This window comes from Sminthopsis crassicaudata, chromosome 1 (genome assembly GCF_048593235.1).
Source record: "Sminthopsis crassicaudata isolate SCR6 chromosome 1, ASM4859323v1, whole genome shotgun sequence".
Lineage (NCBI taxonomy): Eukaryota > Metazoa > Chordata > Mammalia > Dasyuromorphia > Dasyuridae > Sminthopsis > Sminthopsis crassicaudata.
The window spans coordinates 364,168,853-364,457,210 of record NC_133617.1 but is presented as its reverse complement, the minus strand read 5'-3'; the positions used below and the strand labels follow the sequence as shown (position 1 = coordinate 364,457,210).

The 288,358-nt window shown below is 33.4% G+C and overlaps 2 long non-coding RNA genes and 1 pseudogene across 2 annotated transcripts; 1 reads left to right on the top strand and 2 right to left on the bottom strand.

Annotated features, from left to right (window-relative positions):
- The first annotated feature begins 53,566 nt into the window (after nt 1–53,566).
- On the top strand, nt 53,567–58,016 carry LOC141549606 (uncharacterized). The gene is made up of 3 exons (XR_012484396.1): nt 53,567–53,632; nt 54,331–54,490; nt 57,881–58,016. It is a non-coding gene; the product is annotated as an uncharacterized LOC141549606 (long non-coding RNA).
- Nucleotides 56,079–57,822, bottom strand: LOC141549604 (NEDD8-activating enzyme E1 regulatory subunit pseudogene; annotated as a pseudogene).
- Nucleotides 58,017–125,865: 67,849 nt separating the features above from the next.
- Nucleotides 125,866–243,544, bottom strand: LOC141554317 (uncharacterized). Its single transcript, XR_012485835.1, has 3 exons — nt 243,390–243,544; nt 243,166–243,257; nt 125,866–126,405 (listed from the first exon to the last, which is right to left on the bottom strand). It is a non-coding gene; the product is annotated as an uncharacterized LOC141554317 (long non-coding RNA).
- Between the last annotated feature and the right edge of the window lie 44,814 nt (nt 243,545–288,358).

Here is a 288,358-nt window from a genome sequence, read left to right as displayed (position 1 = left end):
ACACAAGGATATGTTGTGGTTGAATGTTTAATCTGAGGTTTTCTTCTTTACTTTTGAATCTTTTTTAAAGTGAAGATTAAATTGCAGAAAAATAGATCAATAATATTTTAAACACTTTAAAAAGAACTTCAAGATCTTTTAGTATTTCTTGATATATTTTTTTCCTTAAATCCTTTGACAATTTGTTAAGACCTGTGGCTCTCTTCTTGAAATAATGTTTTAAAAGGAAGAACATATAAAACAATTATAAAAGAAGCCAACTTACACTAAGATAAAAAGTTATTTTTTGAAAAAAATATTCAGTCTAGTCCAAGATGAAATATAATGAATTTATGATATTCTTGTAAAGTTCTGTACAGTCAGGTTTAGAATGTTTTTCTTCAAATTTACAGTGATGTGTTTTTAAATTCCAGAACACTATTTTCCTGACAATTCTTTTTTTTTTTTTTTTAAATTAAAGCTTTTTATTTTCAAAATAAATACATGGATAATTTTCAACATTCACCCCTACATAACTTTGTGTTTTAATTTTTTCCCCTTTTTCCTCCCCACCTCAAGTAATTCAATATGACCAAAACATATGCAATTCTTCTATGCATATTTCCACAAACATGTAACACAAGAAAAATCAGATTTAAAAGGGAAAAAAAAATTATAATTCAAGCAAACAACAAAAAGACTGAAAATACTATGTTCTCATCCACACTCATTTCCCCACAGTTCTCTCTCTGGGTTCAGATGGCTCTCTTCATCACAAGACCACGGGAACTGGCCTGAAATATCTTATTGTTGAATAGAGCCATCGCAATTATCACATTATCTAGTTGTGGTGTTGTATAATGTTGTCTTGGATCTACTCAGTTTACTTAGCATCATTTCATGTAAGTCTCTCCAGGCTGTTCTGAAACCATTCTGCTGATCATTTCTTTTCTTTTTTTTTTTTTATTTAGAATTTTTTTTCACAGTATATATGCATGAGTAATTTTTTTATAATATTATCCCTTGTATTCATTTTTCCAAATTATCCCCCCTCCCTTTACTCCCTCCCCCCAATGACAGGCAATTCCATACATTTTACATGTGTTACAATATAACCCAGATACAATATATGTGTGTAAATACCATTTTCTTGTTGCACATTAAGTATTAGATTCCGAAGGTATAAGTAACCTGGGTAGATAGAGAGTAGTGCTAACAATTTACATTCACTTCCCAGTGTTCCTTCTCTGGGTGTAGTTATTTCTGTCCATCATTGATCAACTGGAAGTGAGTTGGATCTTCTTTATGTTGAAGATATCCACTTCCATCAGAATATATCTTCATACAGCATTGAAGTGTACAGCGATCTTCTGGTTCTATTCATTTCACTCAGCATCAAAAGTGATTTAGAACATCTTTTTATATGACTACAATTAATTTTAATTTCTTCAATTGAAAATTGTCTGTTCAAGACAATTCTCAGATGATGAAATTGAAACTATTTCCACTCATATGAAAGAGTGTTCCAAATCACTATTGATCAGAGAAATGCAAATTAAGACAACTCTGAGATACCACTACACACCTGTCAGATTGGCTAAGATGACAGGAACAAATAATGATGAATGTTGGAGGGGATGTGGGAAAACTGGGACACTGATACATTGTTGGTGGAGTTGTGAAAGAATCCAGCCATTCTGGAGAGCAATTTGGAACTATGCCCAAAAAGTTATCAAACTGTGCATACCCTTTGACCCAGCATTACTGGGTTTAGGATTATATCCCAAAGAAATACTAAAGAGCGGAAAGCTACCTCTATGTGCTAAAATGTTTGTGGTAGCTCTTTTTGTTGTAGCTAGAAACTGGAAGTTGAATGGATGTCCATCAATTGGAGAATGGTTGAGTAAATTATGGTATATGAATGTTATGGAATATTATTGCTCTGTAAGAAATGACCAGCAGGAGGAATACAGAGAGGCTTGGAGAGACTTACATCAACTGATGCTGAGTGAAACGAGCAGAACTAGGGGATCATTATACACTTCAACAACAATACTGTATGAGGATGTATTCTGATGGAAGTGGAAATCTTCAACATAAAGAAGATCCAACTCACTTCCAGTTGATCAATGATGGACAGAAATAACTACACCCAGAGAAGGAACACTGGGAAGTGAATGTAAATTGTTAGCACTACTGTCTATCTACCCAGGTTACTTATACCTTCGGAAGCTAATAATTAATGTGCAACAAGAAAATGGTATTTACACACATATATTGTATCTAGGTTATATTGTAACACATGTAAAATGTATGGGATTACCTGTCATCGGGGGGAGGGAGTGGAGGGAAGGAGGGGATAATTTGGAAAAATGAATAAAAAAGAAAAGAAAAGAAAAGAAAAGAAAATTGTTCATATGCTTTGACCATTGACGATTGGAGAATGTCTTGAATTCTTATAAATTTGAATTAATTATTTATATATTATAGAAATGAGGCCTTTATCAGAACCATGAATATAAAAAAATTTCCAGTTTTTCCCTCTTTATTGCTTCTCTTCTAATCTTATCTGTATTGGTTTTATTTGTAATTTTTAAAATTTAATATAATCAAAGTTAGCCATTTTGTATAAGATAATGTACTTTAGTTTTTCTTTGGTCACAAATTCCTTCCTTCTTCACAGATCTGAGAAACTATCCTTTGTTTTTCTAATTTGCTTATAATAGTACTCTTTATGTCTAAATCATAACCCATTTTGACCTTAATTGGATTATGGTGTTAGGCACCAGTCACTTCTTTGTTTCTGTCATTCTAATTTTCATTTTTCTCAGGAGTTTTTGTCAAATGGTGAGTTCTTATTCCAAAAGCTGGAGTGTTTGTTGTTGTACACTAGATTACTATAGTCCTTGACTACTTTGTCCTGTGAACCTAACCTATTCCACTGATTGACTACTCTATTTCTTAGCCAGTATCAAATAGTTGTGATGATTGCTTCTTTAAAATATAGTTTTAGGTCTGGTACAGCTAAGCCACATTCATTCATATATTTTATTAATTCCCTTGAAATTCTTGAATTTTTGGTTTTCAGATGAACTTTGTTAATATTTTTCTAGCTAAATTTCTCAGTAATTGGCTGAGTAATTTCTCAGAAGTGTAATTGTTATTGCACTGAATAATAACCCCTCAATGCTGAATACATCTATTTATTATTAAAACTAAATTAGCTGCCACTTTGAAAATGTGGATAAATGTTCACAGTATATAATCTCATCAAACTGATTGAGGTATTTATCCAATTGATCAATATTCCAATTGATTAGTTTTTCCCATTAATATGCCCTCAAAATAAATTTTGTGACAATATCACATCAAAACAAACCCTGCCCCACACTTTTTACTCTCATTCTATATCAATCTATTTTTTGAGTGAGTATGATAAATGACTATAATTTAATGGAATATCTCTGTTTACTCTTAGATTATGTAATATAAAAGCTGGAAAAAAGAAATGTAAGTAAGAGAATATTAGAACTGGAAGGAGACAGACTTTTTCTAGTCTAGATCCTTCATTTCACAGATGTGAAAGCTGAGACCATAGAATTCAGAGAAATTTCTCAAGGTCACAGAGCATCAGTGCTAAATCTGGGAATAATGTTTTTCCCACTACGTGAGGAAGCCATTATCTTGCCTTTTTATAATTCTGTGATGTGGTAGTGATGTCTTTACCCTGTTTAATGTGGCAATATGATCACTTTTTAAATGCTGATAATCCAGACCCATTTGCCTAGATGAATAATTGTGATCACATCTCTTCTTTTATTCATCAAAATACCAAAGAAAGTACATACTGAAATATTACATATCCTAAAATGTTATTGCTCACATTTATGTTCTCTTGTTCAAGAGAGGGGGAAAAAACACCATTAAATTATAACAAATCTGTTTGTAATGCATTTTTCAGTTTTATGATGTACTGAAACTTTTGTGTGGTGATAGTCATTTCCAAGTATACTAGGCATTATTTCTTTCCCCTCCCCATATTTTGACACTTAGCCAATGATTTTCCACATCCATAAATAAAATGTGGTAAAAGTTATAATGCAAAATTTCTATCAATTCAGCTTAAAGGCACCAACCAATCTTTTTATACTAAAACAAAAGATGTGAAAGGGCTTTCCAGAAAATAAATACATTAAAAGCTTTAGGCAATCTGGTTACTAGAACCATACTTGTATATATGTTTATATATTGCTATGCTTGTATATTCATGTATACACATACATATATATATGTATACATATATCAAGACATAAATATATATGTATATATATATATGTGTATATATATATGTATATATATATATATAATATGTATATATACTATCATACTATCATTACATATGCTATCATATAGTTTGTTATTACCATGGCCATTGAAAACATTTGAGTAGATTGTGTGCATTATTGTGTATAATAGTATTTTGTACAATAGTACATATCTCACATTCTTTCCTTTTAATCACACTATTTTAAAATGCTTATCTCCATATACTGATATTCTATTCTTATTTATAACACTTGTGAAATAAACATTTGGTAAGATGATCCACTTTTTTTTTCTTTTTTGCTGGGGCAATTGGGATAAGACACTTTTTAAAGCAAATGCACTATGGGGTCCTTATTCTCCATTATCCTTTCCTACTACAAAGGAAAGTCAGCCTAATGTGTGAAATTTAGAGTCAATGTCTCCTTTCATATTCTAAGAAATTAGCTTTTATTCTCTCAAACTAGAACAGAATCATAGTTTCAGAGCCAGAAGAAATAAAGTCACTTAATCTAATGTCTAATTTCTAATTTTATATGGGAAGAAACTGAGAACCAGAAAAATCAATAGAACCTCACACAGAAAGTAATTTTCAGATATAGAATCTGAAGCTAGTGTTATGATATGGGTACGAGAGGTAGATTTAGCGTCAAAAGATCTGGATTCAAATTCTGGTTCCATAATTTTTTTTTTTAAATCAAAGAATTTTCATTCCAAGCCTATAGAGGACTGCAGATATTGTGAAACCTTGAGAAAAGTATACTTGAAGCAAATATACTTACAGCAAAATGTTTACTCAGTATGATTGATGAGATAATGTTCTCTAGTTCACATGTATTTAGTATAATGATATAATCGTTCCATAGTTGGCATATGCTCAGTGTGCTGTAGTGATGTAATTGTAGTAAGGTATTTAAGGGGTCAGAGGACTTGAAATAAGCAGACTCGAGTGTGTATGCTTGAACTTGAGCTCAAACTCCAGACTTTGTCCCTGACCATCCTTGTGTTGACTTTCCTGCTAAGAACAAGGCCCAAAGTGGGGTGCCAAAGGGTAATGTCTGGACTCGCTCTCTGGAGGACCTCGGGATCAGCCTGAGTCCTTGGTCTTGGTGGAGGAATGAAGGAGGCAGGACACTCATGACAATGGATAGTCAGAGATGAAATCCGGAGTCTTTTTTGTGTCTATGTCTGTGGCTGAGAGAGTTCTCTGTGTCTGTGGCTGAGAGAGTCTTCTGTGTTTGAGACTCCCTTAAATATCTCAGTATGATTACATCACTACAGCACAGTGAGCATGTGCAACAATTACAAACTCCAAATCACATTAAGTATATGTTTAGAGAACCATTATCTCACACTGAGTATGTGCTTAACTATAAGCACCCTGTGGTCCTTGATTCAAGTATACTGTTTCAGAGTTCCATCCATCTACACTTAACATTATTCCAAGTTGGCAGATTAAGAGAATGCAACTCACTCAAACTATCCCAAAATTCCCCTACAAATAGTGCTAAAATAATGCTTCAAGTTCTGGAGTGGTGGAGTCAAAAAAAGTTCAGGATTATATATATATATATATATATATATATATTTTTTTTTTCTTTTTACCATAAGACAACTTAAGAGATCAGCAGGAGAGGTCTGTGACACTGAGTGAGAGCCAGAGTCCATGTGGCACAGTACCCAAAAATGGGCCTGAACAACAGCCACAATAGCAGCAACAATAGCAACTTCAGGAGCTCAGTACAATGATGATAAAGAGATCAAAAAGCTAGTTGGAAAAAGATTATGGAGACCATTTGTTGGCACAGAATATAACTGGTATTGATTGGCAACTTTATTGTCCTTTAACAGTTTTTTGTTGCAGTTCCAGGGTAGAGAGCTCTTCTCATTGGTAAGAAGAAAGAAGGAGCTCTCGTACAGTTCGGGTTATACTTTTTCCCATCTCACTCACTACTCCCACACTAGAGAGGACTACCATTAGACACAAAGAGGTATATTCTTTCTCTGGATACAGATAGAATATTTTATGTCTTTTATATTTAATAGGGGTATTTATAATAATCAAAGTAATTTATTCATTCAATCATTCTAAATATAAGATTGTTGTTACTTATGGAATGTTCTTGTGGTTCTCATTTCATTCAATTTCCCCATCTTTTTCTAAAACCATTGAATTCATTATTTTTTCTAGCACATTAGTATTTTATCACAAGCCCAATGCCATCACTATTCAGCCATTCTATAATTTATGTACATCCCTGCAATTTCCTACAGCATTTGTTGTTGGAATATAAGGGAGAACTGCTGGAATACATGGGAGCCACCTGATAGTGGCTGCTGAAGATCCAACCCAGAATGGATCTGCTCTTTTGAGAGGATGCTACAAAGAGTCTGAGAGGCAATTGCTGTTCTCTGACCTCTCTGACTGAGAGGCCTTGTGTTGTCTGACCTCTCTCCTCTTCCTTCTGCCTCCAATTTATCTCATTCCTAGTCAGCAACACTTGTGTCAGCAAAGGCTGCCTTGCAGATCCTTCTAATGGTATGATCCACAGCTGCAGAGGCTTTCGGGGAATTGACCTGTCCCTTAACAATTTGTCACTTTATCCTTCTATCATTTTTGTCAATTTTGTAAGTGTAAAATTGCATTGTATGTTTGTTTTAATTTGTATTTCTCTAATCAATAATGATTTAGAGCATTTTTTCATATGACTGTAAATTGTTTCATTTTCCTTATTGAACAACTATCTGTTCATATTCTTTGATCATTTACCAAATGGGGAATGTATTCTTCTAGATTTGATGAAGTTATTTATATATTTTAAGCAGGAGACTTTTATCTTAAAAACTATAAAAACCCCTTCACCAATTTTCTGCTTTTTTTCTGAACTTGGTTATATTTACTTTATTTGTACAAAACCTTTAAAATTTTATGTTAATTGAAATCATTCATTTTGCATCTTTGTTCTCTGTCTCTTGCTTATTCATAAATTGTCCACCTACCCATAATTCTGATAAGCAATTTGTTTCATGTTTTATACCTAAGTCACATTCTTTTGATCTCATCTTGATAAGTGATGTAAAACATTGCTCTATCTCCAATTTCCATTCCACCACACTGCTTTCCCATTTTTTTTTTACCAAATAATGAGTCTTTATCCCCAAAATTCTGTCTTTACATTCATCAAAGGTTATTATATTTATTTGCTAATGCAAATTATATGCCTACTCTATTTTATGTCTTTGTGACTCATGTGGATCTCTTGTTCACAATACAGTGGTATATTATGGTTTCTAATCCATTTCACTATCCAATTCCATTTTATGAATTCACTTTTCCTATTCCTATTAATAGTTATAATTACTGTGTATTTTACTCTATCCTATTTTCTTCTTTTTATCCTTCTCTCTATTTTATCCTGTCTTTTACTAAAAAAAATTTCATTTATCCATTGCATCCCTTAATCTGCCAACCCTTTTATCATACTATACCAAACATATTTTACCTTCTTTTAATGGATTCTCTAAATTTTAATTTTACTTCCTGGATCTAAAATATCAGGATAGTTCTCTTTTTTTATTTCTTGAAACATGCTATCTAAGGTCTTTTCTTCATTATGACTTTCAATTGTTCTAATAATTATTAAATCATTTTTCTTGATCTTTTCAATTGATGTAATTCTTATGTCATTCAGAACAGAATACAGGTCAGGAGAGCAGCACTCACATCTCTTCCTAGATCCCATTACCTTTGAAAAATTGAAAACTTGCATACTCTGAATACTCACTCTGAAAACAGCAGCACAAAAAAGCCTGAAGTTTGAAATAATGCTTCCCCTCTCTAGGTTGAGCTGACCCAAATTTAAAATAAAGTTTGAAATAAAAAAAAATAGGCAGGGAAAATAAGCAGGCAATAATAAAAATAGAACTTTACCATTTAAAGCTACCATAGTGGCAGAGAACAAGACAGAAATTCAGAATAAAATAATAGTGTGAAAATAGCTACAACTAAAGTTTTAAAGAAAAATGCTATCTTGACACAAAACTAAGAAGCATCTCTCAAATTAAAGATGGAAGAAAATGAAGAAGAAAAATTGAGGAAAGAAAAAAAAGCAACACAAGAAATTATATGAAAAGATTATCAGCTTACTGAAAGAGACACAATTAATTGCTTAAGAAAAATAAAACCTTAAAAAACAGAATTGATCCAATTGGGATGGAGTTCAAAGCTTCACTAAATACTTATTTTTTTTTTAAAATATCAAAAATTTGAATTGCTTAAATGGAAGCTAATGCCTCCATAAGACATCAAGAAGCAAACAAACAAAAACAAAGGACAAAAAAACAGGCAAAGATGGTGAAGGGAAACCAGGAAGCTGTTTGAGCTCTCCTAGTGTCTCTTGAAAAGCACATGAAATCAAGCCTCTGGAGAGAGTCTAATCGAAATAAAGCATTCTCCAGCTCAAGATAGATTGGAAAGACTTCAAGAAAGGTTAGTCTCATTGGGGTGAAAGGAGTTTTTAGCCCAGCTCAGAAAATACCTAAGAAAACCAAGTGAGGTCCTCATCACAGCAGATTAGTAACTGAAATCCTCAATCCCATCTCAGGAGTGGAGTAGACCAGTGAGGGAGTCTCCAGTCCCAGCAAAGAAGGCAAATTGTCAGAGGGGAAACAAAACTAATTACTGAAGAGAGCAGCTAGAGCTACCCCTTGCTTTGAGCAAATCACCAAACAAAATTACTAGAGAGTGAAGGTAAGTTATGGTATATGAAAGTAATGGAAAATTATTATTCTATAAAAATCATGAACAAACTGGTTTTAGAAATGCTGAGTATATCAAGTAGAACCAGTAATATAGTGTACACAAAACCAAAAAAGATTGTATGATGATCAGCTATGAAAGACTTGATTCTTTTCAGTAGTTTCAATGATCCAAGGCAATTCCAATAAACTTTGGATAGAAAATGCCATCTTCCTTCAGAGAAAGATCTATGGAGAATGAATGTAAAGCAAGACATGCTTTGTTTACTTTTTTCCCCTTTTCCTTCCTTTTTTTCCCTCTCACTGTTTTTCCCTTTTGTTCTGATTTTTTTTCTTTCAACATGATTCATAATTTTAAAATTATTTAAAATTTAATTTTAAAATATATGTACATACATAGACAAAAAAGAAAACAATGTTTAAAGTTTAATAAAAAGAAATAATAAAAGAAAATCAAGATTATGAAAAAAATAGAAGAAAACTTTGTAATATCTCAATGGAAAAAACAGCTGACCTGGAAATTAGATTGAAGAGGGAAAGAGGGGAAGATGAGGAGAAAAGAGGAGAGGAGAGGAGAGGAGAGGAAAGGAGAGGAGAGGAGAGGAGAGAAGTGGAGAGCAGAGGAGAGAAGTGGAGAACAGAGGAAAGGAGAGGACAGAAAAGAGGAGAGGAAAGGAGAGAAAAGAAGAGAAATGAGAAGGAGGGGGGAGAGGGAAAAGGGAAAGAGTTAAGATACCAGAATTTTTAAAATTCTTTTCAATAATAATAATGAATATTAATAATAATAATAATAATAACTTCCCTGTTATCTTAGATCCATAAATGAATAGAATTAGACATTTAAATGCAAGAGTCAAGGAAAAGTATAAAAGGTAAACGTGACAGAGAAGTGTAAGAGTTTCAATAAAGATAATCTTTCAATGTGGAAAAAAAAATTCACATGTTACTCCTTAGAACTTTATTAGAAGATCTAAGAGGATGCTATTGGGAAAAAAGGGAAGGATCTATTTTATCCAAAAGGGTCATAAGAAGAAAAGAGAATAAGAAACATAAGAAGAGAGAAATAAAAGGAAATACAGATTAAAGGAGATGATGCTAAGAATCAAACTAATCTTCTAGGAGGGATAGGATAAAAACAGAGAGAAACATAAACAGAAGAAAATAGTACAGAAGGAAATAAATGAGTAGATATCCTTGCAGATATGAATGGAAGGAGATCATCCATAAAACAGAACGTGATAGTGGCATGGATTAGAAAGTATTCTCCAGCAAAATGCTGTTTACAAAACATATACTTGAAAGAAAAACACACAGAGGGTTGAAGCAGAATGTATTGTGTTTTCTCTGATGTATAACATAATCATGATCACAGATAATGCAAAAGAGAAAAATAATCATGGAAATTATGTTTTCCTAAAAAGTATCACAGATAATGATACAATATATATGTGCATGTGTGCATGTATATATATATATATATATATATGAAAATATATATATATATATATATGTGTGTGTGTGTGTGTGTGTGTGTATGTGTGTGTGTATGTATATGTATGCATGTATGTATATAAATTTTGCAGCAAGTTTCTATGATAAAGGTTATATTACTCAAGTATATAGACAACTGAGTGAAATTTAGAAAATGATAACCATTCCGTAATTGAAAAACAGTCAAAGGATAAAAACAGGAATATTTCAAAAGGATAAATAAACGGCATCTATATTCATATGGAAAAAAAGATTGCTCTAAATCACTACTTAGAGTGATTAGAGAAATGCAAATTAAAACAACTCTAAGGTACCATCTCACATTTATTAAAAGTGACAAACTCTGGAAGGGATTAAGGGAAAATAAGTATACTTATAACTGGTTAGTGGTGTTGTGAAATGGCCCAAATATTCTGGAGAACAATTTGGAACCTTACTTATAGGACTATAAACCTAAGGATTCCCTTTGATCTAGTAATAAAGCTAATAGATTTGTACCACAAAGAAATTAAAGAAAAAAGGAAAAGGAATTCCATGTTCAAAAATATTAATAGGTTATTGTTAGTTGTAATCTTAGCTCATTTATCTTCTGGAATATCATATTCCAAGACCTCTGTTCCTTTAGTGTGAAAACTGCTAAATATCATGTTGTCCTAAATCTGACGTGCTGATATCTGAATTGTTGTTTTATTTGGGGTTTGTTTTTCTTGTTCTGTTTTGATTTTATTTTGAGATTTGGGATATTTTTTGTTGTTTTGTTGTTTTTTGCTGCTTGCAATATTTTCTTTTTGATCTGGTAGCTTTGGAATTTTACTAAAATATTACTGGGAGTTTTCGTTTTTGGAGATCCTTTAAAAAGGATGGGGTCTTTCTATTTCAGTTTTATCCCCTGAGTATAAGATATTTAGAAAGTTTTCTTTTATAATTTCTTGAAATAATGATATCTAATTTTTCAAAAGTATTTTATCATGAGTTTTAAATAGTTCAATAATTCTTAAATACTCTCCTCAGTCTATTTTCCAGGTCACTTGTTTTATTGAGGAGACATTTTATAATTTGATCTTTTTTTCATTATTTTGTTGTTACTTCAGATACATAACTAGATTATTAGACAGAGACATATACATATATATATATATATATATATAAGTTTATGAGTATATATATGTACATTTATGGGTATATGTGTATATTTAATGATATGTCTCATTAAGGATAGAATGTTTTACTATGTGCTATCTATCTAGGTCCTTTAGTATCAGATTATTCTTGCATTGATCAAAATTCTTAAATCTTTCAAAATGGATTGTTTTTATTATGTTCTATTTTATAGTTTTAAAGTTTATTTTTATATGTTTCATATTGTAGAAACTGTTATAATCCTATTGATTTCATTTTGCATCAATTTTCTAGTTTTAAAATTATTTCTAGCACTCATGTTATAACAGACTTTTGTGTTTTAATTTTGGTAGTTTACACTAAGCTCCCACAGTCATCTCTTTGTGTGCACATGTCTCTCTTTATCCCTGAACCAATGAAATTGATTTGAATCAACTCATTGTTGAAGAGAGGTTCTTCCATCAGAACTGGTCATCATATAGTCTTGTTGAAGTGTATAATGATCTCCTGGTTCTGCTCATTTCACTTAGCATCAGTTCATGCAAGTCTCTCCAAACTTCTCTGAAAATCATCCTGATGGTTATTTCTTATAGATTAATAATATTCCATGATATTCAAACACCATAATTTATTCAGACATTTGCCAGTTGATGGACATCAATTCAGTTTCCAGTTTCATGCCACTACAAATAGGCCTGCCACAAACAGTTTTTGCACATGTGCATACATTTCCCTTCTTTATGATATAAGCCCAGTAGAAACACTGCTGGGTCAAAGTTAATGAGAGATATTTTAAAGAATCATTGGAATATATGAAAGCCATACTTCTTTTGAATCTATATGATTTATTCTGAAATTATAAGGAAATGAGGGATTATCCATAAATCTTAGGAGTGAAAAAAGTAGAAATTAAAAACAAAACAAAACAAAACAAAACAAAAACACTAGTCATCTCTTGGAAGAAATAACAAAATTCAAATTCCCAGCAGTAATTCTCTCTAAACCCTTAGTTCTCAAAAAAAATGAGGAAAACAGTCAAGTAAAATTAAAATACCAAAAAGTCACAATTAGCTATCATTTAAAATAAAAAGAGAAGTAAGAACATTGTGTTTTGGAAAAGAAAGTAGGAAAACAACCAAAAATGATTTATCTAGCAAAAGTGACCATTATGAAGTGTAGAATAGCTCTCTGAAGGACCAAAGGATCAGCCCTAGACTTTGGTCTTATGGAGGAGTGAAGGAGGCAGGAGAGCTGCCACATGGTTGGTCAAAGATGGAGTCTGGAATCAGGTGTCTTTTCTTGTGTTTGGCTTAGAGTTGTAGCTGAGAGTGTTCCCAATTGTCCCAGATCTTAAATACTTTAGTGAAATTACATCACTGCAGCACACTGAGCCTGCACAATTATTATATCACCATACTAAGTATATACTTAACTATAAGTTCCTTGTTGAACTAGATTTAAGTATATCTTTTCAGAATTCCCACCTTATACAGAGCATAATCCAAGAGGAGGACAAATAGACTCTTAATGAAAATAGGATTTTCAATAATTCCTAATGAAAGACTAGATTAGATCAGAAAATTTGACTTATAAACCCTTGACTAACAGTAAATCTATAAAGGTAATAATGGGCAAGACATTATATGATGATAAAATAATTAAATTATAGGTGAAATATATGTGAGTCTACTATATTGGTATGACATCAAAAGAAGAATGGAAGGATGAGAAAATTGAATACAATGAAAAAGAGGAAGGGAGATGAAGATGGGGGGGGATTCTCACATAATTGAGGTATAAAAGGAAAAAAAAATATAAACAATGTAAGGGAGAATGAAGGTGAACAAGAAACTCTGAACCTCACTCCCATTTGAACTGTTCAAAGAGGGAAAAGTATACATATAAAAATTTGGTTATGAGAATTCATCTAACCCAACAAAGAAATAAGAGCTAAAGCAACAAAAGAAAAACAGGGGTGAAAAAAGCTACAGGGAAAATTAAGAAAGAACATGGTTATAGACAAAACAGATTCTTGAATACATGACATAGTTAAAAAAAAAAGAAAAGAAAAAAAAAACATTGTATAAGAAAGGGCAGCTTTATCTTGTAGAAGATTGATTACCAAATAAGGAATCAATACCACTATACACCTGCCAGATTGGCTAGAATGACAGGGAAAGATAATGTGGAATGTTAGAGGGGGTGTGAGAAAACTGGGACACTGATACTTTGCTGGTGGAATTGTGAATACTATGCTCAAAATGTTATCAAACTCTACATACCCTTTGATCCAGCAGTATTACTATTGAGCTTATATTCCAAAGAGATCTTAAAGAAGGGAAAGGGACCTGTATGTGCAAGAATGTTTGTGGCAGCCCTCTTTGTAGTGGCCAGATACTGGAAACTGAGTGGATGCCCATCAATTGGAGAATGGCTGAATAAATTGTTGTATATGAAAACTTATTTTTCTGTAAGAAATGACCAGCAGGATGATTTCAGAAAGGCCTGGAGGGACTTAAATGAACTGATGCTGAGTGAAATGAGCAGAATCAGGAGATCATTATATACTTCAACAACAACACTATATGATGATCAATTCTGAAGGACATGGCCCTCTTCAACAATGAAATGAACCAAATCAGTTCCAATACAAAAGTAATGAATTGAACCAGCTACATCCACTGAAAGAACTCTGGGAAATGAGTATGAGCCACTACATAGAATTCCCAATCTCTCTATTTTTGTCTGCCTGCATTTTTGATTTCCTTCACAGGTTAATTGTACACTATTTCAAAGTCTGATTCTTTTTGCAGATCAAAATAACTGTATGGACATGTGTACATATATTATATTTAACATATTCTTTAATATATATAACATGTATTGAACAACCTGCCATCTGGGGGAGAGGGTGGGGAGAAGAAGGGGAACAATTGTAACAAACAGTTTTGTAATTGTCAATGCTGAAAAATTACTCATGCATATATCTTGTAAATAAAAAGCTATAAAAAGAAAGTAATGGAGAAAGTTAATAATGAAAATTAAATTAAAATAAAAGAACACCTGAGTTCAAAACAACCTATTTTACTAGCTATGAAACCCTCAGTGAGTGACTTAATCCATCTATAAAAATAAAGTTGATTTTTTAGAAACTGAAATCATTCCAGTACCTTTGCCAAAAATCCCCAAAATCTGGTCATGAAGAGTCAGACATGATTGAAATCACTGAACAGAACACATTTTTGAGAATAGGATGAAGCAAAATACAAAGGTATAAATATAACATGAACCTGAATAAGACTATCCTTTGTTTTGTAGTTTCTTTTAGTATCACTTTTTTATGTCTAAATCATAAACCCATTCTGACCTTATCTTGCTATAGGATTTTAGGTGCTGGTCAAAGCCCAATTTCTGTCATACTATTTTTCAATTTTCTCAGAAATTTTTGTCAAATGTAAGTGCTTATCCCAGAAGCATGGCTCTCTGGGTTTATCAAACACTAGATTACTATAATCAGTGACTATGATGTTTTGTAAACCTAACCTATTCCATTGATCAACAATTCTATTTCTCAGCCAGTTACTAATGGTTTTGATGCCTACCACTTTTATAGTTTTAATTCTAATATAGCTAGGCTACCTCCGTTTTTTTTTTTTTTTTATTAATAATCTTGAAAATTTTGATCTTTTGCTCTTCCAAATTAACTTTGTTATTTTTTTTTATCTCTGTAAAGAAATTTCTTAGTTTGACTGCATGGCACTGATTAAGGAGATTAATTCAGGTAGAATTGTCATTTAAAAAAAAATATTACCTTGGCCTATCCATGAACACTTGATATTCTCCCACTTCATTGAATCTGACATTATTTGTTTAGAAAATTTTTTGTAATTTTGTTCAAATAGTTTCTAACTTTGTCATGGCAGGTAGACTCCTAAATATTTTATATTATCTATACTTATTTTAAATGGAATTTTTGTTTGTATATCTTGCTGTTGAACTTTCTTGGCAGCATATTGGAATATTAATGATTTATGTGAGTTTATTTTATATCCTGAAACTCTGCTACACTTCTATACTTTTATCTTCTCTTCTTCCCTTTCCCTCCTTATTAGCGTTTTGCTTCTGACTACCATCTCCTTTAATCTGCCCTACCCACTTATAGGCCCTCCCCAGTTTCTTATCCCTTTCTCTTTCTTATGTTCTTATGTTTCTGCCTTTCATTATTTCCATCTTTCCTTTCCTCATTCTCCTATTTCCCTATAGGATGAGACAAGTTACTATATCAAACTAAATATGTTTCATGTTCTCTCTTTGAACCAAGTGTGATAAGATTAGGTTTCATACAATGCTCACCCCCTAATTTCTTTGCCTTAATTGTCTTTTTGCCTCTCCATGAGATATAATTTGCCCCGTTTTTGCCTCTCCATGTAATATAATTTACCCCTTTTTACCTTACATTTCTTTTCCTTTTCTTCCAGTAGAGTCCCTTTTCTACTCCTAGTTTCTTTTTTATATCTTCATAGTAAAGTCAAATTATAACCACACCCTCTAAGTATACCCCTAACAAAGATATAGTTCTCAAGAGTTAAACGTATCATCTTCCCATATAAGATTGGAAACATTTTAACAAAACATAGTTTTTTTCTTTCCCTTTTTACCTTTTTATGCTTCCCTTGAGTTTTGTATTCTAGTTCAGCTATGGACTTTTCAGCAAAAATAAGTGAATATTACTATCTCACGTAATGTCCATTTTTTCTACTAAAGATAATGCTTAATTTTGCTGGATAGTTGATTCTTTCTTGCAGTCCAAGTTCCTTTGTCCTTGGAAATATGATATTCTAGGTCCTTCTATCCATTAGAGTGGAAGCTGCTAGGTCCTGAGTAATGCTGATTATTGCTCCTTGAAATATAAATTGTTTCTTTCTGCATGCTTGCAGTATTTTCTTCGTGATCTGATAATTATGTAATTTAATTATATAACCCTTAGAGTTTTCATTTTGGGATCTCTTTCAAGATGTGGCTATCTTAACCTCTGGTTGTAGGACATCAAGACAGTTTTCCTTGATTCTAAGCTCTTTTTTGCATCAAAATATTCAAGTAGTTCAATAATTCTTAGATTGTCTCTCCAAGCCAGTTTTTTCAATGAGTTATTCTACATTTTTTCTATATTTTTTAAATATTGGGAGGATTTTGTTTGATTAATTCTTAATTTCTCATTGAGTCATTCCACTCTTTATGTTCAGTTCCAATAATGATTGAGTTATTTTCTTCCATTAGCTTTTTATATTCCTTTTGTATTTGGCCAATTGAACTTTTAAATGAGCTGATTTATTCATTTCATTTTTTTTTTCATTTCAAAAATTCCATTTTTCAAGGAATTGTTTTCTTTTCCCATTTCACCAAAACTATTTTTAAAAGGAGTGATTGTCTTCAATTTCTATTTTTCCATTTTGAGAGTCTCATTTTCTTATCCCAATTTTTTCTATTTTTAAAATCCTTTTTGCATTCTTCCAAAAGAGACTTTTGAGTTGTTCTACAACTCACATTACCCTTTGAGGTTTCATCTGAAGATAATTTACCTTCAGTGTCCTCAGGATTTGAGATCTGTTCTTTCCTGTCTGTATAAAGTTATTTATAGTCAGATCTCTTTTTGCTTTTTTGCTCAGTTGCAGTCTGCTCTTAGGGCAAAGGGGAGATTGTCCCAGGCTTCCTCTATAGGCAACAGTGGATTAATTCTTCCTGAGGCCAATGCTGCTGGCTTTTTTCTCGTGTTGGGTGGGTGTGGCCAAGTCCCGCTTGCTAAGCTAGGGTTCAGGGGCTCACTATAAGCCTTCTATAGTTATGTTGAAGTTCTCACAGCAAGTCTGCTGAGCCACTGACTTCCAGGACAGAGTAGCAAATGTTGGTACATTTTGGCTACAACACTCCCACTAGAGTCACCCTGCACAGAAAGGCCTTTATGCCTTGGATTTCCTTGCTGTGCATCTATGATGAGTTGTACAATGTTGGAGGGGATGTGGGAAAACAGGGACACTGATACATTGTTGGTGGAGTTGTGAAAGAATCCAGCCATTCTGGAGAGCAATTTGGAACTATGCCCAAAAAGTTATCAAACTGTGCATACCCTTTGGCCCAGCATTGCTGTTATTGGGCTTATATCCCAAAGAAATACTAAAGAGCAGAAAAGGGACCTGTATGTGCCAAAATGTTTGTGGCAGCTCTTTTTGAAGTAGCTAGAAACTGGAAGATGAATGGATGTCCATCAATTGGAGAATGGTTGGGTAAATTATGGTATATGAATGTTATGGAATATTTTTTGCTCTGTAAGAAATGACCAGCAGGAGGAATACAGAGAGGCTTGGAGAGACTTTTATCAATTGATGCTGAGTGAAATGAAGAGAACCAGAAGATCTCTGTACACTTCAATGTTGTATGAAGATGTATTCTTATGGAAGTGGATATCTTCAACATAAAGAAGATCCAACTCACTTCCAGTTGATCAATGATGGACAGAAATAACTACACCCAGAGAGGGAACACTGGGAATTGAATGTAAACTGTTAGCACTACTGTCTATCTACCCAGGTTACTTATACCTTCGGAATCTAATAATTAATGTGCAACAAGAAAATGGTATTTACACACATATATTGTATCTGGGTTATATTGTAACATATGTAAAATGTATGGGATTGCCTGTCATAGGGGGGATAATTTGGAAAAATGAATACAAGGGATAATATTATAAAAAAATACTCATGCATATGTACTGTGGAAAAAATGCAAAATAAAATTTAAAAAAAGAAAGAAAAAAAGATTTTAGTATCAATATTCATTAAGGAGATTGGTCTATAGTTTTCTTTCTCAGTTTTCAACCTACCTGGTTTAGGTATCAGTAGATGTTTCATAAAAGGAGTTTGGTAGGACTCCTTCATCCCCTATTTTTTCAAATAGTTTATATAACATTAGGGCTAATTGTTCTTTAAATGTTTGGTAGAATTAATATTTAAATCCATCTGATCCTGGGAATTTTTTCCTGGGGAGTTAATTAATAGCTTGTTCTATTTCTTTCTCTGAAATGGGACTATTTAAGCAGTTTACCTGCTCCTCTGTTAATTTAGGAAGGCTATATTTTAGGAGATAGTCATCCATTTCACTTAAGTTATTAAATGTATTGGCATAAAGTTGGGAAAAGTAACTCTCTATTATTTCTCTAATTTCCTCTTCATTGGTGGAAAGATCCCCCTTTTCATTTTTAAGACTAATAATTTGATTTTCCTCTTTCCTTTTTCTGATCAGATTTACCAAAGGTTTATCTACTTTATTGGCTTTTTTGTAAAACCAACTCTTAATTTTATTTATTAATTCAATAGTTTTTTTTTTTTTACTTTCAATATGATTTCTCCTTTTAATTTTAGCATTTCGAGTTTAGTTTTTGGTTGAGGGTTTTTAATTTTGTCTTATTCTAGCTTTTAAGTTGCAGGCCCAATTAATTGATCTTCTCTTTCTCTATTTTGTTCAAATAAGCCTCTAAAGATATAAAATTTCCCCTTATTACCACTTTAACTGCATCCCACAAAATTTGGTATGATGTCTCATCGTTGTCATTATCTTGGGTGAAATTATTGTTTCTATAATTTGCTGTTTCACCCAGTCATTCTTTAAGATGAGATTATTTAGTTTCCAATTACTTTTTGGTCTATTTACCCCTAACTTCTTGTTGAATGTAATTTTTATTGCATTGTGATCTGAGAAGAAGGCATTTGCTATTTCTTCTTTCCTCCATTTAATTTTGAGAACTTTATGTCCTAATATATAGTCAATTTTTATATAAGTTCCATGAACTGCTGAGAAGAAAGTATACTCCTTTCTGTCACCATTCAGTTTTCTCTAAAGATCTATCATACCTAATTTCGTAATATTCTGTTCCTCTTTGATTTCTTTCTTATTTGTTTTGTGGTTTGATTTATCTAATTCTGAGAGTGCAAGGTTAATATCTCCCACTATTATAGTTTTGCTGTCTATTTATTCTTGCAGGTCTCTCAACTTCTCCTTCAGGAAGTTAGATGCTATACCACTTGGTGCATATACATTTAATATTGAAATTGCTTCATTGTCTATGCTACCCTTTAGCAAGATATAGTTTCCTTCCTTATCTATTTTTATTAGATCAATTTTTGCTTTTTCCTTGATCTGAGATAAGGATGGCTACCCCTCCTTTTTTTACTTCACTTGAATCATAATAGCTTCTGCTGCAGCCTTTTACCTTTACTCTGTAAGTATCTCCCTGCTTTAAATGTGTTTCCTGTAAATAACATATTGTAGGTTTCTGACTTTTGATCCAGTCTGCTATCTGCTTCCGCTTAATGGAAGAGTTCATCCCATTCACATTTACAGTTAAAATTACTAATTCTGTATTTCCTGCCATCATATTATCCCCTGATTATGTTTTTTTTTTCCCCTGTCCCACCTGAACCCCTTCCCCAGTATCAAATTTATGAAAACCACTTGTTTCATGCAATCCTTCCTTTTTAGTATCCTTTCCCCCTCCTTTTAAGTCCCTTCCCCTTTCTTGTACTCTTCCCTTATTCCTCTTTTCCTTTTCCCTTTTCCTCTCCCCCTTTTTAATGAGGTGAGAGAGAATTCTCTAAAAAACAAATATGTCAATTATTTACTCTTTGAGCCTACTCTGATGACAGTAAGATTCACACAATGTACCTCTCCCTCTTTAAATTCTCTCAGATGTGGTAAATTTTCTTTGCCTCTTCTTGGGATGTAGTTTCCCTCTTTTTATTGTTTCTTTACCTTTTTCTGATACTTTCCCCTATTCCTTACTACTTCCCTTTTTTATGTTATATGAGTAAAATGAAATAATCCATGTGGACTTTCTGTATACTCACAACAGAGATACAGTTCTCAAGAGTTCTTTTTATGTTTTTCTGCTTCTCTTGATTCTTGTGGATGTAGATAAAATTTTTTTGTTTAAGTCAAGTTTTTTTCTTAGAAACAAATGGAATTCCTCTGTTTCATTAAATGTCCATCTTCTGCCATGAAAGAAAATGCTAAACTTAGCTGGGTAGTTTATTCTTGGTTGCAGTCCTAGTTCTTTTGCCTTTCAGAATATCAGCTTCCAGGCCCTTCAGTCCTTTAATGTGGAGGCAGCCAAATCTTGACTGACCCTTATAGTGGCCTCTTGATATTTGAATTGTTTTTTTCCTAGCTGCTTGCAATGTTTTTTCCTTAGTTTGGTATTTCTGTAGCTTAGCCACAATGTTCTGTGGAGTTCTTTTTTTAGGGTCTTTTTCAGAAGGTGTGCATGAATTCTTCCAATGCTTACTTTCCCTTCTATTTCTATTATCTCTGGACAGTTCTCTATGATGATTTCCTGTAAAATAGAATCTAGGTTTTTTTTTTTAATCATGATTTTTGGGAAGTCCAATGATACTCAGATTATCTGTCCTAGATCTATTTTCCAGGTCTATAGATTTCCCCAGTAAATATTTGATGTTATTCTCCAGCTTCTCATTTTTTGTTTTGTTTTGTTTGACTGATTCTTGGTTTCTCAATGAATCATTTATTTATATTTGTTAAGTCCTGATTTTTTTACATTTGGTGTAGAAATACATTATATTTTTAAATTAATTTTATAATTATAACTTTTTTTTGGACAGTACATATGCATAGGTAATTTTTTACAACATAATCCATTGTACTCCCTTCTGTTCCAAAATTTTCCCCTCCTTCCCTCCACCCTCTCCCCTAGATCCAGGCATTTCCATACATATTAAATATCTCATAGTATATTCTAGGTACAATATATATGTGCAGGAGGGAATTTTGTTGTTGTTGTTGCAAAGGAAGAATTGGTAAAAATAATCTAGAGAGAAAAACAAAAAAATGCTAACAGTTTACACTCAAGTGTTCTTTTTCTGGGTGTAGCTGATTCTATCCATCACTGATCAATTGGAATTGGATTAGCTCTTCCCTATGTTGAAGATATCCACTTCTATCAGAATACATCCTCATACAATATCATTGTTGAAGTGTATAATGATCTCCAAGTTCTGCTCATTTCACTCATCATCAGTGTATGTAATTCTCTACAAGATTATCTGTATTCATCCTATTGGTCATTTCTTGCAGAACAATAATATTCCACAATATTCATATGCCATAATTTACCCAACCATTCTCCAATTGATGGGCATCCGTTCATTTTCCACTGTCTAACCACCACAAAAAGGGCTACCATAAACATTTTGCCATATACAGGTCCCTTTCCCTTCTTTAGTATCTCCTTGGGATATAAGCCCAGTAGTACCACTGCTGGATGAAAGAGTATACACAGTTTGGTAACATTTTGGGCATAATTCCAGATTGCTGTCCAGAATGCTTGGATTCTTTCACAACTCCACCAACAATGCATCAGTGTCCCACTTTTTCCACATCCCCTCCAACATTCATCGTTATCTGTTCCTGTCATCTTAGCCAATTAGACAGATGTGTAGTGTTATCTCAGATTTGTCTTAATTTGCATTTCTCTGATCAATAGTGATTTGGAACACTCTTTCATATGAGTGGAAATAGTTTCAATTTCATCCTCTGAAAATTGTCTGTTCATGTCCTTTGACCATTTATCAGTTGGAAAATGGCTTGATTTCTTATAAATTAGAGTCAATTCTCTGTATATTTTGGAGATGAGGTCTTTATCAGAACCTTTAACTATAAAAATATTTTCCAAATTTCTTACTTCCCTTCTAATCTTGTTTGCATTATTTTTGTTTGTACAAAAGCTTTTTTTAATTTGATATAATCAAAATTTTTTATTTTGTGATCAGTAATGATCTCTACTTCTCCTTTGGTCACAAATTCCTTCCTCCTCCACAAGTCTAAGAAGTAAACTATCCTAGATTCCTCTAATTTATTTATGATCTTGTTCTTTATGCCTAAATCATGGACCCATTTTGATTTTATCTTAATATGTATGTGGTGTTAAATTTGAGTCCATGCCTAGTTTCTGCCATACTAATTTCCAGTTTTCCCAGCATTTTTTGTCAAATAATGAATTCTTATGTCAAAAGTTGGGATCTTTGAGTTTGTCAAACACTAGATTGCTATTTTTATTCACTATCTTGCCCTATGAACCTAACCTATTCCACTGATTAACTAGCCTATTTCTTAGTCAATACCAAATGGTTTTGGTGACAGTTGCTTTAGAATATAGTTCTAGATCAGGTACAGCTAGACCACCTTCATTTAATTTTTTTTTCATTAATTCCCTTGAAAATCTTGACCTTTTGTTCTTCCATATGAATTTTGTTGTTATTTTTTCTAGGTCATTAAAATAGTTTCTTGGGAGTCTGATTGGTATAGCACGAAATAAATAGATTAGTTTAGGGAGTATTGTCATCTTTATTATATTCGCTCCGCCTATCCAAGAGCACTTAATATCTTTACAATTATTTAAATCTGACTTTATTTTTGTGGCAAGTGTTTTGTAATTTTGCTCATATAATTCCTAACTTTCCTTTGGTAGATACATTCCCAAATATTTGATACTATCGACTGTTATTTTGAATGGAAATTCTCTTTGTATCTCTTGCTGTTGGATTGTGTTGGTAATGTATAAAAATGCTGAAGATTCAAGTGGATTTATTTTGTATCCTGCAACTTTGCTAAAGTTTTGAATTATTTTTAATAGCTTTTTAGCACAGTCTTTGGGGTTCTCTAAGTATACCTTCATGTCATCTATAAAGAGTAATAGTTTTATTTCCTCATTACTTACTCTAATTCCTTGAATCTCTTTCTCGGCTCTTATTGTCAAGGCTAGCATATCTAATACAATATTGAATAGTAATGTTTATAGTGGGCATCCTTGTTTCACTGCTGATCTTACTGGGAAAGGTTCCAGTTTATTGCCATTACATACTATGTTTACTGATGGTTTAAAATATATGCTCATTATTTTAAGGAATAGTCCATTTATTACTATAATCTCAAGTGTTTTAAATAGAAATGGATTTTGTATTTTATCAAATGCTTTTTCTGCATCTATTGAAATGATCATATGGTTTTTGTTAATTTGGTTATTGATATAGTCGATTATGCTAATAGTTTTACTAATATTGAATCAGCCCTGCATTCCTGGCATAAATCCCACTTGGTCATATTGTATTATCCTGGGAATGATTTTATGTAGTCTTTTTGCTAATATTTTATTTAAGATTTTAGCATCAGTGTTCATTAGTGTGATTCTTTCTCTGTTTTCAGCCTACCTGGTTTAGGTATCAGTACCATGTCTATGTCATAAAGGTAATTTGAAAGGACTCCTTCAGTCCCTATTTTTTCAAACAATTTATATAGCATTGGAGTTAGTTGTTCTTTAAATGTTTGGTAGAATTCACATGTAAATCCATCTGATCCTGGGGATTTTTTCTTAGGGAGTTGGTTAATAACTTGTTCTATTTCTTTTTCTGAAATGGGACTATTTAAACTATTTACTTCTTCCTATGTTAATCTGGGCAAGCTATATTTTTGAAGGTATTCTTCCATTTCATTTAAGTTATCAAATTTATTGGCATAAAGTTGAGCAAAGTAGCTCCTAACCATTGTTGTAATTTCCTCTTCATTAGTGTTGAGTTCTCCCTTTTCATTTTTAAGACTAACAAATTACTTTTCCTCTTTCCTTTTTTTAAATCAGGTTTACTAAGGGTTTGTCTATTTTATTGGTTTTTAATAGAACAAACTGTTATTTTTATTAATTCAATAGTTTTTTTTTTTTTTACTTCCAATTTTATTAATCTCACCTTCTATTTTTAGAATTTCAAGTTTTGTGTTTGTCTGGGGGTTTTTTAATTTGTTCCTTTTCTAGCATTTTTAGTTTTAAGCCCAATTCTTGAACTTCTCTTTCTCTATTTTATGAAAGTAGGCTCTAGAGATATAAAACTCCCCCATATTGCTGCTTTGTCTGTATCCCACACATTTTGGTATGATGTCTCATTATTGTCATTTTCTTGGATGAAGTTATTAATTATGTCTATGATTTGCTGTTTTACCCAATCATTCTTTAGTATAAGATTATTTAGTTTCCAATTATTTTTTGGTCTATTTTCCCCTGGCTTTTTATTAAATGTAATTTTAATTGCATTGTGGTCTGAAAAGGAGGCATTTACTATTTCTGCCTTACTACATTTGATTTTGAGGGTTTTATGCCCTAGTATATGATCAGTTTTTGTATAGGTTCCATGAATTGCTGAGAAGAAAGTATATTCCTTTCTGTCTCCATTTAGCTTTCGCCAAAGATCTATCATATCAAACTTTTCTAGTATTCTATTTACCTCTTTGACTTCTTTCTTATTTATTTTCTGGTTTGATTTATCTAATTCTGAGAGTGTGAGGTTGAGATCTCCCACTATTATAGTTTTGCTGTCTATTTCTTCTTGCAGCTCTCTTAATTTCTCTTTTAAGAATTTAGATGCTACACCACTTGGTGCATATATGTTTAATATTGATACTGCTTCATTATTGATGCTACCCTTTAGTAGGATATAATGTCCTTCCTTTTCTCTTTTAATTAGATCAATTTTTGTTTTTGCTTGATCTGAGATGAGGATAGCTACCCCTGCTTTTTTGGTTTTGCTTGAAGCATAGTAGATTCTGCTCCACCGTTTTACTTTTAGTTTGAATTCTTATGATGCTTATGCTTTTCTTCTTTCCTTCCCTCTTAACCCCTACCCAGTATTAAACTTGGGAACACCACTTACTTTTCACACCCCTCCCTTTTTAGTATTCCTCCCCTACCTTAAAGTTCCTCTTTCTATTTTACCCCCTTTTCTCACAATTTCTGTATTCCCTTCCCCGTAGCTCACTCCTTCCCTCTCACTTTTCAATGAAGTGGAAGAAGTTTCACCATAAATCGAATATGTCTATTGATACACACTATGTTCTTCCCTCTCCTTTCTTTCTCTCAGATATAATAGGTTACCTTTGCCTCTTCATCAGCTGTAGTACCACCACTTTACACTTTTTTATGATATAATTTCCTTTCTATCTCTAGTTTCTAGGACAAATTATACATGTATTCTTTACATATCTTTGTGGCAGAAATATAGTTCTCAAGATTTATTTTTACCTTTTTAGAAATCTCTTGAGTTCTGTATTTGAAGATCAAACATTTTGTGTAGATCTGGTTTTTTCATCAAGAATAGATGGAATTCATTTATTTCGTTAAATTTCCATATTCTTCCCTGGAAAACGATGCTCATTTTTGCTGGGTAAGTTATTCGTGGCTGCATACCAAGTTCCTTAGCCTTATGGAATATCATATTCCAGGCTCTTCGTTCTTTTAATGTGGATCCTGCTAGATCCTGGATTATCCTTAATGTGGCTCCTCCATATCTGAATTGCTTTTTTCTAGCAGCTTACAATATTTTTTCCTTTGTCTGATAGTTCTTGAACTTGGCCACTATATTTCTTGGTGTTTTGATTTTAGGGTCCTTTTCATTAGGTGATCGATGAATTTTTTCAATGTCTATTTTACCCTTTGTTTTGCAAATGTCTGGGCAGTTCTCTTTGATAATTTCCTGGAAAATAGTGTCCAGGCTGTTTTTTTCCTCACATTTTTCAGGGAGTCCAATTATTCTCAAATTGTCTCTCCTGGATCTGTTTTCCAGGTCTGTTGTCTTTCTAATAAGGTACTTGACATTCTTTTCAATTGTTTCTTTTCTTTTTTTTTTTTTTTTTTTTTTTTTTGGTTTTGCTTGACTACTTCTTGGTTTCTCCTTGAATCATTCATTTCTACTTGTTTGAGTCTAATTTTCAATGATATATTTTCTTCACTCAATTTTTAAATATCTTTTTGCAGTTGTCCTATGGAGTTTTTATCTTCTATCAATTTTTTTTTCCATTTCATCAATTTTATTTTTTAGAGAGCTATTTTCTTTTTCCAACTCACTAATTTTATTTCTCAATGATTTGATTTCTTTTTCCACTCTGTCTTTACATGCGTGGGACGACTTCTCCAGACTCTCTTGCCAAGTTTCCCTTTTCTTTTCCCATTTCTCTTCTAGCTCTCTTGTGAGAGCCTTTTTGATTTCCTCTATGAGTGTCTTATGTATTGAGGAGCAGATCATATTCCCCTTAGGGAATTCCACTGTAGACAATCTGCTTTTAGTCTCCTCAGTGCTTGAAGTCTGCTCTCTCTCCATATAGAAGCCTTCAATGGTTAGAGCTCTTTTAAATTTTTTGTTGATTTTGTCAGAGCAGGAATTGAAGAAAACAAATTGACAAGATAAACAATTGGTCTGTTTTTTTTTTTTTGTTTTTGTTTTTTTTTTGGGGGGGGGAGGCTGCATGGTGTTACCGAGCTTCTTCTATAGACTGAGGGTGACAGCAGCAAGGCACTAACTGGACAGTGATGTCTGTGCTGCATCTGCACTCTGAGGCTCTAAAAATGCATTGACTCACTCTGAGTGGGGGGTGGGGTGGCCAGGTCTTGAGAGATGCTAGCTTTCTGGGGGTTTTATTCTTCATCTCTGGTGTTTACACCCTCTCCACTGCTCCTGGCTTGCTGCCAAGATGGAACATCCACACTGGGGTAAAAGTCTTTTTCGCAGAAATGGAAGAGATCGCACCCCTTCCCCTTCCAATCTAAGCTGTCTGAGCTGCCTGCCATACTCTTACTGCCTGCCCTCAGTCTGCACCCATTTTGTTCATCCCCTCCCCCGAGCAAACACAGACCTTCTCTGGTGAATTTCAAGGATGTCTTCTGTTGGTGATTATTTATGTGTTTCTTTTCTGGTCAAGCATTAATTCCGAGGCTTGTCATGAAGTAAGTCCTGAGAGAAAACACGGAGCTCAAGCAGCTGTCTGTCTCCATATTGCCATCTTGGCCAGAAGTTCAGTCCTGATTTTTAATGAGTTATTTTCTTCATTCACATTTTTTAGTTCTTTTTATATATGTCCAATTGAGATTTTGACCAATTGGAACTGAATTAGATCTTCTGTTTGTGAAAGATATCCACTTCCATCAGAATACATCCTCATGCAGTATCGTTGCTGAAGTGTATAATGATCTCCTGGTCCTGCTCATTTCACTTAGCATCAGTTCATGTAAGTCTTTCCAAGCCTCTCTGTATTTATCCTGCTGGTCATTTCTTACAGAACAATAATATTCTATAACATTCATATACCACAATTTACCCAACCATTCTCCAATTGATGGACATTGATTCATTTTCCAGTTTCTAGCCACTACAAAAAGGGCCGACACAAACATTTTGGCACATACAGGTCCCTTTCCCTTCTTTAGTATTTCTTTGGGATATAAGACCAGTAGTAGCACTGCTGGTTGAAAGGAATTTTGAATACATATGTTTTTAAATTAAACATCTTTAATTAAAAAAAAAACACAAAGTACCTCTGTTGCCTCCAATATCTAATCTTTATTCTTTATTTTAGACTTGCTACTTTATTATGACTTTTAATCTTTAATCTATTCATTTCCCACACAGATATTTTTCATAATCTTTCAAATTCACATTTTCTCTTACATTTTGCCTGTCTAAATCTCACTGTTCTTTCAGAAATACCCCCAACCCCAAAAACCCCTCCAACATACATTTTCCTCTGATATTAATGCATTTTTATTTTTATCATATTCAAATTAATCTTTACTTTCTACCTTAAATATTACATTTGTCATTTTTTATGACAATGTGAATGATGCTGATCCATAGCAGTCATGTAGTACTTAAAATTTACCAAGTATTCTAAAAACTATTCTTTGAGTTACAAAATAGGTACCTACAAAATAGATATCTTAAAAGTTTCCATGAAGGACACTATCAAGAAAAAACATCATACATATATAAGGGACGTGTGTGTGTGTGTGTCTATGTGTGTGTGTGTGTGAGATGAATCAAAGACTAAAATTCTAACATTATAGGAATAGAAGAAATGATGATGAAAATGAAATATTTTTTAAGAAATAGATATAAAACAGATTAAAAAATAATCCTCAAGGAAAAGAAAAAAAGTGGATTATTTGATACTTAGATGAGAAAAAAATTTAATAGTAGATAAAAGTAACAAATGAAAAGGATACTTATAAAGTTAAAGAAAATTGTAAAACTAGTTTCAAAAGTTAAAAAAAAATGAGAGTGTGGGTTGAGAGATTCAGGGTTGACTGAAGAAAAGAGAACTAATGGGCTGATTTAAAATACACCATGATAACATATCAGGGAAAAGGTCATACTGAATAGACGCTCTGATACCAATTTATGACCATGGACTAATAACTTTTTACATTTGTGTTTCTGATTTCTAATCATAAAATGGAGATTAAAATAGTTAAATGGGCTAACACCAGAGTAAGGAAAATACTTTTAAATTTTGAAGTTCAAGAGTAATGTGAGACACAAGTACTATGGTGTCTCTAATTTGCCATTATACCCCTTTCTCCTAGAATAGAATGAAAACTTCTTTATGACAAGGACCTATGGTTTATAATTCATACTATCTCCTCAATTAAATTGAGAACATTTGTGAGAGCACATAATAGATGTTCAACTAATTAATAAATTGTGTTGGTAACAATAGATATATGTAATTACTGGCACTGATAAAAACCCTTTCTGATGTAAAAATGTTACTGTGTTTTAACAAGTAAGATATCATGTGCTGTGTTGTAACTATTTATACAGCCTAAACTTAGGCTGGAACCAGTAAACTCTACCATAGTTCACTGAGGCAATAAAATACATTTATGGAGAAATTCATTGGGACAATAAAGATTTATAGAGAAAATAATACCATCAATTTGAACTAGTTTCCTGAAACATCAACTCTGATTCTTATTAATACTCAAAAATGTACAGAAAAGAACCCTACGTTGTGAGTGAATAATTCTAGTTTCTATCCCAAGTACCTAGCCTTGAGATATTAATCAAAGTCACACATCCCATTTTAATTTCCTCATCTATAGTATTCAAGTATTATGTTAGATAATTTCTAAGATCCTTTCACACTTTAACATTTGGTATCTCTGTGGTTCTAAAAACAAGCTCTCTCCATGTAATTTGCCACAAGTATTAACTGAATTTTAAGAAGAAGGAATCTTTAAAGATCCATGGTGAATATCTCATTCAGTAAGAGAATAATGGCAGTGAATAAATCACTTGGTGACTTTAGAGACATGGTGTTACAGAGGGGAAAGAGTGCTGGTCCAAAATAAGATGTGTGTGCAAATTCCAAATTGGCTACCAACCTACTGTGGCACTATGGACACATCACTCCAAACCTCTGACCATAAATTTTCTCTTCTACATAATAGTGTTATAGCTAGTGTTGAAAGAAATCGCAGATTTAATTTGGACTATTTATCTATATATACACATACATACATAACTATGTACATTATATATGCACATATATATAAAGAGTATATAATGTATAAATACACATAGATATATAATGCATTTACATATGTAGATATGAAATCTCAAAAAACTAAGGTCAAAGAAGGTTAAAGGACTTGTCCAAGCTTACACAAGTAATGCTAATTAAAGACAGGATTTAAATTCAGATCTTGTTTTTAGAATTCTGTCCCCAGTACCATACTGCACTGTCTACAGCACAATATGTATTTTATAAATATCAAACCAGTTTATATGGGTTATCCACAGTAGTAATAAACACAAAATTCTGACCAATTTTGACCAAATGTGTAGCTAGAAGACAGATAACGCAGAAGCAGAGAAACCTTTGGAATCATGCATACTTTCCTGCTGAAACTCTCCATTAATGCTGAACTTGCCTTTGTTCCCAGCATAGTGGTAGCCCTATGTAGATTATATTCTGTTATTTTGCACCCCTGAGTGTTATGTTAGATCCTATTTTCCTCTTTTCTCTCTTCCCCATTGTTCAATAAAATATTGCATCAAACTGATTTCCACAGTCTTATATGTGATTCTTAGCACCTGAACCCATTAGGGATTTTTCCACCAACTTTCTCAATGACATTTAGGACCTTTCCTTATACATAAACAGAGTTCCCAGACAATTGTTTAGCCTCGTGATAGTCACATCTATACTAAGGTAATATAGCTTTGTGAGTTTAGTTAAGGAAAGCAAGGGTCAATATGGGAATTCCATATCTTCCCAGAAGAATTCCCTTTTTCTAGAAAAATGTCACAAAACATGTCACTGTTCTGAAAGCAAAGTCACAAATCCTGCTTTTTAAGAGACTTGAATATTTGTTTTCATTTGCACGCCTTACATGGAAACATACTATTTTTTTGCTTATGAAGAAACAAACTAACAAAAAAAAAAAAAAAAAAAAAAAAAGATTTAACTATTTTTTTTTCACTCAAAAAGATGAATGAACTAGGTGATTGTTTTTGCTTTGTAGGTCATTTACCAGTCCAGAAATGATTTTTAATCAGATCTCTCAAGCAAGAAAAGACATTTTCTTGGGAAGGGCATTTCCACTACAAAAAGCACATACAATGGGCTAGTTAATTGTTTTCTGAGATAACATAGAAATTATTAAAAAAAAAAAAGTCTCTTCATGATTTGTGTGCTTTGATGACTTCTGCTCTATTGAAACTGCAAGAATTTACTCTGACAAGAGGAGAAAAATTTCCAGAGCAGTAAAACATGAGGATTTGGAGTAATTAAACAAAATACAATTCTTTGGTAACTGGTGAGGTTGAGATCCCTGAAAACATTTGTCAGCTCTTAACTGGTTCCTGTGTGTTAATAAATGTTGTTTCAAAAGAAAAAGAAAAATCAGATGCTAAGAATAATTCTTATTTAATGCAAATGAAATGTGGGTTAGGAAACCAGAACATCATTGCTAATTATTTCCCTTTGCATTATAATAAATTGGTGATTTTTTAAAATGTCATACAAAACCCAGAAAATGTTATTTTTGTACAAAGTGAAACAGATATGCATTAGTACTTTTTTTTTTATTCTAACCATATGAAGAAATGTAAGAAGAACAACAATTCTAGGACAAACAGTGACTTGGAAGTAACTTTACCATTAGTGAGATTGTCATAGGGCCAGCTTAGCAAAACTCTAAAACTGAATGGAGACCTTCAATTTTCACCTTTCACTTTAGTGATTGCTAAAACATCTCCAATGCTATTACATATCTGATTTTAGGCAGTTGATTTAACTTTCAAGAGCCTTAGTTACTTAATCTGTAAAATAAGGAAGTCAAGACAGCCCCCAACAGAATCAATTTTGTTTATATTTATTAATATTTCATTTTATTTGAAGGAATACTAGAATCATGAAATTTTAGAGCTCTCAGGAACTTTAAAGATCATCATGTGAGATAATTGATGATAAGTAGAAGTGATGGGGAAATTTTAATATAATATTTCACATCCTATCATCATCATTATTGTCATTATTTTTGTTAATGTTAATTTAACAAATTTAGAACCTGGATTTTTAAGATTTGTTCATTAACTTGTTAAGTTTAGGAGAACTGAGATGATTAATTTATGAAGCAGAAATGACACTTCAGCCTAGGCAAAGAATAGCAATGATAGTTGAGATGTGATGCTTTATGGAGAAAACTGTCTTGGTACAAGTTTTATAGGAAGACGAAAAGTTACTATTAGCTTGAAACAAAACTATGAAATCAGCAGGCTTTTTTTCAGTGTTATTTTCTCATCTGACAGTGTTTATCCTCTTTTACTTTCCTGGTGGCCTTTCTTTTCACAATTCAATACCCTTGTGCTATCATTGTTGTTTTAGAATTTTCCCATGGTGGTACCATCAAAGGTCTTGCCCTCCTCAGAAACACTTGCATATTTTGTACTCCACCCTTGATATGCATTTCAAAAAAATAAATAAATAAGTAAGTAAAACATAAATGCTACCGAATAACAGAAAACTAGATCTATTTCATTGTAAAATCCTATTGTTACATGATTTTTAGTTAAAACATTTATATAAATATTTAAGTTTTCAAAATCTTGTATAGATATTATTTTATTTAATGATCTAGTTACGAACTTTAACAAAAAATAAAAACATTGAGATTCAGAGATGAAATGACATTCTACTTTATGCTAACAAGTTCCTTTCAGATTCTGGTCTGGAATGAAGACTTTTCTGATGCATTTGGTATATTGTGGAATCCTAGATTTAGAGATTTAGAGGTCACCTAGTCCAACACTGTTATCTCACAGATGAGGAATCAATATTTACATTACCAAAAAGAAAATAGGAACAGTGACTTCAGGGTCATAGGAACAACAAGATAATAAATGAATTGTACTTCTCATACCTCATAACTTATTCCCATTAACTTAAAAACAAAAAGCAAACAAAGCTCTCAAATACTTTGGATGTATAACACTTATGGTTGTGGACTCTGGGGCAAGAGGGAGAGAGGTAAGAGTAACATTGTTTTCATCTTTTTAATTTTTAAAATTAATTAATGTATCTTCAATACACATTGCTTTATGAATAATGTTAGGAGAGAAAAATTAGAAAACAAAAGGGAAAAATCATGGGAAAGAGAAACAAAAGAAATAAGAAATGAACACACAATGAATTAATTTACATTCAATGTTTATAGTTCTTTTTGTGGATGCAGATGACATTTTCTGCCCAAAGTCTATTGGGATTGCTTTAGATACACTGAAGCACTGAGAAGAACTAAGTCTTTCATAGTTGTTCATTACACATTCTTGATGTTATTGTGTACAATGTATTCATGGTTCTGTTTGTTTTTCTCATCTTTCCAAGAGTTTTTAAAAGCAGTTTGTTCATAATTTTTATAGAACAGTAATAATATTCCATTATCATCATATACCACAACTTGTTCAGCCATTTCTTACTTGATGGGTATCTACTCATTTTCCAATTCTTTGCTACCAAACAAAAGATTTGCTACAAACATTTTTTCACACGTGTATCATTTTCCCTTCTTTTGATTTCCTTGGGTACAGACCTAGGGGTGTCATTGATAGATCAAAAGACATGCCCTTTGGACATAGTTCAAAATTAATCTCTAGAATGTTAGATCATATCACAACTCTACTAACCATTCATTAGTGTCTCAGTTTTCCCATATCCTTTCCAACATTATCATTGTCTTTTCCTGCAATTTTAGACAATCTGAGAAGTGTGAAGTGGTACCTCAGACTTGTTTTAATTTACATTTCTCTAATCAATAGTGAGTTAGATAATTTGTTCATATGACTATAGATGACTTTAATTTTGTCATCTAAAAATTGTCTCTTTATATCCTTTAACCATTTATTGATTGAATAATGACTTATATTCTTATAAACTTGACACTTGAAACTAACTTTACCATTAGTGAGATTGTCATAGGGCCAGCTTAGCAAAACTCTAAAACTGAATAGAGACCTTCATTTCTCACATTTCACTGAAGTGATTGCTGAATGTATTTTTCCAAATAATTTATATAGTATTGGAATTAATTTTTCTTTAAATGCTTTGTAGAATTCACTTGTAAATTCATCTAGACCAGGAGACTTTTTCTTAAGTAATTAATTAATAATTTGTTCATTTTTTTAAAGGGGGCAATTTAAGTATTTTATTTCCTCTTCTTTTAACCTGAGTGATTTGTATTTTTGTAAATATTCATCCATTTCACTTAGATTTTTCAGACTTGCTACCATATAATTGGGCAAAATAGGTCCTAATTGTTATTTTAATTTCTTTGTCATAAGTGTTAAGTTTACCCTTTCACTTTTTTGATGCTGGTGATTTTTTTTTCCTTTCCTTTTTCTGATCAAATTAACCAAAGGCTCACCTGTTTCGTTGTGGTTTTATGCATTAAAAAAAAATTGTTGCATTGTCCCAAGTTTCTGTATAGTTCTGAGCTTTGGCTTTGAGCACAAGGGCCTCTGGTGTTTGTTGGTGGTAGCTTTGCCTGCTCAAGATTTCCTAGAGTTTGCCATCTGAGCAAGGATTGTTATCTATCCCCATGATTTGCTCCTCTAGTAAGCCAGGGCTGAGGGTCCTAGTTGCTGATTTGCCATGAATTTAGACTCTCTCACCAGCTTTCCCACAATCTATCTGAACTGACCTGAATACCCTTTACTTCCCAGTAAGACTGACCTTTCTTGAAGTTTTTTCAATCTTGAACTGGAGAATGATTTCATTCCATCAGACACTGTTCAGAGGCTTGCTTTCATGTGGTTTTCAAGGGAAACTTGGGGAATTTGACCAGCTTCCTGACTTTACCATTTGGGCTCCACCCACAGACATCTTCTGCTTGTTTCTTTGTTGCATTTTATTTTGACACCAGTCTGTTTGTGTTGTTCAGTTTTCCTTCGACTACTGCAAATAAAAGGAAAGCTTATTTGATGTCTTCTTTGTCCATGACCTTCATGTACTTATGGATGCAGATATATATGCATACACACACACACACACACACATATATATCTAGATATGTATATATATTTATATATACACACATACATATGTATGTATGCACACACAAATACAGTACAACTATAAAAAATAACAAATAGAATCCTTATCTGTTTCTTTTGACTACATTCCTTCTTTGACCTTTCTTTTCTTGTCTTTTCTTTAAAAGTTTGTAGCAGAATTAATATGCTCCTAGATAATCTATTTTTATTGCTTAAACCTCTCAACAAACTTTGAAGTCTTCAAGATACAGAAAGGATGCTCACTTTTCTTTTTTCTCTACTAGAATTTATGTACTTGATCATGATATATATATATATATATATATATATATATATATATATATCTTTTCAATTGTTCAAATATGATTATTTCTCTAGGTTCTTTGGGAACATGTTCACATTTCAAAATCTACATGTTGTTTTGATCTTTTGAAGTGAAGTTCTTGAACATTTTCTATGTCATTAAAGATTCATTTCCTACAAACCCTATTTAGGATTATACTCAATTTTACATGGTAAATTATTCTTGATTTTAAATCTATATTCCAACTGTGTAGGATGGCAACCCCTAACTCAAAATGACTATTCAGAGATTTCTCAAAGTGAAGAACAGAAGCTTTATTAGAATCTTGTGAAAAGTGGGCAATCTGCTCACTGGAGTCTCAGAGAGGGGAGAGGAGATTCTACAAAGATAAGAGATGATTAAAATAGTCAAAAACCACAGGAACCTGTACCTCCCTTCCCTGATCTGGTTAATTTTCACTGCCTTCTTAGATGGAAGTAGCAAAGGTTTGCTAAAATCTAGTCAAGTCAGTATAGTTATCTTATTACAAGTGTGTTTCCTAAGTTTATGGTGGTCAGTTTGCTATGTTTGCAAAAGCTTTCAGATGTGTTTGAACTGGCATGAGCACTATCTTGTAAGGTTTTTTCAAAGAATTTCATTTTTCCCAAACCATCATATCTTCATAAACTAAAATTTAGATTATAGGTTCAATCTATCTTAGTTAATGATTTTATGAGAAACCACATAATCCCTCACATTAAAGAGATTTATTTAGAGGTAAGTAATCAATTAAACCTGAAGGGTTAAAAGGTTTCTAGAATAACCAGGTAGACTTAGTTTACCTCAGGCTTCCTCAATCAACAAATAGAGATAGCTAGTTTGGACACTTTCTTGAATATCTCCAGGCCATTAAATAATTAGGTTCTTCTCTAAGTAAAGGTCAAGAGGGTTATCTCAAGAATTTCAGTTAGAAGAACAAGTATTTGCTCTTCTTCCTAGAAACTTAATGATTAACAGACCCTTGGTGCTGAGTCTTGAATTTCCCAATTATTATTCTGAGAAGTCCTCAGTTTCCTGTTTTGCTCACTACCCACCTCCTTTTTTTTTTTTTAATATGATATTCCAAGATTGGTGTTGTTTTTAATGGAAATTGACAAAATATTGTATTATCCAGATTACACTTCATTTATATTTCTATTCCTTTGCATATGCTTACAGAAATTTTTCTTTGATACAGGAGTTCCAAGTTTTGATAATGGCATTACAGGGAATTTTTCTTGTGGAATTCGTGTCAGAAGATGATCTGATTCTTTGGGTTTTTATTTTGCTCTTTGGTTTTCATAGATCAGAATAATTCTTATGAAATATGTTATCTAGTCATTCTTTTTTAAAAAATCATTATTTTCAATTTTGATTCTTAAATTATCTCCCTTTGACCTGTAAAGTGGGTCTTTTTTTTTCTTTTTTTTTTTTTAATTCCATCTTACTTTTTCTTCTAATTTTCCAGTCTTTTGAATTTCTTCTAATGTTTCTTAATATATCATGGAGTCATTGACTTCTATTCATTCTTTTTTGGGTTTCATAGTTTCTATTTGGTGGGTATCTTAAAATTTTCTCTTCTAATCTACTTATATTTCCTATTTCTTTCATGCAGAACTTTTATTTGATTGTTTACATATTTCATCATTTTTTTCCTCTGAGTATCCATGTAGTCCTTGTGAAAATTTGATGTTTTCCTTCATATCTGTGATTGAAATTGTTACAGAATTAGCTTTCTACTATTTAATACATATATATATATATATATATATATGTATATATATATATATATATATACATAATGTGTATATATATATATGTATATATATATATATATATATATATATATATATATATATATATATATATATATATATATATACATGATTTTTTTAAATGACTAATCTCTTCAGCTTTACTTTTTAGAATTGGGGTTTTGTGTTAGGGTCAAATTCCATGCCCTTTGATGCTATTTTGATGGTAGTTAACACTTCTTGGTCTCTATTTGGGTTTCTTGGGTTTCTATGCTTATAACTACCTTCATAGATCAGTCTTGTTATCCCAATCTTTGAGATTCAAAGCACCCTTTTTGATAACTCATGACATACATTTGGCCATCACAGTTTCTTAGTATAGGCTGTTTGCTATTGTTCTTTGGACTTTCTAAGTTCTCTCTCCTGGAGTTTTCTAAGGGAAGCTTTCAGCTCCTAATGCCTCTACATACAAAATCCTTTGTGCTATAAGATTATTTGAGGTGATGTGAACTTCATGAATTGGCTAAAATAAAAATTTGATTCTGCACAGTCTGCCTGCTATTTAAGTAGCTATTTGTATTATAAATACAACAGAGATGTTTTAGGTTTCAAAGGCACTTTCCATCAACTTAATTCTGAGTCAAAGTACATAAGTAATGATATAGAGGCCTAAAGAAATTAAACAATTGATAATAGTTATATAGCTAGCAAGTATTATATATAAGGTGGAAACTTAGATCTCTTTACTCTAAATCCCATATTTTCATTTTCATACTACTGCTTAGTCTAATTTTTTTCTTTATATTTTGAATTGTCTCTTTTCTCAAATCACAGTAAAAGAAAATTATTTAATACTATGAAGCAGCCTGTTATTTTGTAGCTACTTATTAGTAGAGCCTCAGTGAGTCATTTTCAGAACTTGAGGCAGCATTTGAATAAAGAATATTGGATTAGAATCAAATGATTAGGTTTCAAATCTTACAATTTTAAAAGTAACTTGTGAAAACTTGGTGCATATAACTCAGCTTATTATTTCTCTCACTATTAAGTGAAAGAATACAATAAGATGCACTTTATTCCCTGAATTAGAATCAATTAACAAAATATAGAAGTAAATTAAGCCCTTTCTTTATAAATTACATATGCACTTAAGTGTGATGGTACATAACTATAATTCCTGCAACTGGAGAGCTGTTTGGGAAATGACTTGAGTTTGGAAGTTCTGAGCAGCAGAAGGTCTAAATCTGATTATGTGTTTATACTATCTGGCTTGGACATTTGGAATGTGGTAGTGAGAAAACAAAGAATGCCAATCTCACTAAAAATAGCAAAATTTCCTATATGCATTTCCTTTTTGTGTGTTTTTTGCTTCTTTTCCAAATCCTTTTTCTCTGTCTCTCTCTGTCTCTCTCTCTCTCTCTGTCTCTGTCTCTGTCTCTGTCTCTCTCTGTTTCTTTTTCTCTGTCTCTCTCTATCTGTCTCTTTCTCTGTCTCTCTGCCTCTTTCTGTCTCTCTGTCTCTCGGTTTCTTTGTCTCTGTCTCTCTCACTTTATCTCTTTGTGCCTCTTTTCTGTCTCTGTCTCCATCTCTCTGTCTCTTTCTGTCTCTGTCTCTGTCTCTTTATCTCTCTGTGCCTCTTTTCTGTCTCTCTGTCTGTCTCTATCTCTCTATTTCTCTGTGCCTCTTTGTCTCTGTCTATCTCTTTCTGTCTGTCTCTCTCTCTGTTTCTCTTTCTCTCTCTCTTTCTCTCTCTCTCTCTCTCTCTCTCTCTCTCTCTCTCTCTCTCTCTCTCTCTCTCTCTCTCACACACACACACACACACACACACACACACACACACACACACATTCTTACGCTACCTTCCACCTTCTATCCTTTTCTTTGATACATTCCCATGCTAGGTTCCCTGATCATGGCATCAGGAAGCAAGAATTACTGATAAAGAAAAAAAAAAACTGATTAGTTGATAGTTCAACTGATTATGAAGCTATATTCAGCTGAGATAATGCATGTGTGAGAGGGAGGGTTAATGGGGAAGAAGAAGAGAGTAAAAAAAAAAATCCTTAAAGGGTGGAAATAAAAATAATATTTAAAAATCTTTCCAACATTTTTGTTTGGGTTTTTACAGCTATGTTGCATAGTCTTTTATACCAGCGAAGTCTATTTCTGCTTACAATTATCCCTGTTATAAGTTGTTGTTGTCTTTCTTTGGTCAATATCAGCAAAAGTGTATCATGCAAATAGCAGGTTTTACTTGTTTCAGGCAGCAACTTTTTAGGTGCGTTCTCTAATCCTTAATCAGAACAAATGCCACATCTTCAAAGAGAGGAGAGAAAAACCATTTTCCTTCTTATATTTTAGGAGAGGACAAAGTTTATACATGTAAAGGACATTAGTAAAATCATTTAAACAAAATAAATTTAAACAATTTATTTAAACAAAATTTTAATTTGAATATTTAAGAAAAATTTTAAAGAAAAATATGTTTTAAACAAAAATATTTTTTTTCTGTCTGGGCTCCAGAAATTCTGAAAATTGCTATATTTAATTCTGAAAGTCTGAAGGTACTTAGGAGAGGTGAGGCATTATGAAGTAATAGAAGACCATTGGCTTTGTAATTAGAAGACCTGGCTTTAAGTTTCAATTTTTCTTACTAGCTTGTGAATGTTGGCAAATCATTTTATTACTCCTCCAGAATGAGATGCTATCACATTGCATTGGATGGGGAAGAAGAGAAAAAAAGAAATTGACCACTTGACAACATTTTGCTTCCATTTTTTTTCTTTTAATATTAGTTTCAGGAGGATTCTGGGAAGATGGTGTATTAGGTCAGATAATTCCAAGCTCTTCAGATTTCTCCTCACAACCCCCCTCCACAAAAAAAAAAAAAAAAAAAAAAAAAAAAAAATTACATCTCAAGGTAATCATAGACCAGTAAAAAACAAATAAGACTTGAGGATAGAACAGGGTCTTCTTAGGAGAACTTGATAAGATTCATAAAAAGACCTCAGGATGGGGCCATATTAATATTATTTTAGATGCATGTCTACATATGCATAAATGTTTATGTATGTGTGTACATATATGTATATAGGCATCTAGGTGTATATGTGGTTATATATGTATGAGTATAAATATATATTATAGCACACATATATATGTAAACATAAATACATATGTCTATATGATGTGTGTGTGTGTGTGTGTGTGTGTGTGATCTGTGCTGAATTGTAGCCTGCTTAGGGGAAGAGGAGGTTGAAAGGGGAAAAAAATTAAAGCAAAAAATGCACAGCAGAAAATGAAAGAATAACCTACAGATAATCAAATAAAATATTTTTATGAATATATAATCTTCTATTATTATATATGCTTTCTTGAAATGGAAATCTATTGTTACATAGTTTGTCTTCTGGATACATGGCAATGTTTTGTTTAGTTTATTTTCCTTTTCACTCTTTATTTTTATTGTTTTTTGCATTGTTTTAAATATTTTTAAAATAAGTAGGTTTAAGAGAAATTGCAATATTGAGACAATAGGAAAAAATTGAGATGTATAAGTTTGGATGCCATGGGAAAGAGCAATAAGTCAGGAAAGAACTAGATCATAATAGTAAGGCAAAACAGATATATGGACACATGAAAGTAGTGAGAGAATGAAAGGAAAAACAGAAAGATTTTTATGTACCTTAAAAGTAGAAAAAAATGAAAATTGGGCTGGGAAGGATATGGAAAATAAGTTTATCTTGGTCCTATAGTAAACTTTAAAATTTTATTGAATAGATCCATTTTTTAGTGTTTGCAATTATTGCACCAGTTAATTTTTGACAGGTTAATGCTATATTATTCATCATCCTTTAATTGCTGACTAAAAATAATCCGGACTTTTTGAAATAATCTTTTATTTACTAGATTTTATTTTGCTTTTCTTTCCATTACCTTAAAAAGTAGTATGCTACTTTGCTACCATAAATCCAAGCTAGATATTGATATAATTCCCTTACCTTTTCACAAATCATCTTTTAAATCACTTCTGCCAAGGCAGTGTTTGATGTTTCCCCTTGTAGGCATTTCTTGAAAGCTTTACATTACCTGCTATAGTCTTTTCCATGGCAGTTACATATACTGTTGTGTTTATGATCTGAAAAGAATTATAGTGTCTTGAAATACTGTGAGAACCTGTATTTGTCCATAATGAATATAACACATTCTGTTTTTGTTTTTGTTTTTTTTTTAATTATCTTGTTTTGTTTCAATTATTCCTCTAGTTGGGAGTAATGCCATCAAATAGTGATATTCCTTCTCCCCCCCACCCCCTGCCAAAAAAAAAAAAAACACTTAGAAAAAATAATCAGTCTATATATATCAGCTCTTTTCCTCCCAATCATTTATGGCATCACATGACTATTTTTTTCATCTGTTTCATTATTAGATATAATTTATGAAGATAGTTAAGGGAATACTTTCCATGATCTCACCTTTTTATTTTTCTCTCTTCAGATTTTTGCAATGTCTTAAATGTATTTCTTATTTTGAATAGTATTGACTTACAGATACAGTTTTATTCTGACTGCCTGACTATGATTTGCAATATCTCATTCTCTTTTCTTGGAACTAAGAACAATATTAAAATAAAAGAAGTTCTTGACTACATTAGTGAAATATGTTTCCAATTCTATTGTGATATAGCATTGACTCTTAATGAAAGTATTTATGTCTTCAATCTGTTTAATGGGCTATTTCAGTCTATATTAGTATTTCAATCACTTTCATTTGCTCATTAGAGTGCTCAGTGACATCTTTACTGATACATTTCTAATAGCTGATATTTGATATTTATTTATTCCTATTTATCTTGCATTTGAAAGTATCAAAATACTAAGAGTTACCATTAGTACATTGCCTTCCATATCAAGTTTATTTATGATTTCAAGTAGGGATTACTCACCATCCTTTGCTGTCCTATCAGTTATTTCACATAAAATGAGTGCTAACCCAATCAGTAGTATTGCCAGAATAATGGCAGAGCCTATTTATCAGAATTTTAGATTTCCTGATAATTCTTCAAAGCTACTATCATGATTATAGGTCACACAAAATCCATGAAGTCACTTTGGGTAGCATTCTACCACTTTTCTTTCTCTCCCTATCCCAACCTTAGAATAATGCTTTAGGCTTTAAAATTATTATTTGATCTTTTATTTCTTATTTTGTTTTTAATAACTCATAAATTATAATATTAAACCATAGAAATAATATGAAATATGTAAATCTGAATCCATGTTGTCCTTGTTCTGTATTTTCAATTTATGTCTTAGGTCAAATTGAGTGGCTAATACTAATAGTAGATGACATTATGTAGTGTCCTAATAGTTATAAAAATACTATGTAAAGGAATTAACTCTTGAGACTTAACAAGAACTGTTTGAGGTTAGTACTACAAAATTTAATATCACAATTTTATCAGTAAGGCTTCTAAGGTTCTGAACACTGAATTGTCATCTATATTATCACATAATTCATAAAATGTCAGACATAGGATATGAATGCTTGTCCCTAAGTTTAGGACTTACTCATTACCCTAATTAAATTTTATTTTGCTTATTTTTCATGGGAGAAAATAGAGAAAGCATGAAATCAAGCATACAGCATTTTTTCTGGTCATTGTATCAAATCATGGAAATGAAACAAGTTAGTAGATTGAAGAAATATCCTGATCTTGACTACATAATGAACATGTTTAGATAAGATGTATTCTTGATGCAATATGTAAAGATTAATGAGCCTATTATTGGAATTTTTGACTTAACCTGGCAGAAACTTGGGAAAATATGTGAGATGTCTGGCCTGGCAATTTATGGGATTATATCTGGAAACATGGCTTCTTGAGTGCATTAATAACTTCTTATACAATGCATTAGCACTTTAAGAACAGGTAATCAAACTCTTTTATAGAAATGCCTAATGGCATGTCATTTGGTATCATTATTCCTCACTGGGGGTTGTGAAATGAGACTTTCAAACATCACAGATGCTCCTCACATACACCATATAGGCCCACACATGGGCTTAGGATATGTAGAACTGTATATCTATAATATGCATGCACACATACAGAAATATGCCCATAGTGATAATCTCATTCAATTTCCAATTTCTTGCCACCAAAAAGAAGCCTGCTAAAAACATTTTTTTTTTTTTTTTTTTTTTTTGGCACATGTGGGTCTTTTTCTCTTTTATGAGTTCTTTGGGATATAGACCCAGTGGCACTGCTGGATCAAAGGGTATACACAATTTTATAATCCTTTAAGCTTAGTTCCAAATTGCTCTCCAGAATAACTGGATCAGTTCAAAACTATACAAAAAATGAATTAAAGTACCACATCCCCTCCAGCATTTATAATTAATTTTCCTTTCAGTCAATCTAATAGCTGTGAGATGTTATCTCAGAGTTGTTTTAATTTGCATTTCTCTAAACAATGAAAGACATCTTTTCATAAGCTTGTATATAACTGGTTTCTTCATCTAAAAACTGCTTGTTCATATATTTTGACCTTTTATCAATTTAGGAACGACTTATATTCCTATAAATTTGATGGAGCACTCTATATACTTGAGAAATTATGCTTTTATCAGAGATTTTTGCTATAAAAGATATTTTGGTATAACAGATCTGTTTTCCTTCTGATCTTGGTTGTATTGTTTTTGTTTGTACAAAAGCTTTTTAAATTTATATAATGACAATTAACAATTTTGCATTTTTAATGTTCTTTATTTCTTCTTTGATAGTGAATTTTTCTCTTCCCTTGGATCTGACAGGTAGATCATTTTTTGTTCTTTTAAATTGTGTTGTTGAATGTTCTGTTTACTTCAATATTTTGTTTTTTTATTTATTAGTTGAGCTTTTCAAATTCTGAGAGGGAATATTTGAATATTTCCACTAGTTTAGTTTTGCTGTCTAGTTCTTCTTTTAACTTACTTGACTTTGCCTTTAAGAAGTTGTGTCCTATACCACTTGGCACATATATGATTAATGTTGTATTACTTCAGTGTCTCATATGCAAGAGTGTTCCAAATCACTACTGATCAGAGAAATGCAAATTAAGACAACTCTGAGATATCACTACACACTTGTCAGATTGGCTAAGATGACAGGAACAAATAATGATGAATGTTGGAGGGGATGTGGGAAAACTGGGACACTAATACATTGTTGGTGGAGTTGTGAAAGAATTCAGCCATTTTGGAGAGCAATCTGGAACTATGCCCAAAAAGTTATCAAACTGTGCATACCCTTTGATCTAGCAGTGCTACTACTGGGCTTATATCCCAAAGAAATACTAAAGAGGGGAAAGGGATCTGTATGTGCCAAAATGTTTGTAGCAGCTCTTTTCATAGAGGCTAGAAACTGGAAAATCAATGGATGTCCATCAATTGGAGAATGGTTGGGTAAATTATGGTATATGAAGGTTATGGAATATTATTGCTCTGTAAGAAATGACCAGCAGGATGAATTCAGAAAGGCTTGGAGAGACTTGCATGAACTGATGCTGAGTGAAATGAGCAGAACCAGAAGATCACTATACACTTCAACAACAATACTATATGAAGATGTATTCTGATGGAAAAGGATATCTTCAATATAAAGAAGATCCAACTCACTTCCAGCTGATCAATGATGGACAGAAACAACTACACCCAGAGATCCTTCTGGGAATTGAATGTAAAATATTAGCACTACTGTCTATCTACCCATATTACTTATACCTTCAAACTTAACGTGCAACAAGAAAATTGGATTTACACACATATATTATATCTAGGTTATATTGTAACACATGTAAAATGTATGAGATCACCTGTCATCTAGGGGAGGGAATAGAGGGAGGGAGGGGAAAATCTGGAAAAATGAATACAAGGGATAATGTTATAAAAAATTACTCATGCATATTTACTGTCAAAAATGTATAATTATGAAATTAATAAAAAAATTACTTCAGTGTCTATGGTACCATTTAGCAATATATTGTCTCCTTCCTTAACTCTCTTAATTGGGCATATTTTTGCTTTTACTTTTATGATCAGGATTGCCTTTCTTTTTTAAAAACTTTATCAGAAGCATATTAGATTTTGCTCTGGCCCCTTACATTTGTTCTGTGTGTGTCTCAGCTTTTTTTTTTTTTTTTTAATTTCTTGTAAACAACACACTATAGGATTCTTGCTTTCTATCAACTATGCTATCAACTTCCATTTTATGGAAGAATTTGTCCCATTAGCATTTATTTATTTCCATGGAATTCTTCCTCTGCTTTTCTTCTTTCTCTTTTTACCCTTTTCCTTCTTCTTACCAATGTTTTACTTTTTTTTTTTTTTTTTTTTTTTTTTTGCTTTCTCTGATCTGCCTTCCATTCTGTTAGTTCCTGCTTTACTTTATCTCCTTCTCCTACTTCTCTGTCTAGTAAGACAGATTACTATATTATTTCTTCTTTGAGACACTGCTGATGAGAGTAAGGTTCAAACAATCTTTGCTGCTCCCCCTCCCACTTTCTCCTCCACCGTAAAAGGTCTTATGGACCTCTTCATATGAAAGAACTTATGCCATCTAGCTTTTCCTTCTGTACTCAATATATTGCTTTTACTCATGCTTTAATTTTTTATGTCACTCACTCAAATTCACCTTAAATTCATATACCTTGTCTGTTTAAATATTTATTCTAGCTGTATTATTAGTTTCCCTCTTCTTCCCATGTATGGTAATAATAGTAAATATTTTAGCTCTATTGAATTTCTTGTTTTCTTTTTCTTTTTCTTTCTTTTTTTTAAACCTCTTTGTGCTTCTCTTGGGTCTTGATTGTCAATTTTTTAATTTAATTAGGGTCTTCTTATGAAAACTGGAAATGTTTCTATCTCATTGAATGACAATATATTTCCTTGAAGTATTATGCTTAATTTGGAAAGTGATTTTTTTGGATATTGTCATAGATAGCTCTTCTGCCTTTTGTAATATCATGTTCTAAGACTTTTGATCCTTTAATCTTACAGCTTCCAAGTCCTGTAATCCTGATTGTGAATTCCTGATATTTGGATTGTTTCTTTCTGGCCACTTGTACTATTTTTTTCTGTGACCTGATATTTCTGAAGTTTACCTATGATGTTCCTTACATATTTTATTTTAGGATCTCTTTCAGTGGATTCTTTCAATGCCTTTTTTTGCTCCCTGGTTCAAGTGTATCTGAACAATTTCTCTTGATAACTTCTTTTTTTTTTTTTTATTCATTTTTCCAAATTATCCCCTCCCTCCCTCCACTCCCTCCCCCCGATGGCAGGTAATCCCATACATTTTACATGTGTTACAATATAACCTAGGTACAATATATGTGTGTAAATACCATTTTCTTGTTGCACATTAATTATTAGCTTCCGAAGGTATAAGTAACATGGGTACATAGACAGTAGTGCTAACAATTTACATTCGCTTCCCAGTGTTCCTTCTCTGGGTATAGTTATTTCTGTCCATCATTGATCAACTGGAAGTGAGTTGGATCTTCTTTATGTTGAAGATTTCCACTTCCATCTTGATAACTTCTTGAAAGACACTTTTTAGGTCCTCTTTTTGATTACTATTTCCAGATTTTTCAATGATTATGATATTGTATCTACAGTTGTTTTTCTCATGAAATATTTTACATTTTTTCTGTTTTATTTTTTTATTTGTGCAATTGATTGTTGATGATCAATTTCCACTTGCCCAATTCTAATTATTTAAGTATTTTTTTTCCTCAATTAGACTTTGTACTTTTTTTTTCCCATTTGGCCAATTGTACTCTTTAAGTAATTGTTTTCTTGGACCCATATTTAACACCACATACTAAGATAAGATCAAAATGGGTCCAAGATTTAGGCATAAAGAACGAAATCATAAATAAATTAGAGGGACATGGGATGGCTTACCTCTCGGACTTGTGAAGGAGGAAGGAGTTTGTGTCCAAGGGAGAACTAGAGACCATTATTGATCACAAAATAGAACATTTTGATTACACCAAATTAAAAAAGTTTCTGCACAACAAAACTAATGCAAACAGTTAAAGGTTCTGATAAAGGGCTCATCTCCAAAATATACAGAGAATTGATTTTAATTTATAAGAAATCAAGCCATTCTCCAATTGATAAATGGTCAAAGGATATGAACAGACAATTTTCAGATGATGAAATTAAAACTATTTCTACTCATATAAAAGAGTGTTCCAAATCACTATTGATCAGAGAAATGCAAATTAAGACAACTCTGAGATATTATTACACACCTTTCAGATTGGCTAAGATGACAGGAACAAATAACGATGAATGTTGGAGGGGCTGTGGTAAAACTGGGACACTGATGCATTGTTGGTGGAGTTGTGAAAGAATCCAACCATTCTGGAGAGCAATATGGAATTATTCCCAAAAAGTTATCAAAATGTGCATACCCTTTGACCCAGAAGTGCTACTACTGGGCTTATATCCCAAGGAAATACTGAAAAAGGGAAAGGGACCTGTATGTGCCAAAATGTTTGTGGCAGCCCTTTTCATAGTGGCTAGAAACTGGAAAATGAATGGATGTCCATCAATTGGAGAATGGTTAGGGTAAATTATGGTATATGAATGTTATGGAATATTATTGTTCTGTAAGAAATGACCAACAGGAGGAATAAGAGAGGCTTGGAGAGACTTACATCAACTGATGCTGAGTGAAACGAGCAGAACTAGGGGATCATTATACACTTCAACAATGATACTGTATGAGGATGTATTCTGATGGAAGTGGATATCTTCAACATAGAGAAGAGCTAATCCAATTCCAATTGATCAATGATGGACAGAATCAACTTATGAAAGAGTTCAAAAAACAGCTTAGTAATAATATAAGAAACATGGAAGAAAAATTGGGGATGAATAAGATTTATGAAAAAATAAGTCAATAGCTTAGAAAACTGCTTAAAAAGTAGAATCGACCAAAATGCAAAAGGAAATACAAAAATTGACTGAAGAAAACAATTATTTTTTTAATTTTTATAATTATAACATTTTCTTTGACAGTACATATGCATAGGTAATTTTTTTTAACAACATTATCCCTTGTACTCCCTTATGTTCTGAATTTTCCCCCTCTTTCCCTCCACCCCCTCCCCTAGATGGCAGGTATTCCCATACATATTAAATATCTTATAGTATATCCTAGGTACAATATATATATATATGTGCAGAACCGAATTTTGTTGTTGTTGTTGCAAAGGAAGGATTGTATTCGGAAAGTAAAAATAATCTGGGAAGAGAAACAAAGCAAACAAACAAACAAAAAAAAATGCTCACAGTTTACACTCATTTCCCAGTGTTCCTTTTCTGGATTTCTGCATTTCTTCAGAGCTTCACTTAAACATAGAGCATTTTGACAGCTAAAGGATATCTGATCTCCCCTGGCTACTTTAAAGGACACTGGTGATTCCAAAAACTGGGGTCCACTGGCTCCTCTGAACATGCAAAGGTTATGAGGAGTCTAGGTGTTGGTGTTTGCTAGTTCTCCCATACTGGATTTCCTACTGGTTTGCTGAGGTGACTCTTACTGCTGGCTTAATAGAAAATTTCCCTTCCTAGACTGCTCTCTCTTTCATCAGATTCATTTGTTCTGCTGATATTCCTGGGTTAACAGGGTCTCCCTCAATTTCCCCCAAAACTCTGACTTGTTCCTTCCATCCCCATTCAACATCCACCTATATAAATTTCAAACTTTTATAGCAATATCCTTTGAAAAAGCCTTCTACAATTGGTTCCTCTACTTCCTCACCTCAGTTTTGTTTCTTACTTTTTCATTCAACTAAAATTGCTCTCTCTCAGGTTACCCTTGATGCCTCATTATCAAATTAAGTAACTTTTTCCTCAATCCTCATCCTTCTTGACTTTTCTGCAAACTTTGACATTCTTACACACTTTTTTTTCCTCTAGATTTTTTTTTTTTGTTGTTGTTGTTGTTGTTGTTGTTTTAAGGCAACATTATCTCCTGATTTTCTTTTTATCTTTCTGGCTACTCCTTAATCTCTTTAATTAGGAGTTTCTTAGGATCATGCTCACTAACTGTGAGTGTCCCATAGGGTTCTATTCTTGGAATTCTTCTATTTTGCCTTTATGCTACTTCAGTTAATGTTCTTATAATCTCTGATAGATTTTAATTATAATCTCTATTCTGATTGTTCTCAATTCTAACCAAGCCTTGGTCTCTCTGGAGATTTCCAGACTTACATATTCAATTTTCTTTCTGGCACCTTGAACTGGATATATAGTAGGTGTCTACATCACAACATGTCTAAAACTTAACTCATCTTTCCCCCTAAACCTTCTTTATTTCCCAACTTTTCTATCACTGTTTAGGACACTTTCATCCTTCCAGTCCCCCAGGTTTTCAGCCTAGTTATCTTCATTGATTTCTTATTATCCTTCACCTTTTCCCTGTAATCTGTTGGCAAGGCCTGTCAATTTTACCATTGCATGATCTTCCTTTCCTCCTCTGATACCACCACAAACCTTGCAGAGATTTCATTTTCATACCTAGACTAAAGTAATGAGCCAGAATGCCACAAGTCTTTGCCCAATCAAGTCCATCTTTCATTCACACATCAAAATGTTTTCCCAAAAGTTCAGGTTTAACCATATTACCCCCTCTTCCTACTTTAAAAAACCCAGATATACTGAATCACCTATAAAATGAAAAACAAAATCCTTTCTTTGGCACTGAAAGCTCTTTATGTCTAATATTTTATCTAAATTACATCTAAGATATAAAATCTTTATATCTATATTTCCAATCTTTTTCCATCTAAATTGTCTTCTATGTACTTTTTGATCCAGTTGCAAAGGTCCCTTTTTCAACACTAAATCTCAATTCTGAGTATTTTTCTTACTGTCATCATTCCCTAGAGTGATCTTACTTCATCTCTACTTCCTGACTTTGTTAAAGACCCACCTAAATTCCTTCCATTTTAAGGAAACATTTAGTGACTGACTCTTTTTCATCATTAATTTATGTTTTCATATACTTCTTGAAAGACTGAGAGGCATCAAAGAAGCACCAGGAATCAAATTTACCGCACTTTAGCTGCTCCTATTTCTATAGAAAATTTAATAAGAATAAACTCTGGATGAATAGTTGATGAGAGTTAGGGAAGGGGAACCCCCTTTTGGATCGTTGCAAAGATAGTCTCGTGATGGTGCAGAGTCCTCTGTAAATGAATTTACAGGCCTGAAAACATAGATTGATGAAAAGGGTTTATTGTAGGGATTTGGAAATAAGGTTTAGTTAGTAAAGTTGAGGGTAGAGATAAAAGGGCACCGGATTAGGTCCAGTGGTCAGAAACCCTTGGCATGATCAACATAAGAATGCCATGCTTAGGACTTCTGCAAAGTGGACTCCAAAGTAGCCCCTTTTATAATGGGCACTTGGTGATCTTGAAGGTGGGTAGAGTCCCAGGTTCCTGGTGGGCTTTCAGCCAGGGTCAGCATTGCATAGAATTCATAGAGTAACCACAAGATATGGGTAAATGTAATGTACAGGCTAGCTCTCTGGAGGGCTTCAGGGTCAGCCAGAGTCAGGATGAATTAAAGCCCTTGGTATTTAGAGGGGGAAGTGAAAGAGGTAAGCAAGCTGCCATGAGGCTTTCCAAAGATCTCTCCTGGATTATGGAGTCCAGAATCTCTAGTCTCTCTCCTACCTTTCCTGCTTCCAAATTCCTCTGACCTCTCTCCCTACACCCTCCAATCCTTGCCAATCATTATCTTAACCCAAAACATATAGCAATCACCAATGGTGAGAAGAGTGATTTATCCAAATATATGCTAATAGAGTCATTGTCTCACATGGAATAGGTATTTAGCCTTAAGTGTTCCCTTGTCTGATTCAAGCATACTTTTTTGGAGAGTTTCAGCTCTTTACAGGTAAAGTGCAATCTTCACATAAATTTGTCAAATATATTCTGTCTACAAATAATGTACCAAGCAGTAGAATATGTGATGTTTAATGTTTGTGCTTGCCTTCATTGAACTTGCCTAGTTTCAGGGATGGGGTTATAATACTAGAGAATGAAATGATACCTAGAGATATAGTAACTAAGCATCTGAGGCGAGAAAGGAACATAGGATTGAGAAAATAAGAGTTGTTAAGAAAGGGTTATTTCAATGGGCAAAGATGAGACAATTTCATTGGATGTTCCCACTGAACTGCATCACCTTAGAGTGTTTAATTCTATAAAGTACATAAGGCAGTAAGGGACCAGTATCAAACAGTACTGAAAACATTTTGAGTTCAACATCTCAGTTGTGCAACAATAGTTACCTCAATGTAGCTCAGCCTTATTAGACAAATAATGAATACCATTGCTTGAAAGGAATAACTTCTGCCTTGACTCTATGAGCTTAGATGAAGCTCACTCTGATTCTCAGTTACTATTCTACATATTACCTACTAAGGAAAAAGTCTTCCCCACTCCAAGAGAAGTGCTTAGAAAGCATAGTTAGGCTTAAAAAATGGGGAGGTTTGATTGTAACTTGGGAACAGATCATTGGACTCTTAGATACATTAAAATACATGTTTCCTTGGTTCTCTAAGGAAGGCAAATTTGAGCCAGTTAAATGGAAACTAGTGGGAGAGAAACTAATTGATATTACAATGATAATGGTCCTGATTCAATTCCTGAGGAAACACTCTCCATGGATTTTCACCTGGAGCTCATGTAGGAATAGGAATAAAAGAGTGCAGGAGGTCAAAGAATGTAACCATGTGAATAAAAGGATCTGAGCTTGCTTACAACTGTTCTCCAGTCCTCTGATGTGTTTCAACTGCGTCCATGTGAGATAGTAGCCAGAGGCCTCTGACTATCTCAGAAAAAAGTTAAGCTTGGTGTAGACACTTAACTAGAAATTTCTCTGAAGCTCTGGGAATTAGGAGAGACTGGCAATAGCAAATGCAAAGATAAAACATTGGCAATTGTGTTCATATAGTTACTGACTTGCCTTGTCTGGTAGATTCCCAAATATTTTATATTATAAACAGTTTAAATGTAATTTCTCTTGTATTTCTTGCTGATGGATTTTGTTAGGAATTCATAAAAATGCTGATGATTTATGTGGATTTATTTTATATACTGCTACTTTGCTAAAGTTATAATTTGTTTCTAGTACTAGTAGTTTTTTTAGTTGGTTCTCTAGGATTTTCTAAGTATTCCATCATATCATATGTAAAGAATGATAATTTGGTTTCCTCCTTACCTACTCTTATTTCTTTAATCTCTTTTTCTCCTCTTATTACACTAACATTTCTAAAATAATATTGAATAATAATGGTGATAATGGGCAATTTTGTTTCACTCCTGATGAGAATGGTTCTAGTTTATCCCCATTTCATATGATGCATACTTATGGTTTTAAATAGATGCTTCTGATTGTTTTGAGGAAAACTGAATTTATTGCTATAATCTCTAGTGTTTTTAATAGGAAAGGGTGTTGGATATTGTCAAATGTCTGCATCTATTGAGATCATCATATGATTTTTGTTAGTTTAGGAATTGATATAGTAAATTATGCTCATTTTTTTTCTAATATTGAAGTAGCCCTGCATTCCTGGTGTGAATCCTATTTGGCCATGGTATATTATCCTGAGGATAACTTTCTGTAATCTCTTTGTTAATATTTCATTTGAGAATTTTGCATTAATATTCATTAGAGAATATGGTCTGAAATATTCTATCTGGTTTAAGTATCAGCACCAATCTGTCATAGAAGGAATTTAGTAGGACTCCTTCTATTCTTATTTTTCCAAATAGCTTACAAAGTTTTGTAATTAATAGTTCTTTAAATGTCTGGTAGATATAAATCCATCTGGCCCTGGAGATTTTTTCTTAGTGAGTTGATTAATAGTTTGTTCAATTTCTTTTTCTAATATGGGACTATTTAAGTATTTTATTTCATCTCCGTAAATCTTGATAATCTATATTTTTCTAAGTATTTCTCCATTTGACATAAATTGTCAGATTTATTGCCATATAATTGGGCAAAATAACTCCTAATTATTGCTCTAATTTTCTCTTCATTGGTGAAAAGGAAAATAACGTTTTATTTTATTCTTCCCTTTTTCTAATCAAATTAACTAAACATTTATCTATTTTATTGGTTTTCTCATAAAACCAACTAAGTATTGTTTATTAATTCAACAGTTTTCTTATTTTCTATTTTATTAAGCTTCCCTTTTATTTTCAGCATTTCTAATTTGGTATTTAATGGGTGGGGTTAATTTATTGTTTTTTTTTTCCCCCTAGCTTTTTCAGTTCCAAGCCCAATCCATTTATCTTCTATTTCTCTATTTTATGCAGGTAAGCTTCTAGAAATATACAACTTCCCCTAAGAATTGCTTTGGCTGCATCCCATAAAATTTGGTATGTTGTCTCATTATTGTTATTCTCTTGGGTGAAATTATCAATCATGTATATAATTTGTTATTTCACCCATTCATTCTTTAGGATTAGATTATTTAGACTCCAATCAATTTTTGATCTACTTTTCCCTGTTTTTTATTGGATTATGCTGAGAAAAAGATGCCTTTACTATTTTTGCCTTTCGGCATTTGATTTCGAGGTTTATATGCCCTGATACATGGTGAATTTTTGTAAAGCTTCCATGTACTGCCGAGAAAAAAAAAAAATATTCCTTTTTGTCTTCAATCAGTTTTCTCCCAAAGTCCATCATAATTAATTTTTCTTGAATTCTATTTACCTTCTTACCTTCTTTTGTATTTATTTTATGGTTTGATTTATCTAGTTCTGTTGAGATTCCCCACTAGTATAGTTTTGCTCTCTAATTCTTCTTGTAGCTCTCTTAACTTCTCCTATATGAATTTGGATACTATACCATTTGGTGCATATATGTTTAGTATTGACATTACCATGTTATCTATGGTAGCCTTTAGCAAGATGCAGGTGCATTCCTTATCTCTTTTAATTAGATCTCTTTTTGGTTTTGCTAGATCTGAGATAAGGACAGCTACCCCTTCAGCTGAAGCATAATAGATTCTTCTCTACCATTTTACCTTTACTCTAAATATATTACTCTGATTTAAATATGTTTTTTTTTTGAGACTTCTGGCCAAGATGGTGGCGTGGAGGCAGACAGCTGCTTGAGCTCCTCATTTTCTCTCAGAACTTACTTCATGACAAGCCTCAGACTTAATGCTTGACCCAGAAAGAAACCCACAAATAATCACCAAGAGAAGACATCCTTGAAAGCCACCAGAAAAGGTCTGTGTTTGCTCGGGGGAGGGTCGAACAGACTGGGCACAGACTGAGGGCAGGCAAGCCAGAGCTGGGCAGGCAAGCCATAGCTGGACAGGCAGCTCACACAGCTTAGAACAGAGGGGGGAGGGGTATGATCTCTGCCGTTTCTGCAAAAAGGCTTTCACCCCAGTGTGGATACTCCATCTTGGCAGCAAGCCAGGAGCAGGGAGAGGGTGTAAACACCGGAGGTGAAGATTAAAACCCCAGAAAGCCAGCGTCTCTCAGAACCCGGCCACTCCCAACCCCCACCTGGACTGACTCAGCACATACTCAGAGCCTCAAGGGCAGTCTCAGTACAGTCATTGCTGTTCTGTTAGTGGCTCTCTGCTGCCCTACCCCGAGTCTGTAGAGGAAGCCCATTAATACCATCCAGCCCCATCCCCTGCAAAACAATTTGTTTTCTTTGACTCCTGCTCTGACAAAATGAACAAAAAATTCAAAATGGCTCTAACCATTGAGAGCTTTTGTATGGAGAGAGAGCAGACTTCAAACCCTGAGGAGACTAAAAACAGACTGTCCCCAGAGGAATCCCCTAAGAGGGATATGAGCTGCTCCTCAATACAAAAAGAATCTCATAGAGGAAATCAAAAAGGCTCTCACAAGAGAGCTGGAAGAGAAATGGGAAAAGGAAAGGGAAGCTTGGCAAGAGAGCCTGGAGAAGTCATCCCATTCATTCAAAGACAGAGTGGATAAAGAAATCAAATCATTGAGAAACAAGATTAGTGAGCTGGAAAAAGTAAACAACTACAAGGAAAACAGGATTAGTGACCTGGAAAAAGAAAACAGCTTTCTAAAAAATAAAATGGATAAAATGAAAAAAAAATTCCATAGAAGATAAAAACTCAATTGGACAATTACAAAGAGATATAAAAAAAGTGAGTGAAGAAAATACATCATTGAAAATTAGACTGGAACAAGTAGAAATGAATGAATCAAGGAGAAACCAAGAGGTAGTCAAGCAAAACCAGAGAAATGAAACAATTGAAAAGAATGTCAAGTACCTTACTAGAAAGACAACAGACCTGGAAAATAGATCCAGGAGAGACAATTTGAGAATAATTGGACTCCCTGAAAAATGTGAGGAAAAAAAGAGCTTGGACACCATTTTCGTGGAAATTATCAAAGAGAACTGCCCAGACATTTTGGAAACAGAGGGTAAAATAGACATTGAAAAAATTCATCAATCACCTACTGAAAGGGACCCTAAAATCAAAATGCCAAGAATCATAGTGGCCAAGTTCAAGAACCATCAGACAAAGGAAAAGATATTGGAAGCTGCTAGAAAAAAGCAATTCAGATATGGAGGATCCACAATAAGGATAACCCAGGATCTAGCAGCATCCACATTAAAAAAACGAAGGGCCTGGAACATGATATTCTGAAAGGCTAAGGAACTTGGTATGCAGCCAAGAATAACTTACCCAGCAAGAATGAGCATCGTTTTCCAGGGAAGAAGATGGACATTTAATGAAATAAATGAATTCCATCTATTTTTGATGAAAAAACCAGACCTACACAAAAGGTTTGATCTTCAAATACAGAACTCAAGAGATTTCTTTTTTTTTTTTTTTTTTTTTTTTTAAATGATTTTAATGTTTATTAAGGAAACAATTTAGTAGCCCTGTATTACCAGAATTATACAGAACTTAACAAAACCTGAAGGCAATTACAGTTTTAAGCATTAGCATGCTGTTAACATACAGTAATTTTTCTACAATTGGAAAGTTGCTGAGGTTTGTGACATGCCACTGTAAATATAAGTATTATTAAAAATTACAAACTGTTTGGTAATTATTTTGATAACCTCCTGAGCAGCAGCTCCTCCCAAGAATGCTGCGATCGTATGAGGTTCAGCAGCTCCGTACCGACAGAATTCATGGACATAATCATCTTTTACCATTACAGACAAATGATATTCTTGAAGGAAGCTGGTCAGGCAAGATTTCAATTTCCCTATATCATCTTCAACTTGATAGTTATAAACTCCTGGATATCTTCCATACTGTTTTTGGAATCTATCAACAGCTCGGAGCATTAAGTACAACACTATCTCACTATCTGGATTATCCATGCTGGAAATGATTTCATCCTTATTGATAGTGTCCAAGCCATATTCTTCAGCAAGGGATCGACACCTCACCACTCGAAGAAATGCCGAATTGCTGCAGAGTAATTTTAATTCTCTCTGTGAAATGGATTCTGGTGCCTGACCTATAGACTGGAGTAATTTGGCAGCATGATTACCCACAGCAGCAGCATCTGTTTTTGCTTTTTCACGGTAAATATTTTGTAATTTTATAAATTTTCCAGAATCTGCAATCATATCAGGAATAGTGCCTCGAACAGGTAAGTTTCCTTGACCTTCCCTTGCCACAAACTCTTTTAAAGCCCTTGCCAAAATCCAAAAGGATGGACTCTGTTTGGTAATATTGATACAGTGATCATCATTAAAAATGTCTTCAATACTGCTTGGTATCTGAGTGGTACTAAGTGCTGTGTTCACATTTTTAATAGCTTCTTCAAAATTTTCTTCATCTTCTGGAACACCATTTTCATTCTTCAAAATACCTTGTCTAATCAAATCTCTGAAGGCTTCTTTCTCTTTGTATGTTTTAGGTATTTGTCCATTCTTATCACTGTGCCACTGTGCCAAATACTTGGCTACAATCACAATCCATGGAGTATGGCTATGGTCCTTCTTCTCCATGTGATCTAAATCATAGGATTGTATGTGCTCTCTAAGCTCAGGAAAGGGCTTATCCAGCCGAAGATCTTCCAGTGCATTGTCTGGATGAGATTCTATCACTGGATGTTCTTTTATAATGATTCTCATATAACCAACCAGCCCATATGTTCTACAGACCAAAAGAGGAATGCAAGCATTCCAAAGGATTTCTGCTAAGTGGAGTAATGTACTTTCTGGCAAATGAGTCGCAATCACCACATCAAACCTACAGAAAAATGAAGGATCATTGTCTAGAAGTTTTTCTGGACTCTCTTCCACAAAACTCCCAGAGACGTCACTATTTAATTCTTGTAAGAGTTCCATGGCTGCTTGAGCTCGGTTCTTTCCAATACTGCTCCTTTGAAGAAAAAAATTATTTCCAGCATCTTCTCCACTGACCTGATTTCCATCAACAATTGTAAATGAGCCAATACCTGGTAATACCAGATTTTTCAGAATTTCTGTTCCTGTGGCTGTTGCATTTATTAGGCAAACATGAGCAGATTCCAAAGCTTCTTGTCCATGATCACCCCATAATCTTGTAGGTAATTCTCTGTTTCTTCTTCTTCCCTTGTCTATATCTCATAACCTCTTGATAGCATCTTTTGTTCTCTCCTCCTTTACTCTAGTCTCTCAGCTGCCGGTCGTACTTCTGTTCCTTGGGCAGCTTCCCCGCCTCTGGCTGCGCCATCATCCCGCCTGGGCCTGGCCTCACGCCTGCTGCACTCTCGCCCCGGAGGAGGAGCACTCAAGAGATTTCTAAAAAGGTAAAAAGAAATCTTGAGAACTATACTTCTGCCAAAAAAATATGTAAAGAACATATGTATAATTTGTCTTAGAAACTAGAGGTGGAAAGGGAATTATATCATAAAAAAGTGTAAAGTGGTAGTACTACATCTCATGAAGAGGCAAAGGTAACCTATTATATTTGAGAGAAAGAAAGGAGGGAGATGAACATAGTGTGTGTATATAGACATATTCGATTTATGGTGAAACTTCTTCCACTTCATTGAAAAGTGAAAGGGAAGGAGTGAGATACGGGGAAGGGAAGACAGAAATTGTGAGGAAAAGGGGTAAAATAAGGGGAAGATCTTTAAGGTGGGGGAGGGATCCTACAAAGGGAGGGCTGTGAAAAGCAAGTGGTATTCACCAGTTTAATATTGGGTAGGGGGGTAAGAGAGAAGGAAAGGGGAAAAGCATAAGCAGGGGTTAATATGATGGCAAGCAATATAGAATTAATCCTTCTAACCATAAATGTGAATGGGGCAAACTGCCTCATAAAGAAGAAGCAGCAGACTGGATTAAAAGTCAGAATCCTACTATATGATGTTTGCAGGAAACACACCTGAAACAGGGTGAGACATTCAAACTAAAAGTAAAAGGGTAGAGCAGAATCTATTATGCTTCAGGAAAGCCAAAAAAGCAGGGGTAGCCATCCTCATCTCAGATCAAGCAAAAACAAAAATTGATCTAATTAAAAGAGATAAGGAAGGACATTATATCCTGCTAAAGGGCAGCATCAGTAATGAAGCAGTATAAATATTAAACATGTATGCACCAAGTGGTGTAGCATCTAAATTCTTAAAAGAGAAATTAAGAGAGCTGCAAGAGGAAATAGATAGCAAAACTATAATAGCGGGAGATCTCAACCTTGCACTCTCAGAATTAGATAAATCAAACCACAAAATAAATAAGAAAGAAGTCAAAGAGGTAAATAGAATACTAGAAAAGTTTGATATGATAGATCTTTGGCAAAAGCTAAATGGAGATAGAAAGGAGTATACTTTCTTCTCAGCAGTTCATGGAACCTATACAAAAATTGATCATATACTAGGGCAAAAAAACCTCAAAATCAAATGCAGTAAGGCAGAAATAGTAAATGCATCCTTTTCAGACCATAATGCAATCAAAATAACATTTAATAAAAAGCCAGGGGAAAATAGACCAAAAAAATACTTGGAAACTAAATAATCTTATACTTAAGAATGATTGGGTAAAACAGCAAATCATAGACATAATTAATAACTTCACCCAAGAGAATGACAATAATGAGACAGCATACCAAAATGTGTGGGATACAGCCAAAGCAGTAATAAGGGGAAGTTTTATATCTCTACAGGCCTACTTGCATAAAATAGAAAAAGAGAGGGCCAATGAATTGGGCTTACAAATTAAAATTTCTAGAAAAGGAACAAATTAAAAACCCCTAGACAAACACAAAACTTGAAATTCAAAAAATAAGAGGTAAGATTAATAAAATTGAAAGTAAAAAAACAATTGAATTAATTAATAAAACAAAGAGCTGGTTCTATGAAAAAACCAACAAAATAGACAAACCCTTAGTAAACCTGATTAAAAAAAGGAAAGAGAAAAAGCAAATTGTTAGTCTTGAAAATGAAAAGGGTGAACTCACCAATAATGAAGAGGAAATTAGAACAATAGTTAGGAGCTACTTTGCTCAACTTTATGCCGATAAATTCGATAACTTAAAGGAAATGGAAGAATACCTTCAAAAATATAGCTTGCCCAGATTAACAGAGGAAGAAGTAAGTAGTCTAAATAGTACCATCTCAGAAAAAGAAATAGACCAAGCTATTAACCAACTTCCTAAGAAAAAGTCCCCAGGACCAGATGGATTTACATGTGAATTCTACCAAACATTTAAAGAACAAGTAACTCCAATGTTATGTAAACTATTTGAAAAAATAGGGATTGAAGGAGTCCTACCAAATTCCTTCTATGACACAGACATGGTACTGATACCTAAACCAGGTAGATCGAAAACTGAGAAAGAAAACTATAGACCAATTTCCTTAATGAATATTGATGCTAAAATCTTAAATAAGATATTAGCAAAAGACTTCAGAAAATCATCCCCAGGATAATACACTATGACCAAGTGATATTTATACCAGGAATGCAGGGCTGGTTTAATATTAGGAAAACTATTAGTATAATTGACCATATTAATAATCAAATTAATAAAAGCCATATGATCATCTCAATAGATGCAGAAAAAGCATTTGATAAAATCCAACATCCATTCCTACTTAAAACACTTGAGACTATAGGAATAAATGGACTATTTCTTAAAATATTCAGGAGCATATATTTAAAACCTTCAGTAAACATCATATGTAATGGCGATAAACTAGAGCCTTTCCCTGTAAGATCAGGAGTGAAACAAGGTTGCCCACTATCACCATTACTTTTCAATATAGTACTAGAAACGCTAGCCTTGGCAATAAGAGCCGAGAAAGAGATTCAAGGAATTAGAATAGGAAATGAGGAAATCAAATTATCACTTTTCGCAGATGACATGATGGTATACTTAGAGAACCCCAAAGACTCTGCTAAAAAGCTATTAGAAATAATTCAGAATTTTAACAAAGTTGCAGGATACAAAATAAATCCACATAAATCCACAGCATTTTTATAGATTACCAACACAATCCAACAGCAAGAGATACAAAGAGAAATTCTATTCAAAATAACGGTCGATAGTATAAAATATTTGCGAATATATCTACCAAAGGAGAGTCAGGAATTATATGAGCAAAATTACAAAACACTTGCCACAAAAATAAAGTCAGATTTAAATAATTGGAAAGACATTCAGTGCTCCTGGATAGGACGAGCAAATATAATTAAGATGACAATACTCCCTAAACTAATCTATTTATTTAGTGCTATACCAATCAAACTTCCAAAAAACTATTTAAATAACATAAAAAAAATAACAATAGAATTCATATGGAACAACAAAAGGTCGAGAATTTCAAGGGAAGTAATGAAAAAAAAAAATTAAGTGAAGGTGGTCTAGCTGTACCTGATCTAGAACTATATTCTAAAGCAACTTTCACCAAAACCATTTGGTATTGGCTAAGAAATAGACAAGTTGATCAGTGGCATAGGTTAGGCTCACAGGGCAAGATAGTGAATAAAAATAGCAATCTAGTGTTTGACAAACCCAAAGATCCCAAATTTTGGGATAAGAATTCATTATTTGACAAAAAACTGCTGGGAAAACTGGAAATTAGTATGGCAGAAACTAGGCATGGACCCACATTTAACACCACATACTAAGATTAGATCAAAATGGGTCCAAGATTTAGGCATAAAGAACGAAATCATAAATAAATTGGAGGAACATGGGATGGTTTACCTCTCAGAGTTGTGGAGGAGGAAGGAGTTTGTGCCAAGGGAGAACTAGAGACCATTATTGATCACAAAATAGAACATTTTGATTACACCAAATTAAAAATTTTCTGCATAAACAAAACTAATGCAAACAAGATTAGAAGGAAAGTAACAAATTGGGAAAACATTTTTACAGTTAAAGGTTCTGATAAAGGCCTCATCTCCAAAATATACAGAGAATTGACTTTAATTTATAAGAAATCAAGCCATTCTCCAATTGATAAATGGTCAAAGGATATGAACAGATAATTTTCAGATGATGAAATTAAAACTATTTCCACTCATATGAAAGAGTGTTCCAAATCACTACTGATCAGAGAAATGCAAATTAAGACAACTCTGAGATATCATTACACACCTGTCAGATTGGCTAAGATGACAGGAACAAATAACGATGAATGTTGGAGGGGCTGTGGGAAAACCGGGACACTGATGCATTGTTGGTGGAGTTGTGAAAGAATCCAACCATTCTGGAGAGCAATCTGGAATTATGCCCAAAAAGTTATCAAAATGTGCATACCCTTTGACCCAGCAGTGCTACTACTGGGCTTATATCCCAAGGAAATACTAAAGAAGGGAAAGGGACCTGTATGTGCCAAAATGTTTGTGGCAGCCCTTTTCATAGTGGCTAGAAGCTGGAAGATGAATGGATGTCCATCAATTGGAGAATGGTTAGGGTAAATTATGGTATATGAATGTTATGGAATATTATTGTTCTGTAAGAAATGACCAACAGGAGAAATACAGAGAGGCTTGGAGATACTTACATCAACTGATGCTAAGTGAAACGGGCAGAACCAGAAGATCATTATACACTTCAACAATGATACTGTATGAGGATATATTCTGATGGAAGTGGATATCTTCAACATAGAGAAGAGCTAATCTAATTCCAATTGATTAATGATGGACAGAATCAGCTACATCCAGAAAAGGAACACTGGGAAATGAGTGTAAACTGTTACCTTCTGAATCCAATTCTTCCTGAGCAACAAGAAATTCGGTTCTACACACATATATTGTATCTAGAATATATTGTACTATATTTCACATGTATAAGACTGCCTGACATCTGGGGGAGGGGGTTGGGGGAGGAAGGGAAAAAATCTGAACAGAAGTAAGTGCAAGGGATAATGTTGTAAAAAATTGCCCATGCATATGTACTGTCAAAAAAAAAAAAAAAGTATAATTATAAAATAAAATAAAAATTAAATAAAAAAGAAGCAATCCCCAAAGAAAAATAAATAATTTCAATCATATAAAACTTTACAAAAATGTTTTTTGTAAATAAATAAATAAATAAATGAATAAATAAATAAATAAATATATATATATATAGTAGGATTCTGGCTTTTAATCCAGTCTTCAATCTGCTTCCACTTTATAGGAGAATTCATTCCATTTGTCTTCATGGTTAAAATGACTAACTCTGTATTTCCCACCATTTTGTTTTCCCCAAGTTATACTTTTTTTTTTCTTTTCCCTTTTCCCTCCTCTTCAATATTTTGCTTCTGACTATTACCTCCCTCAAACAGCCCTCCCCTTTTACAATCCTTCTCCCTTCATTATGCTTTTTCCCTTTAACTTTTTTTTCTCCCTTCTATTAGCCTGCCTCCTTTTTTCCCCTTTCTTCTCCTACTTCCTTATAAGGTAGGACAAGTTTCTATGTCAAGCTAAATATGTATGATATTATCTCTTTGATAAGAGATCTAATGAGCCAAATCTAATGAGAGTAAGATTCACAGAAAACTCATTCCCTTTCCCTTCCTTCCTTCAACTGTAATAGGTTTTTGCCTCTCCATGAGTTTAATTTACCCCAATTTAACTCCATTTTCCTTTTCTTCCAGTAGAATTCCCTTTCCTCCTCTAGTTTCATTTTGTATCATCACAATAAAATAAAATTATACCTGAACTCTCTAAGTAAACCCATAACAGACCTCAAGATAAACATATCATCTTCCCATATACTGATGTAAACTTTTTAACTTTTAAAAGAAAGTTTTTTTTTTTCTTTTCTATTTACCCTTGAATTTCTGTATTTGAAAATAAAATTTTCTGTTCAGCTCTGATATGAGACCTTCTTTTCTTTTTCTGAAGAATTATGCTTGTTTGCTGGGTAGGTGATTCTTGGTTCTAATCCTACTCTATTCCTCTCCAGAATATCACATTTCAAGCCCTCCTGTCTTTTAATGTGGAAGCTTCAAGATTTTGTGTTCTCCTGACTCCACTATACTTGAATTGTTTCTTTCTGGATACTTGCAATGTTTTTTCCTTGTCCTGAAAGTTCTAGAATTTGGCTATAATATTCTGGGGACTTTTTATTTTGGAATCTCAGGAAGTGATTGATGGATCCTTTCAATTACTTTTTACCCTCTGGTTCTAGAATATTAGGATGGTTTTCCTTTATGATTTCTTGAAAAATTACGTTTAGGGTCTTTTTTTTTTTTTTTTTTTTTTTTGATCATGACTTTCAGGTAGACCAATAATTTTAAAATTATCTCTCTTAGATGTATTTTCTAGTTCAGTTGTTTTTCTAATTACATATTTTACATTTTTTTTTCATTTTGCTTTATTGTATTTTGATTTCTTATAACCTCATTAGTTTTCATTTACTCAATTCTATTTTTTTAAGAAATTATTTCCCCCAGCTTTTATAATTCCTTTCACAATTTGAAAATTATGCTTTTTAAGACATTCTTCTTTTCTTTAGTTTTTTAAATTTCTTTTTGCACCTCTTTCAATTCTTTCCCAATTTTTCCTCTATCTCTCTTATTTGCTTATCAAAATACCTTTTAAGTTCTTCTGTGGTGTGAGCCTGATTTGTATTTTTCTTGGAGGCTTTGGATGTAGGAGCTTTGAGTTTATTATCATTTTCTGATTATATATTTTGATCCTGCTTGTTTTCTGCTCATTTTTTCTAGGCTTTTAAATATTTTGTTGAAGTAGGATTCTGCTTCCAGGGTAAAAAATACACTATCCCAAGCTTCAGGATTTTATGCAGCTGTTTTCAGAAATCCTCTTAGGAATCTGACTTCAAGCAGTGTTTTCTGCCCTGGAGCTGTTAGGTTTATCCCTGTACAATTGTAGTTGTAATATCTGGTATGCTGGCTGGGGCTGGGACTCGGCTAACCTGGACTGTGATAGGACTACATACCACACTCCCAATCCTCAACACAGACATTCTAAACTGACCTTTGAAGTCCTTCCTGGTTGAGAAGTCCAGAAGCCTTCAGTGCTGCTACTTCTTCAGATCTCCTGTCTCACTAATGCTGGGGTTCAGGCTAGAGTTGGAGTCAGAACTCGACCTCCTCTATACCTGCCCTGCGCTGGTGTCCCACTCTGGTTCCACAGATATTTTCTGCCAAATTTACAAATCCTATTTGGTGTCTCTGAGTTGAGAGGTCTGAAAGCCACCAGTACTGCTGTTGATTCAGAGATTGGGCCTATGCCTTCTCAGTTGACTTCAGCTGGAAAATATTCTACTCCATCTTTCTGTGTGTTAAGATGCTCCAAAATTTGTTTAGAGTCATTATTTGAAGGACTTTGGAGTATTTTGGTGAAGGGTCTTGGCAAGTTCTTGCCTTCATTCTGCCATGTCGGCTCTGCCTCTCCCTCTATTCTAATTTTCAGAATTATTTTCATCTTTGAGACTCCGTATCTACTTTTCTAGTTGGTTAGTTTTTTTTTTTTTATTTTTTTTTTTTTATTGTTGTTGTTTTCCCATAATCTTGAATGGGATAAAATGAATAAAGATGTCTCATAAGAATTTGGGCTTGACCTATGTTTTAATTGTGACTTGAGACTTTGCAATAATCAGTTGAGCAACAGCTAAAAGCTACAGGTCTTCCATTATCTTACATAAACAAACATTTCCTTCCTATTCCCCCCCCCCATACAGCTTTTCATTAACATTTAAGACCCTAAAAAGCAAAGAGTGTGTTGTTGACTAGTATTTTTTTGTTTTTGGGCTCTGGGCAAATTAGAACTCTCCAGCCAATGGGAGAAAATGTCTGAAGGGAAAGGGGCAGGGCTTTTGGTTATGGTGTATATAATCTTGTGTTTTGTAGTTTGAACTTTACACTCTTCTACTGGCACATTTTCTCTTGGGAGTTGCCCTTTCTTTCTCATGAGATCCTAATAAATCCTCTTTTTTTTTTTTTTTTTTTTTGTTGTTGTTGTTGTTGTTGTTGTTGTTGTTTTTTTGCTTTTTACCTTGAAGTCTTTGATTTTAATTTGGGTAAGGGTCACTGCCCCATACAATTTTAGGGGGCTCATCTGAGTTTTTCCTGTTTGTTAGGGGGGTGAGAGTGAGAGCTTGATTGATTTAGAAAAGCAGTTGGCGAGTGTGTGTGTATGAGAGAGCCTGTGTTTCTGTCTTCTGCACTTCTCTCATTCAGCCAAATTACATAAAAACAAAACAAAACAAAACAGAACAAATCTGATTATTTGGGATTTAAAAGCACTTGTTTTATACATAATTGGACTGAGATAGGGAAAGTATTTTTAATTGCCACACCAAAAAGAAAGAAAAAAAAACAAAACAACTTGACAACTTTTGGAACAAAGGATAATTTTTTTAAGGAATTATAAACCAGCAGTATCATGATCTCTTTTAGCCCTTAGGAAGCAAAGATTGTTGGCCCAGATAACATCTTAGGAGTTTGCATTTCCAGGATAGTGTATGCTTACTAAGTACTGGAAGAAGCTGAGTGGGAAAGACCTTATTTGTCATTATAGATGACTGAGACTGAAATCAGAAGGTTTAGAACACCAGGGTTAAAGGACCTGTGGAGGAACCTCAAAAATGGATTGTTAAGGACAATTTATAATCTCTAAAATTGAATTTGAACCAGGGCAATTAGGAATTCTTGGGTGGGAGGAGAGATTAATTGTGTTTAGAGGAATTTTAACAACATTGATGTTGTGCTTGTTATTTGCATTTCCAGAAAAAGTTTATAGGGACTCCTTCATTGGAGGAAGTTGATTTTTTTTTTTTAGGATGAAGAAATTATTGTTCATTCTGATAGGATTCTTAAATATGAAATATGAGTATAATGTCTTATATTCTATCTGAGTTTCAATTGGTTGTATTGAGTGTTTTTGTTTGTTTGTTTGTTTTTGTTGCTGTAATTGGGGTAAAGTGATTTGCCCAAGGTAACACAGCTAGAAAGTGTTAAGTACATGAGGCCAGATTTGAGCTCAGGTCCTCCTTACTTCAGGGCTGGTGCTCTATCCACTGTACTACTAAGCTGCCCCCTATATTGAGTGATTTTAAAACAGTTCCCATTATGCAGGGAGATTCTGAGAACAATGGTCTTTGTCTTTGTCCCTTTGAACATAGTTAATACCTGAACATGTTTTCATATAGATTAATTATTGAGCATTTTATAGTAAAATGATTTGTGAAATGTTGAATTAGAAACCCATCTACTTAAAAATATGAAGATAATCTGTGGTGGGACAGAGCCAAAATGGAGGAAAGGAAACTCAATTTTATCTGAGGTCTCTCAGATGTCCCTCAAATTAACAGCAATTCAAGTCTCTGAACTGATTTTGGACTAGCACAATCCACAAATATTTGTAGTATAACAAATTTACAGCATAAGATATTTTGGACGGAAGTTCATAAGAGGTCAATTTCAATCAGGCATGAAGGAAGGGGCTGAGCACAGGCAGTACAGAGGCCCAGGCACCGGTGACTCTACTAGGAGGAATCTACAGCAATGTTAACACTATGTCCTTGTTGCAAGCAAGTAGATCAACATTCAAGATGTGACATCCAACACAAATACAAAATGCAAATAGTGAGCCCCTAAACCCCAGAATATCTTGGGACCTGGCCACACCCACCCAACACTGGAAGTTAGTCAGTACTGACCCAGTACAGCCATTGGCACCTGTAGAGAAAGCTTGGACAATCTCCACTTTTCCTTAAAAGAAGATTTCAACTTTCAACTTTTTTTTTTAATGAGCAAAAAAAGAAAAAGAACTCTGAACACAGAAACATTTTATGGAGAAAGAGAAGAACAGATTTCAAACCCTGAGGACACTAAAAGCAGACTGTCTCCAGATGAAGCCCCAAAGGTTGATTTGACTTGGTCCCCTTTTCAAAAGGCTCTCTTGGAAGAATTCAAAAAGTATATTAAAGGAGAGTTAGAAGAAAAATGGAAAAAGAAAATGAGAATTTACAAGAAAGTTTGGAAAAGGAAACAGAAATTATTGGAAGAAAACTCATTGCAAAATGGATGTAGTGAAATAGAAAAAAGCACATAACTTCTTACAAAATAGAGTTGACAAAGTGAAAAAAAGGAAACAATTCCTTGAAAAACAGAATTTGTGAAATGTAAAAAAGAAATTCATTGAACAAAATAACTCACTGAAAAATTCATTTGGCTAAATACAAAATGAGCTAAAAATGGTAACTGAAGAAAATAATTCACTAAAATTAGAATTAAACTAATGGAAATGAATGACTCAATGAGACATCAAGCATTAGTCAAACAAAATCAAAACAAAGAAAAAAAAGAGCCTAGACATAATTTTTCAGGAAATCATTAAAACAAACAAACAAACAAACAAACAAACAAAAAAACAGCCTTGATGTCCTAGAAACAAAAGGTAAAATCGCCATTGAAAGAATTCACCCATCAAATTGAAAATTCCAAGGAAAATTGTAGTTAAATTTCAGAATTATCAGAACAAGGACGAAATATTACAAGCAGCTAGAAAAAAAAAAATCTCCAATATTGAGAAGCCACAATCAAGAATACCCAGGACCTATCAGCTTCTATCTTAAAGAACTGAAGGGCCTGGAATTCAATATTCCAAAAGGCAAAGAAATGTGGATTGCAGGGAAAATAAATTAAGCATTATCTTTCAGGTACAAACATGGACATTTAATGATACAGGTGAATTTCATTTATTCCTGATAAAAAGTACAGAGATGAAAAAATAAAATTGATCTCCAAATATTTTATGAGAATTTCAAGAGAAGCATAAAAAGGTAAAAAGGAAAGAACACTTGAGAACTATATCTCTGTTATGGGTATACTTAGAGAGTGTGGTTATAATTTAATTTTATTGTGATAATATGACAAAGAAACTAGAGGTGGAAAGGGCATTATAATTGAAAAATAGGAAAATAGAGGTAAAATGAGGGAAATTACATTTCATGAAGAAACAAAGAAATCCTATTATAATTGAGGGAAAGAAGGGAAAAGGGATGAACTCTGTGTAAATCTTACTGATATCAGATTTGACTGAAAGAAAGAATATCAGATATATTTGGCTTTACAGAGGAACTTCTCACCCTATAGGAAAGTGAGGGAGGAAAGGAGAAAGGAAGGGGGTGGTATAAAATGGGAGGGCTTTTTAAGGGAGATGGTGGTCAGAAGCAAAATACTGAGAAGGAGGAAAAGAAACAGAAAAGCATATCTTGGAGTAAATATGATGATGGGAAATACAGAATTATTCATTTTAACTGTGAATATGAATGGGATGAATTGTACCATAAAACAGACTTGGATAGCAGATTAGATTAAAGGCCAGAATCCTACAATTTATTGTTTACAAGAAACTCACTTAAAACATTTAAAGTAAATGTAAAAGGCTGGAACAGAATCTATTAGGGTAAAACTGAATTTTAAAAAAAGATGGGGTAGTAATACTGATTTCAGATCAAGCAAAAGCAAAAATAGATCTAATTAAAAGAGATGAGAGGAAACTACATCCTACTTAAAGATATCATAGATAATGGAGTAATATCAATACTAAAGATATATGTACCAAGTGGTACAGCATCTAGATTCCTAGAGCAGAAGTTAAAAGAGCTGCAAGAAGAATCAGACAGCAAAAATACTATTGGGGGATCTGAACCTTGATCTCTCAGAGCCAGATAAATTGAACCAAAAAAAAATAATAATAATTTAAAAGAAATTAAGGAAGTAAATAGGATCCTAGAAAAGTTAGGGATGATAGACCTTTGGAGAACATTGAATGGAGACAGAAAGGACAGAAAGATATATAGCTTTTTCTCAGCAGTACATGGAACATATACAAAAATTGATTATGCATTAGGGCACAAAAACCACAAAATCAAACGCATAAAGGCAGAGATAGTAAATGCAGTTTTTCAAATCATGATGCAATAAAATTTACAATAAAAGACCAGGGAAATGGAATAAATTATCAGGAATAAATGAAATTCACCTGTATCATTAAATGTCCATGTTTTTACATGAAAGATAATACTTAATTTATTTTCCCTGCAATCCACATTTCTTTGCCTTTTGGAATATTGGATTCCAGGCCCTTCAATCCTTTAAGATGGAAGTTGATAGGTCCTGGGTAATCTTGATTGTGGCACCTCAATATTGAATTTTTTTTTTAGCTGCTTGTAATAATTGGAATCTAAAGAATCTAATCCTGAAGAATGAGTTGGCGAAAAAACAAAACATGGACACAATCAATAATTTCATCCAAGAGAATGACAATGATGAAACAACATACTTCAATTTCTCTGTTGCAGCCAAAGTGATTCTTAGAGGAAATTTTATATCTCTAGATGTTTACTTGCATAAAATAGAGAAAGAGAAGATCAGCGAATTTAGATTGCAATTAAAAAAGCTAGCAAAAGACCAAATTAAAGCCCCCTAAAATTAAATACCAAATTTGCAGTTCTGAAATGGGGAGATTAATAAAATTGAGAGTAAGAAAACTACTGAAGTAACAAATAAAACTAAGAGTTGGTTTTATGAAAAAAACAACCATATTAATTAACAAAATGAATGTTTTTAGTTAATTTGATTAGAAAAAGGAACAAAAAGATGAAAGTTAATCTCAAAAATGAAAAGAGAGAATTTTCCACCAATGAAGAGGAAATTAGAGCAATAATTAGGAGTTATTTTGCACAACTTTATATCAATTAATTTAAGTGAAATATAGGGATACCTACAAAGATATAGATTGTCCATGTTAACAGGAGGAAATAAATTACTTAAATAATCCCATTTTAGGAGGGGGTGGAGCCAAGATGGCAAAGAAGATACACGCGATTTTATGAGATCCCTTCTTCCCTCATTACCAATTAGTTAAATCAGCCTCAAAAATAATGTTGTACCGATAGAAACCACAAGGACTGGAAGCATGATTTACCAGCAGAAGAGAATCTGGAGTTTCAACAGAAAAGGTCAGTTCCCAGGGGAGGAAAAAAAAGGCCAGCACAAACAGGGTGAGGTACTAGCATGCTGTGCCAATCGGGCTGGGGAGAGCTCTGGGATCAGAGAAGCCACTGAGATAGAGGAATCTGGCACAGGCTGTTATCTCTTCTCTGCTTATAAAACAGCAGCTCAGAAGAGAAATCAAGCCACTTTAAAATATAAAGCCAGATCCTAGAACCACCGCAATCTGGGAGTGACCTAACAGATCTCAGCACGGTAGTGCATCCGGATTCTGCTGCCTGGAGCTTCACCTGGGGGTAGTTAAGAGCTTGAAAAGCAGGGACACAGGCCAAGGCAACATCTAATTCACACAGTGCCTAGCTTGGCTGGAGGCTGTGGAACTCAGCCATGGAAGTCCCAGAGAAGTGGAACCTTTGAAATAGGGACCGTGGTTTCTGGGCAGACACTTCCAATTTGAGCGCAGGGGCTTTTCACATCAGCTGCTGACATCCACATCCCACGGGACGCATTGGCTGGGCTTTGTGTCATCTTTACTGTTCAGTCTTAAACCTCAGGGAAGTCGCTAGAACACACAGCTCCCTCAAAGCGCACCCATACAAATCACCTCTGAGGCACTTCCAGGTAGGGGGTGGGGAACTCTCTCCCAGAGCTCTCTCTTAGCTCAGGAGCAGGAGCTGCTGCATCCATCTGGTCTAGGAGGAAGCTGGTAAAGAAATAAATAAATAAACTTCTTACCCCATGGACAGACTCCAAAAGATTTTTTAAATATAAGTAAAAAGCCAAGAAGAACCATTGATTCCTTCTACACAGAGAAAGAGCAGGTATCCAAACCCGAGGAAGTTAATAGCAGAGAGTCAGCAGATAACAGCCTAAAGGGGAATGATACCTTCCTCCCATCACATGACTATCTCCTAAAAAAGATAATTAAAAAGTTAAGAGAATTTGAAGAAAAATGGGGAGAGGAAAAAGAAGCTATGATAGAGAATAACAACATTCTGAAATTTGAGTTCGAAAAAACAAAGATTGCACAGGAGGTGCAGGGAAACAAAATGTGTGAATTAGAAAAGGTTAAAAAATCACAGAAAAGTAGGATTTCTGAATTGGAAAAGATAAAAAAAAATTTCAAGAAAGTAGGATTTCTGAATTGGAAAAGATAAAAAAGTCTCAAGAAAATAGGATTTCTGAATTGGAAAAAGAAAATAATTCTCTAAAAAAAATTAGGGAAATGGAAAAAAAATTCAATAGAGCAAAATAAATCATTTAAAAACTCAATTGGGCATATACAAAAAGAACTAAAAAATGTGAATGAAGAAAATAACTCATTAAAAATCAGGACAGAACAAATATAAATGAATCATTCATTGAGAACCCAAGAATCAATCAAACAAAACAAAACAAAACAAAACAAAAAAAAAAAATAGAAAAGCTGGAGAATAATGTCAAATACTTACTGGGAAAATCTATAGACTTGGAAAATAGATCTTGGAGAGATAATCTGAAGATCACTGGACTTCCCGAAAACTATGACCAAAAAAAGAGCCTAGATTCTATTTTACAGGAAATCATCAAAGAGAACTGTCCAGAGATAATAGAAACAGAAGGGAAAATAGGAATTGAAAGAATTCATCGAACTCCTTCTGAAAAAGACCCTAAAAAAAGAACACCACGGAATATTGTGGCTAAGCTGCAGTATTACCACACAAAGGAGAAAATCTTGCAAGCAGCTAGAAAAAAAAACAATTTAAATACAAGGTGCCACAGTAAGAGTCACCCAAGATCTGGCTGCCTCCACATAAAAAGATCGAAGGGCCTGGAACCTAATATAACGAAAGGCAAAAGATCAAGGACTGCAACCAAGAATAAACTACCCAGCTAAGTTTAGCATTTTCTTCCATGGAAGAATATGGTCATTCAATGAAACAGAAGAATTCCAATTGTTTCTAAGAAAAAAACCAGACTTAAACAAAAAATTTGATCTACATCCACAAGATTGAAGAGAAACAGAAAAAGGTAAACAGAACCCTTGAGAACTGTATCTCTGTTGTGGATATATAGAAAGTCCGCATGGATAATTTGATTTTACTGATATAAAAAAAAAGGGGGGGGAGTAATAAAGGGAAGGGGATAGTATCAGAAAAAGGGGAAGGAGTGATAAAAAGAGGGAAACTACATCCCAGGAAGAGGCATAGAAAATATACCATATCTGAGGGAATTTAGAGAGGGGGAGAAACATTGTGTGAATCTTACTCTCATCAGAAGAGGCTCAAAGAGTAAATAATTGACATATTTGTTTTTCAGAGAATTCTCTCTTATCTCATTAAAAGGGGGAAGAGGAAAAGGGAAAAAGAAAAGGGGAATAAGGGAAGGGACTTGAAAGGATGGGGGAGGGATACTAAAAAAAGGAGGGCTGTGCATCACAGGTGGGGTTTATAAATTAAATATTGGGGAAGGGGTTCAGGGGGTCAAGGGAAAAAGCATAATCTGGGGATTATATGATGGCAGGAAATACAGAATTAGTCATTTTAACTGTAAATGTGAATGGGATGAACTCTCCCATCAAAGGAGACGGATAGCAGACTGGATCAAAAGTCAGAACCCTACAATATGTTGTTTACAGGAAACACACTTAAAGCAGGGAGATACATACAGAGTAAAGGTAAAAGGTTGGAGCAGAATCTATTATGCTATAGCTAAAGCCAAAAAATCAGGGGTTGTCATCCTTATTTCAGATCAAGCAAAAGCAGAAGTTGATCTAATTTTTTTTTAAATATTTTTTTATTATATATATATTTTTATAATTTTATCTCTTGTATTCATCTTTCCAAATAATCCTCCCTCCCTCTACTCCCTCCCCCTGATGACAGGCAATCCCATACATTTTACATGTGTTACAATATAACCTAGATACAATACATGTGTGTAAATACCATTTTCTTGTTACACAATAAGCATTAGATTCCAAAGGTACATGTAACCCGGGCAGACAGATATTAGTGCTAACAATTTACATTCACTTCCCAGTGTTTCTTCTCTGGGTGTAGCTACCTCTGTCCATCATTGATCAGAAGTTGATCTAATTAAAAGAGATAAGGAAGGAAACTATATCCTGCTAAAAGGTAGCATAAACAATGAAGCCATATCAATACTAAACATATATGCACCAAGTGGTATAGCATATAACTTTCTAAAGGAAAAGTTAAGAGAGTTGCAAGAAGAAATAGACAGTAAAACTAGAATAGTGGGAGATCTCAACCTTGCACTCTCAGATTTAGACAAATCAAACCACAAAACAAATAAGAAAGAAATTTAAAAAGTAAATAGAACATTAGAAAAACTAGGTATGATAGATCTTTGGAGAAAACTGAATGGCGATAGAAAGGAATATACTTTCTTCTCAGCAGTTCATGGACCCTATACAAAAACTGATCATATATTAGGACATAAAGATCTCAAAACTAAATGCAGGAAGGCAGAAATAATAAATGCCATCTTCTCAGATCACAATGCAATAAAAGCTACATTCAGTAAGAAGTTAGGGGTAAATAGACCAAAAAGTAATTGGAAAATGAATAATCTCATCATAAAGAATGACTGGGTGAAAGAGCAAATTAAAGAAACAATTAATAATTTCACCCCAGATAATGACAATGATGAGACATCATACCCAAATCTGTGGGATGCAGCTAAAGCAGTAATAAGGGGAAATTTTACATCTTTAGAGGCTTATTTGAACAAAATAGAGAAAGAGAAGATTAACGAATTGGGCCTGCAACTTAAAAAGCTAGAAAAAGACCAAATTAAAAACCCCCAACCAAAAATCAAACTTGAAATACGCAAATTAAAAGGAGAAAATAGTAAAATAGTAATATTGAAAGTAAAAAACAAAAAACAAACAAACAAACAAAAAAAAAACTATTGAATTAATAAATAAAACCAAAAGTTGGTTTTATGAAAAAGCCAATAAAATAGATAAACCTTTGGTAAATTTGATCAGAAAAAGGAAAGTGGAAAATCAAATTGTTAGTCTTACAAATGAAAAGGGGGATCTTTCCACCAATGAAGAGGAAATTAGAGAAATAATAAGGAGTTACTTTGCCCAACTTTATGCCAATAAATTTGATAACTTAACTGAAATGGATGACTTCCTCCAAAAATATAGGCTTCCTAGATTAACAGAGGAGGACATAAATTGCTTAAATAGTCCCATTTCAGAAAAAGAAATAGAATAAGCTATTAATCAATTCCCCAGGAAAAAATCCCCAGGCCCAGATGGATTTACATGTGAATTCTACCAAACATTTAAAGAACAATTAGCCCCAAGGTTATATAAACTATTTGAAAAAATAGGGTTGGAAGGAGTCCTACCAAACTCCTTTTATGACACAGACATGGTACTGTTACCTAAACCAGGTCGATCAAAAACTGAGAAAGAAAATTATAGACCAATTTCCTTAATAAATATTGATGCTAAAATCTTAAATAAGATATTAGCAAAAAGACTTCAGAAAATCATCCCCAGGATAATACACTATGACCAAGTGGGATTTATACCAGGAATGCAGGGCTGGTTTAATATTAGGAAAACTATTAGTATAATTGACCATATTAATAATCAAATTAATGAAAACCATGTGATCATCTCAATAGATGCAGAAAATTTGATAAAATCCAACATCCATTCCTACTAAAAATGCTTGAGAGTATAGGAATAAACGGACTATTCCTTAGAAAAATCAGGAGCATATATTTAAGACTGTCAGTAAGCATAATATATAATGGAAATAAACTGGAACCTTTCCCAGTAAAATCAGAAGTAAAACAATGTTGCCCATTATCACCATTACTATTCAATATAGTACTAGAAACACTAGCCTCAGCAATAAGAACCGAGAAAGAGATTCAAGGAATTAGAGTATTAAATGAGGAAATCAAATTATCACTCTTTGCAGATGACATGATGGTATACTTAGAGAACTCCAAAAACTCTGCTAAAAAGCTATCAGAAATAAGTTAGAATTTTAGCAAAGTTGCTGGATACAAAATAAATCCACATAAATTCTCAGCATTTTTATATACCACGAACAAAATGCAACAGCAAGAAATACAAAGAGAAATCCTTTTCAAACAAATGTTGAGAGTATAAAATATTTGGGAATCTATCTACCAAAGAGTAGTCAGGAATTATATGAGCAAAATTACAAAACACTTGCCACAAAAATAAAGTCAGATTTAAATAATTAGAAAGGCATTCAGTGCTCTTGGATAGGCTGAGCGAATATAATAAAGATGGCAATACTCCCCAAACTAATCTATTTGTTTAGTGCTATACCAATCAGACTCCCAAGAAACTATGTTAATGACCTAGAAAAAATAACAACAAAATTCATATGGAAGAATAAAAGGTCGAGAATTGCAATGGAACTAATGAAAAAAAAAGTCAGATGAAGGTGGTCTAGGTGTACCTGATCTAAAGCTATATGATATAGCAGCAGTCACCAAAACCATTTGGTATTGGCTAAGAAATAGACCATTCGATCAGTGGAACAGATTAGATACAAAGGACAAAAAAGGGTACATCTATTGCAATCTAGTCTTTGACAAACCCAAAGATACCAACATTAGGGATAAAAATTCATTATTTGGAAAAAAAACTGTTGGGAAAACTGGAAATGTGTATGGCAGAAATTAGATATGAATCCACACTCAACACCATATACCAAGATAAGATCAAAATGGGTCCATGATTTAGGCATAAAGAATGAGATCATAAATAGATTAGAGGAACAGAGAATAGTCTACCTCTCAGGCCTGTGGAGGAGGAAGGAATTTATGACCAGAGGAGTACTAGAGATCATTATCAATCACAAAATAGAAAATTTTGATTACATCAAACTAAAAAGTTTCTGTACAAACAATACTAATGCAAACAAGATTAGAAGGGAAGTAACAAATTGGGAAAATATTTTTACAGTTAAAGGTTCCGATAAAGGTCTCATTTCCAAAATATATAGAGAACTGACCCTAATTTATAAGAAATCAAACCATTCTCCAATTGATAAATGGTCAAAGGATATGAACAGACAATTCTCAGATGATGAAATTGAAATTATATCCACTCATATGAAAGAGTGTTCCAAATCACTACTGATCAGAGAAATGCAAATTAAGACATCTCTGAGATACCACTACATACCTGTCAGATTGGCTAAGATGACAGGAACAAATAATGATGAATGTTGGAGGGGATGTGTGAAAACTGGGATAGTAATATATTGTTGGTGGAGTTGTGAAACAATCCAATCATTCTGGAGAGCAATTTGCAACTATGCCCAAAAAGTTATCAAACTGTGCATACCCTTTGATCCAGCATTGCTGCTATTGGGCTTATATCCCAAAGAAATACTGAGGAGGGCAAAGGGACCTGTACGTGCCAAAATGTTTGTGGCAGCTCTTTTCGTAGTGGCCGGAAAGTGGGAGATAAATGGATGTCCATCAATTGGAGAATGGTTGGGTAAATTATGGTATATGAATGTTATGGAATATTATTGCTCTGTAAGAAATGACCAGCAGGAGGAATACACAGAGGCTTGGAGACTTACATCAACTGATGCTGTATGAAGTGAATAGAACCAGAAGATCACTGTACACTTCAATGTTGTATGAAGATGTATTCTGATGGAAGTGGATATCTTCAACATAAAGAAGATCCAACTCACTTCCAGTTGATCAATGATGGACAGAAACAACTACACCCAGAGAATGAACACTGGGAAGTGAATGTAAACTGTTAGAACTATTGTCTATCTACCCAGGTTACTTATACCTTCAGAATCTAATACTTAATGTGCAACAAGAAAATGGTATTTACACACATATATTGTATCTAGGTCATATTGTAACACATGTAAAATATATGGGATTGCCTGTCATCAAGGGGAGGGAGTAAAGGGAGGGAGGAGATAATTTGGAAAATAAATACAAGGGATAATGTTATATTAAAAAAATTACTCATGCATATATAATGTCAAAAAATTTATAAATAAAATTTAAAAATAAATAAATAAAAATAAAAAACAAACAAACAAACAAAAAATCCCATTTTAGAAGAGAAATTGAAGAAGCTATTATTTAACTCCCTAAGGAAAAATTTCCAGGGCAAGATGAATTTACATGGGGAATCTACCAACAATTAATTCCAATACTATGCAAACAAAAAATCAGCAAAGAAGGAGGTCTACCAAATTCCTTTTATGATACAGATTGGTACTTGTTACCTAAACCAAGTAGGGTAGAAACAGAGAAAGAAAATTATAAGCCAAATTCCCTAATGATTATTGATGAAAAAATCTTAATGTATTGTCAAAGAAATTGCAGAAAATCATTTCCAGGATAATACACCATGTCCAAATAGGATTTATACTAGGAAAAACTCCTTAAAATCCAACACATTTCCTATTAAAAACACTAGATAGTAGATGGATAAGTGGAGTTTTCCTTAAAATGATCAGCAGCATCTTTTTAAAACCATCAGCAAGTGCCATATGTAATGGTGACAAATTAGAATCATTCTCAATAGAATCAGGAATGAAAAAGATTGCCCATTTACACCATTACCATTCAATATTGTGTGAGAAAAGTTAGCTTTGGAAATAAGAGAAGAAAAAGAGATAAAAGGAAGTAGAGTAGGTAATGAGGCAACCAACTTATCACTCTTTGCAGACATGTGATGTTATACCTAGAGAATCAATTAAAAACAATTCACAACTTTAGCAAAGTTGCAGGATACAAAATAATTCCATATAAATTATCAACATTTTTATATACTAGCAACAAAATCCAGCAGTTAGAGATACAAAGAGAAATTCCATTTAAAATAATTGTCAAGGAACTATGAACTCAACTACAAAACACTTTCCACACAAATAATGAAAGTCTACTCTAATCAATTGGAATAATATCAAGTGCTCCTGGATAGGTAAAGCTAATATAATAAATATGACAATACTACCTAAGTTAATTTACTTATTTAGTGCCATACCAATCAAACTCCCATGAAATTATTTTATAGCTCTAGAAAAAATAATAACAGAGTTCATCTGAAAGAATGAAAGGTCAAATATTTCAGGAGAATTAATGGAAAAGAGGGCAAATGAAGATGACCTAGCTGTGCCAGACCTAAAACTGTATTATAATTCAACAGTCATCAAAACCATTTTGTCCTGGCTAAGTAATAATATAGTTGATAAGGGGAATAGGTTAAGTTCATAGGCCAATATAATCCAAAGACCCCAGATTTTGGCATAAAATCACACTATGATAAAAACTGCTGGAAAAATTGGAAATTGGTGTGGCAGAAAGTAGGTATTGATCTGCAGGTAACACTGTATACCAAGACAAGATCAAAATGAGGTCATGATTTAAACATAAAGAGTCATGTTATAAGCAAATTAAAAGAACATAAGATAGTTTACCTTTCAAATCTGTGGAGGAGGAATGGATTTGTGACCAAAGAAAACTGGAGTTCATTATTGAACACAAAATAGTTAATTTTGATCATTTTAAATGAAAAATATTTTCTACAAATAAAATTAATGCAGACAAGATTAGAAGGTAAGCAATATTACATTCAAGGGTTCTCATAAAGGCCTCATTTCTAAAATATATAGAGAATTCACTCAGATTTATAAGAATTCAAGCCATTCCTCCATTAATAAATGGTCAAAGGATATGAAAAATTTTCAAATGAAGAAATTGAAACTATTTCTAGTTATATGAAAAGGTGCTCTAAATCACTTTTGGTCAAATATATGCAGATTAAGACAACTCTTTGATACTACCACACACCTCTCGGATTACCTAAGATTTCAGGAAAAAATAATGATGAATTTTGGAGGCGATGTGGGAAAACTGGGACACTAGTGCATTATTAATGGAATTGGTGAACAGATCCAAGCATTCTGGAGAGCAATATGGAATATTATTGTTCTATTAAAAAATAGTCAGCAGAATGACTTCAGAGAGACCTAGCAAGAATTACATTAACTGATGCTAAGTGAAATGAGCAGAACAAGGAGTTCATTGTACACAGCAATAAGAAGATTATACAATGATCAATTCTAATGCAAGGAGGCTCTCTTCAACAATGAAATGATTCAGACAAGTTCTGAATATTGTGATGAAGACAGCCTAGAGAGAGAACTGTGGGAACTGAATGTGTATCACAATATAGCAATTTCACTTTTTTTTTTATTGTTTGCTTGCATTTTATTTTCTTTCTCATTTTGTTTTCCTTTTTTGATTTCATTTTTCTTTTGTAGCAAGTTAATTCTATAACTATTTATCTATACATTGGATTTAACATATACTTTTACCACTTTAACACATATTGGATTGCTTACCCTCTGGGGGGAGGTTGGGGGGAAGGGAGGGAAATTGGAACACAAGGCTTTGCAAGGGTTAATGTTGAAAAATCATCCATACATATGTTTTGAAAATTGAAAAGCTTTAATTAAATTTTTTTCATAAGTCTATGCTTGCCCTGATGTACAATTCATTTCTATATGTGGGAGAAATTAGGAGAGCTTGAAATTTATCAATCTACTCCTCCATCTTCCCAGAGTCCTTCCCCACAAATTATTTTTTTTAATCTGAATGATCAGATGAATTTATAATGAAATTTTTTATCCATGCACTCATTTTTATATTTCGTTTTATTAAAATTCTTTCTAGTACTATGTTTATTATTTCTGGTAATAATTTGTATTCTTACTTAAACCTTCATCTTATTGGGGAAAGGTTTCTATTTTATCCTATATATATATATATATATATATATATATATACATATATTATATGTGTGTGTGTGTATACATCTACATATAAAACTTTTTCTTTAAATATTTAGATGTTTTTAATTTTTTTAGTATATGTTAAATATTAAGATGAATTCAGTGCCTACAACACTTTTAGCAACTATACTTTTTCTGTTTATTTTTCTTAAAAATTATTTTCTAATTTCTTTGTGCTTGAGATAATAATTATTTTAACATTTATATTCTGTTTTCAACCTGACAGTGTACAATATGCTCAATACTTACATACAGTAAAAAAAAAGCCTATATGAATGTGAATTGTAGGAAAATTACATAGAGACACTACTAAACATGTGGATGAATAATATGCATATTCTTATGTTTGCTATTTTTGGCAGAAATTGGTGATATATTTTATCAAATGCTAGTTTTCCATTTATTAGTATAATTTTTTTTAATTGGAGTTGTTCCCAAGGACTCTAGATTTTGATGTTTGTGTGCACTATTAGAAATAAACTATTGGGAATACTTGGAATTAGACTGGTAGAAAACTTATAACACTTCATATTGCATAACAAATTATATTTTAAATTGATAAATAATCTAATTATAAGGATGATATTATAAACAAAATAAATTATCTTTCAGAGCTTTAGATAAAGATTTCATGATGAAACAATGATTAATGTGGCAAATGGGGATTAATAAAACGAATTTTAAAATTTATCATGTAAAATGTATTTTTGCACAATCAAAATTAATGGAGCTAAAATTGTAAGGGAAAGAGATAACAAAGGGGTCAAATTTATAAAAATGGAACAATTCATAATTGGTCAAAATGAGAAAATAATAAGCAATAATTTTCCAAGAAAAAAAAATTCTAAGCTATCAATTGTCATATGGAGGAAAAAACCCAGACTTTCAAATCATTAATACTTAGAAAAATATAATTTAAAGCAATTATGAAATTCTTCTGCATGTGCATCAAATTGTTAGATATGTTATGGGAAAAACACTAAAAGAATGTAACTGATATCAAATGCAATTTTTTTTGAATTTTTATTTTATTTTCAATTTCAAATACTTTCTTCTACCTACCTTCCCTCATCTGTTGAGATAAAAAATACAAAAGCCCATTATAATTATAATGTCATGGATGATTAATTTATACATTAGCTTTTTTCAAAACAAAAACAAGAAAGAGAACATAAAGAAAACAAAACCATCCAGTCTGCATGCTGAATCCAATATTTCTTTATAGGAGAATGAGTAGTGTTATTTCACTGTGTTTATAATAGTTATTTCCACAATTATTTCTTTTTCCTTCTAGCTCAAAATCCATAGTGTTTCATTAAAAAAAAATTTAAAGTATTTGTCCAGTTAAATGAAAAACATTTAATATTCATTTTAAAACTTTCTTACTCCACAGCTTCCCCATTGAGAAGACAAGTATTTCTATATGTTATAAATATGTAATCATGCAATACATTTCCATAATAGTCATGTTGCAAAAGAAAACAGAACAAAAATTAAAAGCCTCAAAAAAAGTAAAAAAAAAGTGAAAAAAAAAATATATATATATGCGCTTCATTCTCTATTCAGTCACCAGTCACTATAAGGTCTTTCTCTAAGAATGAATAGCATTTTTCATTATATGTCTTTCAGTTACCTTGGATCATTGTTTTGCTGAGAAGAGCTAAGTCATTCACAATTTATCATTCTATAATATTGCTTTTACTTTGTACATAGTTCATTTCATTTAGAATAAGTTCATGGAAGTTTTTTTTCAAGTTTTTCTGAGAGCATATTGCTCATCATTTCTTATTAGTAAAAAAGTATTTTACCACAATCTCTTACCACAAATTGTTCAGGCATTTCCCAATTGATGAATATTTCCTAAATTTCTTAATTCCTTGCCCATAGTAAAAAGCTCCTCTAAATATTTTTGTATATATAAACCATTTTTCTTTTGTATTATATCTTTTAGGATACAGGCCTAGCAGTGGAATTGCTAGCTCAAGGTGTACACAGTTTTGTTTTATTTTGTTTTTTTTAGCACTGTGGCCAGAATTTCAAATCACTCTGCAGAATGGTTAAATCAGTTTAAAACTCCCCCAGTAATGTATTAATATCTCATTTTCCCATATTCCCCCAAATATGTCATTTTCTTTTTCTGTTCTATTAGCCAATCTAATAGATATAAAGTAGTAGTTCAACATTATTTTAATTTGCATTTTTCCAATCAGTGAGTTAGAGCATTTCTTTCATATGGCTATAGAAAGCTTTGATTATTCCATCTAAAAAATTTCATATCTTTTGGTCAATTATCAATTTACTTCTCTTTAGGCCAATTCAGATGAAAATAAGGTTTCTCGCTCCTTTTTTCCTCTTCATTATAAAGCTTTTTCTCTGGTCTTTTTATTTGAGAAAATTTACTACTGCTTGTCTTCTTTTGCCTTTATCCCAGTACATTCCTTTCTCAATTACTTTAATTTTTAGATATTATCTTTTCAAATGAAACTTACTTCTGTGTCATATATATATATGACACATATTTTACTTAAATAATTTATTTTATTATATTTATTCTTAGAGTATAATAAAACATGTAATTACCATATAAATATATATGTGATAATAATTTGAACTACATCATGCATGTACATATTACTGAACTCATGAATTCAATCTACAGATATATTAAAGGTAAGAAAAAGAAACAGTATGTTTTAAAATCTGCAAGTTAGCAGATAGCTACTTCTTATTAGAGATAGTAGAATGATAGATGGATTGATGGCATGCTAATGGATATAGATGTGATAAAGAGTTGATATAATACTTTGCAAGCCATTATTTATAATCTCACCTTAAACCTTCTTGGTGACTTCTCTTTTAGTTATATCTAATTTTATTTCTAGCCTTCATGTTAACCAATTAAGGAATGGGATCATTTTGCTTCTACTTGATACTGAGTGTCTTATTAGATAGGATGGCAGAGAAAAGCAGGAACTAAAATTAGTTATCCCCAAAAGCCCTTCAAACAACTGCAAATGATAAAAACAATGGCTCAAAACAAATTCCATGGTCTTGGAGACTACAAAAAGACAGTGTAGAAGAATTTTCAATTCCAAGACAACTTAGAAGTTCCTCCGAAGAGGGAGCCTGGTGAGAAGATGGCAGAATAGGTCAGAAAATTTCAAGCTCTCTAGATTTCCCCCACAAACAAAATAAAAATGTGCTTCAGGCACATGTAGATCAGTGTAAAACAAATAATATTTGAGGACAAACAGGAGTCCTCATGAAACAACCTGAGAAAATCCAAAAAAGACCACAGGAAGGATTGAATGCTATGAAATGTAAAAACATTTTATTATTTTGTTTTTCCCCTCTCTTTCTATTCATAAGACTATAAAGACAAAAGAATGAATTGCACCCCATTTTGTTTACTTAGACTCCCGAGGAGACACATGCTTCGTCTTTCAGTATTTGAATATAACAGTTTATCCTTATTTAGTCTTTTATTTTTATTCATTTATGTTTACTCTTAAAATATATTTCCATTCTTGAACCTAAAAATTTCTACAGAGCTCTGATCCTTTCATTAAGAATTCTCATAAATCCTTGTTTTCTTTAAAATTACACTTATATCCATTCACATTGACACCCGCACTGACAAACCCTGCACTCAGTTTTGCTATAAAAATTATCTTTAGGTGTAATATAATATTCTTTGCATTTTAGAATATTTCATATCAATTTTTATTATCCTATATGATAACAGCTACTAAATATTTACAATCCTGATTTTGGTTTTTCAGTAGTTATTTCTTTTTTAATCCAGCTGCTTCCAGTTTTTTTTTTTTTTTTTCTTTCCCTTTGATACGGAAACTCTGTATTATGGTGATGATGTTCCAGGGAGTTTCCATTTAGGGGTTTCTTACTGGAGATGAATTATGTATTCTCTTTAATTCTTCCTTAATCTCTGCCTCCAAGAGTTATGATTTTCTTTTTTTGCTTCATTATCTTCTATATCATTTCTTTTAATTTTCAAAGAAAATTGCTTTACAATATCATGAGCCTGTTATTTCCTTCTTCCCAACTTTGTTCTATATGTTTTATTTCTTTTCTACATTTTTTGCTCAGGAACTTTCATTCCATTTATAAAATATTTTTATTAATTTTATCATTTTAATATTTTTGACAGTACATATACATGAGTATTTTTACAGCATTATCTCTTGTACTCCTTTATTGAAATTTCCCCTCCCTCTCTCTTCTCTCTCCCCTAGATGATAGGCAATCCCATACATGTAAAATGTGTTACAGTATATCCTAGATACAATATATGTGTGTAAAAGCAAATTTCTTGTTGTACAGTAAGAATTGGATTTGGAAGGTAAAAGTAATCTGGGTAGAAACACAATAGTGCAAACAGTTTACACTCAATTCCCAGTGTTCCTTCTTTGAATGTAGCTGATTCTGTCCATCATTGATCAACTGGAACTGAATTAGATCTTTTCTATGTTGAAGATATCCATTTCCATTAGAATACATCTTCATACAGTATTGTTGTTGAAGTGTAGAATGATCTCCTGGTTCTGCTCATTTCACTGAGCATCATTTCATGTAAGTCTCTCCAAGCTTCTCTGTATTCCTCCTGTTGGTCATTTCTTACAGAAAAATAATATTCCATAACATTCTTATACCATAATTTATTCAACCATTCTCTAATTGATGGGAATCCATTCAGTTTTCAGTTTCTAGCCACTACAAAAAGAACTGTCACAAACATTTTGGCACATACTGCTTTAGTATTTCTTCGGGATATAAGCCCAGTAGTAGCACTGCTGGATCAAAGGGTATGCACAGTTTGATAACTTTTTGGGCATAGTTCCAAGGAATGGTTGGATTCTTTCACAACTCCACCAAAAATGTATCAGTGTCCCAGTTTTCTCACATCTCCTCCAACATTCATCATTATTTTTTCCTGTCATCTTAGCCAATCTGACGGTGTGTAGTGGTATCTCAGAGTTGTCTTAATTTGCATTTCTCTGATCAATAGGGATTTGGTACACTCTTTCATATGAGTAAAAATAGTTTCAATTTCATCATCTGAAAATTGTTCATATCCTTTGACCATTTATAAATTGCAGAATGGTTTGAGTTCTTATAAATTAGAGTCAGTTCTCTATATATTTTGGAAATGAGACCTTTATCAGAACCTTTAAGTGTAAAATGTTTTTCCACTTTGTTACTTCCCTTCTAATCTTGTTTGCATTAGTTTTGTTTGTCCAAAAGTGTTTTAAATTGACATTATCAAACTTTTCTATTTTGTGATCAGTAATGTTCTCTAGTTCTCCTTTGATCACAAATTCCTTCCTCCTCCACAAATGTGAGAGTTAAACTGTCCTATGTTTTTCTAATCTAATTATGATCTCATTCTTAACACCTAAATCATGGACCCATTTTGAGCTTATCTTGGTATATGGTATTAAGTGTGGGTCCATATGTAATTTCTGCCATACTAATTTCCAGTTTCCCCAACAGTTTTTGTCAAACAGTGAATTCTTATCCCCAAAACTAGGGTCTTTGGGTTAGTCAAACACTAAATTATTAAAGTCACTGGCTGTTTTGTCCTTTGAACCTAACCTATTCCACAGATCAACTAGTCTATTTCTTAGCCAATACCAAGTGGTTCTGGTAACCACTGCTTTATGAGATAATTTTAGATCTGGTATAGGTAGGCCATCTTTTGTTCTAATTTTTCCCCTCATGCCCCCCCCCCCAGATGGCAGGTTGACCAATACATGTTTAATATGTTAAAGTATAAATTAAGTAAAATATATGTATACTTGTCCAAACAGTTGTTTTGCTGTACAAGAAAAAAAAATCAGACTTTGAAATAATGTATATTTAGCCTGTGAAGGAAATCCAAAATGCAGGCGGACAAAATTATAGGGATTGGGAATTCTATGTAGTGGCTCATAATCATCTCCTAGAGTTCTTTTGCTGAGTGTAGCTGGTTCAGTTCATTACTGCTCTATTGGAACTGTTTTGTTTCATCTCATTGTTGAAAATGTCCACATCCATCAGAATTGATCATCATATAGTATTGTTGTTGAAGTATACAATGATCTCCTGGTCCTGCTCATTTCACTCAGCATCAGTTCATGTAAGTCTCTCCAGGCCTTTCTGAAATCATCCTGTTGGTCATTACTTACAGAAAAAATAATATTACATAATATTCATATACCACAATTTATTCAGCCACTCTCCAATTGATGGGCATCCATGTAGTTTCCAGTTTCTGGCCACTACAAAGAGGGCTGCCACAAACATTCTTGCACATACAAGTCTCTTTCCCTTAGGATACAAACCCAGTAACAATACTGCTGGGTCAAAGAGTCTGCACAGTTTAATAATTTTTTGATCATAGTTCCAAATTGCTCTCAAGAATGGCTGGATGTATTTGCAATTCCACCAACAATATATCAGTGTCCCTGTTTTCCCACATCCCCTCCAACATTCTGTATTACCTTTCCCTGTCATTCTAGCCAATCTGACAGGTGTGTAGTGGTATCTCAGAGTTGTCTTAATTTGCATTTCTCTGATTAATCTTTGATTGATCTTTTCATATGATTAGAAATAGTTCCAATGTCTTCATCCAAGTATTGTCTGTTCATATCCTTTGACCATTTATCAAGTGAAGATTGATTAGAGTCAATTATCTATATATTTTGGAAATGAGGCCTTTATCTGAACCTTTGACTGTAAAAATGTTTTCCCAGTTTATTTTTCTCTTCTCATCTAATCTTGTTTGTACAAAAACTTTTCAATTTCATATAAAGTTTTCTACTTTGTGATCAATAATGATCTCTAGTTTTTCTTTGGACATAAATTCATTCCTCTTCCACAAATCTGAGGGGTAAACTATTTTATGTTCCTCTAACTTATTTATAATTTCATTCTTTATTCCTAGGTCCTGAACACATTTTGACCTGATCTTGGTATACTTTGTTAAGTGTGGGTCAATGCCTAGTTTCTGCCATATTAATTTCCAATTATCCCAGCAATTTTTGTCAAACATTGAGTTCCTATACCAAAGGCTGGGATCCTTGGGTTTGTCAAGCACCAGGTTATTAGAGTTATTAATTATTTTGTCCTTTGGACTTAACTTATTCCATTAATCAACTAGTCTATTTCTTAGCCAATACCAAATAGTTTTGGTAATCACTGCTTTATAATATAATTTTAGATCTGGTACAGCTAGGCCACATTCATTTGATTTTTTTTTTCATTAATTCCCTTGAAATTTTTGACCTTTTGTTTTTCCATATGAACTTTGTTGTTATTTTTTCTAGGTTATTAAAATAGTGTTTTGAGAGTCTGATTGGTATAAGCACTAAATAAATAGATTAGTTTAGGTAGTATTGTCATCTTTATTATATTTGCTTGCCCTATGCAAGAGAATTTAATATTTTTCCAATTGGTTAGATCAGACTTAATTTGTGTGGAAAGTGTTTTGTAGTTTTGCTCATATAGTTTCTGATTTTTCCCTTGATAGATAGATGACTAAATATGTTATATTTTCGGTAGTTACTTTAAATGGAATTTCTCTCTGTAATGCTAACTTTTGGATTTTGTTAGTGGCATATAAGAATGCTGATGATTTATAAGGGGTTTATTTTGTATCCTGCAAATTTGCTAAAGGTGTGGATTATTTCTAATAGCTTTTTAGTTGAATCTTTGTGGTTCTCTATGTATACAATCATATCATCAGCAAAGAGTGATAATTTGGTTTCTTCATTACCTACTCTAATTCCTTTAATCTCTTTCTCCACTCTTATTGCCAAAGCTAGCATTTCTAATACATATTAAATAGTAATGGTGATAGTGGATAACATGTTTCACCCCTGATCTTAATGGGAATAGTTGCAATCTTTCCCCATTACATACATACATAAGCATCATATTGATGGTTTTAAATGGATGCTACTGATTATTTTAAGGAAAAGTCAATTTATTCCTATACTCTCAAGTGTTTTTAATAGAAATGGATGTTGGATTTTATCAAATGCTTTTTCTGCATCTATTGAGATGATCATCTGATTTTTGTTAATTTGGTTGTTAATATGGCCAACTAGGCTGATAGTTTTCCTAATATTGAACCAGGCCTACATTCCTAGTATAAATCCTACTTGATCATGATGTATTATCCTGGGGATGATTTTCTGTAGACTTTTTGCTTATATCTTATTTAAGATTTTAACATCAATATTCATTCGGGAGATTGATCTATAATTTTCTTTCTCTGTTTTCAACCTACCTGATTTGGGTATCTGTACCATGTCTGTGTCATAAAAGGAATTTGGTAGGACTTCTTCATTCCCTATTTTTTCAAATATTTTATATAACATTGGAGCTAATTGTTCTTTGAATGCTTGGTAGAATTCACTTGTGAATCCATCTGATCCTGGAGATTTTTTCTTAGGGAGTTGATTAATAGCTTGTTCTATTTCTTTTTCTGAAATGGGACTATTTAAGCAATTAACTTCCTCCTCTGTTAATCTGGAAAGCCTATATTTTTGGAGGAAGTCTTCCATTTCACTTAGGTTATTAAATTTATTGGCATAAAGTTCGGCAAAATAACTTATTATTATTTCTCTAATTTCCTCCTCATTGGTGGACACTTCCCAGTTTTCATTTTTAAGACTAACAATTTGATTTTCCTCTCTCCTTTTTCTAATCTAATTTACCAAAGGTTTATCTATTTTATTGATTTTTCATAAAACCAACTCTTAGTTTTATTTATTAGTTCAATAGTATTTTTATTTTCAATATTGTTAATTTCTCCTTTTAATTTTAGAATTTCAAGTTTATTATTTGATTGGGGGGGTTAATTTGATCTTTTTCTAGCTTTTTAAGTTGCAAGCCCAATTCATTGATCTTCTGTTTCTCTATTTTCTTCAAGTAAGCATCTAAAGATATACAATTTCCCATTAATACTGCTTTAGCTATGGACAGAATCAGCTACACCCAGAAAAGGTACACTGGGAAATGATAGTAAACTGTGAGCATTTTGTTTTGTTTTGTTTTTCTTCCCAGATTATTTTTACCTTCCAAATATAATTCTTTCTTTGCAACAACAACAACAACAAAATTCGGTTCTCCACATATATGTTGTACCTATGATATACTATAAGATATTTAATATGTATGGGAATGCCTGCCATCTAGGGGAGGAGGTGGAGGGAAGGAGGGGAAAATTTCGGAACAGAGGGAGTACAAGGGATAATGTTGTAAAAAAAAATACCAATGCATTTGTACTGTCAAAAAAATGTTATAATTGTAAAATTAATTTAAAAAAAATAAAAAAAAAATACTGCTTTAGCTGTATCCCACAAATTTTGGTATGATGTTTCATTGCTGTCATTATGTTGAATGAAATTATTAATTGTGTCTATAATTTGCTGTTTTGCCCAATCATTCTTTAAGATGAGATTATTTAGTTTCCAATTACTTTTTGATCTATTTCCCCTAATATTTTGTTGAATGTAGTTTTTATTGCATCCTGATCTTACTATTTCTGCCTTCCTGCATTTAATTTTGAGATCTTATGTCCTAATATATGGCCAATTTTTTTTATAAGTTCCATGAACTGCTGAGAAGAAAGTATACTCCTTTCTGTCACCATTCAGTTTTCTCCAAAGATCTATCATACCTAATTTTGTAATATTCTATTTATTCTTTAATTTCTTTCTTTCTTTTTTTTTTTTTTTGATTTGATTTATCTAATTCTGAGAGTGCAAGGTTGAGATCTCCCACTTTATAGTTTTGCTGTCTATTTCTTCTTGCAGCTCTCTCAACTTCTCCTTTAGGAAGTTAGATGCTATAGTACTTGGTGCATATATATTTTGTATTGAAATTGCTTCATTGTCCATGCTACCCTTTAGCAAGGTATAGTTTTCTTCCTTATCTCTTTTTATTAGGTCAATTTTTGCTTTTTCTTGATCTGAGATAAGGATGGTTACCCCTGCTTTTTTGACTTCACTTGAAGCATAATAGATTCTGCTGCAGCCTTTTACCTTTACTCTGTAAGTATCTCCCTGCTTTAAATGTGTTTCCTGTAAACAACATTTTGTAGAGTTCTGACTTTTGATCTAGTCTGCTATCTGTCTCCGCTTAATGGGAGAGTTCGTCCCATTCACTTTTACAGTTGAAATGACTAATTCTGTATTTCTTGCCATCATATTATTCTCAGATTTTGCTTTTTTCTCTTGCCCCCCCTGAACCCCTTCCCCAGCATTAAACTTATGAGCTCCACTTGTGTCACGCAGCTCTCTCTTTTTAGTATCCTTCCCTTTTCCCTTTAAATCCCTTTCCCTTTCTTGTTCCCTTTCCTTATTACTATTTCCTTTTCCCTTTTCCTCTCCCCCTTTTTAATGAGGTGAGAAATAATTTTCTGTAAAACCAATATATCAATTATTTTCTCTTTGAGCCAATTCTGATGAGAGTAAGATTCACACCATGTTCCTCCCCTTCTCTAACTTCCCTCAGACATGATAGGTTTTGTTCGCCTCTTTGTGGAATGTAGTTTCCCTCTTTTAATCTCCCCTTTTCCCTTTTTCTGACACTTTCCACTTTCCATTTCTACTTCCCCCACTGTTTTCTGTTATATCATTAAAATTAAATTATAAATGTAGTCTTAATGTATATCCACAATAGAGATACAGTTTTCAAGAGTTCCTTTTACCTTTTTCTGCTTCTTTTGAGTCCTATGATTAGAGATCAAATTTTTTGTTTAGATATGTTTTTGTTTGTTTGTTTTTTTCCTTAGAAACATATGGAATTCATCTGTTTCATTAAATGCCCATCTTCTTCCATGGAAGAAAATGCTAAACTTTGATGGGTATTCTTGGCTGCATTCCAAGTTATTTTGCCTTTCGGAATATCAGATTCCAGACCCTTTGATCCTTTAATGTAGAGGCAGCCAGATCTTGAGTGACCCTTATTGTGGTACCTTATTATTTGAATTGTTTTTTTTTTTTTTTTTTCCTGGCTGCTTGTAATATATTTTCCTTAGTCTGATAGTTCTGAAATTTGGCCACAATGTTCCATGGAGTTTTTTTGTTTTGTTTTGTTTTGGGTTTTTTTGGGTCTTTTTCAGAAGGTCTTCAATGAATTCTTTCAATTCTTATTTTACCTTCTGACTCCATTTCCTCTGGGCAGTTCTCTTTGATGATTTCTTGTAAAATATTATCTAGGCTCTTTTTTTTCATCATAATTTTCAGGAAGTCCAATAATCCTCAGATTATCTTTCCTAGATCTATTTTCCATTTATGTCATTTTGGCAAGTAAATAGTTGACATTTTTCTCCAAATATTCATTTTTTTTGGTTTTGCTTGACTGATTCTTGGTGTCTCAATGAATCATTCATTTCTATTTGTTCAGTTCTGATTTTTAATGAGTTATTTTCTTCATTAGCTTTTTTTACTTCTTTTTGCATATGTCCAATTGAGTTTTTAACTGAATAGTTTTGCTCTATGGAATTTTTTCCATTTCACTAAATTTGTTTTTTAGTGAGTTATTTTCTTTTTCCAATTCACAATTCCTACTTTCTTGGGAATTCTATATCTTTTCCAATTCACAGATCCTACTTTCCTCTGATTTCTTTACCTTTTCCAATTCACATTTCAGGAAGTTGTTTACCTTTTCCAATTCACATTTCAGGATGTTGTTACTCTCTTGCATAGCTTCTCTTTCCTTTCCCCATTTTTCTTCTAACACTCTTTTGAGATTTTTAATAGTCTCTTCTAGTAGATCATTATTTGGGGTATTGTCTAGAGGCTGTCTCCTGCTAGTTTCCTTGGGGTTGGAAATCTGTTCTTTTTCTGTATTTTCTGTCAATTGTTTTCTTCATTTTTTTACTCATTTTTTTAAAGCCTTCAGAGTCTGCCTTCAAGGCAAGGATGTTACCAGCTTCCTCTGCAGAGCAAGGATGGGTATATGGCCAGTTGCTGTCCTCTCAATGGGCTGCAAGGAATGGCCGAGCCTGCAGGAGGGCTCTGGGAAGTATGTAGTCCTGGGGATTGGGCTGGACTATGTAAGTGCCCTGCCTGGAGCTCCACTGTGAGGATTATTGACCGCCTTGCGACTAGAGGTTAAGCAGCAAAAGTATCACTGCCCCTTCCTTATATGCCCACTTTGAGTATTAGCAGTCACCCTATCCTTCACCACACCAGAAGTATCTCTGTCTGGGCAGCACAGTTGAGGTGGGGAAATTCCACTACCCCAGGCTGAGTCCCTCACTGTGCAGATGAGAGGCTGCCCCAGGCTGTGTCCCTGCTGTGTGTGAATGCCCCCAACAAGAGCCCTTCACTGCAGAATGTGGTGAAGAGCTGCATTATGATTTGAGCTGAATCACTTCCAGTCCTGGGTGGGCGCAGCCAGATCTCTCAGGCTTTGGCGTCCATCAGTGTACCCACTACCATAGTTTCCCACTTCTCTGCTGGTCTACTACTCTACCACCAAAGCAAAGGAGTCAGGCTATGGCAGAGAGTCCTATGTTAACTTTCAAACTACAGAGGCCACCCCACTCCTGTGCTCAGGTCAAACCTTTTCTGGTGATATTCCAGATTCTCTTACACTGGTAAGTTGTTGTACTTCCAATCTTAGTGGGTTTTACCACATAAGCTCTATTTTTGAGGCTAAATTAAATAGTTGGTAGTAAGGGAATGAGAGTACTTAAAAAGTCTTGTGTGGCTTCTCTGCCATCTTGGCTCCACCCCCTTGTGTTTTTTTTTTTTAATGAGATATTTCACATTTTAAAAAAATTTTCATTTTGTTTGATTGCTTCTAGATATTTTATAAAGTCATTAGCTTCCACTTAACACAATTCTGTTGTTTAAGGAATTGTGCTCTTCAGTAAGCTTTTGTATCTCTTTTTTCATTTGACCAGTTTTACTTTTCTTTTCTTTGGTGAATTTTTTGCATATATTTTTTTTTCCATTTGGCAATTTTGATATTCAAAAGATTCTTCTTTTCATTGAATTTTATTATTATTTACTCTTTTAAATCATTTGACCTATTCTCTTCTTATAGTGTTATTTCCTCCAATATTCTCTTTCTTCATCCCTTCTTTCTCTTTCTCTCTGTTCTTCCATCCCTCCTTCCCTCTCTCTTTCTCTTCTTACATCCCATCTTTCTTTTTCTGTCTCTGTCTCGCTGTTAGTCTTTTTGTCTCTTTGTTTCTCTCCTTTATTTACCAAGCTGTTAGATTTTTCTCAAGATTTTCTTGCATCATTTTAATTTTTCTTCCAGCTTTCTCTACCTCTCTAATTTGATTTTTAAAATCCTTTTTCAGTTTTGCCATGGCCTGGGATCAATTCATAGTTTCATTAGAGGCTTTGCATTTAGGTGTTTGGGGTTTATTGGTTTCTGCTGAGTTTTCTTTTGATTCTTGCTGTCACCATAGTAACAATCTATAGTCAGGAGATATATATATATAGGCACTTGCTCATTTTTTTCTAGCATGTTTCTTTATTTTTAACTCTGTTAAATTGGGGCTGTCCTTCTGGAGGTTAATGGGCACTTTCTGAAGTGTCTTAATTTTTGTACAGGTGTTTTCAGAGACAATTCTGAGAATCTATAAGTTTTTCTTTTGTCATTTTGAAATGGTATTATCTAGGAAGAAGTGTGTTTGCTATAATCCTAGTTTGTATTCTGATCATAACACACTTTTTCACTTTGGAACTGTAACCAAAATCCATATCCCTTGTAACCACAAGCTCTAGTATTTTAGTGCTCCTTCTTGCCCTAAATTGGGACTTAGGGCTGTAACCCAGAACCAATTATATGTAATTGGATAGAGACTTACTTTCTTGTATTTTGCTTCTGATTAGATGTCTAATTCCCTTTCCATCTATGGGTTGAGAAATCCAGAAACTGCTAGAGCAGCCACTGATACACTCACCTTTAAGGTCTAATATCAATTTGTTGTGATCAAAAGAAGAGCCTAGATTCTATTTTACAGGAAATCATCAAAGAGAACTGTCCAGAGATAATAGAAACAGAAGGGAAAATAGGCGTTGAAATAATTCATCAAACACCTTCTGAAAAAGACCAGCTTTTACTGGGTTGCTTTTCATTTTAACCCCAGTGAAATAGACATCTCCTGATAATATTATAAATTATCTTGAGGAGTGAAACAAGCAGAACCAGGAATAAATTGTACACAATAACAGCAAGAATGTGCGATGATCAACTCTGAATGACTTGGTTTGTCTCAGTGGTTCAGTCATCCAAGACTAAATTTGGATAGAAAATTTGGATAGAAATAAATTTGGATAGAAAACTTCCTCTTCATCCAAAAAAAAAAAACCCCAAAAAAACCACCTATGGAAACTGAATATAAATCAACAAATGCTATATTTACTTTTTTCTGTTTTTTCCCTCTCCTGCATTTTTTCCCTTTTGTTTTAATTTTTCTCTCCCAACATGATTCATAAAGAAATGTGTACTAAAGAAAATTAAATTAAAAATAAGTATATCAGTTAAAAATGAATTTTCTGGTTTGGAAAATTGCTTCATCCTGTTCTTTTGTGAATTCTGCCACTTCAGAATTTATTTGGAGATATTATTTAAAGTTTTTGAGGAGAGCACAGGTAAGTCCCTGCCTTTTCTCTGCCATCTCAACTCTACCCAAACCAAGCAGTTTCTTAAAGCATACTTGTTAAATTGAATAGAATAGAAAGATAAGCAGTCTTTATATTCTCTTTTCAATTCATTTATATCTTGTGTTCATTGTTTCCCTACCTTCTTTCTATTTTTACATGTTTTTCTTTTAATATAATGAAAAAATGACTCGACCTCTTTTCTTTTCCATTTCATTTATTTCAAAAACTCTTAACTTCATCCCTCATTATTTCTTACTAACGAACATCTGGCATTGAAGTTGGCCTTCTCTTTTTATATCTCAATTCCCTTTTTGTCTTTTTATCACTGTTACATCTCTTATTCTTTAATAAATTGATACATCAGCCATCTCCTATCTTTTTAAATTATTAACTTTCTCTCTTTGTTCTTTCCATATTATTTTCAGACTTAATTATATTCCATTTATCCTTAAAAGCCAATTAATCAATATATCTTATCAATTCTTAAAGTGTTTGCCCTCTAGAAAAAAAATACAATCTTTATTTATTCCCAATCCTCTTTTACTCTTTTCTCAAGTTTTTGCAAGCTTGCTTATGATTTTACTACTCAACTGAAATTGCTCCCTCCAAAGTTTTTTTAATTAATCTTTTCATATATGAAATGTATGATCTTTTTTTCAGTCTTCATCCTTCTGAACCTCTTTGCTTCATTTGAAACTTTTAATCACTTTAACTTTTGAAATTATTTCTCCTATGTGTTTTAGTTACACTATGCTGTCCTGGTTCAATATGAGCACTCTTATTTAGATTCCTTTGGTAGGGGGGAAGAGACAAGATGGCAAAGAAGATACATGCAAATTTGTAAGCTCCTTTCTTCCCTCATTACTAATTAGTTAAATCAGCCTCAAAAATAATGCTGGACTGGTAAAAACAACAGGGATTAAAAGCACAACTTGCCAGCTGAAGAGAATCTGGAATTTCAACAGAAAAGGGAAAACCCCAACAGATTTTCAACAATGAGTAAGAAGATGAAGAGAACACTTGACACCTTCTACACAGAGAAAGAGCAGGTATCCAACCCCGAGGAAGCTAACACCAGACAGTCTCCAGATGACACCATAAAGAAGAATGATACCTGCCCCCCATCACATAACTTTCTTTTAGGAGATACTATTAAAAAGTTAAGAGAGTTTGAAGAAAAATGGGGAAAGGAAAGAGAAGCTATGATAGAGAATAACAACATCCTGAAATCTGAGTTGGAAAAAATAAAGAATTCACAGGAGGTGCAGGGAAACAAAATTTGTGAATTGGAAAAAGGTTAAAAAAATCACAAGAAAGTAGGATTTCTGAAATGGAAAGAATAAAAAATTCTCAAGAATGTAGGATTTCTGAATGGGAAAAGATGAAAAAGTCCTAAGAAAGTAGGATTGCTGAATTGGAAAAAGAAAATAATTCACTAAAAAAAATAGTGAAATGGAAAAAAATTCAACAGAGCAAAATAATTCATTTAAAAAGTCAATTGAACATATACAAAAAGAACTAAAAATGTAACTGAAGAAAATAACTCATTAAAAATCAGGATGGACAAATAGAAATGAATGATTCATTGAGAAACCAAGAATCAGTCAAACAAAAAAAAAAAAAAAAAAAAAAAAAAAAGAAAAGAAAAGAAAATCTGGAGAATAATGTCATATACTTACTGGGAAAATCTATAGACCTGGAAAATAGATCTAGGAGAGATAATCTAAGGATCATTGGACTTCCCAAAAACAATGATCAAAAAAAGAGCCTACATTCTATTTTACAGGAAATCATCAAAGAGAACTGTCCAGAGATAATAGAAACATAAGGGAAAATAGGCTCTGAAAGAATTTTTCGAACACCTTCTGAAAAAGACCCTAAAAAAACAACTCCACGGAACATTGTGGCTAAGTTCAAAAGTATCAAACAAAGGAAAAAATATTGCAAGCAGCTAAGAAAAAGCAATTCAAATATAAAGGTGCCACAATAAGGGTCACTCAAGATCTGGCTGCCTCCACATTAAAGGATCTAAGAGCCTGTAATCTGATATTCTGAAAGGCAAAATAACTTGGAATGCAGCCAAGAATAAACTACCCAGCTAAGTTTAGCATTTTCTTCCATGGAAGAAGATGGTCATTCAATGAAACAGAGGAATTCCATTTGTTTCTAAGAAAAAAACCAGACAAACAAAATATGTGATCTACATGCACAAGACTGAAGAGAAGCAGAAAAAGGTAAAAAGCACTCTTGAGAACTGTATTTCTGTTGTGGATATACAGAAAGTCCGCATAGATAATTTGATTTTACTAATATAATATAAAGAAAAAAAAAAAAGGGAAGTAGTAAAGGGGAGGGAATAGTATCAGAAAAAGGGGAAGGAGAGGTAAAAGGAGGGAAACTACATCCCAGGAAGAGGTATAGAAAATCTACAACACCTGAGAAAATTTAGAGAGGGAGAGAAACATTGTGTGAATCTTATTTGCATCAGAGTAGGTTCAAAGAGTAAATAATTGACATATTTCTTTTTCAGAGAATCCTCTATCACCTCATTAAAAGGGGGGAGAGGAAAAGGAAAAAGGAAAATGGGAATAAGGGAAGGGTACAAGAAAGGGGAAGCAACTTAAAAGGAGTGGGGAGGGATACTAAAAAGGGAAGGCTACACGTCACAAGTGGGTTCTATAAATTAAATATTGGGAAGAGGTTCAGGGGGGTCAAGGGATTAAAAAAAGCATAATCCTGGGATAATATGATGACAGGAAATGCAGAATTAGTAATTTTAACTATAAATGTAATGGGATGAACTCTCCCATTAAACAGAGGCGGATAGCAGACTGGATCAAAAGTCAGAACCCTACAATATGTTGTTTACAGGAAACACTTAAAGCAGGGAGACACATACAGAGTAAAGGTAAAAACTTAGGAAAGAATCTATTATGCTTCAGGTAAAGCCAAAAAAGGAGGGGTTGTCATCCTTACATCAAATCAAGCAAAAGGAGAAATTGATCTAATTAAAAGACATAAGGAAGGAAACTATATCCTGCTAAAAGGCAGCATAGACAATGAAGCCATATCAATACTAAACATATATGCACCAAGTGGTATAGCATCTAACTTCCTAAAGGAAAAATTAAGAGAGTTGCAAGAAGAAATAGACAGCAAAACTAGAATAGTGGGAGATCTCAACCTTGCACTCTCAGAATTAGACAAATCAAACCACAAAATAAATAAAAAAGAAATTTAAAAGGTAAATAGAACATTAGAAAAACTAGGGATGATAGACCTTTGGAGAAAACTGAATGGTGATAGAAAGGAGTAAACATTTTCTCAGCAATTCATGGAATCTATACAAAAACTGACCATATATTAGGACATAAAGATCTCAAAATTAAATGCAAGAAGGCAGAAATAGTAAATGCCTTCTTCTCAGATCACAATGCAATAAAAACTACATTCAATAAGAAGTTAGGAGTAAATAGACCAAAAAGTAATTGGAAACTGAATAATCTCATCTTAAAGAATGATTGGGTGAAACAGCAAATTATAGAAACAATAATTTTACCCAAGATAATGACAATGATGAGAAATCATACCAAAATTTGTGGGATGCAGCTAAAGTGATAATAAGGGGAAATTTTATATCTTTAGAGGCTTATTTGAACAATATAGAGAAAGGGAAGATTAACGAATTGGGCCTGCAACTTAAAAAGCTAGACAAAGACCAAATTAAAAACCACCTACCAAAAACTAAACTTGAAATACAAAAATTAAAAGGAGAAATCAATAATATTGAAAGTAAAAAAATATTGAATTAATAAATAAAACCAAGAGTTGGTTTTATGAAAAAGCCAATAAAATAGATAAACCTTTGGTAAATCTGATCAGAAAAAGGAAAGAGGAAAATCAAATTATTACTCTTACAAATGAAAAGGGGGATCTTTTCACCAATGAAGAGGAAATTAGAGAAATAATAAGGAGTTACTTTGCCCAACTTTATGCCAATAAATTTGATAACTTAACTGAAATGGATGACTACCTCCAAAAATATAGGCTTCCTAGATTAACAGAGGAAGAGATAAATTGCTTAAATAGTCCCATTTCAGAAAAAGAAATAGAACAAGCTATTAATCAACTCCCCAGGAAAAAATCCCCAGGACCAGATGGATTTACATGTGAATTCTACCAAATATTTAAAGAACAATTAGCCCCAATGTTATATAAACTATTTGAAAAAATAGTGTTGGAAGGAGTCCTACCAAACTCCTTTTATGACACAGACATGGTACTGATACCTAAACCAGGTCGATCAAAAACTGAGAAAGAAAACCACAGACCAATTTCTTTAATGAATATTGGTGCTAAAATCGTAAATAAGATACTAACAAAAAGACTTCAGAAAATCATCCCCAGCATAATACACTATGATCAAGTAGGATTTGTACCATGATTGCAGGCCTGGTTCAAAATTAGGAAGACTATTAGTATAATTGACCATATTAATAATCAAATTAGTAAAAACCATATGATCATCTCAATAGATGCAAAAAAAGCATTTGATAAAATCTAACCTCCATTCCTACTAAAAACACTTGAGAGTGTAAGAATAAGTGAACTATTACTTAAAATAGTCAGGAGCATATATTTAAGACTGTCAGTAAGCATAATATATAATGGAAACAAACTGAAACCTTTCCCAGTAAGATCAGAAGTGAAACAAGGTTGTCCACTATCACCATTACTATTCAATATTGTAGTAGAAATACTAGCCTCGGCAATAAGACCCGAGAAAGAGATTAAAGAAATAAAAGTAGGTAATGAGGAAATCAAACTTTCACTCTTTGCAGATGATATGAGGGTATACTTAGAAAACCCAAGAGATTATAATAAAAAGTTATTAGAAATAATTCACAACTTTTGCAAAGTTGCTGGATACAAAATAAATCCACATAAATCCTCAGCATTTTTATACATCACCAACAAAATGCAATAGCAAGAGATACAAAGAGAAATTCTATTCCACATAAATGCCGAAAGCATAAAATATTTAAGAATCCATCTACCAAAGAAAAGTCAGGAATTATATGAGCATAATTACAAAACACTTGCCACAAAAATAAAGTCAGATTTCAATAACTGGAAAGACATTCAGTGCTCTTGGATAGGCTGAGCGAATATAATAAAGATGACAATACTCCTCAAACTAATCTATTTATTTAGTGCTATACCAATCAGATTCCCAAGAAACTTTTTAGTGACTTAGAAAAAATAAAAAATAAAATTCATATAGAAGAATAAAAGGTCGAGAATTTCAAGGGAATTAATGAAAAATAAGTCAGATGAAGGTGTTCTTGGTGTACCTGATCTAAAACTGTATTATATAGCAGCAGTCACCAAAACCATTTGGTATTGGCTAAGAAATAGACAAGTTGATCAGTGGCATAGGTTAGGCTCACAGGGCAAGATAGTGAATAACTAGAGGTTATTTTAAGGGGATGAAGGAGTAAAGTAGTATAGGTTTGAGTGGAGAGAAGTGGATATTTGTAAGAGATGCTTTGGAAGTAGAATTCAAAAGACATCACAACTGATGACATGTGGATGATGACTGAGAGGGTAACGTCAGGAGTGTCTCTAACGTTGCCATCATTAGTATATAGAAGAATGCATAGTGCCCTCAAAAGAAATAGGCTAATTAAATATCAGATCTGCAATTCTTTTCTAACACAGTGCTAACAGTTCACTGAAAGTTGTTAAATAATTTGTCTGTGCTTATACTCTAATCTATTAAAATGTGCACTGTAAGATTATTATTTTTCACTTGACATATCCAATCAATTGTTATATCTTGTCAATTACTTTTTCATAACATTTTTGTTATTATTATACTCTCCAATAATACAGCCACTAATCTATAACTTGGAATATTGCAATAAATTCTTAATTGTTCTTCCTGTCCCAAGTCTCACTGTCCTCCAATTCATCCTTCATGCTACTAAAATGCAACCAAAAAAAAAAAAAAAAAAAAAAAAGCCAAAATGATTTTCTGAATCAAAGGTCTAAGTATATCATAACTCTACCCAATAAACTTTTTTATGACTCAAATATAAACTCATCTGGCATTTAGAGTGTTTTTCGTCCTGTCCACTTTGTTTTTCCAAACTTCTTACCTTTATTTTCCTCTTCTATCTCTCCAATACTCACAGAAGCTCCATGTCTGGTCCTCCTATCAGACTTGAATTGCTCTCTTTGATCATATCTATCTTTTGGAATCCCTGGATTCCTACAAAGTTCAGCTTAAAGAAAAATTTCTATGGGAAACCTTTCTGTGTTGCTAATCTCTGTCTCCCCTTTCCCATCTGCCATAATACCTTTCTGTCTGACAGGGATCTTAATTAGAAAACTATGAGTGTGTGTGTGTGTGTGTGTGTGTGTGTGTGTGTGTGTGTTATATTTCAGTATAATTGACTTTCTTTGGTATCCTATGCAATTGAAAACTATATCCTAAAATAGGATCATGAGACTTCATTAGCCTGCCAAAGAGTTCTTTGACCAAAAGCAAAGTTTAAGGTCTTTTGCTTTAAGGTTAGCTTTTATGTATTTCATTTGAACCTTGCATAATGAACCATTTAGATAAGTTAATTCATTAGAAGGAGAAGCTCCTGGAGGAAAGATATTGTCTTTGGCTTTTCTTTTTGTCCCCAGAACATATCCCAGAACATGACTATTATTATATGCTTAAAAGTTTGGTGACTGATAAAAAGAAATAATACTTCATATGGTCCTATTCTATTCAAGTATGTGTGCTATGTGTTGAGGATATAAAAAGAAAAAGGCATGTTTGATTACCCAGAAAGATTCCACTTTTTAGGGGTAATATAACACACATAAGTAAAAACAAAATAATTTGATGAAGTAGTGCTAACAACTGACTGGTAGAATCAATGAAGGAAATGGTGACTAAGTTAAGCATTGAGGAAAGATAAATTTTTTAATTGGAAGAAATAAACAGGGAGTGCTTTTCTGACATAGGGTTTGGAATTTTAACTCAAATCAATATTTGTTCATTTTCATATATTTCTTGCTCTATAAGGTACTTTCTAGATTTAAATTTACAAATAATATTTTTATAAATAGTAGTATCTCATTTTGTTCTTCCAATTTTAGAAGGTAGATATTGTTATTACCATCCCTTTACCACTGAGAGAACTGATACAGACAGATAAAATGAATCATCTAATGTCATAGAACTAGAAAGTGTCTGAAGTGAGATTTGAATTCATATCTTTTTGATTCCAAGTCCTAGAACTCTATCCACTGTGCCACATATGCCAACCAAAAAAACAACCAAACAAACCAACAACAACAACAACCATCTTGATTTTCTAAGGTAGTTAAAGAAAGCTTCATATAAGAGTCAGGATTTGGGTAAAACTTTGAAAGATTCTTAGGATTTGAACAGAAGAAAATAAGTAGGAATTTCTTCTACCTGAAAGCACACTTTTATCCTTCAAATTCTGTTAAAAATTCCTCAATGATTCATATGTATAAAATGAGAAGGTATAAACACATTACCTCAAGAGTCTTTTCTATGTCAGTAGTTTATGAGTTTTTAATTCTATTCTCAGAAAAGGTGAAGATAGAAAGAAGAACTCACTTGAGGAAGATAATTTCATTTTGGGCCTATATGAGTTGAAGTGATAGCATAAGCTCTTTAACACTTTACAATTTAAATTTGACAGCAATGAAAATAGCCTGAAGTATGTAAGCCTGAAGTTAAGTCAACAAGCATTTATTGACTATGTTCATTGTATGGACCTCAGGGAACTGGATTTTAGCTTCTTAATTAAACCTATTTACCACTCATGTTTCTACATTAATAATTTTTTTGAAAGTAGGGAAAAAATAAAACAAAACAATTCCTGGTGTGTATTGCTGGTACTTGCAGTGGTTGCTGACTATAATACCCTGACTCACCTTCAAACAAAATTGTATAGTCTAGCTATGCAGTTCTCTAAATAGGGCTTCCAAATTCATCCCAGACTACACGACTACCTATCAGCAACAGAAAAATTGATTAATGAGAAGTATCAACGGCAATTTGCAAAGCTATAGGACATCAGAAAGGATAAAACAATATCTACATATTAAATAAATGATAAAGATATTATTTTTCACCAGACATTAGATCCCTAAATAGAAATGCATTAAGCTTGATTGTGGCTTCCAAAAAGAGGTTTTCTGGGAGGAGGAGTGATTCTCGGAAATAGATATTACAGTTCAGGGATGACTGGAAATAGTTAGGTTCCTTGTTTTTTAGGTAAAATGAATTTCTGTGGTCAGTTCAATTAGTCAGAGGATGGCATTAATAAGGTCAAACTTAGGTAGCTGATCTCTCTCTGCGTCATTTAGTTTGCATCCCTTTCCTTATTGCAGACTGAACTTATGTGATGCAAAGACAGACAGTTCTGTTCTCAAAGAATTTATCACCAAAACAGAACAATAGATGAACACACACATACACACACACATACACACACACACACACACACACACACACACACACTCACGTGCACACATACACACACACTATAGCAAAGGCAGTAGAAGTTGAAACACTAATTACAGGATTAAGTTTGACTGTTAGCTATTTACCTAAGTGATACAAATCATTGGCCCAGATAGTTGGATACACAATCTTGGCAGGAAGACAGAGACCAAAGATATCAAACATATAGCCTCTGCTGATTGTGACCAGAACTGGATTAAAGTATATTTGGAATTTGCTAAACAAAATAAATGTGTAACAAAACATAGATAGCATTAGATTTTAAAACTAAGCCAATAGGTAGCCTACAGAGATCTGTATGTATGGACTAGTGATGAAAGTTTCTATTTTGAGTTGATACTCAATGTAGATAATTTTTCATAGCCAATTACAAAAGATAAATATTTAATCAATGGTAGATTGGTCACATATCATTACCCTTTAAGCAAAGGGAAAGTGCCCTGTAGAATAGTCAGATTTCACTCTATTTATATTGGTATTTGAGAAATGCAATTATATATAAGCCCCAGGGACTGAAAGAAGATGTCTTAGATCCTTACACATTGCAATCTAAAGAATCAATTGGTTCAATTTCCCAACTATTCAAGAATCCCTGCTATAAAATATTTTTTCTGCTAGAATGCCTCTATTGATTGTACTCCTAATCTACCACAAAAACAACAACAACAAAATACTAGGACCATTATTAAAAATATGAATTCCAGAAAATGGTTCCTTATATGGTTAAACATCACACTTAAAAAACAAAACAAAACAAAACAAAACAAAACAGTGGACAAACCTTTTAGGTTTTTTGATTCCATAGCCTAGTTTCCTCCTCAGCCTAAATTTTAACATTTTAAAGTAACATTTCCACTTTCAATTTTATTCCACAACAAGAAAACAAACAAATAAACAAATCCAACTACTTTCCAATACAAGTTGATTCAGGCACTGAATGGAGACTATTCTTATTTTATGCTTACTCTCATGGTGCATACCATATGGTTGTACATTATTTTGTTAGTACTTTGAGACATAGTGTTCCTATTAATTATTGCACATATGAGGAAATCTTGACAAGAAATTTATGGCTCTAAATTGCACTTTCACATGTCTTGAAAAAGATAGGGGGTGAGGGTGATGAGAAGAGGAAGGAAGAGGAAAAGAGACACATTATCTTTTATGAATAGTACATAAACAGCTATTAGGATGTGACAATACAGCAAACAGATGTCAGAGACTAAAGGGAGGGAAATAATTGAACAGACCTTTATTATTCTTAGAATCACACACTTGAAAGAAACCTGAAATGTCATCTGATATGAGTTTCTTTTTCAGTATTCCTAAGAAGTCCTTTAGTTTCTGCTTGAACACCTGCGTGAGTTGGCAATGAATTCCCTATTCAGGCAAATAATTTCATTTCTAGGATTTGAATTGCTTAGGTTGAACTGAACTCTTTTTTCACCATTACTTATACCCATTGACTCTAGTTGTTTCATGGAGTCATTCTGCTCCCTCTCACAAAAAAAGCCCTGAAATATTGGAAAGTGATTTTGAGTTTTTCATTTGCTTCTCTTCTTCAGTCCAAAATCCTCATATACACATTTAATTCAACTATTATTTGTGCAATCTGTTCAGCATTTTCATATTGTTCATTTCTTTAGATGTGCTTTAGTTTGTGAATGTCTTTCTTGATCTTGAGAGATCTCTTGGCTGAGCTCTCTTAAATTTTTGGAGAAGCAGAATATCCCCCAGAAAATGGGTTCAAATGGTTTTCTTGTCAGACAATTCACAAGGTCAGCAACAAAGCAAAGCATACATCAACACAAGTCATTGTTTTCATGAGCCAGTAGCATGTATTCATGACAACTGAATCACAAGTAACCACATTTAGATTTATCAGCCCTTAAATGATAGTAGATCTATTGATGCAACTTTTTGTTTTTGGCTGAGATTCCATTGCCTAGGGTCACACAAACCTGAGAAGTGTTAAATGTCTAAGTATCTGAGACCAGATTTGAACTCAGGTCCTCCTGACTTCAGGGCTAGTGCTCTAATCATTGTACCACCTAGCTGCCCCTCATGCAAAAATCTCAAATAAAATATTAGCAAAGAGATTACAGCAAGTAATGAACAAGATAATACTCTATGACCAAGTTTGTACCAGGAAAGTAGGGTTTATTCAACATTAAATAGTATAATAGTATGATTATAAAGATTGTAGGTGTCAATATTGTTGACAGCCAAGAAAAATGCATATATCAGAAATCCATTTAACAAAATTTCCAACAGTAGAATATGGAATACTAAAATTATTAGACAACTGAGATATTTCTAATGCTAAGCATGCTAATTCCTCTATCTGATTGGAAACATTAGCTGTTAACAATGTACTTTGTAAATGTTCACATATACTACTCCATAGTGCAGGAAAAGCAGAATCCATATTATTTAATGGAAGAGGTGTAACACGGGTTTATACTTATAGTGACATGGAAGTTTCCTCAATTCTAATAGTAGGCAACAAAGGACCTCCCAGGAGCTGAGATACATTGTCCATCACCCCAAAATGTGGAGTAGGTTCACCCCATCCTACAAGATGTAATACTGGCAGATGAGGAATTACAGCCCATGTCCAATGCCCTTCTCAATCAACAGCAACATCTTGAGCCTTTGTTAGCATTGTCCAGTCCTGCATTGGAACCCCAACTGTTCCTGGAACTTTTGAACTCAGCTCAAGAAATGTAATTGCAAATAGCAGTTGCACCATAATCTCGTTTTTCTTTCTTTTCATTACTCTGTTTCTCTTGCTTCTGGGTTTCCTCTGCCTTTTTCTCAGCTTTTTCTGCATCTTCTCCCACTGTCCTGATTCTCCTGGTTGGTACCCATTGTTCTTCTCTGGTATCATCTGCAAAGATAAGAACATATCACGGATCCCAAATCTTAACCATCCCTGGACCTGCCCAAGTTCCATCTTCTCTCTTCCATAGAACTTTTTTACCTCCTTTATACTGATCTTTGTCTTTATATTTGTCTTTCTGTAAATATATAGGCCATCATTTCTCATAAGTGTGCCAAAATCAAATTGCAGGGGTTAAATCATCATCTGCGAATTGCATATAATTATATGTGAAAACTGCTTTATCCAATGTACTCTGAGTAAGGTGCCCTTTTGGTCTTCCCCACAACACTCCCTTTTCTTGTTTAACAAGGAGTGTCTTAAGGGACCTATTGGCATGTTCAACAATGGCTTGACCATTAGGATTGTATGGAATACCTGTCACATGAGAAATATTAAATTCAGAACAGAAAGACTGAAAACATTTAGAAGTATAAGAAGGACAATTATCTGTTTATATTTGTTGGGGGACCCCAATTGCTGCAAAACAATGATACAAATGTGCCAAAACATGTTTTAAGACTTCTCCAGGTTGAAGAGTAGCTAATAAGAATTTTTGAATGAGTATCAATAGTTACATGGATGTGCTGTGACTTCCAATGAGTAACATCCATTTGCCAAATATCATTAGGCCTATCACCTCATATTGTGAGTTGGATCAGATTTATGTGGGGCAAAAGGAATACACTTTAAACATCTTTTAACTATCTCTGTTGCCTGCTGTTTAGAGATACCATAGAGTCTTCTTAAAGATCTAGCTGACAAATGAAGATTATCATGTGCTATCTGAGCAGCCTCCACTGTACTAAGTATATTACAACTGTACAGTGCAGCATCAGCCATCCTGTTACCTTCAAATATTGGACCTCTGCCAACTGTATGTGAACATACATGTATAATATATATAAATGATTTCAAAACAAGTAATGCTTATTGCATTTGATAAAGTAATTGAGCAATAGTAGACTGTCAGGTATTAATATTAGAATTAGGCAAATTTTTTAATCACTAAGTGTGCATATTGACTATCTGTGATTAAATTAAAAAGAGAAAATAAATGTTGTAAAACAAATCAAAATCAAATGGCATAAAGTTCATTCTTCTGAGTGGAATCATATTGAATAGACAATGTCTTTAAAGTATTGGTAAAAGGTATATAAAAGCTTGCTCTATGATCCTTAGTAGCATCAGTAAAAATATTTGGTCCTTTAACAGGAATCTCACTAATCACAAAATGTTGAGCATCTATAGAAAGTTGTTTATAAAAGTGAGCAGCTTTAGGCAAGTTAACATGTATAAGAGAACAAAAAGGCAATAAAGGTTCCCATTCATCTGTTTCAATCAAATGAGCAAATTGAAAAGGTAATATTGATAAATGAATAACTGGAGGTTTACCTGTTAACAACAATCCTCTCTGAACTACTTCTGAAAGAAATTGATATTAAGCTTCATATTTATGTGTCAAAATCTTTAAAGGCTTTTGAGGATATATCCATTCTATAATATCTGCATCTTGAAAAAAGACATCAAAGAAAGAAAATCTTGTAAAAGAGCAAATTTCATGGGAACTAAAGGATGCCATCTTGTTGTACTCATACCCATATTCTTCATAATTTGCTGAATAGCTTGTTTTGCTTACTCAGTCCATTCTCTAGGAGAATTTAACTCTGAGGAGCCTTTAAGTATATCATAAAGAGAATGAAGGAGGAATAGGGACAATTGCTCTTATCCATTGGATGTTCCCTATTAGTTTTTGAAAATCATTTAAAATTTTATAATCTTCTGAAGCTAATAATTAATGTGCAACAAGAAAATGGTATTTACACACATATATTGTATCTAGGTTATATTGTAACACATGTAAAATGTATGGGATTACCTGTCATCAGGGGGAGGGAGTGGAGGGAGGGAGGGGATAATTTGGAAAAATGAATAAAAAAAAAAATTATATCCTTCTATCTGTATCGTAGGTGGTTCTAGAGTTACATAACTTTCCTTAAGAATGTGTCCTAGGTAATGAAATGGAGGTTAAGTCTTTGGTTTTTTTTCTGGGGCCACTATTAATCCATACCTAGCTAATTGTCCTGTCATTAAATTCAATAGAGTTTGTGCTTGTTTTTCTGTGGGAGTTGCCAACAATATATCATCCATGTAATGCAATATTGTGTATTTGGGGTATTTTTTTCTAATTTGATTTATTATTATATCAACATACCATTGACATAATGTAGGACTATTAGCCATACCCTGAGAGAGAACTTTCCACTGACATCTCTGAGCAGGCTGTTGTAAATTAATTGAAGGCACAGAAAAAGCAAATTTTTCTCTATCTGCTGAGTGCAAGGGAATAGAATAAAAGCAATCTTTAATATATATAATTACAATATGATACCACACAGGTATAATGTTAGGTGAGGGTATTCCTGGCTGTAGTGTCCCCATTGGTTGCATAATAGAATTGATAGCTCTTAAATCTGTTAGCATTCTCCATGATCCATTTTTCTTTTTTATCACAAATATAGGTGAATTATAAGGGCTAAAGGAAGGTTCTATATGCCCTTTATCTAATTGTTCTTTAATTATTTCCTTTAATGCAGCTAGCTTTATGGAAGTCAGGGGCCATTGCTCTACCCAAATAGGTTTTAAATCCAACCATTTTATTTTTGGTACTGCTAGCTTAACAATGGCCTCCAATAGTTTGTTTGCAGGGTGATTCCCATCTCAAACATTATATCCTGGCCCCATAATGAAGGTGGTAGCCCTGAAATCACCAGGGGTTGGAACCTCCCTTGTTGATCATCTACTTCCCACTTTAAGCTTAACTGTGAGCATGCAGCATATTGATTCCCTCTTACTCCTTGTATCTCCACTCTGCCTGCTTCTAAGGGCCATGTAGCAGGCCATTCTTCTTCCCTAATTACAAACACATCAGACCCAGTATCTAACATACCCATAAATGGAATGCCTTCAACTAATATTTTTAACATCAGGTGTTGGAGATTAATGGGTTGTGTCAAAGCAATTTGCACAGAGGAAATAGCAGATGGATTTCCTCTGATATCCAATTTCAATAGAATAGCTCAAGCCACTGGATCTTGAGGTGATAAAATAGTGGAAAATGCATGGGGATTGGTTATTGATATACAATTTTCCCTAGGACATAACACAGTTGTATGAACTATAATTTGGGCTGGAGCAGAAGACCTACAATCAAATATCTTCCTCCACTTGTCTGAATTTGAACATCAATAGTAGAGAATGGAGGAACAGTTATAGTAGGAGCTGTAATATTCACCATGAATTCTCTGCCTTTAAGCTTGGAACTCGGCTTGATACTGATTGGTTGGGGTCTTTGATTCCGCCACTTTTATATTTCCTCCATTAGATGGCATTGCAACATAGGCAGACATGCTTGGTTGCCAGACTTTCTGTATTTTATCATAGATGTCATTTAATTGTGTTTAGAGGTCTTTGAGATCAACACCGAACCTACCTAACCCCTCCCACTTGGAGTTAGCTCCTGGTTGGCAAACATTTTGCTTTTCTTCTGTACCCACTAAACCATTGTGTTTTTCTTCTGTGCCTGGCTACGTAGCTGTATTTTTCCTCAAACTTACTTGAAAGAGCTCCTTGGGCCCCTTCTTCCTTTCTTTCCCTTCTCCCTCCTGTGCTGTTTTTTCTTGCCTGTTATTTTCCATTCCCTCCTTGCTGCCACCTCCTTTATTCCTCCATTTACTTAATGATGGATACAAAGGCTGTCTTTTAGGGAGAATTCTTTTTTCTAAAGGTTCTAAAAACTTTCCTTCCTCAAATTCTTCTGCTATTGAATCACCCATCTATGTAATTTCTGTAATTGATCTTTTGGGATGCCTTGTACCACCACAGATGGCTTCTTTTACAATCCCATAAATTGTAAAAATCTAATTCAGTTAATATTCCAGGAGACTCCTCTCCATATACAGTCATTTGATACCCCACTGTGGCCCATCGAGCACCATCCAACTCTGTATATTCTAGCCAGGTGGGACTTCAGGGGGAAGTCTTACAAATCACATCCACAAAAGTTCTGAAGTCTTTTAAATGCACACTAACCCCTTGCCCTTTAACTAATTTATACACCTGCCTAGAATAGTTTTAATTTTCATGGGGCTTGACAATGGGAAGAGAAATTGCCTGTCCAATGTCTACTCTACTCAGACTTCTCACTTAATTAATTGTGAGGTTGTGGAGCTTCCAAACAAGGCTTTCAAGTCTATCTTTCAAGTCCCTGTTTGGGCACTAGTTGTTGGCTCCTGTTGGCTTTGATTATCTGAATCGAAGAATGACCTCAAGAGGTCCCCCACAGAACACCTGATACACACGAATGTTCAGCAACAAGCCTTTATTTTATTACTTCACTACATTCAATTTCCTCTCTAGAATCCTAAGGAATAATGAATCTAATCTACTTCCTCCCCTTTCTGCAACCCCTTTTTTCTATAGTCCCCAGGTAGCATGTTGGAGAGTGCCAGAGCCAGGTGCATAATCAATCAAGAGTGAGGAGGGCTTTCACTTTGTTGGATGAGGCTTACTCAATGCCATCAATGCCCTGTTGGGCTCAGGCAGAGTAAGCCTCTGAGTGCCTCAAACTCTGCTTTTGAGATTTGCCCTCAACCCTAACACTATTATGGCAGAAACTAGGCATCAACCCACACCTAACATCTTATACCAAGATAAAGTCAAAAGGACTCATGATTTAGACATAAAAAGTGATAATATAAGGAAATTAGAAGAACAATGGACAGTCTACTACTCAGATCTGTGGAAGATAGTGGAGAAGGAAGGAATTTATGACCAAAGAAAACTCGAGTGCATTAGTAAATACAAAATGGATAATTTTGGTTATGTTAAATCAAAAAGATTTTATACAAACAAAACAATGAAGCCAAGATTAGAAGGTAAGCAGAAAACTGGGAAAACAATTTTACATGTAAGGGTTCTGATAAAGATCTCATTTCTAAAATATATTGAGAAATAATTCTTTTTTTCTAAAATACAAGGCATACCCCAGTTGATAAATTGTCAAAGATAAAAACAGTTTTCAGTAAAATAAATTAAAATTATTTCTAGTTATATGAAAAATTGTTCTAAATCAATACTGATCAGAAAAATGCAAATTAAACAATTCTGGGATACTACTATAAAAATCTAAGATTGTCTAAGATGATAAGAAAAGATAATGATAATTACTGGAAGGGATGTGAGAAAATTGGGAGACTAATATATTTCTGGTGGAGTTGTGAACTGGTCCAACCATTCCAGAGACTAATTTGATACCCAAAGACTTATCAAACTACATACCCTTTGATCTGGAATGTTTCTACTGCATCTATATCTCAAAAAGATTGTAAAAAAGTAAAAGGCCCCACATTTGGAAAAATGTTTGTAGCAGCCCCTTTTTTTATTATAGTTTTTATTTACTAGATATATACATGGGTAATTTTACAGCATTGAGAATTGGCAAACCTTTTGTTCCAATTATATATATATATATATATATATATACACATGTCCAAACAGTTGTTTTGCGGTATAAAAAGAATTGGACTTCAAAATAGTGTACAATTAGCCTGTGAAGGAAATCAAAAATGCAGACAGACAAAAACAGATGGATTGGGAATTGCATGTTCATAGTCATCTCCCAGAATTCTTTTTTTTTTTTCTCTTTTATTTATTGTTTTATTGATTTTATAATTATAATTTTTTTGACAGTACATATTCATGAGTAATGTTTTTATAACATTATCCCTTGTATTCATTTTTCAAAAATTTCCCCTCCCTCACTATACTCCCTCCCCTAGATGACAGGCAATCCCATACATATTAAATTGTTACAGTATAAACTAGATACAATATACATGTGTAAATCCAATTTTCTTGTTGTACATTAAGAATTGGATTCCGAAAGTATAAGTAACCTAGGTAGAAAGACAGTAGTGCTAACAGTTTACATTCAATTCCCAGTGTTCCTTCTCTGGGTGTAGTTGTTTCTGTCCATCATTGATCAACTGGAAGTGAGTTGGATCTTCTTTATGTTAAAGATATCCACTTCCATCAGAATACGTCCTCATACAGTATTGTTGTTGAAGTGTATAGTGATCTTCTGGTTCTGCTCATTTCACTCAGCATCAGTTCATGTAAGTCTCTCCAAATCTTTTTGAATTCATCCTGCTGGTCATTTACTTAAACAGCAATAATATTCCATAACATTCATATATCATAATTTACCCGACCATTATCCAATTAATGGATATCCATTCATTTTCCGGTTTCTGGCCACTACGAAAAGAACTGCCACAAACATTTTGGCACATGCATGTCCCTTTCCTCTCTATAGTATTTCTTTGGGATATGAGCCCAGCAGGAGCACTGTTGGATCAAAGGGTATGCACAATAAGATTACTTTTTGCTCTCCAGAATGGCCGGGTTCTTTCACAACTCCAACAACAATGCATTAGTGTCCCAGTTTCCCACAACCCCTCCAACATTTATCATTATTTGTTCCTGTCATCTTAGCCAATCTGACAGGTGTGTAGTGGTAACTCAGAGTAGTCTTAGTTTGCATTTCTCTAATCAATAGTGATTTGCAACACACTTTCATATAAATGGATATAGTTTCAATTTCATCATCTAAGAATTGTCTGTTCATATCATTTGGCTATTTATCAATTGGAGAATGGTTTGATTTGTTATAAATTAGGGTCAGTTCTCTATATATTTTGGAAATGAGACCTTTATCAGAACCTTTAAAAGTAAAAATATTTTCACAATTTGTTATTCCCTTCTAATCTTGTTTGCATTAGTTATGTTTGTACAGAAGCTTTTTAGTTAGATGTAATCAAAATCTTCTATTTTGTGATCAAATTCCTTCCTCCTCCACAGGTCTGAGAGGTAGACTATCCTCTGTTCCTCTAATCTATTTATGATGTCATTTTTTATGCCTAAATCATGGAACCATTTTGATCTTATCTTGGTATATGGTGTTAAGTGTGGATCCATATCTAATTTCTGCCATACTAATTTCCAGTTTTCCCAACAGTTTTTTTTTAATAATGAATTTTTATCCCAAATGTTGGTATCTTTGGGTTTGTTAAACACTAGATTGTTATAGTTGTACCCTTTTTTGTCTTTTGTACCTAATCTGTTCCACTGATCAACTGGTCTATTTCTTAGCCAATACCAAATGGTTTTGGGGACTGCTGCTTTATAATATAGTTTTAGATCAGGTATACCTAGACCACCTTCATCTGACTTTTTTTTTCATTAATTCCCTTGAAATTCTCGACCTTTTATTCTTCCATATGAATTTTGTTTTTATTTTTTCTAGGTCACTAAAATAGTTTCTTGGGAGTCTGATTGGTATGGCACTAAATAAAAAGATTAATTTGGGGAGTATTGTCATCTTTATTATATTTGCTCGGCCTATCCACAAGCACTGAATGTCTTTCCAATTATTTGAATCTGACTTTATTTTTGTGGCAAGTGTTTTGTAATTTTGCTCATATAATTCCTGACTTTTCTTTGGTAGATGGATTCCTAATATACTCTCAACATTTGTTTTGAATGGAATTTCTCTTTGTATCTCTTGCTGTTGCATTTTGTTGATGTTGCATAAAAATGCTGAGGAGTAATGTGGATTTATTTTGTATCCAGCAACTTTGTTAAAGTTGTGAATTATTTCTAATAACTTTTTATTAGAATCTCTGGGTTTATTTAAGTATACCATCATGTCATCTGCAAAAGTAACAGTTTGAGTTCCTCATTACCTACTCTTATTCCTTTAATCTCTTTCTCGACTCTTATTGCCTAGGCTAGCATTTCTACTACAATATTGAATAGTAATGGTGATAGTGGACAACCTTGTTTCACTCCTGATCTTACTGGGAAAGGTTCCAGTTTATCTCCATTATATATGATGCTTATTGACAGTCTTAAATATATGCTCTTGATTATTTTAAGGAATAGTCCATTTATTCCTACACTCTCAAGCGTTTTTAGTAGGAATGGATGATGGATTTTATCAAATGCTTTTTCTGCATCTATTGAGATGATCATATGGTTTTTACTAATTTGATTATTAATATGGTCAATTATACTAATAGTTTTCCTAATATTAAACCAGCCCTGCATTCCTGGTATAAATCCTACTTGATCATAGTGTATTATGCTGGGGATGATTTTCTGAAGTCTTTGTGCTAATATCTTATTTAATATTTTAGCATCAATATTCATTAAGGAGATTGTTCTATAGTTTTCTTTCTCAGTTTTCAATCAATCTGGTTTAGGTATCAGTACCATGTATGTGTTATGAAAGGAGTTTGGTAGGACTCCTTTAACCCCCAATTTTTTCAAATAGTTTATATAACATTGGGGCTAATTGTTCTTTAAATATTTCATAGAATTCACATGTAAATCCATCTGGTCCTGGTCATTTTTTCCTGGGGAGTTGATTAATATCTTGTTCTATTTCTTTTTCTGAAATGGGACTATTTAAGCAGTTTACCTCCTCTGTTAATCTAGGATGCCTATATTTTTGGAGGTAGTCATCCATTTCATTTAAGTTTTCAAATTTATTGTCATAAAGTTGGGCAAAGTAACTATTATTTCTCTAATTTCCTCTTCATTGGTGGAAAGATCCCCCTTTTCATTTTTAAGACTAAAAATTTGATTTTCCTCTTTCCTTTTTCTTATCAGATTTACCAAAGGTTTATTTATTTTATTGGGTTTTTCAGAAAACCAACTCTTCGTTTTATTTATTAATTCAATAGTTTTTTTTTACTTTCAATATTATTGATTTCTCCTTTTAATTTTAGTATTTCAAGTTTAGAGTTTGGTTGGGGGGTTTAATTTGGTCTTTGTCTAGCTTTTTAAGTTGCAGGACCAATTCTTTAATCTTTTCTTTCTCTATTTTATTCAAATAAGCCTCTAAAGATATAAAATTTACCCTTATTACCACTTTAGCTGCATCCCACAAATTTTGGTATGATTTCTCATCATTGTCATTATCTTGGGTGAAATTATTGTTTCTATAATTTCCTGTTTCACCAAGTCATTCTTTAAGATGAGATTATTCAGTTTCCAATTACTTTTTGGTCTATTTACTCCTAACTTCTTATTGAATGTAGTTTTTATTGCATTGTGATCTGAGAAGAAGTCATTTACTATTTCTGCCTTCTTGCATTTAATTTTGAGATCTTTATGTCCTAATATATGTTCAATTTTTCTATAGGTTCCATGAACTGCTGAGAAGAAAGTATACCCCTTTCTATCACCATTCAGTTTTCTCCAAAGGTCTATCATATCTAGTTTTTCTAATGTTCTATTTACCTCTTAAATTTCTTTCTTATTTGTTTTGTGGTTTAATTTATCTAATTCTGAGAGTGCAAGGCTGACATCTCCCATTATTATAGTTTTGCTATCTATTTCTTCTTGCAACTCTCTTAACTTTTCCTTTAGGAAGTTAGATGCTATACCACTTGGTGCATATATGTTTAGTATTGATATGGCTTTATTGTCTATACTACCTTTTAGCAGGATATAGTTTCCTTATCTCTTTTAATTAGATCAATTTCTGCTTTTGCTTGATCTGAGATAAGAATGGCAACCCCTGCTTTATTGACTTTACCTGAAGCATAATAGATTCTGCTCCAACCTTTTACTTTTACTCTGTATGTATCCCCCTGCTTTAAGTGTGTTTCCTGTAAACAACATATTTTAGGGTTCTGACTTTTGATCCAGTCTGCTATCCACCTCTGTTTAATGGGAGAGTTCATCCCATTCACATTTACAGTTTAAAGTACTAATTCTGTATTTCCTGCCATCATATTATCCCCTGATTATGATTGTTTTCCTTCTTGTCCCACCTGGACCCCTTCCCCAGTATTTAATTTATGGACCCCATTTGTGTTGTGCAGCCCTCCCTTTTTAGTATCCCCCCTCATTTTAAGTCCCTTCCCCTTTCTTGTACCCTTCCCTTATTCCCCTTTTCCTTTTCTCTTTTCCTCTCCCCCTTTTAATGAGGTGACAGAGCATTCTCTAAAAAACTAATATGTCAATTATTTACTCTTTGAGCCTACTCTGATGCAAGTAAGATTCACACAATGTTTCTCTCCCTCTCTAAATTCCCTCAGATGATGTAGATTTTCTATGCTTCTTCCTGGGATGTAGTTTCCCTCTTTTTATCTCTCCTTTCCCTTTTTCTGACACTATCCCCTTCCCTTTACGACTTCCCTTTTTTATATTATATCAGTAAAATCAAATTATCCATGTGGACTTTCTGTATATCCACAACTGAGATGCAGTTCTCACGAGTTCTTTTTTACCTTTTTCTGCTTCTCTTCAGTCTTGTGCTTGTAGAACAAATTTTTTTTTTTAAGTTTTTTGTTTTTTCTAAGAAACAAATGGAATTCCTCTGTTTCATTAAATAACCATCTTCTTCCATGGAAGAAAATGCTAAACTTAGCTGGGTAGTTTATTCTTGGTTGCAATCCTTGTTCTTTTGCCTTTCAGAATATCAGGTTCCAGGCCCTTCGATCCTTTAATGAGGAGGCAGGCAGATATTGACCCTTATTGTGGCACCTTGATATTTAAATTATTTTTTTCCTAGCTGCTTGCAGTATTTTTTCCTTAATTTGGTAGTTCTGCAGCTTAGCCACAATGTTCCGTGGAGTTCTTTTTTGGGGGTCTTTTTCAGAAGGTGTTTGATGAATTCCTTCAACACCTATTTTCTCTTCTGTTTCTATTATCTCTGGATAGTTCTTTTTGATGATTTCCTGTAAAATGGAATCTAGGTGCTTTTTTTATCATAGTTTTTGAGAAGTCCAATGATCCTCAGATTATCTCTCCTAGATCTATTTTCCAGGTCTATAGATTTTCCCAGTAAGTATTTGTTGTTATTCTCCAGTTTTCATTTTTTTTTGATTGATTCTTGGTTTCTCAATGAATCATTCATTTCTATTTGTTCCGTCCTGATTTTTAATGAGTTATTTTCTTCATTCACATTTTTAGCTCTTTTTGTATTTGCCCAATTGAGTTTTTAAATGAATTATTTTGTTCTGTTGAATTTTTTTCCATTTCACTAATTTTTATTGAGTTATTTTCTTTTTCCAATTCACAAATCCTACTTTCCTGTGATTTTTTAACATTTTCTAATTCACAAATTTTATTTCCCTGCACCTCCTGTGAATTCTTTATTTTTTCCAACTCAAATTTCAAGATGTTGTTATTCTCTATCATAGCTTCCTAATTTATTTATAATCTTATTCTTTATGCCTACATCATGAACTCATTTTGATCATATCTTCGTGTATGGTGTTAAGTGGGGGTCAATGCCTATTTCCTCCCATTCCAATTTCAATTTTCCCAGCAGTTTTTTGTCAAATAGTGCATTCTTATCCCCAAAGTTGGGGTCTTTGGGTTTGGCAAACACTAGATTGCTATAGTTATTGACCATTTTGTCTTGTGAACCTAACTTATTCCATTGATCAACTCATCTATTTCTTAAGCAATTCCAAATGGTTTTGGTGACTGCTGCTTTATAATGTAGTTTTAGATAGATTACAGCTAAGCCACATTGATTTGATTTTTTTCATTAGTTGCCTTGAAATTCTTGACCTTTTGTTCTTCCAGATGAATTTTGTTATTTTTTCTAGGTCATTAATATAATTTCTTGGGAGTCTGATTGGTATAGCACTAAATATATAGATTAGTGTAAGGAATATTGTCATCTTTATTATATTCATTTGACTTATCCAAGAGTACTTAATATTTTTCCAATTGTTTAAATCTGACTTTATTTTTGTAGGAAGTGTTTTGTAATTTTGCTGATTTTCTCTATCTATTTGGGATAGATTCCCAAATATTTTATACTATCCACAGTTATTTTAAATGGAATTTCTCTTTGTATCTCTTGCTGTTGGATTTTGGTAGGGATGTGTAAAAATGCTAATGATTCATGTGGATTTATTTTTTTCATTATTTTGTCACAATTCTTTTTTTTTTCCTTTTGATACCTTTTTATTGACAGTACATATTAATGAGTAATTTTTTACAACATTATCCCTGGCACTCACTTCTATTCCAACTTTTCTTTTCCCTGCCTCCACCCACTCCCCTAGATGGCAGGCAGTCTTATACATGTTAAATATGTTATAGTATATCCCAGATATAATATATGTGTGCAGAATCACACAGTTCTCTTGTTGCACAAGAAGAATTAGATTCAGAAGGTAAAAATAACCTGGGAAGAAAAACAAAAATGCACACAATTCACACTCATTTCCCAGTGTTCCTTCTCTGGGTGTAGCTGATTCTGTCCATCATTGATCAGTTAGTATGGAATTAGATCTTCTTTGTTGAAGATAGTGGATTTATTTTGTATCCTGCAACCTTGCTAAACTTGTGGATTATTTCTAATAACTTTTTAGTAGAATCTTTGTAGTTCTCTAAGTATACTATTATATCTCCTTCAAAGAGTGATAATTTAGTTTCTTCATTACCTATTCTAATTCATTTAATCTTGTTTCATCTCTTGTTGCTGAAGCTAGGATTTCTAACACATTATTGAATAGTAATGGTGATAGTAGGCCACTTGTTTCACTCCTGATTTTATTGGGAATGGTTCTAATTTATCACCATTACATATGATGCAAACTGATAGTTTTAAATAGATGCTACTGACTATTTTAAGAAAAAGTCAATTTATTCCTTTACTCTCCAGTGTTTTTAGTAGGAATGGGTGTTGGATTTTATTAAATGCTGAGATGATCATGTTTTTTGTTAATTTAGTTATTGATATAGTCAATTATGTTAATAGTTTTCCTAATATTGACCCAGGTCTTCATTCATGCTATAAATCCTACTTGGTCATGATGTATTATCCTGGGGATGATTTTCTGTAGTCTTTTTGCTAATATTTTATTTAAGATTTTTGCATCAATGTTCATTAGGGAGATTGGTCTATAATTTTCTTTTTCTGTTTTCATCCTACCTGGTTAGGTATCTAAAAGGAATTTGGTAGGACTCTTTCATTCCCTATTTTTTTTCAAGTAGTTTATACAGCATTGTTGTTAATTTTTCTTTAAATGTTTGATAGAATTCACATCTCTAGATTCATTCTTATAACAGTAAAACAAATTATTATTACTCTTTATGCATACCTGTAACAGAAATACAGTTCTCAATAATTATTTTTATCTTTTTATGCTTCTCTTGAGTCCTATATTTGAAGGTCATACTTTTTGTTTAGCTCTGGTTTTTTTGTTTTTTTTTTTCATCACAAATATATGGAATTTGTTATGGGCCAAAACTCTGAACTTGAAATAAGGATTCTTACAAGGTATAAGTGGAATTGATGAGACATTGTTTATCTAGTTTAGCATGGTGCTTAATAGTTCTCTAAGTTCAGTATGATTGATTTAATCTTGTAACAAATAAAGGTTCCCTAGAGATATAATGATTGGTTTATACTCAGTGTGGAGCATATAAGCAGGGACTGAGAGCAATAGAAGACAGCTGCACTAGAATCTCTCAGAACCATTAGATCTTCAGTCAGGCTCCTGGGGTAAAGAGAGGTTTGGAGACAGAGGCAGAGAAGACAAGAGAACTGGAGGCAGGAGCTTAAGTTCTCAGAAAGAAGGAGTTAGAAATTCATTTCCACCTTCGGTCAGGCTCCTGGTGGCAGGATCTCCTCCTGTATTTCTCCACTGAGACCAAGGCCAGTTTGAAAGGCTCTCCAGAAAGCTGCCCAGCCCCAGGAAGGAGATAATAAAGAATTTGGACTTTAACCCCTGGCTACTCTTGTGGTGATTATTGAACAGAAAAGAAGACTGCTCCCAAAGACCCCCAGGAAAACCGAACTAAGATCATTACAGGAATTTACCTATTTCATTGAATGTACATTTTCGTTCTTGAAAGAAAATGCTCAGGTTAGAAGGATAGTTTATTTTTGGCTGCATATCAATTCCTTTGCCTTTCACAATATCAGATTCTAGGCCTTTCAATTCTTTACATGTGGAAGCTGCTAGATCCTGAGTGATCCTTATTGTGAGGTTTTTTGTTTGTTTGTTTGTTTGTTTTGTTTTTCTAGGTGCTTATAGTATTTTTTCCTTGGTGTGATAGTTCTGGAATTTAACCACAACATTTCTTGTAGTTTTAATTTGGGGATCTCTTTCTGTAGGTGATTGATGAATTCTTTCAATGTCTATTTTACCTTCTTTTTCTATGACATCTGGGCAGTTCTCTTGGATGATTTCCTGAAAAATAGTGTCTAGGCTCTTTTTTTTTTTTTTTTTTCATCATGTATTTCAGGAAGTCAAATAATCCTTAGATTGTCTCTCCTAGATTTATTTTCTAGGTTGATTGTTTTCCCCATTAGGTATTTTATATTTTTTCTAATTTTTTTTCATTTTTTTGATTTTGCTTAACTGATTCTCAATGCCTTATTGAGTCATTCATTTCTCTGTTCAATTCTGAATTTTAGTGTGTTATTTTCTTCATTTACTTTTTTGAATGATTTATTTTGTTCTACAGAATTTTTTTTTTTTTCCATTTCACAAATTCTTTTTTTAGGCAGTTATTTTCGCTTTCCATTTCATAAATTTTGTTTTTAAGAAGTTATTTTCTTTTTCTGTTTCACAAATTCTGTTTTTCTTGGAATTGTTTTCTTTTTTCTAGTTTATGTAATCGATCTTTTAATAAGTTATATGCTTTTTCCATATCACTATGTCTATTTTGTGTTGTCTTTTCCAAACTCTCTTGCAAGTCTCTCATTTCCTTTTCCCATTTTTCCTCTAGCTGTCTTTTAATATCCTTTCTAAGTTCTTCTAGGAGAGCCTTGTGTGATACAGACCATGTTATTTAACCCATTGGAGCTTTATCTGGAGACAATCTGCCTTTAGTCTCCTCAGAGTTTCAAATCTGTTCTTCTCTTTCTCTGTAAAAGCTGTCAATTGTTAGAGTCCTCTTTTTTACTCTTTTTTACTCATTTTTTTAAGTGAGGTTTTCCAAGTGTGGGTAGCTGTCCTGCACCAGTGTTGATTCACTCCTGGTGCTGGCTCTGCCCTGGGGCTCTGTGTTGTCTACCCTGGTGGTCGGAATCTTCTCAGGCAGCCTAAGACTGCACTGCTCCCAGATTCTGAGTTTTCTGAGCTGATGTTTGTGATCAGCTTCTTAGGCCTTGCTGTCTCGCTCCCACTTGAAGCAGCCTTTTCTAGTCCACTTCCTCCTGCAAACTCTCTGTCCTGTGGAAGTTGCACCACCACACTGAGACTGTTCTGCCCTGGGGCCCTGTTCTGTCTGCACTGGCTTTGTGGTCAGCTGTTTGTGCTTCACTCTCTCTCTCCCATTTCTGATTGAAACAGATCTTTTCTGGTCTGTTTCCTCCTGCAAATTCTCTGTCCCAGGACACTGAGCTATCTATAACTATAGATAAACTATATCTTGCTAAAGGATAGCATAGACAATGAAGCCATATCAATACTAAACATATATGGATCAAGTGGTATAGCAACTAACTTCCTAAAGGAGAAGTTGAAAATTGCAAGAAGAAATAGACAGCAAAAATATAATAGTGGGAGATCTCAACCTTGCACTCTCAGAATTAGATAAATCAAACCACAAAACAAATAAGAAAGAAATTAAAGAGGTAAATAGAATATTAGGAAATTAGGTATGATAGATCTTTGGAGAAAACTGAATGGTGACGGAAAGGAGTATACTTTCTTCTCAGCAGTTCATTGAACTTATACAAAAATTGACCATATATTAGAACATAAAGATCTCAAAATTAAATGGAGGAAAGCAGAAATAGTAAAGGCTTTCTTTTCAGATCAGCATGCAATAAAAACTACATTCAACAAAATGTTAGGGGTAAATAGATCAAAAAGTAATTGGAAACTAAATAATCTCATCTTAAAGAATGATTGGGTGAAACAACAAATTATTGACACAATTAATAATTTCACTCAAGATAATGACAATGATGAGAAATCATATCAAAATTTGTGGGATGCAGCTAAAGCGCTAATAAGGGGAAATTTTATGTCTTTAGAGACTTACTTGAAGAAAATAGAGAAAGAGAAGATCAATGAATTGGGCTTGCAACTTAAAAAGCTAGACAAAGACCAAATTAAAAACCTCAAATCAAATACTAAACTTGAAATTCTAAAATTAAAAGGAGAAATTAATAATATTGAAAGTAAAAAACTATTGAATTAATAAATAAAACTAAGAGTTGGTTTTATGAAAAAAACAATAAAATAGATAAACCTTTGCTAAATCTGATCAGAAAAAGTAAAGAGGAAAATCAAATTGTTAGTCTTAAAAATGAAAAGGGGGAATTTTCCACCAATGAAGAGTAAATTAGAGCAATAATAAGGAATTACTTTGCCCAACTTTATGCCAATAAATTTGATAACCTAAGTGAAATGGATGACTACCCCCCAAAAATATAGGCTTCCCAGATTAACAGAGGAGGAAGTAAATTGCTTAAATAGCCCCATTTCAGAAAAAGAAATAGAACAAGCTTTTAATCAACTCCCTAAGAAAGAGTTCCCAGGACCAGATGGATTTATATGTGAATTCTACCAAACATTTAAATTACAATTAGCTCCAATATTATATAAACTATTTGAAAAAATAGGGAATGAAAGAGTCCTACCAAACTCCATTTATGACACAGACATGGTACTGATACCTAAACCAGGTAAGTTGAAAACTCAAGAAAGAAAACTATAGACCAAGCAAGAAGAATCAAAAAGTAAATTAAAGAAATTAGAATAGAAAATGAGGAAATAAAATTTTAATTCTTTGCTAATGAACATAATTACAAAACAACTCTCACATAAATTCAGATCTAAACAATTGGGAAAATATTATTTGCTCATGAGTAGGCTGAGCCAATATAATAAAATAACAATTCTGGCTAACTTGGTCTACTTGGTCAGTGCCATACCAATCAAATAGGCATGAATTATTTTATATAATTATAAAAATAATAACAAAATTTATTTGGAAGAACCATGTAAAGAATATCAAGGGAATTAATGAAAAAAATGCAGAGCAAGATGGCTTAACAGTAACAAACCTTAAACAATATTCTAAAGCAGCAGTCTTGAAAACCATTTGGTACTGGCTAAGATATAGAGTGGTGGATCAGTGGAATAGATTAGTTGCATACGACACAATAATCAAAACCTATAGTAATCTAGTATTTGATAAATCCCCAAACTTCAGCTTTTGAAATAAAAATTCAGTATTTGGCAAAAATTTCTGGGAAAATTGGAAAATAATATTTCAGAGACTCAACATAGAGCTTCATCTCACATCCCATACCAAAATAAGTTCAAAATAGGTACATGATTTGTGCATAAAAGATGATACCAGAGAGCAAGGACTAATTTACTTCTCAGAATTTTGGAGAAGGTAGGAATTTATGACCAAAGAAGAACTAGAGAACATTATGAAAGGCAAAATGGACAACTCTGAATACATTAAATTTAAAAAAATGCACAAACAAAACCACCAGAAGGAAGATTAAAAGGGAAATACAAAGCTGGCAAAAATCTTTACACTAGTGTTTATAATAAACGTCTCATTTCCAAAATGTGTAAAGAATTGTGTCAAATTTATAAGAATTCAAGTCATTCCCCAGTTAATAAATGTTAAAATTATATGAGCAGACAATTTTCATATGACAAAATTAAAGCTATCTATAGTTATATAAAAATGCTCTAAATCACTATTGATTAGGAAATCCAAATTCAAACAACTCAGAGTTACCATTTCACAACTCAGATTGGCTGAGATGACAGGAAAAGATAATGATACATGTTGAAGGGAATGTGAAAAAAAACTGGTATACTAATGTATCGTTGGTGGAGTTGTGAAATGATCCAACCATCTTGGAGAGCAATATGGAACTATGCCCAAAGAGCTATAAAATTGTGCATACTTTTTGAGTCAGCAGTATCACTATGGGATATGTATTCCAAGGAAATGATAAAAGAGGATAAAGGAAGCACATTGTAAAAATGTTTCGCCACTCTTTTTGTGGTATCAGAAAGTTGGAAAATGAGTGGATACTCATCAATTGGTCAATGACAAGCTGATTTTAAAATGCCAGTAAAGATTTACACGAACTGATGTTGAGTGAAATAAGCAGAAATGGGTATGTATTGCACACAATTATAGCAAGGATGTGCAATGATCAAATATGAAAAATAAAAAGCAACAAAAACAACTAAAGAGAATGATTGTAAATCAATTTTTTTCTTTTTTTTAATCTTCCCTATGTTTTTATTTTCTTTTTGCTCTGATTTTCTCTCCCAACATGATTCATAAAATATTGTGTCTTAAATTAAAAAAAAAAATTACTAGAAAAATAAAATTAAAAAATGCTTATTCATTAATTCCTTCATTTAATTCTAAATGTTTAGCATGAATCAAGTCAAAATTGTACAATGGAATGACCCATAATTTTCATGTCATAATACCTAAGTTTTAAACCTATTCCTGATATTTAATTTGTTTGAACTTCAGTATTCTCATTTGCAAAATAGAGAGATTTGACTAGATAATCTTTTCTCCAATTAAATGGATAACATAGCAATGGCATCTATCTCATAAGGATATTTTGAGGGAAAGATAAGCTTATCTATGTGTAATACTTTACAAATCTTGAAAAGTGATACAAGTCAGGAATTAGTAAATTCCCTTTGTAAAATGTTATAGACAGAAAATGCAGCCTTCTATGGTTATGTTATTTTTTAATCTTTCTGCAGAAATCCAGAATAAACTTTGGAAGAAGTTCATATAGTCCATCACTGAACTATTCTCAATAGCTTTTCAGTTTTATAAATCTTAGCTATTATTAATTTAATACCTATCCCTGAACAGTCCCACAATATGGGGATAACCCTATCAAGCTATATTTACTTTGGTAACCCCTCAAGCTCTGTCTACCCTCTAATCTTGCCATGAAATCTGTGTCCCTTGCCTGCACCCATGTCCTTACCTCACCCTCAGCCCCATTCTCCAGAGTTACTAATTTAATAAATGAAAAAAATAAGCAGTCATTTATTCTGAAAAAAAGAATCCAGGTGGTGTGTGATCTTGGCCTAGAGTATGTGCTAATTTAATGGAGAAAGATTTGAGATAAAAAAAAAAAAAAGTTAATTTACTAATTAAGTGAAAAGTTCTCTTTCTAAATTGTCCTGTTGGCTTATTGTGCATCTCAAGAATTAATTAACAAAACCATCAGAATACAGTTGTGAGTTGTCAAATGGGTGTGATTTGATGATGTCACTTTTGTTTTTTATTATGACTTTGGTTGTTCTTTCCTTTCTTCTTTATTTACTTATTTTATGACAGCTGCACACAAATGAAAATGCTTGAGTCTTCCAATTTGTCTTTGTAACATTAAAATGAGTTTGCAGTACATTGTTGTCTAGCTCTATGAACACTACAGAACATTTAGTGCAGAATTTCCTAGGCCTTGACATAGTGATGTGGCTCAATTAGATTTCTCTAATTGTTTGCTAGAAATGTGGTGCATAAAGTCGGTTGGGTTTTGATGGTGCCCATATGTTGAATCATTTTGAGCTGAATGATAATAATATCTATTCATCATGTAGTCAGCTAATCTCATAGATTTGGGTTCAGTTTGGGACATCCTTGGGAAGAGAAGGGATTAGAAGTGAAGCATTCAAACAGGAAACTTCTTATGTTCATGTCCTAGCTTTGACAAAAACTATTGTCTTCTCATAAAAATAGTCATCCAATCTCCAAGGCCCTTCAAAATTTTTCTGTGACTGTAAATAACAAAAAAAGAAAATTCATATTTATGGAGAAACTTTTTACACTGGGAGCTCCTAACAATAAAATAAACAAACAAATGAACAAATAAATAGAAAGATAAATGAAAGAGAACTAGCATGAAAGTATCCTACTCCCTTTCTCCTCCCAACTCCTATTTCTAGGCTCAATAGGTCAAATATCACTTATTCATTAGGCACTGTGCTAAGAAAAAGTAAAAGCAGTCCCCTTCCCTCAACAGTTCAAAGTAGTATTAGGAGAGTCAATATGCACATATGTGTATTTGTATGTGTGTAATATTTATATATGCATATGATATATATGTATGTAAAATATTATGTAACTTAGTTATACCTTTAATCACTTTTTTTTTTTTTAATCACATTAAAAGCGCCTGGAACATTTCACCCTTGGGACCCAAACTAGACAGAGATCTAACTTTCAGTATTGAAAATTTTATATTATTGTTATTTTCCTAATACTTTCTAAAATGATAAAAGATCACAGGATTATAGAATTAGAATTAGAAGCTTCAAAGGACTTCTAAGTCTGATTTATTCTGAACATTTTATTGCATAGATTAGGAAAATGAGGGTAGAAGAAATTGTGTCAATTGTTAAAGTCACAAATATAATAAGTAACAGTATTAATGTTTTTACTAATGAAAGTTTGTACTTCTTGCCATTTTAATGATCACAAATATTTAATTGTTTCATTCTCACTTGGCCTGAATTATAACCCAATACTATGATGATGATGATGATGATGATAATGATAATAAGTACTATTACTATTCCTATTTTTCTAGATGAGAAAGCTGAGCTTGCAAAAGTTTATGTTACTTATTCAAGTCATACAGTGAGTATAAAGAGAAATTAAGAATTATATCTTCCCGATTCCAAGGAAGCATGGTAGATGAAAAAATTAATGGCTAGGTCAGGAGCTCCATGCTGGATTCTTCTAATTTGCCTTTGGCTGGTAAATGTTCTCCTATTTCTTTTTGATGTGGTGATGCTGAAAATTTGTTTGGATTCAGATTTTAAAGGAATTCGGAGCAGTTTCAGGGAAAGATTGGGTAAATTCCTGTGTTTACTCTTCCATCTTGGCTCCACCTTCTCAATTGTTGGTTTCTTTAAAATCTGCATCTGCCATTCAGTGTGTTAACTATCCATAATAGATCTGTGTCATCCATAAATTTGACAAGTGTCCCAGCTATGCCTTCATCCAAGTTATTACAATACCCTAAAACAATAATCAAAGTAAATTGACAAGCATTTATGAACTATGATTACAGAGTGTCAGGGACAGTGGAAAAATTCTGGAGATACAAATAGTAGGAAAAAATAAATACAGCTCTTACTCATAAGGAACTGATACTCTAATGAGAGAAAACATAAAAGATAGCTGAAATGGTGGGAAAAAACAATAAAATTTTTAGACAGATCATTGTTAAAAGCTTCACATATAGTATAAATTTCAGTCTGGTGAGGAATGAAAAACCAAGGTCAAGCATAAATACTTCATCTTTATTTATCAGTATCCTTTGGCCACAGCTAATATTGTTCCAAATCTACTTAACTATACTAATATATAGCTTAGGTCTCCATTTTATCAGTATAGGATAGTATGAGATACATTGTCAGTTATCTTATTGAATGAAATTCATGTCAGTATTTATGACATTCCCTAGCATACCTGTAAAGCCACACAAAAAAGGAAATAAGATTAGTCTATTATGGCCTTTCAAAAATTCCTTCTGTATTTATTCACAAAGTAACCCTATTAAAACAATATCTACAATGTTCCCTAGAATCGAAGTAAAAGTCATAAGATGTCAGAATGGCTTTATTAACCCCCTCACTCCCAAACCATCACAATTTCTCTCTCTCTTTCTCTGTCCTTTCCTTCTTCCCTCTCTTCTTGTCTTCCTCCCTTCTCCTCCTCTTCCTCCTCCTCCCCCTCCTTGTCCTCCTCAGCTCATCCTCTTCCTCCTTCTTCTCTTCTATTTCTTTCTTTCTTTCTTTCTTTCTTTCTTTCTTTCTTTCTTTCTTTCTTTCTTTCTTTCTTTCTTTCTTTCTTTCTTTCTTTCTTTCTTTCTTTCTTTCTTTCTTTCTTTCTTTTGTTGTTATTGTTGCTGTTCTTCCTTCTTCTTCTTTTTCTTCTTCTTCTTCCTCCTCCTCCTCCTCCCTTTTCTTCCTCCTCCTCCTCCTCCTTTTTTTTTTCTTCTCCTCCTCCTCTTCCTCCTCAAAGGATACCCAGTGGTATACCCAGAATATTCAGTGGGGATATTTTCCAGTCCCAAATCAGAAGGAAAATTCTGTGAAGCAAGACTTTTTTCCTGGAAAGAACAGATAAAGCTACCCCCTGCAAACACAAGGCATGTATTGAAAGGCATGGCTCAGAGAGGCACAGGAAGCTTGGGACTGTCTCCTTTACTCCAGGAGCCCAACTCAACCATAAAAATTAAAAGAAGGAAATACCAAAGAAAGGGAAAGAAAATGAGCAAGAAACCAAAAAGAACCTTGACCATAATAATTTATTATGGTGACAGGGAAGACCAAAATACCAACTCAGAAAGGACAACATGTCCAAACAGTAAATCTCAAAGAGTGATATGAATTGGAATCAAGCCCAAAGAAGCTTCTTTATAAGTACTCATAAAATACTTTAAATGGCAATTAAGAGAGGTAGAAATAAAAATGAGAAAATAAATGAATGGTGTGCAAGAGAGAGTCAACCACTTGGATAAAAAATTGTAAAAATGTAATTGGCCAAATGCACACACATTAAAAAAAATCCACTAAAGAAAACAATATTTTTTAAAGTATCATTAATCAGATAGAAAAAAAAAAAAAGATACAAAAGCTAACTGAAGAAAATCACATGTTAAAAACTAGAAGAGGAAAATGGCAGCTAATGACTCTTTGCCATATCAAGAATTGGTTAAGCTAAAAAAAAAAAAAATGAAAAAAAAAAAAAAGCCAAAAACAGCCAACCTATTAAATAGATACAGAAGAAACAATTTAAAAATCATTTGTCTACATAAAAGCCATGAGCAAAAAAAGAGCTCTGGATATCATTCTTCAAGAGCTCGTCAAGGAAAACTGCAACAATATTCTAAAAACAGAGAAGGAAATAATCATTGAAAGGATCCATTGTTCACCTCTGAAAAGAGATTGCATAAGGAAAACCCATAGGAACATTGTTGCAAAACTTCAGAACTATAATCTCAAGGAAAAAGTACTTCAAACTGTCAGATTAAAAAAATAACAATTCAAATATCAAGGAGAAACAGTCAGGATTCTCCAGGATCTAGCAGCTTCTATAGTAAAGGATCAGAGGGCTTGGAATACCATATTTCTGGAAGGGAAAGGAGGTTGGATTGCAACCATGAATGAACTACCCAGAGAAGCTGAGCTTCATCTTTCAGGGGAGGAAATAGATCTGCAATGAAATAAGAGATTTTCAATAATTTCTATTGAAGAAACCAGAACTAAACAGAAAATTTAATCTTTTGACACAGAACTCAAGAGAAGCATAGAAAGATAAACAGTGGAAATATATATACGGAAGGGGAAAATCACATGGACAGAGAATGCTCATGTGAATGTAATTCTATGTGAAAAGGCATTAAGGGATGGGAAAAAAAAAGGAAAATTATGTCTAATGAAGAGGCACAAAAGATTGAAATCCATGGGGAAAAGGGTGAAGGAAGAGCATTGTTTGAAGCTTGATGTTATCAGTTTTGTCTCTAAGAGACAATAACTTAATTATTTATCTAACCCAATAAAGAACTAGGAGTTGCAAGAGGAAAGAAAAGGGAAGGGCTTCATAGAAGGGAAGACAGAAACCCTAGGAAAGAAATGTAAGAGAATGAAGGAGCAGTGTTTGAAAATAAGGTACTGAGTGGGTGGGTCAAAAAACCCAAAACACTATTAAGGAGCAGGTGGAAAGTGAAAGCAAAAACATAAACAGGGGAGAATATAGGATGGAGGGAAATACAGAGCTGGTATTCATATTTGGGAATGTGATTGGGATGGGCACTCCTACAAAACAAAAGTGAATAGCAGACTGAATTAAAAAGCACAATCCTACAATATGTTGTTTACAAGAAACAAATATAACACAGAGATATTTGGTCATGGCCAAATCCCACATTATGTTGGGGATTCAGAATCTCAATATTTCCCTTCTGTAGTTGCATTATAGGTCCCATAGCTAATGTTCTGATCCACTAGATTCTAAATCAAGACCACGTAACAAACACTGCTGAATTTTGGCTACAAGCCTCCCACTAGATTCCCCCAGAACATGGAAGTCTCTCCTCCCTAGGTCTCCCTGCATTATACTGCATTGAGTTGAGCCTGAGCTGGCCTCCACCTCCCTTCCCTGTCTGATTGAAATTGACTTTTCTTGCATTCTTCTAATATGTCTTTTATTTTATTGGAAAGTTGTTATATTCCAACTATTTGTGGGTTGTGACATATTATAACATGGGACTTGGCCATGCCTACCCAGTATAGGAACAAAGACAACAGCACCAGTGTCAGGGAAGTGTGAAACTGTTGTCACTAGTAGAGGAAGCTTGGGATAATCTCCCCTTTGTCCTATGAGCAGACCTCAACCTTTAAAAATGAGCAAAAACAAGCAAACAAACAAACAAAAAGAACTCTTACCAGAGATAGCTTTTAAGTAGAAAGAGAAGAACAGATATCAAACCCTGCGGACACAATACAAAATATCTCTAGATGAAACCCAAAAGTAATATAAATTGGTCTTCATCTCACAAGGCTCTCTTGAAAGAATTCAAAAGAAATCTTAAACAATAGAAGAAAAATGGGGAAAGGTCATTAGAGATCTGGGAAAAGGAAACATAAAAATTATCTGAAGAAAATCACTACTTAGAATAGATTTAGTGAAAAGAAAAATAAAAGAAAGAAAAATTACTTAAATGAAATGGAAAAAGAAAACAAGTACTTAAAAAGTATATTGGAAAGAGAGAATAATTCCCTAAAAATAGCATAAGTTGAAAGGGGGAAAAAAATCAACAAATAAAACAACTTATTTAAAAATTCGATTGGCCAAATAAAAAAGCAAGTAAAAAAAAAAACTAATTAAAGAAAATTAGAATTGAACAAATGGAAGTGAATGGCTGAATAAGATCAAAAATCTGTGAAATAACTCCATACAAAATAGATGTGAAATGGGGGAAAAAATAAACAAACAAACAAATAACACCTTACAAAATGGATTTGAAAAAGAAGCCAACTCACTAAGAAACATAATTTTTAAAATGAAAAAAAGCCAATGAACAAAGCAACTCATTTAAAAGTTTGATTAGCAAAAGGATATAAAAGAGCTAACTGAAGAAATTAATTCAGCAAAAGTTAGAATTTAACAAATTGAAGTGATTGACTCAATGAGACATCAAGAATCAGCCAAACAAAACCTCCAAAATGGAAAAAAAAAAAAAAAAAAAAAAAAAAAAGGAGAAAATGTAAAATACCTCATTGGAAATTGGAAAAACAACTTACCTGGAAAATAAGTCTAGAAGAGACAATCTAAGAATTATTACCCTTCTTGATCTTGAAAACCATGATGAAAAAAGAGCCTAGACATCATCTTTCAGGAAATCATCAAGGAAAAGTGCACATATGCCCTAAAATCAGAGTGTAAAATAGCCATTGATGGAATTTGTTGACCAATTACTGAAATTGTGCAACTGCAAAATGAAAACTCCAAAGAAAATTGTGGCAAATGTCAGAATTATCACATCAAGGAGAAAATACTGCAAGCAGAGAAAGAAGAAATTCGGATATTGAGGAGCTACAATCAGAATTACTCAGGACTTAGCAGCTTCCATATCAAAGGACTGAAGGTCCTGAAATCTGATATTCTATAGATTGCAGCCAAGAATCAACTATCCATCAAAATTGAGCATTATCTTTAAGGGAAAAAAATGGGCATTCAATGAAACAGTTGAATTTCATTTATTTCTGAGGAAAAGACCAGAGTTGAACAGAGCATTTGATCTTCAAATACAGAACTCAAGAGAAGCATAAAAAAGTAAAAGGGAAGAAAAATATATTTTTAAAAGTTTAAAATGTTTACCTCCATATATGGGAAGATGACAAGTTTAGCTCTTGAGAATTGTATCTTTGTTATAGATATACTTAGAGGACATGGGTATAATTTGATTTTTACTGTAATGATATATAAAAGAATGTACAGGAACAAAAGGGATTGGGGAAGTAAAATGGAGTTACTTACATCTCACAAAGAGGCAAAAATTAACTATTTTATTGAGGGAAAGAAGGGACAGGGATGAGCATTGTGTGGACATTAATGTCATCTGGTTTGGATCAGAGAGAGAATATAAGATATATTAAGTTTACTATACAAATTTGTCTCATCATATAGGAAAGTAGGAGGCAAAAAGAGTAAAGGAAAGGAAAGTGGGAGGGAATAGAAGGGAGAACAGAAGTAGAACGGGAAAGGAATAAGAAAGTGGAGAGGGACTGTAATAGAGCAGAACAGATTGAGGGAGGTGGTGATCAGAAGCAAACACTGTTGAGATGGAGAGGAGGGAAGAAAAAAATATAGCTTGGGTATAAGTTGAAACATAAGTGAATAGCAGACTGAATTAAAATTCAGAATTCTACTTGTTGTTTACAAGAAACATATTTATAGCAGAATGATATATACAGAATAAAGGCAAAAGGCTGGAGAAGAAACTATTATGCTTTAGCTGAAAAAAAAAAAAAAAAAAAAAAAAAAAAAAAAAAAAAAGCTCCCAGAGAGTGATCTGCAGTTTCTGGAGACAACAGAAGATTACATTTTCCAGGCCAGACTCTCCTTCCTCCAGAGAGCCACTCCAACTCTGGCCTAGAGTAGACTCTCTCCTCAATCTCTCTAGTGTGGCCTTCTTTTATCCTCCCAGAGAATGAGTGTGTGATAACACAAGGGCTTGTGGGAAAAAATATTTCAACCAATGAACTTGCTCCTCCTAAGCAGGCAAGCTCCTCCCCAGAAGTTCAAAAGGGTAAAACTCCCAATAAAGGCCGGAACTACAGAATTGTTAAGTACCAACTTAGCACTTAGTAAGAACCTATGTAAAGTTCTTGAATTGTGAGGGTCCAGTTGTCTGCTCAATTATAATCCTTCTTTGGGAGGAGATCTGTAAAATATTTTCCTCTATGCACTGGTTTCTTGGGAGCTCTGAATCTCCTCCAGCTCGTGTCCTTCCCCAAATCGGACTGGTGTCCTTTCAGCCCGCCTGGCATTACAACTCTATATCAGAGTAGATTCTCTCAGACCCAATGCTGCCCTTCTTTTATCCTGCCAGAGAATAGACATGTGAGAACTTAATGGGGCATGGGGAAATACTTCCACCAATGAACTTACGCTTTTTAGAATTTCTAAGGTGTAAACTCCCTTTAAAAGCCCAAACTAAAGGTCCGAGCCAGAGAACTGTCAAGTCAACCTGAGTTCTCACCTTGTAATCCTAAGATCTCCCCCTTTCTTTTGATTTAGAACATAAGGTGGTCATGACCCTGAAACATAAATTCATCAATATGGGAGGCATTACACATAATTACATAAATTACATAAACATATAGTAACATAGTAACATAATACATACTAGAAGTATGTAACAAATAACATGATCAAATAATCATAAATTGAGAATTTATAAATGTTCATAAGTCCATTGTCCATTAGTCTCATCTTGTGTTAGGAAATCCAATGATTCTTGCTGGTTTTAAAGTTCTTTAACAGTCTTTCTATTAGTCATGCTCTTTCAGTGTCAGATATTTCTTAGATTTTCTCCTTTGTTTTGAGGTCTTTCTCTTTTTCTGTCTCTCTCTGATAGACAAAGTGAATATGACTCATTGAAACCCATCTGATTCCTTCTCCATCTGAAGAAATACAAGCAAACCTTCTCCTCTAGGCAATTAATCTATCTGGTCCCTTCCATTCACCACTTTCTGGGTCTCTCCACATCACCTGGCAATTATCTAAGGACAGTGGAGCTACCCATACTGGACACTACTTCTGGTGGGTTATAAAACCTGTCTGCCAGAGCCAGTGCATCTTTGTCAAAAATTAGAAAATTAATGGTATAGAGAACTAAATTTAGAAGTTCTCTAGGGCTACCTGTGCCTCCCCCTTTCTTTTGTTTTTGGAGGAGTGTCATAATGTCTCTGTTTCTTCTCTCTTCTATTGCTTGACTTGGCGGATTAAAAGGTATTCCAGTGGTATGTTAAATCTTATACTGCACACAAAAATGTGCTAAAGGTTTAGAAGAATATGCAGGTTTATTATATGTTTTTATTTCTTGTGGCACACCCATAATTGCAAATGCTGGATAAGGAATTCAGTGGCCACTCGGGCTGTCTCTTTTCCTTTTGGCACTGCAAAAGTGAATCCTGAAAAGGTATCTACTATCATGTGGATGATAGACAGAGGACCAAAAGATTTATATTGGGTCACATCCATTTGCCAGATTTCATTGAGTCTTAAACCACAAGGATTCTTCCCTGGAGGGAGTGTAGGAGCATGGAAAGAAAGGCAAGCTGTACAGCTTTTTACTATGCTTCTAGCTTCCTCTCTTGTTATTCCAAATTGTAAATGTAAAGCTCGAGCAGCTTGATGATATTTAGAATAAGATTCTTGTGCTTCCTGAAATAAAGGAATACTGGCTAACATGGTTAGAAGGCTATCTGCCTTTGAATTTCCATCAAAAATAGGACCTGGAAGTCCACTATGTGAGTGAACATGCAAGATATAAATCTTGCCTGGATGCTTTCTCACTTGTTCTTGAAGTTCCTTAAAGAGTTGATAAATATTAAAAGCTGCAAATTTTATTTGGGCTGTGGCAATCCTTTGTACTACACCTACTGAATAGGCTGAATCAGTAATTATATTTATGTCTCCTGGGTAATAAGTAAGAGCTAGCATGACAGCAAATAATTCATTCTGTTGAGTGGACTGAATAGGAGTCCTGACTACTCTCTTTATGGTTAAATCATGAGAGCATACAGCACAAATATTTTCTTTGGAGGCATCTGTAAAGATTGTTGGTCCTTTAAGAGGAACCTTAGAAATGTTTTCTTCAAAAATCCATCGCCAATTATGTAGTAACCGGGTTATCTTTAATGGAGACCCATGTGCAAAATTTGGAGCAGTGGCCAATAAAATTTGCCATTCTGGGATGGTCTCACAGCATACATTAATTTGTGCATTATTATAGAATGTGTATATTTTTTCAGGACTTATCCCAGATAATTGTATTACTCTCTTAATAGCCTTTAATAAAATTCTAGCCACAAGCACTGGGTAAGGAGTACGGCTTTGTTCTGGTTGTGCTAGGAGGTTCACTAACTCAACCACACTGTCTCCTTGATGGACTGCTGTGGGTGCCTCTTTTGTAGCAAAAACTGCTATTTCCAAGGTTTTTTGAGTGATTCTTTCAACCACATTAGATAAAGCCAGTTCAACATCTCTTAAAGCCTCTTGTGCTTATTTTGTAATCTGGCATGGTGAATTTAAAGCACTGTCTCCCCGCCAAGATGGCGGAGAAGAAACACACGACTCAGTGAACGTCCTCACTTCCTCACAACCAATTAGATAAATTAAGTCTCAGAATTAGCTCAGGACTGATAGATACCATAAGGACTGGAAGCACAACTTACCAGCTGAAGAGAATCTGGAGTTTCAACAGGAAAGGTCAGTTCTCAGGGGAGGAATAAGAGAGACCAGCACAGACGGTGGGGTAGTGGCACACTGCGCCCATTGCGCTGGGAAGGGCTCTGGGATCAGAGAAGCCACTGAGGTAAAGGAATCTGGCACAGACTGTTAGCTCTTCTCTGCTAATTATTTAGCAGTTCAGAAGAGAAAGCCAAAATATTTTAAAACTCAGATTAGATTTTCCCCGATCCTGGGGGTGACTCAGCAGATCTCGGCACCAGGGGGTGTGGCCTCAGCTACCACCTGAGAATAGTTAAGAGATTGACAAGTGGGTGGATACGGCCCAAGGCAACACACACTGCCTAGTTTAGCTGGAGGGAGTGGAACTCAGCTCCAGGAAGTCCCAGAGAAGCAGAACCTTTGAACTAGGGACCGCGGTTTCTGGCAGACACTTCCAGTTTGAGCGCAGGGGCTTTTCACGTCACCTGCTGCAGACATCCACGCCCCACTCGGACACATAGGCTGGGCTTTGTGCTGTCTTTACTATTCTACGCCCTTGAAGCACAGTAGTGCTAATCACCTCTGAGGCACTTCCAGGGAGGGGGTGGGGAACTCTCTCCCAGAGCTCTCTCTTAGCTCAGGCTCAGGAGCCGCTGCATCCATCCGGTCTGGGAGGAAGCTGGTAAAGAAGTAAATAAATAATTTCCTACCCCAGGGACAGACCCCAAAAGATTTTTTAAGTATGAGCAAAAAAGCTAGAAAAACCATAGATTCCTTCTATACAGAGAAAGAGCGGGTATCCAACCCCGAGGAAGTTAACAGCAGAGAGACAGCAGATAACAACCTAAAGGGGAACAATTCCTGCCCCCCATCACATAACTCTCTCCTAGAAGAAACTCTTAAAAAATTGAGGGAGATTGAAGAAAAATGGGGAAAGGAAAGGGAAGCTATGATAGAGAATAACAACGTCCTGAAATTGGAGTTGGAAAAAATAAAGAATTCACAGGAGATGCAGGGAAACAAAATTTATGAATTAGAAAAGGTTAAAAAAACACAGGAAAGTAGGATTTCTGAATTGGAAAAGATAAAAAAGTCTCAAGAAAATAGCATTTCTGAATTGGAAAAAGAAAATAATTCTCAAAAAAAAAAAAATTAGGGAAATGGAAAAAAATTCAATAGAGCAAAATAATTCATTTAAAAACGAAATTGGGCATTTACAAAAAGAACTGAAAACTGTGAAAGAAGAAAATAACTCCTTAAAAGTCAGGATGGAACAAATAGAAATGAATGATTCACAGAGAACCCAAGAATCAGTCAAACAAAACAAAAAGCACTGTCTCCCCTTAAAATGTGATATAGAGATTGCAGTTGGTTGGTAGTTGAGCCTAACACTGGATGCATCCATTGGATATCTCCTATTAATTTTTGGAAATCATTAAGGTGTTCAACTTCTCTGTTCTTAAAGAAAGCTTTTATACTGTGAGTGTCTTAGGATATACTTCATATCCTAAATATTGAAAAGGAGCATGTCTTTGAATTTTTTCTGTAGCTATATGCAGTTTGTAGTACTTTAGTGTTTCCATGGTCTTTTGTAGACATGCTTCTAACATCTGTTCCTCAGGTGCACATCCCAAAATATCATCCATATAATGCAACAATATTACTTTTGGAAATGCTTTTCTTACTGGAGCAAGAGCAGCAGCAACATACATTTGGCACTTAGTAGGGCTGTTTTCATTCCCTGTGGCAAAACTTTCCATTCATATCTTTTATAAGGCTCAGCCAAATTAACACTAGGCACTGAGAAAGCAAATCTTTTCATATCCTCCTTATCTAGAGGGATAGAATAGAAACAATCCTTAATGTCTATAACCCAAAGAGGCCATTCTCTAGGCAACTGAGTAGGAGATGGAAGTCCAGGCTGAAGAGTTCCTATAGTTTCCATCTGTTCATTTACTCTTCTTAGATCAGTTAACATCCTCCATTTTCCAGATTTCTTTTTCACCACAAATACTGGGGAATTCCAAGGACTTAGAGAAGGCTGCAAGTGTCCTTGGTCAAGTTGTTTGTTCACTATGTCTAATAAGGCCTGAATTTTATCACTTCTTAAGGGCCACTGTTCTACCTACATGGTGAATCAGTCTTCCACTGAATAAGAACCAGTGAAAGTGCAGGTATGCCTTCAACAGCAGCCCTACCTAAAAAGCTGAAGGACTTATTTGTAATCCTATCTGCTGTAAAATGTCTCTTCCCCACAGATTGATGGGGATTTTTTCAACCACAAAAGGCATAAAAACTCCTGTTTCACCTTCAAATATCCATCTCAAAGGCCTAGAACTAACTTCTGCTGCTATTAATCCTCTTACCTCAGACATGTAGGTGTCTGCCTTAATCTTTGGCCAGTGACTGGGCCAATTGGCACCTCTAATAACTGTACTGTCTGCACCTGTGTCTACCAATCCTTCAAATGGCATTCCATTTATATAAATAGTAAGCATAGGTTGGTCAGTTGTCACAGCTTCTGTCCAATATATTTCTGGATTTTGTTCATTGGAGTCAGAATCTGGGCGACTATCACCAGGTTGCTTATTAGGGGTATGTAACAATAAGCCTGATGCTTCTTCTTCTCCTGGTTGATAAATCACATGTTGTCTACCTGTGTTAGTGACTGGGATATTAGCTACACAGTCTCTAGTTTCCCACAGCAGTGTATGTATGGACACTGTTTTGTAAGCACTCTCAGGTGGTGAAATGGTCAAGCCTACTGTGCCTGGAGGCAAAGGATCCATAGGCTGAACAGAAACAGATTTCATTTCTCCAGGGAGTATCTCAATAATCTCTACTGCACACAACTCTATTTTTCCTAATTTCAATCCCTTTCTTCCATCTGATTGCCTTTTGGCTGATTGATCATGTCTTAAAATTCTCTGGATATAACTTTGGCTGCCATCATGCCCCACTTGGGGGGCTGAAGCTGGGCCCCACCTCTCATTTCCCTTGGTCAATTTACATTTGGAGGCCCAGTGGAGACCCTTGTGACATTTTGGACATGGAGTTTTAGTTCTTCTCTCATTCTGTCTTCTTACTCTATCTCCATATCTGCACTGAGCTCTTAGATGTCCAATTTTTCCACATTGAAAACATCCCCGAGTTTCTCTAGAAGTCCCTTGCCAGGAGGGACCCTGTCTTTCCATGTTCATCATAGTCCGAGTGTAAAAAGCAATTGTTCCCACTGTGGAACATCGTCTTACGATCTCCTCTAAAGGAGCATCTTTGTCTAATCCCCATATAATTCTTTTGCAAATCTCATTGGTATTTTCCTTAGCTAGATGTCTGGTCAGTATTTCTGTAGCTGCATTTTCTCCAATAGTTCTTTTGACAGCAGTTTGCAAACACCTCACAAAATCCGCAAAAGGTTCATGGGGACCTTGCTCTATTTTAGTGAAAGCCCCACCCTGATCTTTCTGTCCAGGGAAGACACCCCAAGCTTTTATTTCAACCTTAGCAATTTGCTTTTACACTGTCATGGGATATTTAACCTGTTCTGAATTCTCTCCATAGTGACCTTCACCAGCTAATTGCTCAAAAGTGAATTGTGTGTTAACTTCTATTTCCAAATTGCATCTGATTTGGATTTTACATAATTCATAAAACTCTACAAGCCATAATAAGTTCTATTCAGATTCTAGACATGTCCTTGCTATGGATTTCCAATCATTCGGGGTTAGGACTTCATAAGACAAACCATCTAGTAACATTTTAACATAAACTGATGTAGCCCTATAAAGGGTACAACCTTTTTTCAAATCTTTAATTTTATTCAAATCTGAAGGTGCATATCTTCTCCTTTTTTGACCTACAGAATCAATCTCTTCAATCACAGCATATGCATGTATAAAATCACTTATATCCTGTCCTTCTCTCTTAGCTTTAACTAATGTTTTTTTCTAATCTTGTCATAGGCTGCTTCACAGGCAATTCTGTTTGTGTTTCTGCCTCTTCCCCTCCTCCTTCTTCCTTCACACATGAAGATGGAGTTGTTGTGGGCCTGTCAATAATCTGCTCTCTAGGCAGGGTTGAAGCTTCTTCAAGAGAATCAGAGTCATCACACCCTAATTCCTCATTTAAATCCTCTTGCTTTTGGGCAAGATCTTGATCTTTCCTTTTTTCCTCACACTTCCTCCTCTGTTTATTTTAAAAACTTTTCCTTCTCCTACAACTTGCTTGATAGTTAAAGGCCAATTGAACTATGTTGTAGGTATAAAATACCTCTGCAGAAATTGAACAAGGCCCATTTTTTGCGTGAATTTTTTTCATTTCAAATCCCACTAGCTTCCAGTTATCTACATCTATTTTTTCTTCCTCTAAGAACTAAGAGGATGTGCATCTTAATGCAGCCAAGAGTTTAGCAATCTGTACCCAGGTTACAAGTAAACTCTTCTCCTCAATTATCTTAATTATACTCTCTGTAGTACCACTCTTGATTGGGGCTGGGGCTTAGTCGGCTGAGGTCGAGGGATTGTCTTTAGCTAACATCTGCCCCATTTCAGCTATAAGAAATTGTTGGTTTAGCCCTTAACAAGTTAAATTCCTTATTTGTCTATTAGAACACTCATTTAATTTTTAACAAAGTTTCCTTGTTGCTCACGGTTACTTCTGTGTCAGAAAGTCTTTTGCACTGGAATCTGAATTGGATTTTTATCTACTGGAATCAGGATAATGTCTGTGCCTGCTCAGGCTCCAAATTGCGATGGTCTGGTCTAGCTCCTCTGAATGGCTCAGAATAAGTCCTTGTCAGGATAAGCAAAAGTCCTTGCCCCACGTTTGGTGCCAATATGTAATGTTCTTTTGTCTCCAGAAACTGCAGATCACTCTCTGGGAGGAGATCTGCTGTCCCAACTCAATCTCCCGGCCAGATTCTCCTTTCTCCAGAGAGCCGCTCCAACTCTGGCCTAGAGTAGACTCTCTTCTCAATCTCTCTTTTATCCTCCCAGAGAATGGGCATGGGATAACGCAAGGGCTTGTGGGAAAAAATACTTCAACAAATGAACTTGCTCCTCCTAAGCAGGAAAGCTCTTCCCCAGAAGTTCGAAGGGGTAAAACTCCCAGTAAAGGCCAAAACTAGAGAATTGTTAAGTACCAACTTAGCACTTAGTAAGAACCTAATATCTCATTATCTCATTAGCACTTAGTAAGAACCTAACAGGTAATGACTCTGATCTCAGATCAAGCAAAAGCAAAAATATATGTAATTAAAAGATATAAGGAAAGAAACAACATCTTGATAAAGTGTACCATAGATAATGAAGTAGTATCAATACTAAACATATATTCACCAAGTAGTATAGCATCCAAGTCCCTACAAGAGAAATTAAGAGAGATATAAAAAGAAATAGACAGAAAAAACTATTCTAGTGGGGGATCTTATTCTTGCTCTATAAGAAATTCTACCATAAACTAAATAAGAAAGAAGTTAAGGAGATAAATAGCATTTTAGAAAACTTAAGTATAATAAACCTTTGAATATAATTGAATGGCTACTGGAATGAATTTTTTTTGGCCATATATGAAATCTGCACAAAAATTGGCCATGTGTTAGAGAATAAAAACCTCAAAATTAAATGCAGAAAGTCAGGAATAGTAAAAGTTGCTATTTCAAATCATGGTGCAATAAAATTACATGTAATAAAGGACCAGGAAAAAATAAACTAAAACTTACTTGAAATTAAATAACCTAATCCTAAAGAATAAGTGGAGGAAACAACAATTCATAGACATAATCAATAATTTTATCCAAAAGAATGACAATAGTGAGACAACATATGAAAATTTAGGGGATGCAGCCGAAGGAGTTCTTAGGAGAAATCTTAAATCTCTTCATACTCTTCATAAAATAGAAAAAGAGATCAATGCCTTAGGCATGCAATTAAAAAATCTAGTAAAAGAACAAATTAGAACTTCCCCCCAATTTAATATCAAATGGGAAAGTCTGGAAATAAAAGGGGCAATTAATAAAATGAAAATAAGAAAACTTGTGAATGAATAAACAAAACTAAGAGTTGGTTTTATGAATATATATATATATATATATATATATATATATATATATATATATAAACCTTTAGTTAATTTGATTAGAAAATGGAAAGAAGAAAATCAAATTGTTAGTATCAAAATTTCCACCAATGAACAGGAAATGGAAACAATAACTAGGAGCTATTTTGTATTTATTTATTTATTTATTGTTTTTACTGCAGGCCAATAAATCTGATAATCTAAGTTAAATGGATGAAAACTTACAAAAATACAGATTGCTCAGATTAAGAGGCAAGAAAATAAATTACTTAAATAATCACATTTTTAAAAAAAATCAAAAAAGATATAAATCAATTCCCTAATTAATTCTAATTAATTTATAAGAATATCAAGTGCTCATGGATAGGCCAAGCTAAAACAATAAAAATGACAATTCTACCTAAATTAATGAACTTATTCAGTGCCATACCAATCAAACTGCCAAAAAATTATTTTGTAGAGCTAGAAAAAATAATAACAAACTTCATGAGGGAGAAAAAAGAGTAAAAAGTTTCAAGGGAATTAATGAAAGAAATGCAAATGAGGGTGGCCTAGCTACACCATACACCTAAAATGGTAGTGTAAAGCAGCAGTCATCAAAACCATTTGTTACTGAATAAGAAACAGAGTAGTTTGTTCAGTGGAATCGATTAGGTTCATAAAACACAAGTCAATGTTTATAGCAATCAAGTGTTTTACAAACCCAAAAACCTAGTGTGGAAGAAAGTAGGCATTGACTTACACATAACACTCTATACCCAGATACAGTAGAAATGGATTCATGATTTAGACATAAAGAGTGATGCTTTAAGCAGATTAGGAGAAGAAAGGATACTCTTTCTGTCAGACTTGTGGAGAAGGAAGGAATTTGCTGCCAAAAAAGAACTAGAGTACATTACACAATGTAAAATGGATAATTCTAGTTATATTATGTTCAAAACTTTTCAAAGAAACAAAAGCAATGCAGACAAGATTAGAAAGGAAGCAGTAAAATTATATCCAAATGGCTCTGAAAAAAGTCTCATTTTAAAATATAAAGATAATTGACTCTAATTTATAAGAATACTAACCATTCTTCAATTGATAAAAGATCAAAGGATATGAGCTGACAATTTTAAGATGAAGAAATTGAAACTATTTTTAGTCATATGAAAAGGTGTTCTAAATCACCACTGATTAGAGAAATACAAATTGAGACAATTCTGAGGAACACATAATGCACACCTCTCAGATTGGCTAAAATGACAGGAAAAGATAATGATAAATGATGAGTTGGATGCAGAAAAAACTGTGGCACTAATACATTGTTGGTGGATCTATGAATTGATAAAACCATTCTGGAGAGCAATTTGTAGCTATGTCTAAATGACTATAAAATTGTGCATGCCCTTTGATCCAGCAGTGTCTATGTTGGCTCTGTAACCCAATGAGATCATAAAAAAGAGAAAAGGAACCACGTGTAAAAAAATGTTTGTAGCAGCTCTTTTGGTATTTGCAGGGACCTGGAAACTGAGTGGATGATCTTGAGTTGGAGAATGGCTTGAATAAGTTATGGTATATTAATGTTGTGGCATATTAATATTCTATAAGAAATGATCATTGGGATGATTTCAGAAAGCCTTGTAAAGACTTGAATAAATTGATGCTAAGTGAAATAAATAGACCACAAGAACATTATTCCCAATAACAATAAGATTATATGATAATGAATTTTGTTGGACATGATTCTTTTCAACAATGAAATGATTCATGCAAGTTCCAATGGTTTTGTGATAGAGAGAGCCATCTGCACACAGAGAGATGACTATGGGGACTACATGTGAATCACAACATACTATTTTCAGTTTTCTTGTTGTTGTTTTTTAACTTGCATTTTGTTTTCTTTCTCATTTTTTTTTCTTTTTGATCTGCCTTTTCTTGTGCATCATTTAAAATGTGGAAATATGTGTAGAAGAATTGTGCATATTTAACATATATTGAATTACTTGTTTTGTAGGAGAGGGGATGGGGGAAAAAGAGTGAAAAAGATCAAAACCAAAGTTTTGCAAGGGTGAATTTTGACAACTATTTATGCATATGTTTTGAAAATAAAAAGCTTTAAATATTAAAAATATGAGTTGTCAAGCAACAAACCACAGAAACAATCCATAATTTCATCCAAGAGAATGATAATAGTGAGATAATATGGCAAAATTTATGGGTTGCAGCCAAAGCAGGTTTTAGGAGAAATTTTATATATCTAAATATCTATGTGAAAAAAAAAAAAATAAAGAGGAGAAGGGGCAGCTAGGTGGAGCAGTGGATAGAGCACCAGCCCTGAATTCAAGGGGACCTGAGTTCAAATCTGGTCTCAGACACTTAACACTTCCTAGCTGTGTGACTCTGGGCAAGTCACTTAACCCCAGCCTCAGGGGGAAAAATAAAATAAAATAAAATAAAAATGATAAAATAAAATAAAGTTGAGATCTATGAATTGAGCATTCAATTAAAAGAGCTAAAATCCCCAGTTAAATACCAAATCAGAAATTCTAAAACTCAGAGGAGAGATTAAAAAAATTGAAATGAAGAAAACTATTTAACTAATTAATAAAACTGAGTTGTTTAATGAAAAACTAGTGAAATAGATGAACCTTTGGTTAATTTGGTTAGAAAAGGGAAAGAAAAAGAAATTGCCACCATCAAAAAGGAAAAGGATGAATTTGCCACCATTGAAAAAGAAATTAAAGCAATAATTATAAGCTAGTAGGCTAAATTGTATGGCACCAAATGTGACAATTTAACTAAAATGGATATATATATATATATATATATATATATATATATATATATATATATGTACAAAAAAAATTGCCCAGATTAACACAAGGGGAAGTACATTACTGAAGTAGTGCCATTTTGGAAAAATAAATTGAATGAGTCTTTAATGAACTCTCTAAGAAAAATCTCCAGGGCCAGATGGATTTACAAGTGAATTCTATCAAACATTTAAAGAAGAATTAGTTCAAATAGTAGGTAAACTATTTGAAAAATATATAAAGAAATGGTCCTGGCAAATTCCATCTATGGCACAAATATGATACTGATACCTAAACCAGGAAGAGCCAAAACAGAGAAAGAAAAGTACAGACCAATCTCCCTAATAAATACCAATGAAAAAATTTAAAATAAAATGTTAGCAAAAAGATTACAGCAACTTAACAGCAGGATAGTACACTATGACCAAGTAGAATTTATACCCGGAATGCAAGGTTGGTTTAATATCAGGAATGCAAGGTTGGTTTAATATCAGGACATTTGGGAATTGAGAAAAGGGAATAAACGGGAACTCTCACATATTCACTTCCAAACTATTATAGCATCACCAAACTATTATACACCAAACTATAGGACCGGCACAAAGATAGGATGAGATAATGTTCTAGTCTAACATAACTTGGAAGTAGAGCAGCAAACGTCTTTCTCACTAAAGTAAAAGATGAGCACAATTCAGCTTAGGCTGCAAAATGGCAAGCCCACCCAACAAGACCCTGATTTAGCAAGCCAGGAGAGAACGTGAGCCCCAGCATGGGCTAATGAATAAAACCCCAAGGCTCAATCGCAGTAATAGACAAATGGTTACAATAGTGGAGAAGTGGATAACCACAATATGTGGTCCTGATGCAACACCAAATCCCCTCCTTGTGGTGGGCCTCAATAGAACACTAGTTGAGAAGCCAGACTTATGTAGCTCTGCTATAGATTTCAGACCTCAGCATAAGACCAAGTGAGGTATTAGGCCCCTACACACTAACTGGTACTAGCCATGCCCCCTTTCTGTACAATATCAGATGAGCAGCTAGACCCTCACAGACTTAACATAGCACAAAGGTAGGTCCCCTTGAGGCTTCAGGGGAACTCCAGCACTACATTAGATATACAAGGCTTTCAATCCTGGCACAGAAAGATTGGGATAGTGTCTATTTCAGGAAGAGTGGTCAACTTTAAAAGTTGAAAAAAAACCAAAAAGATGAAAAAGATAAAGAAAGATAAAACAACAACAAAACCTTTTCACTTAAAGTTCTCAAGGTGACAGGGAGAATCAAAATACAAACTCAGAAGAGGGCAATGATGTCAAAATGTTTACATAGCTTCAAAGAAAAATGTGAATTTATTTCAGATTCAAACTGAACTTTTGGAAAAGCTCAAAATAGGTTAAGAATTCTTGGAAGATGGTGGGGTAGATCAGAAAATTCTAAGCTCTCCAGATCTCCCCCACAGACAAGACAAAATAGCACTTCAGGATAAATGTAGAATGATAAAAATAAAAAATATTTTAGGGAGAATAGTGTTGCTAATGAGAAAACAAGAGAGCTAAAGAAAAGTAGGAGGATGGAGGTTTGGCCCAAGGGAATTGTAAACATCTTAAGGAATGCAATTCCACTGAAACAGTAAGTGGTAAACCCTGGGGCTATTTGGGTTGGGCTCCAGCCAAAGGAATTTTCACTTCGAGGGTGGTATTGGCAGTCTGTAGGACTGTGTAAGGATTTGGATATCTAAGCAGGGGAAGATTAAGAAAATAGCTGCTGATAAAAGATGCTAAACTCAGTTGTGCCACTAGGGCATAGCTCGGAGTAAGAAGGAAGAAGCACATGTCTTCCCAGTGAGTATAGAAGCTGTGGGAGAAGAACTGGTTGTATTGGAGTTCTTGGTTTCACTTCTAGGCCAGAGGGGTAAACTAAAGGAGCACCTGGAACAATAACAAATATGTAATAAATTGAAGGAAAAAAATGTTCAGGCAAAGGGAAAAGAATCTAAGAAGAGAAACTTATTATGGGAAAAGAGAAGAATAGGATCCATCTTCAGAGGAGGATACTGGGGGGGAAAAAAAAAAAAAAAACTCTCCTATCCCAAAGAGTAATATAAAATTGTCATCTTCCCTCAAACAATTCATAGAACTCAAGAAATGTTTTACAAATAAAATGGAAGAAATTGAAGGAAAATTTAAAAAAATAATAATACCAATCAAAGAAAAGCAAGATTATAAAAAGAAAGTCAACTACTTGGAAAAGAAGAGCTAAAATGTAAGGAAGAGAAAGGTTTATTGAAAATTAGAGTTGGCTTGATATTTTATTTTTTTATTGTGCTATTTATTCATTTTTAACATACATTTCTTTATGAATCATATTGGGAAACAAAAATCAGAGTACAAGGGAAAAGCCCTGGAAGAAACCAACCCATACCAATCTATTAGCATATAGGAATCACCTGACAGTGGCTGCTGGAGATCCAACCCAGACCTGCAAGAATGGATCTCCTTGTGTAAGAGGATGATACAAGGAGATTGAGAGGCAGTTGCTGTTTTCTGACCTCTCTGACTGAGAGGCCATTGTGTTATCTGACCTTTCTTCTCTTCCCACTGCCTCCAACTTATTTCATTCCCAGTCCTCAACACTGTGGAGACTCTTGGAGAATTGACCTGCCCCTTAAAACCAATCAAACTGCCAAAACATTATTTTATAGAACTTAAAAAAGTAATAACAAAATTCATCTGGAAGAGCAAAAGGTCAAGGAAATTAATAAAAGAAGGAAAAAAAAAAAAAAAAAAGATGGTGGCTTAGCAGTACCAAACCTAAAACTGTATTATAAAGGAGTAGTCATCAAAACCATTTGGTACTGGCTAAGAAATAGTTCTCGTTTTGGATGCAGATGGCATTTTCTGTCCAAAGTATATTAGGCATGCTTTGGATCACTGAACTATAGAGAAAAACCAAGCCTTTCATAGTTAATCATCACACATTTTTTATGTTATTGCACACAATGTATTCCTGATTATGCTTGTTTTGTTCAGTATCAGGTCATATACATGTTTCCAGGTCTTTCTATAATCAGCCTATTCATCATTTTTATAGAACAATAATGTTCTATTATCTTTATTTACCACAGCCATTCTCCAACTGATGAGTATCTGCTCCTCTTCCAATTGTTTGCTTGGACAAAAAGAACTGCTAAAAACATTTTTGCATATATGAGTCCTTTTCCCTTTTTTATGATTTCCTTCAAATATAGACCCAGTAATGACATTTAGGTCAAATAATATGAAGAGTTTTATAGTTCTTTGGGCATAGTTCCAAATTGCTCTCCAAAATGGTTGATTCATTTCACAATTCCACCAACTATGCATTAGTGTCCCAATTTTCTCACATCCCCTTCAACATTTATCTTTTCCTGTCATCTTAGCAAAGCTGAGAGATGGGATGTGGTATCTCAGAGTTTTTTTGTTTTGTTTTGTTTTGTTTTTTAATTTGTATTTCTTTAATCAATAGTGATTTAGAGCATTTTTCATAAACTATAAATGACTTTAGTTTTGTCATCAGAAAATTGTCTGTTCGTATCTTTGGGGAATGACATTCTTATATTGTATTCTTATAAATTTGACACAGTTCTTTATATTAAATTATATGAGAAATTAGACCTTTATCAGATACATTGGCTGTAAAAAATGTTTCCCAGCTTTGTACTTCCCTTTTAATTTTGTTTCTGTTGAGGTTTTGTGTACAAAAAACTTTTTAATGTAATGTAATCAAAGTTTTCCACTTTGCCTTTCATAAAGTTCTGTAGCTCTTCTTTGGTCATAAATTCCTCATCCCTTGTTCCCCTAATTTGTTTATGGTATCATCCTTTATGCCCAAATCATGTATCCATTTTCACCTTATTTTGGTATGGTCTATGATGATTTTGTGATGCACTATTTTCCAATTTTCCCAGCAATTTTTATTATGAGTTATTATTCGAGAAGCTGGAGTTTGGGGCTTTATTAAATGCTAGAATGCTATAGGTCTTGATTATTAGGTCATGTGGATCTAATCTAGACCACTGATTAACTATTCTATTTCTTAGCCAGTACCAAATGGTTTTGATGACTACTCCTTTATAATATAATTTTAGATTTGGTACTACTAAAGCACAATCTTTTTTTTTTTTTAATTAATCCCCTTGATATTCTTGACCTTTTGCTCCTCCAGATAAATTTGGTTATTGCTTTTTCTAGTTATATGAAATGATGTTTCGGCAGTTTGATTGGTATGGCACTAAACAAGTAGACCAACTTAGGCAGAATAGTCATGCTCATTATATTAGCTCTGCCTAGCAGTGACCAATTGATGTTTTTCCAATTATTTAGATCTCATTTTATTTGTTTGAGTAGTATTTTGTAATTGTGTTCATATAGTTCTTGGGTTTCTCCTGACAGGTATCTCCAAGTATTTTATTGTTTCTACAGTAATTTTAAACAGAAATTTTATTTTCCTCTTGCTGTAGGGCCTTGTCAGTAATACATAGAAATGCTGATGAATTGTGTGGATTTATTTTTATATCTTGCAACTTTGCTAATGCTATTAATTATTTCCAGTAGGTGTTTGGATGCTTTTCTAAAATTCTCTAAGTGCATCATCATATCCTCTGAAAAGAGTGATAATTTTATTTCCTCATTGCCTATTTTATTTCTTGTAATTATTTTTCTTTTCTTATTGCTGAAGCCAACATTTCTAGTACAATGTTGAATAATAGTATTCTTAGTGCACAACCTTGTTTCACCCCTGACCTTATTAGGAATGTATCCAGACTCTCTCCATTACAAATAATGCTTGCTGTAGGTTTTAGAAAGGTACTGCTTATTATTTTAAAGAAAACTCTTTTTATAACTATTTCCTCTAGTGTTTTAAGAGGAATGGGTGGAATATGATGAACTTGAGATGCAAAGTTATATCTACATGCATAGAGAGAACTTAGAGACTGAATGTGGACAAAATCATAGTATTTTTACTTTTTTTTGTTGTAATTGTTTGCTTTTTTTTCTCTCATTTTTTCCAATGTTGATCTTATTTTTCTTGTGTAGCATGAAGAATATGGAAATACATTTAAAAGAATTGGACATGTTTAACATTGGTGTTCTGGGGAGGTGGGAGAAGGAGAGACAGAGAAAAAAATTGGAACACAAAGCTTTGTAAAATGAATGTTGGAAATTATATTTGCATATATTTGGAACAATACAAAAAAAATTTTAAAAATAGGATGAACAGGCTGATTTCAGAAAAACCTGAAAAGAGGTTTTTGATTCTGAGTGAAGTGAACAGAACCAGGAGAAGATTGTCATAATAATGACAAAATTATGCAATTATCAATTGTGGTGGACTTGGTTCTTATCAATACTTTGGTGACTCAAGGCAATTCCAATAGACTTGAGATGAAAAATGCCAATCACAAAAATACAACTATGGAGACTGAATGTAGGTTGAAACACAGTTATTTTCACTGCACAACATGACAAATAAGGAAATGTTTTTTTAAAGAATTGCACATATTTAATCTAATCAAATCACTTGCTATCATGTAGAGGGGGGAGATAAGGAAGGGAGGGAGAAAAATTTAGAACACAAAGTTTTTTAAAAATGAATGTTGAAAAGTATCTTTACATTAATTTGGAAAAATAAAATATTATTGAAAAAAATTTAAAGAAAATTAGAATTAAGCAATGGGGATCCAGCAAAGTTATAATACACCAAGAAATATTTAAATAAATATATGAAAAATGGAAAAAAAAAAGATGGATCTCATAAGAAAAGAAGGCATCTCATAAAAAATAATTTGGGGTACAGATCAAGAAGAGAAAACATAAGAATAGCTGGACTATTTGAAAGGCATGATAAAAAAGTAAAAGAATCTCAATATAATACAAGAAATACATAAAGAAAATTGTCCTGAAGTGTTGGAACAAGAAGGGGAAGTATAAAAATTCCACCCTTCATCACCTTAAAGAGATCCTATTAGGAAAACCTACAGGAATGTCAAAGTCAAATTCTGAAACACCTAAATCAGGGAGAAAATATTATGAGTAACAAGGTAAAAAAAAAAAGCAATTCAAATACAGTGGAGCCACAATCAGAATCACACAAGAACTAGCAGTGTTTACATTAAAAGAATACAGGTCGTTGAACACTCTATATCAGAGAGAAAGACTGGGGTAGAGCTTAATATAATGTGATTCTAAAGAGCAAAAGGAAACATAGAGAAATTAGATGAATGAAGAAGGCTACAAGTTCTGGAACTGTACTCTCATTGAGAATGGATTGAAGATGTAATAATTCATATCTATTTAGAAATGTATAAAAGTCTTCTAAATTCAGAAAAAAAAATGAATAAGAGGGTAAGGAAGGATATGAGATATGAGAAGGCTACTTAAAGAGTGCCCTACTCAAAATAAAAGGAGGATTAACTAGAAAAGAATGAATATATGAATATATATATATATATATATATATATATATATATATATATATATATAATGACAGAGAGACAGAAGAATTTTATATTTATAAAGAAATAAAAAGGTAAGAGATAGTATAAGGGGGTAGAAAGGGCACATAAATTAATTGGAATAGGATAAGGTGAGAAGATTACAAGAATGGGATAAGGGTGGGAGGAGAACATAAGGGAAGGATCCTTGGAAGTGTGGTAGGGTAAGTAATAGAAAGGCAAAATAATAGTAATGGACATTTTATTTTTATTATTTTTAATAATAACTTAATTTTCAAAATACATGAAAAGATAATTTTCAATATTCACTCTTGCAAAAGTCCTGTATTCCAAGTTGTTCTCCCTCCCTTCTCCCCATCCCCTTCCATAGACAGAAAGCAATTCGATATATATTAAACATGTACAATCTTCTATATATTTCCACATTTATCATGCTACCCCATAAAAATTAGGTTAAAAGGAAAAAAATGAGAAATAAAGAAAAAAACAAGCAAACAATAACAAAAAAGTATAAATACTCTGTTGTGATCCACTTTCAGTTCCCATAGTTTTTTTTGTTTGTTTGTTTTTGTTTTTTTTTGTTGTTGTTGTTTTTGTTTTTGTTTTTCCTACATGGAGATAGCTCTCTCCATCACAAGCTGAAATGGACATTTTAAAGTCAATTTAGCTAAGTCATCTAATGGGAAAATCAAAGGAAGGTCCTAAACTCAAGTAAATATTTTTCTTCTAATTTGTCTTGGTGAGTGATCAAGTTTTTTACCTATAGTTCTTGAATCCAGCATAAGGGCAATTTTTCATCACCCCTGTGATCTTCTGTATGAGATACAGTTCTGAATAATTATTTATTTCTCACCTTCAGAAGGTATGAATTTCCTAAGAACTACTCCTTTAGGATGAGATGCAACAGTATTCACATGGCAATGTACAGTCTTGTTAATAGTATGGTTATCTATCTATATAGGCTCTAATCAGTTTTGTTAGGTAAGGAAAAAAAAATTCCCTATCAGTCATAGTATTATTGAGGCTTCATTCTATTCAATATTTAAGAATAGATTCTTAAATTTAAAAATTCCTAGTAGGAATAACCCATAAAGTTCCATTAAATCCATCTTTTCTATTACCTTATTGGGACAGAACTGAGAACAAGTGCCAATTGGAATGGGACATGGAGCAGAATTTGATACAGATAACAGCAGAAAGAAAGCCATCAGCTGGAGCAGAGTATGACTGAAAAAGGAGACTGGCAGCAGAAAGAGCAAATGTTGAAAGCTTAACAGTTTTTCCTGTAGCCAACCCTGTAATTCTATCTTGTAATAGCCTAGAGTCAGAAAAGAATTAACTTTGGAAAGTGCCTCTCCAGCTCCTGACTCCCTTTCTCTTTATAGGGATGGGACAATGTACTGACTGAACAAATCCAGGGAAGATGTCCCCTGAAAGGTCTCCTGATGTAGCTGATTAGTATGAAAGGTTGAAACTTTATGCTTTTGCTCTGCCCTGTGTGTTTGGCAACTTCTTCCAACTCCATATCCAATATTCAAAGAACATGCTGACTTTTTTAATGGCCCAAGAGTACAAGGACAGAATGGAAAAGTATTCCTGAAATATTTCTAATTTCTTTCAGATGTCCTGGAATGGGTATATCTGACAAGAAGTCCTATTTTCCATTCTGTATCTTTTACAGTCACATCTACAAATTTGAAAGGCTAAATATTGTTTTAAAAGTGAATATCTACATGCAGACAGATATATAGGTATATTCATACATGTATTTATATGGATACATGCATATATCTACACACATAGTATTCATGTATGATATATATGTGTATATTTATCATATATGCATATATGAGTACATTTATAAAAAAGAAAATATTACTTTGCATTCAATTAACTTTGATTTTTCTGTCTGGGGTACTGGTACCTACTGAAGAAAACAATAATAAATCTTTTATAAAACAGAACTTAGTCCTTGCTACAGGGGAAATCCAATCAGGCAGACATTCTCATAAATTGTTTAGAAGAACAAGCTTCTCATGTGATTTGCCTGATATGTTTGTTTAAAAGAAACAAGCAAACAATCTTGGATGCTAATTTTATGGGAGAAAAGTGAGCACATTTAAAAGAAAAATAACCAAAGTACAGTCTAAATATTGTCCCAAACAAACTATGTATTGACATCAAGTAGACAAAGTATTAGATACTAGAAAGAAACCCAGTGATTCCAGGAGTCAGGCATGGGAAAGCCCCTCTTTATATGCTTGAACTAGAATTTAAGCTGATAAACATGGATCACATCTGGTCACTTTTAATCTTCCCTCAACCAAACAATTATAATAGGACATCATATAGGAATCCCGTAAGTTAACATTGGATGCAAATAGTTACCTTGGATTTGGCTTTTCTGAAGATTGGGTTTTGGCAGACTTTTAGTATGTTGTGAATGCTGCACTAATTAGATCAAAATTCAAAAAGGGATATCTTACTATGTTTTAACTCTTAACTAAATAAAATGGCCATGTCCAGCATGCTTAGATGGCATTGATTTCTGTTCTCCATAGAATAAAACAATAGGAGCAACACCAAATTGTTTTAAACAAAGTAATTTTATTAAGCAAGCCTATAAGGAAAATGTTTAATCTATTTAAGATATACAACTCTGATCAACACATTAGGAGTACATATGGCATATATATATATATGCCATATGTACTCCTAATGTGTGTGTGTATATATATGTATATATACACACACATTAGGAGTACATATATACAGTACATATATATGTGTGTGTGTGTGTGTGTGTGTGTGTGTGTGTGTGTGTGTGTGTGTGTGTATGTGTAATATACCATTTTGGTGCAATTTGACTCAATTCAGTAAATATTCACTGAACATCAAACACTTCTCTAGCTAGCATTTGGCTAGACAATGAACAATCATTTCCATCTATTCACTCAGACCCATATCTTCTTGTCTATTGTTGTTGTTGATACACTTTATCAACCCCTCCTTGTTACTATTTATGATTTGGTAATATAGTCTCATTTTTCCTCCACTTAATAATATTTTATATTTTCCAGTTTCAGGTAAAGATATTTTTCAACATTCACTTTTGTAAGATTCTGAGTTTGATTTTTTTTTCTCCTCTCCTTCCTTCTTCTCCACTTCCCAAGACAGAAAGCAATCTGACATTTTTTGGTACATGGATAGTCATTTTATGTTATGTTATGTAAGAAAAATCAGAAAATGAAAATCATGAGAAAGAAAAAAAATTAAAAAGTGAAAATAGTATGCTTTAATATGCATTCAGTCTCCACAGATTTTTCTCTGGTTCTGGGAAGCATTTTATATCCCAAATCTATTAGAATTGTCTTAAATCTCTGTATTATAGCCTCATTTAAAAAAAAAAAATTCCGATTTACTATGTTTTCATTTATTTTTAAATATTTTCCTTTCTCAATTCATCTGAAAAAGGTTTGGCTTTAATGATTCATAGTAATATGTATATATATAAAATTCCCCTAAATTCATGAATAAATAAGCATATTAATTATCAAGTTTTTATTCACTTAATGAGAGTGTCTCTAAACCTTTGTCTCCTTCCCCTTTAGAACTAAAGTCAAATAGATTTAGTGATCTAATGATTTCAGAATATCTAGAACATTGTAATAGAGTCATAGTGCTTTATCTTTCAAAGGTCACCAAAGAAAGCTATGTGAACAAATACTAGGACTAGCCTTAACATTTCCATTTTCTACATGAAGAAAGAGGAAGATCAAAGGCACTATGTTACTTTTCCCTTATCACCCATCTATACATACCACCTGTGTGATTTTAGCACTACATACTTCAATATCCTTTTCTGTAAAATAAGATGGTTAGAACTAGATGACCTCTAAGGACATTCCTTATCTAGCTATTAAATATATGCTTTAAGTATCAAAGCCAAGATTCAAACCCAAGGCTTCTAGAGGTTGACCTTTGCCTTCTTTCCTTTATAACATTGTGTCCTTCCAATCCAAGGCAACTAATTAAAAATAATTAGTCTATTAAGAGGAAAACAGTCCTCAGTGCAGGAAATTCAAATAACAAAAGGGAAAAAAAAAGAAAAAATATTTCAGGATCTGACATTTGTATTATAGGATACAAAATATCTGTGATAATTTAAAAAAAGACAGATTACAAAACTAGAAAAATCAATTAATCCCTCCTTTACCTCCCTTCCCCTCCTTTTCCTTCTCCTTCCTTTCTTTCTCTTCCTTTTTTCCTCCCCTCCCTTCCTTTCTCTTCCTTTCCCCTTCCCCTCCCTTTCCTTCCCCTTTCCCTCCTCTTTCCTTCTCAGTTCTTCAGTTATCCAAGGCAATTCCAATGAACTTTGCATAGAAAATGTCATCTTCATTAAAAAAAAAAGAAGAAGAAGAAGAAGAAGAAGAAGAAGAAGAAGAAGAAGAAGAAGAAGAAGAAGAAGAAGAAGAAGAAGAAGAAAGAAGAAGAAGAAGAAGAAGGAGAAGAAGAAGAATTATGGAGACTGAATGCAAATCAACACATGTTATGTTCACTTCTCTTTTCTGTTTTTTTTTTTTTCTTTCCCATGGTTTTTCCCTTTTGTTTTAATTTTTCTCTCCCAATATAATTCATAAAGCAATGTGTATTAAAAATAAATTAGAGTAAGTTAAAAACATACTAGAGCATAAGACAAGACTTTTTCTATTCCTTGAAGATACAAAAGAGGTACACATGAAACAATCACAAGATAAAACAATATTTCTTAAAATGTTAAACAAATGATGAAATTATTTCACTAGTGTTGGAAGGGATATCAAAAGCTATCTAATCTAGCTCAAATATTTTTCTTGATAAAGAAATTGAGACCTCATCAGGTTCCGAGTTTGCTTAAGATCATACAGGCAGTAAGTGCCAGAGATGTGAACCTAGATATTCTGATTCTAAAACCAATACTCTCTCAATTGTACCAAACTGAGTTAGTTTAGAGTAAACTGCATTTGTTAAGGAAGCTATAGAAAAGGCTGCACCTGAATTGGACCTTGAGGGCAGTATGGATTTTGGATTGGTAGATATCTAGTGACACACAACTTCAAACAAAGAAATTGAACGAGCAAAATTTTACAGACTAGAGTAAATTTGAAATTTTGGGCTGATAAAGAGGACCTCTACTTGAATATGATATTAGATAAGTAGAAAGAATGATTCATGAGTAAAATTCTGCTTCTGCAGCACTGACAATTAGGAAGCCCTGAATTTCTTTCTTATTAGTGAAAAAAAGTCTGAGTGGTAGTCTTCTAGCTAATTTCAATTATTAATAAGCCAATTCCTTTTTAGCAAATTTCTCATATTTTCATTACTTTTCTTGTATCATAATACAATTGAATCACAGATGTGAGACACATAAACAAGCTAACCTATGAGCTTATTTTATTCTACTAGTGAAATTATTAGAGAAGGCAGTTGTGAATACTATTTCAGGAAATTTGAATTCTGCCATGACCTGGATTCTGAGAAATGCAAAAAACAAGAAGGTGTTATAGAAAAATTTGTCACCAGGTTTGACCTGAACTCTTTTGAAAATCCTTCTCCTGGCATTTCTGTCCTATCCAAGAAATCCTAAAAGAATCAGGAAGAGGCCATTTTTTTTTCTTCTTTTTTTTTTTTTCTTTTTCCAAACTACTCCCTCAACCTTAAATAATCTAAATTTAAGAAAGAATTGGTTTAACATCTTAAGGTAGTAGGATATGAAAAGTCTGATTTCCACTAAGGATCTCTGATTCAGCCATAGGAAAGAAACCTTCCATTTGTCTCTTATGATTTTTCCTGAGGTAACTGACAATATGTTAAGAGGTTCTCATATGAAGCTATTGAGCCATGTATCTTTTGGTGTGTGTGCCATAATTCTTACTATCTTTTCTTTTCCTTTCATTTTATTTGGCTGATTTGATCCTGACATCTCCCAGATGGGATGGCTGTCCTAGTATTTCCTCATCTCTAACTCAGCACAACAAAGTAAAAAATGGTCTTCAGAATCAGAGAATAGTTGAGTTAGTAGATATTAGATATGGTTGAATCTATCCCTCTCATTTTACAGATAAGGCTTCTGAAAAAGAGGGAGGTGTAGTTGGCTGCCTAGGGTCATACTGTAAGTTAGTGTAATATCCAAGAATCAATTCAAGTAAACTGATGCCTTTTCTAGTGCTCACACCTGTATCCCACATCATACTGCTAATTAAAAGTTCTTGTCTTAGAGGAAAGTAGAAATACCTAGCTCTGGTGGATGGAAGGAAGATAGGTTTATGCCAAACTTTCAATTTGTATCAGAGTCTATCTAACATATGTAGAACATAGCTTCTAGAAAATATTATAGTCATAATATGGTCTAACATTTATATAGAAATTGAGGCTTATAATTTCTTTGAAGTATATTTTATACATTATCTTACTGGATCTTGGTAAACACCCCATGAAGGAATATGTCCATTGTTACCATTTCACAGATGAGGAGCCTGAGACTGAGAAAAGCTAAATGACTATTTCAGAGTTACATGATATTAATTTTCTGAGTGAATATTTAAACAACTTTCCTGTTCTAAAGTTCAACTCTCTATCACCTATAAACTGTAGCAGTCTATTAGAAAAGCTATAATCATTTTATAGTCATTCTCTGAGAGAAAGAAAGAAAGATAAAGGGAAAAGGAAAAGGGACAGAGATTGAGCAAATCAAAATGCATTCATTGTACAAAATACAAGTCAATTTTTTTTTCTTCCATAACCTGGGTAAGGACTTTCCATGATAGTTTTTAGTTATAGGGCATTTGAAAATTATCAAAATTATTTACCAATTCAATCTTTGCAATTATGCTAGAGGGATTATTGTTATTGTGAGCTCATTAAAAATAGTGTTTTGAGTCAAAGGACCTGAGTTTGAATCCTGGGTTTGATACCACATGCATTACCTTAGCAAAATCACTTTGAATTTCTCAGTCTGTCTCTTTCTCTGTCTCTGTCTCTATCTGTGTGTGTGTGTGTGTGTGTGTGTGTGCTCACGCACGAGTATCTGCCTCTCTTTGTCTCTGTGTCTCTCTGTGTCTTTGTCTCTATCTCTGTCTGTCTGTCTCTCTCTTCCTTATGTGTAAAATGAGAATGGTAGAATAGATGGCCGCTGCTAACTATTCTGGGGAAATTGGTGAAATAGTGGAAAGAACTCAAAAAAGTGGAAAAGTGGAAGACTCAAGTTCGTGAGATCAAATCCTGCCTCAGACTCTTATCAGTTAGTTGCATGACTTTAGACAAGTCAATTACCACTATTTTTCGGCTTCCCTATTTTTAAAATCAGCTGGAGAAGAAAATGGCAAGCCACTCCAGGTTCTGTTCTAAGAAAATCCTAAATAAGGTCAGGAAGAGGCTGATACTACTGAAGAACTACTCAATGACAACAAACAAAATCACTCTTCCAGCTCTAAATTTATAATCACATAATAAAGTGATTTTATGCCTTGTATATATTATTCTTTTTGACAAAGGAAGGAATGAGAAGAAAGTCCTAGGCCTGTGATTTCACTCAAATAGAGAAATTCTAGTGAGGAAATTGTTTTTTTTTTTTTAATTATTTTTTTTCTTTTTTCTGATGACACATATACATTAACTTTTTAAATGCACATGTCTTCATGAATCATGTTAGAAAAGTCAGAACAAAAACAAAAAAAAATGACAAGAGAAAAAAACAGAAAAAAAGAAGTGAACATAACGTGTTGATGTTAACATTAAATTTTCATAATTCTCTTTCTAATGCAGATACTTCTTCTATCAAAAGTTTATTAGGATTGCCTTGGATCATTGAACCAGTCTTTCATAATTGATTATTGCAAAATCTTGCTGTTACTGTGTAAAATGTATTACTGGTTCTGCTTGTTTTCCCCTTAGCATCACTTCATATAAGTCTTTCTAGACATTTCTAAAATAACCTTATTAATCATTTTTATAGAAGAATAATAATCCATTACCTTTATATAACACAACTTATTCAGCCATTCTACTATTGATGATCATCTACACATTTTCCAATTCTTTGACACCACAAAAATAGTTGCTACTGAAGTGCAAAAGCACCCCAAATGGTACCGTGAGAAATATAATCTTGAATCTTTATAGTTAAAAGTTTATTACTAGTTCTTCACTCCCTACTGCAGATGGTATTTTTACACCCCCAGATATGTTGTCCTGAAAGATTGGAGACCTTGTCAACCTGATAAGCTTAAAGAAATACCGCTTGGTGCTGCCTGAGAATGACACTCTTTGAGTGATAACTTTTTTTGCCTCCTGTTTAGAATAGAAATTCCTTTATTATGACAAACGTATCAAGAAACATTTTGATGTCTCTCTGTCTATTCTTTCTATAAATTTGTGGCCCTGAGACCACTCATTCACTGATTCCCCTGTTCTGATAGAGTTCAGTCACTAGCTATCAATAAATGATCTTAAATTTTTATTATTTTGGCTGCCCTGTTTTCCTCTCGCCTGGGTACTTCACTACAAATATTTTTTCACATGTTGGTCCTTTTCCCTCCTTTATGATTTCCTTGGGATACAGACCCTGTTAAGGACCATTCCTAAGTGAGGGGGCAGGTCAGTTCTCTGAGAGCCTCCACAGCTGCGAATCATAACACTTGAAGGAGCTGCAATACAGCCTTTACCAACACATATGTTCCTTGTGGATTGGGAATGAAATAAATTGGAGGCAAGAGGAAGAGAAGATCAGTCAGAGAACACAACTGCTTCTCAGTCTCCTTGGATCATCATCATCATCATCATCATCATCATCATCATCATCATCATCATCATCATTCTCTCATATGAAGAGAGCCATTCTTCAGGTCTGAGTTAGACCTCCAGCAGCCACTTGGCAGGTGGCTCCCATATCACAATAAGACCCAATAGTGGCAGTGCTGGATCATAGGGTTTGCACAGTTCTACAGCCCTTTGGGCATAACCCCAAATTGCTCTCTAGAATGGTTGGATCATTTCCTAACTCCACCAATAATGTATTAGTGTCTCTGTTTTTCTATAATCTTTCCAGTCTTTCTCATTATCTTTTCCTGTCATCTTAGCCATTCTGAGATATAAGAAGTAATATGTCAGAGTTATTTTAATTTGCATATCACTAATCAATAGTCATTTAGAGCATTTTTTATCTGACAAAAGGTGGTTTTCATATCATCATTTGAAAATTCTGTCCGTATCCTTAGACAACTTTTCAATTAGGAAATGCTTTGTATTTTTATAAATTTGACACACTTCTATCTATCTATCTATTAGAACAAAGCCTTTATTAGAAACACTGGGTGTAAAAAAAGTTGTTTTTTTTTTTTTTTTTCTCAGCTTTATATTTGCCTTTTAATCTTGTTTGTGTTGGTTTTGTTTATGCAAACCCTTTTTAATTTAATGTGATCAAAGTTGTCCATTTTTGATTTTCATAACATTCTACAGTTCTTTTTGGTCATAAATTTCCCTCTTCTCCAAAAACCTGATACATAAATTATCCTTTGGTCTTCTAATTTCCTTATAACATCATCCTTTACACTCAAATTATACACCCATTTTGACCTTTTAGTATGAAGTACAAGATGTACATCTAGACTGTTTCCAACATATAATTTTTTTATTTTTCCTAGAAATTGTTGTGAAATAGTGTGTTCTTATCACAGAAACTGGAGTTTGGGAGCTTATCAAACACTAGATTAGTATAGTCTTGATTATTGTATCATGTGTATCTAATATATTCCATGGATCTACCACTCTATTTCTTAGTCAAATGGTTTTGCTGTTTTGTAATATAGATTTAAGTCTGATACTGCTACAAAAAAATTGTAGTTGTTTTTTTGTTTTTTTGTTTTTTTTTGTTTTTCATTAATTCCCATGAATTTTCGGAACTTTTGTTCTTCCAGATGAATTTTGTTATTTTTTCTAGCTCTATAAAATAATATTTTGGCTGTCTGATTGCTATGGCACTGAACAATTTAGGTAGAATTTTTTTTTCATTATTTTAACTCAGCCTAGTCATGAACAATTGATATCTGTCCATGTGTTTAGGTTTGCTTTTACTTGTTTGAGAAATGTTTTGTGATTGAGTTCATTTGGATTTGTATTGCAGGCAGAACTCCTAACATTTTATTTTGTCTATGGTTATTTTAAATAGGGTCTCTCTTTCTATTTATTGCTGTTGGCTTTTCAAGTAGTATATAGAAATGTTGATAATTTGTGTGGGTTTGTTTTATATCCTGCAACTTTGCTAAAGCTGTTCATTTTTTCAAGTAAATGCCTGGATGATTCTCTAGGATCCTTTAAGTATATCATTATATCATCAGCAAAGAGGGTTTGTTTTGTTATTCTAATTCCTTTAATTCCTTTTTTTTTTCTTTTCTTATTACTAAAGCCAATGTTTCTAGTAAAATATTGAGGGATTTTGGTGATAATGGGCATTCTTGTTTCACCACTGATCTTATTGGGCATGTATCCACCTTCCCTCCTTTGAAAATAATGTTTGCTATTGATTTTAGATAAATGCTGCTTATTATTTAAAGAAAAGTCCCCTCTGTAGTGGTTTTAATAGGAATGGGTGCTGTACTTTGTCAAAACATTTTTCTGCATTTATTGAGATTATTATATGGTTTCTGTTGATTTTGTTATTGATGATGGTTAATTATTATAATAGTTTTCCTGATATTGAGCCAGCCCTGCATTCCTGGTATAAATACAATTTAGTCATAGTTTATTATCCTGCTGATAACTTGTTGTAATCTATTTGCTAACTTATTATTTCAATTTTTGCATGAATATTCATTAGGGAGATTTATTTCTTCTGATATTAGTCTGGACAATTTAAATTTTTAAAATATTCATCTATTTTGAGTAGATTGTCAGACTTGCTGTAATATAGTTGAACAACTGCAACACATTATTTTTCATTGGTCTTAAGTTCAGCCTTTTAATTTTTGATGCTGGCAATTCTTTTCTTTCATTTTCTAACTAAAGTTTATCTTTTTTTTATTTTTTTATAAAAAAGTCTTAGTTTTATTAATTAGTTCAATAGTTTACTTAGTTTCAATTTTGTTAATCTCTCCTTTGAGTTTCAGAATTTCTTATTTGGTATTTATTTTGAGTTGTTTTTTTTTTAGCTTTTTTGTTTTGTTTTGTTTTGTTATATGCCCAGCTTGTTGATCTCCTCTTTCTCTTTTTTATTAATGTAGCTATTTAGAGATATAAAATTTCCCCTGAAAATTGCTTTGGCTGTGTCCTATAAATTTTGTTATGTTGTCTTATTATTGTCATTTTCTTGGATGAAATTATGGGTTGTTTGTTTGTTGTTTGACACACTCATTCTTTAAAATTAGATTATTTATATTTACAATTTCTTTTTAGCTTATCTTTTCTAGTCCCTTTGTTGAATATAATTTGAATTGCATTGTGGTTTTGCATAAAGGGTTTTGTCTAGTTTGTTCTCCCATTATTTTTTATGCATTGTATACTGAACTAATTTGATCTACATGGCATTCTACAAATATGACTTTCCATTTTCCAATTTATAGTTTGCTGATATTTTGCCCAACTTCCACACTTCTTATCCCTATAACTTACTCATCTCAAATCACATTTTCTTTTCCACAACAAATCCATTACTACAACTAGTGATTTCTTCTCTTCCTGAACTTCTCTATTCCATTTCTATCACTCTTATGACATTTTATATATATATATATATATATATATATATATATATATATATATATATATATATATATATATATACATACTTATATGAAAGTTATCCTTGTCCCTCTTCCTAAATTGGAAAGTTTTCTTAGAAGACATGGTAACCTGTAAAGTTTTATTCCCTCTATAATATTTAAGACAATGTCTATCACATATTGCAAAGTTTCAATAAATATTTGATGAATGAATTGATGAAATAAAAATAAATATACAAATGTTTATGCCTGAATTTATTTTATTCAATCTCTTAACTGGGATAGCTACTGGGATTGCTAAGAGGTGCAAATGATAGAGTGCCAGGTTTGGAATCAAGAACACTACTTTTCATGATTGAGAATATGGCCTTGGATACTTACTAGGTATGTGACTCTTATTTTTTTATTCCGTTTTATCATCTGAAAATGGAAGGAAATGGGAAACCACTCTAGTAAATTTGCCAAAAAACAAAAACAAAAAAAACATAAATGGGATTATGAAGAAGAGATACAACCGGAAAACATTTGAACACCAGCATTATACACCAATTAACATTATATACTAGCCATTCTAACACATATCCAATAACAAGGGGAACCTAGTCTAGAAACTGACAAACTATAGATCCCCTCATTAATACAGTATATAGTCTGCCATGACTTCTAATTTTTGCCTTTGTCATGTCTTGATCGTAGCCTTTTCCTTTACTGATTTTTTTTTGTTTAAAATAGAATATACTGACAAAAAACAGCTTAAAGGTATTACTAATGCCAAGAAACATAATGAAAAGATTCCTTGTGTTAAAATGTTAGTACAAGTGAATTCATTATTGAAAAATGTTTCCAGAATGGTGATATTCATAAACGCTATAAATAAATGAGAACAAAGCATACCATATCAGCAGGCATTCATTTATAGAGACACAATTTAGTATGCCAGAAAAGAGTTCCAGAGTTGATGTCAGATTAGTTAGTTCAAATCTTGGATTTAGCTGTGAAGGTCTGGCTCATCTATAAGTTATAATCCTTCTCTGGGATGAAATTTTTTTTTTCTGTAAAATCTTTTCCTCTGTGAACAGGTTTCTTGAGAGGCTTCTGGAGCCTCCAGCCAGAGCAAAGGTAGAATCTTGAATCCTCTTCTTCCTGAATCCTGGCTCTGAATCCCCTTGAGCTTTCCTGAAGTTCTCCTGGGAAGTCTTGTTCTTTTCTCAGCCTAGACTCTCCTTCCAGACCACCATCTAAACTCAATCTCCTAGTCAGACTCCTCCTTTCCTGACTGCCCTCCTCTTTTATCCTAGCAGAGATTGGGCTAGTGAGAACTCCTACAGCCAATGAACTTGCTCCTTTTAAAGGTTGTATAAACTCCTCTTCAGAACTCCCTTTAAAGGTGCAAACTCCTTTAAATGTGTAAACTCACCCCCAGAAGTTCAAAGGTGCAAACTCCTTTCAAAGGCCTGAACCAAAGGTTTGAATTCTGAGCTAGAGAATTGTTTAGACAACCTTAGTTATCACCTTGTAATCTTAACATCTCCCCCTTTCTTTTGATTTAGAACATAGGGTGGTCATGGCCTTGAAACAAATCCATCAATATGGGAGGTATTACATATAATTACATAAATTACATAAACACATAGGAACATAACACATGCTAGAAGTGATGTAACAAATAACATGATTAAATAATCATAAATTGAGAATTTATAAATGTCCATAAGTCCATTGTCCATTAGTCTCATCTTGTGTTAGGAAATCCAATGATTCCTGCTGGTTTTAAAGTTCTTTAACAGTTTTCTTATTAGTCATGCTCTTTCAGTGTCAGGTCTTTCTTAGATTTTCTCCTTTGTTTTGAGGCCTTTCTCTTTTTCTGTCTCTCTCTGATGGACAAGATGAACATGACTTGTTGGCACCCATCTGATTCCTTCTCCACCTGAAGAAATACAAGCAAACCCTCTCCCCCAAGCAGTTAACCTATCTGGTCCCTTCCATTCACGACTTTCTGGGTCTCTCCACATCACCTGGCGATTATCTAAGGTCAGTGGAGCTACTTGCACTGAACACTGCCCTTCTGGTGGGTTATAAAACCTGTCTGCCGGAGCCAGTGCATCTTTGTCAAAAATTTAAAAATCAATGGTATAGAGAACTAAATTTAGAAGTTCTCTAGGGTTACCTGTGGCTCCCCCTTTCTTTTGTTTTTGGAGGAGTGTCTTAATGTTTCTGTTTCTTCTCTCTACTATTGCCTGACCTTGCAGATTAAAAGGTATGCCAGTGGTGTGTAAAATCTTATACTGCACACAAAAGTGAGCAAAATGTTTAGAAGTATATGCAGGTCCATTATCTGTTTTTATTTTTTGTGGCACACCCATAATTGAAAATGCGTGGATAAGGAATTCAGTGACCACTTGCTGTTGGCACTAACATTTAGCCTTTCCTGTTTTATATTGCATACCTCAGTTAACCTCTCTGGGGATTAAATATTATCTTTGGAATTGGATAAAATATTTATCCTTCTTATCTCAAAGAATTGTTGGTTCTTATGATATAACAGAGAGAAGAAATGAAGGAATGTATGCAACGATCATAGCATTTTGTAGACACAATATTACATTATTCTATGTCTTCTACTGATTTTCCCCCACTGAATTACATATATATAATTACATATATATATGCCCTTTAGGTAACTAAGGAAACAAAAATTCCGCAAATAAAATAGCTAGAGATAGTATATAATTAGGAATGAAATTTCTGTCAAATATAGGATCACCATTCCTTAGATGAACTAGAATTGAAGGAGATCTCATTGCTAGAACTTAATAGCGTCCATTGATTCTGGACTTCTCCAGCTGCAGTGCAGCCGACAAGTCAGCAAATATTCATGACTGGAGGACTTACAAAGCTTTGTGATTACCAAAGGGGGAAAACACACACACACACACACACACACACACACACACACACACACACACACACACATACATACACCCCAAAAGCTAGTTAGTCTAAGGAGGTATTGGAAGAAAGCTCACCATGAAAACTGTCTAGTTAGTGAAGAAAGTTAAGTCAATCTACTTGGAGTTTCAGTTTCTGAAACTGGAAGCTATTTGCAGGGGACTGTAGTGATCTGAGGCTCGGGACAATATTGTATTTGATGACCTTCCATTGCTAACAATAAGTGCTTGATAAACAGAACAAGTTTAAAAAGTTGACTTTTTTTCATTCTTCACATCTTTGAGGAGCCAGATGTTCTGTCTTAGGCAATTGTTTTATTATTTGACCAATGGAGTGCCAGATTTATATATACATGTATATTTTAGCAACAGCACAAAGAACTAAAAATAATCTGGCACTGTGTTGCTCAAATTATAAATATATATTATATATATTTTAGCAATTATATAAATATGTATGTAGGTATACATGTATATAAAATCTATATTTAATTAATAATGACTTCAATTTTGATTTCCAAACAGTTAAAGCTAAGCAAAGGTTGAATGAACTGCCTTAGGAAATAATTAACTTGCTAAAGGTCTTCAATTGGAGAACAGATCAGTGCTTGTTGGGAATATGGTAGAGTGATTCTTGTTTAGGTATCAATAAAGTATAATAGAATAAGAGAATAGCAGTTATTAAGCACTTTTTTATGTCATAGTTCCCAATAATACAGCATGTGAAGTGTGTAGATGTCTTTTCAGAATGATTTTATTTCTTACATTTTTAATGGAATGAATTCTAAATTTTAGTAGTCTTTATTTGCATTGACTTCTAAGTTCTTGGTTCCCTGAAATTCATTTAAAAAAATCTTTGGACATTTATGGACCCAAGAAAAATCAACTAAAGCTAGTAAGTAATTATTTAGCATGTATTATATTCCAGGGACTTGTTACTGGGTTAAGAATCCCTTAAAGCTCAATTGCCTCTTGGCACATATCCTCCTCAGAAATTTAGTGATTAGCTAAATAAATGTAACAATGTGCAAATCCAGTTTACCCTCAAGGAACCTATAATTTGAGGCAAATGGAAAAACAGAAATAGAATGTGCAAGAATTTAAAATAATTAATAGGAAGATTACTGATTATCACTGACATTATTATAATAAATAATCATAATCATGCACTCATTTTTCCGATTACTATTAATATAATGTCAGATATTAACAGAAATGCATATATTAACAAATGTCTTACCTGAGTTTTCAAAGATGCCCTGAAAGGTTTTTCAAATATTCCATCAAAAGGTAAAATTGTAGCAATGGAAAGGATTTGATTTGATTTAAATTCTAACCTTATCACTTGTTGCCTTTATGATTTTGGATCAAACAATTAAATCCTCTGCATCTCAATTTTCTAATTTTTGAATTGAGGGGGGACTGAACTTTATGCCTTTTAATACTCTGAGTTTTACTTTCATGGCTATATTTATTAAAAGTCACTGCCAGAAAGTTAGTGATACATATTAGATAGAGAATGCTGTGCCATTGTGGAATCTGAAATACCTTTTTATTTCTTATCTCTGGCATATTATTGATTGTGAACAAGATGCCTAATCCTAATGCTAATTAGTTTTTTTTCTATTTCTTCATCTGTAGTATTGAGACCAAAAACGTGCTATCAGGCCCAAATGGTATAAACCTCTTTAGACAATTTAAATTCTGTATAGATGTTATCTATTATGACTATCTCTGATTTTCTTCTGATTTCTTCCAATTTCATACAATGAAATTGACTTTGTCCTACAACATGATATTATCCTATGATTGTTATTTTATAGGTAATCATCTATAAAGTATCATACAAGGAGAGAAATTATTTTATTTTACATCTCATCTAGTCTTTTAGATACTTTTAGATACATATTTTTTTTTCATCTTTTTAGTGGAGTTCAGACACAAACAAATCTAAGACAAGTTACTCTCTTGTCATTCTTATTTGATATTTATTATTGTTAGTCTGCTGCAGAAATAGATAAAATAAGTGCTCCTGACTAACTAAATGAAAATAATTGGATAGAAATTTATCACCTGTAAATTCAGTAAATGAATCTTTGGGACAATTCCAATGGTAGATAGGTCAAAGCACATTTTATTTTATCTTACATTAAGTTAAAATAAAGTTATTTGATATCTTCTGTGAGTTTTTATACATTGAAAATTTTCTTAAAGTTTCAGATAATGAAGATGTTGATGTTGGTAGTGATGACAATGATAATAGCAATGATTCCAAACTCCTTTATTTATAGTTAAATCACCTTTTTCTTTTATATTTCTCAACTTCTTTGAGATTCAGGTCCTTCATTTGTAAAATAGTGATTATATTACCTGTAGTGGGTACCTCACAATGTTGTTGTGAAGCTTATATGAACTAAGGCATAAAAAAGGAAAAAAAAAAAAAAAAATCTTTGCAATAATTAGTGTATTTTCATCAATGTCAGTTTTTATTATTGTAACATGATAGTATTTTGAGGTATAGTTTTATGAAATTATTATTAATTATAAAAATAATCCCCTATCATTAATTATAATGACCCATCATTTAAATATGGAATGTATTATTATTTATTTTTTTTCTTTGTCCATAAATGGCAACTTAGTCAAAGAGAAAAAGCATAATATGGGTATTTATCTTGTATGTGTTATATATTATATTAAAATGTATGTGATTATCACTAATCAATAGATTTTTGATGCTCCCTTATCCACAACCTTTTATATTTACTCCCAGTGCCATTGATATGTAGGCTTATATAAATTATATAAATTTCATAAAGTATATAATATTCAATAATGGCATAGGATGTCATTAACAATCTATACATCTTTATAAAATAGGAAATATATTAGTCTTACAGAATTGCAATGCTAATCTTACTCCCTATAGCACAAATACACACACACACACACACACACACACACACACACACACACACACACAGGTCAGGGGAAAAACAAACAAACAACAACAAAAAAAAAAAACATTGAAACGAGTTAAGTCATGATTCCAAATGTATTTTTCTTATCATTTATCTTCTGATGCCATTTCCAGGAAACGCTAAAAAAAAAGTCTGAATATTTTCTAGTATTTTCATCATATTTATTGGCTGTATCATTTTTAAAAAATAATAACTATTTATTTTGTTTGTGAGGGTTAAAGAAATCTGACAATCTAAAGAATTTTGCGGGGCGGAGCCAAGATGGCGGAGAGGAAACACACTACTCAGTGAACGTCCTCACTCCCTCACAACCAATTAGATAAATTGAGTCTCAGAATTAGCTCAGGACTGATAGATACCACAAGGACTGGAAGCACGACTTACCAGCTGAAGAGAATCTGGAGTTTCAGCAGGAAAGGTCAGTTCTCAGGGAGGAATAAGAGACCAGCACAGACAGTGGGGTAGGGGCACACTGCGCCATTGCGCTGGAGGGGCTCTGGATCAGAGAAGCCACTGAGGTAAAGGAATCTGGCACAGGCTGTTAGCTCTTCTCTGCTAATTATTTAGCAGTTCAGAAGAGAAAGCCAAAATATTTTAAAACTCAGATTAGATTTTCCCCGGACCCTGGGGGTGACTCAGGCACAGATCTCGGCACCAGGGGGTGTGGCCTCAGCTACCTCCTGAGAATAGTTAAGAGATTGACAAGTGGGTGGATACGGCCAAGGCAACACACACAGCCTAGCTTAGCTGGAGGGAGTGGAACTCAGCTCCAGGAAGTCCCAGAGAAGCGGAACCTTTGAACTAGGGACCGCGGTTTCTGGCAGACACTTCCAGTTTGAGCACAGGGGCTTCTCACGTCACCTGCTGCAGACACCCACTCCCCACCCGGACACATAGACTGGGCTTCCTGCTGTCTTCACTATTCTACGCCCTCAAAGCACAGCAGTGCTAATCGCCTCTGAGGCGCTTCCAGGGAGGGGGTGGGGAACTCTCTCCCAGAGCTCTCTCTTAGCGCGGGCGCAGGGGCCGCTGCATCCATCCGGTCTGGAGGAAGCTGGTAAAGAAGTAAATAATTTCCTACCCCAGGGACAGACCCCAAAACATTTTTAAGTATGAGCAAAAAAGCTAGAAAAACTATAGATTCCTTCTATACAGAGAAAGAGCGGGTACCCAACCCCGAGGAAGTTAACAGCAAAGATTCAGAAGATAACAACCTAAAGGGAACGATTCCTGCCCCCCATCACATAGCTCTCTCCTAGAAGAAGCTCTTAAGAAATTGAGGGAGATCGAAGAAAAATGGGGAAAGGAAAGAGAAGTTATGATGGAGAGTAACAACGTCCTGAAATTGGAGTTGGAAAAAATAAAGAATTCACAGGAGATGCAGGGAAACAAAATTAGTGAATTAGAAAAGGTTAAAAAAACACAGGAAAGTAGGATTTCTGAATTGGAAAAGATAAAAAAGTCTCAAGAAAATAGAATTTCTGAATTGGAAAAAGAAAATAATTCTCAAAAAAAAAAAATTAGGGAAATGGAAAAAAACTCAATAGAGCAAAATAATTCATTTAAAAACGAAATTGGGCATTTACAAAAAGAACTAAAAACTGTGAAAGAAGAAAATAACTCCTTAAAAGTCAGGATGGAACAAATAGAAATGAATGATTCACAGAGAACCCAAGAATCAGTCAAACAAAACAAAAAAAATGAGAAGCTGGAGAACAACGTCAAATACTTACTGGGAAAATCTATAGACCTGGAAAATAGATCTAGGAGAGATAATCTGCGGATTATTGGACTTCCAGAAAACTATGACCAAAAAAAGAGCCTAGATTCTATCTTACAGGAAATTATCAAAGAGAACTGTCCAGAGATAATAGAAACAGAAGGGAAAGTAGATGTGGAAAGAATTCATCGAACTCCTTCTGAAATAGACCCTAAAAAAAGAACACCACGGAATATTGTGGCTAAGCTGCAGAATTACCACACAAAGGAGAAAATCCTGCAAGCAGCGAGAAAAAAACAATTTAAATACCAAGGTGCCACAATAAGGGTCACCCAAGATCTGGCTGCCTCCACATTAAAAGATAGAAGGGCCTGGAACCTGATATTCCGTAAGGCAAAAGATCAAGGACTGCAACCAAGAATGAACTACCCAGCTAAGTTTAGCATCTTTTTCCACGGAAGAAGATGGTCATTCAATGAAACAGAGGAATTCTATATGTTTCTAAGAAAAAAACCAGACTTAAACAAAAAATTTGATCTACATCCACAAGACTGAAGAGAAACAGAAAAAGGTACACAGAACCCTTGAGAACTGTAACTCTGTTGTGGGTATATAAAAAATACTCAAGGATAATTTGATTTTACTGATATAAAAGAAAAAAAGGGGGGTGTAGTAAAGGGAAGGAGGTCGGTTCAGAAAAAGGGGAAGGAGTGATAAAAAGAGGGAAACTACATCCCAGGAAGAGACATAGAAAATACACCATATCTGAGGGAACTTAGTGAGGGGGAGAATCATTGTGTGAATCTTACTCTCATCAGAAGAGGCTCAAAGAGTAAATAATTAACATATTTGTTTTTCAGAGAATTTTCTCTCACCTCATTAAAAGGGGGGAGAGGAAAAGGGAAAAGGAAAAGGGGAATAAGTGAAGGGACTTGGAGGGAGGGGGGAGGGATCCTAAAAAAAAAAAAAAAAAAAAAAAAAAAAGAGGGAGGGTTGCGCGTCACAAGGGGGGTCTGTAAATTAAATATCGGGGAGGGGGATCAGGGGGGTCAAGGGAAAAAAGCATAATCTGGGGATAATACGATGGCAGGAAACACAGAATTAGTAATTTTAACTGTAAATGTAAATGGGATGAACGATCCCATCAAACGGAGACGGATAGTAGATTGGATCAAAAAGCAGAACCCTACAATATGTTGCCTACAGGAAACACACTTAAAGCAGGGAGATACATACAGAGTAAAGGTAAAAGGTTGGAACAGAGCCTATTATGCTTCAGGTAAAGCCAAAAAAGCAGGGGTAGCTATCCTTATCTCAGATCAAGCAAAAGCAGAAGTAGATCTCGTTAAAAAAGATAAGGAAGGAAACTATATCCTGCTGAAAGGTAGCATAAATAATGAAGCCATATCAATACTAAACATATATGCACCAAGTGGTATAGCATCTAACTTTCTAAAGGAAAAGTTAAGAGAACTGCAAGAAGAAATAGACAGTAAAACTATAATAGTGGGAGATCTCAACCTTGCACTCTCAGATTTAGACAAATCAAACCACAAAACAAACAAGAAAGAAATTAAAAAAGTAAATAGAACATTAGAAAAACTAGGTATGATAGACCTTTGGAGAAAACTGAATGGCAATAGGAAGGAATATACTTTCTTCTCAGCAGTTCATGGATCCTATACAAAAATTGACCATATACTAGGACATAAAGATCTCAAAATTAAATGTAGGAAGGCAGAAATAATAAATGCCTTCTTCTCAGATCACAATGCAATAAAAGCTACATTCAGTAAAAAGTTAGGGGTAAATAGACCAAAAAGTAATTGGAAACTGAATAATCTCATCTTAAAGAATGACTGGGTGAAAGAGCAAATTATAGAAACAATTAACAATTTCACCCAAGATAATGATAATGATGAGACATCATATCAAAATCTTTGGGATGCAGCTAAAGCGGTAATAAGGGGAAATTTTATATCTTTAGAGGCTTATTTGAAGAAAATTGAGAAAGAGAAGATTAACGAATTGGGCTTACAACTTAAAAGGCTAGAAAAAGACCAAATTATAAACCCCCAACCAAAAATTAAACTCGAAATACAAAAATTAAAAGGAGAAATCAATAAAATTGAAAGTAAAAAAACTATTGAATTAATAAATAAAACCAAGAGTTGGTTTTATGAAAAAGCCAATAAAATAGATAAACCTTTGGTAAATTTGATCAAAAAAAAGAAAGAGGAAAATCAAATTGATAGTCTTACAAATGAAAAGGGGGATCTTTCCACCAATGAAGAGGAAATTAGAGAAATAATAAGGAGTTACTTTGCCCAACTTTATGCCAATAAATTTGATAACTTAAGTGAAATGGATGACTTCCTCCAAAAATATAGGCTCCCTAGATTAACAGAGGAGGAGATAAATTGCTTAAATAGTCCCATTTCAGAAAAAGAAATAGAACAAGCTATTAATCAACTCCCCAGGAAAAAATCCCCAGGACCAGATGGATTCACATGTGAATTCTACCAAACATTTAAAGAACAATTAGCCCCAATGTTATATAAATTATTTGAAAAAATAGGGGATGAAGGAGTCCTACCAAATTCCTTTTATGACACAGACATGGTACTGATACCTAAACCTGGTAGATCGAAAACTGAGAAAGAAAATTATAGACCAATCTCCTTAATGAATATTGATGCTAAAATCTTAAATAAGATATTAGCAAAAAGACTTCAGAAAATCATCTCCAAGATAATACACTATGATCAAGTAGGATTTATTCCAGGAATGCAGGGCTGGTTTAATATTAGGAAAACTATTAATATAATTGACCATATTAATAATCAAATTAATAAGAACCATATGATCATCTCAATAGATGCAGAAAAAGCATTTGACAAAATCCAACATCCATTCCTACTAAAAACTCTTGAGAGTATAGGAATAAATGGATTATTCCTTAGAATAATCAGGAGTATATATTTAAGACCGTCAGTAAGCATAATATGCAATAGAAATAAACTGCAACCTTTCCCAGTAAGATCAGGAGTGAAACAAGGTTGCCCACTATCACCATTACTATTCAATATAGTACTAGAAACGCTAGCCTCGGCAATAAGAGCCGAGAAAGAGATTCAAGGAATTAGAGTAGGAAATGAGGAAATTAAACTATCACTTTTTGCAGATGACATGATGGTATACTTAGAGAACCCCAAAGACTCTGCTAAAAAGCTACTAGAAATAATTCAAAATTTCAGCAAAGTGGCAGGATACAAAATAAATCCACATAAATCCTCGGCATTTTTATATATCACTAACAAAATGCAACAGCAAGAGATACAAAGAGAAATTCCATTCCAAACAAATGTTGATAGTATAAAATATTTGGGAATCCATCTACCAAAGAAAAGTCAGGAATTATATGAGAAAAATTACAAAACACTTGCCACAAAAATACAATCAGATTTAAATAATTGGAAAGACATTCAGTGCTCTTGGATAGGCCGAGCGAATATAATAAAGATGACAATACTCCCCAAACTAATCTATTTATTTAGTGCTATACCAATCAGACTCCCAAGAAACTATTTTAATGACCTAGAAAAAATAACAACAAAATTCATATGGAAGAATAAAAGGTCAAGAATTGCAAGGGAACTAATGAAAAAAAACTCAGAGGAAGGTGGTCTAAGTGTACCTGATCTAAAGCTATATTATATAGCAGCAGTCACCAAAACCATTTGGTATTGGCTAAGAAATAGACCGGTAGATCAGTGGAACAGATTAGATACAAAGGACAAAAAAGGGTACATCTATAGCAATCTAATCTTTGACAAACCCAAAGATTCCAACATTAGGGATAAAAATTCATTATTCGGAAAAAACTGTTGGGAAAACTGGAAATTAGTATGGCAGAAATTAGATATGGATCCACACTTAACACCATATACCAAGATAAGATCAAAATGGGTCCATGATTTAGGCATAAAGAGGGAGATAATAAATAGCTTAGAGGAACAGAGGATAATCTACCTCTCAGACTTGTGGAGGAGGAAGGAATTTATGACCAGAGGAGAACTAGAGATCATTATTGATCACAAAATAGAAGATTTTGATTACATCAAACTAAAAAGTTTCTGTACAAATAATACTAATGCAAACAAGATTAGAAGGGAAGTAACAAATTGGGAAAATATTTTTAAAAACAAAGGTTCTGACAAAGGTCTCATTTCCAAAATATATAGAGAACTGACCATAATTTATAAGAAACCGAACCATTCTCCAATTGATAAATGGTCAAAGGATATGAACAGACAATTCTCAGAGGAAGAAATTGAAACTATATCCACTCACATGAAAGAGTGTTCCAAATCACTACTGATCAGAGAAATGCAAATTAAGACCACTCTGAGATACCACTACACACCTGTCAGATTGGCTAAGATGACAGGAACAACTAATGACAAATGTTGGAGGGGATGTGGGGAAATTGGGACACTAATACATTGCTGGTGGAGTTGTGAAAGAATCCAGCCATTCTGGAGAGCAATCTGGAATTATGCCCAAAAAGTTATCAAACTGTGCATACCCTTTGACCCAGCAGCGCTACTACTGGGATTATATCCCAAAGAAATACTAAAGAGCGGAAAGAGACATATATGTGCCAAAATGTTTGTGGCAGCTCTTTTTGTTGTAGCTAGAAACTGGAAGATGAATGGATGTCCATCAGTTGGAGAATGGTTGGGTAAATTGTGGTATATGAAGGTTATGGAATATTATTGCTCTGTAAGAAATGACCAGCAGGAGGAATACAGAGAGGCCTGGAGAGACTTACATCAACTGATGCTGAGTGAAATGAGCAGAACCAGAAGATCACTGTATACTTCAACAACGATACTGTATGAGGATGTATTCTGATGGAAGTGGAAATCTTCAACATAAAGAAGATCCAACTCACTTCCAGTTGATCAATGATGGACAGAGGTAGATACACCCAGAGAAGAAACACTGGGAGGGGAATGTAAATTGTTAGCACTAATATCTGTCTGCCCAGGTTGCATGTACCTTCAGATTCTAATGTTTATTGTGCAACAAGAAAATGATATTCACACACATGTATTGTACTTAGACTATATTGTAACACATGTAAAATGTATGGTATTGCCTGTCGTCGGGGGGAGGGAATAAGGGAGGGGGGTAATTTGGAAAAATGAATACAAGGGATAATATTATAAAACATATATATATATATAATAAAAAAATTTAAAAAAAAAAAAAAAAAAAAAAAAAAAAAAGAATTTTGCCAATCTGGATGTATTATATTAATGTTTGTCCAAATGGAAACTAAGTGGAAACTAGGTCACTTTGTGAACTGTGTTGACTCAGCAAGTTATTTTGAGCACACTTTTGCTATTGCTCAGCACATCTCACAACCTTTTATTTAAGAAGAGAAGAATTGTCTTCTGAAAGGAGTTTGTCAAGAAGACATTCTATGAAAGTCTTAAAATATATCAGTTTTTATATGTTAGAGCAACTAATACTGAAATGTACAGGAAGGGAAGAAGCAATGGGGGGGTAGTAAATGGCTTGGTATTAAAAGATTCAAGCTTAAAACTCAATGGTCAAGTATACAAACTGTGCCATCCCAGGTATCTTACTTCACCATTCAAAGACTCAATTATGTGATGTGAGAGTAACAATATTGGTATGATTACCTGTTAGACTTTAGTGAGAAAAGGGTTTTAAGAATCTTAGCATTAAGAAGGCTGACCCAAGATGGAGAGAGTAGACAAGTCTTTCTCTAAGTTTTTCCTGGCTTCCCTCAGATCAAAACCAAGTCAAGCCTCTGAATGGTTGTTAGAGTGACATAACCCACAAATATTTGGAGTGTAAAAATTTCCAGCAGAAAAGATCTTAAGACTTCAGGAAATATCTGTATCAATTGGGCACTGTGAAGTGGGGTGTGATGTTCTTTTTCTCTAAGTTGTAATCCTTCTCTGGGAGCAGGATTTCTTGGGAAACTTCTGGAGACAGCTTTCCTTTCAGTTCCATTCAGTAATCCCAAATGCAGCTAGGAATTAAAGTCCAGATCCTCTATTGTGCCCTTCAAAATCCTGAATCTTTTCCTGGGACCCAGTTGGCTTTACTAGAAGCTTATCTCTCTCCTTGGTTCCCTGATGAGCTCTTGTCAGAATGTCTCCAGCCAGCTTTAGTCTTTATCTCCCTCTGAATCCAAAGCCTCTAGCCAGCATGAAAATAGACATGGGAATGAATCAAACTCTGCTTCCAAGAGTGTGGGATTGTTGGTTTCCCAGAAGTTAACCCTAGTTGTGAATCTCCCAAAGTCCTCTCCTCTGAAGTCCCCTGAAGTTCTCCTGGGAAGTCCTCTCCTTCACTGAATCCTGGCTCCTTATATCCTCCCAGAGAATGAGCTTGTGGGTCTTCCTGGGCTTGTGGGAGCTCCTTGTGGACGAATGAGCGAACTCTTTTAAAGTGTAAACTCTTTTAAAGGTGTAAACTAAATGCATAAGTACCTTTTAAGAATCCTAACAATGGGGGATTAAGTTTCAGGCCAGTTCAGGCACAGCACAACATAGAACAGTGCAGGGAGACTCAGAGAGAGAGGCTTCTGTATGCTGCAGGAATCTAGTGGGAAATTCTTTGCCAAAACACAGCAGCATTGGCTACTTCATTCTCATTCATAAGCCAGAGGATCAGTAGACTAGCTATAAGACCTCCAACACAACAACAGAAGGCAAATAGGGACCTCTTGAAAGACAAAATAACATGGACCTGGACTATACCCACCCAGCACAGGTAGGAAAACAACAGCAGTACCAGTTCCAAATTAGGGTGAATCTACTGTTATCTGTAGAGGGTTGTTTGGGACAATCTCCCCTTTATCCTAAGAGAAGACCTCAACTTTTAAAAATGAGCAAAAAAGCAAAAATGAGCTCTAAACAGAGATTTATTTTATGGAGACAGGGAAGAAGAGACCTCAAAACTTGAGGACAATAAAGGCAAAACATGTCCAGATGAAGTTTCAAAGAATGATATAACTTGTTCCCCATCTCACAAGTATCTCTTGAAAGAATTCAAAGAGGTTTTTAAAACAGAGTTAGAAAAAAACGGGGAAATGAAATTAAAACTCTGGAAAAGGAAGCAGAAATTGTCTGAGAAAGCCACTTTTAAAAAAAAATAGTTTAACTAAAATGGAAAAAGAAAACAACTCCTTGAAAAACAGAAATTTTAAAATGGAAAAAAAAAAAAGATCAAAGCAACTCATTTAAAAGCTCAATTGGCCAAATGGAAAAAGAAATACAAAAACTAACTGAAGAAAATAATGTAGCAAAAATTGTAATTTAAAAAAAGGGAAGCAAAAGGCTCAATAAGACATCAAGAATCAGTCAAACAAAAAAAGAAAGAAAGAAAGAAAGGAAAATTAGAAGAGAATGTAAACTATGTCATTGAAAAAACAAGTGATCTCAAAAATAAATTCAGGAGAGACAATCTAAGAATTATTGGACTACCTGAAAAATATGATGAAAAAAGATTCTAGACAAAATCTTTCAAGAAATCATCAAGGGAAAGTGTGTTAATACCCTAGAGCCAAAGAGTAAAATAGCCATTTAAATAATCTACCAATCTACCTCCTGAAAGAGAAATGAAAATGAAAACTTCAAGGAATATTGTAGTTAATTATCAGATCAAGGAGAAAATGTTGCAAATAGTGAGAAAGAAACAATTCCTATTTTAAGAAATCACAACCAGGATTAGCCAAGACCTAGAAGGTTCTACTTTAAAGAATCAAAAGACCTGGAATATGATATTTCAGAGGGCAAATGAACTTGGATTGCAGCCAAGAAGCAGCTATTCAGCAAAATTAAACATTAACTTTCAGGGGAAAAAATGGGCATTCCAGGAAAGAGGGTATTTTCATTTATTTGTGAGTGAAAGACAAGAGATGAACAGAAAAATTTGCAAGCACAGAACTCAAAAAGAACTGTAGCAGAAAACCAGCAGACTTTATTAAAAGCCAGAATACTAAAATAAGATGTTTACCAGAAACACATTTAAAGTGGTGTGATAATTATAAAATTAAAAGACTGGAGTAGAATCTATTATGCTTTCAATTCATCAAAAAAAAAAAAAAAATCAGGGGTAGTGATCTTGATTTTGTCAAAAGCAAAATTAGATGTTATTAAAAGAGATAAGAAAGGAAAGTACATCTTGCTAAACTATACCATAGATGGTGAAATAGTATAAATACTAAACATATATGCACCAAGCGATGTAGCATGCAATTTCTTAGAAGAGAAGCTAAGAGAGCTACAAGAAGAAATAGACAGCAAAACTATACTAGTGGGGGATGCCAACCTTGATCAGAACTGGATAAATTGAACCATAGAATAAGAAAAAAAGTGAAGGAGGTAAAATTAATTTTAGAAAAAATAGGTATGAAAGACCATTGGAAAAAAATTGAATGGAAACAGAAAAGAATATAATTTTTCTCAGCAGTAAATGGAACCTACACAAAAATTGATCATGTATTAGGGCATAAAAATTTCAGAATCAAATGCAGAAAGGCAGAAATAATAAAAGTATTTTATTTTAAATTATGATGTAGTAAAAATTACCTGTAATAAGGGGACAGGGAAATAGACCAAAATTAATTGGAAACTGAATAAGTTGTTCCTAAAAAATGAGTGGGTGAAACAACAAACCATAGAAATGTTGGTAACTTTATCCAAGAAACTGACATTAATGAGATAACATACCAAAATTTATGGGATGCAGCTAAAGAAGTTTTTAGGAGAAGTTTTATATCTCTAGACTCTTACTTGCATAAAATAGAAAAATAAAAGGTCAATGAATTAGGCATGCAGCTAAAAATGTTAAAAAACAAACAAACAAAAAAAAAACAAAAAACTTAAATCTCCCCAATTAAATACCAAATTTGAAATTCTGAAAATAAAAGGGGAGATTAATAAAATTTAAAATAAGAAAACTATTGAACTAATAAACAAAAATAAGAGTTGGTTTTATGAAAAAACCAACAAAATATATCAGCCGTTAGTTAATTTGCTTAGAAATAGGAAGGAAGAAATTAAAATTGTTTGTATCAAAAGCAAATTGTCCACCAATGAAGAAGAAATAAGCACAGTAATTCGAGTCATTTTGCCTAGGTGTAGGTCAATATATCTGATATCTAAGTTAAATTGATACAAAAATACACATTGCCCAGATTAACAAAGGAAGGAATCAATTACTTAAATAATCCCATGTTGGAAAAATAAATTGAACAAAATATTTATCGATTTCCTAAAAGTAAATTTCCAGGATCAGTTGGATTTACTTGTGAATTCTATCATACATTTAAAGAACAATTAATTCTGTCACTAAGCCAACTATTTGCAATAAAAAAGAAAGGAGTCTTAGCAAATTCATATTATGACACAGATATGGTGCTATTACCTAAATAAGGTAGAGTCAAAACAGAGAAAGAAAATTATAGAACAATTTCCCTAATGAATATTGATATAAAATTTTAAAACAGAATATTAGCAAAGATTGTGTTGTGAATTTTTTTCTTCCAACCCCTCACCTCTCACCTAGATAGTAAGTAATCCAGTATATGTTAAATATGTGAAATTCTGCTACACATATTTGCTCAATTAAGGAAAAAAAAGAGAAAGAAAAGAAAAATCAAGGAAACAATAACAAATATGGTTAAAATACTATGTTTTTATCCACATTCAATCCCAACAGTCCTCCTTCTGGATACAGATGAATTTTTCCATCACAATTCTATTCAAATTTGCCTGAATCACCTCATTGTTGAAAAGAGCCATGTCCACCAGAATTGGTCATTGTACATTCTAGCTGTTGCGATGTACAATGTTCTTTTGATTTTTTTTATTCACTTCGCTTAGTATATGTTCATGTAAGTCACTCCAGGCCTCTCTGAAATCATCCTGCTGATTGTTTCTTATATAACAATAGTATTTCATAAAATGCTTATACCATAACTTATTTAGCCATCCTCCAACTGATGAACCTCCATTCAATTTCCAGTTCTTTGTCACTACAAAAAGACCTGCTACAAATATTTTTGCACATGTGAGTTATTTTCCCTTTTTTTAATGATCTTTTTGGGATACAGCCCCAATAAAGACACTGCTGGATCAAAAAGTATGCACAATGTGATAGCCCTTTGGGCATATTTCCATATTGTTCTCTAAAATGGTTGGATCAGTTCCCAATTCCACCAACAATATATTAGTGTCCCAGTTTTTCCACATCCCCTTCAATAGTCATCATTATCTTTTCCTATCATCTTGGACAATTTGAGAGGTATGTAGTGATACCACAGAGTTAATATGTTACTTAAATGTTAGCTTTAGTAATAAGAAAAGAAAAAGAAATTAAAGGAATTAGAGTAGGTAATAAGGAAACCATATTATCACTCTTTGCAGATTATTTGATAATTTATATGATAATTATATGATAATATACTTAGAGAGTCATATAGCATCAACTAAAGAATTGTTAGAAACAATTTACAACTTTAGCAAAGTTTCAGGATACAAATTAAATCCACATTAATCATCAGTATTTCTATATGTCACAAAGTCCAGCAGTAAGAGATACAAGAGAAATTCAATTTAAAATTACTGTAGATAATGTAACTTATTACATTACTACTACCGAGACAAAGTTAATTGTCTTTCTATATGAATACAATTAAAAAACTCTTTCACCACAAAGTTATATCTAATCAATTGGAAGAATATTAAATACTCATGAATAGGCCAAGTTAATAAAATAAAAAGAACGATTCTACCTAAATTCATCTAATTATTCAGTGTCATACCAATCAAACTGTTTAGAAATTAATTTACAGAGTTAGAAAAATAATAAACTTCATCTGGAAGAACAAAAGGTCAATAATTTCAATGGAATTAATGAAAAATGCAAATTAAGGTGGCCTAGCTATACCAGATCTAAAATTTTATTATAAAGCACCAATCATCAAAAGCATTTGGTACTGGCTAAGAAATAGAATAGTCAATCAGTGGAATAGCTTAATTTTACAAGACACACGACTCAATAACTATAGTTTTCCAGTGTTTGATAAATTCGTAGTCCTAAGATTCTGGGATAAGGACTCACTATTTGACAAAAATTGCTAGGAAAATTGGAAATTAGTGTGGCAGAATCTAGGCATTGACTTATGCCTACCACCCTATACAAAGATAAGATACAAATGAATTCCTGATTTTTTTTTTATACTTATGAACTAGAGCTAAAAATTTATTTTTTTTATAATTGTTTATTTAATTTTTATTTTATTTTATAATTATAACTTTTTTTTTTGACAGTACATATGCATGGGTAATTTTTTACAACATTATCCCTTGCACTTACTTCTGTTCAGATTTTTTCCCTTCCTCCCCCAACCCCCTCCCCCAGATGGCAGGCAGTCTTATACATGTTAAATATATTACAATATATTCTAGATACAATATATGTGTGTAGAACCGAATTTCTTGTTGCACAGGAAGAATTGGATTCAGAAGGTAAAAATAACAGTTTACACTCATTTCCCAGTCTTCCTTTTCTGGATGTAGCTGATTCTGTCCATCATTGATCAATTGGAATTGAATTAGCTCTTCTCTATGTTGAAGATATCCACTTCCATCAGAATACATCCTCGTACAGTATCATTGTTGAAGTGTATAATGATCTTCTGGTTCTGCTTGTTTCACTTAGCATCAGTTGATATAAGTCTCTCCAAGCCTCTCTGTATTTCTCCTGTTGGTCATTTCTTACAGAACAATAATATTCCATAACCTTCATATACCATAATTTACCCAACCATTCTCCAATTGATGGACATCCATTCATCTTCCAGCTTCTAGCCACTATTAAAAGGGCTGCCACAAACATTTTGGCACATACAGGTCCCTTTCCCTTCTTTAGTATTTCCTTGGGATATAAGCCCAGTAGTAGTATGGCTGGGTCAAAGGGTATGCATATTTTGATAACTTTTTGGGCATAATTCCTGATTGCTCTCCAGAATGGTTGGATTCTTTCACAACTCCACCAACAATGCATCAGTGTCCCAGTTTTCCCACAGCCCCTCCACATTCATTGTTATTTGTTCCTGTCATCTTAGCCAATCTGACAGGTGTGTAATGATATCTCAGAGTTGTCTTAATTTGCATTTCTCTGATCAATAGTGATTTGGAACACTCTTTCATATGAGTGGAAATAGTTTTAATTTCATCATCTGAAAATTGTCTGTTCATATCCTTTGACCATTTATCAATTGGAGAATGGCTTGATTTCTTATAAATTAAAGTCAATTCTCTGTATATTTTGGAGATGAAGCCTTTATCAGAACCTTTAACTGTAAAAATGTTTTTCCCAATTTGTTACTTCCCTTCTAATCTTGTTTGCATTAGTTTTGTTTGTACAGAAACTTTTTAATTTGGTGTAATCAAAATTTTCTATTTTGTGATCAATAATGGTCTCTAGTTCTCCCTTGGACACAAACGCCTTCCTCCTCCACAAGTCTGAGATGTAAACCATCCCATGTTCCTCCAATTTATTTATGATTTCATTCTTTATGCCTAAATCTTGGACCCATTTTGATCTTATCTTAGTATGTGGTGTTAAATGTGGGTCCATGCCTAGTTTCTGCCATACTAATTTCCAGTTTTCCCAGCAGTTTTTGTCAAATAATGAATTCTTATTCATGATTTAGATATAAAAAATGATACTATAACCAAACTAGAAAGACAAAACATAATTTACCTTTCAAATCTATAGAGAGGGAAGGAATGTGTTTTCAGAGAAAAGTTAGAGTACATTATGGAGTACAAAATGGATAATTTAGATTGTGTTAATGTTTAAAATTGTTGTAAAAACAAAATGCAGACTAAATTAGAAGGGAAGCAGTAAACTGAGAAAATGTTTTTCTATCTAAGTGTTCTGAAAAAGGCCAAATGTTTATTTTAAATGTTTAAATTTAATTTTTATTTCTAAAACATATAGAGAATTTATATTTTATATATTTATAAAATAGAATAATGCAAGTCATCCTCCAATTGATTAGTAGTCAAAGGATTTGAACAGACAATTTTTAGATGAAGAAATTTAAGCCATATCTAGTCATATGATAAAATGCTCTAACTCATTATTGATAAGAGAAATACAACTTAAATCATCTCTGCATACCTCTCAGATTGTTAAAGACGACAGAAAAACATAATGATGAATGTTGGAGGGGATATGGGAAAACTGGTATACTAATAAATTGTTGGTGGAATTATGAACTGATCCAACCATTCTGGAGAACAATATGGAATTAAATGCAATCTGTAACTATGCCCAAAAATTATCAAATTGTTCATATCCTTTGATCCAGAAATGTCTTTACTGGTCCTGTATCCCAAAAAGATAATTTAAAAAGGGGAAATGATGCACATGTGCAAAAATATTTGTAGCAGCTTTTTTATTATTTGCAAGGAATAGGAAACTGAGTGGGATGCCGATCATTTGGATAATGGCTAAATAAGTTATGGTATGTGACTATTACAGAATATTATTGTTCCATAAGAAATCATCAGCAGGATTATTTCAGAAAGGGCTGCAGTGACTTGCATATACCGATGCTAAATGAAATTAGTAGAACCAAGAAAACATATTACATAACACCAGTTAGATTGTACAATGATCAATTCCAATGGACAGGCTCTTTTCAACAATGAGGTGTTTGTGGCCAGTTTCAAAGTTCTTTTAATGGACAACATCATCTGTACTCAAAAACAATTGTGGGGTCTGAGTGTGGCTCACTAAATTGTATTTTCAGTTTTTTGTTGTTTGCTTGGATTTTGTTTTCTCTCTCATTTTTTTCTCCTTTTGGTATGATTTCTATTGTGCAGCATATAGAACTGTAGAAATATGTAGATGAATTGCACATGTTTAATATATATATTGAACTACTTGCAGTATAAGAGGACATTTGGAGGGAATTGAGGGAGAAAAATATTGGAACATGAGGTTTTGCAAGGTCAAATTTTGAAAACTGTTTATGATTTGAAAATAAAAAAGTTTAAACAAAAGGATCTTTGCATCATTGAAATATTTTTTTCCATTTGTGTTTCAGGAATAATCTGATATTCTGAATATCTATTTGTAAATTTTTAGGAGAATTATAAGGAGGAATTTAGGACTGGGAGAGATAAGAACCATGAATTATTACTGGGGCAAGCACAGTTTGGGGAAGAACAGCAGGATCAGGGATCCTGGGATATTCCATCCATAGAGAAGAAAAAGCAGTATCTTCTGGCTTCTTATCCTATCTATTCTTTCTAAATTGGTGGTGGAAAACCAAAAAGAAGTAAGAATTCTCAGTGGTTTCTAAATTCAGCATGTTATAGCAAAACACTAACAAATGACTAGTTTTATATCATTAGAAAGAGAATTAATTTCCCTAACTGAAGTGGAAACAAATTAACCAGCATCCACTAAATATTGATTCTTTATTGGAGAGTTTATTGTGTTGGGAATGCAAATAGAAGTATGAAAAAACATATTCCTTACCTTCAAGGATTAAAAATTATCTAATGGGTAGGTATATATGGTATGGTAGAAAAAGAAGTCCCATTGTTGAACTGCAAAACTTTAAGAAGTATGAAGATGGGATGAAAACATTCCTGTGCCATTTCTTTACTAGAAGTTTCAGTAGGAACTGACCAAATGAAGGAAGGGGTTTTAGAATCACAGATATCTTTCATTGTTAGGAATCATCTAAGCCTGAGTGGAAAATTTTTTTCTAATTTTTAGAAAAATGCACATAAGTTTAATGCAATTCAGTTCAATTATTTGATAAATATTTCTTTACAATCCCATAGAAATCCAGAATTTTGCTGACCCAATTCACTTAATCTTGCCAAATATTAGATGTGAGATAACATGTCTAGCCATGTATTTGACAAATTCCAAAGTTATGATTCACACAAAGCAAGCTAAAATTTAGGATCATAGAATGGCAATATATTACATGCCATCTAGTTCTTCTCACTAATTTTTATAAGTGATGAATCTGATGCTCAGAAAGACTAAGTTTTCTTCATAGACTGTATGTAGAAGGATTGGTATTGGATCCAAGATTAAATGTTTATTCATTTTTTCCCATACACTTTAACTTCCAATTTTAGGGTTGAAATTTGCTTCCCTCTGAGACCAAAATGATTGGCCAGCATTTCTGTTCTTTTTTTTTTTTTTAATTGCTATTTTGCTTTTTTATTGTTCTGCTGCTGCTTTCATAAATCAGTCTATAAGTTTTTGGTGCTCCAGCATGGTGTGATCAACATGGTGAGATAGATTTGTTTCATGTCCTCTTGGGCTGCACTCTGGTCCTTACTTAAGGTCTTTAATCCCTTATTGTTACATACCCCTAATAAGCAACCTGGTGATAGTCGCCCAGATTCTGACTCCAATGAACAAAATCCAGGAATATATTGGACAGAAGCTGTGACAACTGACCAACCTATGCTTACTATTTATATAAATGGAATGCCATTTGAAGGATTGGTAGACACGGGTGCAGACAGTACAGTAATTAGAGGTGCCAATTGGCTCAGTCACTGGCCAATGATTAAGGCAGACACCTATATGTCTGGGGTAGGAGGATTAATAGCAGCAGAAATTAGTGCTAGGCCTTTGAGATGGATATTTGAAGGTGAAACAGGAGTTTTTACTCCATTTGTGGTTGAAAAATTCTCCATCAATCTGTGGGGAAGAGACATTTTACAGCAGATAGGATTACAAATAAGTCCTTCAGCTTTTTAGGCAGGGCTGCTGTTGAAGGCCTACCTGCACTTTCACTGGTTCCTATTCAGTGGAAGACTGATTCATCAGTGTGGATAGAACAGTGACCCTTAAGAAGTGATAAAATTCAGGCCTTATTAGACATAGTGAACAAACAACTTGACCAAGGACACTTGCGGCCTTCTCTAAGTCCTTGGAATTCCCTAGTATTTGTGGTGAAAAAGAAATCTGGAAAATGGAGGATGTTAACTGATCTAAGAGTAAATGAACAGATGGAAACTATGGGAACTCTTCAGCCTGGACTTCCATCTCCTACTCAGCTGCCAAGAGAATGGCCTCTATGGGTTATAGACATTAAGGATTGTTTCTATTCTATCCCTCTAGATAAGGAGGATATGAAAAGATTTGCTTTTTCAGTGCCTAGTGTTAATTTGGCCGAGCCTTATAAAAGATATGAATGGAAAGTTTTGCCACAGGGAATGAAAAACAGCCCTACTATGTGCCAAGTGTATGTTTTTGCTGCTCTTGTTCTAGTAAGAAAAGCATTTCCAAAAGTAATATTGATATATTATATGGATGATATTTTGGGATGTGCACCTGAGGAACAGATGTTAGAAGCATGTCTACAAAAGACCATGGAAACACTAAAGTACTACAAACTGCATATAGCTACAAAAAAAAATTCAAAGACATGCTCTCTGGAGACAACAGAACTTTACAGGGTAAACTTTCTCATAAAGCAGAAATGGACAGCAGACTGGATTAAAAGACAGAATCATACAATATGTTGTTTACAGGAAATACATTTGAAGAAGGGTAATATACACAGAGTAAAGGTAAAAGGTTGGAGCAGAATCTACTATACCTCAGGTGAAATAAAAAAAGCAGAGATAGCCATCATTATCTCAGATCAAGCAAAAGCAAAAATTGATCTATCTAATTAAAAGAGTTAAGGAAGGGTATTATATCTTTCTAGAGGGTAGCAGAGATAATGAACCAATATCTATATTAAACATATATGCACCAAGTGGTGTAGCATCTAAATTCTTAAAAGAGATATTAAGAGAGCTGCAAAAAGAAATAGATAGCAAATCTTTAATAGTGGGAGATCTCAACCTTGCACTCTCAGAATTAGATAAATCAAACTACAAAATAAATAAGAAATCAGTCAAAGAGGTAAATAGAATACTAGAAAAGTTAAGTATGATAGGTCTTTGGAGAAAAATAATTGGAGATAGAAAGGATTACACTTTTTTCTCATCAGGTCATAGAACTTATACAAAAATTGACCATATTTTAGAACATAGAAACCTCAAATTCAATTTCAGAAAGGTGGAAATAGTAAATGCATCCTTTTCAGATCAGGATGCAATGAAAATTACATTCAACAAAAAGCCAGAAGAAAATAGGCCAAAAAATAATTTGAAACTAAATAACCTCATCCTAAAGAATGATTGGGTAAAACAGCAAATCATAGGCATAATTAATAATTTCACTCATGAAAATGACAATAATGAGATGTCATACCAAAATGTGTGGGATGCAGCCAAAGTGGTAATAAGGGGAAATTTTATATCTCTAGAGGCCTACTTATATAAAATGGAGAAAGAGAAGGTCAATGAATTGGGTTTGCAACTAAAAAGCCAGAAAAAGAACAAATTAAAAAAAACCCAGTCAAACACTAAACTTGAAATTCTAAAAGTAAAAGGAGAGATTAATAAAACTGAAGTTAAAAAAAAACAACTATTGAATTAATAAATAAAACTGAGTTGATTTTATTAAAAAAAAAGATAAATCCTTAGTAAATTTAATTAAAAAAAGGAAAGAGAAAAATTAAATTATTAGCCTTAAAAATGAAAAGGGAGAACTCACCACAAATGAAGAGGAAATTAGAGCAATAATTAGGAGTTACTTTGTCCAACTTTATGCTAATAAATTGTCAATAACTTAAATGAAATGGAAGAATACCTTCAAAAATATAGCTTTCCCAGATTAACAGAGGAAGAAGTAAATTGCTTAAACAGTCCCATTTTAGAAAACTAAATATAACAATCTATTAATCAACTCCCTAAGAAAAATTCCCTAGGAGCAGATGGATTTACATGTGAATTCTACCAAATATGAAAAGAACAATTATTCCAAGGCTACATAAATTATTTGAAAAAATACGGATTGAAGGAGCCCTACCAAATTTCTTTTATGACACAGACATGGTACTGATACCTAAACCAGGTAAGTTGAAAACAGAAAAAGAAAATTATAAACCAATCTCCTTCATGAATATTGTTGCAAAATTCTTAAATAAAATATTATCAAAAAGATTACAGAAAATCATCTCCAGGATAATATACCAGGAATGCAGGGCTGGTTCAACATTAGAAAAACTATTAGCATAACTGACTATATCAATAATCAAATTAACAAAAACCATATGATCATCTCAGTAGAAGAAGAAAAAGGATTTGATAAAATCCAACATCCATTCCTAATAAAAACACTTGAGAATATAGGAATAAATGAGTCAGGAGCATCTATTTAATACCATCAGTAAGCATCATATGTAATGGTGATAAACTGGAGTCATCCCCAATAAAATCATGAGTGAAACAAGGATGCACACTATCACCATTACCATTCAGTATTGTATTAGAAAGACATTAAAGGAATTATAGAAGGTAAAAAGGAAACCAAATTATCACTCTTTACAGATGACATGATGGCATACTTAGAGAATCCCAGAGATTCTACTAAAAAGCTATTAGAAATAATCCACAACTGTAACAAAGTTGCAGGATACAAAATAAATCCACATAAATCTTCAGCATTTTTATACATCACAAATAAAATCCAACAGTGAGAGATACAAAGAGAAATTCCATTCAAAATAATTATTGATAGCATAAAATATTTGGGAATTTATCTGCCAAAGGAAAGTCAGGAATTATACGAGCAAAACTACAAAACACTTTCCACACAAATAAAGTCAGATTTAAACAATTAGGAAAATATCAAATGCTCTTGGATAGGCCAAACAAATATAATAAAGATGACAATACTACCTTAACTAATCTATTTATTTAGTGCTATATCAATCAGACTCCCAAGAAACTATTTTAATGACCTAGAAAAATAACAAAATTCATATGGAAGAACAAAAGGTCAAGAATTTCAAGGGAACTAATGAAAAAAAAATAACTTGGCCTAGCTATAGCTAATCTAAAACTATATTATAAAGCAGCAGTCACCAAAACCATTTGGTATTGGTTAATAAATAGGCTAGCTGATCAGGGAATAGGTTAGGTTCACAGGACAAAATAGTCAACAACTTTAATTATCTAGTATTTGAGAAATCTAAAGATCCCAATTTTGGGGATAAGAATTCACTATTTGACAAAACTGCTGGGAAAACTGGAAATTAGTATGGCAGAAACTAGACATGGACCCACACTTAACAATATAAATCAAGATAAGATCAAAAATGGGTCCATGATTTAGGCCTAAACAATGAGATTATAAATAAATTAGAGAAAAGTAGAATAGTTTACCTCTCAGACGTGGAGGAGGAAGGAATTTATGACCAAAGAAGAGCTAGAGATCATTATTGATCACAAAATAGAACATTTTGATTAAATCAAATTAAAAAGCTTTTGTAAAAACAAAACTAATGCAAATAACATTAGAAGGGAAACAATAAACTAGGAAAATATTTTTACAGTTAGAGGTTCTAATAAAGGACTCATTTCCAAAATACAAAGAGAATTGACTCTAATTTATAAGAAAGCAAGCCATTCTCCAACTGATAAATGTCAAAGGATATGAACAGACAATTTTGAGATTATGAAATTGAAACTATTTTTACTCATATGATAGGGTATTCCAAATCACTATTGTTCAGAGAAATGCAAATTAAGACAACTCTGAGATACCACTACCTACCTGTCAGATTGCCTAAGATGACAGAAAAAAATAATGATGAATGTTGGAGGGGATGCGGGAAAACTGGGACACTGATTCATTGTTGGTGGAGTTGTGAATGGATCTAGCCATTCTGGAGAGCAATTTGGAACTATGATCAAAAAGTTATCAAACTATGCATACTCTTCCATCCAGTAGTGTTACCACGGGGCTTATATCCCAAAGAGATACTAAAAGAGGGAAAAAGACTTGTATGTGCCAAAATGTTTGTGGCAGCCACTGGAAATCGAATGGATGCCCATCAATTGGAGAATAATTGGGTAAATTGTGGTATATGAATGTTATGGAATATTATTGTTCTGTAAGAAATGACCAGAAGGATGAATTCAGAAAGGCTTGGAGAGACTTGCATGAACTGATGCTGAGTGAAATGAGCAGAACTAGGAGATCATTACATATTTCAACAACAGTACTGTATAAGGATATATTCTGATGGAAGTGGATATCTTCAACAAAGAGAAGATCCAATTCAGTTCCAATTGACCAATGATGGACTGAATTAGCTATACCCAGAGAAGGAACACTGGGAAATAAATGTGGACTACTTGCATTTTTGTTTTTCTTCCCAGGTTAATTTTACCTTCTCAATACAATTTTTCTTGTACAACAAGAGAACTGTACAGATCTGCACACATTTATTATATCTAAGATATACTTTAACATGTTTAACAAGTATGAGACTGCCTGCCATCTAGGGGAGAGGGTGGAGGGAGGGAAGAAAAAAAGTTGGAACAGAAGTGAATGCAAGGAACAATGTTGTAAAATTTACTCATGCATATATTCTGTCAATAAAATAAATTAAATTTAAAAAAAAAAGAATAACTGTGTGAGTAAGTTAAGGAAGTATTATTGATCCAGGTTAATTGATAAGGAAATAAGAATCTGAAAAATTAATTGATTTTAAGATCCCTCTAGCTAGTTAAGAATCAGAAGTAGAATTTACAAATGGAATGTTCCTGATTCCAGGACCAATATTCTTTATTATCATTATTATTATTATTATTATTATTATTATTATAGCTTTTTTATAAGATATATGCATGAGTAATTTTACAGCATTGACAATTGCCAAGTCTTTTGTTACAATTTTTACCCTCCTTCCCCTCACCCCCCTTCCCTAGATGGCAGGTTGACCAATGCATGTTACATATGTTAAAGTATAAATTAAATACAATATATGTATACATGCAGGACCAATATCCTTACAATTACATTAAGCTGTCTCCATCGACTTCAGTCAGATTTTGAGGTTCTTGACAATTATCCTTAAGATTTTGGCAATGTGGTACAAGAGACAGGAGGACCGGTTAGAAAAATTTTGGTCTAGCTGTTGGGAACAAAAATGAGCTTAACCAAGAGTGCCAATAGGATTGGCAAGAAAAGATGGCAGCAACTGAAATTTTGTATAAAATTGGTGATAGGGGAGGAGGGTAGCAGCTCCCACACATTAAAACTGATGTTAAGAAAGAGAAAAGAATGTAGACCAATATCCTAGTTGTATGACTATGAACAACTCAGTTCTCTGGGCTTTTATTTCTCCAAATGAAATATGAAAGCTTGGACTTCATAAAGCATTCTTAAGTTGAGGTCCATAACTACACACAGGCACACACATATATGTGTGTATGTATATATAGATAGATAGATAGATAGATAGATATAGATATAGATATAGATACATAGATATATATAGATAGATAGATAGATATATCTGCATTAATGAGTACATGTGTACATGCATGTGTGTATATGAATATATAGAATATGTAAAAAAATATAAAATGCATATGTAACTGCTTTCTTTATTCTGGGAAGTAGATCTAATTAATTAAAAATAAAAATATGAGAAAACTTATAATAGATGGTTTCTAAGAACTAACTGACATTTTTGAACGTGCAAGTATTCAAAGCTTAAGTTCTGTTTTTTGTGGGTTCCTTAAGGTCCAAGTGCAAATTGCCTTCAGAAAACCTCTCACGTGTGTTGAAAACAATGAGTAAATTATTTTTCCACCCTGTGCAAAGTAAGATATACAGATCACTGCTGAGATATTTTGCAGGATGTCCTGGCCAAATTCCAACATGTGTAATTGCATTCTGCCAGCTTAAATTCCCCCCCTGTAGTTTCAATTGCCTATGGTGTATGTGAGTGTGTGTTTCCCCTTCTTTTCCTCAGCAGTTGGGTTGCATTATTATGTGGTATTAAACAGATGCCACATTTTGCCCCAGAGATGGTTACTCTGCAAAACATGGGAGCATTGGGATGCTGAGAGATCCAGAAATCATAGTAACACTATCATTAACAAAAACCAACCAATTAGTTGTTTGCTTCAAGAAGAGAAGCAAGATGTGGGTAACGCCAATGATAATAATGTAAATAAGGTTATCATTTGAATTTTGTAAAAGAAAAAAATTAGGGAAACAATAAGGTGATACTGAATTTATTTCCAAGGGACTGGTGCTCTAAAGGTAATCTCAATAATCAGATTCTTGCAATTTTGTTATTAAATGTTTGTTACTGAGACTGCATCATCACAACTCTCCTATCTTTCTAAGTTTGTTTGCAAGATGAAGCCAAAAAAAAAAAAAAAAAAAAAAAAAAAAACAATAAAAAGGGCTTGTCTGTATCAGTGAAATCCTGGGTACTTCCCCCAAAAAATCTATCATAGTAATAAGAAAAAATAATAGATCATAGAGACAATGTAGTCTAACCCTCTACTTTTACAGATAAATTAACCAAAGTCTAGAGAAGTAGGTTACTCAGTATTTAGTAAATAACAGAATTTTCCTCAGTCAAATAACCAATTTTAACTAGAATAACAACTAAAATCAAAGCAACTAAGTCATCCTGATTACTAAGATAGACATATGTGATACTTATCTTCATTGGGTTACAGGTTATATTGCTAGTGGCAGAATTCTGAATTGAGCAAATAAATACATCATTTTGTCTCATGAAATGATTTAGCTACATAGACTTTCATTTGTCTTTGGGTGCTAATATTTAGAAACTTTATGGTAGGAAAAAAAAAAAACAAAGGTTCCTGAAAGGTCTTAATACCACAGAATTCAAAGTATAATTTATGCAACTAAAATCAAAGATCAGTAGAACTATTATCTATTAATTCAATGGTCATTTCCAAGCATCTTTTGTGTATAAAGCACTATATTATGTTTTATGGGGACAGAAAACCCTGAAATTATTCTTGGCTCCAAGGAATTATATTCTAACATGATACACAACTTATAAACCTGTAAGTACCCAATGTTTATTTTAAAAATAATACAAAATAATTTCATGGAGAATTTGATAATAGTTTGATATAAACTATGTTTTGCATGAGGGAATAAAAATCAAATGTTTGGGCTATTTTAATCTGGAATCTTTGTATGGAAGATTTATTGTGGAAGGTAAAATCTGGAAAGAGAAAACTAAATTGCAATAATTCAAGCTCAGGGGCAGGGAGTGGTAGTAAATGTATGTGGAAAACAATGGAGAAAGGAACAAATATGAGAAATGATATGCAGGAAAAAATGGCAAGACTTGCTGATGAATAAATAACTAAGATAGACTTATGTGATACTTATTTTTATTGGGTTACATATATTACTAGTGACAGAATTCTGAATTGAGTGAATAAATGTTTATGTCATTCTGCCTCATGAAATGACTTAACTACATATATTTCCATTTGTCTTTGGGTGCTAATATTTAGAAACCTTATGGTGAAAAAATGGTTCCTGAAAGGTCCTAACATCACAGAATTCAAAGTATAGTTTATGCAACTAAAATATCTGGAAGGAGAATAATATTTGTAACAATAATACTGGAGTTAGGTGAAAATTGGATTAGGAGGCAAATAATATAATGATTTCATTTTTTGATATTTTGAGTTTAAGATGCTTGCAGGATATCAATTTTTTAAAAGTATAATATGTAAGTGGAGAAGTTGCTTAGTATAGATGAAAGTCACATATAGATATGGAGATTTGATATTCATCTGCATAATATAGAGACTAATGAAATCATGAAGAGAGAGACTTTAGTGAGGCAAAAGGACATTTGGACAAATCTTTGGAAAATCCATACATAAAGTAGAACAGGCAATAGATAGTACTTAACAAATCAAGTAAAGAAGAAACAGAGAAATAGAAGGAAAAGTAAGAGAATAGTGTCATAGAAGCAGAGAAATGAGAATATGTAGGAGAGAATGTATATTGTCCTTAAAAATATCAAAAGCCACACAGAGGACAGGAAAGTGATAATATATTTAATAATTTAAAAAAAATAACTGAAAAGCTTTGAGAAATAATTTGGTTTAACAACCTAAAGGCTTGTCAAGGTGAGGTAAATTATACACACCAAAAATGGATATGGATATAGAAAGGTGAGGATGTGATTCAGCCCCCTTTCCTTAAATTATATATTCACATACATTTATCCTTGATTAAGTAGTATATTCAGAATTGAGAAAGTTCATATTCTAAGAAAGTATAATTGGATAGTTTAAAAGATTACAAGTAGGGAACTGCTTTTGGAGGAGACTCTTGTATAGTTTGATAGGAAGAAAAGAATGATTTTTTTTTTTTTTATCATCTTCACTTTTCACTCATAGCATCTATTATAGGGAAACTTGCTTAGGGAGAGACATCTTCTTTAGCATTTGCAAGACTGTCAATCTAAAAAAGGTCAAGCCAAATTGAGAGATTAGAGATATATTCCAAACAGAAATGGAGAAAGTCAATTAAAGAAAGAATCAACTTTAAAAAGTGTGATTAGGGCAGCTAGGTGGTACAGAGGACAGAACAATCCCTGGAGTCAGGAGGATTCAAGTTTAAATCTGACTTTATATACATACTAGTTGTATGACTATGAGAAAGTCACTTAACCCTGATTTCCTCGAGGGGAAAAAAAAAAAAAAAAGAATAAAAAGTAGGATTTTTATAACAAAGAATAGAGTTGACTATGGAGAAGAACCAGAGGAAATACAGCTGAATATATAAGAAGAACATTACCTTCAAGAATAGCCACATGAGGATTTTAAAAAGACATAAAGAGCATCTGCACTTTGACTTATGAGAAGTATGTTACCTTTTATAAAAATATGGATGTGTGTGTGCCCATGTATAAAGATAATGTATAGAAAAGTAGTTTCCAGATTTCTGGTTACAAGGCAGAAGGAATATATTTTGGCTAATAGTTTTTAATTTGTGTTGTGATATCTTAACAAATGCCTTTGTTAAGTGTGAATTTTGATTTCTAACATACTGGTAATGAAAAGCACAATGATGCTTTTGAGTTATAGTGTTAGTGTAGATATAAAAGCTTACCCCTAAAATTTGGGGTAGTTAGCCATAATTTTGAAAATCAACATTATGAGTAGAGCTCATAGAATAAATCTAGATGTGGCACCACACATGTGTGGTTATTTCTTCTAGATTTGTTTGATGGATAAGTTGAGTAGTCACATTTGTATTAAGCTGAGTGAAAGTTTTCTTTACTAATGCCTGAAATTTTATGGTTAGCAATTTGTTTCTTTGACTTTATATTCTGGGAGAGATAATACATTCAATCAAAAATAATTTTGAGTGAATCAATATCAAATATTGTTCTTCAATGAAAAGGGAAATCAGGGAAGTACCAAATGACAGTACTTATATCAGATTTGTAAGAAAAATATCATTAAATGATGTACTTGTCTTTTCCAAACTTGTACAAACCATATAACCTCTCTTGACTGTGTGCCTTCATTTTAATAGCATGTGCATTGAATAAGATTATCCCTAAAGTTATTTTTCAGATTTGGATCCTGAGAGAATGCTGGAAATTCAAAAGTTGCTGAGACAGAGAAATGAATCCAGGACAAAAAAAAAACCCACAAAAAACAAAAAACAAAACAAAACAAAACAACAAAAAAAAAAAACAAAAAAAAAAACAAAGGCCAAATGCTAAATACAAACCTGGTGTATTTAGTTATCTTATGCAATGACAGTTTGTTTATGCTGGGCTTTATTCAGTTTCATGAATTTCTAAAATATTTTTAAACTATCTCTTATCCCTCAGTTATCATCAACCTAGAACAAGACTGATTTAAGTTGAGGATAATAGAAAACTATGATCTTTTGGAGAAGTTAACCAACCACTCTGGCTCATTAACTAGCTTGTGACTTTGGGAAAATAGCTTCTCCTATCTGGAGTTCAGTTTTTTCATATATAAGTGAAATAAATTCTAAGTTTCCTCTCAGTTTTGAACATCTATGGTTCATTAGCTTGGCACTTCTTTGGCTATGCTGGTCTTTGCCAAAAATAAGAGAAATTTCTCATGTTAAGCAAGAAGGCGCTATTTTTACAAGAACATACTTCTGTCTTCAACCCCTTAGTAAAAGAAGAGGTATAAAGGACCTTTTACCTATCACATTTTTGTAGAAACTCATAAAAGTTTGTAATTAGAAATTGCCATTTAAAAATGAGAGAAGAAAGTAACAATTTTTTTCTGAGAAAATGTGTCCCTTTCTTCCATCATGGGACCATGTTTCAATTTGTTTTATTTCTTACTTTATGGTTCTATCAGCTTGTGTGTCTTTTCCTTAATCTTTTTTTCTTGTAGAAAATCATCTTTCTTTTTAACTCTAACTTCCTAGATACAATTCAGAGGCAATTAATACAATAAAATGTTAACAAATCTATTGCCTGTTTTAAAAAAATTGTTTATGATGCAACATAGGGAGAGATGGTGGAGAGGCTACTTATTTAGCAGTCAAGAGTTTTTACTTTTATCATAGGTTGAAGCTGTAAATGATTATACTCGGGTTGTCTAGGACAAGCTTTTTAAGTCTTAATTTCTTTATCTATAAAACAGGGATGGAAATACCTGTTACATTATTTCATAGGATTTTAGTTGGGGGGAAAAATGTTGAATAGTAACAGGCTCATTCTTATGATTTGGTTTAAATTCTAGGTTTTAGAATTTCAGTAATTATATCTGATTTTTAAGATTTTTAGATTAAGATTCCTTCCAACTCTACACAGAGACAACATGTATATTAGGAATATCAAAATAATTTTAAAAAGATATTAAAAAAAATTCCTAAAGATATGTTATGAAAAATGCTATCCATCTCCAGAGAGAGTTGATAAAATCTTAGTGAAGACTCCATAGTTTTTTTTTTTCATTTTTAAATTTTCTTGCTTTTATTTTTGCAATATGCCTAACATGTAAATCTTTTTTTGCATAACTTCACATACTTGATATCACTTGCTTATCTTCTCAATAGGTGGACAGTTTTGGAGAAGAAAATAGTTCCAAACTCAAAATTTTAAAATGTTAAAAAAATATAGATTTACCTTTAAAGAAAGCATTGATATCAGCATTATGCAATGGAAAAGGTTAAAGATCATGAGTTCAAAATATTCTTCTAATATTTGCTATCATTGTAATCTCACAAAAATCACATGAACTCTTGGGTTTCTTCAATTATAAAAGAGAGGGTTCAACTTTATAGTTTCTAAGATCCTTCCCAGTTCCAGTTCTATCATCTTCTTGGATATCCATTAAAATATATGCTGTATGGGAAAAATAAATTTTTTACATAGATGCTGTCTTTAGAATAATTATCATCTACTGAGGAGATGAAACACATAACTCCATTATAAAAGTGGAGAGCCATATAAAGTTTTAAGACATAAGTAATGCAAAGTAAATCTGTGGAATCTCAGGAAGGAGAGATGTTGTCTGAAATAATAAGGAATATTGACGAAGCAGCTTTAGAGATAAATTTTGAAAATATGTAAGATTTTAGTAACCAAAGAAGGTAGATAGGGTTTAAAATAGAAGCAATGGCATCAAAGTAAAAAGATAGAAAATCAATTGCTATGTTTGGAAGAGAATGTGAAGACTAGCTTATTTTGTAGCATAAGTAGGGGAAGAATAGGAGATGGGGCTATGGAAGTAAATTAGGTATAATTTATCTTTTAAATTTTTCTTAATTTAATTAATTTATTTTAATAAATATTGCTTTATGAATCATGTTAGGAGAAAGAAATCAGGAAAAAGAGTAAAATATGGGAGAGAAAAAGAAACAGAAAAAAGAAGTGAATCTAGCATGTATTGATTTACATTCAATTTCTATAGTGCTTTTTCTGGATGTAGATGGTATTTTTCTCTCCAAAGTATATTGGGATTCCTTTTAGATTACTGTTTTCTTTATGCAAAACCTTTTAAATTTAATGTAATCAAATTTATCCATTTTGCCTTTCATAATATTCTTTAATTTTTCTTTGGTAATAAATTCATCTCTTCTCCAAAGATCTGATAAATTATCCCTAGGTCTCCTAATGTGTTTATGTTATCATCCTTTATGCCCAAATCATGTACCCATTTTGACCTTCTTTTGGTAGGGGGGATGAGATGTAGGTCTATACTGAGTTTCTGATATATTATTTTCTAATCTTCTTAGCAATTTTTGGGCAAATACTGTTTTGTAATGGTGTTAATATTGTTCTTAAGTTTGTCTTGGCAGGTAGACACTCAAATATTTTATTTTGTCTATGGTTATTTTATAAGGAAATTATTTTTCTAGCTCTTGCTGATAGGTTTTGTCAGTAATACATAGAAATGATGATTTGTGGGGGTTAGTTTCATGTTTTTCAACTTTTCTAAAGCTGTTTATTGTTTGTAGTAGGTTTTGGGATGATTTTCTAGAATTCATTAAGTATATTATCATGTCATCTGCAAAGAATGATAGTTTTATTTCATTATCACCTATTCTAATTCCTTTAATTTCTTTTTCTTATTGCTGAAACCAACATTTCTAGGTCAATATTGAGTAACAGTGATGATAAGCATTCTTGTTTCACCACGATCTTATTGAAAATGCTTCCAACTTCTTTTCATAACAAGTAATGCTTGCTGTTGGTTTTAAATTGCGATCATCATATGATTTCTGCTCCTTTTGTTATTGATATGGTAATAATTTTCCTGATATTGAACCAGCTCTGCATTCCTCATATAAATGCCACTTAGTTTTAGTGTATTATTCTGTTGAAAAATTGCTATTATCTCTTTACTAATATTTTATTTAAAATTTTTGCATCAGTATTCATTAAGGACAGTGGACTTTAATTTTCTTTTCTCTGTTTTGCCTCTTCCTGATTTATATATTAGTATCATATTTAATGGACTCTTTCTTACCTATTTTTCCAAGTAGCTTATGATCTCATATTGGAATTATTGGTTCTTTAGATGTTTGATAATATTCACGTGGAAATCCACCTGACCCTGGAAATTTTCCTTAGGGAATTAATTGATGGATTTTTTCAATTTATTTTTCTAAAATGTGACTATTTGTGTATTTATTTCCTTTTGTCTTCATCTGTGCAATTCATGTTTTTATAAATATTTATCCATTTCAGTTAAATTGTCAGATTTGCTGCCATAAAATTGGGCCTATTCATATGATCTAATCCATCCCATTATATCTCCCTTTTCCTCTTCTTCCAGTACAGATCTTTTTTGTCTACTTAAAATATCTTTCTTTCATATGATCATATTGAATTCCATTCATAAGCACACCCTCTATCCATGTGATGCACCTCTCTCTCTGCCCCAGTAACAGATAACAGTTTTCAAGAGTTGTAAATTTCATTTTTCCACCTGGAAATGTAACTAGTTTAAGCAATAAATCATATATATATATATATATATATATATATAAAGAGAGAGAGAGAGAGAAAGCGAGAGAGAGAGAGAGATAGATATAGATACATGTATATATATATATATATATATACATATATATATATATATATATATATGTATATATATATATATTTGTGTATGTGTGTGGATTTCACCTCTTTACATTTCTATGCTTCTCTTGAGTCCTGTATTTGAAGATTAAATTTTCTGTTTAATTCTGTTTTTGTTTGTTTGTTTGTTTGTTTTTTTCAATAGAAATGATTGAAAGACTCTTACTTCAATGAATTTCCATCTCCTCCTTTGAAAGATGAAGTTCAGTCTTGTTGGGTAGTTAATTCTTGGATGTAACTGGTGGATCTTTGCCTCCCAGAATATAGTATCCCTGACCCTCAAATCCTTTAGTATAGAAGCTGTCAGATCCTGGTTAATCCTGATTGTTGCTCCTTGATATTTGAATTGTTTTGTGTCTGGAATCTTGCAGTATTTTTCCTCAAAATTATATTTCTGAAATTTTGCAATAATGTTCTTTGGGGTTTTCCTTGTGGAGTTTTTTTTTTTTTTTTTCTTTTTGTTTTTTTGTTTTTTTTCCTGAAGGTGATTGATGGATTCATTCAATGAGTATTTTCCCTCTGTTTCTAGAATTTCAGGGCAGTTTTCCTTGATTATCTATTACAGAATGTTATCTGGACTCCTTTGGTCATGGACTTCATGTAGACCAATAATTTTTTTTTATACTTTTTATTTACAAGATATATGCATGGGTAATTTTTCAGCATTGACCCTTGCAAAACCTAGTCCTTCAATCCTTTTATGTAGAAGCTGCTAGATCCTGAGTGATTTTTATTATGGCTCCTCGGTATTTGAATTATTTTTTTTTTTCTGGCCGTTTGTAATATTTTTTCCTTAGTCTGAATTTAGTTTTGAAATTTAACCACAATATTCCTTGAAGTTTTATTTTGGTGTCTCTTTCAGAAAGTGTTCGATGAATTCTTTCAATGCCTATTTTACCTTCTGACTCTATTACATTTGGGCAGTTCTCTTTGATGATTCCCTGTACAATAGCTTCTAGGCTCTTTTTTCATCATAATTTTCAGGAAGTCCAATAATCTTCAGATTATCTCTCCTAGATCTATTTTCCAGGTCTGTTGTTTTTTCAACTAGATATTTAACATATATTTTTTCATTTTTTTTTTTAAATTTTGCTTCACTGATTCTTGATGTCTCAATGAATCATTCATTTTTGTTCAGTTCTGATTTTTAATGGGTTATTTTCATTTTTTTTTATTTCTTTTTGTATATGTCCAATTTGAGTGTTAAATGAGTTGTTTTGTTCCATGAATTTTTTTCTATTTCACTAATTTTTTTTTAATGATTTATTTTCTTTTTCCAATTCACAAATCCTACTTTCCAGGGAATTCTTTATCTTTTCCTATTCACAAATGCTGTTTCCCTGGGAGTTCTTTCCCTTTTCCAATTTACATTTCAGGAAGTTGTTTTCTTTTTCCACTTTATCCAATCATTTTTTTTTAAAATGAGTTATATGTTTTTTCCATACTCTGTTGCAAAGGTTCTCTTTCCTTTCCCCATTTTTCTTCTAGCTCTCTTTTAAGATATTTTATAATTTCTTCTAGGAGAACCTTGTGTGTTGGGGACCAGGTTACATCTCCCTTTGGAGTTTCATCTGGAGACTGTCTGCTATTAGTCTCCACGGGGTTGGAAACCTACTCTCTTTCTGTATAAAAGCTATCAATAGAGTTTTCTTGGCTTTTTTACTCATTTTTTTTAAAATGTCCTTGGAGTCTGCCTTCAGGCCAAGGAGGTTTCCAGCTTCCCCTTCAGAACAGGGTCAGATGGACAGTAGCTGTCCTGAGAACAGACCAGGAAGAACAGCTGCACTGCAGAATTGCCACTGCCCTGAGAAGAGCCCAGTGCTAGTGCTACAGAAGTGTGACTGCCCTGGGAAGAGCCTTGCTTTGCAGAAAGATGACTAACTTAGCAAAGCCTTGTGCTGTGGAATGAAGCTGCACCGTGATCCTTCAGCTGTGTTGTTGTTGGGCTGAGTCACTTCCAGTGCTGGGTTGGTATGGCCAAGTCCTGTGAAGCTCTGGGGTTTTGGGATACACTCTACTTTTGGAGTTTGTGTAACTTCTCTGATGATTTACTACTTTTCATTTTTTTATTTTTTATTTTTTTTTTATTTTTTTATTTTTTATTTTTTTAAGGAGTTCCTTTTTTTTTTTAATTTTTTATTTTATTTTATAATTATAACATTTTTTGACAGTACATATGCATGGGTAATTTTTTACAACATTATCCCTTGCACTTATTTCTATTCAGATTTTTTCCCTTCCTCCCCCAACCCCCTCCCCCAGATGGCAAGCAGTCTTATATATGTTAAATATATTACAGTATAATTTAGATACAATATATGTGTGTAGAACCGAATTTTTTGTTGCACAGGAAGAATTGGATTCAGAAGGTAAAAGTAACAGTTTACATTCATTTCCCAGTGTTCCTTTTCTGGATGTAGCTGGTTCTGTCCATCATTAATCAATTGGAATTGGATTAGCTCTTCTCTATGTTGAAGAAATCCACTTCCATCAGCATACATCCTCATACAGTATCATTGTTGAAGTGTATAATGATCTTCTGGTTCTGCTCGTTTCACTCAGCATCAGTTGATGTAAGTCTCTCCAAGCCTCTCTGTATTTCTCCTGTTGGTCATTTCTTATAGAACAATAATATTCCATAACATTCATATGCCATAGTTTACCCAACCATTCTCCAATTGATGGACATCCATTCATCTTCCAGCTTCTAGCCACTATGAAAAGGGCTGCCACAAACATTTTGGCACATACAGGACCCTTTCCCTTCTCTAGTAGTTCCTTGGGGTATAAGCCCAGTAGTAGTATGGCTGGGTCAAAGGGTATGCACATTTTGATAACTTTTTGGGCATAATTCCAGATTGCTCTCCAGAATGGTTGTATTCTTTCACAACTCCACCAACAATGCATCAGTGTCCCAGTTTTCCCACAGCCCCTCCAACATTCATCGTTATTTGTTCCTGTCATCTTAGCCAATCTGACAGGTGTGTAATGATACCTCAGAGTTGTCTTAATTTGCATTTCTCTGATCAATAGTGATTTGGAACACTCTTTCATATGAGTGGAAATAGTTTTAATTTCATCATCTGAAAATTATCTGTTCATATCCTTTGCCCATTTATCAATTGGAGAATGGCTTGATTTCTTATAAATTAAAGTCAATTCTCTGTATATTTTGGAGATGAGGCCTTTATCAGAACCTTTAACTGTAAAAATGTTTTCCCAATTTGTTACTTCCCTTCTAATCTTGTTTGCATTAGTTTTGTTTGTGCAGAAACTTTTTAATTTGGTGTAATCAAAATGTTCTATTTTGTGATCAATAATGGTCTCTAGTTCTCCCTTGGACACAAACTCCTTCCTCCTCCACAAGTCTGAGAGGTAAACCATCCCATGTTCCTCCAATTTATTTATGATTTCATTCTTTATGCCTAAATCTTGGACCCATTTTGATCTAATCTTAGTATGTGGTGTTAAATGTGGGTCCATGCCTAGTTTCTGCCATACTAATTTCCAGTTTTCCCAGCAGTTTTTGTCAAATAATGAATTCTTATCCCAAAATTTGGGATCTTTGGGTTTGTCAAACACTAGATTGCTATTTTTATTCACTATCTTGCCCTGTGAACCTAACCTATGCCACTGATCAACTAGTCTATTTCTTAGCCAATACCAAATGGTTTTGGTGACTGTTGCTTTATAATATAGCTTTAAATCAGGTACACTTAGACCACCTTCCTCTGACTTTTTTTTCATTAGTTCCCTTGCAATTCTCGACCTTTTATTCTTCCATATGAATTTTGTTGTTATTTTTTCTAGGTCATTGAAATAGTTTCTTGGGAGTCTGATTGGTATAGCACTAAATAAATAGATTAGTTTGGGGAGTATTGTCATCTTTATTATATTCGCTCAGCCTATCCAAGAACATTGAATGTCTTTCCAATTATTTAAATCTGACTTTATTTTTGGGGCAAGTGTTTTGTAATTTTGCTCATATAATTCCTGACTCTCCTTTGGTAGATATATTCCTAAATATTTGATACTATCGACTGTTATTTTGAATGGAATTTCTCTTTGTATCTCTTGCTGTTGGATTGTGTTGGTAATGTATAAAAATCCTGAGGATTTATGTGGATTTATTTTGTATCCTGCGACTTTGCTAAAATTCTGAATTATTTCTAATAGCTTTTTAGCAGAGTCTTTGGGGTTCTCTAAGTATACCATCATGTCATCTGCGAAAAGTGACAATTTGATTTCTTCATTTCCTACTCTAATTCCTTGGATCTCTTTCTTGGCTCTTATTGCCAAGGCTAGAGTTTCTAGTACTATATTGAATAGTAATGGTGATAGTGGGCAACCTTGTTTCACTCCTGATCTTACAGGGAAAGGTTCTAGTTTATCACCATTACATATGATGTTTACTGAAGGTTTTAAATATATGCTCCTTATTATTTTAAGGAATAGTCCATTTATTCCTATACTCTCAAGCGTTTTTAGTAGGAATGGATGTTGGATTTTATCAAATGCCTTTTCTGCATCTATTGAGATGATCATATGGTTTTTATTAATTTGATTATTAATATGGTCAATTATACTAATAGTTTTCCTAATATTAAACCAGCCCTGCATTCCTGGTATAAATCCCACTTGGTCATAGTGTATTATCCTGGGGATGATTTTCTGAAGTCTATTTGCTAATATCTTATTTAAGATTTTAGCATCAATATTCATTAAGGAAATTGGTCTATAGTTTTCTTTCTCAGTTTTCGATCTACCTGGTTTAGGTATCAGTACCATGTCTGTGTCATAGAAGGAATTTGGTAGGACTCCTTCAATCCCTATTTTTTCAAATAGTTTACATAGCATTGGAGTTAGTTGTTCTTTAAATGTTTGGTAGAATTCACCTGTAAATCCATCTGGTCCTGGGGACTTTTTCTTAGGAAGTTGGTTAATAGCTTGGTCTATTTCTTTTTCTGAGATGGGACTATTTAGACTACTTACTTCTTCCTCTGTTAATCTGGGCAAGCTATATTTTTGAAGGTATTCTTCCATTTCATTTAAGTTATCGAATTTATCGGCATAAAGTTGAGCAAAGTAGCTCCTAACTATTGTTCTAATTTCCTCTTCATTAGTGGTGAGTTCACCCTTTTCATTTTCAAGACTATCAATTTGCTTTTTCTCTTTCCTTTTTTTAATCAGGTTTACTAAGGGTTTGTCTATTTTGTTGGTTTTTTCATAAAACCAACTCTTAGTTTTATTAATTAAATCAATAGTTTTTTTACTTTCAATTTTATTAATCTCACCTTTTATTTTTTGAATTTCAAGTTTTGTGTTTGTCTGGGGGTTTTTAATTTGTTCCTTTTCTAGCAATTTTAGTTGTAAACCCAATTCGTTGGCCCTCTCTTTCTCTATTTTATGCAAATAGGCCTGTAGAGATATAAAACTTCCCCTAATTACTGCTTTGGCTGTATCCCACACATTTTGGTATGATGTCTCATTATTGTCATTTTCTTGGGTGAAGTTATTAATTATGTCTATGATTTGCTGTTTTACCCAATCATTCTTTAGTATAAGATTATTTAGTTTCCAATTATTTTTTGGTCTATTTTCCCCTGGCTTTTTATTAAATGTTATTTTGATTGCATTATGGTCTGAAAAGGATGCATTTACTATTTCTGCCTTACTGCATTTGATTTTGAGGTTTTTATGCCCTAGTATATGATCAATTTTTGTATAGGTTCCATGAACTGCTGAGAAGAAAGTATATTCCTTTCTGTCTCCATTTAGCTTTCGCCAAAGATCTATCATATCAAACTTTTCTAGTATTCTATTTACCTCTTTGACTTCTTTCTTATTTATTTTGTGGTTTGATTTATCTAATTCTGATAGTGCAAGGTTGAGATCTCCCGCTATTATAGTTTTGCTATCTATTTCCTCTTGCAGCTCTCTTAATTTCTCTTTTAAGAATTTAGATGCTGCACCACTTGGTGCATACATGTTTAATATTAATACTGCTTCACTATTGATGCTTCCCTTTAGCAGGATATAATGCCCTTCCTTATCTCTTTTAATTAGATCAATTTTTGTTTTTGCTTGATCTGAGATGAGGATGGCTACTCCTGCTTTTTTGGTTTTGCCTGAAGCATAATAGATTCTGCTCCACCCTTTTACTTTTAGTTTGAACGTCTCATCCTGTTTCAGGTGTGTTTCCTGTAAACAACATATAGTAGGATTCTGACTTTTAATCCAGTCTGCTAACTGCTTCCTCTTTATGAGGCAGTTTGCCCCATTCACATTTATGGTTAGAAGGACTAATTCTGTATTGCTTGCCATCCTATTAACCCCTGCTTATGCTTTTCCCCTTTCCTTCCCTTTTACCCTCCTATCCAGTATTCAACTGGTAAACACCACTTGCTTTTCACAGCCCTCCCTTTTTAGGATCCCTCCCCCACCTTAAAGATCCTCCCCTTATTTTACCCCTTTTCCTCGAAATTACTGTATTCCCTTCCCCTTAGCTTACTCCTTCCCTTTCACTTTTCAATGAAGTGGAAGAAGTTTCACCATAAATCGAATATGTCTATTGATACACGCTATGTTCATCTCCCTCCTTTCTTTCTCTCAGATATAATAGGTTACCTTTGCCTCTTCATGAGATGTAGTACCACCACTTTATACTTTTTTATGATATAATCTCCTTTCCACCTCTAGTTTCTAAGACAAATTGTACATATGTTCTTTACATATTTTTTTGACAGAAGTATAGTTCTCAAGATTTCTTTTTACCTTTTTGAGAAATCTCTTGAGTTCTGTATTTGAAGATCAAACCTTTTATGTAGGTCTGGTTTTTTCATCAAAAAGAGATGGAATTCATTTATTTCGTTAAATGTCCATCTTCTTCCCTGGAAAACGATGCTCATTCTTGCTGGGTAAGTTATTCTTGGCTGCATACCAAGTTCCTTAGCCTTTCGGAATATCATGTTCCAGGCCCTGTGTTCTTTTAATGTGGACGCTGCTAGATCCTGTGTTATCCTTATTGTGGATCCTCCATATCTGAATTGTTTTTTTCTAGCAGCTTCCAATATCTTTTCCTTTGTCTGATGGTTCTTGAACTTGGCCACTATATTTCTTGGCGTTTTGATTTTAGGGTCCCTTTCAGTAGGTGATCGATGAATTTTCTCAATGTCTATTTTACCCTCTCTTTCCAAAACGTCTGGGCAGTTCTCTTTGATAATTTCCTCGAAAATGGTGTCCAAGCTCTTTTTTTCCTCCCATTTTTCAGGGAGTCCGATTATTCTCAAATTGTCTCTCCTGGATCTGTTTTCCAGGTCTGTTGTCTTTCTGGTAAGGTACTTGACAGTCTTTTCAATTGTTTCATTTCTCTGGTTTTGCTTGACTCCCTCTTGGTTTCTCCTTGAGTCATTCATTTCTACTTGTTCCAGTCTAATTTTCAATGATGTATTTTCTTCACTCACTTTTTTTATATCTCTTTGTAATTGTCCAATTGAGTTTTTATCTTCTATGGAATTTTTTTCCATTTTATCCATTTTATTTTTTAGAGAGCTGATTTCTTTTTCCAGCTCTCTAATCCTGTTTTCCTTGGAGTTGTTTACCTTTTCCAGCTCACTAATCCTGTTTCTCAATGATTTGATTTCTTTATCCACTCTGTCTTTGAATGCATGGGATGACTTCTCCAGGCTCTCTTGCCAAGCTTCCCTTTCCTTTTCCCATTTCTCTTCCAGCTCTCTTGTGAGAGCCTTTTTGATTTCCTCTATGAGGTTCTTTTGTATTGAGGAGCAGCTTATATCCCTCCCAGGGGATACATCTGGGGACAGTCTGTTCCTAGTCTCCTCAGCATCTGAAGTCTGCTCCCTCTCCACACAGAAGCTGTCAATGGTTAGAGCCCTTTTGAATTTTTTGTTCATTTTGTCAGAGCAGGAATCAAAGAAAACAAACTGACAAGAGAAACAATTGGTCTGTTTTGTGGGGGATAGGGCTGGATGGTATTAATGGGCTTCCTCTACAGACTGGGGGTAGGGCAGCAGAGAGCCACTAACAGAACAGCAATGACTGTACTGAGTCTGTGCTCTGAGTCTCCGAGAACGCACCGAGTCAGTCCAGGTGGGGGTTGGGGGTGGCCAGGGTCTGAGAGACGCTGGCTTTCTGGGGTTTTAATCTTCACCTCCGGTGTTTACACCCTCTCCACCGCTCCTGGCTTGCTGCCAAGTCGGAGCATCCACACTGGGGCAAAAGCCCTTTCACAGAAATGGCAGAGATCACACCCTTCCCCCTCTGGTCTGAGCTGTGTGAGCTGCCTGTCTTGCTCTGGCTGTCTGCCCTCAGTCTGCGCCCAGTCTGATTGACCCTCCCCCGAACAAACACAGACCTTTTCTGGCGACTTTCAAGGATGTCTTCTCTTGGTGATAATTTGTGGATTTCTTTCTGGGTCAAGCATTAAGTCAGAGGCTTGTCATGAAGTAAGTTCTGAGAGAAAGCGAGGAGCTCAAGCAGCTGTCTGCCTCCACGCCGCCATCTTGGCCGGAAGTCCGATTTACTACTTTTCAACCAAAGCAGAGTATCCAACATCTGGTAGAGTTGTCCCTGAAAATTCTCCACCTGTGGAGATTGCCCCCTCCCCTGTCCGCTCAGTGTGGGCTAGCCTCTGTGTTCTGCTGTCCTGCTGGTGCTGGCCTTCTCCTGCTTGATTAAGATGGACATTTTCTGGTGATCTTCCAGATTATCTTCAGCTGGTAATTTGTTGTACTCCCAATATTTGCATATTCTACCAGTAAAGCACTATTTCAGAAGCTGAATTTGGTAATCAGTAGTGAGTGTAGAAGGGAGCTCAGAATGAAGCATGTGTCCTCTCTGCCATCTTGGCTCTGTCCCTTAGACCAATAATTTTAAAAATGTCTCTTCTAGATGTCTTTTACAGGTAGGCTGCTTTACCAATAAGCCATTTTATATTTTCCTCTATATTTTCATTCTTTGTAATTTGTTTGACTTATTCTTGATATTTCATAGAGTCATTAGTTTCATTGTAGTTCTTTATATATTATTTTCTTCAGTTAGATATTGTATCTTTTTTCCCATTTGGTTAATTCTATTTTTGATGTTGTTTTCTTCAGTGGATTGGTTTTTGCATTTGTCCAAATGTAATTTTTTAAGGAATTGCCTTCCTTTTTCGAAGCTGTCAACTTGATTTTGTATATCTTTAATGTTTATCTTATTTTTCTTCTATTTCTCTTATTTGCCTTTCAAAGTTTTTTGTGAGCACTTCCAAGAAGCCTCTTTGGCCTTGAAACCAATTCATACCAGTCTTTGAGATTGCCTCTGTGGACATTTTGTCCTCATCTTTGTTGGTATTTTCATCTTCCCTGTCACAATAATACTTTTCTTTTTTTTTTTTTTTTTAATTTTTTTAATTTTTTTTTTTATTATATATATATATATTTTATAATATTATCCCTTGTATTCATTTTTCCAATTTACCCCCCCTCCCTCTATTCCCTCCCCCCGACGACAGGCAATACCATACATTTTACATGTGTTACAATATAGTCTAGGTACAATACATGTGTGCGAATATCATTTTCTTGTTGCACAATAAACATTAGAATCCGAAGGTACATGCAACCTGGGCAGATAGATATTAGTGCTAACAATTTTCATTCCCCTCCCAGTGTTTCTTCTCTGGGTGCAGCTACCTCTGTCCATCATTGATCAACTGGAAGTGAGTTGGATCTTCTTTATGTTGAAGATTTCCACTTCCATCAGAATACATCCTCATACAGTATTGTTGTTGAAGTGTACAGTGATCTTCTGGTTCTGCTCATTTCACTCAGCATCAGTTGATTTAAGTCTCTCCAACCCTCTCTGTATTCCTCCTGCTGGTCATTTCTTACCGAGCAATAATATTCCATAACCTTCATATACCACAATTTACCCAACCATTCTCCAACTGATGGACATCCATTCATCCTCCAGTTTCTAGCTACAACAAAAAGAGCCGCCACAAACATTTTGGCACATATATGTCTCTTTCCGCTCTTTAGTATTTCTTTGGGATATAATCCCAGTAGTAGCGCTGCTGGGTCAAAGGGTATGCACAGTTTGATAACTTTTTGGGCATAATTCCAGATTGCTCTCCAGAATGGCTGGATTCTTTCACAACTCCACCAGCAATGTATTAGTGTCCCAGTTTCCCCACATCCCCTCCAACATTTGTCATTATTTGTTCCTGTCATCTTAGCCAATCTGACAGGTGTGTAGTGGTATCTCAGAGTGGTCTTAATTTGCATTTCTCTGATCAGTAGTGATTTGGAACACTCTTTCATGTGAGTGGATATAGTTTCAATTTCTTCCTCTGAGAATTGTCTGTTCATATCCTTTGACCATTTATCAATTGGAGAATGGTTCGGTTTCTTATAAATTTGGGTCAGTTCTCTATATATTTTGGAAATGAGACCTTTGTCAGAACCTTTGTTTTTAAAAATATTTTCCCAATTTGTTACTTCCCTTCTAATCTTGTTTGCATTAGTATTATTTGTACAGAAACTTTTTAGTTTGATGTAATCAAAATCTTCTATTTTGTGATCAATAATGATCTCTAGTTCTCCTCTGGTCATAAATTCCTTCCTCCTCCACAAGTCTGAGAGGTAGATTATCCTCTGTTCCTCTAATCTATTTATTATCTCCCTCTTTATGCCTAAATCATGGACCCATTTTGATCTTATCTTGGTATATGGTGTTAAGTGTGGATCCATATCTAATTTCTGCCATACTAATTTCCAGTTTTCCCAACAGTTTTTTCCGAATAATGAATTTTTATCCCTAATGTTGGAATCTTTGGGTTTGTCAAAGATTAGATTGCTATAGATGTACCCTTTTTTGTCCTTTGTATCTAATCTGTTCCACTGATCTACCGGTCTATTTCGTAGCCAATACCAAATGGTTTTGGTGACTGCTGCTATATAATATAGCTTTAGATCAGGTACACTTAGACCACCTTCCTCTGAGTTTTTTTTCATTAGTTCCCTTGCAATTCTTGACCTTTTATTCTTCCATATGAATTTTGTTGTTATTTTTTCTAGGTCATTAAAATAGTTTCTTGGGAGTCTGATTGGTATAGCACTAAATAAATAGATTAGTTTGGGGAGTATTGTCATCTTTATTATATTCGCTTCGGCCTATCCAAGAGCACTGAATGTCTTTCCAATTATTTAAATCTGATTTTATTTTTGTGGCAAGTGTTTTGTAATTTTTCTCATATAATTCCTGACTTTTCTTTGGTAGATGGATTCCCAAATATTTTATACTCTCAACATTTGTTTGGAATGGAATTTCTCTTTGTATCTCTTGCTGTTGCATTTTGTTAGTGATATATAAAAATGCCGAGGATTTATGTGGATTTATTTTGTATCCTGCCACTTTGCTGAAATTTTGAATTATTTCTAGTAGCTTTTTAGCAGAGTCTTTGGGGTTCTCTAAGTATACCATCATGTCATCTGCAAAAAGTGATAGTTTGATTTCCTCATTTCCTACTCTAATTCCTTGAATCTATTTCTCGGCTCTTATTGCCGAGGCTAGCGTTTCTAGTACTATATTGAATAGTAATGGTGATAGTGGGCAACCTTGTTTCACTCCTGATCTTACTGGGAAAGGTTGCAGTTTATTTCTATTGCATATTATGCTTACTGACGGTCTTAAATATATACTCCTGATTATTCTAAGGAATAATCCATTTATTCCTATACTCTCAAGAGTTTTTAGTAGGAATGGATGTTGGATTTTGTCAAATGCTTTTTCTGCATCTATTGAGATGATCATATGGTTCTTATTAATTTGATTATTAATATGGTCAATTATATTAATAGTTTTCCTAATATTAAACCAGCCCTGCATTCCTGGAATAAATCCTACTTGATCATAGTGTATTATCTTGGAGATGATTTTCTGAAGTCTTTTTGCTAATATCTTATTTAAGATTTTAGCATCAATATTCATTAAGGAGATTGGTCTATAATTTTCTTTCTCAGTTTTCGATCTACCAGGTTTAGGTATCAGTACCATGTCTGTGTCATAAAAGGAGTTTGGTAGGACTCCTTCATCCCCTATTTTTTCAAATAATTTATATAACATTGGGGCTAATTGTTCTTTAAATGTTTGGTAGAATTCACATGTGAATCCATCTGGCCCTGGGGATTTTTTCCTGGGGAGTTGATTAATAGCTTGTTCTATTTCTTTTTCTGAAATGGGACTATTTAAGCAATTTATCTCCTCCTCTGTTAATCTAGGGAGCCTATATTTTTGGAGAAAGTCATCCATTTCACTTAAGTTATCAAATTTATTGGCATAAAGTTGGGCAAAGTAACTCCTTATTATTTCTCTAATTTCCTCTTCATTGGTGGAAAGATCCCCCTTTTCATTTGTAAGACTATCAATTTGATTTTCCTCTTTCTTTTTTTTGATCAAATTTACCAAAGGTTTATCTATTTTATTGGCTTTTTCATAAAACCAACTCTTGGTTTTATTTATTAATTCAATAGTTTTTTTACTTTCAATTTTATTGATTTCTCCTTTTAATTTTTGAATTTCGAGTTTAATTTTTGGTTGGGGGTTTATAATTGGTCTTTTTCTAGCCTTTTAAGTTGTAAGCCCAATTCGTTAATCTTCTCTTTCTCAATTTTCTTCAAATAAGCCTCTAAAGATATAAAATTTCCCCTTATTACTGCTTTAGCTGCATCCCAAAGATTTTGATATGATGTCTCATCATTATCATTATCTTGGGTGAAATTGTTAATTGTTTCTATAATTTGCTCTTTCACCCAGTCATTCTTTAAGATGAGATTATTCAGTTTCCAATTACTTTTTGGTCTATTTACCCCTAACTTTTTACTGAATGTAGCTTTTATTGCATTGTGATCTGAGAAGAAGGCATTTATTATTTCTGCCTTCCTACATTTAATTTTGAGATCTTTATGTCCTAATATATGGTCAATTTTTGTATAGGATCCATGAACTGCTGAGAAGAAAGTATATTCCTTCCTATTGCCATTCAGTTTTCTCCAAAGGTCTATCATACCTAGTTTTTCTAATGTTCTATTTACTTTTTTAATTTCTTTCTTGTTTGTTTTGTGGTTTGATTTGTCTAAATCTGAGAGTGCAAGGTTGAGATCTCCCACTATTATAGTTTTACTGTCTATTTCTTCTTGCAGTTCTCTTAACTTTTCCTTTAGAAAGTTAGATGCTATACCACTTGGTGCATATATGTTTAGTATTGATATGGCTTCATTATTTATGCTACCTTTCAGCAGGATATAGTTTCCTTCCTTATCTTTTTTAACGAGATCTACTTCTGCTTTTGCTTGATCTGAGATAAGGATAGCTACCCCTGCTTTTTTGGCTTTACCTGAAGCATAATAAGCTCTGTTCCAACCTTTTACCTTTACTCTGTATGTATCTCCCTGCTTTAAGTGTGTTTCCTGTAGACAACATATTGTAGGGTTCTGCTTTTTGATCCAATCTGCTATCCGTCTCCGTTTGATGGGATCGTTCATCCCATTTACATTTACAGTTAAAATTACTAATTCTGTATTTCCTGCCATCGTATTATCCCAGATTATACTTTTTTCCCTTGACCCCCCTGATCCCCCTCCCCGATATTTAATTTACAGACCCCCCTTGTGACGCGCAACCCTCCTCTTTTTTTTTTTTTTTTTTTTTTTTTTTAGGATCCCTCCCCCCTCCCTCCAAGTCCCTTCACTTATTCTCCTTTTCCTTTCCCCTTTTCCTCTCCCCCCTTTTAATGAGGTGAGAGAAAATTCTCTGAAAAACAAATATGTTAATTATTTACTCTTTGAGCCTCTTCTGATGAGAGTAAGATTCACACAATGATTCTCCCCCTCACTAAGTTCCCTCAGATATGGTGTATTTTCTATGTCTCTTCCTGGGATGTAGTTTCCCTCTTTTTATCACTCCTTCCCCTTTTTCTGAACCGACCTCCTTCCCTTTACCACATCCCCCTTTTTTTCTTTTATATCAGTAAAATCAAATTATCCTTGAGTATTTTTTATATACCCACAACAGAGTTACAGTTCTCAAGGGTTCTGTGTACCTTTTTCTGTTTCTCTTCAGTCTTGTGGATGTAGATCAAATTTTTTGTTTAAGTCTGGTTTTTTTCTTAGAAACATATACAATTCCTCTGTTTCATTGAATGACCATCTTCTTCCATGGAAAAAGATGCTAAACTTAGCTGGGTAGTTCATTCTTGGTTGCAGTCCTTGATCTTTTGCCTTTCGGAATATCAGGTTCCAGGCCCTTCTATCTTTTAATGTGGAGGCAGCCAGATCTTGGGTGACCCTTATTGTGGCACCTTGGTATTTAAATTGTTTTTTTCTAGTTGCTTGCAGGATTTTCTCCTTTGTGTGGTAATTCTGCAGCTTAGCCACAATATTCCGTGGTGTTCTTTTTTTAGGGTCTATTTCAGAAGGAGTTCGATGAATTCTTTCCACATCTACTTTCCCTTCTGTTTCTATTATCTCTGGACAGTTCTCTTTGATAATTTCCTGTAAAATAGAATCTAGGCTCTTTTTTTGGTCATAGTTTTCTGGAAGTCCAATAATCCGCAGATTATCTCTCCTAGATCTATTTTCCAGGTCTATAGATTTTCCCAGTAAGTATTTGACGTTGTTCTCCAGCTTCTCATTTTTTTTGTTTTGTTTGACTGATTCTTGGGTTCTCTGTGAATCATTCATTTCTATTTGTTCCATCCTGACTTTTAAGGAGTTATTTTCTTCTTTCACAGTTTTTAGTTCTTTTTGTAAATGCCCAATTTCGTTTTTAAATGAATTATTTTGCTCTATTGAGTTTTTTTCCATTTCCCTAATTTTTTTTTTTTGAGAATTATTTTCTTTTTCCAATTCAGAAATTCTATTTTCTTGAGACTTTTTTATCTTTTCCAATTCAGAAATCCTACTTTCCTGTGTTTTTTTAACCTTTTCTAATTCACTAATTTTGTTTCCCTGCATCTCCTGTGAATTCTTTATTTTTTCCAACTCCAATTTCAGGACATTGTTATTCTCTATCATAACTTCCCTTTCTTTTCCCCATTTTTCTTCGATCTCCCTCAATTTCTTAAGAGCTTCTTCTAGGAGAGAGTTATGTGATGGGGGGCAGGAATCGTTCCCCTTTAGGTTGTTATCTGATTCTCTGCTGTCAACTTCCTCGGGGTTGGACACCCGCTCTTTCTCTGTATAGAAGGAATCTATGGTTTTTCTAGCTTTTTTGCTCATACTTAAAAAAAATCTTTTGGGGTCTGTCTCTGGGGTAGGAAATTATTTACTTCTTTACCAGCTTCCTCCCAGACTGGATGGATGCAGCGGCTCCTGAGCCTGAGCTAAGAGAGAGAGCTCTGGGAGAGAGTTCCCCACCCTCTCCCTGGGAGTGCCTCAGAGGTGATTAGCACTACTGTGCTTCGAGGGCGTAGAATAGTGAAGACAGCAAGAAGCCCAGCCTATGTGTCCGGGTGGGGAGTGGGTGTCTGCAGCAGGTGACGTAAGAAGCCCCTGCGCTCAAACTGGAAGTGTCTGCCAGAAACCATGGTCCCTAGTTCAAAGGTTCCGCTTCTCTGGGACTTCCTGGAGCTGAGTTCCACTCCCTCCAGCTAAGCTAGGCCTTGTGTGTTGCCTTGGGCCGTATCCACCCACTTGTCAGTCTCTTAACTATTCTCAGGAAGTAGCTGAGGCCACACCCCCTGGTGCCGAGATCTGTGCCTGAGTCACCCCCAGGGTCCGGGGAAAATCTAATCTGAGTTTTAAAATATTTTGGCTTTCTCTTCTGAACTGCTAAATAATTAGCAGAGAAGAGCTAACAGCCTGTGCCAGATTCCTTTACCTCAGTGGCTTCTCTGATCCCAGAGCCCCTCCCAGCGCAATGGGCGCAGTGTGCCCCCACCCCACCGTCTGTGCTGGTCTTTCTTATTCCTCCCCTGAGAACTGACCTTTCCTGTTGAAACTCCAGATTCTCTTCAGCTGGTAAGTCGTGCTTCCAGTCCTTGTGGTATCTATCAGACCTGAGCTAATTTTGAGACTTGATTTATCTAATTGGTTGTGAGGGAGTGAGGACGTTCACTGAGTCGTGTGTTTCCTCTCCGCCATCTTGGCTCCGCCCCCACAATAATACTTTTCAATGGTCAAGATTCTTTTCTGTTTCTTGCTCATTTTTCTTCCTTTTCTTTTCATATTTCCGAATGCTGTCCTAAGCTTCCTGTGCAGTTGTGATCCTTGGCTTTGAACACAGGAGACCCTTGTGTCTGCAGGGAATAGTTTTATTTTCTCTTTCCAGGAAACAGACTGGTTTCCCAGAGTTTGAATTCTGAGCTGAACCTGGAGGCTGCCTCCTTGGTCTGCTCCTCTGCTGAGACAAGATTGAAGGTCTCAGTTGCTAATTTGCTGTGATTAAGAGGCTCAAAATGGCTTCCCCAGAGCCTGGATGAGTGGGACAATCTTTTTACCCCAATGAGATTGACCTTTCTTCAAGTTTTTCTAATCTATCTTGAACTGGAGAGTGGCTTCATTTCATCAGTCTCTGTTCAAAGACTTGATTTCCTGTGGTTTTGGAGGGAAAGTGGGAGAAATTTATCATCTTCCTAGCTTCAACTATTGGATATGATTCATAAAGAAATTTGAACATACTAAATATAGAGTGGATTGGAAATAACATTTTTTTTTAATACAAGAATAACATGACAGAAAGATAAGCCAAATGACAGTTGCATTGAGCATAAGAAAAGATTAGAGAAAGATAAAGTAAAAGTATTCAAAAGGATTTGTATAAAATACATGGGGTTTTTAATTTTTTATTATTGTTTTTATACACAAAACATATGCATAGATAATTTTCATTGTGTTCTAATTTTTTTCTCAGATTACTACTTCCCTTCTAATCTTATCTGCATTGGTTTTGTTTGTACAAAAAAATTAACTTAATATAATCAAAACTAATCATTTTGCATTCCATACTGTACTCTAGTTTTTCTTGGTCACAAATTCCTTTCTTCTCCACAGATCTGAGAGTTAGACTATTTTTTTGTCTTCTGATTTGCAAATAGTATCACTCTTAATGTCTAAATCATAAACCCATTTCCACCATATCTTGTTATATAGGGTGTTAGGTATAGGTCATTGTCTATTTTTGTCATACTAATTTTTGAAAATGTTTAAAAGTGATGACAAAATTCACTCTAATATTAATCTAGTAAATGAATATTAATCTAGTAAAATAAAATACACATAGACAACTCATTCTTATTGGAAATATCCTATTTAACAATTCAAAATTCGGGGCATAGAAAAATGTCTGAAAGTAGGACAAAGAAGACTCAGACAACTGAAAGACATCCTTGAAATCCTGTTATTATTTTGGGAAATAATGTGGTGAGGACACAAAACACAGAATATTTAATTTGGTACCACTAGGGAACAAAGAAGAAATTATAATATAATCATCCAAAGAATTATTTGTTTCTTTGTATGTTTGTGATTCTGTTATAAACTCTGGTGATAAAGAAAAACAAACAAACAAACAACAACAACAAAAAAAAATCCTCATTCTTAAGGAGCCTATATTATAATTGGAGAAAGAGAGGAACAACAGAAGCAAAATGTCTAAGATAAATACAGTATAAATAGAAGAAAACATTAAATAGATTGGCAGTAGTAGCTAGCATGTTCAGGAAAGGCCTCATATAAAGGGTGGGGACTAAGATGATTTTAAAAGGAAGCCAGGGATTCCTATAGGTGGTGAACTGGTACAATCTATTCTCAGGCATGGGAACCAACTAGTGCATAGATATGAATATAAAGGCTGAAGAACAGCAAATAAGCCAGGATTTCTGGAATATAGAATGTGTGGAGAATAGATGGTAAGATGATTAGAAATATTTGAAATGTCTATGTTGTAGAAAGCTTTACATATTAAAGAACTTTTTATTTAATCCTAAAGTTAATGCATACATTAGATTTTGTAAAATATATGTGTGTTAGACTGATGGAGAGTGGAGTATGTCATGATTAGACTTCTATTTTAGGGAAATTATTTTGGCATCTATGTGGAGGAGAGATTACAGAGGGAAGAGATTTTGAGCACTGAGAGCAATTAAAAGGCCACCTTCAAAATACATGACTATATAAATAATCCTATTCAATTTTATCAGTAAAGAACCTGAAGTCACACAAGTAGCAAATTACAGAGTAAAAGTGAATAAGGACAATGCAGTGTTAACTGATGGTATAACAGACAACAGAGTCTTGAACAGGAAAATTTGTGTCTGAAACAAAATTAAAGGATTAGAGGAGATGGGGACTCTAGGTGATTCAGAGAAAGAAACGTTTGCATCTTAGACAACTGGGAATTTCAGGGATGAAAGGGAGTAGTGGATGGGGGTAGAAGGAGAGAATTCCATCCACCCCACAATGCTATCAAATCCTTTAAAATTTTCTGTCAAGGGATGACATTGCAATAATTCTAACCCAGGTATAGCTGTGGCAGATAGATTAACTCTTAGCAAAATTGTGATGTATCTAGCTTTCTCTTCTCTGTGTCCTTGTTTCGCATACGAGATAGCCAATACCCACATGAATTCTCTTCTAATCTAAATCAAATCCATTTACAAGAAATTATATATGGTCATTGAAAGCTATGATGGACACCAAAATATTTGCATTTTACAAAAGAACAGCCATTCATGCCCAAGATTGGGTTTTTTAAGAGGTAGGGTAGATCATTTTTATTTTTGAAAAATTATTTTATTTTTCCAAATACATGTAAAGATAATTTTCCTTTTTTAAAAATTGTATTAATTTTATAATTATACATTTTTGACAGTATATATGCATGAGTAATTTTTTTATAACATTATCCCTTGTATTCATTTTTCCAGATTTTCCCCTCCCTCCCTTTACTCCCTCCCCTAGATGATAGGCAATCTCATACATTTTACATCTGTTACAGTATAACCTAGATATAATATGTATGTGTAAATCCAATTTTCTTGTTGCACGTTAAGTATTGGATTCTGAAGGATAAGTAATCTAGGTAGATAGACAGTAGTACGCGAATTTTACATTCAATTCCCAGTGTTCCTTCTCTGGGTGTAGTTGTTTCTTTCCATCATTGATCAGTTGGAAGTGATTTGGATCTTCTTTATGTTGAAGATATCCACTTCCATCAGAATATATCTTCATAAAGCATTGTTGTTGAAGTGTATAGTGACATTCTGGTTCTACTCATTTCACTCAGCATCAGTTCATGCAAGTCTCTCCAAGCCTTTCTGAATTCATCTTGCAGGTCATTTCTTACAGAACAATAATATTCCATAACATTCATATGCCATAATTTACCCAACCATTCTCCAATTGATGGACATCCATTCATTTTCCAGTTTCTAGCCACTATGAAAAGGGCTGCCACAAACATTTTGGTACATACAGGTCCCTTTCCCCTCTTTAGTATTTCCTTGGGATATAAGCCCAGTACTAGCACTGCTGGATCAAAGGGTATGCACAGTTTGATAACTTTTTGGGTATAGTTCCAAATTGCTCTCCAGAATGGCCGGATTCTTTCACAACTCCACCAACAATGTATTAGTGTCCCAGTTTTCCCACATCCCCTCCAACATTCATCATTGTTTGTTCCTGTCATCTTAGCCAATCTGACAGGTGTGCAGTGATATCTCAGAGTTGTCTTATTTTGCATTTCTCTGATCAGTAGTGATTTGGAACACCCGTAAATATAATTTTTAACATAACATTAAAAAAAAAAAAAAAAAAAAAAAACCTTTATGTTCTAATTTTTTTCCCTCTTTCCCTTACCTGCCCCTTCCCCAAGACAGAAAGTGATCTGATATATGTTAAATATGTGCAATCCTTAATTTTAAACATAGTTCCATATTTGGCATGTTGTGCAAGAAAAATCATATCAAAAGGGGAAAAAACAAAACAAAACAAAAAAAACTAGAAAAAAAAGCAAACAGAGGTGAAAGTACTATGCTTTAATCCACAGTCAGTCTTCATACTTCTGTCTCTACATATGATTGGAATTTTCCATCCCAAGCCTATTAGAACTGCTTTGAATCACCATGTTGTTGAGAAGAGCCAAATCCATTACAGCTGATCATCACATGATTTAATTGTTACTGTGTACAATATTTTCCTGGTTCTGCTCATTTCACTTAACATCAGTTCATGTAAGTCTTAAGGAATGCTAAACATTTTAGCCATCATAAAGTGCTTATATGTTTTTTTTTTTGTTTTTTTTTTTGTTTTGTTTTGTTTTGTTCTTTGTTGGATGACATCCTTGAAACCACATCACATAAGGCAGGGTGTTATTCTACCACTGCATAAAGGTTATATTGGAGACAGACTCTGTTTGGATAAGAAATTCCACTTTCACTTCTTGTTAGATCTCTAGAGGTTGCTACCTAGATATACTTGGGAAATGTTGAATGTGTGAGCAAATACACTCTATGCTTTTTAATCATAATCAGTAAGTAGAAATAATTAGTTTTTAGAAAAGACATTTACTATAATGGCATAGAAAAACACTATAACTACGAAACATCCATTTTCTACCTTCTCCTTTCCCTATATCTCAAGTATTTTCATCCATAAATATCTGCAGCATCTGAGGAAAGAGTGAATTTAAACTTAGAGAACAATTGTAAAGAGGTATAAAATATATTTGTGATACATGTGTGACAAATATAATTCATAATGCCTTGTACTACGGGACCTGGAAATATATATTTTTTTTCTTTTTAAAATATTCTCATACTGTAAGGCTAGAGGAACTGAGCAAGGTAGAGATTAGAAAGTATTCAATACAGAATTTATTAAATGGAGAAATTTACTGGTAACAATAGATCCATTGTCTCAAAGAATCCAGCCCTGAATATTGGATATAGCATTATTTTACAGGGTAACAAGAACAATAACATAATGGGGGAGGTACCTGCATGGGGATGACCTAATGGGGGGAGGCACCTAGGATAACACAATGGAGGGAGGTACTGAAGAGGATCTTGATATTCTAATGACGTCTAAAATGGATAAAGACCTTTATCCCATCAAATATTAAGAAAGAATCAGTATAGCCTAAGGGAATGGTTATAACCTGAGACAGAGTAACTGAATAGGACTATTAGGGAAACTGGGTCAGGACTTTAAAAGAGAACTGTGGCACAATACAACTTTTTTTAGAGTTTAGTATTTCTGCTGGAAGAATTGATTAGCTAGATTTTCAGAATCTGGTGCTCTCCATAATCTAACTAACTTCTTTTATGTAGTATTGCTTCTTTTTTTTTTTTTTTTTTTTTTTTTTTTCCTGAGGCTGGGGTTAAGTGACTTGCCCAGGGTCACACAGCTAGGAAGTGTTAAGTGTCTGAGACCACATTTGAACTCTGGTCCTCCTGAATTCAAAACTGGTGCTCTATCCACTATGCCACCTAGCTGCCCCATAGTATAGCTTCTTTTTCCTTCAGATGACTGTACCTCTGTATCTATTATCTCTTCTCCCCAGGTGATATGTTATCCCTAATTATTCAAGTAATTGTCCTTCAAAATTCATGATGATTTTGGAGGAGAGAAAAAAGACTTCCCCACTTTACTCACACTTATCTTGTCTCAGTCACCTTCACATATAGCTCCTGAATTGCAACAAAATTTCACCTAGAGATTAATTATTTAAAGACTTCAGACTTTGGGCTCATTTGTTTGTTCAGTAGCTTATGTTGTTCCTTTTTAGCTCTTATTGTAGAAATATTTGTGCCCATAAAATAAGATGTCATACCTTGTTAAAACAGTAAAATCTTATCATATGTGAGTATACATTCTGTAAATATAAATGAAGTGAAATCAGCTTCCCCATCCCCCATTCCATGCAAATGCCTTACAGATATATACACACAAGTATACTTATTTTATTTACCTAGTTATAAGACTAAAATCTAGATTTTCCAATAGGAAACAGAAAACAGAATGGTTGTGTGGAAAGTGAATTGGTTTTATATCCTACAAACTTATGTTCAAATCCTGCTGTATAAACTTAATGCCTAGGTGACAGAAATATGGTATCTTTTTGGGTATCAATTTTCCTAATTATAAGAGGAAGATGGACCAGATACCTCTTCTCACTCTAAATCTATTATCCTATATAAAATAAAATGAAATTTAGGGTAATAATTTATTGACCATCTTTGATAGCTAAAAGGTAACTCATACAAAGTTCTTTTTTTTTTTTTTTTATTTGATATTATCCTGATTCATCTCCATAAAATATCTGTGTGCTATGGTGAATTGCTTTTTTGTACAATCTTTTGGAAGCCCACAGGATTTAGACACATTATCCCCAGGCTGTCTGTCACTGGATTCTAATTCTGCCTTTGACCTCTGATGTGTAATCCTGAAAAAATTATTTTATCTCTATGTGCCTTAGTTTCTTCAAATTTTGAAAGGTGATGATTCCTATATTTCCTATCTTGTAAATGAGTTTATGTAAAGCACTATATGAAAATGTTATTATTATTGATTCCCCCATTAAAAATGACTGGCAAAAGTCAATCTTATAGATATTACCTGCATCTCACTGAAAATAAGAGGATTATTTTCCTTCCCATATTAATGACTTATTTTATTTCTCATATTTATATTATGGGCCATCAGTTCTAAATTTAAAGGAAAAGTCAATTTCCTTGGGGGGGAAAAATTAAGAAAAGAGAAAACACACATATACATACTGTTACTACAAGTACAATAAAACATATTCCTGGTGTGTCTAGCAAATTTCAGCATCATCTTTGGAAACACAAGAAACAATAGCATAAAACTTTTTGATTTTCCACCAAAGTTTTAGGATTCAATTATGGCTATTTTTTTCTTTGTATGGTTGCATTTAGAGAGTTCCTAGTCAAAAGAAGTAATATCTCTAATATAATAGGGATTACTATTCATAATGTAAACCCCAAATTTTGTTTGCAAATAATTGTCAAAGCCTTCTGAAAATGCACAAACTAGTCAAGGGACCATAAATGTCTGTATTCTTTTATCTAAAGACAATATTTATTGGTAGCCAAAGCTCAGAGGAATAATTAGAGTAGAAGAATAAAGGAGATCACTTAGGATTTAGAAGCCACTCTGATTCCTACACTAACAATACTAGGATTATTTTGGTTTTCTCTGTGCTTGGCACAGTATCTGATACCTAGTAGTTACTTAATAAATGATTGTTGACATGACATGTTGATTTTGTTTGAATTTTTAATGTGCTTAAATTATGTAATTAACAAGTTATCCTTTGGAGTTAGAGAAGAACAGTATAGGATGAAACTCTAGAGCTTACTTAGTGCATACCTCCTTATTTCATAGTTAATGAAACCAAAGGTCAAAGAGGTAAAAAGTCTTGCCTAATTGCATACAGGTAACTCACTAGTGGATGGAGCCTAGGTTAAAAATTTTCAAATCCACTTCTGAATGTAAGAAACACTAGTGACTTTTTCAATATATTATAAAAACTGGTCACTATTTGTATGTTAGGTTTTTGCCTACCCCAAGCCCTTTCCAGCTATCACACATACATGCACATATGCACACCACAAATACATAAAAACACAAGAGATTCCCTGAGGGCAAAATCCGTTATTTATTTAGTAATTTTCCCCACAACACATACTATTACCAAAAGCACAAAGGAGATGTTTTTTTAAAATTATTTATGATTAAATAGCATTTAAATATAGTGTTTTACTTTTTCTGAAATGAATTATTTTATTAAATCTCTTTAGACTATCCCACTTCTCAAAACACTTTATTTCATTTCAGAACACTTTTTCCTGCCTTTTCTCATTTACTTCTTTCCCACATCTCAGAGACAGAAAAAAGCAAAGAACTTTGGGAAGAAAAGCTGTCCTAAATGCCAGGAAATCTGTATTCTAATTCTGATTCTTCCATTCTTGTGCTGGTAAGTAATTTCCTCTAACTCTTAGTATCCACATTTGTGGAATGAGCTTCTATTTAGATCACATGATCATTGAAATACCTTGAAGTTTCAAATCTTAATCATAATGCCCACCAAAGTCCTGCTTAGATATAGTGTTAGATATAGTTATTTACTTTTATTTTCCTTATAGAGATTTTATTTTTCCTTTAGAGATGAAAAAATTAAGATCAGAAAGGTTAAGGTACTTCTGTAAAATCAAACAGCTTCTCAGGTGTAGGATTTTTAAACTATGGGCCTTGAGAGAAAATTAGGCTCCTTCAATCTCTAGATCTCTGATTTCCTGAATCTCAATCTAATTATCATTCCACTAACAACAGTGTCTATGATTTGAGAATTTATGTTTACTATTAATACCCCCAAATAGAAAGAATAAAAATTATATTAATTTCCTCATCTATGACACATATCAGTTATGCCAAATAGCCTCTGAGGAAGAGAAATAGTGATGGAGGCATGGGTCATCCCAGCTTAGCCTCCATGTTTTTTCTGGATATCAGTGGTCCAGTGGAGAAATAAAGATCATGATCACAATCTGAGATAATGATTATGTTTTTCTTTTGGCCACGCTTGGGTAATTCTAGCAACATTTTAAGTTCAAAATGAATGTCTAGAAGTACTTTTCACATATTTTCATTCCAGTAAAACCTAAGAAAACATGTTTTGTCAAGTATTTTTCCCTTTAATTATGAAACCCATGTGTATTTTAATAGAAACTTAATCCATGTGTTTCTCATTCATTTACACTCAATCTATCAAATATTATTTTATAAGAGCATTTGACATCCAAGAAGCATTTTGGGACTTTTTTCATTGAAACAGAAAGTGATATTCTGCCAAGAGTGAATGAACTCTAACCCCTGAAGTTTCAAATTCCTTTAGAAATGCTGCAACTAAGAGAGAGGCAAATAGATCCTAACTTGGCCAAATTTTCCTTTCAATCCTTTGCTACTTCAGCTGAACTCATGGAAAGTTACCTTGCAAATGTAAAATTGGATTTACTATATCCTCAGCAATTCCAGATAAATGATTTCATGTTTCACAATCAGTGAGAGGACTTGTTTTGATTGTCACTGATATTCTCACACAAACTGATGCTAGGGAATTTGATTCTTTTCTTCAGCTAGAAGATTAAAACTGAAAGAAACAATCTGGTCTTCTTCCTTCTTACTAAAATTACACACATATACACACACACATATGTGTCCACATATATTTCTGAGAAGGATTCATAAGCTTTATCAAATTTCCATGACTAAAAGGAGTATAAGAACTCTTGTTTTAATGGATGGAAAACTGGCCTGGGAGTCAGAAAGATCTTGGATAAAGTTATTTCTCTGACATATTTAAGCTGCCTCTATTCTACTTGAAGCTTTACTCTACTTTATGATTTTGGTAAAATGGAATGATAAATAAAAGAGACTGAGTCACATTTTTATAATGTCCAAAATATAAATTTATTTCTCCATATTCTCCCAATAAGTCTAATCCTTCAAGTGAGTTGACTTACTATTGAAGAAATTGAACCATATCATTATTGACATCTTTAGAAATAAAATGTAAAGAAACACACAAATTGTTATATAAATCAAAAGATCATTTATCTTTAGCTTTTCCCTCTACTTGCTCATTCCTTATTTCATATATACACCTTCAAAATATACTGATTTAATCCATCTACCTCCATATCGTTGTATAGCTCTTGTCCTTTGGATCTAAACTTTATGAAAAGAACATCTACAAAAGATATCTTAACTTTCTTGCTTCTCACTCTTTTCTTGATCCCTTACAATTCAGCTTCCAAGATTATAATTCAAGTAAAACTATCCCAACTAAAGTTACCAATCATAACTTACTTGCCAAACCCAATGGAATTTTATCAATCCTCATTCTTTTTGACCTTTCTATAGTATTTAACAATGTTGACTAACTTCTCCTCCTTGAAATCCTCTTCTTTCAAAATTGTGGGAGTATCACACTCTCAGGGTTCTTCTCATATGTACTTTTTCTAGATCATAATCAAGAGCAAAACTTCAAACTATCTTTTCTAATAGTCCCATAGATACCATTCATAACCTTTCTCTCTTTTTCCTTTATACTACTTCACTTAGTAATCTTGTCTACTCATCTCTATGCTTATCTTTCTAAAATCTATCTCCCCTGCCTCAAACCCTTTCCTTTTTTTCAACCTGATATTTCCAGTTGTCTTTCAGACTTCTCAAACTGGATTCTGCGTAGATAGTTTAAACACAACATGGAACTCATTATCTCTCCTCCACAACTCCTTCCCAAATTCTACTTTTTCTATTACTATAGAGAACAATTCAGTTCTTCCAGTCCCTCACACTCAAACCCTACCTGCCATCCTCAATTACTCACAATCTCTTTTGCTTCTTCACCCACATCCAATCTATTGTCAAGACCAGTCAATTTGTAGTATTTCTGGAATATCCCTTTTCATTTCTGAAATTGCTAACACTGTGGTGCAGCTCTCTATCATCTCACAGCTAAATTATTGCAATATGGCATTGGAGTTTGTTTTCCTTGCATTATTCCTTTATTCAATTATTCTCCAGTGAAGTGATTTTGCTAAAATATTATATGACCATGTCATTTCTATACTCAATAACTTCCATAGACACCCTGTCTCCTCCAGAATCAAATACAAAATGCTCCTTGCTCTCTGCTCCCACTCCTCCTCTTCCTCCCACACACGAAAGTGGATTTGAGGAAGGAGGGTCAGGAGATGGGGAATACCCTAAGGGTACATGCTGGGCTATAGGCAGAATTGAAACCTAATTGGGCTTTGAATGTGAAAAGGACCAAACCCCTTCTCATCAGCAATTAATTCCTTATCTGCTCAAATCAACATGATAATCAAGATATTTAACTCTTTTCTCTATAAAATGGCTAAGCCTTGCACATCTTCTAGAGTAGTAACAAGCAAAATAAATCAGTTAAATACTTAAAAAAAAAAAAAAAAAAAAAAAAAAAAAAACAACAAACACTTCTTTAGCTATGGCCCAAGGGCACCAACTCTCTACTTGCTTTTCTCCTCATACTTCCTTGTCTGGCTGCCCACATTAAAATCTCTCCAAATTTTAAAATTTATGGGATTCCTTAAAACTAAATTTAACCTATTATATTCAGTTAGTTGTTCTCCCCCTAACTTCCACCTCTCTGGCTCTAATCTCTCTTCATTTCTTCTCTTCCTCCTGATTTTTTCCTTGATGAGCTATACTAAATGGGCATGGGAGCAAACACTTCGGAGCCCTGCTCCTCATCAAATGTGTTTTCTGCTAGAGAATCATCCATCTAGCTATCTAACTTATATACTTGAGCTGCATGCAAGCTGTGTCATTGGGCAGGATCACAGGTAAACTTAGACCCAGATCCATTACACTTCCCTGCCTTCCTGTCCATTGATAAGGCTGTTGAATCTTCCCTTGTGGGGCCTGACAATCCTGAAAGTGCTGCCCCCAAGTTGGGCTGCCAATTGTAACCTCCCCATCAGAGGTTACTGATTGCCAGTCTTGTCTAATCCCAGGCCTTCAGAGATCTCTGGCTACTGTCTTGTCAAGCAGTGGTTCTTGTGTTCAACAGAGCATGTGGACACAGTGGCTTACAAGCTCAAGTCTTTATTCCACATGATCATATTCTGTATTCCTCTCACAATTCCTGTACTTCTCTGCACTTCCCCTATACTCCCCTACTTTCCGGTCCCTACTACTTATTTTGGGTCTATGAGATCACCTGCACAGCCAATAAAAGAAGGAAACATCTCCTGTTGATGATGCATTCTCAATTCAATTAGAATTTCAGCTCACAAGGTGGGTCCCTAATAGCTGCAGAGATCATATGTGGGTGCCTTAGGCATCAAAGCCTCTTTATTTCCTCACTATACTATTCGAGGTTCCTCTCTGTAGCCTTACAGATGGGGAGAGGAAAAAATTTTGGAACACAAAGTTTAGCAAGGATGAATGTTGAAAATCATATTTATATGTATTTGGAAAAATAAAATATTAAATATAAAAAGTTAGATTCAGTAGAATTAATGTTCAGCATGCAGTAGTTTCTTAAATCAATACTGTGATTTTCTAAAAATAAAAGAAAAATACAATAGATAAATATCTGATTTATTTGATTAGAAAAAGAAGAAAACCAAATTAGCAGTATCAAAAAGGGAAAGGGTAGACTTGCCCCCAATGAAGAGGAAATTAAAGGAATATTTAGAAGCTATTTTGCCCAACTTTAATCAACAAATCTGGTTATCTAATTGAAATGGATGAAGGATGAATATTTACAAAAATATAAATTGTTTAGATTAACAGAAGGAGAAATAAAATAAATAACCCTGTTTTAGGAAAAGAAATTAAACAAGCCATCAATGAATCTCATATTAAAAAATTCCCAATGCCATATGAATTCACAAGAGAATTATATCAAACATTTAAAGATCAATTCCATATATAATATATTCCTAAAATATATTTATGACAAAGATGTGGTGCTGACACCAAACAGAAAGAAACAAAATAAAGAAAAAAAATGATAAAAAAAAAAAGCTTTTTAAAAAATGAATATTGATGTAAAAATGTTAAATGAAACATCAATGTAGGGATTACAACAATTACATATCAATAACAAAACTAAGAGATGTTAGATTATTATCTGAAAAGATGTCGATAAAGCTTCTGACAATATTCAGCACTCATTCCTGTTCAAAACACTAGAAAGGCTAGAAATAAAGAGAGCTTTTCTTTAAATGAAAAGTAGCATCTACCTAAAAGCATCAATGGCTAGAAACTAGCAGTTTCACCAATAAGATCAGTAGTCAAACTAATGCCCATTATGAGTACTATTATTCAATACTTTACTAGAAGTGTTACCTTTATCAATAAGAGAAGAAAAACACATTGAATAAATTAGAGGAGGCAATGAGGAAACAAAAGTATCACCTTTTGCAGTTTATATAACAGTATACTTAGAGAATCATAAAAAAGTCATCTAAAAACTATTTAAAACAATTAACAACTTTAGTGAAGATTTGGATATAAAATAATTCCACATAAACCGTCAGCATTTTTGTATGTTTCATAAAGAGAAAGATAAATTCCATTTAAAATGGTGATAGACAACATAAGATATCTATAATCTACAAGCCAAGACAAACCAAAGAACAATGTGAATATGTTTACAAAATAATTTTCTTTCTTTTTTTTTTTTTTTTCTCCTGAGGCTGGGGTTAAGTGACTTGCCCAGGGTCACACAGCTAGGAAGTGTTAAGTGCCTGAGACCACATTTGAACTCGGGTCCTCCTGAATTCAGGGCTGGTGCTCTATCCACTGCACCACCTAGCTGCCCCTTACAAAATAATTTTCACACAAGTAAAGTCATATCTCAACAACTGGAAAAATATTAATTGCTTATGAAAAAGTAGACAATTGTACCTAATTTATTTATTCAGTGTTATCCTAACCAAATTACCAAAAAGTATTTTATAGAGTTAGGAAAAATAATAACAAAATTCATCTGGGAAAACAAAAATTCAAGCATATCAAAGGAATCAATGAAAAAGAGAATTGGAAATGAAAGTGGCCTACCTGTTATAGACCTAACTGTATTATAAAGAAATAGTCTTACAAAGCTTTTGGTACTGGTTAAGAAATAGTGTGGTAGATCAGAAAAAGAGCTTAGGTATAGAAGAAACAATATTAAATGATATTATAATCTACTGTTTGATACACTCAAAAACTCCAACTTGTGAAATGAGAACTCACTCTGAAAAAAAAATGCTGGGAAAATTGGAAAATACTATGGTTGAACTTAGTCTTGGACAAACATCCCATACTCTATACCACAATAAGGTCAAAATGGGTTCAAGATTTAGACACAAAGAGTGATGCTATAAGCAAATTGGAAAGCAAGAAATTGTATACCTGCCAGATCTTTAGAGGCAAATTGAAGACAAAACAAGAAATTAAGAACATTATGAAATAAAAAATGAATTTTGATTACATTAAAAAGAAATGTAGCCAAGATTAGAAGGGAAATAAGAATGAGACACAAGTTTTACAGCCAGTGTTTCTTATAAAAGCCTCATTCCTAAAATATTTAGAGAAGTAAAATTTATAAGAATATACTTTATTTCCCAATTAATAATTAGTCAAAATATATGATGAACTGACAATTTTCAGATGAAGAAACTAAAGCTATCTGTAATCATTTGAAAAAAGTGCTCTAAGCCATTATTGATTAGAGAATTATAAATCAAATCAACTCTAACTTACCTTCTCATATCTATCAGATTAACTAAGTTGACAGAAAAAGATTATGATAAATATTGAAGGAGATGTGGAAAGACTGGTGCATTAAAAAGGGAAATGTTTTTAGAATTTCTTTTTTGTAGTGTCAAGTAATTAGAAATTGAGAGGATGTTCATCAGTGGGGAAATTACTCAATAAGTTATGGTATTTGAATGTGATGCAATACTATTGTTCTATAAGAAATGATTTCTAGACTGATTTCAGAAAAGCCTGGAAAAACTTACATGAGATGATTATGAGTGAAGTGTGCAAAAGTAGGAAAAAAATTTATATGGTCACAGACTTTTTTATATCAACTATGGTAGACTTAGCTTTTCTTAGCAATATAATAATCCAAGACAATTCCAATAGACTTTGGGTGGTAAATACTATTTGTATGCTCAGAATGAACTATGGAAATCTAATGTAGATTCAAGCACATTATCTTTGTCTTGTTTTGTTTTGCATATTTTTTTCTTATGGTTTTCCCATTTTGTTGTGATATTTTTCCCCCATCATAACGGATATGGAAATATATTAAAATGATTGTACATGTATTATCATTTATATCAGATTGTTTACTTTTTTAGGGAGGAGAACATTAAGAAATGGAAGAAAGAATAATGAACTTAAAGCCTTACAATATGAATGTTGAAAACTATCTTTACGTGTCATTGGAAAATAATATACTATTGAATGGAGACAGAGATATAAATTCTATAAGTTTGACTGCAAAATAAATAAATTATGACTAATTAATGGAGACTGTGGATCAGAATACAGGTCAACTAATCTATTAAGTAGTGAAGTCAATATGTCTCTTAAATATCCTATCCTTCTCCAATATCTTTTAAATGCCCCACAAAGAGCTGTATATAAATTAGGCATCCAGGAACCCCTTCTTGGTATTATCTGCCTTCTTCCTATAATCTTTTGTTGCCTCATTTCCAAACTTATGAATTCATCTTTAAATATCTCTATTTATTCCTTTCATTCTACTCAGCTTTTGTTAGCATCTGAAACAAATTTTTGTTCATGATTAGAATGAATTGAAAATAAGATAAATTGGTCATTGATGTAAATAAGTTAAAATATACCAGCTATTACCCCATCCCTGATTATATCCATTTTTTTGAATGAGATGATAAGGGACTATATGTAATTTTTCTTCTAAATAATATATATATATATATATATATATATATATATATATATATATATATATATATATATATATATAAATATATATAATATATAAATAATTCTTCTGAGTAAACTTTAGTTTTATTTTCTTTTCACTTTTAGATTAGATGTGAATGTAACAGGAAAGTGAGGATATCTCAGATAATTCCAGACCCAATTTCAAAGGTCTGTGTAATCATTAAATCTCTGGGAAGGAGAACAAAAGACTTTTCTCTTCTAGTAGAAATATCTGAGCTTCTGGACCTTTATTTAACTAAGAATCTAACTATTTAATGGCCTGGAGATATTCTAAGAGAGGTCTATAAACAGACTAATCTCTACATGTTGAGAAAGCCTGAGGTATAACTAAGTTTTCTTGGTTATTCTAGTTTAGTGAACTACTTAGTCTCTAAACAAATCTCTTTGTGGAGGATTATATGGTTTCTTATAAAATCATTAACTAAGGTAGATTGAATTTATAACTTAGATTCAGTTTATCTGGGGAATTTGGGAAAATGAAATAGGGTAAACAGTTGTAAGCAGTTGCAAAACTGACCCCCATAAAACATACCTGCAAATAGTTGTAAACCTTGTGAAACTGATCATCATAAAATTCAGGTCAAAATTTAACAAGTTCATGTTACTTCCAAGTATTATTCTTGTGGTCACAACTATATAACTCATTTCAATCTCTATGGAAACCTCTGCCTACTGGCTGAACCCCAGTTTAGAGAAGTTTGCTTCTTGCAAGATTCTAGAATAAATATTTCTATTCTTCACTTGAGATATCTCTGAATATTAGTAAATTGGATTTGTTGTACCACACAGATGTAATCAGTCCCATGTTCATCTAAACTCTTTAATGGAGTGGTCTCACATTACTGAGGTAAACATATCTCCAAATAGCTGTATGACACTCAATGAAATTTGACATTCATAGAGAATTATTTGCTATTGTAGCTGTTTTTACCAAATTTCTAGAGAAATAAGAGATTGTCTCCCTATGTCTAATGAATTGAAATTTTTACATAAGAAATAGTACTTCATTTTGAAAAATGAAAGCCTCTTATTTGAGCTGGTAACTGGCTACCATATAATTATCCTCACTAGTCTTTATTAAATGCCTGACTTTTCCTTATGAGGTGATTCTTTTGTTGATCAATGTAACCTCAATCGTGTTGCCATGGTGATGATAAGAGTAGCTGCTGATGTTTTTGTTGTGGTAAATACACCTGGGTTCAGGAAGTAGAGCCTGAGGCCCCAGAGAGGTTCCTCTACTTTCCTAATCTTACTGTCTGGGGAAAAACTAACAAAGAAAAAAGAAAGGAGCAGAAGATGTTATTAAATCCCAAACATAACAATAACCAGCCTTCCTTTTAATTAGATAAATAGGACATAAATGAAAGACTGAGATTCTGCAGATGTGCTTGATTTTGTATGTACAACTGTCACTCTTATCTCTTCAGGGGCTTCTCTTCAACAGAGCCTTTTAGAAAGAATGATCCCAGTCCTTCTAAAAAAATTACCACTGTGTAATATTGGAAATTATTCTGCTCCCATTTTCTTATATTATTCTTGTGTGTGTGTTTGTGCATGCATGTGTGTGCTGGGGTGTGGTGAGGGCACTAGAGTGCAATTAATTTTCTAAAAAAAATAAAGATAATACTCTCTAGAAAAATTCCATTAGTTATTAAGGTAGAAACCCTTAGAGATATCATTTCTTAATCTGCCTCAAGTTTCCACAGCTTCCTTCAATTTTCTATGTAAAGATGTAGAATAAAATAATTCTAGTAATAAGGATATGTCTTATACATTGTTAGAGTACATTTTTGAATATCAATGACACTCAGACATTATATGTATATAAAAAGAGATATATATATTTGCATAACATGCATACATATAACTACATACATATAGCATATATATGTATAACATAACATACATATAACTATGCAGCATCTTCTGGTTGTTAAGTCATTTCCAGTTACTTCTGACTCTTTATGACCCCAATTAGCCTTTCCTTGGTGAAGCTACTAGAACGCTTTGTTATTTCCTTTTCTAATTCATTTTATACACAAGGAAACTAAGACAAACAGGGTTAAGTGACTAACCCTGGATCACATAGGTGCTTAGTGTCAGAGCCAGATATGAATTCAGGAAGACAACTTTCAGATCAGGCATTTTATTCACTGTGTCACATATATGCATACACATACATCCACACACATATGTGTGTGTAAACATATATACACATAATACAATATATACATATATACATCATACACAATATACACTTGTAAATGTTTTATGCATGCATGTATACATATATTTATTCATATGTGAATATATAGACAAATACACATAGTATAAGTGTGTATTTATAATATTTTAATATTTTTAATAAATGTGTATTTATAATATCAAGATAAAGGAATAATGCTTACATGGCTTTTTTTTTTATATTATTAGTTTGGGGATTTTATCAATAAAGTTTTATACATTTATTTTAAGGTTTTTATTAGTGTTATAGTAAAAATTTTCCTTGTAGGGTGAGACTTTTTTTGATTCTCAGTCATTATTGCTCAATGTGAGTGAGATTCAGATTCTTTTTTTTCAGATAAATGTTAATAGAAAAAACCACTTGGAGGACATTAGTTGCCTGAAGGTAGAAAAAGTTGATTTTACCTAACTTGGTAAAGACACAGGAATTGTGAATATTAAAGATATCAATGGAGGAAAATATATTGGACATCACAATTATTCCTCCTTCACCTCACACTCACACTTTATTTCTGCTTTTATTAACCATGAACTTCAGTTCTTAAGTTAGGATCTCTTTTGATGTTCAAAGTTGTACCCCTTAGGCTTTTTGCCATGTCACTGAAATGTCCAGATGGAAGTCATAATTAAAGTTCGTCATCTATCTCATTCAGTTGTTTATCTTAAATATCTAAACATTAGGAAAATCTTAAAAATGATTTAAAATATTTAGTAATATTTATTTAACTCCAAGACTTAAAACATCGTATAAAGTGAAATGAACACTTGTAGCTTAGCATAATGAAGTTATTGTTATATAAATGTTTACTTGGAAATTGATTATATTATCTGGTTAAGGATCTAAGGTAGAGGAATTAGGAATTTGGAAAAGGGACATTCAGAGCTCATGAATAAATTTTCCTGTATTGTTTTTGATTCTTTTAAGATTAGGAATTAATTTTATGAAGAAAACAGAAGGATGGTTAATCTTTATTAAGTGAAGGCTAAAATATGTAAGTATTTATGTGACAAATCAGAGTATTTCAAAATTTACTTTGTAAATATGTTTTTTCTTTGTTCCAGATACATTTCCCACAAAAACAAACCAAACAGAATAATTTTTTTTAAAATCTCCTTAAGGTATTGAAACCACAGACTATATGTAGAAAGCCTCTGGTTATAATTCATAAAATTTTCTTTCTTTTTTTTTGTTCTTAGTTTCCTATAGTTCCTGTAGTATAGAATCTAACAATTCATAGGGCTATCATTCAACTAATAAACACTAATTAAAAGTTTATTTAATTTGTGTTGTAGACTATGTAAGCATACAAATAAAAATGATTTAATGTATTCCCTAAAGAAGTTTATTTTCTAAGTTGCACTATATATATATACTTACATACACACATACATGTATACATATGTGCACATGCACAAATATGTACTCATTATTTAAGCATTTGTTTTCTTTTAGATCCACTAATAGAAAATATATAATGTATTGCATTGTTCCAAGATCTTAACAGGATAGAGAGACAGACAGACAAAGAGGCAGAACTAGACTGAGAGACAGAAATAGAGAGAAAATATAATATAAACACCAGGATTGCTACGATCTTGGGAACCAGGAACATATTTATTAAGAAGTTAATGCTTGCAGTAAGTCTTTAAAGAAAGTAAAGATTCTAAGAGGTAGGGGTGAGGAAGTTATGCATTGTGCATTTCAGGAACCCAGTCCATCAAACCTGAATTGTCATGTCTTCAAAACATCAAATAGGTCAGTATTAACGAAAAGCATTATTCAAGGAGAAGAATAAAATAGTACAAGATTGAAAAGATACAAAGAGATACAAATGGAAAATATATTTAAATGGCAAATAGAATATAATATTTGCTTATAGAGGCAACATGAATCCACTAGTAATTTTTGACCTGATTCCTGATATTATTTAATAAATTACCTAGTTCAACTCAAATTTATACTATTTTATTCTCCACAGCATCTCTAATATAAAGTCATTTAGCATCTGGATAAAAACTCGTTATTCATAAGCCATTACCACCTGAAGCAGCCTGATCTATTACTGAATCTTTCAAATTGTCAGGAAATGTTTTCTGGTATTAAGTGCAGCTGCTTATCCATGATTTCCATTCTTTGTTGTTGTTTTTGTTGTTGTTGTTGTTGTTGTTGTTTGTTTTGTTTTGTTTTTGTTTTGTTTTGTTTTGTTTTTGTCTTTTGAGCAAAGTAGAAAACAAAACAAAACAAAACACAAACCCCTCTACCTACTTATTTCAATGATTGCCTTCAAATACTTGAAGATCACAATCATGCCTTATGATCCTTCTCACCTTCTCAATACAATTTTCTCTCACCCATACCAAAATGCATAAAACCTTCTTCCAGTTCTTAAATGATAAAGTTCTCAGAATTTTCATCACTTTGTCTACCATCATAAGAATGTTCTTATTAATGTCAGTCCTGAATTGTGTCACTGAGATGTCAAAACAATATTTCAGATGTGTCTCACCAAGAAGTATCCAACATGTTTATCACCTCTCTTATTCTGGACATTCTCTTGCATAACACAGACTGTATTTTAAAAATCTCTTTGGGTATTGAATTCCCCCCTTCTGTCTTGTTATCTCAAGCAGGTCTAGAAATTTTAATAATTTAATCATATATGCACACAGATACACATGTATATAGATATACATACAAATACACATATGTCTATGCATACACACTCATATACAAATATACATATTCACTCTTTGTATGCATATACACATGTATGCATATAGGAGGGAAAGCAGTAGAAATAGTGGTATTTCATTCTTGACTCAAAGTTCACTGAAATAATAGCTACAACCATGTTATAAAATTAACTTGTTCTTCCAGGAGCCAAGATGTCAAAGTAAGCAGTAAATTGCTGTAATTCTCTCTTATTCACTTTCTAACAACAATAAAATAGTGACCCTAAAAAACTTCTGGGACAGCAGAACAAAAAATGAGGCAAGACTATCATTTAGTCCAAGAAATTTGGAAGATCAACAAGAAAATTCTATCTCCTTAACATGAAAAAGAGTGTTGTCCAGGAAGGAAGCATCCCAGCAAGTCAGCAGCAAAATCACCTTAGCAAACAAAATCCTCATTTTTTACCTCTTAGAATTCCTGGTTTCTTTAAAGACACATTTAAAGCATTAATATTTTAATATATAATATATTCCTACCTTGATGAAGTTTCAGAAACATTGCAGAAAATAGACTGTCTACTCATAGCAATCTTATCCTGACATAGTTTAATGATAATGAAACGGTCTTCTGAAAAAACAGGCAGTCTCAGCATGAAACAGAGTCATAGAAACACAAAATTTGAAGACCATCTAGTCAAAATGAACCTGAAAACAAATTCACTTTTTAAAAGAACAATAATATGGAATACCTGGTTACATGTCTTTCAGTTATGCTTCAATGCAACTAATGATAAGAAAATTACTATCTTGTGGGGACCATCAGGAGATGCCCATTTGGTTTTGTTTTTGTTGTTAGTTTGGTAGTTTTTTTTTTTTTTTTACATTCTAAGTATTAGGAAAATTTATCTCACAATGAATCAAAAATTTGCATTTTTTACTTCAATTTATTTCTCATATTTCATTATATGAGAATGTCTAATCCTTCCATAACTGATAATCTAGCATGCACTCTAAGACAAATATTATATTTCTTTCTCCTCCTCAAGCTATATTTTCATAAGACTAAAGTATCCCCGATTTCCTAGCCAATTTTTTAATGACATAATATAGGTTCATTTCCATGGTGCTTATCCTCCATTAGATATTTCCAGCTTTTCAGCCTCCTTTCTTTCATATGGTCTATAGAAGTGAACACAAAATTTCAGACGTAATCTGACAATGGAAGGAAAGAGTGGGATCATCAATTCTCCCTTCAAGTATTGAACTCTGTTCCTCATCATACAATCCTGAATTATATTATCCCCTTTTGTTCCGACAGATGGCATGTGATTGACTGATAATGAGCTTGGAGTCTCCTAATCTCTCTCTCCATTTCTCTCTCTCCCTCTTTCCCACCATTCCTCTATCCCTCCCTCCCTGTACCTTCCTCTCTTCCTCCCTCCTTCTCTCTCTCTCCTTCCCTCCCTCCCCTTCTCTCTTTCTGTCTATCTCTCACTCTCTCTTTCTTTCTCTCTGCCTGTTTCTCCCCCCCTCTCTCATACACACACACACACACATACACACACACACACAGTTCATCTTATTATATTTGTCCCCATATACTTGATTAGTAATAACTTTTTTAGTTTCTCACTCTGCAACTAAAATATTATCCAAGGTCATAATGCCAGGGACAATTGTGCATATCTCTTTTTTATGTTGACATTGAACTGTTGACTTTTTAAGTCCTCCCATTCAAATGACTTCAAACTCACCTAATCTTATTTTCATGAAACCTATATATTTCTAATATCACAGAAAAAAAAATCATGAGTGACTTTGTTAAATAGTTAGCACGTAGTAAATGCTTAAGTAATGTTAGTTTAGTGATTCCTAGTAAACTATATCTGTAGCATTCTATGGGAAATATATTTAGTAACATCAAAAATAGGAGGTTTGTCTGGCTTGACATGTCCTTAATGATTATATGCTAATTTTTTATGTCTATCACTTCTTTATAGCTATCCAATAACTATCCCTTAACTATTATTTTTCAAACATAGTGGGAATTGAAGTTAAGTTTATACGAGTTGGCCTGAATAACCTCATTGTTGAAGAGTCATGTCCATCAGAGTTTACTATCACATAATCTCATTGTTCTTGTGTACAATATTTTGTTGGTTCTACTTGTTTCACTTAGCATCAGTTCATGTATTCTTCAGTATTCTGGCACCTTCCTCAACCTCTTAGATACTTAAAGATTACTGACTCTAGATCACTGAATTTGTGAACTGATTATTTTAACCATCTGGGAAGTGGTTTTCCTCAGTCTCGAGTCTTTAACTTATCAGTAACAATAAATAACTCATTTAATATCTCTTTAATAATTTTGAATATCAAATCCATTTTATTTTTTTTTCTATCCTTTAGAACCCAAAGACCATTCTCTATGGTAAAGAAAATAAAAGTAGACTATGAATCTACCTTTCCTTTGCAGTTAATTTTTATCATCCCAGTCAACCTGAACCACAGTTTAGTTCTACTATCTTTTGAGCTTCCTTTTTTTCTTTTATATACTTTAAAAATCTTTTTCTTGTCCTCAACATGCTTCACTAATCTGATCACATGTGGACATTATTATTTTTTAAACTATTATGATAAAACTATACCATTAAAATAAGAATCTAGTTTAACACTGCTTGATTCTGTTTTGTTTTATTTTTGTAAATTGCTTCATTAAAAAATTTCATTTTGCACATAGGTTTCATTAAAACCCTTACCCTTCTTGCTTATTTTTATTGTTTCTCATCATGTCTTCAAAATTCCATTCTTGAGAAATTTCCAACTCTCCAGGAATAATTTGTCTATGAAATTACATTTCTGAGATCATATCTATCTTTCCTCTTGGGTATTTAAATGTATTTTTCTAAAATCTATTATATTTACTCTTGGGTTCTATTACAAACTCTAAGACAGAATGGTCAATTACATATTTTACTTAAGCAATTTACTCTGTATTGAAAAAAAATCATATCTATAATGAAAATTCCACTTTTATACCTTATAGCTCTTTTGAAGTATTAAATGTTCATTAAGAAAAACAAAAAATATTAATAGAATTCATTGAAATACACAAAACTGAAATCCCACATCATCCCATGAGATGCCATTTTGCCTCGCTTGTGATATGTTTTTTCCATCCCATCATCTATTTTTGATTTTAATCCAGGTTGTCTCTTAGCTATGTCTATCTTTGAAGAATTTCAAATTCAAGAGCTTTATGCACAAACTAACCTGCTAGCTTCCCAAATTCAGGACCTAGCCCAGAAAATGGCACAAGCCTTTCAAGTCCAGGCAAAATTAGATAATATGCTGGAAGGACAAATCCAACATTTAGCAGAGATTACTCAACAATGAGTAATGAAGTCCTTTGGATAGAATGAAGAAGTGCCTTACCATGTGATGGAAGATATTCTCAAATAGTGTAACCCCTTTACTCTCTAATGAGATGTGCAATGCATCTCCTCTCCCTTTCTCACAGTCCTGGTGCAAATCCATCATAGACATTGGCTGAAATCCAAAGACACATTTCACTACAGAATTGCAATCTTTGTGACAACTTATCTATTTAAGAACTAATTACACCAATAAGTAGTCACATCAAAAGTCCCAAGATGTTATAGATCAAGTGGCTGAATGGATAAAACACACCTTCTCACCATTCACCCCCCTTTTTACACATATTGGTGTTATGATAGCTTTGTCTTTTCTTCTATTAATTTTCTTGCCAATCATGATTAGCTGTTTCTTTTGCATGCTTCAGCAATCTATATACCAAGTTAAAAGTGATTATCTTAACCTTACTGGACATCCCTGTGGACCCCCACTTGACATTGTATTAAACGAAAAGAGAGAGTTATAACGGTTAAAAAGCCTCTGGGAGCAAGGAATGTGGCTCAAAGCATGTGGGAAAACCTGAGGGATGAGAGGTATCTAGGTGCAGGTGACTCCTAGTAGAGGTGAGGCTTAGTCCCAAGAGGTGGTGTTTGATCTCAGGCACAATGTCTCCCTCCTTAGTGCTCTCAAAGCCTAGTACTCCTCCCTCCTTCTTCTTGGGGCAATCTCATTATGACCTATCCATCCTGGTTCCTAGAGAACTTCCCCTTCCCCTAGTTCCTCAGAGGAGTATAAATTTATGCTATCTAAGAATAAAGTTCTTTTTTGCTTCACCACTACTTCCTGGTGGTCTGTCTCTGTGGGACCCGGTCTAGTGCCTGAAGACAGGTAAGTGTGACCTAGCCATGCCATCCATGGATGGGCATTAAGAGTAACTCTAAGGGAAGCTACAAGGTTAGATTAGTACAAAGGGAGTGTAACAGGGCCAAAAGGGAATCGTTATACTTGTGGTAAACCAGGACATTTTAAGAAAGACTGTCATTCACAAGGAAAGAAAGCAGGTAACAGGGGTCCACCTAATTTGTCATGTCCAAAATGCAAAATAATGGGACATTGGGCTTCAGAATGCAGGAATCAGGGAAACAGGGTCAGGGGCCTCCACGGAGCCATAAAATCAATCTGGGCAATGACAGCTCAAGTAGGGGCAGATATAAATCAGGAATGGATGCTGCTTTAGATGCCAAAGGACATTCACAGTAAAAAAAAATCATGAGTCTAACCCTCATACTGTTTGTGAAGTGTCCAATCAATAGTATCAGTGAAATAAACAATTAAAATCCTTGTTATAAATTCTCCACTACCCTGGCATTCATTAGCTATCCCAGTGATATAAATATATGTGAGGAAATGCCTGTGTCTGTAACTATGCTAAACACTGACAGTATTGAAACATATCTTCTGATAAAGGCCTCATCTCCAAAATATACAGAGAATTGACTTTAATTTATAAGAAATCAAGCCATTCTCCAATTGATAAATGGTCAAAGGATATGAACAGACAATTTTCAGATGATGAAATTAAAAGTATTTCCATTCATATGAAAGAGTGTTCCAAATCACTATTGATCAGAGAAATGCAAATTAAGACAACTCTGAGATATCATTACACACCTGTCAGATTGGCTAAGATGACAGGAACTAATAACGATGAATGTTGGAGGGGCTGTGGGAAAACTGGGACACTGATGCATTGTTGGTGGAGTTGTGAAAGAATACAACCATTCTGGAGAGCAATCTGGAATTATGCCCAAAAAGTTATCAAACTGTGCATACCCTTTGATCCAGCAGTGCTGCTATTGGGCTTATATCCCAAAGAAATACTAAAGAGGGTAAAGGGACCTGTATGTGCCAAAATGTTTGTGGCAGCCCTTTTCATAGTGGCTAGAAACTGGAAAATGAATGGATGTCCATCAATTGGAGAATGGTTGGGTAAATTATGGAATATAAATGTTATGGAATATTATTGTTCTGTAAGAAATGACCAACTGGAGGAATACAGAGAGGCTTGGAGAGACTTACATCAACTGATGCTGAGTGAAAGGAGCAGAACCAGGAGATCATTATACACTTCAATAATGATACTGTATGAGGATGTATTCTGATGGAAGTGGATATCTTCAACACAGAGAAGAGTTAATCCAATTCCAATTGATCAATGATGGACAGAATCAGCTACACCCAGAGAAGAAACACTGGGAAATGAGTGTAAACTGAGAGCATTGTTTTTTTTGTTTTGTTTTGTTTTGTTTTGTTTTGTTTCTCTTCCCAGATTATTTTTACCTTGTGAATACAATCCTTCCTTTGCAACAACAACAACAACAACAAAATTCGGTTCTGCACATATATATATTGTACCTAGGATATACTATAAGATATTTAATATGTATGGGAATGCCTGCCATCTAGGGGAGGGGTGGAGGAAAGGAGAGGAAAAATTCAGAACAGAGGGGAGTCAAGGGATAATGTTGTAAAAGGAAAAAAATTACCTATGCATATGTACTGTGAAAGAAAATGTTATAATTATAAAAATTAATTAAAAATAGTTAAAATAAGTAAATAAATAAATTAAAAAAAAAAAGAAAAAAAAAGAAACATATCTTAACAAGGGACAATGTATATCTCAAGGAATAATCCCTGCATCTCAATTTACAATTAAAACAGAAGATGATAATTGTGATTTAATCCCATAGATGGATCCAAATTCAGAGGCCATTGTACAAACATATTTCACAAAGACTATCACATTCACTCAGCCAATACTGACCTTTATGTTGAATAACCAATAGTTTGAAGGTCTAATAGACACTGGAGCTTACAGGACTGTGGTGGATGCTTTTCAATGGTCCTCTTGGTGGCCTATGATTTCAAATTACAATACAGTGTAAAGAGTAGGAGGCAGTAAGGAGGCTTTGATGTTTGCTGAATCAGTAAATTGGCAAAAAGATGGAAAGACAGGAATCATTTTCCCCTTAATAATAGATGGCTTACCTATTAACTTATGAGGTAGAGATATATTACATCAATTAGGGATGAAAATTACCACATATTTTTAGGAAAGGTCATTGCTGCTGAGACTTTTATTGATCAAAAAATGACTGGGACTACTGACACAACTGGTATGGGTGGAGCAATGGCCCCTGTCTAAAGAGAAAACAGCTGCTCTACATCATTGGTACAAGAACAATTAGAATTATGACCTATTGAGGTAACAAATAGCCCATGGAACTTCCCTGTATTATAAAGAAAAAAATCTGGTAAGTGGAGAATGTTAACAGATTTGAGACAAGTAAACTCAGTTTTGAAAGACATGGGTTTTTTACAGACAGGTTTGCCATCCTCATTCATTGATCTCCTTTTTCTCTATTTTATTCAAGTATGCATGTAGAGATATAAAATTTCCCCTAAGAGCTACTTGGGCAAATTCTTTGTTTCTTTCCCCAAAGTTCTCATTTCCTTTCCCAATTCTTCTAATGGGAAATTTTTCTGATTCCGTTTTAAAGAATCTTTTTGAATTCTTCCAACAGAGAATTTTGTGCTGGAGACCAATTCATCTCATCCTTTGAGGCTTCATATGAAGATATTTTACCTTCAGTGTCCTCTGGCTTTGAGGTCTGTTCTTTCCTGTCTCCATAATGGTTATCTATTGCTTCTCTGGGTCATTTTTAAAGGTGAAACTCTGCTCCTAGGACAAAGGGTAAGTTATCCCAAGCTGCTTCTACAGGTAACAGTGACTTCATGTTGCCCTAGGGCCAGTACTGTTGGGTTCTTTCCCATGATGGGTAGACATCGATAAATTCCACTTGTTAAACTGGGATTTAGGGGCTCAATATTTGCCTTCTGTAGTTGTGTTATAGGTCTCACAGCTAGTCTACTGATCTACTGACTTTTGAAACAGGACAGAGTAGCCAATGCTGCTGTATTTTGGCTGAGTCTCCCAGTAGATAATCCCAGCACGTAGAGACCTTTCTGTCCTGGCCCACCCTGCACTGTACCTGTGCTAGCCCATTTTCTCTCTTCTCCCTCCCTACCCTCCCTTCCCCTCGTCCCCATTGCTGCCTGATTGAAACAGACCTTTGATGAAGTTATTCTAAAATACCACCTGGAAATTGGTTACTCTCCAAATATTTATGGATTCTGTCATTCCAAAACCCATTTAGAATCTTGATGTACTGTTGATTCAGAGGGAAGTTAGGAAAAAGTCAAATAAAGACCTGTCCTTCTCTGCCATCTTGGCTCCAACCCCTGATTTTATTTTCCAGACAACAAATTCTCCTGCCCAGGAAATTTACTTCCTTATTATACAGATACTTTCAATAACTTTAAAGATGAAAAATGAATCAGCCATCCTCCTTTGCAGAAAATTAATGTTTCTGGTGTAGTACATCACTAAGCTAAATTATTTCAGAATATTCCAAAAGGATTCCTTCCTATGATTTTACTAATCTTCTTAATTAGTAACATTCACACTGGTAAAAACTTCTGTTCTTATTACATTAATTGCTTGCTTAAATAAGAATTCCAAATAATTTTCTTATTAATCACCTTTCCTTAAAATGAAGAAGATAGGGTAGGAACAAAAAGAATACAAAAAGTAAATGGAAATAACATGAATAACAAATAAAACTGAATATTATGTGGCTATAACAGTAAAAATTGACCATGAACAAGAAGGAAAACATGAACACTGTCTTTACTTCTTTATTTGTAAAGGTGCAAAATTATTGGAAGTACATTATGCTGTTCCAATTTTTTGATTGAGTGGTTAACTTTGTTGAATTGCTTTCTTCTTTTTTTTTTTTTTTTTTTTATTACAAGGCAAAGCTTCTAAGAAAGAAATGAAAGCATATATTTGGAAATGAAAGTGATATAAAATGGTATAAATAGAAATTAATAACAAAGAGGAGCCCATACTCTTTTTAAAAGCTCTAATTAACATTTATAAGATTAAGAAGCACATTGTGTTATTGACCTCTCTTTACTGATGCCGTGTATCTGATGTTATTTCTTGCCTTTTTTCTCTTAACAGTTAAACATTTTTGAGTCTACTCAGTAATGCAGTTTTTTTTTTCCCTGATTGTACATTATTCTCTGTAAAGAGAATGATTTGTTATTCTTTTCTCTATATAGCTCAGTATCGATAGGTCATCTCTAATTTTTTTTTTTTTTTTTTTTGCCTTTAGCTATCACCATCCCCAACCAATCTCATTCTGTTCTGTTGCTTCATTCTTCTCTAGAACTTTGAAAAAAACAAACTCTTCTTTTCTACTGCTTATATGAAGAATTTTTGAAGAATTTTTTTTAGTTTTTCCTTCCCTCCTTCCTTCCCTCCTTCCTTCCCTCCTTCCTTCCTTCCCTTCTTTCCTTCCTTCCCTTCTTCCTTCCTTCCTTCCTTCCTCCCTCCCTCCCTCCCTTCTTTCTTTCTTTCTTTCTTTCTTTCTTTCTTTCTTTCTTTCTTTCTTTCTTTCTTTCTTTCTTTCTTTCTTTCTTTCTTTCTTTCTTTCTTTCTTTCTTTCTTTCTTTCTTTCTTTCTTTCTTTCTTTCTTTCTTTCTTTCTTTCTTTCTTTCTTTCTTTCTTTCTTTCTTTCTTCTTTTTTTCTTTCTTCCTTTTTTCTTCCTTCCTTCCTTCCTTTCTTTTTTTCTTCCTTCCTTCTTTCCTCTTTCTTCTTTCCTTCTTTCCTCTTTCTTTCTTTCTTTCTTTCTTTCTTTCTTTGTTTTCTTCTTTCTTTCTTTCTTTTTCTTTCTTTCTTTCTTTCTTTCTTTTCTTTCTTTCTTTCTTTCTTTCTTTCTTTCTTTCTTTCTTTCTTTCTTTCTTTCTTTCTTTCTTTCTTTCTTCTTTCTTTCTTTCTTTGTTTTCTTTCTTTCTCTTTCTTTCTTTCTCTTTCTTTCTTTCTTTTTCTTTCTTTCTTTCTTTCTCTCTTTCTTTCTTTCTTTCCTTCCTTCCTTCCTTCCTTCCTTCTTCCTTCTTCCTTCCTTCCTTCCTTCCTTCCTTCCTTCCTTCCTTCCTTCCTTCCTTCCTTCCTTCCTTCCTTCCTTCCTTCCTTCCTTCCTTCCTTCCTTCCTTCTTCCTTCCTTCCTTCCTTCCTTCCTTCCTTCCTTCCTTCCTTCCTTCCTTCCTTCCTTCCTTCCTTCCTACCTTCCTTCTTTTCCCCCCTCCTTCCTTTCCTCCCTCATTCCTTCCTTCTGTCCTTTCTTTTTTCATTTATAACAATATCTTCTATTTAGTCTCTGATATTTAATCACCTATTCCTCTTATTAATTCTCTTATATCCTGGTTATAGCAGAATATTTCTGATTTCCTTGGGAAATTAAAAAAAAAGTCTTTCATTCAGAATTTTATTTTTTTCTGTCCAGGTATAAGTTTTCTTTCTTACTTATCTAAGAAATTAATTTTGGGCCAAAAATCCCAAATATGAAAGCCTTGGTTATGGCAATGACAAAAAAAAGGATTACCCAATATAAAGTTTGAGAATTTAAGAGCTAGGAAAATATTTTAAAGATCTAGTCCTCTAATTGACAGAAAAATAAACATAGGCTCTTTATATCTGCACTACAGAATGACTAATATTCATTATTTTATTAATTTATTTTTTAATTTTATAATTATAAAATTTTTTGACAATACATATGCATGAGTAATTTTTTTATAACATTATACCTTTTATTCATTTTTCCAAATTTTCCCCTACCTCCCTGTACTCCCTCCCCTAGATGACAGGCAATCCCATACATTTTACATGTGTTACAGCATAACCTAGATACAATTTATGTGTGTAAATCCAATTTTCTTGTTGTACATTAAGTATTAGATTCCCAAGGCATAAGTAACCTGAGTAGATAGACAGTAGTGCTAACAATTTTAATTCACTTCCCAGTGTTCCTTCTCTGGCTGTAGTTGTTTCTGTCCATCATTGATCAACTGGAAGTGACTTGGATCTTCTTTATGTTGAAGATATGCTCTTCCATCAAAATACATCTTCATACAGCATTGTTGTTGAAGTCTACAGTGATCTTCTGGTTCTGTTCATTTCACTCAGCATCAGTTCATGTAAGTCTCTCCAAATCTTTCTGATTTCATCCTGCTGGTCATTTCTTACAGAGAAATAATATTCCATAACCTTCATATACAATAATTTACCCAACCATTTTCCAATTGATGGACATCCATTCATCTTCCAGTTTCTAGCCACTATGAAAAGGGCTGCCACAAACATTTTGGCACATACAGGTCCCTTTCCCCTCTTTAGTATTTCTTTGGGATATAAGCCCAATAGCAGCACTGCTGGATCAAAGGATATGCACAGTTTGATAACTTTTTGGGCATAGTTCCAGATTGCTTTCCAGAATGGCCGGATTCTTTCACAACTCTCCCAACAATGTATTAGTGTCCCAGTTTTCCCACATCCCCTCCCACATTCATCATTATTTGTTCCTGTCATCTTAGCCAATCTGACAGGTGTGTAGTGGTATCTCAGAGTTGTCTTAATTTGCATTTCTCTGATCAGTAGTGATTTGGAACACTCTTTCATATGAGTGGACATAATTTCAATTTCATCATCTGAGAATTGTCTGTTCAGATCCTTTGAACATTTATCAATTGGAGAATGGTTTGATTTCTTATAAATTAGAGTCAGTTCTCTATATATTTTGGAAATGGGACCTTTATCAGAACCTTTAATTGTAAAAATATTTTCCTAATTTGTTACTTCCCTTCTAATCTTGTTTGCATTATATTGTTTGTACAGAAACTTTTTAGTTTGATGTAATCAAAATTTTCTATTTTGTGATTGATAATGATCTCTAGTTCTCCTCTGGTCATAAATTCCTTCCTCCTCCACAGGTCTGAGAGGTAGACTATCCTCTATTCCTCTAATCTATTTATGATCTCATTCGTTATGCCTAAATCATGGACCCATTTTGCTCTTATCTTGGTATATGGTGTTAAGTATGGATACATATCTAATTTCTCCCCTACTAATTTGCAGTTTTCCCAACAGTTTTTTTTCAAATAATGAATTTTTATCTCAAATGTTGGTATCTTTGGGTTTGTCAAAAACTAGATTGCTATAGATATACTCTTTTTTGTCCTTTGTACCTAATCTGTTCCACTGATTGACTGGTCTGTTTCTTAGCCAATACCAAATGGTTTTGGTGACTGTTGCTATAATATAGCTTTAGATCAGGTACACCTAGACCACCTTCATCTGACTTTTTTTTCATTAGTTCCCTTGAAATTGTCGACCTTTTATTATTCCATATGAATTTTGTTGTTATTTTTTTCTAGGTCATTAAAATAGTTTCTTGGGAGTCTGATTGGTATAGCACTAAATAAATAGATTAGTTTGGGGAGTACTGTCATCTTTATTATATTCTCTCAGCCTAACCAGGAACACTGAATGTCTTTCCGATTATTTAAATCTGACTTTATTTTTTGTGGCAAATGTTTTATAATTTTGCTCATATAATTCCTGACTTCTTTGGCAGATGGATTCCCAAATATTTTATACTCTCAACATTTGTTTGGAATGGAATTTCTCTTTGTATCTCTTGTTGTTGCATTTTGTTGGTGATGTATAAAAATGCAGAGGATTTATGTGGATTTATTTTTTATCCTGCGACTTTGCTAAAATTCTGAATTATTTCTAATAACTTTTTATTAGAATCTCTGGGGTTCTCTAAGTATACCATCATATTATCTGCAGAGTGACAGTTTGATTTCCTCATTACCTACTCTTATTCCTTTAATCTCTTTCTCAACTCTTATTGCTGAGGCTAGCATTTCTAATACAATATTGAATAGTAATGGTGATAGTGGGCAACCTTGGTGCACTCCTGATCTCACTGGGAAAGGTTCTAGTTTATCTCCATTACATATTATGCTTACTGACGGTCGTAAATATATGCTCCTGATTATTCTAAGGAATAGTCCATTTATTCCTATACTCTTAAGCATTTGTAGTAGGAATGGATGTTGGATTTTATCAAATGCTTTTTCTGCATATATTGAGATGATCATATGGTTTTTATTAATTGGATTATTAATATGTTCAATTATACTAATAGTTTTTCTAATATTAAACCAGCCTTGTATTCCTGGTATAAATCCTACTTGATCATAGTGTATTATCCTGGGGATGACTTTCTGAAGTCTTTTTGCTAATATCTTATTTAAGATTTTAGCATCAATATTCATTAAGGAGATTGGTCTATAGTTTTCTTTCTCAATTTTCGATCTATCTGGTTTAGGTATCAGAACCATGTCTGTTTCATAAAAGGAGTTTGGTAGGACTATTTCATCCCCTATTTTTGCAAATAGTTTATATAAATTGGGGCTAATTGTTCTTTAAATGTTTTGTAGAATTCACATGTAAATCCATCTGATCCTGGGGATTTTCTTGGGGAGTTGATTAATAGCTTGTTCTATTTCTTTTTCTGAAATGGGACTATTTAAGCAGTTTACCTTCTCCTCTGTTAATCTAGGAAGCCTATATTTTGGGAGGAAGTCATCCATTTCGCTTAAGTTATCAAATTTATTGGCATAAATTTGGGCAAAGTAACTCCTTATTATTTCTCTAATTTCCTCTTCAACGGTGGAAAGATCCCCCTTTTCATTTGTAAGACTAACAATTTGATTTTGCTGTTTCCTTTTTCTGATCAGATTTACTAAAGGTTTATCTATTTTATTGGATTTTTCGCAAAGCCAACTCTTGGTTTTATTCATTAATTCAATAGATTTTTTTTTTTGTTGTTGTTGTTGTTTTTTACTTTCAATATTATTGATTTCTTCTTTTAATTTTAGTATTTCAAGTTTGATTTTTGGTTGGGGGTTTTTAATTTGGTCTTTTTCTAGCTTTTTAAGTTGCAAGCCCAATTCATTAATCTTCTCTTTCTGTATTTTGTTCAAATAAGCCTCAAAAGATATAAAATTTCTCCTTATTACCACTTTAGCTGCATCCCACAGATTTTGGTATGATGTCTCATCATTGTCATGAACGTGGGTGAAATTATTGTTTCTATAATTTGCCGTTTCACCCAGTCATTTTTTAAGATATTATTCAGTTTCCAATTACCTTTTAGTCTATTTACCCCTAACGTCTTATTGAATGTAGTTTTTATTGCATTGTGATCTGAGAAGAAGGGATTTACTCTTTCTGCCTTCCTGCATTTAATTTTGAGATCTTTATGTCCTAATATATGGTCAATTTTTGTATAGGTTCCATGAATTGCTGAGAAGAAAGTATACTCCTTTCTACCACCATTCAACTTTCTCCAAAGCTCTATCATACCTAGTTTTCCTAATGTTCTATTTACATTTTTAATTTCTTTCTAATTTGTTTTGTGGTTTGATTTGTCTAAATCTGAGAGTGCAATGTTGAGATCTCCCACTATTATAGTTCTACTGTCTATTTCTTCTTTCAACTCTCTTAACTTTTCCTTTAGAAAGTTAGATTCTATACTACTTGGTGCATATATGTTTAGTATTGATATGGCTTCATTTTTTATGCTACCTTTTAGCAGGATATAGTTTCCTTCCTTATCTCTTTTAATTAGATCAATTTCTGCTTTTACTTGATCTGAGATTAGGATGGCAACCCCTGCTTTTTTGGCTTTACCTGAAGCATAATAGATTTTTATCCAACCTTTTACCTTTACTCTGTATGTATCTCCCTGCTTTAAGTGTGTTTTCTGTAAACAACATATTGTAGGGTACTGACTTTTGATCCAGTCTGCTATCTGTCTCTGTTTGATGGGAGAGTTCATCCCATTCACTTTTACAGTTAAAATTACTAATTCTGTATTTCCTGCCATCATATTATCCCCAGATTATGCTTTTTTTCCCTTGACCCCCCTGAACCCCTTCCCCAATATTTAATTTATAGACCCCACCTATGACACACAGCCCTCCCTTTTTAGTATGCCTCCCCCCTCCTTTTAAGTCCCTTCCCTTTTCTTATACCCTTCCCTTATTCCCCTTTTCCTTTTCCCTTCTCCTCTCCCCACTTTTAATGAGGTGAGAGAGAATTCTCTGAAAAACAAATATGTCAATTATTTACTCTTTGAGCCTACTCTGATGAGAGTAAGATTCACATAATGTTTCTCCCCCTCTCTAAATTCCCCTCAGATGAGGTATATTTTTCTATGTCTTTTCCTGGGATGTAGTTTCCCTCTTTTTATCACTCCTTCTCCTTTTTCTGATACTACCCCCTTCCCTTTCCTATTCCCCTTTTTTACATCAGTAAAGTCAAATTATCCATGTGGACTTTCTGTATATCCACAACAGAGATACAGTTCTCAAGAGTTCTTTTTACCTTTTTCTGCTTCTCTTCAGTCTTGTGGATGTAGATCAATTTTTTTGTTTAAGTCTGGTTTTTTTCTTAGAAAGAAATGGAATTGCTCTGTTTCATTAAATTACCATCTTCTTCCATGGAAGAAAATGCTAATCTTAGCTGGGTAGTTCATTCTTGTTTGCAATCCTTGATCTTTTGCCTTTCGGAATATCAGGTTCCAGGCCCTTCAATCTTTTAATGTGGAGGCAGCCAGATCTTGAGTGACCCTTATTGTTGCTCCTTGTTATTTGAATTGTTTTTTCTAGGTGCTTGCAATATTTTTTCCTTTGTTTGATAGTTCTGTAGCTTAGCCACAATGTTACATGGAGTTCTTTTTTTAGGGTCTTTTTCAGAAGACATTAGACGAATTCTTTCAACACCTATTTTCCCTTCTGTTTCTATTATCTCTGGACAGTTCTCTTTGATGATTTCCTGTAAAATAGAATCTAGGCTCTTTTTTTGATCATAGTTTTGGGGAAGTCTAATGATCCTCAGATTATCTCTCCTAGATCTATTTTCAAGGTCTATAGGTTTTCCCAGTAAGTATTTGACGTTATTCTCCAGCTTTTCATTTTTTTTTGTTTGTTTTGTTTTGTTTGACTGATTCTTGTGTTCTCAATGAATCATTCATCTCTATTTGTTCCGTCCTGATTTTTAATGAGTTATTTTCTTTATTCACATTTTTTAGTTCTTTTTGTATATGCCCAATTGAGTTTTTAAATGAATTATTTTGCTCTATTGAATTTTTTTCCATTTCCCTAATTTTTTAGAGAGAGTTAATTTTTTTTCCAGTTCAGAAATCCTATTTTCTTGAGACTTTTTTCATCTTTTCCAATTCAGAATTCCTACCACCCTGAGAATTTTTTATCTTTTCCATTTCAGAAATCCTACTTTCCTGTGATTTTTTTTAACATTTTCTAATTCACAAATTTTGTTTCCCTGCACCTCCTGTGAATTCTTTATTTTTTCCAACTCAAATTTCAGGACATTGTTATTCTCTATATAGCTTCTCTTTTCCCATTTTTCTTCAAACTCTCTTAAATTTTTAATAGTCTCTCCTAGGAAAGAGTTATGTGATGGGAGGCAGATATTATTCCCCTTTAGGCTGTTATCTGCTGACTCTCTGCTGTTAACTTCCTCGGGGTTGGATACCCGCTCTTTCTCTGTGTAGAATGTATCAATCGTTCTCTTCAGCTTCTTACTCATTGTTAAAAATCTGTTGGGGTCTGCCCTTGGGGTAAGAAGTTTATTTATTTATTTATTTACCAGTTTCTTCCCAGACTGGATGGATGTAGCAAGTCCTGTGCCTGAGCTAAGAGAGAGCTCTGGGAGAGAGTTCCCTTCCCCCCTCCCTGGAAATGCCTCAGAAGTGTTTAAAATGGCTGCATTGTTTGGAGTGCCCAGTGCAGGACCCCACTGTGTGGCCTAACAATTGCCCTGAGGTTTAAGGCTGAATAGTAAACGTGTCACAAACCCCAGCCAATGCCTCTCGTGGGGCATGGATTTCAACAGCTGATGTGAAAAGCCCCTGCAGTCAAACTGGAAGTGTCTGCCTGGAAAGCACGTTCCCTACTTCAAAGGTTCTGCTTCTCTGGGAATTCCGCTGCTGCTAGAGTTCAACTGCCTCAGCCTGAGCCCAGCACTATGTGGATTAGATGTTGCCTCAGGCTGTGTCCTGGCTATTCAGGCTCTTAACTACCCCAAGAAGAAGCCCTAGGCAGCAGAAGGGTTAGCTTCACAGCCAGGTGGAGATCTATTAGTTCACTTCTGGATTGGGGTGGATTAAGGATCTGGCTTTATATTTTAAAGTGGCTTGATTTCTCTTCTGAACTGGTTTACTTTTATAAGCAGAGAAGAGCTATCAGCCTTTGTCAGATTCCTCTATCTCTGTGGCTTCTCTGATCCCAGAGTTCTCCTTAGCCTGATTGAGCAGTGTGTTCACACCTAACCTTGTCTGTGCTGGCCTTTTTTTTTTTTCCCCTCCCCTCAGAACTGACTTTTTCTCTTGAAATTCTAGATTCTCTTCAGCTGATAAGTTGTGCTTCTAATCCTTGTGGTTTTTATCAGTCCAGGTATTTTTGATGCTGATTTAACTAATTGGTAATGAGGGAAGAAGGGAGCTTACAAATTCGCGTGTATCTTCTCTGCCATCTTGGCTCCACCCCCATTTTTTCTATATTTGATGAGATTTCTCTAATCCCTGGACCTCACTATGAGAAGCCTGATTGTTAGATTTGTTAGAATTGACCATATTTGTGATAAATTTTTTCATTTTTCCTTTATTAAGTGACTCATGTGACAATTCTTAACCATTTGATTAATTCTGATTATTATTCTGATTATTCTGAAGCATGCCAAACTTAGGTTCATACATCTTACTGACACCAGGTAGGACCCAGAATCTTAACTGGATTGGAGGAGTCTAAACCCTTGACTTATTCCAATGAAATTGATATCCTCTGAAAATTTAAGATTATTAGGCATTTTCTGTTTACAAGTAAAAATCTATCTAATTATGACTTTTCATTTGTGTTTATTTTGTATTAATATGTAAGATTTTAGTTGATAATAAATGATCTCAAACCATATAAGTGGAGCTTGTTTCTTCCTAAAATCACAAACTCTTCGAAATGGTGATAAAACTAAATTCTACAATTCTTTCCTTTCATTGGTTATGTTATAGTTATTTTCAACTTTGAAATTCTGTATATTCTTTTCTAACTGGTTAACTTTTTTCATAATTTTTTTCATTTTTCTTGGATGATTTTATTTTTTTTCTTTAGTTTTTTCTCAATGATTCTCATTTGATTTTTAAATTTTTTTCAAGTTCTTCTATAGAGTCTGTATGGACAGGGAGCCTGTAGAGAGCCAGAACTCTGGAGAAGTATAGTTGAAAGAAGTATACTTTAAATAAGGTTAACTCAGAGAAATTGATGAGACAATGGGTATCTAGTTTACATAAACATAGTACTTAGCATGGGTAATGTAATAGTTCTCTAGTTCACACATATTCAGTGTACTATAGTGATGTAATTGTAATAGGGTATATAAGAATTGTAGACAGGAAGTGAGGGCTTTGGAATTTATTCTTGACTATTCTGCTAAGACCAAGGCTGATTCCAAGACCTTCCAGAAAGCTTCTACATTACAGGAGCCATTTCACATTACTCTTTGGGGTAGAAGCTTTTTTAAATTATTTTTTATATTTTATTTTTTAAAATTAATTTTATAATTATAACATTTTTGATAGTACATATACATAGGTAATTTTTTACAACATTATCCCTTGTACTCCCTTCTGTTCCCAATTTTCCTCTCCTTCCCTCCACCCCCTCCCCTAAATGGCAGGCATTCCCATACATATTAAATATGTTATAGTATATCCTAGATATAATATATGTGTGCAGAATCAAAATTTTTGTTGTTGTTGTTGTTGTTGCAAAGGAAGAATTGGATTCGGAAGAAAAACAAAAAATGCAAACAATTTACCCTCATTTCCCAGTGTTCCTTCTCTGGGTGTAGCTGATTCTGTCCATCATTGATCAATTGGAACTGGATTAGATCTTCTCTATATTGAAGATATCCACTTCCATCAGAATACATCCTCATACAGTATTGTTGTTGAAGTGTATAATCTCCTAGTTCTGCTCACTTCACTCAGCATCAGTTGATATGTTTCTCTAGGCCTTTCTGAAATCATCCTGCTGGTCATTTCTTACAGAACAATAATATTCCATAACATTCATATATCATAATTTACCCAACCATTCTCCAATTGATGGGCATCCATTCATTTTCCAGTTTCTAGACACTTTAAGGAGGGTTGCCACAACAAAATTGTCCTCCTCTGAAGATGAATCCTGATCTTCCCTGTTCCCATAATATTTTTGAATGGTGGGATTCTTTCTTCTTCTTTCCTGGTTCATTTTTTTTAAAATAAGAGATATTATCTTAAACATAAAGAAGATCTAACTCACTTCCAGTTGATCAATGATGGACAGAAATAACTACACCCAGAGAAGGAACACTGGGAAGTAAATGTAAATTGTTAGCACTACTGTGTATCTATCCAGGTTACTTATACCTTCGGAAGCTAATACTTAATGTGCAACAAGAAAATGGTGTTTACACACATATATTGTATCTAGGTTATATTGTAACATATGTGAAATGTATGGGATTGCCTGTCATCGGGAGGAGGGAGTGGAGAGAGGGAGGGGATAGTTTGGAGAAATGAATATGAGGGATGATAATATAAAAAAAAAAAGAAAAAGAAAGTAAAATAAATAAATAAATAAATAAAAATAAAATAAGAGATATTAGTGTAAACACTTCTAATTGTGTGGTGGAGGGATGGTGCCTAAAGGTTCCCTTTAGCTTTCCATTCTGACAAGGAACCCCAAACCAAGAGCTATAACATCCTGTAAGTATCATCAGCCAGCATCCTGTGATTTGCTGCTTCTGCACTCACCAACGAAGCAGAACAGCAAGAGATAGAAATTCCATTGAAAATAATTGTAAACTATATAAAATACTTAGAAGTCTACCTGAAAAGGAAAAAAAAAAAAACCTCTAGAAATATGTGAACACAGTTGTCAAATACTTTTCATACAAATAAATCCAGTTCTAAACACAAGTGAAAATATCAATTATTCTTGGATAGGCTGAGCCAATATGTTAAAAATGACAATTCTGCCCAAAGTTATGCAGTGCCATCATAATCAAAGTGCCAAAATTATCTGATAGAGGAGAAAAAGAATAACAATAAATTACATCTGGTAAAACAAAAATTAAAATATCAAGGGAATTAATGAAAAAAAAAATACAAAGTAAAAGCATCCAGCAATACCAGATCTCAAACTATATTATAAAACAATAGTTCATCAAAACTATTTGACTCTGGCTAAGAAAGAATGGTGAATACTGATTCAAGAACAAGACACAGTGATAAAGATTGCCTAGTTTTTGATAAACTCAGACTCTATTTTCTGGGATAAAAATTCAATTTTGGGCAAAAACTGGGGAAAATGGAAAACGATAGGATTAAACATGGTATGAAGTATTACATCCCAAGATAAATTCATAATGGATGCATAATTTATCCATAAATAGTGACAATATAGCTTAATTGGAACACCAAGACCCATGGGAAGGGGAAAAATTAACAATCAATCAAACCAGAGAGAGCATAAAAATATTTGAAACAGATAATTTGGATTATATAAAATTAAAAAGCTTTCAGACAAATAAAATCAATGTAATCAAGAGTAGAAGGAAAACAAAACTAAAATACAATCTTTAAAACAAGTATCTTGATAAATGCCTCATTTCTCAAATATGCACAGAAATGAGTTGAATTTATGATGAATATAATAGATTGGGAATAAATTGTCCCCATGAACATATGGAATGGGAATGTATCTAAATTGTATATCCTACATTTCTTTTGAACTTCTGGAATTCTGCTTTTCTCATGGGGCATAGAAAGTTCTTTGATGTGATAGTATCTTGTGACACTGTCTCCTTTGATTCAAAATCTAATCCAAAATTGTTCAGAGTGATCTTGAAAAATGTCCTTGTGTCACTACTTTTGACCTCTGTGTGTGTGTGTGTGTGTGTGTGTGTGTGTGTGTGTGTGCGCACATGTGTGCATGCAAATGTATGTTTGATTCATGTGATTTTTCCATTAATTAGTGTTTTGGACAAACTGATGTTTGACATTTGAACTATGTGGCTGGTTTATTTGAGTTACCCCCTCTGCAATAGGGTTGGAATGCTTGGCAGTTTAACTTGAGAAAGGACCTTTATATGTAGTAATTTATTTTCCAAGTAATGCTCAGAACTTTCCCTCATATAATTCAAATGGAAAAGATTCAGTTACCTGGCATGGCACTATTATATTGCCTAGGTTTCATAGGCTTTTTCATTTCAATGAGATCAACACAAGAGATTGGCAGATTTTTTATTTTGTTTGACAGTCAAGTCCTGCTTCTATCCCAAATTTTCCTTTAGAGCTTTCCTAACACTAAGCTAGCTGTCGCAATGTGTGCATCGTCTTGATTTTGTATGTCTACATTGCTGGGAAATATACTGCTAAGGAAAGATGAACATTTCCACAGAATTCAATGTTTTTTCCAAATGATGAACAATGGTTCCAAGAAATGGATGGTGCAGTGTTGACTGGTGAAGAACCCCCTGTTTTCTTCATATTGTCAGGCCCAATATTACCGACAATCGGTAGATAATTAAGTCCATTCCCTTTTGCATTTGAATTTCAGAGATTTCATTAAGTGGACAATCATCTATAAAGAAAAAGCTGTTCGCCAACTTTCCCTTCACTTTAGCCTTGCCATGTAGCTTTTTCAAGTTAAATAATTTACCAGTGCCATAGTTGACCTTGATGCTGTTTTTGTCCATATTAAATGCTTTTTGCAGTACTCACTTAAAACATCATGTTAAAAAGCAAAAAAGCAAACACACACAGTCCTATTTTACTCCACTGGTGACTGGAAAAGCATGGTCACATCATCCAATTTTCAGAACCGATGCAAACATGCTGTCATAAAACTGACATACAATGTTTATGAACTTCAGTCAAATTAATTTTTCCATGATTTTTCACAACCCCTCATAATTGGAAGTATCACAGAACATGGTCAAATTAATGAATATGGTATACAAACACAATATTCTGCTTCTGGTATTCTAGAATTTTCAGACAGCAAATTCCAAATCAATTGTTCTTTGGCCATTTCTGGAAGTTTACATGGCCTATAAAGGAGATGAACACTTTCCATGTGAAGGATGAATCTATTAAAGATCACTCTTTTGATATTTTTTCATGAAATGACTAAGAGGAATACTCTCCTTTCCCCTTTATTGTCATAGGACAATATTTCCTCTTACTGAGATAGGTAATGGAGACTTCCTTGAACTCCCAGAAAAGAAAATCATCTTCTTGCCATATAAAACAGAAGACTTCAGTCATTGTTTATAAAAACAACGGACCCCCTGCCTTTTAAATCAATTGGAATATAATCATAACCAGGTACTTTGCCAATTGAGAAGAGCCTAATTATATTGTATATCTATACTTTAGTTGAAAGTTCAACTAGAGAAGGATTGACTTCAACCAGATGTACGTGATCAGTGGCTTTAGTATTGGTTGATGACAGTCTTATTGAAAACCTAATGAAAGGAACATGTTATTATCACTAATAAATGTGGTGCCATCAATGCTGAGTAGCTGAGATGCACTGTAGATCTTTGACCCAAAAATAGTCTTTAAGACATCACAAAGTACTTTGGATTGTTATTACTACTGCAAAACTGAACTTTGTGTGGTTTCTTACTAAGTCAAGAATGCATCTCTATGACTTCACTTACACTTTACTTTTGAGTTAAATGCTACCTTCTAGGAGATGGATGAACTCTCCCACTGTTCAGCTCTTTGGAGTAATTTTTTTTTTTTTTATTTATGAAGTACCTTTTTAATTTTTCTATCATTTTCATCAAATCAAACCCTTTTTTTTTTATTATTCTGGCCTTGATGGGTAAATAAAGTATTGTATAATAAACTTCTGAAAGATGCTCACTCCTTTTCTACTATACTCTTTTTAATTTAATATTTGTATCCAGTCATATGTAAAACAATTTATTTTTATGTTTTAAAATTTTGGGTTTCAGATTCGCTTTCTCCTTCTCCACTATCTACACTGAGAATACACAGAAAATTATGCAAAGCATTTCCATTAATGTCAAATTCAGAAACACTGATTCTCCACTCCCACACACACACACACACACACACACACACACACACTCCCCCCCCCCCCCCTCCCCACACACTCATAACCTCAAGAAGAAAAAGGGAAAACAAAACTTACTTTAATCTGGCTTTAGACAGAGATGGCTGTGCTGCGTCTGTGCTCTGAGGCTCTGAGAACTCGGAGTCACTCCAGGTGGGGGTTGGGGGTGGCTGGGTCCCGAGAGAAGCTAGCTTCCCGGGGTTTTAACCTTCACCTCTGGTGTTTACACCCTCTCTGTTGCTACTGACTTGCTGCCAAGACAGAATATCCACACTGGGGTAAAAGTCTTTTTGCAGAAAAGGCAGAGATCTTACCCTCCCCCCTTAGGTCTGAGCTGTGTGAGCTGCCTGTCTCACTCTTGCTTGCCTGCCCTCAGTCTGTGCCCAGTCTGTTTGACCCTCCCCTGAGCAAACACAGACCTTCTCAGGCGAATTTCAAGGATGTCTTCTGTTGGTGATTATTTGTGGGTTTCTTTTCCGTTCAAGCATTAACTCTGAGGCTTGTCATGAAGTAAGTTCTGAGAGAAAACGGGGAGCTCAAGCAGCTGTCTGCCTCCATGCTGCCATCTTGGCCAGAAGTCTCAAGCTGATAATATTTAGGGGAATTTTCTAGCCCCTTCCTCATACCAGGAGGTATCATGCAATCCTTGAAAAAGGCTACTCAGACACCAAGGGAGTTGTGAGAACCTTTTGCTTTTTCATGCCAGCAAGAAGATAACATTCTAATCTGCATTGTTTATGTTAAAGGTTGTGACTATAACTCTCAATGTATTTGTATCTACTGTTTCATTATTTTCCTATCACCAGAGTATTTTGAGGCAAATAAAAATGGTAAAATAGTATAGGTGATATCTTTTGACTCATGGGTAAGTCATTGGAGTCCGGTAACTAAACAAAAGTCCAAATGACTATCAATGCTTCAGGATGCACTGGATGACCTTGGGGCATTCAATGTATAAACTCTAAGCATTCCACAGTGCCAGGTTCTGCTACCTTCCTCTTCCATTAAAACTAATTATTCCCATCTGCTGATTCTTCTCATGCTTGGGATAGCCTCTTCCCTAACTCACTGCCAGGGTTGAATCTAGTTAATTTAATCTCAGCCTTGTTTACCCCTTCTGCCAAAATGGTTTTGTTTTTTTTTGTTTGTTTGTTTGTTTTTTTTGGGGGGGGCATGTGGCCATTACATATGCTATAGCTTCTTGGAGCCACAGGTGAGCTTTATGTGACAGTTGGACACTAAAGGTGGAAAGCAGCCCTGAAAAGGGCTTGGAAGCCCTCACATCAGAGATACTTGTGTTCTCTTAACACAAGTTCTCTTAACAAAAGAACTAATATGTTGGTTCATTTTTATTAAAAGTGCCTATAAGATATTATCCCTTTGAGTGTCCTCAGATGGAGTAATATGCTTGGAGTCAGGATCCCTATATTTAAATTACTACTCAGCTATATACCAACTGTATGCTCACTCAACTTCTCAAAGATCAAAAATCAAAATATGATTGTCCATATGAACATTCCCACATTTTGGGATAAGAAAAGCATGTTGCAAAATATAAGGCACTCTTCAATTATAAGATGTCACAGATTTATAATAATCAAAGATTTTAGAGGTTATCCAATTCAGTATTCATTTTTATAGATAAAGTAAGATACACACACATGAAGTTTGCCCATAATCATTCAGGTAGTAAGTAGCAGTGCTTAGATGCAGGCCCAAATATATTGAAGCACCATACAAATTTACCCAGATAAATGGAGAGAAAGAGAGAGAGAGAGAGAGAGAGAGAGACAGAGAGAGAGAGAGAGAGAGAGAGAGAGAGAGAGAGAGAGAGAGAGAGAGAGAGAGAGATTGTGTGTGCATATAGATTTAGATTTATTTATTTCAGAGATCATGCAGTTCCACATTTTCTATGAAAGTTTCTTTTCATACTCTAGCCTCCACTCAATCCCTTTTCTCAATTCTTTTCCATTGCATATATGCAATGTATCTTTTTTCACCTCTATCTATTTCATGAGTGATGTTGTCTCTTCATCTAGATTCCTGAGATTAAGCTTTTGCAACTCTCAAACTGACAAAAAGTACTCAAAAATCCTGATAAACTGATTAATTCTGAATTTATGCTAAAGAACTTTTCTTATGAGATGGTTACTTATTTCTTCTACTTCTGTCCTAGAAGTACCTTCCCTAGCCTCATTTGGAAAGAACTTTCTAAACTAATTCTCTCAAACTAGTGAGCTCTTGATAAATGAGGCACTCACTTAATTGTGTCAGTAGCCAGGATATTCCTTCAGTGCAATGCATTTTGCTAACTCTGAACAATGAATAAATGACTTATCTAGTCTGTTTAAAGAACCTGTTTGCTGTTATCTGTACTCAGTAACTTACTGAAGGAAATTGGATTTTTCTGGCTTACACTTCATGTTGCATAGCAGTGCTTTGTTCACTTTAGGCTTCTTCTCTTTACTATTATGGCAACTAAATGACCCAATCTTCTACATGGTACTTTAAAAGTCTAATACTTTGTACAGAACTTTTTTATGGTACCTATGAAATTAAAATGGATATCTGGCTGCAGAAAGTATTGTCATAAGCCTCAGAAAATGAAGATGGATGAAATGTTAAGAAAATGTTGCCAGAAATGTGTTAGAATTCAGAAGAGATGCCCTACATTATATCACTCCTAAGTGATTTTATTTTATCTTGAGGCACTCACCAATTTCATATATATATATATATATATATATATATATATAAAATAGATAGATAGATAGATATAGATAGATATATAGATATATAATTTTACTGAATAGTGAAACAATGTCTATGTCAGGGAATTAAGCTTGAAAAGGTACTATAGAAAGTTTATGGCATCCTGTAAGACAATTGTTGCTAAAGGAACAAACCAAGGCAGCTTTTGAAGAAAAATAAAACTTATTTTATTTTCATTCATTCATTTGTTTCTTTATTTAAATACCCATTGAAAGAGAGAAAAATCAGAACAAAAGGGAAATACCAAGATAGAGGGAAAAAAAAACTAGAAAAAATGAATTAAACATAACATGTGTTTATTTACATTCAATCTCCTTAGTTCTTTTTTTGTATGCAGATGCTATTTTCTTTCCAAAGTCTATTGGGACTACTTTGGATGACTGAACCATTGAGAAGAACTAAGCCTTTCATAGGTGATCATCACACATTCTTGCTGTTATTGTGTACAATGTATTCCTGGTTCTGCTTATTTCACTCGGCATCAGTTCATCTAAATATTCCCAGGCCTTCCTAAAACCATATTATTCATAAATTTTCATAGTAGAATAATATTCCATTACCTTTATTCAGCTATTCTTCAATTGATGGACATCTATTCATTTTCCAATTTGCTACCACAAAAAGAGCTGCTAAAAACATTTTTGCATAGTGGGTCCTTTTCCCTTTTATGATTTCCTTGGAATACAGACTTAATAGTGGCACTGCTGGTCAAAGGTTATGCACAGCTTTATAGCTCATTGGGTATAGTTCCACAATTCTCTCCAGAATAATTGGTTCATTTCAAAATTACAACAATGTATTTGTGTTCCAGTTTTCCCACATCCCCTCCAACATATATCCTTATCTATTCTTATCATATTAGGCAATCTAAGAGATGTGAGGTAGTACCTCAGAGTTGAGAAAAAGAAACATTTTATTAAATCATTCAACTAATTATTTAAAAGGGTTTAATTTTTAGCATCTACTAAATGACTGAATTTCAAAGAATGATTTGAGGTGCTAGACTTTAAGGAGTTTTAAATACTTCTTGGGAGAGAGCACTAACACTTGAAGAAGAAACAACAGCAACAAAAATAATATAACAGTTATTAAGTGTCAGTCACTGTACTAAGTACTTCATAATTATGCTCTTATTTTATCTTCATAGCAGCTCTGAAAGGCAGGTGCTATTATTACCCCTTCCAGTTTTTACTTAAGAACCTAAGGCAACCACAATTTAAATAACTTGCACAGGTTTACAAAGATATAATGTAATATATAATTAAGTGATAGTTAAGAACATAATCTATGAATTCCTTTACATGTTTCCAGTCACCTCTTCCAATCCATTACAGTAAACAAGCATTTATTAAACACGTACTATGTAATAAGCTCTGTGTTGAGTTATAAAGATACAAAGAATGACATAAAAACAGACCCTGTCACCCACCCAAAGTTATTACCATTATGAGAGAGTGGAAGAAACATTAAAATGATGTATTATATGTATTATATACATATAGACATATATAGGTAAATATATATATTTTATATATGTATGTGTGTTTGTGTATTTCTGTGAATGTGTCTATATAATAATTTGAATATAATCAAAGAAGGATCAAGAGGAGAGGTGAGATTTTACTTGAGTCCTGTAGGAATCTGAGCAATGAAAGTATTTAGAGAAAGTATTATAAGCATGGAGAACTGTCAGTGAAAATTAATGGAGTCAGTAAACCTAATATCTTATTCAAGGAACATCAAGGAATCTAGTGTTACTAGATTGACGAATGTGATGAGAGGGTGATATGAAAGGTGACTAAAAAGGTAGGGAGGGGTCTCAGGCTTTATTACTGAGTCTTACACATATTAGGAGCTCTATAAATATTATCAATCAATTGATAAGCCATATGTCTTGGTCTATTGGTAGAAAGGGAGTTATAAGGACAAATTGACAAGGGGGAAATGATATTGAAATATATGGCCTCATAGTCTGAGTAGCATTTATATAGACAAAGCACGGTAAGCAAGTCATTCCTGAAAGCAAAAACAATAAAGAAGGCATGCATGTAGAAATCAATAGGGTAGATAAAAGGGGTAGATTTGTATCTGAATCAGGTACAATGAAAGCTTTCCATTGTCTTGGGGGTAATCTCTAGTTCAAACATAATTCTGAACATTTCTCACACAGCCTTAACTTAAAAACTATGAAGACAAATGCTGATTTGCAATTCCACTTACATATTAACCTGAATAGAAAAATCATATTTGTGTTGATTTAGTTCCTTGGTTTTGGGCTTAAAACATTTGCAACCATATATTACAATAACATTTTCCCTCCTACCATCAGTAAATATATATATATATATGTATATATATATATTTTATATTTAACCTTATCTAAATATCTTTTATTCTTTTTATATATGGAAATATCCAAAAAAGACAAAAATTTATTGTCATTTCCACATTAAAGTTTTAAATTATGATGACTCTTTTCCAAATTACTTGGTCTTCCTAAATAATAATCCTAATTTATAAACCCCATCTGATTTAAATTTTAAATATATTTCTACTTCATGGATTTTTGAGACTGTGGTATGATTGGTGACCATAATGAAGACTGGTGGCCAGGCATATATTTTCATATAAATCTTTTTTTAAAGAAAAAAAAAATTAAGGGACAACTAGGTGATACAGTGGATAGAGCACTAGCGCTGAAGTCAGGAGGACCTGAGTTCAAATATGATCTCAGACACTTAACACTTCCTATCTGTGTCCCTGGGCAAGGCATTTAATCCCAATTACCTCAGCAAAAAACAATTTAAAAAAAAAAAGAATACCTTTGGACTACCTGCCATTTATGGGAGGGAGTTGGGGGAAAGAGGGGGAATTTTGGAATAGAAGGTTTTGGAAGGGTCAGTGTGGAAAAGTTATCCATGAATATGTTTGATAAATAAAAAGTTTTCATAAAAACAAACAAACATTTGTTTCCCAATTTTTCTACATTCTCTCCAGCATTTGTCATTTTCCTTTTCTGACACATTAACCAATCTGATAAATATAAGATAGTATTTCAGACTTGTTTTAATTTGCATTTCTCTAATCATGAGTAATTTAGAGCATTTTTAAAAGTGACTCTTGTTACATTAAGAATTTAACAAAAAAGTAAATTGAGACAAATCTCCAAGCAGCTAAAATTTATCAGTAGGGACATACATATCCATAAATATGTTGATAACATACCTTCATTTATGCTAAAGATCCTAGGAAGAAGAGAACTCTATAAAAGTTTTAGGGAGTATAGGGCATAGAACAAAATAGAGTAATATTACATCATGGGATTGAGGCAACATAATTGGTTACAAGCTCAGCCACAGGAACCAATATGATTGTTTGAAATACTGGTAATTGGAGCTAGTAAGTTTTCCTTCTCTAAATGGCAAAATAGTGAATCAGACTTTTGGAGAGCAAACCAGTCAACTTTGATGGAGAGACTGATGGAATAAAATTATCAGGATCAACTCCCTTTATCCTCACAGACAGTATGTAAGATTAGCCAAATCCTTGAGGTAAGAATATATTATTATTAGGAGAACTGAATTTCTAAAATTAATTACATTACAGGGCAGTTGAATTCTAAGCTGTGTTCATAGTCAAAGAAGTATGACTTAAACAGCTACAGCACAAAGGCAATTATAGAACAAAATCAATTTATTGTAAATAGGATTAGTAAAAAATTATATAGGATCAATCTTTATCTTCTTACTACTGATAATTTTGATTTGAAACCTGCATTTTCATATCAGTAGAATCATTTATTAAATAGACAAATCTTATTTATTATTTTTGTATAAATTTGGCACAATTCCCAACATATTTTAGAAATAAGGACCTTATCAAAGAAATATGCTGGAAATTTGCCACCATCCTCCCCTTTCCTCCACCAGTTTTCTGTTTTCATTCTAATTTTGGCTGTGCTAGTTTGTGTATGTGTGTATGTGTGTGTGTGTGTGTGTGTGTGTACATGCATGCAAAAGAATGTTACTTTCATGTATTTAAAATATTCCATTTTACATTATTCTGTGTCTCTTCTCTGCCGTATTACTTTCCAGTTTTGCCATCAATTTTTCTCAATGTTGAGCTTTTGCCACAAAACATTCACTTTTTCAGTTTATCAGACTCAGTATGCATTGTGTGCCTGATCTATTCCACTGAATAAATAAACTCACTTCTGTAGAATTGTTACATTTTTAAAAATGTTGATTCAGTCTGTTAATGAGCAAATGATATGTCTCCCAGTGGTTTAGATTTACCTTAATTTGATTAAATACATGTAAAGATACTTTTTAACATTCATTTTTGTAACTTTGTGTTTTAGATTTTTCATTCTCCCTTCATGACTTCCCCTCCCCAAGATAGCAAGTAATTTAAAGGTCTGATTTTTTTTTTTAAGATGATGAGGTTTTAAGATAAAATAAGATGTTCTTGCTCAAACAGTTCAGTCATATTTGGCATTTTGTGACTTGATTTGGGGTTTTCTTTACAAAAATACTGGAGTCATTTCCTATCTCATTCTCCAGTTCATTTTACAGAGGAGAAATTGAGGCAAACAGTGTTAAATGACTTTTCTAGGATCATAAAGCAAGTCTGAAGCTGATATCCTGATTCCAAACATGATACTTTATATGATATAGCACATAGCTGCCCAAGATGAAGTAGATTCAGGGAAATTATATGATTCTCCTTTAAATAGCAGTTCAGAAACAATACCAACAAAGTTTTCAAAAAATTAGGGCAGATGTCAAGTCTAAGATCAGATGGCATGGCAGAAGAGTGATTACTAGTTTAAGAGTTAGAAAATTCCTCCTAGATATTTTAAGACATTTAATAATGAGGCATTTAACACTTCAGCTTCAAACAGAAAGAAAATAATTTGAAATGGGAAAGACATACTGAAAATCATCTATTGACTTATATATGTTATTATTTAGAAGAGCAGTTTATACTTTAAATTAGTAACAAGATATACTTTAAAGTTTAGTTTCTTTATAATACTTTTTCTATGTAGTGTTATTTTCAAATTTCATAGACGAAGTTAAATTAATTTCTTCATATTATCTTTCTAGATAACTATATGTTTACTCGGTAAAAAAAAAAAATAGTTAGGAATGTATTAAGTATGACATCACTAGTTTTGTCAGTAACCCATCACCGAAATAAATCTGGGTTTTGTATGCTACACTAATAAGGCACCTCTAACCTCTCAGTGGCAGTGATCAGACTCAAAGACAAATTTCTCAGGAAGAATTTTTCACATTCTTCAAGGACTTTTATACCACAGAAATAATATATTCATAACCACAAGAGAACTGGAATTCACAAACTGAGCTCACTCTCTTCTTACCTCTACAATCTGGCTTCCAAACTTCTCATTCAACTGAAGGGTTTTTTCCCCCTCCAAAGTGTTTTTAAATTGATAAATCCAATTACTTCTCCGTCCTTATCCTTCTTAAACTTTCTGTAGTCTCAACAGTGTCTATCATTTTTTACTTGATAATTTTTTTTCTAGGTTTTGAGAAATTCTTCTTTCCTGGTTCTCTTCCTAACTCTTCTACCACCAATTTTGTGACAAAAAATTGTTGTTGTCCAAAAAGCTTTTAATATAATAAGAAAATTAATTTTTGTAGCACTGGCTAAGCTAGTGATCTTTGGCCTGCTCAAACTTTCAGCCCTTGGATTGGACAAAGGATTTTGTGTGGTTGTGGGGAGTACCAAATGCCTTCTCAAAATGCCTATATATCCCCTGGCCCTTCCAAAGGAGTAGATAGAGAACAGTGTACCAGAACTTTGGTGACCAGCAGGTCAAATGTGAGAATCTTCCCACCAGTCTGGAGAATACCAGCTGCGGGCATTGCTGGTAATGTGAAGGGCACACATACAAAGTAAGCTTGCGGACATTCTGGGTCCTCACATCATCCATCACAGTTCCAATAACCAGGGCTGTGTTGTTTTCCTTATTTGGAAGCTTCATCTTCCAGATCATTTAGAAACAGGGACAGGACTGGGGAGGGGCACAATTATTCCAGCTCATGAATAGCCTTTTAGAAATAACCAGGAATGGGTACAGATTTACCCTTGTGCTCCTTGTGCTGCACTTTCAGGTCTTTGTGTGGCTTATACCTGGTTGGCACCCTGAGCAACAGTTTCCCAACCAGAAAAACAAACAAACAAAAATACAAAACAAAAAGGCACAAAAACAGCTCTACCATTACTTCTCAAGTTTCCTTTGCCAGATGTCTTGTCTACTAACTGTTGATATCTAATCAGATTCTATCTTTTTAATTGTTTTTCTCCTTTTACACAATTTCTGTTGTTGAACTTCTCAGCTCCCATAAACTATATTAATACCTAAGGCTGATGATTTTCACATCTACTTTTCTAGCTATTACCTCACTAACTGCCCCTTAGACATAAAACTGGAAGTCTTTTAGACATTATCTTTTCCTACAAACCTCACAACCTAAAGTTGTTTGTTATTGGAGAGGTCACCATCATTATTCCATTCCCCAGGCTTTCAATCTAGGTGTCAGTCTTGGTTCCATACTCTCTCAATTCCTACGTTTCATCTGTTTCTAAGGGCTGTCAATTTCAAAATTGTAACATGTTCATTGTAACATTCCTCCTTCTCTAGATTATTAAAATCTTAACTTGAACTATTATTTCCTCACACCTAGACTATTGTAATAATCTCATTGATCTTCCAGCCATAAATCTCATTCCACTACAATCTCCCAGTGATTTCTTTAATTAGAATTCTTACTATCTTGCCCACTACTAAAACGACTCTAGTGGCTTCTTATTACTCAACAATTAAGTATCAAATTCTGTGTTTATTGTTCAAAATCACTCTGAAAGTGATCACTAGCACTACTGACTTTCTAATCTTCCAGTCTCCACCCATATAAGTATGATCCATTGAGACTTGCCTTTTTGTATTTCCTTGACAAAACATTCCAGTATCTTATTTCAGACACTTTTAAGGGGCTTTGCCCCATGGAATGATGATCTCACTCCTATTTTTTTCCTATAAGGTTCCCTTGTGGCACATCACAGCTAAATCCTACTTTCTACAGGAAACCTTTCTCAATGCTTCTTAATTTTAGTATATTTTCTTATAATAATTTCCTTTTCCCATGTAAAGCTTTTTATGTTTCATGTTATATTTCCCATTAGAGTATAAACTTTTAAAGGAAAGAAATATATATTTATATTTTTCTTTTTATGTACACTTTTTAGTATCATTTCTGGCATCTGTTACATGCTTAATAAATGTTTATTGACCCAGTTACTAATTAGAGGATCTTATTCACAAGTATGAATGAATAGATGCTTTTGCAGAAAGGACTTCTGTGTTGGCAGTTAGCACAGTGAATAGAGTAGCAGTCCTTGAATCAGGAGGATCTGAGTTCAAAATTACCCCATTTTAAAGGAGGCACTTAGAGTCAGGTCATTTGCCCAGTGTCACACAGCTTTTCAAGTGTGAAGTGTTTAAGGCTATATTTGAACTCAGATGAAACATATTATAAAACATAAACTTTTTAATAATGGTCCTAAATGATTGGCCACATAATACAATAGAAAGAATAATGTGTTTTGAATTAGAGGACTTGACTTCAAATACTGTATCTTCCACTTGCTAATTGAATGCCTCTGAGCAAGTAACTTCATTTCTCTAGACCTTTGTCTATATAATCATCTACTAAAACAGAATGACTTGTACCTTCCATCCCTAAATATGAGATTCTTGTGACTTTGACTAGTGGAGTGGTACAACCTATGACAAATCAAAACTGCAAATTACTAAAAGGCCAGTTTGCACCCAGTTGTCAGTAGTTATTTATACACCCAAAATGGTATGGAATAGACGTTGTCAAATGCAAAACTCCCTTGCTGCCAGGAACATTTTTGAATGAAGCCCAGACAAGATTGAAATGTAATTGAGGAACATTTAAAAACTAATATGTGCTTTTCTAAGTCAATATGTGCCATAGGCATCCTTATCCATTTTGTATAATTTACTGGCCTCTAAATCTGTTTGAATTTTATATCATATATAAAGTGTTACACAATAAACTTGGAAAAGACTGTATGTTGGTTTAGCCAGAGACAAGGAAGATATGGGTAGCTGCAGGCTACATTGAGAAATACAGAAGGAAAAAAGACCTGGAGAACTACCTATAGAACACTGAGTTTTCAAAGAAATTAAAAAAAAAAAAACTATAAGAAAACTATCCAAAAATTTCACTGCTAGAGGAAGCATCAGGCTAGGATGGGTTGCAGTATGAATAGGAAGGAGTACCCACAATGGTGAGATCACTACTCCATTGAATTATTAAAGTATTTCCTCCAAGATTATTTAACCTGTTTAAGCAAGTGGGATAAAATTCATCACATGATGATGAATTATTGTATGGAAGATTGGGAATTAATAGACATAAGTTTTAGTTTTGTCTCTATCATTAACAACATATGTGATCTTGGGCAAGTTAAAAACTGGACTTCAATTCTATTCTCTGCTAAATAAAAAAAAAATTAAACTAGTTGCTCCTTATTACTCCTTTCAATACTTATATATTAAGCTAATGATTTTATGGTTCCAATACTAATCTAGAAACAAATAATTGCAAGCTTGTTAAATGTCTTTCTACATTTATAGACATATAGTTTTGTCTATAAATAAGCACAAACCCTCATATCTATTTATAATTAAATATTTACATGTACCTTAGACAATTATGTCTGTCTCTGCCTAGCTTGTTTTTTAATTGAAAATCTTTTTGTTCCTTCTTCTCTAAAATGATTACAGTTTCTATAATGTACCAATTATAGGAACATTAAAAGTGTCACATGTTTTCTTCATCTTTCATCTTCTTTCCACCCATCACAATTTTGGAAATATAAACATACACACTTACTTCAGGTAAAACTGAAGTTATGGTATTCATTATCAGTTCTCTGAATTCACCCTGCAATTCTGCAGGGTTGCGTTTGTGCTCCAGATGATTTGGGAACTCAAGTTTGAGGAATTATAAGAGAGAATTATTACTGCATTAAGGCTTGGTTCCAAAATTTCATGACCTCTTTATTTTAATGATCATAAAATATGTTTGTTAGATTTCACAAAGCTTTTATGATTCCTCTCACCCCAGAAGAATAACATGTAAATTCATAGAAAATGTGATTTCCCCATAAATCTGCACCCAGATCATTTGGACTCAATAGGGTGACTATCTTGTATTTGCTGCTGAATGCTGCCACCAAGTGTGAAATTGTAGATTTGATTTCTGAAAAAAAAGTGACCAAAGTTCTAGGAGAGGTGTCATTCTGGAGCTAGCTTCAATCAATCAGTCAACAAGCAATTATTAAACAACTACTATGTGTCAGGCACTGTGTTAAGTCTCAGCTGTACTATGGTTTTTCTCTTATCAAATGGTCAGGTGTTTTATCTTGGTAACTTTTCAGAACTTTCTTTTCCTTCCCTAACACACACACACACACACACACACACACACACACACACACACACACACATACACACACACTTTTTAAAACTTTTGCTAAGATGAAGCTAAGCAAATTTCATCTTGTACTTTTGACTTAAACTGAGACTGATAAATGCTGCATTGTGCAGCTGGGTAACCATTCCAGGTAATTCTGAAAAGACTTAAAACAATCTATTGGCATGATATATCATGTTTCTTATTGGCATATACCCTGAATCAAACATGGGGCCTCACAAATAATAGGAATTTAATGCTTATTCTTTGAAGCAATGACACTTTCTATTATTATTATTATTATTATATTATATTATATTATATTATATTATATTATATTATATTATATTATATTATATTATATTATATTATATTATATTATATATATATTATTAATTTGCTAATCTTTTTTGTCTCTACCTTTGGATTGATATTCAGGTTTCTCCATATCACTATTTTATTCAATTATTTAACAAGTGGATATATTTACTAATCTTTTCTAATTCTTATCAAGTAGACATAGACCCTCAGAACTGGAAAGACTCAGAGGTCATTTAGTCAAATGCATACATCAGGAATTCTCCATACATCATCCAAGATAAATATTTACTTAAAGCTTTTACTTAAATACTTCTAGAAATGAGAAAATCACTTGTTCTTAATAAAAGCTGTTCTGATTTTAGAGAGCTCTATTCATTGTGAACTTCTTTCTTATCAACCTGAAATCTTCCTCAGCAATTTCCATTCATTGTTCCTAGTTCTGTATTCTGTGATCAGACAGAAGAGCCTGATATTCTATAACATGATAACATTTTTGGACACTAAAGACAACTTTCATTTCCTCTAGTTTTTTGTTTTTTGTTTTTGTTTTTTTCTTTTTTGGTCCTTTTGAGATCCCCATCATATTGAGGTCCTTCATTTATACCTAATTTGGTATATAGTTATAGTTTTTCAGAATAATTTTCTATATCTATCTCCAGTTTGTCAATTTCTCTTCCAAAATGTGGATCTGAGAACTGGATACGATACTTCAGAATTTATCTTTTTAATGCAGAGCACAGCACAATGATCACTTCCCTCCTTGTAAAAATGAAGGTTCAATTAATTTCAAATTAAGTCTCCATTAATTTTCTTTATAGTTGCTATGTCAGATAATTAAAGAGGTAGCATGACATAGATAGGTACAGGATTCTTATAAAGGATATATTTTTCTACCTACAAATATATATCATGTACGTACACATACACATATCTATGTGCTTATACATATGTGTTTATAAACTCATATATTTTTATTCACTTGTTTGGTCATGTCCAACTCCTCATGACCACATAGATCACAGCATACTTGCTTTTTTTTCTGTTTTTTGCTATCTCTCAAAATCTTTCCAAATTCATGTTCATTACTTCCATGACACTATCTATCTATCTCATCCACTTTCATCCCCTTTTCCCTTACCTTGAATCCTTGCCAACATCAGAGTCTAATCTTCTCATTATGTGTCCAAAATATTTAAGCTTCAATATCAGTATTTGGTTTTCCAATGAATAATCTGAATTAAATTCTTTACGTATTTACTGACCATGATGTCTACAGGATTTTCAAGTCTTTTCCACCACCTCAGGTTAAAAGTATTGATTCTGCAATGGTGGTCATCTTCCTTTATAATCTTCTCTAAGTTATACATCCTATTAGAAACACACACATATGTTCACAACATTGTTTTGATTATAAAGACCTTTGCTGACAAGATGATGTATCTGATGTTATAGCATCCTATTCTGATTTGCCATAATTTTCCTTTTAAGGATTGTGTCTTTTAATTTCAGGGCTGCAATAATTTGTCTGCATTGATCTTTAATCCCAGGGATTAAAAAAATAAAAACAACCTGATACTGCTTCCATTTTCCATTTCTTCTCCTTCTATTTGTAAGGATGTTATACATCCATTGCCCTGTTCTTACGTGTGTGTGTGTGTGTGTGTGTGTGTGTGTGTGTGTGTGTGTTTAGAAGGTGATTGGTTGTTTTGTTTATTTTTGTTTAGGAATGTTTTTATATTAAGTTTCAAGCCAACTTTTATACACTCATTCTCTACTCTAATCAAAACTTTTATATATATATATATACATATGTAAATATATGCATGCACATGGATGTATAGAAACATGAATTTCAGGTGCCTATATGCACATTAGCATATTAAAATAAATACATGCACATAACAACTAATATTAATTTACAAGTCTTAAAACAATATTAATATTTGTCTTTATTGGTGACTCTTTTGATGCCTCTGATTTATATCCAATCTCATTCTTAAATAAAAAACCTTTTATGGACTTTTCTAAATCTATTTTTCATAACACTTTTTTCATTATTGCTCTATAAGAATCATAAGTTCACTTTGTCTATATTCCTCAATATTTTCTAAGGCATTTCTTATCTCCATATCTTAAAAACTGATATTCCTTGTAGCAAAAATAATTTTCCCCTTCATCTATCTACTGACATTCTAACTAGCTTTCAAAACCAGGATCAGATATCCTTTCATGGGGCAGCATGGCTGTTCACTTCAAGTAGAAACCATTAATCCATCCTTCTATAATATTTTAGCTTTTAATTTAGAGTACTCATATGAAATTTATATACTATTCTGTGCTACTATTTGTTTATATATCTTATTTGCCTTATTGGATTATAATTTTCTACAAGACAGATCCCATTCATTGTACATTTTATAGCTCACATTTATCAGAATGCTTATACTAAGTATCTTAAAATGAATAAACGAATACCTGAGTAAAAAGCAGTAAGCTGAGTAACATTCTGTGTACCAAAGGAAAATGAAAAAATAGAGACAGACTGATCTCAAGGACTAATATCAACACTTAATGTTAAGTAAAAGAAAATGTACATGAATGAATGAACTCTTATTCAGGGACCTTCTATGAAATGTTTCATAAATTACCTGCATATATAAATAAAGCCAATCCCACTGCCTTCCAATTAAGTTAATTATAATTATGATATTTCTGTGATATTAAAGGCCTTATAGTTTCACAAGAAGTCCTATTGATTCCTCTTCACATAACTGAGTGGATAGGGAACACATGTATAAAAACACTAACTCATGATATAAAATAGCATATGTAAGGTAACAAAGGAGTGGTACAATTTCTTTCTTTTTTTAAAAATAAATATTCCATTAATTCAGAGGAAGAGATAAATTTTATATTAGTGATCCAAGAAAGTTTCTTAGAATATAAATATTTAAGACAGACTTTGACTCAAATATTTATTTGAAAAGTAAGCAGAATTATAAAAGAAAGAGTAGGGAGGAGAGTAGGGCAAGGAACTAATGTTCTATGCAAAAGAATAGGAGATGATGAATATAGATTTTGCAGGGGAATGTGAGCTCAATTTGTCTAGAACAGAAGATATATAATGGAAAGTAATCAGGAATATATGCTTAGAAAGATATCATTGAGCTCCTAAGGCTTTTAGGTAAAATTGAAAGAATTCTACTTGTTGCAGCAATTAACTCTAGCACAGGGACATAAAATTCCTATGGATGAATTGTTACATTATGACATTGATATGGAAATGAATTTATGTGAATAAATATACACTACCAATATATTTTAAGTTGCATTCTTTGTTTTGCTTGGGGTTGAAATAATCATGAATAGAAAACAAATATCACCACATGAAAATGGCCAAAATTTAGGTCTAAGTCTTGTATCACATTATTTGCAATATTTGGAAAACACATTTATTTACCTTTAGGGAAGTCTATGACTGCCTTTTAAATAGATCTTATATGTCAGCTTATTTTAGGAAGTCTTCCTTTACAAAGAAGATTCAGGGAAGATGGTAGCATAGACTGGTAAATTCCAAGCTCTCCAGATTTCCCCAACAAACAGAACAGATATGCAACTCAGGTCAAGTTGGTGAAAAATCAAGAAGTCTTTGTGCAGAACAGAGGTCAAAAGAATATCAAAAGAAAGTTTCTAAACCAAGGATTACCCAGTGTTAAGTGGGCTAGCTCCATGAAAACACCAAGTGGGGAACACTGGGGCTAGGTGAATTTTGCTGGAGTCTCAGCAGAAACAACCGAAACTCATTTCGTAGACTAACTGTGTAGTTCAGGGCCTGAATTCAGGAAGATTAAAAAAAAATCTCAATTGCTTAGGAACACCAGGTTCAGCTTTGCTACAAAGATATAGTAGCAGTCCAAAAGAAAATAGCAGACTCAATGAGTTCATTAGGGCAGAGATTTTATTTTTAAAAAAATATTTTATTTTCAAAATATATACACAGTGTTCAATATTCACCCTTAATAAATCTTATATTCCAATTTTTTCCCTTCCTTCCTTCCACCCCCTTCTCTAGGCAGCAAGTAATCCAATATATGTTAAACATATTCAATTCTTCCGCACACATTTCCACAAATATGCTACACGAGAAAAATAAGATCAAAAGGAAAAAAAATAAAAAGAAAACAAAATGCAAGCAAACAACAACAAAAAGAGTGAAAATATTATGTTGGATCCAAACTGTTACCATAGTCCTTTCTCTGGGTGCAAATGGCTCTCTTGATCACAATATCATTGGAACTGGCCTAAATCATCTCAAGAGAGCCACGTCCATCAGAACTGATCATTACATGATATTGTTCTTGCTGTATATAATGATCTCTTTGTTCTGCTCATTTCACCAAGCATCAGTTCATGTAAGTCTCTCCAGGCCTCTATGAAATCATCCTGCTAATTGTTTCTTACATGTAAGGGCCCTTTAAATGGGTGGGCACAGCACAACAGGAGATTTGAGTGGCCCAGAAGTAATCTCTGTGGATATAGGACTGCCCTGTGGGTGGGATCTGTCCATATTGAGATAGCTTTGTAATGGGTGACAGCTCTCTCACTGGTTGGCTGTGTGTGTGAGACCTCACAGGCCCTTTATAAGCCCATCACAGATAGCAGTTGCTCTCTTTAACCTGGCTCCCAAGCCTGGGTGGCTAAGCCAAGCTGATGGATAGCCGAGAGAGGTAAGAAGTCTGGTAGTGAACACGTGGATCTTCAGACCAGATGTTCACTAGGGAGCTGACAAGTCAGGGCATTATGTGAGTAGGTATAATAAAGGCTTTTAAGATTACACGTGGCTGTTCTTGAGTGCACTACCAGTTATTAAACTACTATTCAAGAAATTGTGGCCAGAGACCTTTGAAGGCCTCAGAGGAGATGAGCCGGGTAGAGTTGAATGTCAAAGGTGTGAATGTTGTAGAACTATAGTAAGTACTAAGTACATGTACTGAACTAGAGAACTGTTAAGCACTATGTTAAATAACAATTGTCTCTATCAATTCCACTGACTTAGCATCTTATTTCAAGTTCTGGCCCATAACAACAAATCTGTCCAAAAGAATTAGAACAATAAGCCAACATGCCAAAATTTGTGGGATGCAGTCAAATCAGTTATTAGGGGAAATTTTATATCTCTAAATCCTTACTTGCATAAAATAGAGAAAGAGAAGATCAATGAATTGGGCTTACACCTAAAAAAATCTAGAAAATGAACAAATTAACCCCCAACCAAAAATTAAACTCGAAATACAAAAATTAAAAGGAGAAATCAATAAAATTGAAAGTAAAAAAATTATTGAATTAATAAATAAAACCAAGAGTTGGTTTTATGAAAAAGCCAATAAAATAGATAAACCTTTGGTAAATTTGATCAAAAAAAAGAAAGAGGAAAATCAAATTGATAGTCTTACAAATGAAAAGGGGGATCTTTCCACCAATGAAGAGGAAATTAGAGAAATAATAAGGAGTTACTTTGCCCAGCTTTATGCCAATAAATTTGATAACTTAAGTGAAATGGATGACTTCCTCCAAAAATATAGGCTCCCTAGATTAACAGAGGAGGAGATAAATTGCTTAAATAGTCCCATTTCAGAAAAAGAAATAGAACAAGCTATTAATCAACTCCCCAGGAAAAAATCCCCAGGGCCAGATGGATTCACATGTGAATTCTACCAAACATTTAAAGAACAATTAGCCCCAATGTTATATAAATTATTTGAAAAAATAGGGGATGAAGGAGTCCTACCAAATTCCTTTTATGACACAGACATGGTACTGATACCTAAATCTGGTGTATCGAAAACTGAGAAAGAAAATTATAGACCAATCTCCTTAATGAATATTGATGCTAAAATCTTAAATAAGATATTAGCAAAAAGACTTCAGAAAATCATCTCCAAGATAATACACTATGATCAAGTAGGATTTATTCCAGGAAAGCAGGGCTGGTTTAATATTAGGAAAACTATTAATATAATTGACCATATTAATAATCAAATTAATAAGAACCATATGATCATCTCAACAGATGCAGAAAAAGCATTTGACAAAATCCAACATCCATTCCTACTAAAAACTCTTGAGAGTATAGGAATAAATGGATTATTCCTTAGAATAATCAGGAGTATATATTTAAGACCGTCAGTAAGCATAATATGCAATAGAAATAAACTGCAACCTTTCCCAGTAAGATCAGGAGTGAAACAAGGTTGCGCACTATCACCATTACTATTCAATATAGTACTAGAAACGCTAGCCTCGGCAATAAGAGCCGAGAAAGAGATTCAAGGAATTAGAGTAGGAAATGAGGAAATTAAACTATCACTTTTTGCAGATGACATGATGGTATACTTAGAGAACCCCAAAGACTCTGCTAAAAAGCTACTAGAAATAATTCAAAATTTCAGCAAAGTGGCAGGATACAAAATAAATCCACATAAATCCTCGGCATTTTTATATATCACTAACAAAATGCAACAGCAAGAGATACAAAGAGAAATTCCATTCCAAACAAATGTTGAGAGTATAAAATATTTGGGAATCCATCTACCAAAGAAAAGTCAGGAATTATATGAGAAAAATTACAAAACACTTGCCACAAAAATAAAATCAGATTTAAATAATTGGAAAGACATTCAGTGCTCTTGGATAGGCCGAGCGAATATAATAAAGATGACAATACTCCCCAAACTAATCTATTTATTTAGTGCTATACCAATCAGACTCCCAAGAAACTATTTTAATGACCTAGAAAAAATAACAACAAAATTCATATGGAAGAATAAAAGGTCAAGAATTGCAAGGGAACTAATGAAAAAAAAACTCAGAGGAAGGTGGTCTAAGTGTACCTGATCTAAAGCTATATTATATAGCAGCAGTCACCAAAACCATTTGGTATTGGCTACGAAATAGACCGGTAGATCAGTGGAACAGATTAGATACAAAGGACAAAAAAGGGTACATCTATAGCAATCTAATCTTTGACAAACCCAAAGATTCCAACATTAGGGATAAAAATTCATTATTCGGAAAAAACTGTTGGGAAAACTGGAAATTAGTATGGCAGAAATTAGATATGGATCCACACTTAACACCATATACCAAGATAAGATCAAAATGGGTCCATGATTTAGGCATAAAGAGGGAGATAATAAATAGATTAGAGGAACAGAGGATAATCTACCTCTCAGACTTGTGGAGGAGGAAGGAATTTATGACCAGAGGAGAATTAGAGATCATTATTGATCACAAAATAGAAGATTTTGATTACATCAAACTAAAAAGTTTCTGTACAAACAATACTAATGCAAACAAGATTAGAAGGGAAGTAACAAATTGGGAAAATATTTTTAAAAACAAAGGTTCTGACAAAGGTCTCATTTCCAAAATATATAGAGAACTGACCCTAATTTATAAGAAACCGAACCATTCTCCAATTGATAAATGGTCAAAGGATATGAACAGACAATTCTCAGAGGAAGAAATTGAAACTATATCCACTCACATGAAAGAGTGTTCCAAATCACTACTGATCAGAGAAATGCAAATTAAGACCACTCTGAGATACCACTACACACCTGTCAGATTGGCTAAGATGACAGGAACAAATAATGACAAATGTTGGAGGGGATGTGGGGAAATTGGGACACTAATACATTGCTGGTGGAGTTGTGAAAGAATCCAGCCATTCTGGAGAGCAATCTGGAATTATGCCCAAAAAGTTATCAAACTGTGCATACCCTTTGACCCAGCAGCGCTACTACTGGGATTATATCCCAAAGAAATACTAAAGAGCGGAAAGAGACATATATGTGCCAAAATGTTTGTGGCAGCTCTTTTTGTTGTAGCTAGAAACTGGAAGATGAATGGATGTCCATCAGTTGGAGAATGGTTGGGTAAATTGTGGTATATGAAGGTTATGGAATATTATTGCTCGGTAAGAAATGACCAGCAGGAGGAATATAGAGAGGCCTGGAGAGACTTAAATCAACTGATGCTGAGTGAAATGAACAGAACCAGAAGATCACTGTACACTTCAACAACAATACTGTATGAGGATGTATTCTGATGGAAGTGGAAATCTTCAACATAAAGAAGATCCAACTCACTTCCAGTTGATCAATGATGGACAGAGGTAGCTACACCCAGAGAAGAAACACTGGGAGGGGAATGAAAATTGTTAGCACTAATATCTGTCTGCCCAGGTTGCATGTACCTTCGGATTCTAATGTTTATTGTGCAACAAGAAAATGATATTCAAAAAAAAAAAAAAAAAAAAAAAAAAAAAGAAAATGAACAAATTAAAAACCCTGAATTAATACCAAATTTGAAATTCTGAAAACAAAATAGGAGATTAATAATATTGAAAGTAAGAAAATTATTGATTTAATAGATAAAACTAAGAGTTGGTTTTATGAAAAAAAAAACAAAATTACTTGATTAGAAAAAAGAGGAAAGGTGATAATCTCTTCAGTGATCTTTTTTAGCTCCTTTTGTATTTGGCCAATTGAATTGTTTTTCATTGAATTCTTATTTTCATCTCACAAATTTTGTTTTTCACTGAATTGATATTTTTTTCATATCTATTTGGTAAGATATATTCTTTTTCTATTTCATCAAATCTATTTTGTAAGGACTTATATGCTTTTCCCATCACTTCTTGCAATAATCTTATGCCCTTTCCCCATTTTCTTCTAACCCTCTTTTAAGCTCCTTTATGCAATCTTCCAAGAAAGCCTTGTGACCAGCTCATATATCTCTTTGGTACTTCATCTGGGGTTAATTTGCCTTTAGAAACCTCAAGATTTAAGGTCTGTTCTTCCCTCTCTCCATAAAAACTATCTATGGTGAGAGTTCTTTTTGGTTTTTTTGGTCATCATTTTTTAAGGGTTGACATCTGCTCTTAATGTAAAGGAGCAACAGCTGCTTTAGCCTGCCCTGGGGTGGTTCTGCTGATTGACTTCTGGTGCTGAATTATTGAGGGCACAGTCCTCAGGGGCTCAGTGGTTTACAATTTGCCTTTTGTAGCAAATCTGCCAAACTACCTTCTTTCAACCAGGACAGATAGAGTATACTAACACACTCACAGAAGATTACCAGGTGCATAGAAGCTGCAAAACTCTGACTTCCCACCCTAGCTCCTTGCCTATGCTTGTGGTCTGGGCTTGGCAGACTGTCTATTTCAAACAGACTTGTTCTGAAGTTCTTCTAAGGTATCTTCTTCTGGAAATGTGTTGTACTTCAAATATTTGTGGGTTCTTTTACTCCAAAACCATTTTAGAGGCTTTATATTAAGCCTTTTGGTTTGAGAGAAATTCAGAGGAAGTCACAGAAAGTCATGTCTGCTCTCTGCCATCTTGGCTCCACTCCTTGATAATCTCAATAGATGCAGAATAATATTTGACAAAATAGAACATTTAAAATAATAGAGAATATAAGAATAAAGGGAGCTTTCCCTAAAGGGAGTATTAAGCATTATATAATTAAAACCAACAACAAACATTAATTGTAATGGAGAGAAAATGGATTCATTCTTAATAAGATCAGGAGTAAAACAAAGATACCCATTAACACCACTATTAGTAAACATTTTGCTAGAAGTATTGGCTTTAGAAATTAAAAAAGAAAAACAGAAATTAAAGGAATTAGAATAAGCAATGAGGAATTAAAGCTATCCCTCTTAGCAGATGATAATGCAGTACTTAGAGAATCCTAGAAAATGATCCAAAAGCCTACTAGAAATAATTACCACTTTTAACAATGTTGCAAGGTATAAAACAAGCCCACAAAATCATCAGTATTTGTATATGTTATTAACAAAGCCCATCAACAAGATTTAGAAAGGGAATTTCCTTTTAAAGTAACTGTAGACAAAATAAAATATTTAAGGGTATAATTGCAAAGACAAAACAAAGAAGTATATGAAAAACTCTTCTGATGCCAATAAAGTCAGATCTAAACAATTGCAAATATATCAATTGTTCATGGGTAGGCTAAACTAATATAATAAAAATCACAGTTCCACCTAAATAGGTCTACTTGTTCAGTGCCATATCAAACTGCCAAAAATTATTTATAGAACTAGAAAAATAACAACAAAATTCATCTGAAAAAACAAAAGGTCACAAATATCCAAAGAATTAATGAAAAAAAACACAATGGATGTTTACGTAATAGTATGAATTCTAAAACTATATTATAAAACAATAGTCATCAATACCATTTGTTCTGGCTGAGGAATATAGTTGTATATCAGTTCAATAGATTCCATACACATCAGACCAGTAATCAAGGGCTATAGTAATCTAGGATTTGATAAACCCCCAAAATCCAGCTTCTTGAATAAGTATTCAGTATTTGACAAAATTATGAGAAAATTGGAAAATAATAGGTCAGGACCTCAGCATATACCTGCATCTCACACTCCATACCAAAATAAATACAGAATTGGTATATGATTTGGTATAAAGGATGATATTATAAACAAATCAGGAGAACAAGGAATAATTTACCTATCTGATCTTTGTTGAGTGAAAGAATTTATGACCAAAGAAGAATTATAGGATATTATGAAACAAAAAATTGATAACTCTGATTACATTAAATTAAAAAACAAATTTCTGCACAATCTAAAACAACAAAAACAAGATTAAAAGGGATCTACAAAGCTTGGAAAAATCTTTATAGCCAGAGTTTCTGATAAAGATTTCATTTCCAAAATATATAAAGATCTGTGTCAAATTTAAAAGAATACAGGTCATTTCACCATTGACAAATGTTTAAAGGATATGAACAGAAAAATTTTCAGATAGCAAATTAAAGCCATCTATAGTTATATGAAAAAATGCTCTAAATCCCTATTGATTAGAGAGATGCAAATTAAAGTAAATTTGAAGTACCATCTCATATCTCTCAGATTGGCTAAGAGGACAGGAGTTAGGTAATGATTAATGTTGAATGGGATGTAGGAAAACAGAGACACTAATGCATTGTTGGTGGAATTGTGAAATGATCCAACCATTCTGGAGAGCAAGTTAGAACTATGCCCAAAGGACTATAACCCTGTGCATATTCTTTGATGCAGCAATGCTTTTACTGGTTTTATATCCCCAAAAAAATCTAAAAGGAAGGAAAACGATCTACAGGTGCATAAATGTTTGTAGCAGCTCTTTTTGTGATAGCAACAAATTGGAAAATGAGTAGATGTTCATCAGTTGGGGAATGGCTGAACAAGTTGTTACACATGAAGATAATGGAATATTATTGTTCTATAAAAAATGATGAACAAGCAGATTTTAGAAAGGCCTGGAAAGATTTAGGTTAATTGATGTTGAGCAAAACAAGAGAAAAACAGGAATACATTGTTCACAATAATATCAAGATTGTAAGATGATCAACTCTGAAAGACTTGGTTCTTCTCAGTGTTACAGAAATCTAAAGTAATCCCAATAGACTGTAGAGAAAATGCCTTCTAAATCCAGGAAATGAACTATAGAGACTAAATATAAATCAGCATATGCTATATTCACTTTTTTTTTTCTGTTTTTTTATCTCTCATGATTTTGCATTTTGCTCAGATTTTTCTCTTCCAATATGATTCATAAAACAATATATATTAAAGCTAATTTTTTAAATTGCTCTAAATCACTGTTGCCTAGAGAAATGCAAAGCAAGAAACTCCGAGGTAATACTACATACCTCTCAGATTGGATAAGATGAAAGGAAGACATAAAGATAAATGTTGGATGAGAAGTTTGAGAACTGGGACACTATTACAATGTTGATGGAGTTGTGAACTGATCCAACCATATCAGAAAGCAATTTGGATCTTCCCCCAAAATGCTAGAAACTCTTCTTATCCTTTAATCCAGCAGCTTCTCTATTGCGCTGTTCCAAAAAAGATCATAACAAACAGAAAAGCACTCATGTGTGCAAAAATGTTTGTAGCACCCCTTTTTTGTAGTGACAAGGTACTGGAAACTAACGGGATCCCCATCAGTTGGGAAATGGCTGAATAAGTTATTATATATGATTATAATGGAATGTTATTGTTCTGTAAAAAAAATAAATAAATCAGCAGAGTGATTTCACACAGGCATGGAGAGACTTATATGAACTGATGAACAGTGAAATAAGTGAAACCAGGAGAACACTGCATACAACAACAACTAAATTGTATTATCATAAACTGTGATGGATTTGTCTCTGTTCAAAAAGGAAGAGATTCAGGCCAGTTCCAATAGAATTGTTATGGAGAATCCCCTCTATGTCCAGAGAGAGGACTATGGAAACTGAATTTGGATCACAACATAGTACTTTCAACTTTTTATTATTGTTGTTTGCTTGCTTTTTTTCTTACTCATTTTTCCCTTTTTGACCTTATTTTTGTTGTACAATATGATATGAATTGCACATGGCTAACATAATTGATTGATTACTTGTTGGTTAGGAGAAGGTCTGGGGGAAGGAAAGGAAAAACTTGGTAGAAAAGATTTTGCAAGACTGAATGTTGAAAACTGGATTTATTTTGAAAATAAAAAGCTATTATTAAAATAAAAATAAAGATGAAGATAGTATTTTGCATATGAAGAACTAAATCAAACAAAGATTAAGTGATTCACTTAGGATAATGTACTTAGAGGTTATCAAAGTCTAGGTTTATGTTCAAGTATTGACTCTAGGCATGTCACTTTATCCACTGTGCCATTTAACTGTCACTAAATATGCATAAAAAGTTAAGGTGAGCTGCTCTTCTCTGCCACCCCTTCACACTCATGGAAAGAAGAAAGTCAGATAGTAAACTATCTTCTGAGTATCATATGACACTCTATTACCTACTGATCTGATCCTCACCATTGAACAGGACCTGGATAGTATCAGTCAATGCCTCCTTGTAGTTAAAGGATCAAATTCCAGGTCCTCTCTTCCATTTTTTAGTTATATAGCTTTGGGAAAGATACTTTTTTTTACCTGGGTAAAGATACCATTAGGTATCTGAAGGACAGTTTTCTTATCTCTTTCATGAAACCAGGGGACAGTGGATAGAGATCAAATACATCCTGAGACACTTGCTTTGTGATATTAGACAAGTCACAATGTCTCTCTGCCTGATTTTCCCAACTGTAAACCATGGATAGCAATAGCACCTGCCTCCCAGGGTTTTGTGAGGAACTAATGAGTTATTTTACAAACATACTTAGTGAAATACCCTAGTAGACATTAGTAGACAAAACACAAATAATTAGGTATGAGTGAACTAACCTATTTCAGTACAGAAAAACCCAGGAAATTTATATTATATATTAAAGTAACAGCCGCAACAGGCTGATATCTGTCAGGAGAATCTCTCCACATGGATATAAGCATATGTCACTTTAATTATGAAATAAATCAAAGATTACTACCAGAAAAATTATGTCTCAGATAAATCAAGATGAAATAAAAGCATCAACATTTTAATGGAGAGTCATGATCCTATCAAAATAAAATATGTAAAAGAAACATTTCAAAATTCTTAAGTCAATACAAAAATGCAATGTTATTTACAACAAAATGGATCATTAAGGTAATGTGAAGTCCCTCCATTTAGAAGTCTTGAAGTTAAATTAATTTCTGTTTTCGAGAGTGGTTTTGATATGGTAATACCTCCGAAAATCCAACAGATTAATTCTGGCACATATTTCATACTGATTGATTTACAATTCCCATTTGGATCTTGTTTATTTTAATGTTTCACAAAGATAGGAGATTTAAAAAAATTGGTAGTTACTCAAATATTTAGTTTATAAAGTATTTAAGACAACTATTTGGTGAAGTGGATATAATGCTAACTGGAGTCAGGAAGGGCTAAATTCAAAGCCAACCTAAGATTTTAGCTGTGTGAACTTAAAGAACTTGCTTAACCGTTATCTACTTCAGTTCAAAATTTTCCAAGATTGTTATTAGGATAAAAAATAATATTTGTAACATTCCTAACACAGTGCATGGCACATAATAGGTTCTTAATTAATGTTTCTTCCTTTTCTATCCACTTTAGTCTTACATATTTCTAAAACAGAAATTCCAAAGCAATGGTATCCCTAGCAAGAGCTCTTCAGTCTCTGATTGAACAATTCCAGACATTTTATTATTTTTTAACATCTTGCTAAGATTCAGGGCCTCATAGATCAAAATAAAACAACAGTAACAAAACATTCCCTACAATCAAGTGATTGCAGTATAGTTTGAGTGAGTAGCCGGTACTAATGTATGTGTGCATGTGTGTTTAATAAATATAAAATCAAGCAATGAGCAGTTAGATGTAGTGGATCAAGTGAAGAACCTGGTGTCAGAAAAACATGAGTTAAAATTCTATTTAAAATTTTAATATCTAAGGCAAGTCACTTAACTATTATTTGCCTCAACTTCTTCATAATAAAGTGGGGATAAATTAGCACATACCTCTCAGTATTGTGTTAATAGCATGAGTTATATTTGTAAGAAATTTGCACACTTTAAAAAGATATACAAATAATAGCTATTAGGATAATTATGTCATCATTCACATTATAAATATTATTGGTATACAAGGTGAGTTAGGAGGAAAATAATTATTGGAGAAGAACTCAAGAAATGTCTCTTATGTAAGAGTTACATAAGTTGTCTTTCAAACAGCTAAGAGATTATTAAAATTGAAAGAAGAAATGTGTGAATTTTAGGAATGGGTCACAATCAATGAAGAGATAAAAAGGCAGAAGAAATATTGAAACTAAATTTCAGCGAGATGACTAGTTTTCTTGAAGAACAAAATTTAGGAGAAAACTAATGAAAAAGAAAATTGGAAAGTTAGGTGGCTGGAGTCAGTAGGAAGCTATTGAAAATTTTAATTTGTACTTATATTTCTGGAAAATCAGGATGGCAATTATGGATCAATAAGAGAAGGAAGGGACTTGAAGAAGGGAGACCAATGAAAAATACTGAAATAGTTTTATAGTGAAGGAGATAAGGACTTGGACTAGGCTGCTAGTTGTATTAGTGGAGAGAAGGGTACAGGCATGAGAGAAATTATGGAGGTAAACAAGATTGAATAGCTTATTTGTTTATGTAGAGATATGTAGAGTCAGTAAGAGTAAGGTGTTGCGAATGACATAGACCTATATCAATGAAAGGACTGTACTTTCCTTGAAAGAAATAGGAAAGTTTATATGAAGGATAAATTGAAGGAAAAAAAAAAAAAAAAAAAAGGTGGGCAGCTAGGTGGCGCAGTGGATAGAGCACCAGCCCTGAATTCAGGGGGGCCGGAGTTCAAATTTGATCTCAGAAACTTAACACTTCCTAGTTGTGTGACCCTGGGCAAGTCACTTAACCCCAGCCTCAGGGGAAAAGAAAAAAAAAAAAGAGTAATTTGAGCTTTGTATGGGACATACAGTTAACAATATAAAAAAGAAGCACTGGAATGGAACCTCATTCTTATTCATAGTACATATTCAATCTGTTGACATGTGGTGTCATTTCTACTATCATAACTTTTCTCATAACTCATTTTTTTACTATAGCTTTTTATTTACAAAACATATGCATGGGTAATTTTTCAATATTGACCCTTACAAAACCTTCTGTTCCAAATTTTCTCCTCCTTCCTCCTATCCTCTTCCATAGTTGGCAGGCAGTCCAATACATGTTAAATATATCATAACTCATTCTTGATAATTCCATATTCGCTTATGCTTTTTAATTTATATATTTTTAAAACCTATAACCTAGAATAATAAAGGCCTTTATGTCTCAAATTTGTTCACTCAAGTCCTTCATTGTCTTTGCTGCTAAAGTGCTTTCTCTGAAGTCTACATTTAACCATCTCACTTCTACTGAAAAATATTCAATTGTTCCCTATTATATTTTGTATCCAAATAAAAAGTAATCTGTCTGGATTTCAAAATTCTTCATAACCATGCTACTTTCTGTGTTTGTAATCCTCTTACACTTTGCTCTTCTATACACTTGTTGATTCCTCTACCCTGGCTTACTTGATGTTTCTTACACAGGGCTGTCTGTTTTTTCTTACTTTTGCATTGGGTATTCCATGTATCTAGAATGCACTCTCTCTTTACCTCCTCTTGTAAGTTTCTGTGGCTTCCATTAAAATTCAACTCAAGTACTACAGCCTATAAATT